The sequence below is a fragment of the Chiloscyllium punctatum genome, chromosome 39 (assembly GCF_047496795.1).
Source record: "Chiloscyllium punctatum isolate Juve2018m chromosome 39, sChiPun1.3, whole genome shotgun sequence".
NCBI classification, from domain to species: domain Eukaryota; kingdom Metazoa; phylum Chordata; class Chondrichthyes; order Orectolobiformes; family Hemiscylliidae; genus Chiloscyllium; species Chiloscyllium punctatum.
The window spans coordinates 11,571,886-11,815,678 of NC_092777.1; the positions used below are offsets into that span (position 1 = coordinate 11,571,886).

General features: G+C 48.0%; 2 protein-coding genes and 2 long non-coding RNA genes across 4 annotated transcripts; 2 read left to right on the forward strand and 2 right to left on the reverse strand.

The window, feature by feature from the left end:
* Window positions 1-119,454: 119,454 nt before the first annotated feature.
* On the reverse strand, window positions 119,455-142,511 carry LOC140463820 (galanin receptor 2a-like). Its single transcript, XM_072558177.1, has 2 exons — window positions 142,159-142,511; window positions 119,455-122,691 (listed from the first exon to the last, which is right to left on the reverse strand). The coding sequence occupies exons 1-2, from the start codon at window positions 142,509-142,511 to the stop codon at window positions 121,944-121,946; spliced, it is 1,101 nt and encodes a 366-aa protein (XP_072414278.1). The 3' UTR covers window positions 119,455-121,943.
* Window positions 142,512-142,825: 314 nt separating this feature from the next.
* On the forward strand, window positions 142,826-159,974 carry LOC140464214 (uncharacterized). Its single transcript, XR_011954877.1, has 4 exons — window positions 142,826-143,231; window positions 153,311-153,410; window positions 157,701-157,827; window positions 159,461-159,974. It is a non-coding gene; the product is annotated as an uncharacterized lncRNA (long non-coding RNA).
* Window positions 159,975-173,872: 13,898 nt separating this feature from the next.
* LOC140463822 (uncharacterized) lies at window positions 173,873-180,036 on the reverse strand. The gene is made up of 2 exons (XR_011954783.1): window positions 179,911-180,036; window positions 173,873-174,176 (listed from the first exon to the last, which is right to left on the reverse strand). It is a non-coding gene; the product is annotated as an uncharacterized lncRNA (long non-coding RNA).
* srp68 (signal recognition particle 68) lies at window positions 179,975-243,441 on the forward strand. Its single transcript, XM_072558178.1, is given in 17 exon segments — window positions 179,975-180,105; window positions 180,107-180,258; window positions 181,803-181,869; window positions 183,459-183,572; window positions 185,169-185,364; window positions 191,367-191,449; window positions 193,640-193,749; window positions 194,944-195,014; window positions 197,843-197,983; window positions 216,529-216,627; window positions 219,156-219,226; window positions 224,650-224,803; window positions 227,745-227,839; window positions 234,422-234,551; window positions 235,964-236,039; window positions 239,261-239,313; window positions 241,736-243,441. Coding segments are annotated over 17 exon segments (1,956 nt in total). The 5' UTR covers window positions 179,975-179,989; the 3' UTR covers window positions 241,964-243,441.
* The last annotated feature ends 352 nt before the right edge of the window (window positions 243,442-243,793 follow it).

Genomic DNA, 243,793 nt, shown 5'->3' on the forward strand with positions numbered 1-243,793 from the left:
TTATCACATGGTCTGCTATTACACGGTACCCATTGTTAGTCACTAACAGTCCCATTCATTCTCCCAAGCTGACTGTTACCCACTCCTTTGTCTGTCCAACTATTCTCTCTCTTTAGGCTCTATCTCCACCTATCATTTATTCTCTATTCCCTCCCCCCCAACCCTATCTTCTATATCCCCTCAGCCTCCAAAGTTCCAGCCTATTCAGCCTCCCCCGATAGCTGAAACCCTCCAACCCTTATAAATCTTTCCTGAACCCTTTCAAGTTTTACAACATCCTTCCGATAAGAGGGAGACCAGGATTGCACACAGTATTCCAAAAGTGGCCTATCCAATGTCCTGGACAGCCACAACATGACCTCCTATACTCAGTTGTCTGACCAATAAAGGAAAGCATACCAAACACCTTCTTCACTATCCTATCTACCTGCAACTCTACTTTCAAGGAACTATGAACCTAGTGTGTCTGTTAGCATAAACTGGACCCTATTCAGGCTTGGGTTGGGAAGGGACAAGTAACATTTGTGTGCCATAAGCCCCTAGCAATTACCATCTCTTAAGACAGAATCTGACCATCTCTCATTGACACTCAGCTACTTTACCATCTCGATGTCCCCCACTGGAAGTAAGATTGTGATGGTGTAACTGTGCAGTTTATGATCTCCACAGCTCAGAAGCTCATCTAGAGTCATCGAGCCATAGAGTCATAGAAATGTACAGCATGGAAACAAGACCCTTCAGTCCAACTCATCCATACCGACCAGATATCCTTAATTAATCTGGTCCCAAATGCCAGCATTTGGCCCGTATTCCTTTAAACCCTTCCCATTTATCTACCCATGTAGATGCCTTTTAAATGTTGCAATTATAGCAGCCTCCCCAACTTCTTCAGGCAGAGGGTTACACATTAACAATCTCAGTTAGCTGTTCCCCTGCTCTGAGCTCTCCCACACAGGTTTCTTCAAGGACAGCTGTGAATTTTGCTGTTTGTTTATTTTTCTGAGAACAAACTTCGATGTCCAGAAATACTTGAAACCAAACAGCACAGGCAGACACCCATGCTGGTTCACTGCTGGGTCAGACAGCTGTGTGGGCTCACTGCTGGGTCAGACAGCTGTGTGGGTTCACTGCTGGGTCAGACAGCTGTGCTGGTTCACTGCTGGGTCAGACAACTGTGTGGGTTCAGTGCTGGGTCAGACAGCTGTGCTGGTTCACTGCTGGGTCAGACAGCTGTGTGGGTTCAATGCTGGGTCAGACAGCTGTGCTGGTTCACTGCTGGGTCAGACAGCTGTGCTGGTTCACTGCTGGGTCAGACAGCTGTGTGGGTTCAATGCTGGGTCAGACAGCTGTGCTGGTTCACTGCTGGGTCAGACAGCTGTGTGGGTTCACTGCTGGGTCAGACAGCTGTGCTGGTTCACTGCTGGGTCAGACAGCTGTGCTGGTTCTCTGCTGGGTCAGACAGCTGTGTGGGTTCAATGCTGGGTCAGACAGCTGTGCTGGTTCACTGCTGGGTCAGACAGCTGTGTGGGTTCAATGCTGGGTCAGACAGCTGTGCTGGTTCACTGCTGGGTCAGACAGCTGTGCTGGTTCACTGCTGGATCAGACAGCTGTGCTGGTTCACTGCTGGGTCAGACAGCTGTGTGGGTTCACTGCTGGGTCAGACAGCTGTGTAGGTTCACTGCTGGGTCAGACAGCTGTGTGGGTTCAATACTGGGTCAGACAGCTGTGCGGGTTCACTGCTGGGTCAGACAGCTGTGTGGGTTCAATGCTGGGTCAGACAGCTGTGCTGGTTCACTGCTGGGTCAGACAGCTGTGCTGGTTCACTGCTGGGTCAGACAGCTGTGTGGGTTCACTGCTGGGTCAGACAGGTGTGTAGGTTCACTGCTGGGTCAGACAGCAGTGCTGGTTCACTGCTGGGTCAGACAGCTGTGCTGGTTCACTGCTGGGTCAGACAGCTGTTTCGGTTCACTGCTGGGTCAGACAGCTGTGTGGGTTCACTGCTGGGTCAGACAGCTGTTCCGGTTCACAGCTGGGTCAGACAGCTGTGTGGGTTCACTGCTGGGTCAGACAGCTGTGTGGGTTCACTGCTGGGTCAGACAGCTGTGCTGGTTCACTGCTTGGTCAGACAGCTGTGTGGGTTCACTGCTGGGTCAGACAGCTGTGTAGGTTCACTGCTGGGTCTGACAGCTGTTCCGGTTCACTGCTGGGTCAGACAGCTGTGCTGGTTCACTGCTGGGTCAGACAGCTGTGCTGGTTCACTGCTGGGTCAGACAGCTGTGCCGGTTCACTGCTGGGTCAGACAGCTGTGCTGGTTCACTGCTGGGTCAGACAGCTGTGCTGGTTCACTGCTGGGTCAGATAGCTGTGCGGGTTCACTGCTGGGACAGACAGCTGTGCGGGTTCAATGCTGGGTCAGACAGCTGTGTGGGTTCACTGCTGGGTCAGATAGCTGTACGGGTTCACTGCTGGGCCAGACAGCTGTGTGGGTTCATTGCTGGGTCAGACAGCTGTGCGGGTTCACTGCTGGGACAGACAGCTGTTTGGATTCACTGCTGGGTCAGACAGCTGTGTGGGTTCACTGCTGAGTCAGACAGCTGTGCTGGTTCACTGCTGGGTCAGACAGCTGTGCGGGTTCACTGCTGGGTCAGATAGCTGTGCGGAATCACTGCTGGGACAGACAGCTGTGTGGGTTCACTGCTGGGTCAGATAGCTGTGCGGATTCACTGCTGGGTCAGACAGCTGTGCCGGTTCACTGTTGGGTTAGATAGCTGTGCGGATTCACTGCTGGGTCAGACTGCGGAGCCGGTTCACTGCTGGGTCAGACAGCTGTGTGGGTTCACCGCTGGGTCAGACAGCAGTGCGGGTTCACTGCTGGGTCAGACAGCTGTGCAGGTTCACTGCTGGGACAGACAGCTGTGCGGGTTCACTGCTGGGACAGACAGCTGTTTGGATTCACTGCTGGGTCAGACAGCTGTTCCGGTTCACAGCTGGGTCAGACAGCTGTGCGGGTTCACTGCTGGGTCAGATAGCTGTGTGGGTTCACTGCTGGGTCAGACAGCTGTGCCGGTTCCCTGCTGGGTCAGACAGCTGTGCAGGTTCATTGCTGGTTCAGATTGCTGTGCGGGTTTATTGCTGGTTCAGACAGCTGTGCGGGTTCACTGCTGGGTTAGACAGCTGTGCCGGTTCACTGCTGGGTCAGACAGCTGTGCGGGTTCACTGCTGGGTCAGACAGTTGTGCAGGTTCATTGCTGGGTCAGACAGCTGTGCTGGTTCACTGCTGGGTCAGACAGCTGTGCGGATTCATTGCTGGGTCAGATAGCTGTGCGGGTTCATTGCTGGTTCAGACAGCTGTGCGGGTTCACTGCTGGGTCAGACAGCTGTGTGGATTCACTGCTGGGTCAGACAGCTGTGCGGGTTCACTGCTGTGTCAGACAGCTGTGCTGGTTCACTGCAGGGTCAGACAGCTGTGCCGGTTCATTGCTGGGTCAGACAGCTGTGCGGTTTCACTGCTGGGTCAGACAGCTGTGTGGGTTCACTGCTGGGACAGACAGCAGTGCCGGTTCACTGCAGGGTCAGACAGCTGTGTGGGTTCACTGCTGGGTCAGACAGCTGTGCGGGTTCACTGCTGGGTCAGATAGCTGTGCGGATTCACTGCTGGAACAGACAGCTGTGTGGGTTCACTGCTGGGTCAGACAGCTGTGCGGGTTCACTGCTGGGTCAGATAGCTGTGCGGGTTCACTGTTGGGTTAGACAGCTGTGTGGGTTCACTGCTGGGTCAGACAGCTGTGCTGGTTCACTGCTGGGTCAGACAGCAGTGCCGGTTCAATGCTGGGTCAGACAGCTGTGTGGGTTCACTGCTGGGTCAGACAGCTGTGTGGGTTCACTGCTGGGTCAGACAGCTGTGCTGGTTAACTGCTGGGTCAGACAGCTGTGCGGGTTCACTGCTGGGTCAGACAGCTGTGCTGGTTCACTGCTGGGTCAGACAGCTGTGCGGGTTTACTGCTGGGACAGACAGCTGTGTGGGTTCACTGCTGGGTCAGACAGCTGTTCCGGTTCATAGCTGGGTCAGACAGCTGTGTGGGTTCACTGCTGGGTCAGACAGCTGTGCGGGTTCACTGCTGGGACAGACAGCTGTGTGGGTTCACTGCTGGGTCAGACAGCTGTGTGGGTTCACTGCTGGGTCTGACAGCTGTGCGGGTTCACTGCTAGGTAAGACAGCTTTGCAGGTTCACTGCTGGGTCAGACAGCTGTGTGGGTTCAATGCTGGGTCAGACAGCTGTGCAGGTTCACTGCTGGGACAGACAGCTGTGTGGGTTCACTGCTGGGTCAGACAGCTGTTCTGGTTCATAGCTGGGTCAGACAGCTGTGTGGGTTCACTGCTGGGTCAGACAGCTGTGCGGGTTCACTGCTGGGTCAGATAGCTGTGCGGGTTCACTACAGGGTCAGACAACTGTGAGGGTTCACTGCTGGGCCAGACAGCTGTGCTGGTTCACTGCTGCGTCAGACAGCTGTGTGGATTCACTGCTGGGACAGACAGCTGTGTGGGTTCACTGCTGGGTCAGACAGCTGTTCTGGTTCATAGCTGGGTCAGACAGCTGTGTGGGTTCACTGCTGGGTCAGACAGCTGTGCGGGTTCACTGCTGGGTCAGATAGCTGTGCGGGTTCACTACAGGGTCAGACAACTGTGAGGGTTCACTGCTGGGCCAGACAGCTGTGCTGGTTCACTGCTGCGTCAGACAGCTGTGTGGGTTCAATGCTGGGTCAGACAGCTGTGCAGGTTCACTGCTGGGACAGACAGCTGTGTGGGTTCACTGCTGGGTCAGACAGCTGTTCTGGTTCATAGCTGGGTCAGACAGCTGTGTGGGTTCACTGCTGGGTCAGACAGCTGTGCGGGTTCACTGCTGGGTCAGATAGCTGTGCGGGTTCACTACAGGGTCAGACAACTGTGAGGGTTCACTGCTGGGCCAGACAGCTGTGCTGGTTCACTGCTGCGTCAGACAGCTGTGTGGATTCACTGCTGGGTCAGACAGCTGTGTGGGTTCACTGCTGGGTCAGACAGCTGTGCTGGTTCACTGCTGGGTCAGACAGCTGTGCCGGTTCACTGCTGGGTCAGACAGCTGTGCTGGTTCACTGCTGGCTCAGACAGCTGTGCCGGTTCACTGATGGGACAGACAGCTGTTGTAGGTTCACTGCTTGGTCAGACAGCTGTGCAAGTTCACTGCTGGGTCAGACAGCTGTGCTGGTTCACTGCTGGGTCAGACAGCTGTGCTGATTCACTGCTGGGTCAGACAGCTGTGCGGGTTCACTGCTGGGTCTGACAGCTGTGCTGGTTCACTGCTGGGTCAGACAGCTGTGCTGGTTCACTGCTGGGTCAGACAGCTGTGCTGGTTCACTGCTGGGTCAGACAGCTGTGCCGCTTCACTGATGGGACAGACAGCTGTTTTGGTTTCACTACTTGGTCAGACAGCTGTGCAAGTTCACTGCTGGGTCATACAGCTGTGCTGGTTCACTGCTGGGTCAGACAGCTGTGCTGGTTCACTGCTGGGTCAGACAGCTGTGCGGGTTCACTGCTGGGTCAGACAGCTGTGCTGGTTCACTGCTGGGTCAGACAGCTGTGCTGGTTCACTGCTGGGTCAGACAGCTGTGCTGGTTCACTGATGGGACAGACAGCTGTTGTGGATTCACTGCTGGGTCAGCCAGCTGTGCGGGTTCATTGCTGGTTCAGATAGCTGTGCGGGTTTATTGCTGGGCCAGACAGCTGTGTGGGTTCACTGCTGGGTTAGACAGCTGTGCGGGTTCACTGCTGGGTCAGACAGTTGTGCAGGTTCATTGCTGGGTCAGACAGCTGTGTGGGTTCACTGCTGGGTCAGACAGCTGTGCGGATTCATTGCTGGGTCAGATAGCTGTGCGGGTTCATTGCTGGTTCAGACAGCTGTGCGGGTTCACTGCTGGGTCAGACAGCTGTGTGGATTCACTGCTGGAACAGACAGCTGTGCGGGTTCACTGCTGTGTCAGACAGCTGTGCTGGTTCACTGCAGGGTCAGACAGCTGTGCCGGTTCATTGCTGGGTCAGACAGCTGTGCGGTTTCACTGCTGGGTCAGACAGCTGTGTGGGTTCACTGCTGGGACAGACAGCAGTGCCGGTTCACTGCAGGGTCAGACAGCTGTGCCGGTTCATTGCTGGGTCAGACAGCTGTGCGGTTTCACTGCTTTGTCAGACAGCTGTGCGGTTTCACTGCTTTGTCAGACAGCTGCGTGGGTTCACTGCTGGGTCAGACAGCTGTGCGGGTTCACTGCTGGGTCAGATAGCTGTGCGGATTCACTGCTGGAACAGACAGCTGTGTGGGTTCACTGCTGGGTCAGACAGCTGTGCGGATTCACTGCTGGGTCAGATAGCTGTGCGGGTTCACTGTTGGTTTAGACAGCTGTGTGGGTTCACTGCTGGGTCAGACAGCTGTGCTGGTTCACTGCTGGGTCAGACAGCTGTGTGGGTTCAATGCTGGGTCAGACAGCTGTGCTGGTTCACTGCTGGGTCAGACAGCTGTGCTGGTTCACTGCTGGGTCAGACAGCTGTGTGGGTTCAATGCTGGGTCAGACAGCTGTGCTGGTTCACTGCTGGGTCAGACAGCTGTGTGGGTTCACTGCTGGGTCAGACAGCTGTGCTGGTTCACTGCTGGGTCAGACAGCTGTGCTGGTTCTCTGCTGGGTCAGACAGCTGTGTGGGTTCAATGCTGGGTCAGACAGCTGTGCTGGTTCACTGCTGGGTCAGACAGCTGTGTGGGTTCAATGCTGGGTCAGACAGCTGTGCTGGTTCACTGCTGGGTCAGACAGCTGTGCTGGTTCACTGCTGGATCAGACAGCTGTGCTGGTTCACTGCTGGGTCAGACAGCTGTGTGGGTTCACTGCTGGGTCAGACAGCTGTGTAGGTTCACTGCTGGGTCAGACAGCTGTGTGGGTTCAATACTGGGTCAGACAGCTGTGCGGGTTCACTGCTGGGTCAGACAGCTGTGTGGGTTCAATGCTGGGTCAGACAGCTGTGCTGGTTCACTGCTGGGTCAGACAGCTGTGCTGGTTCACTGCTGGGTCAGACAGCTGTGCTGGTTCACTGCTGGGTCAGACAGCTGTGTGGGTTCACTGCTGGGTCAGACAGGTGTGTAGGTTCACTGCTGGGTCAGACAGCAGTGCTGGTTCACTGCTGGGTCAGACAGCTGTGCTGGTTCACTGCTGGGTCAGACAGCTGTTTCGGTTCACTGCTGGGTCAGACAGCTGTGTGGGTTCACTGCTGGGTCAGACAGCTGTTCCGGTTCACAGCTGGGTCAGACAGCTGTGTGGGTTCACTGCTGGGTCAGACAGCTGTGTGGGTTCACTGCTGGGTCAGACAGCTGTGCTGGTTCACTGCTTGGTCAGACAGCTGTGTGGGTTCACTGCTGGGTCAGACAGCTGTGTAGGTTCACTGCTGGGTCTGACAGCTGTTCCGGTTCACTGCTGGGTCAGACAGCTGTGCTGGTTCACTGCTGGGTCAGACAGCTGTGCTGGTTCACTGCTGGGTCAGACAGCTGTGCCGGTTCACTGCTGGGTCAGACAGCTGTGCTGGTTCACTGCTGGGTCAGACAGCTGTGCTGGTTCACTGCTGGGTCAGATAGCTGTGCGGGTTCACTGCTGGGACAGACAGCTGTGCGGGTTCAATGCTGGGTCAGACAGCTGTGTGGGTTCACTGCTGGGTCAGATAGCTGTACGGGTTCACTGCTGGGCCAGACAGCTGTGTGGGTTCATTGCTGGGTCAGACAGCTGTGCGGGTTCACTGCTGGGACAGACAGCTGTTTGGATTCACTGCTGGGTCAGACAGCTGTGTGGGTTCACTGCTGAGTCAGACAGCTGTGCTGGTTCACTGCTGGGTCAGACAGCTGTGCGGGTTCACTGCTGGGTCAGATAGCTGTGCGGAATCACTGCTGGGACAGACAGCTGTGTGGGTTCACTGCTGGGTCAGATAGCTGTGCGGATTCACTGCTGGGTCAGACAGCTGTGCCGGTTCACTGTTGGGTTAGATAGCTGTGCGGATTCACTGCTGGGTCAGACTGCGGAGCCGGTTCACTGCTGGGTCAGACAGCTGTGTGGGTTCACCGCTGGGTCAGACAGCAGTGCGGGTTCACTGCTGGGTCAGACAGCTGTGCAGGTTCACTGCTGGGACAGACAGCTGTGCGGGTTCACTGCTGGGACAGACAGCTGTTTGGATTCACTGCTGGGTCAGACAGCTGTTCCGGTTCACAGCTGGGTCAGACAGCTGTGCGGGTTCACTGCTGGGTCAGATAGCTGTGTGGGTTCACTGCTGGGTCAGACAGCTGTGCCGGTTCCCTGCTGGGTCAGACAGCTGTGCAGGTTCATTGCTGGTTCAGATTGCTGTGCGGGTTTATTGCTGGTTCAGACAGCTGTGCGGGTTCACTGCTGGGTTAGACAGCTGTGCCGGTTCACTGCTGGGTCAGACAGCTGTGCGGGTTCACTGCTGGGTCAGACAGTTGTGCAGGTTCATTGCTGGGTCAGACAGCTGTGCTGGTTCACTGCTGGGTCAGACAGCTGTGCGGATTCATTGCTGGGTCAGATAGCTGTGCGGGTTCATTGCTGGTTCAGACAGCTGTGCGGGTTCACTGCTGGGTCAGACAGCTGTGTGGATTCACTGCTGGGTCAGACAGCTGTGCGGGTTCACTGCTGTGTCAGACAGCTGTGCTGGTTCACTGCAGGGTCAGACAGCTGTGCCGGTTCATTGCTGGGTCAGACAGCTGTGCGGTTTCACTGCTGGGTCAGACAGCTGTGTGGGTTCACTGCTGGGACAGACAGCAGTGCCGGTTCACTGCAGGGTCAGACAGCTGTGTGGGTTCACTGCTGGGTCAGACAGCTGTGCGGGTTCACTGCTGGGTCAGATAGCTGTGCGGATTCACTGCTGGAACAGACAGCTGTGTGGGTTCACTGCTGGGTCAGACAGCTGTGCGGGTTCACTGCTGGGTCAGATAGCTGTGCGGGTTCACTGTTGGGTTAGACAGCTGTGTGGGTTCACTGCTGGGTCAGACAGCTGTGCTGGTTCACTGCTGGGTCAGACAGCAGTGCCGGTTCAATGCTGGGTCAGACAGCTGTGTGGGTTCACTGCTGGGTCAGACAGCTGTGTGGGTTCACTGCTGGGTCAGACAGCTGTGCTGGTTAACTGCTGGGTCAGACAGCTGTGCGGGTTCACTGCTGGGTCAGACAGCTGTGCTGGTTCACTGCTGGGTCAGACAGCTGTGCGGGTTTACTGCTGGGACAGACAGCTGTGTGGGTTCACTGCTGGGTCAGACAGCTGTTCCGGTTCATAGCTGGGTCAGACAGCTGTGTGGGTTCACTGCTGGGTCAGACAGCTGTGCGGGTTCACTGCTGGGACAGACAGCTGTGTGGGTTCACTGCTGGGTCAGACAGCTGTGTGGGTTCACTGCTGGGTCTGACAGCTGTGCGGGTTCACTGCTAGGTAAGACAGCTTTGCAGGTTCACTGCTGGGTCAGACAGCTGTGTGGGTTCAATGCTGGGTCAGACAGCTGTGCAGGTTCACTGCTGGGACAGACAGCTGTGTGGGTTCACTGCTGGGTCAGACAGCTGTTCTGGTTCATAGCTGGGTCAGACAGCTGTGTGGGTTCACTGCTGGGTCAGACAGCTGTGCGGGTTCACTGCTGGGTCAGATAGCTGTGCGGGTTCACTACAGGGTCAGACAACTGTGAGGGTTCACTGCTGGGCCAGACAGCTGTGCTGGTTCACTGCTGCGTCAGACAGCTGTGTGGATTCACTGCTGGGACAGACAGCTGTGTGGGTTCACTGCTGGGTCAGACAGCTGTTCTGGTTCATAGCTGGGTCAGACAGCTGTGTGGGTTCACTGCTGGGTCAGACAGCTGTGCGGGTTCACTGCTGGGTCAGATAGCTGTGCGGGTTCACTACAGGGTCAGACAACTGTGAGGGTTCACTGCTGGGCCAGACAGCTGTGCTGGTTCACTGCTGCGTCAGACAGCTGTGTGGGTTCAATGCTGGGTCAGACAGCTGTGCAGGTTCACTGCTGGGACAGACAGCTGTGTGGGTTCACTGCTGGGTCAGACAGCTGTTCTGGTTCATAGCTGGGTCAGACAGCTGTGTGGGTTCACTGCTGGGTCAGACAGCTGTGCGGGTTCACTGCTGGGTCAGATAGCTGTGCGGGTTCACTACAGGGTCAGACAACTGTGAGGGTTCACTGCTGGGCCAGACAGCTGTGCTGGTTCACTGCTGCGTCAGACAGCTGTGTGGATTCACTGCTGGGTCAGACAGCTGTGTGGGTTCACTGCTGGGTCAGACAGCTGTGCTGGTTCACTGCTGGGTCAGACAGCTGTGCCGGTTCACTGCTGGGTCAGACAGCTGTGCTGGTTCACTGCTGGCTCAGACAGCTGTGCCGGTTCACTGATGGGACAGACAGCTGTTGTAGGTTCACTGCTTGGTCAGACAGCTGTGCAAGTTCACTGCTGGGTCAGACAGCTGTGCTGGTTCACTGCTGGGTCAGACAGCTGTGCTGATTCACTGCTGGGTCAGACAGCTGTGCGGGTTCACTGCTGGGTCTGACAGCTGTGCTGGTTCACTGCTGGGTCAGACAGCTGTGCTGGTTCACTGCTGGGTCAGACAGCTGTGCTGGTTCACTGCTGGGTCAGACAGCTGTGCCGCTTCACTGATGGGACAGACAGCTGTTTTGGTTTCACTACTTGGTCAGACAGCTGTGCAAGTTCACTGCTGGGTCATACAGCTGTGCTGGTTCACTGCTGGGTCAGACAGCTGTGCTGGTTCACTGCTGGGTCAGACAGCTGTGCGGGTTCACTGCTGGGTCAGACAGCTGTGCTGGTTCACTGCTGGGTCAGACAGCTGTGCTGGTTCACTGCTGGGTCAGACAGCTGTGCTGGTTCACTGATGGGACAGACAGCTGTTGTGGATTCACTGCTGGGTCAGCCAGCTGTGCGGGTTCATTGCTGGTTCAGATAGCTGTGCGGGTTTATTGCTGGGCCAGACAGCTGTGTGGGTTCACTGCTGGGTTAGACAGCTGTGCGGGTTCACTGCTGGGTCAGACAGTTGTGCAGGTTCATTGCTGGGTCAGACAGCTGTGTGGGTTCACTGCTGGGTCAGACAGCTGTGCGGATTCATTGCTGGGTCAGATAGCTGTGCGGGTTCATTGCTGGTTCAGACAGCTGTGCGGGTTCACTGCTGGGTCAGACAGCTGTGTGGATTCACTGCTGGAACAGACAGCTGTGCGGGTTCACTGCTGTGTCAGACAGCTGTGCTGGTTCACTGCAGGGTCAGACAGCTGTGCCGGTTCATTGCTGGGTCAGACAGCTGTGCGGTTTCACTGCTGGGTCAGACAGCTGTGTGGGTTCACTGCTGGGACAGACAGCAGTGCCGGTTCACTGCAGGGTCAGACAGCTGTGCCGGTTCATTGCTGGGTCAGACAGCTGTGCGGTTTCACTGCTTTGTCAGACAGCTGTGCGGTTTCACTGCTTTGTCAGACAGCTGCGTGGGTTCACTGCTGGGTCAGACAGCTGTGCGGGTTCACTGCTGGGTCAGATAGCTGTGCGGATTCACTGCTGGAACAGACAGCTGTGTGGGTTCACTGCTGGGTCAGACAGCTGTGCGGATTCACTGCTGGGTCAGATAGCTGTGCGGGTTCACTGTTGGTTTAGACAGCTGTGTGGGTTCACTGCTGGGTCAGACAGCTGTGCTGGTTCACTGCTGGGTCAGACAGCAGTGCCGGTTCAATGCTGGGTCAGACAGCTGTGTGGGTTCACTGCTGGGTCAGACAGCTGTGTGGGTTCACTGCTGGGTCAGACAGCTGTGCTGGTTAACTGCTGGGTCAGACAGCTGTGCTGGTTCACTGCTGGGTCAGACAGCTGTGCGGGTTTACTGCTGGGACAGACAGCTGTGTGGGTTCACTGCTGGGTCAGACAGCTGTTCCGGTTCATAGCTGGGTCAGACAGCTGTTCCGGTTCACAGCTGGGTCAGACAGCTGTGTGGGTTCACTGCTGGGTCAGACAGCTGTGTGGGTTCACTGCTGGGTCAGACAGCTGTGCTGGTTCACTGCTTGGTCAGACAGCTGTGTGGGTTCACTGCTGGGTCAGACAGCTGTGTAGGTTCACTGCTGGGTCTGACAGCTGTTCCGGTTCACTGCTGGGTCAGACAGCTGTGCTGGTTCACTGCTGGGTCAGACAGCTGTGCTGGTTCACTGCTGGGTCAGACAGCTGTGCCGGTTCACTGCTGGGTCAGACAGCTGTGCTGGTTCACTGCTGGGTCAGACAGCTGTGCTGGTTCACTGCTGGGTCAGATAGCGGTGCGGGTTCACTGCTGGGACAGACAGCTGTGCGGGTTCAATGCTGGGTCAGACAGCTGTGTGGGTTCACTGCTGGGTCAGATAGCTGTACGGGTTCACTGCTGGGCCAGACAGCTGTGTGGGTTCATTGCTGGGTCAGACAGCTGTGCGGGTTCACTGCTGGGACAGACAGCTGTTTGGATTCACTGCTGGGTCAGACAGCTGTGTGGGTTCACTGCTGAGTCAGACAGCTGTGCTGGTTCACTGCTGGGTCAGACAGCTGTGCGGGTTCACTGCTGGGTCAGATAGCTGTGCGGAATCACTGCTGGGACAGACAGCTGTGTGGGTTCACTGCTGGGTCAGATAGCTGTGCGGATTCACTGCTGGGTCAGACAGCTGTGCCGGTTCACTGTTGGGTTAGATAGCTGTGCGGATTCACTGCTGGGTCAGACTGCGGAGCCGGTTCACTGCTGGGTCAGACAGCTGTGTGGGTTCACCGCTGGGTCAGACAGCAGTGCGGGTTCACTGCTGGGTCAGACAGCTGTGCAGGTTCACTGCTGGGTCAGACAGCTGTGCAGGTTCACTGCTGGGACAGACAGCTGTGCGGGTTCACTGCTGGGACAGACAGCTGTTTGGATTCACTGCTGGGTCAGACAGCTGTTCCGGTTCACAGCTGGGTCAGACAGCTGTGCGGGTTCACTGCTGGGTCAGATAGCTGTGTGGGTTCACTGCTGGGTCAGACAGCTGTGCCGGTTCCCTGCTGGGTCAGACAGCTGTGCAGGTTCATTGCTGGTTCAGATTGCTGTGCGGGTTTATTGCTGGTTCAGACAGCTGTGCGGGTTCACTGCTGGGTTAGACAGCTGTGCCGGTTCACTGCTGGGTCAGACAGCTGTGCGGGTTCACTGCTGGGTCAGACAGTTGTGCAGGTTCATTGCTGGGTCAGACAGCTGTGCTGGTTCACTGCTGGGTCAGACAGCTGTGCGGATTCATTGCTGGGTCAGATAGCTGTGCGGGTTCATTGCTGGTTCAGACAGCTGTGCGGGTTCACTGCTGGGTCAGACAGCTGTGTGGATTCACTGCTGGGTCAGACAGCTGTGCGGGTTCACTGCTGTGTCAGACAGCTGTGCTGGTTCACTGCAGGGTCAGACAGCTGTGCCGGTTCATTGCTGGGTCAGACAGCTGTGCGGTTTCACTGCTGGGTCAGACAGCTGTGTGGGTTCACTGCTGGGACAGACAGCAGTGCCGGTTCACTGCAGGGTCAGACAGCTGTGTGGGTTCACTGCTGGGTCAGACAGCTGTGCGGGTTCACTGCTGGGTCAGATAGCTGTGCGGATTCACTGCTGGAACAGACAGCTGTGTGGGTTCACTGCTGGGTCAGACAGCTGTGCGGGTTCACTGCTGGGTCAGATAGCTGTGCGGGTTCACTGTTGGGTTAGACAGCTGTGTGGGTTCACTGCTGGGTCAGACAGCTGTGCTGGTTCACTGCTGGGTCAGACAGCAGTGCCGGTTCAATGCTGGGTCAGACAGCTGTGTGGGTTCACTGCTGGGTCAGACAGCTGTGTGGGTTCACTGCTGGGTCAGACAGCTGTGCTGGTTAACTGCTGGGTCAGACAGCTGTGCGGGTTCACTGCTGGGTCAGACAGCTGTGCTGGTTCACTGCTGGGTCAGACAGCTGTGCGGGTTTACTGCTGGGACAGACAGCTGTGTGGGTTCACTGCTGGGTCAGACAGCTGTTCCGGTTCATAGCTGGGTCAGACAGCTGTGTGGGTTCACTGCTGGGTCAGACAGCTGTGCGGGTTCACTGCTGGGACAGACAGCTGTGTGGGTTCACTGCTGGGTCAGACAGCTGTGTGGGTTCACTGCTGGGTCTGACAGCTGTGCGGGTTCACTGCTAGGTAAGACAGCTTTGCAGGTTCACTGCTGGGTCAGACAGCTGTGTGGGTTCAATGCTGGGTCAGACAGCTGTGCAGGTTCACTGCTGGGACAGACAGCTGTGTGGGTTCACTGCTGGGTCAGACAGCTGTTCTGGTTCATAGCTGGGTCAGACAGCTGTGTGGGTTCACTGCTGGGTCAGACAGCTGTGCGGGTTCACTGCTGGGTCAGATAGCTGTGCGGGTTCACTACAGGGTCAGACAACTGTGAGGGTTCACTGCTGGGCCAGACAGCTGTGCTGGTTCACTGCTGCGTCAGACAGCTGTGTGGATTCACTGCTGGGACAGACAGCTGTGTGGGTTCACTGCTGGGTCAGACAGCTGTTCTGGTTCATAGCTGGGTCAGACAGCTGTGTGGGTTCACTGCTGGGTCAGACAGCTGTGCGGGTTCACTGCTGGGTCAGATAGCTGTGCGGGTTCACTACAGGGTCAGACAACTGTGAGGGTTCACTGCTGGGCCAGACAGCTGTGCTGGTTCACTGCTGCGTCAGACAGCTGTGTGGGTTCAATGCTGGGTCAGACAGCTGTGCAGGTTCACTGCTGGGACAGACAGCTGTGTGGGTTCACTGCTGGGTCAGACAGCTGTTCTGGTTCATAGCTGGGTCAGACAGCTGTGTGGGTTCACTGCTGGGTCAGACAGCTGTGCGGGTTCACTGCTGGGTCAGATAGCTGTGCGGGTTCACTACAGGGTCAGACAACTGTGAGGGTTCACTGCTGGGCCAGACAGCTGTGCTGGTTCACTGCTGCGTCAGACAGCTGTGTGGATTCACTGCTGGGTCAGACAGCTGTGTGGGTTCACTGCTGGGTCAGACAGCTGTGCTGGTTCACTGCTGGGTCAGACAGCTGTGCCGGTTCACTGCTGGGTCAGACAGCTGTGCTGGTTCACTGCTGGCTCAGACAGCTGTGCCGGTTCACTGATGGGACAGACAGCTGTTGTAGGTTCACTGCTTGGTCAGACAGCTGTGCAAGTTCACTGCTGGGTCAGACAGCTGTGCTGGTTCACTGCTGGGTCAGACAGCTGTGCTGATTCACTGCTGGGTCAGACAGCTGTGCGGGTTCACTGCTGGGTCTGACAGCTGTGCTGGTTCACTGCTGGGTCAGACAGCTGTGCTGGTTCACTGCTGGGTCAGACAGCTGTGCTGGTTCACTGCTGGGTCAGACAGCTGTGCCGCTTCACTGATGGGACAGACAGCTGTTTTGGTTTCACTACTTGGTCAGACAGCTGTGCAAGTTCACTGCTGGGTCATACAGCTGTGCTGGTTCACTGCTGGGTCAGACAGCTGTGCTGGTTCACTGCTGGGTCAGACAGCTGTGCGGGTTCACTGCTGGGTCAGACAGCTGTGCTGGTTCACTGCTGGGTCAGACAGCTGTGCTGGTTCACTGCTGGGTCAGACAGCTGTGCTGGTTCACTGATGGGACAGACAGCTGTTGTGGATTCACTGCTGGGTCAGCCAGCTGTGCGGGTTCATTGCTGGTTCAGATAGCTGTGCGGGTTTATTGCTGGGCCAGACAGCTGTGTGGGTTCACTGCTGGGTTAGACAGCTGTGCGGGTTCACTGCTGGGTCAGACAGTTGTGCAGGTTCATTGCTGGGTCAGACAGCTGTGTGGGTTCACTGCTGGGTCAGACAGCTGTGCGGATTCATTGCTGGGTCAGATAGCTGTGCGGGTTCATTGCTGGTTCAGACAGCTGTGCGGGTTCACTGCTGGGTCAGACAGCTGTGTGGATTCACTGCTGGGTCAGACAGCTGTGCGGGTTCACTGCTGTGTCAGACAGCTGTGCTGGTTCACTGCAGGGTCAGACAGCTGTGCCGGTTCATTGCTGGGTCAGACAGCTGTGCGGTTTCACTGCTGGGTCAGACAGCTGTGTGGGTTCACTGCTGGGACAGACAGCAGTGCCGGTTCACTGCAGGGTCAGACAGCTGTGCCGGTTCATTGCTGGGTCAGACAGCTGTGCGGTTTCACTGCTTTGTCAGACAGCTGTGCGGTTTCACTGCTTTGTCAGACAGCTGCGTGGGTTCACTGCTGGGTCAGACAGCTGTGCGGGTTCACTGCTGGGTCAGATAGCTGTGCGGATTCACTGCTGGAACAGACAGCTGTGTGGGTTCACTGCTGGGTCAGACAGCTGTGCGGATTCACTGCTGGGTCAGATAGCTGTGCGGGTTCACTGTTGGTTTAGACAGCTGTGTGGGTTCACTGCTGGGTCAGACAGCTGTGCTGGTTCACTGCTGGGTCAGACAGCAGTGCCGGTTCAATGCTGGGTCAGACAGCTGTGTGGGTTCACTGCTGGGTCAGACAGCTGTGTGGGTTCACTGCTGGGTCAGACAGCTGTGCTGGTTAACTGCTGGGTCAGACAGCTGTGCTGGTTCACTGCTGGGTCAGACAGCTGTGCGGGTTTACTGCTGGGACAGACAGCTGTGTGGGTTCACTGCTGGGTCAGACAGCTGTTCCGGTTCATAGCTGGGTCAGACAGCTGTTCCGGTTCACAGCTGGGTCAGACAGCTGTGTGGGTTCACTGCTGGGTCAGACAGCTGTGTGGGTTCACTGCTGGGTCAGACAGCTGTGCTGGTTCACTGCTTGGTCAGACAGCTGTGTGGGTTCACTGCTGGGTCAGACAGCTGTGTAGGTTCACTGCTGGGTCTGACAGCTGTTCCGGTTCACTGCTGGGTCAGACAGCTGTGCTGGTTCACTGCTGGGTCAGACAGCTGTGCTGGTTCACTGCTGGGTCAGACAGCTGTGCCGGTTCACTGCTGGGTCAGACAGCTGTGCTGGTTCACTGCTGGGTCAGACAGCTGTGCTGGTTCACTGCTGGGTCAGATAGCGGTGCGGGTTCACTGCTGGGACAGACAGCTGTGCGGGTTCAATGCTGGGTCAGACAGCTGTGTGGGTTCACTGCTGGGTCAGATAGCTGTACGGGTTCACTGCTGGGCCAGACAGCTGTGTGGGTTCATTGCTGGGTCAGACAGCTGTGCGGGTTCACTGCTGGGACAGACAGCTGTTTGGATTCACTGCTGGGTCAGACAGCTGTGTGGGTTCACTGCTGAGTCAGACAGCTGTGCTGGTTCACTGCTGGGTCAGACAGCTGTGCGGGTTCACTGCTGGGTCAGATAGCTGTGCGGAATCACTGCTGGGACAGACAGCTGTGTGGGTTCACTGCTGGGTCAGATAGCTGTGCGGATTCACTGCTGGGTCAGACAGCTGTGCCGGTTCACTGTTGGGTTAGATAGCTGTGCGGATTCACTGCTGGGTCAGACTGCGGAGCCGGTTCACTGCTGGGTCAGACAGCTGTGTGGGTTCACCGCTGGGTCAGACAGCAGTGCGGGTTCACTGCTGGGTCAGACAGCTGTGCAGGTTCACTGCTGGGACAGACAGCTGTGCGGGTTCACTGCTGGGACAGACAGCTGTTTGGATTCACTGCTGGGTCAGACAGCTGTTCCGGTTCACAGCTGGGTCAGACAGCTGTGCGGGTTCACTGCTGGGTCAGATAGCTGTGTGGGTTCACTGCTGGGTCAGACAGCTGTGCCGGTTCCCTGCTGGGTCAGACAGCTGTGCAGGTTCATTGCTGGTTCAGATTGCTGTGCGGGTTTATTGCTGGTTCAGACAGCTGTGCGGGTTCACTGCTGGGTTAGACAGCTGTGCCGGTTCACTGCTGGGTCAGACAGCTGTGCGGGTTCACTGCTGGGTCAGACAGTTGTGCAGGTTCATTGCTGGGTCAGACAGCTGTGCTGGTTCACTGCTGGGTCAGACAGCTGTGCGGATTCATTGCTGGGTCAGATAGCTGTGCGGGTTCATTGCTGGTTCAAACAGCTGTGCGGGTTCACTGCTGGGTCAGACAGCTGTGCTGGTTCACTGCTGGGTCAGACAGCTGTGCGGGTTCACTGCTGTGTCAGACAGCTGTGCTGGTTCACTGCAGGGTCAGACAGCTGTGCCGGTTCATTGCTGGGTCAGACAGCTGTGCGGGTTCACTGCTGGGACAGACAGCTGTTTGGATTCACTGCTGGGTCAGACAGCTGTGTGGGTTCACTGCTGAGTCAGACAGCTGTGCTGGTTCACTGCTGGGTCAGACAGCTGTGCGGGTTCACTGCTGGGTCAGATAGCTGTGCGGAATCACTGCTGGGACAGACAGCTGTGTGGGTTCACTGCTGGGTCAGATAGCTGTGCGGATTCACTGCTGGGTCAGACAGCTGTGCCGGTTCACTGTTGGGTTAGATAGCTGTGCGGATTCACTGCTGGGTCAGACTGCGGAGCCGGTTCACTGCTGGGTCAGACAGCTGTGTGGGTTCACCGCTGGGTCAGACAGCAGTGCGGGTTCACTGCTGGGTCAGACAGCTGTGCAGGTTCACTGCTGGGACAGACAGCTGTGCGGGTTCACTGCTGGGACAGACAGCTGTGCGGGTTCACTGCTGTGTCAGACAGCTGTGCTGGTTCACTGCAGGGTCAGACAGCTGTGCCGGTTCATTGCTGGGTCAGACAGCTGTGCGGTTTCACTGCTGGGTCAGACAGCTGTGTGGGTTCACTGCTGGGACAGACAGCAGTGCCGGTTCACTGCAGGGTCAGACAGCTGTGCCGGTTCATTGCTGGGTCAGACAGCTGTGCGGTTTCACTGCTTTGTCAGACAGCTGTGCGGTTTCACTGCTTTGTCAGACAGCTGCGTGGGTTCACTGCTGGGTCAGACAGCTGTGCGGGTTCACTGCTGGGTCAGATAGCTGTGCGGATTCACTGCTGGAACAGACAGCTGTGTGGGTTCACTGCTGGGTCAGACAGCTGTGCGGATTCACTGCTGGGTCAGATAGCTGTGCGGGTTCACTGTTGGTTTAGACAGCTGTGTGGGTTCACTGCTGGGTCAGACAGCTGTGCTGGTTCACTGCTGGGTCAGACAGCAGTGCCGGTTCAATGCTGGGTCAGACAGCTGTGTGGGTTCACTGCTGGGTCAGACAGCTGTGTGGGTTCACTGCTGGGTCAGACAGCTGTGCTGGTTAACTGCTGGGTCAGACAGCTGTGCTGGTTCACTGCTGGGTCAGACAGCTGTGCGGGTTTACTGCTGGGACAGACAGCTGTGTGGGTTCACTGCTGGGTCAGACAGCTGTTCCGGTTCATAGCTGGGTCAGACAGCTGTTCCGGTTCACAGCTGGGTCAGACAGCTGTGTGGGTTCACTGCTGGGTCAGACAGCTGTGTGGGTTCACTGCTGGGTCAGACAGCTGTGCTGGTTCACTGCTTGGTCAGACAGCTGTGTGGGTTCACTGCTGGGTCAGACAGCTGTGTAGGTTCACTGCTGGGTCTGACAGCTGTTCCGGTTCACTGCTGGGTCAGACAGCTGTGCTGGTTCACTGCTGGGTCAGACAGCTGTGCTGGTTCACTGCTGGGTCAGACAGCTGTGCCGGTTCACTGCTGGGTCAGACAGCTGTGCTGGTTCACTGCTGGGTCAGACAGCTGTGCTGGTTCACTGCTGGGTCAGATAGCGGTGCGGGTTCACTGCTGGGACAGGCAGCTGTGCGGGTTCAATGCTGGGTCAGACAGCTGTGTGGGTTCACTGCTGGGTCAGATAGCTGTACGGGTTCACTGCTGGGCCAGACAGCTGTGTGGGTTCATTGCTGGGTCAGACAGCTGTGCGGGTTCACTGCTGGGACAGACAGCTGTTTGGATTCACTGCTGGGTCAGACAGCTGTGTGGGTTCACTGCTGAGTCAGACAGCTGTGCTGGTTCACTGCTGGGTCAGACAGCTGTGCTGGTTCACTGCTGGGTCAGATAGCTGTGCGGAATCACTGCTGGGACAGACAGCTGTGTGGGTTCACTGCTGGGTCAGATAGCTGTGCGGATTCACTGCTGGGTCAGACAGCTGTGCCGGTTCACTGTTGGGTTAGATAGCTGTGCGGATTCACTGCTGGGTCAGACTGCGGAGCCGGTTCACTGCTGGGTCAGACAGCTGTGTGGGTTCACCGCTGGGTCAGACAGCAGTGCGGGTTCACTGCTGGGTCAGACAGCTGTGCAGGTTCACTGCTGGGACAGACAGCTGTGCGGGTTCACTGCTGGGACAGACAGCTGTTTGGATTCACTGCTGGGTCAGACAGCTGTTCCGGTTCACAGCTGGGTCAGACAGCTGTGCGGGTTCACTGCTGGGTCAGATAGCTGTGTGGGTTCACTGCTGGGTCAGACAGCTGTGCCGGTTCCCTGCTGGGTCAGACAGCTGTGCAGGTTCATTGCTGGTTCAGATTGCTGTGCGGGTTTATTGCTGGTTCAGACAGCTGTGCGGGTTCACTGCTGGGTTAGACAGCTGTGCCGGTTCACTGCTGGGTCAGACAGCTGTGCGGGTTCACTGCTGGGTCAGACAGTTGTGCAGGTTCATTGCTGGGTCAGACAGCTGTGCTGGTTCACTGCTGGGTCAGACAGCTGTGCGGATTCATTGCTGGGTCAGATAGCTGTGCGGGTTCATTGCTGGTTCAAACAGCTGTGCGGGTTCACTGCTGGGTCAGACAGCTGTGTGGATTCACTGCTGGGTCAGACAGCTGTGCGGGTTCACTGCTGTGTCAGACAGCTGTGCTGGTTCACTGCAGGGTCAGACAGCTGTGCCGGTTCATTGCTGGGTCAGACAGCTGTGCGGGTTCACTGCTGGGACAGACAGCTGTTTGGATTCACTGCTGGGTCAGACAGCTGTGTGGGTTCACTGCTGAGTCAGACAGCTGTGCTGGTTCACTGCTGGGTCAGACAGCTGTGCGGGTTCACTGCTGGGTCAGATAGCTGTGCGGAATCACTGCTGGGACAGACAGCTGTGTGGGTTCACTGCTGGGTCAGATAGCTGTGCGGATTCACTGCTGGGTCAGACAGCTGTGCCGGTTCACTGTTGGGTTAGATAGCTGTGCGGATTCACTGCTGGGTCAGACTGCGGAGCCGGTTCACTGCTGGGTCAGACAGCTGTGTGGGTTCACCGCTGGGTCAGACAGCAGTGCGGGTTCACTGCTGGGTCAGACAGCTGTGCAGGTTCACTGCTGGGACAGACAGCTGTGCGGGTTCACTGCTGGGACAGACAGCTGTTTGGATTCACTGCTGGGTCAGACAGCTGTTCCGGTTCACAGCTGGGTCAGACAGCTGTGCTGGTTCACTGCTGGGTCAGACAGCTGTGCTGGTTCACTGATGGGACAGACAGCTGTTGTGGATTCACTGCTGGGTCAGCCAGCTGTGCGGGTTCATTGCTGGTTCAGATTGCTGTGCGGGTTTATTGCTGGTTCAGACAGCTGTGCGGGTTCACTGCTGGGTTAGACAGCTGTGCCGGTTCACTGCTGGGTCAGACAGCTGTGCGGGTTCACTGCTGGGTCAGACAGTTGTGCAGGTTCATTGCTGGGTCAGACAGCTGTGCTGGTTCACTGCTGGGTCAGACAGCTGTGCGGATTCATTGCTGGGTCAGATAGCTGTGCGGGTTCATTGCTGGTTCAGACAGCTGTGCGGGTTCACTGCTGGGTCAGACAGCTGTGTGGATTCACTGCTGGGTCAGACAGCTGTGCGGGTTCACTGCTGTGTCAGACAGCTGTGCTGGTTCACTGCAGGGTCAGACAGCTGTGCCGGTTCATTGCTGGGTCAGACAGCTGTGCGGTTTCACTGCTGGGTCAGACAGCTGTGTGTGTTCACTGCTGGGACAGACAGCAGTGCCGGTTCACTGCAGGGTCAGACAGCTGTGTGGGTTCACTGCTGGGTCAGACAGCTGTGCGGGTTCACTGCTGGGTCAGATAGCTGTGCGGATTCACTGCTGGAACAGACAGCTGTGTGGGTTCACTGCTGGGTCAGACAGCTGTGCGGGTTCACTGCTGGGTCAGATAGCTGTGCGGGTTCACTGTTGGGTTAGACAGCTGTGTGGGTTCACTGCTGGGTCAGACAGCTGTGCTGGTTCACTGCTGGGTCAGACAGCAGTGCCGGTTCAATGCTGGGTCAGACAGCTGTGTGGGTTCACTGCTGGGTCAGACAGCTGTGTGGGTTCACTGCTGGGTCAGACAGCTGTGCTGGTTAACTGCTGGGTCAGACAGCTGTGCGGGTTCACTGCTGGGTCAGACAGCTGTGCTGGTTCACTGCTGGGTCAGACAGCTGTGCGGGTTTACTGCTGGGACAGACAGCTGTGTGGGTTCACTGCTGGGTCAGACAGCTGTTCCGGTTCATAGCTGGGTCAGACAGCTGTGTGGGTTCACTGCTGGGTCACACAGCTGTGTGGCTTCACTGCTGGGTCAGACAGCAGTGCCGGTTCAATGCTGGGTCAGACAGCTGTGTGGGTTCACTGCTGGGTCTGACAGCTGTGCGGGTTCACTGCTAGGTAAGACAGCTTTGCAGGTTCACTGCTGGGTCAGACAGCTGTGTGGGTTCACTGCTGGGTCAGACAGCTGTGCGGGTTCACTGCTGGGACAGACAGCTGTGTGGGTTCACTGCTGGGTCAGACAGCAGTGCCGGTTCAATGCTGGGTCAGACAGCTGTGTGGGTTCACTGCTGGGTCTGACAGCTGTGCGGGTTCACTGCTAGGTAAGACAGCTTTGCAGGTTCACTGCTGGGTCAGACAGCTGTGTGGGTTCAATGCTGGGTCAGACAGCTGTGCAGGTTCACTGCTGGGACAGACAGCTGTGTGGGTTCACTGCTGGGTCAGACAGCTGTTCTCGTTCATAGCTGGGTCAGACAGCTGTGTGGGTTCACTGCTGGGCCAGACAGCTGTGCTGGTTCACTGCTGCGTCAGACAGCTGTGTGGATTCACTGCTGGGACAGACAGCTGTGTGGGTTCACTGCTGGGTCAGACAGCTGTTCTGGTTCATAGCTGGGTCAGACAGCTGTGTGGGTTCACTGCTGGGTCAGACAGCTGTGCGGGTTCACTGCTGGGTCAGATAGCTGTGCGGGTTCACTACAGGGTCAGACAACTGTGAGGGTTCACTGCTGGGCCAGACAGCTGTGCTGGTTCACTGCTGCGTCAGACAGCTGTGTGGGTTCAATGCTGGGTCAGACAGCTGTGCAGGTTCACTGCTGGGACAGACAGCTGTGTGGGTTCACTGCTGGGTCAGACAGCTGTTCTGGTTCATAGCTGGGTCAGACAGCTGTGTGGGTTCACTGCTGGGTCAGACAGCTGTGCGGGTTCACTGCTGGGTCAGATAGCTGTGCGGGTTCACTACAGGGTCAGACAACTGTGAGGGTTCACTGCTGGGCCAGACAGCTGTGCTGGTTCACTGCTGCGTCAGACAGCTGTGTGGATTCACTGCTGGGTCAGACAGCTGTGTGGGTTCACTGCTGGGTCAGACAGCTGTGCTGGTTCACTGCTGGCTCAGACAGCTGTGCCGGTTCACTGATGGGACAGACAGCTGTTGTGGGTTCACTGCTTGGTCAGACAGCTGTGCAAGTTCACTGCTGGGTCAGACAGCTGTGCTGGTTCACTGCTGGGTCAGACAGCTGTGCTGATTCACTGCTGGGTCAGACAGCTCTGCGGGTTCACTGCTGGGTCTGACAGCTGTGCTGGTTCACTGCTGGGTCAGACAGCTGTGCTGGTTCACTGCTGGGTCAGACAGCTGTGCTGGTTCACTGCTGGGTCAGACAGCTGTGCCGGTTCACTGATGGGACAGACAGCTGTTTTGGTTTCACTACTTGGTCAGACAGCTGTGCAAGTTCACTGCTGGGTCATACAGCTGTGCTGGTTCACTGCTGGGTCAGACAGCTGTGCTGGTTCACTGCTGGGTCAGACAGCTGTGCGGGTTCACTGCTGGGTCAGACAGCTGTGCTGGTTCACTGCTGGGTCAGACAGCTGTGCTGGTTCACTGCTGGGTCAGACAGCTGTGCTGGTTCACTGATGGGACAGACAGCTGTTGTGGATTCACTGCTGGGTCAGCCAGCTGTGCGGTTTCATTGCTGGTTCAGATAGCTGTGCGGGTTTATTGCTGGGCCAGACAGCTGTGTGGGTTCACTGCTGGGTTAGACAGCTGTGCGGGTTCACTGCTGGGCCAGACAGTTGTGCAGGTTCATTGCTGGGTCAGACAGCTGTGCTGGTTCACTGCTGGGTCAGACAGCTGTGCGGATTCATTGCTGGGTCAGATAGCTGTGCGGGTTCATTGCTGGTTCAGACAGCTGTGCGGGTTCACTGCTGGGTCAGACAGCTGTGTGGATTCACTGCTGGGTCAGACAGCTGTGCGGGTTCACTGCTGTGTCAGACAGCTGTGCTGGTTCACTGCAGGGTCAGACAGCTGTGCCGGTTCATTGCTGGGTCAGACAGCTGTGCGGTTTCACTGCTGGGTCAGACAGCTGTGTGGGTTCACTGCTGGGACAGACAGCAGTGCCGGTTCACTGCAGGGTCAGACAGCTGTGCCGGTTCATTGCTGGGTCAGACAGCTGTGCGGTTTCACTGCTTTGTCAGACAGCTGTGCGGTTTCACTGCTTTGTCAGACAGCTGCGTGGGTTCACTGCTGGGTCAGACAGCTGTGCGGGTTCACTGCTGGGTCAGATAGCTGTGCGGATTCACTGCTGGAACAGACAGCTGTGTGGGTTCACTGCTGGGTCAGACAGCTGTGCGGATTCACTGCTGGGTCAGATAGCTGTGCGGGTTCACTGTTGGGTTAGACAGCTGTGTGGGTTCACTGCTGGGTCAGACAGCTGTGCTGGTTCACTGCTGGGTCAGACAGCAGTGCCGGTTCAATGCTGGGTCAGACAGCTGTGTGGGTTCACTGCTGGGTCAGACAGCTGTGTGGGTTCACTGCTGGGTCAGACAGCTGTGCTGGTTAACTGCTGGGTCAGACAGCTGTGCGGGTTCACTGCTGGGTCAGACAGCTGTGCTGGTTCACTGCTGGGTCAGACAGCTGTGCGGGTTTACTGCTGGGACAGACAGCTGTGTGGGTTCACTGCTGGGTCAGACAGCTGTTCCGGTTCATAGCTGGGTCAGACAGCTGTGTGGGTTCACTGCTGGGTCACACAGCTGTGTGGCTTCACTGCTGGGTCAGACAGCAGTGCCGGTTCAATGCTGGGTCAGACAGCTGTGTGGGTTCACTGCTGGGTCTGACAGCTGTGCGGGTTCACTGCTAGGTAAGACAGCTTTGCAGGTTCACTGCTGGGTCAGACAGCTGTGTGGGTTCAATGCTGGGTCAGACAGCTGTGCAGGTTCACTGCTGGGACAGACAGCTGTGTGGGTTCACTGCTGTGTCAGACAGCTGTTCTGGTTCATAGCTGGGTCAGACAGCTGTGTGGGTTCACTGCTGGGTCAGACAGCTGTGCGGGTTCACTGCTGGGTCAGATAGCTGTGCTGGTTCACTGCTGGGTCAGACAGCTGTGCCGGTTCACTGCTGGGTCAGACAGCTGTGTGGATTCACTGCTGGGTCAGACAGCTGTGTGGGTTCACTGCTGGGTCAGACAGCTGTGCTGGTTCACTGCTGGGTCAGACAGCTGTGCCGGTTCACTGCTGGGTCAGACAGCTGTGCCGGTTCACTGATGGGACAGACAGCTGTTGTGGGTTCACTGCTTGGTCAGACAGCTGTGCAAGTTCACTGCTGGGTCAGACAGCTGTGCTGGTTCACTGCTGGGTCAGACAGCTGTGCTGGTTCACTGCTGAGTCAGACAGCTGTGCTGGTTCACTGCTGAGTCAGACAGCTGTTCTGGTTCATAGCTGGGTCAGACAGCTGTGTGGGTTCACTGCTGGGTCAGACAGCTGTGCTGGTTCACTGCTGGGTCAGATAGCTGTGCGGGTTCACTACAGGGTCAGACAACTGTGAGGGTTCACTGCTGGGCCAGACAGCTGTGCTGGTTCACTGCTGCGTCAGACAGCTGTGTGGATTCACTGCTGGGTCAGACAGCTGTGTGGGTTCACTGCTGGGTCAGACAGCTGTGCTGGTTCACTGCTGGGTCAGACAGCTGTGCCGGTTCACTGCTGGGTCAGACAGCTATGCTGGTTCACTGCTGGCTCAGACAGCTGTGCCGGTTCACTGATGGGACAGACAGCTGTTGTGGGTTCACTGCTTGGTCAGACAGCTGTGCAAGTTCACTGCTGGGTCAGACAGCTGTGCGGGTTCACTGCTGGGTCAGACAGTTGTGTGGGTTCACTGCTGGGTCAGACAGTTGTGCGGGTTCACTGCTGGGTCAGACAACTGTATGAGTTCACTGCTGGGCCAGACAGCTGTGCTGGTTCACTGCTGGGTCAGACAGCTGTGCCGGTTCACTACTGGGTCAGACAGCTGTGCTGGTTCACTGCTGGGTCAGACAGCTGTGCGGGTTCACTGCTGGGTCAGACAGCTGTGCAAGTTCACTGCTGGGACAGACAGCTGTGTGGGTTCACTGCTGGGTCTGACAGCTGTGCGGAATCATGTTGGGTCAGATAGCTGTGCGGGTTCACTGCTGGGCCAGACAGCTGTGTGGGTTCACTGCTGGGTCAGACAGCTGTGTGGGTTCACTGCTGGGTCAGACAGCTGTGCGGAATCACTGCTGGGTCAGATAGCTGTGCGGGTTCACTGCTGGGCCAGACAGCTGTGTGGGTTCACTGCTGGGTCAGACAGCTGTGCGGGTTCACTGTTGGGTTAGACAGCTGTGTGGCTTCACTGCTGGGTCAGACAGCTGTGTGGCTTCACTGCTGGGTCAGACAGCTGTGCGGGTTCACTGCTGGGTCAGACAGCTGTTTGGGTTCACTGCTGGGTCAGACAGCTGTGTGGCTTCACTGCTGGGTCAGACAGCTGTGCGGGTTCACTGCTGGGTCAGACAGCTGTTTGGGTTCACTGCTGGGTCAGACAGCTGTGTGGCTTCACTGCTGGGTCAGACAGCTGTGTGGCTTCACTGCTGGGTCAGACAGCTGTGTGGGTTCACTGCTGGGTCAGACAGCTGTGTAGGTTCACTGCTGGTTCAGACAGCTGTGCAGGTTCACTGCTGGCTCAGACAGCTGTGCAGGTTTATTTCTCTGTTTGAATCACCTCCCACGTGGTCACAAACTTTGTCTCTCTTTCTCCTTTTTAAAGTGCTGTTGTTTTGCCCAGCGGTCTCAGCCCAGCAAGCTGGTTTCCCGGAGGGGCAGCCTCAGCCTGGCACAGCAGTTTTGGCCTGACACAGCAGTTTCAGCCTTGCACAGTCGTCTCAGCCCAGCAAGACCGTCTCCCAGAGGGACAGTTGCGGCCTGGCATGTCAGCCTCCAGGCTTGACGGTTGTGTCTTGGCGTGAAGATCTCGTTGATGTGGAATTCTTTGGCAGTTGCTTCCGGATAATCCAGTATTGGTCTTAATCGACTTGCCCCAAATTGGAACTGATCTGAAATGAACTGTCTTAATTTTTACCTTTTTTTCTTATCTCTGTCTTTTGTCAATAATACAGGTGTCATGGTATGGCAACTTATAAAACTTTTCACTTTTTTTTGTAAAAATACACGTGACAATAAATTGCTATTCGATTCTATTCTATTCTACCAACGTCCTGGACACTACCATTGCTCAGAAACTGGACTAGGCTGGCCACATAAATACTGTAGCTACTAGAGCAGGTGAGAGGAATTCTGGAGCATGTAACCTACCTCCTGAGTCCTCAAAGGCTGTTCACACTCAACATGACACAAGTCAGGAGTATGATGGAATACTCCCCACTTGCCTTGACCAGTGCAGCTCCAACACTCACGACCATCCCAGGATAAAGCTGCTTGTTTGATCTGTACACCGTCCCCCATTCATTCCCTTCTATTCAACATGTAGCAGTATCATACAATACCAACAAAATATACTGCAGCAACCCACCAAAGATCCTTGCAATGTGTGCACCATTGAGAAGGACAAGGACAGCAGATATATGGCACTTGCAAGTTCAAACCACTCACCATCCTGACTTGGAAATGTGCCACCATTCCTTCACTGTCACCGGATCAAAATCCTGGAATCCCCTCCCTTACGGCATTGTGGACCCCAAGGACTTCAGCAGTTCAAGAGAGCAGCTCATCACCTCCTTCTCCAGGGAAATAAACGCTGGTTTAGCAAGCTACACCAACATTCTGTGAAAGAATCCAAAAAAACATGATTGTGACAAAAGATTCAGGAGGGCGAGTAGGCTGTGCTCCACCTCAGAGATGCCTCCTTTTAACACTGGGGGCTATGAGGAGCAGAGGGGATGCAGTTCCCCAGTAATGGAGGAAAATGCTGCCCAAGAAATCCACCTTCTCTTTCTCCCTACTTTATCACATTCCTATTTATCAATCCAATATGCCCACTGATCATAGCTAATCCACAGGAAATCGAAACCCCTCTGAGGATATTTGGTCCCAGGGCTCTGACATATCACACAATTTAACCTTCCAATCACTACTGCCCACCATGGGCTGGTCTAAGATCAAAGCTTTAAGGTTTTTGTTGGGTAATTATGAATAAAAATACAGTAGCCATCTACACACTGGACGGCACAGTGGCTCAGTGTTTAGCACTGCTGCCTTACAGCGCCAGAGACCTGGATACGATCTCAGCCTCGAGTGACAGTCTGCGTGAGGTTTGTACCTTCCCCCCATATCTGTATGGGTTTCCTCTGGCGCTCTGGTTTCGTCGCACAGTCCAAAGATGTGTAGGTTAGGGTGGATTGGTCATGCTAAATTGCCCATAGTGTCCAAGGATGTGCAGGCTGGTGGATTAGATCACAGAACATAGAACAGTACAGCACAGCCCTCAGTGTTGTGCTGAGCATTAATCTTAATGTGAGGTCAACAAAGCTACACACCCCTCAATTAACTGCCGTCCATGTGCTTATCCAGCAGTCGTTTCAGTGTCCCTAATGTCTCTGACTCCACTACCACTGCTGGCAATGTATTCCACACACCCACCACTCTCTGCATAAAGAGCCTACCTCTGACACCTCCCCTACACCTTAAAAATATGACCCTCATGACAACCATTTCTGCCCTGGGGAAAAGTCTCTGGCTATCTACTCTATCTATGTCTCTCTTTACCTTGTACACCTCTGTCAAGTCACCTGTCTTCCCTCTTCTCTCCAGTGTGAAAAGCCCAAGCCCACTCAACTCCTCTTCATAAGACATGCTCTTCAATCCAGGCAGCATCCTGGTAAATCTCTCCTGCACCCCCTCTAAAGCATCTACATCCTTCCTATAATGAAGCAAGCAGAACTGGACACAATATTCCCAGTGTGGTCTAGCCAGTGTTTTATACAACTGTAGCAAAACCTTGTGGCTCTTAAACTCAATCCCCCTGTTAATGAAAGCCAAAATGTCATCCTTCTTTTAACCACCCTATAAACTTCAGTGGCAACTTTGAGGGATCTATGGACATGGACCCCAAGATCCCTCTGTTCCACCACACTGCCAAGAATCCTGTCTTTAACCCTGCATTCAGCATTCAAATTCTACCTGCCAAAATGAATCACTTCACATTTATCCAGGTTGAACTCCATCTGCCACTTCTAAATATCTTCCTATACTGTCTGTTCCTACCCCTCCATGACTATGGTAACCTTCATCCCCCTCCGTCCACGCATCAATGAATTTAATACACGCCGTGATGTCGAACACTTCTTCCGCTGCCTCTGCCTCCGAGCTTACTTTCACAATCAGGACTCCCGCCCACCTTCTGAGGACCCCTTCGCCCACATCCAACACACTGCATCCACCTGGACACCCCGCGCTGGCCTATTACCTGCCCTCGACCTCTTCATTTCCAACTGCCGCCGGGACATTAACCGCCTCAACCTGTCTACCTCCCTCCCCCACTCCAACCTCTCACCCTCACAACACGAAGCCTTCCAGTCCCTCTGCTCCAATCCCAACCTCACCATCAAGCCAGCAGATAAAGGGGGCACAGTGGTAGTCTGGTGCACTGACCTCTACACCGCTGAAGCCAAATGCCAACTCGAGGACACCTCTTCCTACCGCCCCCTTGACCATGACCCCACAGCCCATCACCAAACCATCATCTCCCAGACCATACAGAACCTCATCACCTCAGGAGATCTCCCACCCACAGCTGCCAACCTCATAGTCTGGGAACCCCGCACTGCCCGGTTCTACCTCCTTCCCAAGATCCACAAGCCTGACCACCCTGGCCAACCCATTGTCTCAGCATGCTCCTGCCCCACTGAACTCATCTCTACCTACCTCGACACTGTCCTATCCCCCCTAGTCCAGGAACTCCCCACATACGTTCGAGACACCACCATGCCCTCCACCTCCTCCAAGACTTCCGTTTCCCTGGCCCCCAACGCCTCATCTTCACCATGGATATCCAATCCCTCTACACCTCCATCCGCCCTGACCAGGGCCTCCAAGCCCTCCGTTTTTTCCTCTCATGCCATCCCCAACAGTACCCTTCCACTGACACTCTCATTTGTTTGGCCGAACTGGTCCTCACCCTTAACAATTTCTCCTTTGAATCCTCCCACTTCCTCCAGACCAAAGGGGTAGCCATGGGCACACGTATGGGCCCCAGCTATGCCTGACTCTTTGTTGGCTACATAGAGCAGTTGATCTTCCGGAATTACACTGGCACCACTCCCCACCTCTTCCTCCGCTACATTGATGACTGCATTGGCGCCACCTCGTGCTCCCGCGAGGAGGTTGATCAATTCATCAACTTCACCAACACATTCCACCCTGACCTTAAATTTACCTGGACCTCCCTCCCCTTCCTGGACCTCTCCATCTCCATTAATGACGACTGACTTGACACTGACATTTTTTACAAACCCACCGACTCCCACAGCTACCTGGATTACACCTCTTCCCACCCTACCTCTTGCAAAAATGCCATCCCATATTCCCAATTCCTCAGCCTCCACCGTATTTGCTCCCAGGAGGACCAGTTCCACCACAGAACACACCAGATGGCCTCCTTTTTTAGAGATCGCCATTTCCCTTCCCATGTGGTTAAAGATGCCCTCCAACGCATCTTGTCCACATCCCGCACCTCCGCCCTCAGACCCCACCCCTCCAACCCTAACAAGGACAGAATGCCCCTGGTGCTCACCTTCCACCCTACCAACCTTCGCATAAATCAAATCATCCGCCGACATTTCCGCCACCTCCAAACAGACCCCACCACCAGGGATATATTTCCCTCCGCACCCATTTCCGCCTTCCACAAAGACCGTTCCCTCCGTGACTACCTGGTCAGGTCCATGCCCCCCTACAACCCGGCCTCCCATCTTGGCATCTTCCCCTGCCACCGCAGGAACTGCAAAACCTGCTCCCACACCTCCTACCTCACCTCCATCCAAGGCCCTAAAGGAGCCTTCCACATCCATCAAAGTTTTACTTGCACATCCACTAATATCATTTATTGTATCCGTTGCTCCCAATGCGGTCTCCTCTACATTGGGGACACTGGGTGCCTCCTAGCAGAGCGCTTTAGGGAACATCTCCGAGACACCCGCACCAATCAACCACACCGCCCCGTGGCCCAACATTTCAACTCCCCCTCCCACTCTGCCAAGGACATGGAGGTCCTCGGCCTCCTTCACCGCCGCTCCCTCACCACCAGACGCCTGGAGGAAGAATGCCTCATCTTCCGCCTCGGAACACTTCAACCCCAGGGCATCAATGTGGACTTCAACAGTTTCCTCATTTCCCCTTCCCCCACCTCACCCTAGTTCCAAACTTCCAGCTCAGCACTATCCCCATGACTTGTCCTAGCTGCCTATTGCACCTATCCACTCCACCCTTCTCCTGCCCCCGACGCATCACCTTCATCCCCTCCCCCACTCACCCATTGTACTCTATGCTACTTTCTCCCCACCCCCACCCTCCTCTAGCTTATCTCTCCACCCTTCAGGCTCTCTGCCTTTATTCCTGATGAAGGACTTTTGCCCGAAACGTCGATTTTCCTGCTCCTCGGATGCTGCCTGAACTGCTGTGCTCTTCCAGCACCACTAATCCAGAATATGGTAAAGGTGAGGCAGTTATGGTCACTGTCACCGAAATGCTCTCCCACTGAGAGATCTGATACCTAGCCTGGCCTATTGCCAAGCTCCAAATTTGACATGGCCTCCCCCCTCATCAGCCTATCTACACATTGAGTCAGGAATCCTTCCTGGACACACCTGACAAAACCAGTTCCATCCAGACCATCTGCACTGTGCAGGTTCCAATCAATAGCCATGAGAAATGCATGGTTACAGGGATAGGGTAGGAGGGTGGGCTTGGAGTGGATGCTCTTTGGACAGTCGGTGTGGACACAATGGGCCGAATGGCCTGCTTCTATACTATAGGGCTTCTATAATTCTACATTGGCAGTATTTATAAAATATCATGTTAACATAACCAAACCTCAATTATACAGCACTGATAACTTTTTCTGTGAGTTCTGTCAGCTTATATCGATCATGAGAAGATTGCAATAATCTTCTCCATCAAGATAAATATAAAATGTCAAAATGTAGCTGCAGGCGTGGTAGATAATCGATGAAACAGTCGTAGTTTCTGACATTTATAGATTTAGAAAATGACATTGTTCCCATTATTTCCTGAGTACATGACTAAAAGTCATTAAGAATTGGATTCTGTTAGTGTGAGATCCATCAATAATTTGTTACATCATTTGCAGTCTTACTCCCAAACACAAGTCAAGACATTTTCTCCTGGGAGGTAAGTAATTATGCCCGTGAGAATGTGACATTGAACCATCTGGAAGACGCAAGAACAATACAAGAGTGAGTGATCATTGAGTAAGTGACTTTTTATACCTTGAACATTTTATACAAATCACTCATGAACCATCCAAGTTAGAGAGACTATGGCTGCACTGTTGTAAGATCAGGTCTAGCCTGAGGTGATGGGACATCCACAGGCTGAATTAAACATAATGCTGTGCACAGGAGAGGGTAGGAGAGATTTTATATACTCAAATGCCAGGTCTATCTTGTTCTGACATTGCCATTACAGAGACTTTCAGCAAATGCTGAGTAACTACAATTCGAGTAAAAGTCTAACTGGCCCTTTATCCTCCAGGTCCTTTCATTAAATCTCTTTCCTCCCACTTCCCTCCCACTCCACTCAAAATCTCATCCATCCAAGTTCCAACTATATCCTTGGCTTTTTGAGGACAGGAAGACAGCTGAATTCCATCTGGTTCTCTTTGGAAGACGTGGGTCTAGCCTGTGACAGCAAAGGCCAAGCAGCCACTACACCACTCTGATGAGCTTGGTCCAGGATGAACAATTCTGCATCTCTAGCAAGGACTGCTCATTCTTTATGCAGCAGGAGGACAGCTCCCCATAGTTTGACGAGAGGCTACTCCTCAATACTGATCAAACTCCAAGGGAGGTAGGGAAATGTGGGGGATGCATGACCATGAAGAATAGAAGACTTCAATATCCAGCTTTCTGGGATTCCTTCATTAGAAGCAGTTCTCTTAAGTCATGGGAAAAAAAAAATCAGAGTTGCTTTTATTTAAGAATCATTGAATCACTACAGTGTGGAAGCAGGCCATTCAGCCCATCAAGTCCAAGCCAACTTTCTGAAGAGCATCCCCCTCAGACACAACTCCCCTTCTTTTCTCTGTAACCCTGCATTTCCCATGGCTACTTCACCTACATTGTACATCTCTGGACACAATGGGGTAATTTAGCGTGGCCAATCCACCTAGCCTCCACATTATTGGACTGTGGGAGGAAACCGGAGCACTCAGAAGAAACCCACGCAGACACAGGGAAAATGTGCAAACTACACGCAGTCACCCGAAGGTGGAATTGAACTCAGGTCCCTGGTGCTGTGAGCCACTGTGCACACACACTGTTATGATGCAGAAGGAGACAATTCAACCAATCGTTCCTCCCATTGAGCAGCAACCTTCCTGCATTTCTCTCATATCCATGCGGACCATTTCGAAACAAATAACCATCCAGTGCCCTTTTGATTGCCTCAATTAAATCTGCCTTCACCACATTTCCAGACAATGCATTCTATACCCCTGCTACTCGCTATGTGAAAAGGTTATTTCTCACATCACCCTTACTTCTTTTGCAACAGGACATTTCAGGCCTGAGTGCATAAGACAAATGATAAAGTGTCTACTTAATTGAAGGACTGTGATATTAAGAATGTCCTGATTGAGAAACAAGTGTAAATTATTGGGTGAAGTCAGTGTCAATCAGGTATAGTTGGAGAAAATAAATACAGAAAGGAAGATTTGATTAAAAGTGACAAAATACAGGCAGAATGGACAAAGTTAGGAAATAATAAGCTACCAACAAACATTTTAAAAATGTACTGGAAAAAATCAGCACATAGGATATTATGTTACAGCTGTACAGGACATTGGTTAGGCCACTTTTGGAATATTGCATATCATTGTGGTCTCCCTGCTACAGGATGTTGTGAAACTTGAAAGGGTTCAGAAAAGATCTACAAGGATGTTGCCAGGGTTGAAGGATTTGAGCTACAAGGATGGGTTGAATAGGCCGGGGCTGTTTTCCCTGGGTAGGGGAGTACAAAATAATAGGGCGTAAGTTTAAGGTGAGAGGGGAAGGATTTAAAAGGGATCTAAGGGACAATGTTTTAACGCAGAAGGTGGTATGTGTATGGAATGAGCTGCCAGAGGAAGTGATGGAGGTTGGTACAATTACAACATTTAAAAGGCATCTGGATGGGTATGTGAATAGGAAGGGTTTAGAGGGATATGGGCCAGATGCTGGCAAGTGGGACTAGACGAATTTAGGGCATCTGGTCAGTATGGACGAGTTGGACTGAAGGGTCTGTTTCCTGCTGTACATCTCTATGACAATGAAGTTCAGAACCATCTATGATGATAATATTTCAGGTCCATGTCCTTTTATTAAAACTGACGTCAGATAAAAATGTTTGCAATTTTTAGTTGGGGAAGGAGCAGGAAGAAAAATAGAGAAGATCTTGACAGGGTGGAAGCTTGAGAAGATTAAATAAGAAAAGGTTTTATGATTCAATAACCAAAGGGAATGGTTATGGATATTCTATAGCGAAGAAACAAGGTTTGCATTTAAATGAGGCATGAACTGCTACATATAAAAACTCCGTCCGAATGCAACATTAAGGACTAAAGAGAAAAACAAGCCAAGACTAACCCAGTAAACCATAACAACAAGAGAAGATAACATTTAAAAACAATGTTTATCATTTATTGTTGAATACCAAAATGGAGCCACTACTGTAGTAACAAACTGTTCCGACATGGGGTAAACCCTCCTGCTTAATTTAAAACCAGCAACACAGAAAAGATTTATCCCTGCAGTAATCTGTAAAAATCCAAGTGGCCAAGAACTATTTAAAGTAAAAATTAACAACTTTATTTCTTAAAGTATAAGAGAGAATAATTAACTAACAGCTATTTACAATTCCTTCCTCGAACCTATCTTTACCTTCCCTTCTGTAACACTAGTCTGATAAAACTCCTGATCAAGATTTACAGAAAAATTCAAATTTTTAAAATAGCCAGCGGTCGAATCTTCTCTTTATCTCCGTTGGTAGATTAGCTCTCCAGATCAGTGTTCAGGTTTCTCTCTATGCAAACCGCTTCTCTAGACAGGTACCTTTCAGACAGTTCTGACTAGCCTGCTATGGCTGGTGGTGTGGTGGCAGTTCTCCTCCCAACTGTTCAATTTTTCCTGGCCTTATACCCCAAAGCATTGGATTGTGTTAATTGCTTTTAAGATTGTCAATATACTCAATTCAAACTTGATTGGAATTTGGTATTTCTCAGGGTATAAGTTAAACTAATTGGCCTAATTCAAACCTGTTTTGTTGTTTCCAGCTGCCTCAGTAGCTAGAGCATATGTTACATTGTGCCTTATTGAGAATACTCGGTGCTGTCACTGCTAGCTTTCACTCTCTGAAAGGTATAGTACACCCACATCTTCATAACAATTATAAGGGGAGAATCAGACAACCATAGCTGATGAGGGAAGTCAGGGACAGCACAAAAACAAAAGAAATAACATACAATGTGGTAAAGATTAATGGGAAGCCAGAGGATGGGGAATCCCTTAAAAACTAACAGAGGATAACTGAAAAAGCAATAATTGGGGAGAAGATGAAATATGAGTATAAGCTAGCTAGTAATATAAAACAAGATTGTAAGAGTTTTTTTACGTATCTAAAAGGTAAGAGAGAGGCAAGAGTGGATACTGGAGAGTAGGAAAATGAGGCTGGGAGGTCAGTAATGTGGCGCAATGAAATGGCGGGGGAACTGAACGGGTACTTTACATCAGTTTTCATGGTGGAAAACACCAGCAGCAAACCAGAACTTCAGGAGAGTCAGGGGGCAAAGGTGAGTGTAGTGGCCATGACTCAGGAGAAGGTGCTGTGGAAGCTGAATGGTCTGAAGGTGGATAAATCACCCGGACCAGATGGACTACATCCTAGAGTTTAGAAGGAGACAGCTGAGGAGATTGCGGAGGCATTGGTGGTGATCCTTCAGGGAACACTGGAGTCAGGGAATATCCCAGAAGACTGAAAAATGGTTAATATAACACCCCTGTTTAATAAGGGAGGGAGGCAGAAGACAGGATGCTAAAGACTGATTAGCCTGACCTCAGTAATTGGTAGGATTTTAGAGTCTTTTTTTTCCAATATATTTTTATTGAAAAATAGATATTTTAATATTACAACAAATACAAAACAATACAATTCAAAACAATACAAAGAAAGAACACCAAAAAATAATGTTAAAAATCCAAACCTCCCTCATGTATAAAAAATATAAATGGGAAAAAAAATCCAACTAACTACTTAACTGAATAAATAATAACTAACAACCAGCTAATAAATACTAATAATACAGCTCAGCAAAACAAAACACTTACTGTTGAATATTGAGAGCATTAATTTTCACATACTCATGTGTTCACAGCTCCCCCTCCCCGGATACTGGACTCATAAAGCACAATTGTTACAGCTATATAAAAGCCCTTACTAGTGTGGCAAACAAATCTGTGTCCAGCTATTCCAAAAATGACCACCATATCTTATAGAAATTCTCAGTTTGGCAATGTACCATACTTGCAAGAAAATCTAAGGGGATATACTCCATCACAATCTTCCGTCAATCTGACGGACCTGGGGGGGGAGGTTTTGGATAACCAACCAAGCAAGATATTCTTTCTTACGCAGAATGTGAGGATGTTGAATTGCTTTTTCTTATGCGCATCTACTGGGAACACACTGGGCAGGCCAAGAAGATAAACGATTGGATCCTTCTCCACCCTTACACCCAAAATCCTCTCCGTTGCACCCACCACATCGCTCCAGTATGTTTGAAGCCTACCACAGAACCAGAAACAATGGTAAGAGTGCCTGTACAGACATTGCACTTTGGGACGTGTTGAAGATATCCCTGGGTTAAATTTTGACAAACAATCCGGAGCCAAGTGGACCCAACTGTAAAGCAAGGGTCCTATTGCAAATTGATATCTTTCTTGCATTTTCCCAAATACCTTCCCATGCCTCTGAGGAGACCACAACACCTAGCTTTCTCTCCCACACCCTGCAGAGTCGATCGAATTCAACTGAGGGGGCACCCCCCAATTGACGATATAAAGTGCTAACAGAAAGTGTACTCTTAGCACTGAGCACCCTCCTCTCTATGTTGGATTTGTAGGGATCAGTCAAAAGTGTAGTCTTCTTTTGAACACAATCCCTAACTTGAAAAAAATGAAAGAGGTCCCCGTTAGATAGCTTGTATTTCCCATGCTAACTGATCAAAGGACATCATTGTGTCTCCCTCAAATAAATCACCCATGCAAGACTAGGTGTGTCCACCAGTTGAAAACCCGGCATACCCAATATAGGTGTAAGAAAAGATGTTTTGTCAATATTGCCTTCCCTCTGGTGAATTTCCCTCCATGCTTTAACAGTATTGAGTTATGGCAATATTACCTACACGGTCCTCATTTTGTCCAAACACAGCAAGCTCGTAAGGGTGCACCCCGCCTGGGAGGTTTCGATATTTAACCATCTTGAAAGAGGGTCCCCACAAGCCCAATCCCTCACGTAGGATAAAAGCGAGCTTAGTTGGTAGTTTTTAATGTCTGGGAGATCCACTCCACCCAGTCTGTGAGGCAATTGCAGTTTAGCTCATCTAATAAGGGGCCACTTTTAATACCAAATAAAAGAGCTGAACCAGCCATTCACTCTCCTGAACTTTTGCTTATCGAAAATCAGAGGGAGCATAGGGTACAGCAAATGGGGGAGAATATTCATCTTAATAATCACTATCCAACCTAACCATGAGACTGGAAGCACCTCCCATCTTTGAAGGTCTTGTTTAATTTTGTTGAATAATTGAACAAAATTAGCTTTAAACAACCGATCAAGAACAAAATCAATCCTGGTGTGACATCTGTGCGGATTGGAAAAAAAACATAAAATCCCTGCCTCCCGACATCCACCAACCCTAATTCCACATACAGATCCACTAGTTGTTTAGTTTGTACAGGGGGTATCGGGGGGCCTTTGGGCAACCTGTCTACTGTGGGATTCATGAGACAGTTAAAATCTCCCCCTTTAATGATATGCCGGGCCTCGAGACTGATCAGTTTAGAGAATGCATCTACCAGAAATTTGAGGGAATGGGCCGGAGGACAATAGACATTTAAAACACCATATTCTTCCCCATTTCTCAGGGCTTTGAGAATTACAAACCTCCCGTGTGTGTCTTTAACACACTCTAGTAACTTAAATGGGAGATTCCACCTAACCAATATAGCCACTTCCCTACTTCTGGTATTAAAAGATGAAAAGTAAACATGATCAAAGCTATTCTGCAGTAGTTTCAAATGCTCCCTGTCATTCAAGTGTGTCTCCTGTGACAACGCAATATCCACCTTTTCCTACTCGAAATACCTTCTTTCTCTTAACTGGTGAGTGACTCCCCTTGATGTTCCAGGTAACCATTTAATCAAATCATTAGCCATAACCTTCTGCAGTAACATTTAGATTCTAATGAGAAGGAACTTAAATTATAAATTGCTGAGCCTTAGTGTCACAAGATCCATCGAACATAAAAACTACATAAACTAAAACCACTACAGTTAACAAACCTACAAAGCTATCAAAGATTCTATACAACAAAAACAAAAAAAAAGTATAAAGTACCAATGGCGCTGAATAGGGGAGCTCAGCCCCTGCCCAAAGGGGGCAACTACCCATCCCAAAACCCACCTTACCCTCCTGCTGTCAATACTGCAGCCAGGGCATTTAAATACCTGAACCGGGCATAAACTGCCCATAAGTAGGCATCTAGCCATCCCAATCATTTTCCCTCCTCTTAGCTACAGCCACACTGTAAACACAAGCAGAAAAGAAGATAAAAATACACCATGAAATAGCAATGTGAATAAAGAAATTTTGAAACAAAAAGGATAAGTAGCCCACCCATCCTTTGATATAACAACTTAGAAATTGAAAGTACACATCTCAACCACCACCGAGCATAGCTTAGACCCGATTATTACCAATAAAAAAGATAGGAAAAGAAAGCCCTGATGGGACTTCCTCCTTTTTTTAAGGAAAAAACAGAGACATACCCAAACAACACTGCTATTTGTACATACTAAATTTTTCAGATTAAGTTAATTTGCCTTCTCCGACGTGTCAAAGAGATGTACAGATCCATCTCAGGCAGGGCTGGGCAATTAATTCTTCCAAAGGGCCACATGAGAATCCTGAGTTGTGTTGGAGGGCCGAACCAACAATAAGTTGAACATAATTCTGCTCAGTATTAATTTTCTCCCATTGTAAAAAGTACTAAATTATATAGTTTTGCATTGAAACTTATAATCAAAAGAATAAGGATATTCTGTTACAATAAAGATATGAAATTGTGGAGTAGGTCAAATATAGAAGAGATAAACAGTAAAAACAATCATTTCAGTATTTCATTTTATTTTTAACACGTTAATTTCACAAAATTTCTAACCAGACTTTATAAAAGATCTTAAAGTAAGGGAACACTTAGGAAGCAGCGATCATAATATGGTAGAGTTCAGTCTGCAGTTTGAAAGAGAGAAAGCAAAATCGGATGTAATGATGTTACAGTTAAACAAAGGTAATTATGAGGGCATGAGAGAGGAACTGACGAAAATCGACTGGAAGCAGAGCCTAGCAGGGAAGACAGTAGAGCAACAATGGCAGGAGTTTGTGGGTATAATTGAGGACACAGTACAGAGGTTCATCCCCAAGAAAAGAAAGATTATCCGGGGAGGGATTAGACAGCCATGGCTGACAAAGGAAGTCAGGAAATGTATCAAAGAAAAAGAGAGATCCTATAAAGTGGCCAAGAGCAGTGGGAAATCAGAAGATTGGGAAGGCTACAAAAACAAACAGAGAGAGAAATAAGGAAGGAGAGGATCAAATATGAAGGTAGACTAGCCAGTAATATTAGAAATGATAGTAAAAGTTTCTTTCAATACATAAGAAACAAACGACAGGCAAAAGTAGACATTGGGCCACTTCAAACTGATGCTGGAAGCCTAGTGATGGGAGATAAGGAAATAGCTGGAGAACTTAATAAGTACTTTGCGTCAGTCAGTGGAAGACATGAGTAATATCCCAACAATTAAAGGGAGTCAGGGGGCTGAATTGAGAATGGTTGCCATTACAAAAGAGATAGTGCTAGAAAAGCTAAAAGGTCTTAAAATTGACAAATCTCTTTGCCCTGATTTGCTACATCCTAGAGTTCTGAGGGAGGTGGCTGAGGAAATAGCGGAGGCATTGGTTGAGATCTTTTAAAAGTCACTGGAATCAGGGAAAGTCGTGGATGATTGGAAGACCGCTGTTGTAACCCCATTGTTCAAGAAAAGATCAAGACAAAAGATGGAAAATTATAGGCTAATTAGCCTAACCTCTGTTGTTGGTAAAATTCTAGAATCCATCATTAAGGATGAGATTCCTAAATTCTTGGAAGAGCAGGATTGGATTAGAACAAGTCAACATGGAGTTAGTAAGAGGAGGTCGTGCCTGACAAATCTGTTAGAATTCTTTGAAGAGGTGACAAGTAGGTTAGACCAGGGAAACCCAGCGGATGTGGTCTATCTAGACTTCTGAAAGGCGTTTGATAAGGTGCCACACGGGAGGCTGCTGAGTAAGTTGAGGGCCCATGGTGTTCGAGGTGAGCTACTGGCATGGATTGAGGATTGGCTGTCTGACAGAAGGCAGAGAGTTGGGATAAGAGGTTCTTTTTCGGAATGGCAGCCGGTGACAAGCGGTGTCCCACAGGGTTCAGTGTTGTGGCCACAGCTATTCACGTTATATATTAATGATCTGGGTGAAGGGACTGGGGGCATTCTAGCGAAGTTTGCCGATGATACGAAGGTAGGTGGACAGGCAGGTAGTACTGAGGAAGTGGGGAGGCTGCAGAAGGATCTAGACAGTTTGGGAGAGTGGTCCAGGAAATGGCTGATGAAGTTTAATGTGAGCAAATGCGAGGTCTTGCACTTTGGCAAAAAGAATAAAAGCATGGACTACTTTCTAAACGGTGAGAAAATTCATAAAGCCAAAGCACAAAGGGGTCTGGGAGTGCTAGTCGAGGATTCTCTAAAGGTCAACATGCAGGTTGAATCCGTGATTAAGAAAGTGAATGCAATGTTGTCATTTATCTCAAGAGGGTTGGAATATAAAAGCACCGTTGTGCTACTGAGACTTTATAAAGCTCTGGTTAGGCCCCATTTGGAGTACTATGTCCAGTTTTGGGCCCCACACCTCAGGAAGGAGTTACTGGCACTGGAACGTGTCCAGCGGAGATTCACACGGATGATCCCTGGAATGATAGGTCTAACATATGAGGAACGGCTGAGGATCCTGGGATTGTATTCATTGGAGTTTAGAAGGTTAGGGGGAGATCTAATAGAAACGTACAAGATAATACATGGCTTGGAAAGGGTGGACGCTAAGAAATTGTTTCCGTTAGGTGAGGAGACTAGGACCCGTGGACACAGCCTTAAAGTTAGAGGGGGTCAATTCAGAACAGAAATGTGGAGACATTTCTTCAGCCAGAGAGTGGTGGGCCTGTGGAATTCATTGCCGTGGAGTGCAGTGGAAGCCGGGATGCTCAATGTCTTCAAGGCAGATAAATTCTTGATGTCACAAGGAATTAAAGGCTACGGGGAGAATGCTGGTAAGTGGAGTTGAAATGCCCATCAGCTATGATTGAATGGCAGAGCGGACTCAATGGGCCGAATGGCCTTACTTCCACTCCTATGTCTTATGGTCTTATGAGGTAAAAACAAAGACTGCAGATGCTGGAAACCAGATCTGGAATTAGTGGTGCTGGAAGAGCACAGCAGTTCAGGCAGCATCCAACGAGCAGTGAAATCAACGTTTCAGGCAAAAGCCCTTCATCAGGACTAAAGGCAGTGAGCCTGAAGCGTGGAGAGATAAGCTAGAGGAGGGTGAGGGTGGGGAGAAAGTAGCATAGAGTACAATGGGTGAGTGGGGGAGGGGATGAAGGTGATAGGTCAGGGAGGAAAGGGTGGAGTGGATAGGTGGAAAAGAAGATAGGCAGGTAGAACAAGTCCGGACAAGTCATGGAGATAGTGCTGAGCTAGCTGTTTGGAACTAGGGTGAGGTGGGGAAGAGGAAATGAGGAAACTGTTGAAGTCCACATTGATGCCCTGGGGTTGAAGTGTTCCAAGGCGGAAGATGAGGCGTTCTTCCTCCAGGCGTCTGGTGGTGAGGGAGCGGCGGTGAAGGAGGCCCAGGACCTCCATGTCCTCAGCAGAGTGGGAGGGGGAGTTGAAATGTTGGGCCACAGGGCGGTATGGCTGATTGGTGCGGGTGTCTCGGAGATGTTCCCTAAAGCGCTCTGCTAGGAGGAGCCCAGTCTCTCCAACATAAGTGCCAGGATGGGAGGGTGGGTTGTAGGGGACGTGGACCTGACCTTCGCATAAACCAAATCATCCACCGACATTTCTGCCACCTCCAAACAGACCCCACCACCAGGGATATATTTCCCTCCCCACCCCTTTCCGCCTTCCGCAAAGACTGTTCCCTCCATGACTACCTGGTCAGGTCCACGCCCCCCTCCAGCCCACCCTCCCTTCCTGGCACCTTCCCCTGCCACCGCAGGAACTGTAAAATCTGCGCCCACACCTCCTCCCCCACCTCTATCCAAGGCCCTAAAGGAGCCTTCCACATCCATCAAAGTTTTACCTGCGCATCCACTAATATAATTTATTGTATCCGTTGCTCCCGATGCGGTCTCCTCTACATTGGGGAGACTGGGCGCCTCCTAGCAGAGCACTTTAGGGAACATCTCTGAGACACCACCACCCTCCTCTAGCTTATCTCTCCATGCTTCAGGCTGTCACTGCCTTTATTCCTGATGAAGGGCTTTTGCCCGAAACGTCGATTTCGCTGCTCCTTGGATGCTGCCTGAACAATTATGGTCTTATGGTCTAAACCAATAATGAAAAGTTGTTTCATTGTTGTTCAGTATTACAAACAACAAATAACTCTATACAAAAAGCAATAAGTGCTTTTGATGTTTTTCAGATCATTTTACTTGTTTAGTGAGAAGAATCCAGTCTGTTTTGGGCTTGAACAAGTGACTGAAATCTGGGTGAGTGTCTGAGGTGGATTTGCGAAGGACAACTGAGGGGTGATCATCAGTGATAGAGGATCGGGATTTGGATTTGTTCAACTTGATATCACTGAGAATGTCTGTTCACAAATATAGGTAGATCCAAAGAGGGCTAGAATCTTCTGAGCATGCCTCCTCATGTGTAGGAAGTTCTCCTCTTGGAGGGAAGAGTAAAAATCAAGCAGTGAGACTGACCTAAAGTACTCTGCCAGAAGTGTGTCAGACGGCAGGTCAATGAGTTCAAGCTGAAAATCACTAGGTGCATTCTCCACATTGAATGTAAATGGGGAAATAATCATGTGCAGTTCATTCTCAACCATTTTAAAGTCTTGAAATTGCCTTGAAACTTCACCATGCAGTGCTTCTAACATAGATGAGTCACCGTGGAGGTGATCAGCTGAAGGTGCAGCTTCCTTCAGTGTTGGTAAGTGGGTGAGAATGTTGTCCTCCATTTGGCTTGAGAGAAGCTGCAACTTTCTCATAAAAGCCTTCACCAAGTTGTACATTTCATGCACAAAAAGACCCTTGCATTGCAGTTTCACATTTAGTTCATTCATAAATGCAGTCACATCAACAACAAAACCAAGGTCTGCGATCCAGTCTGCATCTGAAAGCTGTGGAATGCCATTCCCTTTCTTCACACACAAATCTTGAATCTCTTCTCTCAGGTCCCATACACTTTTCAGCATCTTGCCCAGGCTGAGCCACCTGACAGCTGTGTAGTAGCCTATGTCACGATGTTCAGTCTCATTTTCCTCCAAAAGTGCAACAAACTACCTGTGATTCAAAGCTCTTGCCCTGATGAAGTTAACTATTTTAGTTACAACATCAACTGCATGGTTAATTTTTAACACTGACTTACACAACGCTCCCTGATGTATAATACAATGTAAAAATACCAATTTCTGTTCAGGGTCAATTTCTGTCACTTTATCCTGCATTCTCTTTAAGAGTCCAACTTTTATTCCAGTTCGATTTGGACAACCATCCGTTGTCACACCCGCCAGCTTGTCCCATTTTAGTCCCAACGTGTCCAAATATGCATTTACCTCCGTGAACAAATCATTACTAGTTGTTGTTCCTTTCGCTGACTGTATGGCTACCGGCTCCTCCGTGATGTTAAAGTCTGTAGTTATCCCACGTACGAAGATGAGTAGCTGGGCTGTGGCAGCTCTCATCCAAAGCCAAGGAAAACAAAGTCAAAGTTGACTGCTCTGTGCTGCAGCTGAAGCTCCAGATTTCTCGCGATGTCCCCAGTCCTTCTCGTCACAGTGCGTCGGGAGAGGGGCACATTCTCAAATGCCTCCTTTCTCTCCGGGCATATTAGTTCTGCAGAGTCCAACAAGCACTCTTTAATAAACTCCATCAGAAAACGGTTTACTGTTTCTGGCGATTTTGTGGGTGTAAATATATGGCTTACACAAAATACTGTAGGCTGGCTGCGACTGTGAATCTCTGCAGCAGTCAGAAGCCTGGGGAGACGCTGTGTAACCCATGCAGGAGGCGGTCACGTGACATTCTGTTTCGCGCCCCGGAAGCGGGCCAAGGAGGTCATGTGATGATCCGTTTCGCGGGCAAAAGAAGCTCACGTGGGGTCGGACATCCGGGAATGCGAGGAGGCGGGGAATGGAGTCAGACCAACAGCCAATGAGAGGATAATTCTACCTCAGTGTTTGTATGACGTTTTTTATTGTATAAACGACTGGGGCAGGGACAGAACGAGGTCTTACTTTTTGAACTGGCACACGTGGTAGTTGGTCAGGGAAAAAAGGGTTAGACCCAGAGCTCTGCATGCTTTGTCCACTTATTGTTTAAAATAAATCAAGAGTGTGAGACTGAATATCTTCTCCTAGTGCTTCATTTAAAAGAACACGCAGGACGAGGCTCACACATAGAAGAAAGTAAATTGGTAGATTGAGCCAAGGTCTTACATGGGATACGACATAACTTGTCTTGGCGTGAGCTGACATTTTGAGGGCTAGCCAGGAAGCATCACTTTTAGCTGTTCACCCACACACATACACACGCAGGTGTGTCCATACATAAGTTAAAAAAAGCATCCTTTTCAAAACAAAAGCAACACAGTTGTATTGCGTGCATGGCGTAAATACTTTTTCATTTATGTTCTAATTTAAGATTGACCTCATGCGGGCCGGACAGGAACGACCAAAGGCCCAGATATGGCCCTCGGGCTGTAAAATGCCCAGGACTGGGCGAGGATCTGAGGGCACAGCCTCAGAGTGAAGGGATGACCCTTTAGAACGGAGGTGAGAAGGGATTTCTTCAGCCAGAGGGTGGGGAATCTGTGGAGCTCACTGCCGCAGGAAACTGTGGTGGCCAAGGCATTGAGAGTATTTAAGATGGAGATAGATAGGTTCTTGATAAGTAAGGAGATTAAGGGTTGTGGGGGAAGGCAGGAGAATATATATCAGCTGTGATCGAATGGCAGAGTATACTCAATGGGCCGAATAACCTAATTCTGTTCCTATAACTTATGGTGTGCATGGACTAGTCCTAGCCAGGACAGGCAGTTCTATAGATCAACCCACGGGTGTCACGGTGGCACAGTGGTTAGCACTGCTGCCTCACAGCGCCGGAGACCCGGGTTCAATTCCTGTCTCAGGCGACTGACTGTGTGGAGTTTGCACATTCTCCCCGTGTCTGCGTGGGTTTCCTCCCACAGTCCAAAGATGTGCAGGTTAGGGTAGATTGGCCATGCTAAATTGCCCGTAGTGTTAGGTAAGGGGTCGATGTAGATGTGGGGGTATGGGTGGGTACGCTTCGGCGGGGCGGTGTGGACTTGTTGGGCCGAAGGGCCTGTTTCCACACTGTAAGTAATCTAAACCCTGCATCTACTTGATCTGTAATTTTCATTATTTTCCCTCGTCAACCTGTTGTAAGATATCACTACACACCCCTGAAGCAGGTAGGACGTGAACCTCAGCCTCCCGGTTCAAAGGTAGGATCACTACCACTGTCCAACAAGACGGTTTGGGTCTGCTTTAGTTTATTTTTGTATCTATCTTTACTCGGCCCCTTCAGCAGTATTATTACATGCCTCTTGAGCATGTGCGGCTTAAACCAGGGTCGTTTGCCCCACAAGGTGGGACTGGGTCTGCATTATGTTTTAACCTCATTTTCTAATCAATCCCTAAGCAATGTTATTACACACCATTGGAGCAGGTGGGCTTGAACCTGGGTCTCTTGGATCAGAGGTGGGGACACTACCACTGCACCCCAAGAGCCTCAGGCATGGTCGGCTTTTTTTTTAAATATCTGTATAGCCAAATCAATATGTAGATACAAAGGCAATACAAGCTGTAGTGATTGGAACCTGGTCAGCCTGGTGGACTTCATAGAATATGAGTTCCCTGACTGGGGCTGTTAACCAGATAGAAACAGGAGTGTCAGAGGTTCTGCTCACTCTGAGAGCTGGCTCTGAGGGAGCCGGGTCAGCGTCAAGGACTCCATGTGTAAATAATGATGACAGGAAACCAGCCCCTGCGGATTTCATAATCCATCAAAGGTGAAGGGAGTTTGAGGGGGAGGGGAGTTGGTAGGGAGAGACAAAGAGGGCCTCAGTCTGTTTTATTAGGTGATAAACTCCAGCTAGGCACACTATTGCCTGTTTCCAAGGCAACTCATATTCAATAAGCTCCACAAGGAGATTAATTAGTTTTCCCCACAGGCATTCTGGGGGTTATATAAAGTTGTAGGAACAGTTTACGATCAGGAGTCTTAGATTTTTAATTTTAGCTTCAGTATGCAAGTTTAAGAGCCTAAACTCATAAAACTCATACAACCTTAGGGGCTTCTATCTGGATGGTTGTGGAGAACAGTTTACTTTGCTTGCCTGGCATTTTTAAGTTATGCTGTGATCTCTTTTTCAATAATTATTTACACAAGAAGGTGAAGCAATTTAAATCCTGTTTTGATACTATAATGGTCTGTTTAAGTAACTCCTTTAAATGGTTGCAGGAATGTTTTGTTTTCAAAGGGGGATTTGGAGTGGATGTTCTTTTCTGAGCAGTTCCGCATGAGGCATTGTTACTCTATGGCGCATTGATTCTGTATGTTATGTATACTGGGTGAAAGGCACGGGTTGGCATAAGGTAGCATGGGCACCATAAAAGGGCATGATGTGAGTAGGATCATGTATTCATACAAGTGACTTTTCTTTGATTTCTGGGGGCTAGCCTAACTAACTCTACCCTGCAGTTTCTGTCTGAGTGAGTAGCATGCTATTTGGAGTCCTTTCAATTGAGATGTGTCTGAGCTACCTGTCTCAGTCGTGGGAATCTGGCGCTGTCTTGTCAGCATTCCTCAAGTTGAGCCTTAAAAGGACCTTTTCATCAACAAAATGTGGACTTTGTGTTATTCACTCATATTTCTTTAGCTTTATTTATTCATAGCATATGGGCATCACCAACTAGGTAGCACTGATTGCTAAATGCCATTGAGAAAGTGATGGTGAGGGCAATTCCTTGAAGCTCTGTGGTCCACGGTGTGGGATGGACAGACACATATTGATAAGGAGGACATTCTGGGGTTTTGACCCAGTGACCAAGTCAGGATGGCGAGTGGTTGGGAGGGGAACTTGCAGATTGTGGTAGCGTTCCCATGTATCTGCTGCCCTTGACCTTCTAGATGGCACAGGTCACAGGTGTGGAAGTTGCCATTGAAGGATCCTCGGTGAGGTGTTGCAGAGCCATCTTGTACATGGGACACACTGTATGTCACAATGAGTCAGGGGGTGGAGGCAATGAGTGTTGAAGATGGTGAGCTGGTGCAATGAACTGTACTGCTTTGTCCTGGATAGCACTGAATGTCTTGAATGATTATGAACTGCACCCATCCACGCAACTGGGGACTATTCCATTGCACTTCAGATTTGTGCCTTGTGGATTTTTTTAACAAGTTTTGAGAGTCAGGAGGTGAGTTACTCATCACAGAATTTCTAGCCTCTGACCTGCTCTCGTAGCTCCAGACTAGTCTATTAAGTTTCTCATCAATGTTAACTTCCAGGGTGTTGATAGTGAGGGGTTCAGTGATGATCAGGCTATTGAATGTCAAGGAGAAATGGTTAGATTCACTATTGTTAAAGATGGTCAATGCCTGGCACTAGTGTGGCATTAATATTTCTTGTGATTTATTAACCGAAACCTGAATATTGTCCAGATCTTGCTGTAGATGAACAAGAGCTACATCAGTATCTGAGGAGTTGTGAATGGTACTGAATATTGTGCTGTCATCAGCGAACATCCCCACTTCTGACCTTCATTAATGTAAATGGGGATCTCCTGCAGAGATGTCCTGGGACTGAGCTGAGTGAGGTGCAAACACCACAACCATCTTTGTTAAACTAGTAACAGTGTGAAACAAAGCTTTCAAACAGAATATATAAAAAAGAATTCTATCACTGGAGCCGCGGTGCTCCCTGAGCTGGTTAATAATTACCAAATGTTTGAGTTCCCCAGTAAGGGTCTGGCAGAATGGTCTTTGACAGCATTTCCCTCACAGTAATTGACGTACATTATCTTTGTTGATTTGGACTGCGTCTTCATGAAGATGAGTCAGACTTGGGTCTTAATGATATGTTACTATAGTAACAGTCAAGGACTTAGCAGTGGTTCACCTACCATCATCTTCAGTCTGTCACGAGGTGGTCACTAATTGAGTTGGACTTGATGAACCCACCCTGAGTCTGAGAAATAAGCCTCGTGTAATCTTTGATCTAATCAAGATCAGAGCAAGCTAATTAGGGCCATGCTTAAAGCTCTCAATAAGCCCCTTTCCTCTTTCTCAGTGGTGTTTACTTGTTAATGCTAATTTCAATTGATCTAATTCAAGATGTTTGTCAGGAAACAGGTACTCTTAATGGCACTCCACCATCAGCCAGGACTGGTGAAAGTTCAAAAGCAGCAGATTCATTCTGTTTTGATAAGTAATGAAGTCAGTACAAGCATTAACTGTCAATAATATGTCCTCACTACAGTAATAGGTTGCTGAGATGATCCAACGATGCTTTACATGGCTGAGCACCTCACAAAGATTTTGTTCAGAAACAGTGTTGTCACGCATGAGTCAGTGTTTAACACTCTCACCTCTGAAAGGTTCTCAGTCATGTTTTGAAGACCATCCATGGCCTCACCCCTTAGTAACTCCCAAGATAAAAACATGATTTGGAGATGCTGGTGTTGAACTGGGGTGTACAAAGTTAAAAATCACACAACACCAGGTTATAGTCCAACAGGTTTAATTGGAAGCACTAGCGTTCGGAGTACTGCTCCTTCATCAGGCTGTTGAGTACACAATTCTAAGACACAGAAGTTATAGCAAAAATTCTATGTCTTACAATTGTGTACTCCACAACCACCTGATGAAAGAGCAGCGCTCTGAAAGCTAGTGCTTCCAATTAAACCTGTTGAAAGATAAAAACGGTAAGTGCTGGAGAAATCTAGCAAGTCAGGCAGCATCTGTCAAGAGAAAAACAGAGTTAATGTTTCAAGTCCAATATGACTCAAGCACTTCCTGTATTTTTTCAGATCTTCAGCATCCAAAGGTATTTGCTTTTATTGTAACCCAAGGGAACCAGTTCCTCCAGTTCTGGTTTCTGTGATGGCCGGTTTTTAATTGCCCCCTAATTGTGACCCTGCCTTCACTTCTCTGGGCCTTAGTGTCTGGAATTTTCCCCAGCCCTCTCTCTTTCACCATCCCTCTCGGTTTCTCAAAGACCCTCGTTAAACCTGTCTCTTTAACCCATTTCTGACTACTTATTTTAAGAAATCTGTCAGTTTGAATTGAATTGAATTAACTTTATTGTCACATACTCCCATGAGCACAGTGAAAAATCTACATAGTCGCCACTTACAGTGCGATGTTTGGTACAAGGTACCTAGTACAGATTCCTCAGTACAGATTTTAATGAAAAAAATTAGAAAAATAAAGAAATAAAAAGTCAACATTGTATGAACAAATGAGAAAATAGAGAAATATTAAGTTCAGAAAAACAGACCTTCCAACCCCGTCCACGCAGGTTCCAAGCCTCCAATCCACATCAGGCCATGACTCCAAACCACCTCAGGCTTCATCTCGTGGTTCTCAAGGCCAGGAAACTCCTCTGGAATCACCTCAAAACCAAATGTCTGGGCTGAGAGACTCTCACACCGGGCAGAGGGACCACTACACTGGGGTGAGGGACCCTAACACTGGGCTGAGAGACCCCCACACCGGGCTGAGGGACCCTAACACTGAGCTGAAAGACCACCACACCGAGGGAGTGCTGAGGGAGTGCTGAGGGAGACTGAGGGAGTACTGTGGGAGTACTGAGGGAGTGCTGCGCTGTCAGAGGGTCAGTGCTGAGGAAGTACTGAGGGAGTGCTGCGCAGTTGGATGATCAGTACTGAGAGTGTGCTGAGGGAGTACTGAGGGAGTGTGGCACTGTCGGTGAGTCAGTGCTGAGGGGGTACTGAGGGGGTACTGAGGGAGTGCTGCGCTGTCAGAGGGTCAGTGCTGAGGGAGTGCTGAGGGAGTGCCGCACTGTTGGATTGTCAAGACTGAAGGAGTGCTGCACTGTCAGAGGGTCAGTGCTGAGGGAGTGCTGCACTGTTAGAGGGTCAGTGCTGAGGGAGTGCTGCACTGTCAGAGGGTCAGTACTGAGGGAGTGTTGCACTATTGGATAGACAGTACTGAGGGAGTGTTGCACTGTTGGATGGTCAGTACTGAGGGAGTGCTGCACTGTTGGTGAGTCAGTACTGAGGGAGTGCTGCACTGTTGGTGAGTCAGTACTGAGGGAGTGCTGCACTGTCAGAGTGTCAGTACTGAGGGAGTGCTGCATTGTTGGTGAGTCAGTACTGAGGGAGTGCTGCACTGTCAGAGGGTCAGTACTGAGGAAGTGCTGCGCTGTTGGATGATCAGTACTGAGGGAGTGCTGCACTGTCAGAGGGTCAGTACTGAGGGAGTGCTGCACTGTTGGATGGTCAGTACTGAGGGAGTGCTGCACTGTTGGTGAGTCAGTACTGAGGGAGTGCTGCACTGTCAGAGGGTCAGTACTGAGGGAGTGCTGCACTGTTGGATGGTCAGTACTGAGGGAGTGCTGAGGGAGTGCTGAGGGAGTTCTGCACTGTTGGATGGTCAGTACTGAGGAAGTGCTGAGGGAGTGCTGCACTGTTGGATGGTCAGTACTGAGGGAGTGCTGAGGGTGTACTGAGGAAGTGCTGAGGGAGTGCTGCACTGTTGGATGGTCAGTACTGAGGAAGTGCTGAGGGAGTGCTGCACTGTTGGATGGTCAGTACTGAGGGAGTGCTGAGGGAGTGCTGCACTGTTGGATGGTCAGTACTGAGGGAGTGCTGAGGGAGTACTGAGGGAGTGCTGCACTGTTGGATGGTCAGTACTGAGGGAGTGCTGCACTGTTGGATGGTCAGTACTGAGGGAGTGCTGCACTGTTGGTGAGTCAGTACTGAGGGAGTGCTGCACTGTCAGAGGGTCAGTACTGAGGAAGTGCTGCACTGTTGGATGGTCAGTACTGAGGGAGTGCTGAGGGAGTTCTGCACTGTTGGATGGTCAGTACTGAGGAAGTGCTGAGGGAGTGCTGAGGGAGTGCTGCACTGTTGGATGGTCAGTACTGAGGGAGTGCTGAGGGTGTACTGAGGAAGTGCTGAGGGAGTGCTGAGGGAGTTCTGCACTGTTGGATGGTCAGTACTGAGGAAGTGCTGAGGGAGTGCTGAGGGAGTGCTGCACTGTTGGATGGTCAGTACTGAGGGAGTGCTGAGGGTGTACTGAGGAAGTGCTGAGGGAGTGCTGAGGGAGTGCTGCACTGTTGGATGGTCAGTACTGAGGAAGTGCTGCACTGTTGGATGGTCAGTACTGAGGGAGTACTGAGGGAGTGCTGCACTGTTGGATGGTCAGTACTGAGGGAGTGCTGAGGGAGTACTGAGGGAGTGCTGCACTGTTGGATGGTCAGTACTGAGGGAGTGCTGCACTGTTGGATGGTCAGTACTGAGGGAGTACTGAGGGAGTGCTGCACTGTTGGTGAGTCAGTAACAGGTACAATGATCCATAAAATGCACGTCCCAGAAACCATCTGGACTCTCAGGTGGGCAGGAAAGTTCCTAAAGATATTATTTCTAAGAGGAGCAGCAGCTATTATCTAAATGCCATCATTAATTCAAACCTATTGCTGGAATCCTGCTGGGTGTACATTGACAGCTGCATTACCTTGATAACATCAATGACCACTTTTCAAAATGCTTTATTTTGTTGTCAAAGATTTTCAGTTTTGACAGCCCTGAGATGAGTGCTGCCACAGAAATGTTCATCGTTATCTTGTTAAGGTAGGTTGCTTCATGCGAACCGACATTTTGTCACTGGTACTTATGACACCCCCATGTGTCAAGGTCACTGCTGACTTTCTTAACAGACATTCCGACCTCACTATTTCAGAGAAAGGTGTCTGTCTGTGAATGCACTCCATTTATTGTCATTGATGTGGAGCTTTGTGCTGTTGTTTCACACAGTCCTGCCTTGACAGATTAATTATGTACTTATAAGAATCAGTTGGAGACAAATTACTCCTTTGGAACAGTGCACAATAGGAATGATGCCATCTCAGTGTGAGACAGCCAATTATAAGTAATAGGACTCTAATGTAGTTAAAATTTGTCGATGATGATTTTGACTTACACGGTCAAGATTTTAACCCCTTAGTGACAGGGGGAGAGCGAATCGCAACACCAGTTCAAAGCTTATATAACCTCTCCCTTCCTTCCACAAATCACCGTGTCCCACATTTCCGAGGTGAAGAGGTGAGTCAGCCATTGACATAACCAGAATTCTTAGAGGAGGCATTGAGCTGAATAGAGAATGGCGAAGCAGTGGATGTAAGATATTTGGATTTTTGGAAGGTGTTTGATAAGGTGCTAGATTTTAGGCCATTTTAACAAGGTAAGTTCGTTTGGCACTGGAGATGGCATATTTGCGTGGCAGAGGATTGTCTAACTAAGTGAAGACAGATAGTTCGGATAAGCGAGGCGTTTTCAGGATGGCAACTTGTAACCTGTGGAATGCCGCAGGGATCAGCGCTGGAGCCATAATTATTTACAATACATACCAATAACCTGGATTAAGAAAGTGTATATACTAGGGCCATGTTTATGGATGACACAAAAACAGGTAGGAAGTCAAGTAGAAGGATTATAGACAGATTCAATGAGTGTGCAAAACGTGGCAGATGGAATGTAATGTGGGAAAATACCAGGTTATGCATTTTGACAGGAAGAATGGAGGAGCTGAATATTATTTAAATGAAGAAAGACTGCAGAAAGCTACAGTACAGAAGGATTTGGAAGTCCTCATGCATGAATCACAAAAGGCTACCTTCCAAGTTCTGTGAGTAAGGGGGAAGGCAAATGGAATGTTGGCCTTTATTTTGTAGGGATTGGAGGGGAAAAGTCGAGTTGAGGATTATCAGAGAAATCATCATCTAATTGAATGGCAGAATTGACTCAATGGGCTGAATGGTCTACTTCTGTTCATACTTCTGTCATATGATCTTATATCAGAGGTAAGAGTGCTTTCATAGGATTGGAAACCCGAGTCGGAACAATTGACTGTAGCCTTGGGAAAGCCGACAGTGAAGCTCGCGTGTGTGTTTGTGTATGTGTGTGTGTCTGTGCGTGTGTATCTGTGTGTGTGTCTGTGTATGTGCACATCTGTGCCTGTGTGTGTGTCCGTGCATGTGTATGCGTGTGTGCGCGCGTGTGTGTGTGTGCATGTGTGTGAGCGTGTGTGTGTGTGTGTGCTTATGTGCGTGTGTGTGTGCATGTGTGTGTTGTGAGTGTGTGAGTGTGTGTGCGCGTGTGTGTGTGTGTGTGAGTGTGTGTGTGTGCTTTGTGTGTGCGTGTGCATGTGTGCGTGTGTGTGTGTTGTGTGTGTGTTGTGTGCATGTTGTGTGCGTGTGTGTGTGTGCATGTGTGCTTGTGTGTGTGCGTGTGTGTGCGCGAATGTGTTGTGTGTGCGCATGTGTTGTGTGTGTGCATGTGTGAGTGTGTGTGTGTGTCCATGTGTGAGTGTTTGTGCGTGTGTGTGTGTGTTGTGAGTGTGTATGCGCATGTGTTGTGTGTGTGTGTGCATGTGTGAGTGTGTGTGTGTGTCCATGTGTGAGTGTTTGTGCGTGTGTGTGTATGTGTGTTGTGAGTGTGTGTGTGTGTGTTGTGAGTGTGTGTGTGTGTCCATGTGTGAGTGTTTGTGCGTGTGAGTGTGTGTGTGTGTCCATGTGTGAGTGTTTGTGCGTGTGTGTGTGTGTATGTGTGTTGTGAGTGTGTGTGAGTGTGAGTGTGTGTGTGTGTGTGTGTTGTGAGTGTGTGTGTGTGTGTGTGTTGTGAGTGTGTGTGTGCGTGTGTGTGTGCGCATGTGTTGTGTGTGTGCATGTGTGAATGTGTGTGTGTGTCCATGTGTGAGTGTTTGTGCGTGTGTGTGTGTGTGTGTATGTGTGTTGTGTGTGTCCATGTGTGAGTGTTTGTGCGTGTGTGTGTATGTGTGTTGTGAGTGTGTGTGTGTGTGTGTGTGTGTGCGCGTCTGTGTTGGGGGGGGGATCCGGGAGGTGGTGGGTCTGCCTTAACAAAGGTTCTGTTCCTGCCGCTGCCTTCTCATTTCCCTCAGGGAGACAGTCTGCTGACAGCGGCCGTGCTGTTTACCCATTCACAGGGTGAGAGCATCACTGACAAAGCTAGCATTCATTACCCATCACCATTAATGGGAAAGCCAACCAACATCATTGTGAGCACACACTTGCTGTATGGCCAATAGAGACAGGAGGGAAAGGGTCAAAGTTCATCTCACACTATCTACCTGACAGGATCGATCAATAGATGCTCAAGTTCCCTCACCTTTTGGAGGAGCAGTGTTTCCACATACACAGATGGTCAGTTGATGACAGGACTCTATAATCATACAGAGGACAACTCAATGCCTCAGGACCCGGTGACTATGCATCAGCAGCAGCTGCGACTTTATCATCATCCTTAACCTTCTTGTCCCCAGTTCCTCGCAGGAATTAAGTCAGCAGACACTTGATGGAAACAACAGGAATCGCATTTACTTTTTGGGGAACCAATGAGAGCTCTATATCATCCCCTTTTGGGAAAGGCCTGCTGAATTAAATGCCATTCAGGCACATAACTAGACAACAGTGAGCCTTTCCTGGGATCAAGGATCACATGGCTGGAAGCCCCTCGAGTCAAGAGCCACTGGCCTATCAGAGGTCTACAATTCTATTGAACAATGGCACTGCTGTAAGACAGTGGCTACTGTAGGAATAACCTCCATTATTAAGAAGGCATTTCGCACGCTTGACTTTGTTGCTCTCACCTTTGAGTATAGGACTTGGGATGTCATGTTGATATTGTACAAAACCTTGTTGAGGCCTCTTCTGGAATACTGTGTCCAGTTCTGGTCTCCCTGTTATGGGAAGGATATTATTAAACTGGACAGGGTTCAGAAGAGACTTTACCAGGATGTTACTGGGAATGGAGGGCTTAGAAGGAGAGGCTGGATAGGCTGGGACTTTTCTCACTGGAGCGTAAGAAGTTGAGGAGTCCCCTTATTGAAACTTATAAAACCATGAGGGGCACAGATAAGGTGAATGGCAGGTGTCTTTTCCCTAGGTTGGCGGATTTTAAGACTGGGGGGCATATTTTTAAGGTGAGAAGAGAAAGATTTAAAAAAGGCATTGGGGACAATTTGTTTGCACAGAGAGTGGTTCATGTATGGCATGACCTTCTACAGGAAGTGGTGGATGCAGGTACAGTTACAACCTTTAAAAGACATTTGGATAAGGGTCAAGAACAGGCAGGTGTGACCAGTTTAGTTTGGGATTATGGTCGGCATTGACTGGTTGGACCAAAGGATCTATTTCTGTGTGGTATGACTCTATGACGCACGGTGGCACAGTGGTTAGCACTGCTGCCTCACAGCGCCAGAGACCCGGGTTCAATTCCTACTTCAGGCAACTGTCTGTGTGGAATTTGCACATTCTCCCTGCATCTGTGTGGGTTTCCTCCGGGTGTTCCAGTTTCCTCCCACAGTCCAAAAATGTGCAGGTCAGGTGAATTGGCCATGCTAAATTGCCCGTAGTGTTAGGTGAAGGGGTAAATGTAGGGGAATGGGTCTGGGTGGGTTGCTCTTCAGTGGGTTGGTGTGGACTTGTTGGGCCGAAGGGCCTGTTTCCACACTGTGTAATCTAAATCTAAATGAAAGATGTGGTAGAAGATGAACACACTGATGGAAATGGAAGGGCTTTGGGTATGTCAGGGAAGATGGCTGCAGAGTGGAGAGATAGAGTCACGGAAACAGACCCTTCGGTCCAACTTGTTCATCTAGTGCCATTTGCCAGCATTTGGTCCATATCCCTCTAAACCTTTCCTCTTCATATACCCATCTAGATGTCTTTTTAAATGTTGTAATTTTACCAGCCTCTACCACTTCCTCCAGCAGCTCATTCCATATATGTACTGCACTCTTCGTGAAAAAGTTGCCCCTTAGATCCATTTTAAACCTTTCCCCTCTCACTTAAAGCCTCTAGTTCTGGACTCCCCCATCCAAGGGAAAAGACTTAGCCTATTTATCCTATCCATGACCTTCATTATTTTATAAACCTCTATAAGGTCGCCCCTCAGCCTCCGACGCTCCAGGGAGAACAGCCCCAGCCTGTTCAGCCTCTCCCTATAGCTCAAACCCTCCAACCCTGGCAACATCCTTGTAAATCTTTTCTGAACCCTTTCAAGTTTCACAACATTCTTCTGATAGGAAGGAGACCAGAATTGCACGCAATATTCCAACAGTGGCCTAACCAATGTCCTGTACAGCCGCAACATGACCTCCCAACTCCTGTACTCAATACTCTGACCAATAAAGGAAAGCATACCAAACGCCACCTTCACTATCCTATCTACCTGCGACTCCACTTTCAAGGAGCTATGAACCTGCATTCCAAGGTCTCTTATGTTCAACAACACGTCCCAGGGCCTTATCATTAAGTGTATAAGTCCTGCTAAGATTTGCCTTTCCAAAATGAAGCACCTCACATTTATCTAAATTAAACTCCATCTGCCACTCCTCAACCCATTGATCCCGTTGTACTCTGAGGTAACCTTCACTGTCCACTACACCTCCAATTTCGGTGTCATCTGCAAACTTTCCAAGCATACTTCCTAGGTTCACATCCAAATCATTTATATAAATGATGAAAAGCAATAGACCCAGCACCAATCCTTGTGGCACACCACTGATCACAGGCCTCCAGTCTGAAAAGCAACCTTCCACCACCACCCTCTGTCTTTTACCAAATGGCTAGTTCTCCCTGAATTTCATGTGATCTAACCCTGCTAACCATCTATCACAAGGAACCTTGTCGAACGCCTTACTGAAGTCCATATCGATCACGTCCACTGCTCTGCCCTCATCAATCCTCTTTGTTACTTCTTCAAAAAACTCAATCAAGTTTGTGGGACATGATTTCCCACGCCCAAAGCCATGTCGACTATCCCTAATCAGTCCTTGCCTTTCCAAATGCATGTACATCCTGTCCCTCAGGATTCCCTCCAACAACTTGCCCACCACCGATGTCAGGCTCACTGGTCTATAGTTCCCTGGCTTGTCCTTACCACCTTTCTGAAACAGTGGCACCACGTTTGCCAACCTCCAGTCTTCCGGCACCTCACCTGTGACAATCGATGATACAAATATCTCAGCAAGAGGCCCAGCAATCACTGCCCTAGCTTCCCATAGAGTTCTAGGGTACATCTGATCAGGTCACTGGGACCTATCCACCTTCATGCATTTTAAGAAATCTGGCACCTCCTTCTTTGTAATATGGGCATTTGTCAAGTTGTCACCATCTATTTCCCTACCTTTGATATCTTCGAATCCTTCTCCACATTAAACACTGATGCAAAATACCACTTTAGTATCTCCCCCATCTCCTGCGGCTCCACACAAAGGCTGCCTTGCTGATCTTTGAGGAATCCTATTCTCTCCGTAGTCATCCTTTTGTCCTTAATGAATTTATAAAATCCCTTTGGGTTCTCCTTAACCCTATTTGCCAAAGCTATCGCATGTCCCCTTTTTGCCCTCCTGATTTCTCTCTTAAGTATACTCCTACTTCCTTTATACTCTTCTAAGGATTCACTCGATCTATCCTGTCTATACCTGACATATGCTTCCTTCTTTTTCTTAACCAAACCCTCAATGTATTTAATCATCCAGCATTCCCTACACTTACCAGCCTTCCCTTTCACCCTGACAGGAATATACTGTCTCTGGATTCTTGTTATCTCATTTTGGAAGATGTCCCATTTTCCAGCCGTCCCTTTACCTGTGAACATCTGCCCTCAATCAGCTTTTGAAAGTTCTTGTCCAATACCATAAAAATTGGCCTTCCTCCAATTTAGAACTTTAACTTTTAGATCTGGTCTATCCTTTTCCATCGCTATTTTAAAACTTATAGAATTATGGTTGCTGGCCCCAAAGTGCTCCCCCACTGACACCTCAGTCACCTGCCCTGCCTTATTTCCCAAGAGTAGGTCAGGTTTTGCACCTTCTCTAGTAGGTACATCTACATACTGAATCAGAAAATTGTCTTGTACACATTTAACAAATTTCTCTCCATCCAAGTCCCAGTCTATGTTTGGAAAGTTAAAATCCCATGCCATAACCATCCTAGTATTCTAACAGATAGCTGAGATCTCCTGACAAATTTGTTTCTCAATTTCCCTCAAACTATTAGGGGGTCTCTAATACAATCCCAATAATGTTATCATCCCTTTCTTATTTCTCAGTTCCACCCAAATAACTTCCCTGGATGTATTTCCGGGAATATCCTCCCTCAGCACAGCTGTAATGCTATCCCTTATCAAAACGCCACTCCCTCCTCCTCCCCTCCACCTTTTCTATTCTTTCTATAACATCTATACCTTGGAACATTAAGCTGCTAATCCTGTCCATCCCTGAGCCATGTTTCTGTAACTGCTATGATATCCCAGTCCCATATTCCTAATCCTCCCCTGAGTTCAACTGCCTCCCATGTTAGGCCTCTTGCATTGAAATAAATGCAGTTTAATTGATCAGTCCTACCTTGTTTTCTGCTTTGTCCCTGCCTGCCCTGACTCTCTTATTTTCTCAACTGTACCCGTCTCAGATCGATCTCTTTCCTCACTCTCTCCCTGGGTCCCACCGCCCACCTTACTAGTTTAAATCCTTCTGAGCAGCTCGAGCAAATTTCCCTGCCAATTTATTAGTCCCCTTCCAATTCAGATGCTGTCCTTCTTGTACAGGTCACTTCTACCCCAAAAGAGATTCCAATGATCCAAAAATGTGAATGCTTCTCCCATACACCAGCTCCTCAGCCATGTATTCATCTGCTCTATCCTCCTATTCCTGCCCTCAGTAGCTTGTAGCACTGGGAGTAATCCAGATATTACTACTCTCAAGGACCTCTCTTTTAAATTTCTGCCTAACTCTCTGTAATCTCCCTTCAGAATCTCAACCTTTTCCCTCCCTATATCATTGGTTCCAATGTGTACAATGACCTCTTGCTGGCCCCTCTCCACCTTGAGAACATTCTGCATCCTCTCTGAGACATCCTTGATCCTGGCACCAGGGAGGTAACACACCATTCTGATTTTTCTTGCTCTCCCAGATCTGTCATTCATGAATTCCTGCTCTCGTGACTAACTACTGAGTATTTCATCAGCAAAAATAAACCAAGGACTCCTTATGGCGTGCGTTGTAATACATTACGTTCCATGGTCTGTAAATTGTTAAGTTGCAGATTGAGACAATAGATATTAACATCAAGAGATATGGATTAGTGTCGGAAACTGTGCTGAGGGAGAAGATCAGCTGAGATTGGATAGAACAGTTGTGTGGGTTCAAAGGGCTGAATAGGCTCCTCCTATTTCTATTCCTTAATTTGATTCATGTACAGTGAAATGATTTGTTTTGCGTTCAGTTACCCGCAGATTATATTATACAAAGATCATCGGGTGATTGAACAGAATGAGGAATACGATGTTCCACTGCAGAGAAGGTGTACAATAGCAAGGTCAACATTTAAACATAATGTCCATTGAAAATGTTCTTGAATCTGTTGGCACATATGTTGAAGCTTTTCTATCTTTCACCTGACAGAAGAGGGTGGAAGGGATTGGAGCCGGGGTGAGAGGGGTGATGTTGGCTGCCTTCCCGAGGCACTGGGAAATGTAGATGGAGTCAATGGATGGAAGGTTGCTTTGTATGATGGTCTGGGCTGTGTTCATTGTAGTTTCTTAGGGCAGAGCAGTTGCAATACCAAGCTGTGATAGAATGCTTTCTATGGTGCATTGAGAAAGATTGGTACACTGCAAACTTCTGTTAATGAAAGTCTGAGTGACATTTTAAGGGATGTTCCAATGGGTGAAATTTCCAAATGCCAGAGCATGAAATTTACAATATGTTGGCTGGAACTATATCATCTCCTTTCTATTCTGCTGATCACCCACTAGCCCTGAGGAATCCTCAGGGATCCTCCCTTTCAGTAAATGCAATGACACTTGTACCATGGCATTGGTCAGAATTCACACTGCAGGGAAAAGGAAAGCAGGAACGATGATATTAATGTCAAGGACTAACCAACTCTTTCAGGAATGTCTCAAAGTGTTCCCCATGGAAGGGATTATGTTGAAGTTCAGTGGCTGTTGTTGTGTGGACATGCAAGCAACATTTACAAAGCACCGACTCAGTGACGGCCAGATTGGGTTCCACTGGGGCCGTTCAGCTCCTGACTGTGTTACAGCCTTGATTCAAACAGGGACAAAAGAGTTGAATTCCAGAGGTGAGGTGGGACTGGCAATCATTGACATCGATGATCTTTTAATATAAATTCAGTGTCCTGTGATCCTGCGCCACTAGCTACCTGATGAAGGAGCAGCGCTCCGAAAGCTAGTGCTTCCAAATAAACCAAATTTTAAAAAAACCATAACCTGGTATTGTGTAATTTTTAAATTTGTCCACCCCAATCCAACACCAGCTCCTCCACATTATCCCCAAAGCTACAAGGCATGAGTCAGGAGTGTGATGGAATACTCTCCACTTGCCCTGGATGGGGGCAGCTCCAACAACAACACAAGCAGCTTGACGCTATCCAGGACAAAGCAGCCCCCATTTGACTGGCACCACATCCACTCCCTTCAACACCCACGTTCAGTAGCAGCAGTGTGTCATATCTACAAGATGCACTGCAGAAATTCACCAAAGATCCTTAGACAGCGCCTCCCAAACCCACAACCACTTCCATCTAGAAGGACAAGGGCAGGAGATACATGGGAACACCAGCCCTTGCAAGCTCCCCTCCGAGCCGCTCACCATCCTGACTTGGAGGTATACTGCAGTGGGCTTGAGAAAGCAACTCATCACCACCTATTGAAGGGGCAACTAGGGACGGGCAATAAATACCAGTGACACTCACATCCACTTAAGTGAGTATAAAAACATCCCCTAAACACAATGCAACCCAATCCCTGATTATTTATACAAACATTGAAAATGCTCTGATCTCTCAGCACTATTTATAGAGAAAGAGAAACAAAGTTAATGCTTTCGGTCACTGACCCTTCATCACAGTGACCTCTTTCTGTGCTATTTTCCATCCTCTTATACTTTGGTAATCTTGGCTGATATTCCAGCGGAGGACTGAGAGAAATGTGGCTAGAGTTTGAATTTGACAGCTTCCCCCTGGCTTTTCAAAGTGTGTGTGTGTGTGTGTGTGTGTGTAGGGAGGAGTGAATTATGGGCCCACTTCATGGGGGATGATCCTGGTCAATAGAAAGGACAGGGGCATCGGCCTAGTTCACATTCACCATGCACACCCCTGCATTCTCATGATAGAGTCACCAGTCCAGAAGCATTGAAGCCAGAGAATGTTTGTGTGACAAGAGAAGGGGAGGGACATAAATTACAGCAAAGCCGAGGTCTCTCTCCCTTCACATCTTTTCCTGTGGGAATGCCAGATGTACACAGCACACATTTCACTGCCAGAGGAGCAGTGACAGCCCACAGCTAAATGCATTGGAAACAGGCAACCACAGTGCATCCAATAGCATGTGTGAACTTGTGACAGTGGGTCCGTTTTATCCCAAAGCTGTGGGTCCATCCCACTGGGAGTCACATTGGAAATTCATGGGGGCTCTCCCCATATCCACTGTAGGGGGAGGTGGGCTCCCAATTACACACTCTCGGGGTAAGGAGGGGGTGGAGTATGAGGATGGGGATGGAGTGAGGTGGGATGGAGTGAGGAGGGGGGTAGAGTAAGGAGGGGGTGAATGTAGTGTAAGGATTGGGATGCATTGAGAGGGATAGACTGTGTGGAGTGGGTGGAGTGCGAGTAGGGGTTAGAGTGTGAGGGAGTGGATGGGGTATGAGGGGGAGACGGAGTGTGGGGGGGAGATGGAGTGTGGGGGAAGATGGAGTGTGAGGGGGAGATGGAGTGTGAGGGGGAGATGGAGTGTGGGGGAAGATGGAGTGTGAGGGGGAGATGGAGTGTGAGGGGGGAGCTGGAGTGTGGGGGGGAGATGGAGTGTGAGGGGGGAGATGGAGTGTGAGGGGAGAGATGGAGTGTGAGGGGGGAGATGGAGTGTGGGGGAAGATGGAGTGTGAGGGGGAGATGGAGTGTGAGGGGGAGATGGAGTGTGAGGGGGAGATGGAGTGTGAGGGGGGAGTTGGAGTGTGAGGGAGGAGATGGAGTATGGGGGGAGATGGAGTGTGGGGGAAGATGGAGTGTGAGGGGGAGATGGAGTGTGAGGGGGAGATGGAGTGTGAGGGGGAGATGGAGTGTGAGGGGGAGATGGAGTGTGAGGGGGGAGTTGGAGTGTGAGGGAGGAGATGGAGTGTGGGGGAAGATGGAGTGTGGGGGAAGATGGAGTGTGGGGGGGAGATGGAGTGTGAGTGGGGAGATGGAGTGTGGGGGGAGATGGAGTGTGAGGGGGAGATGGAGTGTGGGGGGAGATGGAGTGTGAGGGGGAGATGGAGTGTGGGGGAAGATGGAGTGTGGGGAAAGATGGAGTGTGAGGGGGAGATGGAGTGTGAGGGGGAGATGGAGTGTGAGGGGGAGATGGAGTGTGAGGGGGAGATGGAGTGTGGGGGAAGATGGAGTGTGAGGGGGAGATGGAGTGTGGGGGGGAGATGGAATGTGGGGGGGAGATGGAGTGTGAGGGGGAGATGGAGTGTGGGGGGGAGATGGAGTGTGGGGGGGAGATGGAGTGTGGGGGGGAGATGGAATGTGGGGGGGAGATGGAGTGTGAGGGGGAGATGGAGTGTGAGGGGGAGATGGAGTGTGAGGGGGAGTTGGAGTGTGAGGGGGAGATGGAGTGTGAGGGGGGAGTTGGAGTGTGAGGGAGGAGATGGAGTATGGGGGGAGATGGAGTGTGGGGGGGAGATGGAGTGTGAGGGGGGAGATGGAGTGTGGGGGGGAGATGGAGTGTGGGGGGGAGATGGAGTGTGGGGGGGAGTTGGAGTGTGAGGGGGTGGATGGAGTGTGGGGGAAGATGGAGTGTGGGGGAAGATGGAGTGTGGGGGGGAGATGGAGTGTGAGTGGGGAGATGGAGTGTGGGGGGAGATGGAGTGTGAGGGGGAGATGGAGTGTGGGGGGAGATGGAGTGTGAGGGGGAGATGGAGTGTGGGGGAAGATGGAGTGTGGGGAAAGATGGAGTGTGAGGGGGAGATGGAGTGTGAGGGGGAGATGGAGTGTGAGGGGGAGATGGAGTGTGGGGGAAGATGGAGTGTGAGGGGGAGATGGAGTGTGGGGGGGAGATGGAATGTGGGGGGGAGATGGAGTGTGAGGGGGAGATGGAGTGTGGGGGGGAGATGGAGTGTGGGGGGGAGATGGAGTGTGGGGGGGAGATGGAATGTGGGGGGGAGATGGAGTGTGAGGGGGAGATGGAGTGTGAGGGGGAGATGGAGTGTGAGGGGGAGTTGGAGTGTGAGGGGGAGATGGAGTGTGAGGGGGGAGTTGGAGTGTGAGGGAGGAGATGGAGTATGGGGGGAGATGGAGTGTGGGGGGGAGATGGAGTGTGAGGGGGGAGATGGAGTGTGGGGGGAGATGGAGTGTGAGGGGCTGGATGGAGTGTGAGGGGGGAGATGGAGTGTGAGGGGGGAGATGGAGTATGGGGGGAGATGGAGTGTGGGGGGGAGATGGAGTGTGAGGGGAGATGGAGTGTGAGGGGGAGATGGAGTGTGAGGGGGTGGATGGAGTGTGAGGGGGAGATGGAGTGTGAGGGGAGATGGAGTGTGAGGGGGAGATGGAGTGTGAGGGGGTGGATGGAGTGTGAGGGGGTGGATGGAGTGTGAGGGGGAGATGGAGTGTGAGGGGGAGATGGAGTGTGGGGGGGAGATGGAGTGTGAGGGGGTGGATGGAGTGTGAGGGGGAGATGGAGTGTGGGGGGGAGATGGAGTGTGAGGGGGAGATGGAGTGTGGGGGGGGGATGGAGTGTGAGGGGAGATGGAGTGTGAGGGGGTGGATGGAGTGTGAGGGGGAGATGGAGTGTGGGGGGGAGATGGAATGTGGGGGGGAGATGGAATGTGGGGGGGAGATGGAGTGTGAGGGGGAGATGGAGTGTGGGGGGGAGATGGAGTGTGGGGGGGAGATGGAATGTGGGGGGGAGATGGAGTGTGAGGGGGAGATGGAGTGTGAGGGGGAGATGGAGTGTGGGGGGAGATGGAGTGTGAGGGGGAGATGGAGTGTGAGGAGGAGATGGAGTGTGAGGGGGAGATGGAGTGTGAAGGGGAGATGGAGTGTGAGGGGGAGTTGGAGTGTGAGGGGGAGTTGGAATGTGGGGGTTTGGATGGAGTGTGAGGGGGTGGATGGAGTGTGAGGGGAAATGGAGTGTGAGGGGGAGATGGAGTGTGGGGGGGAGATGGAGTGTGAGGGGGTGGGTGGAGTGTGAGGGGGAGATGGAGTGTGAGGGGGAGATGGAGTGTGGGGGGGAGATGGAGTGTGAGGGGGAGATGGAGTGTGGGGGGGAGATGGAGTGTGAGGGGGTGGGTGGAGTGTGAGGGGGAGATGGAGTGTGAGGGGGAGATGGAGTGTGGGGGGGAGATGGAGTGTGGGGGGGAGATGGAGTGTGAGGGGGAGATGGAATGTGGGGGTTTGGATGGAGTGTGAGGGGGTGGATGGAGTGTGAGGGGGTGGATGGAGTGTGAGGGGGTGGGTGGAGTGTGAGGGGGGAGATGGAGTGTGAGGGTGTAGATGGAGTGTGAGGGTGTAGACGGTGTGTGAGGGTGTAGATGGAGTGTGAGGGGGGAGATGGAGTGTGAGGGTGTAGATGGAGTGTGAGGGTGTAGATGGAGTGTGAGGGTGTAGATGGAGTGTGTGGGGGGTGGATGGAGTGTGAGGGGGAGATGGAGTGTGGGGGGTGGATGGAGTGTGAGGGGGAGATGGAGTGTGAGGGGGAGATGGAGTGTGGGGGGTGGATGGAGTGTGAGGGGGGAGATGGAGTGTGAGGGTGTAGATGGAGTGTGAGGGTGTAGATGGAGTGTGAGGGTGTAGATGGAGTGTGAGGGGGGAGATGGAGTGTGAGGGTGTAGATGGAGTGTGAGGGGGAGTTGGAATGTGGGGGGTTGGATGGAGTGTGAGGGGGAGATGGAGTGTGAGGGGGAGATGGAGTGTGAGGGGGTGGATGGAGTGTGAGGTGGTGGATGGAGTATGGGGGGGAGATGGAGTGTCAGGGGGAGATGGAGTGTGAGGGGGTGGATGGAGTGTGAGGAGGAGATGGAGTGTGGGGGTGGATGGAGTGTGAGGGGGTGGATGGAGTGTGAGGGGGGAGATGGAGTGTGGGGGGTGGATGGAGTGTGAGGGGGTGGATGGAGTGTGAGGGGGGAGATGGAGTGTGGGGGGTGGATGGAGTGTGAGGGGGTGGATGGAGTGTGGGGGGTGGATGGAGTGTGAGGGGGTGGATGGAGTGTGAGGGGGGAGATGGAGTGTGAGGGGGAGATGGAGTATGGGGGGGGAGATGGAGTGTGAGGGGGAGATGGAGTGTGAGGGGGTGGATGGAGTGTGAGGGGGTGGATGGAGTGTGAGGGGGAGATGGAGTATGGGGGGGAGGTGGAGTGTGAGGGGGGAGTTGGAGTATGGGGGGGAGATGGAGTGTGAGGGGGAGATGGAGTGTGAGGGGGTGGATGGAGTGTGAGGTGGAGATGGAGTGTGAGGGGGTGGATGGAGTGTGAGGGGGAGATGGAGTATGGGGGGGAGATGGAGTGTGAGGGGGAGATGGAGTGTGAGGGGGTGGATAGAGTGTGAGGTGGAGATGGAGTGTGAGGGGGTGGATGGAGTGTGAGGGGGTGGATGGAGTGTGAGGGGGTGGGTGGAGTGTGAGGGGGAGATGGAGTGTGAGGGGGAGATGGAGTGTGAGGGGGAGTTGGAGTGTGAGGGGGAGATGGAGTGTGAGGGGGTGGATGGAGTGTGAGGGGGTGGATGGAGTGTGAGGGGGTGCTTCCTCTCTGTAGGGAATCTATGATTCCCCTGCTTTTGGCCCATATCCCTCTGAACCTTTTCTATCCAATAACCTGTCCAAATATCTTTGAAATGTTGTAATTGCACTCCCCTCCAACACTTCCTGTAGTAGCTCCTTCCTTACATGCACCTTCCTCTGTGTGAAAACGTTATCCCTCAGGTTCTTTTTAAATCTTTCCCCTCTCCCCTTAAACCTATGCCTTCTAGTTTTGGACTCCCCTTACAACAGAGAAAAGACCTTGGTTATTCACCCTGTCATTATTTTATAAACCTCTATACAGACACCCTTCAGCCTCTTGCGCTCCAGGTTAAAAAGTCCCAGCCTATCCAGCCTCTCTGTATAAATCAAAGCCTCTAAGCTCGGTAACGTCCCTGCAGAACGTTCTCTGTTGCTGTCACACCAAATCTAAAGACTCAATCCTTACCCTTTGTCACTGTGTGGTTGTTATGACCCAGTTACTGTAGTAACTCCTCAGAAGCTGGTATCCTGCAACAAAGTCACCTATTTACAAGGAGAGAGTCCTTGACACTGATCCAGCTCCCTCAGAGCCAGCTCTCAGGGTGAACAGAGCCTCTGACACTCCTGTTTATAACTATAGAACATAGAACATAGAACAATACAGCACAGAACAGGCCCTTCGGCCCACGATGTTGTGCCGAACTTCTATCCTAGATTAAGCACCCATCCATGTACCTATCCAAATGCCGCTTAAAGGTCGCCAATGAATCTGACTCTACCACTCCCTCGGGCAGTGCATTCCATGCCCCCACCACTCTCTGGGTAAAGAACCCACCCCTGACATCTCCCCTATACCTTCCACCCTTCACCTTATATTTATGTCCCCTTGTAACACTCTGTTGTACCCGGGGAAAAAGTTTCTGACTGTCTACTCTATCTATTCCTCTGATCATCTTATAAACCTCTATCAAGTCACCCCTCATCCTTTGCCGTTCCAACGAGAAAAGGCCGAGAACTCTCAACCTATCCTCGTACGACCTACTCTCCATTCCAGGCAACATCCTGGTAAATCTTCTCTGCACCCTCTCCAAAGCTTCCACATCTTTCCTAAAGTGAGGCGACCAGAACTGCACACAGTACTCCAAATGTGGCCTAACCAAAGTCCTGTACAGCTGCAACATCACCTCACGACTCTTGAATTCAATCCCTCTGCTAATGAACGATAATACTCCATAGGCCTTCTTACAAACTCTATCCACCTGAGTGGCAACCTTCAAAGATCTATGTACATAGACCCCAAGATCCCTCTGTTCCTCCACCTGACCAAGAACCCTACCATTAACCCTGTATTCCGCATTCTTATTTGTTCTTCCAAAATGGACAACCTCACACTTGGCAGGGTTGAACTCCATCTGCCACTCCTCAGCCCAGCTCTGCATCATATCTAAGTCCCTCTGCAGCCGACAACAGCCCTCCTCACTGTCCACAACTCCACCAATCTTCGTATCGTCTGCAAATTTACTGACCCACCCTTCGACTCCCTCATCTAAGTCATTAATAAAAATTACAAACAGCAGAGGACCCAGAACTGATCCCTGCGGAACTCCATTTGTAACTGGACTCCATGCTGAATATTTACCATCTACCACCACTCTCTGACTTTGACCAGTTAGCCAGTTTTCTATCCAATTGGCCAAATTTCCCTCTATCCCATGCCTCCTGACTTTCCGCATAAGCCTACCATGGGGAACCTTATCAAATGCCTTACTAAAATCCATGTACACTACATCCACTGCTCTACCCTCATCCACATGCTTGGTCACCTCCTCGAAGAATTCAATAAGACTTGTAAGGCAAGACCTACCCTTCACAAATCCGTGCTGGCTGTCCCTAATCAAGCAGTGTCTTTCCAGATACTCGTAAATCCTATCCCTCAGTACCCTTTCCATTACTTTGCCTACCACAGAAGTAAGACTAACTGGCCTGTAATTCCCAGGGTTATCCCTATTCCCTTTTTTGAACAGGGGCACAACATTCGCTACTCTCCAGTCCCCTGGTACCACCCCAGTTGCCAGTGAAGACGAGAAGATCATTGCCAACGGTACTGCAATTTCCTCTCTTGCTTCCCACATAATCCTAGGATATATCCCGTCAGGCCCGGGGGACTTGTCTATCCTCAAGTTGTTCAAAATGTCCAACACATCTTCCTTCCTAACAGGTATCTCTTCTAGCTTATCAGTCCGTTTCACACTCTCCTCTTCAACAATACGGTCCCTCTCGTTCGTAAATACTGAAGAGAAGTACTTGTTCAAGACCTCTCCTATCTCTTCCGACTCAATACACAGTCTCCCACCACTGTCCTTGATCGGACCTACCCTCGTTCTCGTCATTCTCAGGTTTCTCACATACGCATAGAATGCCTTGGGGTTATCCTTGATCCTATCCGCCAGGGATTTTTCATGCCCTCTCTTAGCTCTCCTAATCCCTTTCTTCAGGTCCCTTCTGGCTATCCTGTATCCCTCCACTGCTCTGTCTGAACCTTGTTTCCTCAACCTTATGTAAGCCTCCTTCTTCCTCTTTACTAGACATTCAACCTCCCTCGTCAACCAAGGCTCCCTCACACGACCATTTCTTTCCTGCCTGATCGGTACATACATATCAAGGACACGTCGTATCTGCTCCTTGAAAAAGTCCCACATTTCTACCACATCCTTCCCTGACAGCCTATGCTCCCAACGTATGCTCCTCAAATCCTGTCTTACAGCATCGTAATTTCCCTTCCCCCAATTGTAAAAACTTCCTTGTTGTGCGCACCTATCTCTCTCCATAACCAAGGTGAAAGTCACAGAATTGTGGTCGCCATCACCAAAATGTTCACCCACTAACAAGCCCACCACTTGTCCCGGTTCGTTACCGAGTACCAAATCCAATATGGCCTCCCCTCTGGTTGGACAATATACATACTGCGTTAGAAAAGCTTCCTGGACACACTGCACAAACACCGCCCCATCCAATCTACTTGATCTAAAGAGCTTCCAATCAATATTTGGGAAGTTGAAGTCGCCCATGACTACGACCCTGTGGCTTCTGCACCTTTCCAAAATCTGTTTCCCAATCTGTTTCTCCACATCTCTGCTGCTATTGGGGGGCCTATAATAAACACCCAACAAGGTGACTGCACCTTTCCTATTTCTGACTTCAGCCCATACTACCTCCAGAGGCAGATCCCCCTCAAACTTCCTTTCTGCAGCCGTTATACCATTTCTAATTAGCAATGCCACCCCCCCTCCTTTTTTACCACCCTCCCTAATCTTACTGAAACATCTGTAACCAGGAACCTCCAACAGCCATTCCTGTCCCTCATCTATCCATGTTTCCGTGATGGCCACAACATCGTAGTCCCAGGTACCGATCCACGCCTTAAGTTCACCCACCTTATTTTTGATACTCCTTGCATTGAAGTATACGCACTTGAGCCCATCTCTGTGTCCGCAAGTAGTCCCTGTCAGTGCTACCTTCTCCACAGCCTCCCTACAGTCTTGGACATCCTGACACACAGCTAGCTTACTTTCTGGACTACAAGTCCGGATCCCATCCCCCTGCCAAATTAGTTTAAACCCCCCCGAAGAGTGCTAGCAAACCTACCCCCCAGGATATTGGTGCCCTTCTGGTTCAGGTGCAACTCGTCCTGTTTATACAGGTCCCACCTTCCCCAGAATGCAGTCCAATTGTCCAAATATCTGAAGCCCTCCCTCCTACACCATCCTTGCAGCCACGTGTTCAACTGCACTCTCTCCCTATTCTTTGCCTCTCTGTCACGTGGCACCGGCAACAACCCAGAGATGACGACTCTGTCTGTCCTAGCTTTTAGCTTCCAGCCTAACTCCTTGAGCTCTTGAATGACCTCCCCACCCCTCTTCCTACCTATGTCGTTGGTGCCAATGTGTACCACGACTTCTGGCTGCACACCCTCCCCCTTAAGGATTCTGAAGACACGGTCCGAGACGTCTCGGACCCTAGCATCTGGGAGGCAACAAACCATCCGAGAGTCTCGCCCATGTCCACAGAACCGCCTGTCCGTCCCTCTAACTAGAGAGTCCCCTATAACTAGCGCTCTCCTCTTCTCCCCCTTTCCCTTCTGAATCTCAGAGCCACAGACCCCTTCACTGCAGCTTACACCTGCAAGGCTGTCCCCCCCAACAGTTTCCAAAGCTGCATACTTATTTTTTAGGGGAACGACCACAGGGGAACCCTGCACTGCCTGTTTCTTCCCCTTCCCACCTCTAACTGTTACCCAGCTACCTCTGTTCTCTGGCGTAACTATGTCCCTGTAGCTTCTATCGATCACCCTCTCAGCCTTTCGAATAATCCTCAGTTCATCCAACTCCAGTTCCAGTTCCCTAACTCGTTCGGTGAGGATCAGGATCTGACTGCATTTCCTGCACATGAAGTCGGCAGGAGTATCGGTGGTCACCCCTACCTCAAACATCCTGCAGGAGGAACATTCCACCGCCTGCGCTGCCATGACTGTACACTGTCTCCAAAAACAAGAACACTGAGTCAATAACCTGTGGACTTTAAAGTTAGGTTAGAGGAGGAGGGTGGGAGGGAGGCCCTACGGAAGTAGGACCTGGGGTCTAGAACACACCCACTCAAATACTAATCACTTACCTTCCCGCCCAGCTATGCGCTCCAACCTCACTTCCGCTGCCCGCTACAGGTAAGTAATTTTGAAACAAACTGTCTTACCTTAGCTGTAGTCTCCCGGGTTCGTTTTTCCTCGGCCGCTGCTCCCACTCAAACTATCAGCCAGGACTTACTGATTGGACCAGATTAACAGCCCCAATCCGGGAACTCATATTCTATGAGATCCTCATGACTGACATCGTTACAATCACTACAGTCAGAAATACTGCTTCTTGGAGTTCCCCCAAATATGAAAGTACAGCAGACCAGAGCAACGCTGGCTGCAGTGCGGATGTGGATTCCCACCACCCATTGACCTTGCTTATGGGATCAGTGCACAGTTAAGTGCAAACAACTTTCTGCTGAAGAAGGTTACATTATACAGGCTTAAAGGATGAATGAGCAATTGGAAAAGGTCATTTATGCATGTCTTTAGAGTCTGGGAGGAGCCAGTCTGATCACTGCGTTTACCATAATTCAAGAGCTTAAGTGTGCCATATAACCATGGTAACGGAAGGATTAAGAAAGATTAAGTGTATCGGCTTGTTGATATATCTGGTGTCGTTTAATGAATTGTGATTTAGTAGCTGTGAGTATGAAATATAGATATAAAAGATAGAATTGATAGGGGAACATTGAGTGAACCACTTATGTTATAGTCAATTTGGTTTGTACCTGAATCATGGACTCAATAAAGATTTTGTGTATTGTTGTGGAATACAGGTCGTTCTGCTATAACACGCATTTCATTAACATGAATTCGCTATAACGCAATTGACGAATTGGTGACACTGTTTCTAAAGCGTGAACTCTTAAAGCATGTTTTGGCTGTAACATGATTACATCGCCAACACTTTAAGTGCTGATTCTAAAGGGCAGGGGGTCAGAGTAGAATATTATTACAATGAGCCACCACACACTGCAGAGCAGAGGAACTATGCAGAGCAGAGGAAAATCACCCATCCAGTGTATTCAAAAAGAACGGGTACCCAATGAACACAGTCCGCAGATTTCTCAGCAATACACCCAAACAAGCAGACAAAACACATCCAGAAACCCTAGCCTCTCTCCCCTACATCAAAGACATCTCGGAAATGACTGCCAGATTACTCAGATCCCTTAGCATCATGGTAGCCCACAAACCCACTAACACACTAAAACAGCAGCTAATGAACTTGAAAGACCCTATACAGATAACAAGCAAAACTAATGTCATTTACAAAACACCGTGCAAGAACTATAACAAACACTACATTGGACAAACAGGCAGAAAACTAGCCTCCAGGATACATGAACACCAACTAGCCACAAAATGACATGACCCCCTCTCATTAATATCCTTACATATGGATGAGGAAGGACATCACTTCGACTGGGACAGCACATCCATCCTAGGACAAGCCAAATAGAGCCACACATGAGAATTCCGAGAAGCATGGCATTCCAACCGGAACTCTATCAACAAACACATTGACTTGGATCCCATTTACCACTCCCTGAGAGAAAGAACAGGAAATGACATCACCACAGGAAAATGTCACCACAGGAAATGACATCACCAACCCAAGAAAACTAAAACATATAAATAAAAAGTGGGCTACACCACCAATAGATCATCAGGAGGTTCACTGAAGGTGTTACCTAGTGTGGTGACGAAACATCTGAACCCGAACCTTCCACCTCAGCGAGCAAACCTATATCCAGAACTTCAATCCTGAGCTTCAAATCTTCTCAAAACTCGCCAATTGCTCATAGTGTCCATGGATATATAGGCTAGATTGCTTAGCCACGGGACTTGCAGGGTTATAAGTGTAGGGAAGGGTGTGGGTCAGGATAGGATGCCTTTCAGAGGATCGGTGTGGACTCAATGGGTTTGAATGGCCTACTTCCACACTGTAGGGTTTCTATGCTGCACGAGTCCCACTTCCCAGCACTTGGCCCATAGCCTTGACATTTATTACGTTTCAAGCACTCATATATTCTGGAGTTTAGAAAAATGAGTGTGATCTAATTGGAACATGTAAGATTCTGAAAGAGCTTGACAGGGTAAGAGGCTGAGAGGCTGCTTCCTGTGGCTGGGGAATTGAAAGGACAGGACCATTGTCACAGGCTGAGGCCGACACAGGCAGAGATGTCGTCCCTCAGAGGGTTGTGAATCATTGGAATTTTCTCACATATGGGATTGTGGAGTCTACATCGGTGAATATATTTAAAGCTGAGACAAGCAGACTTTCAGTCTCTCAGTGAATCAAGGATTATGAGGAGTGAGTGGAAGGATGAAATGGAGAACCATGAATAGCCAATATCATATTTAATAGCACAGTGTCTCAATAGACTGAATGTCCACTCCAGTTCCTGGCCCTTATGTTCTTGGGAAGGGGTGCACAGTAATGATATCAATCTGTGAGTAATACTGATACTGTTTTGTATCATAACTGCAGGAACAATTTCTCATTGCTCTCTGAGTCCTGGTTTCATTATTGAGCAGTCTTTCCGTTTCTACCACATGCTATCGCGTACAACAAAGAACAAGTAAATTGAATGTAATTATAATAAATTGGTACTGGAGATCGTATAAGCTGCCCTTCCATTATCCTGTTAATACAGTTTGAAAGAAAAAAGCAAGAGGAACACATCAGGGTGAAATGACTGACAGCACAACCATTTAATATTGGCCTCTGAGACATCTCCTTATAACGAGGAGTCAAAATTACCAGATGTATCTGCAGTCTGCTCCAGGTGGAATATTAAAACATTCAGATTTAACAAGTAATAAAACACAATTATTTTCAAAATAAAACTGAAAATACTCTGAATATTCTGAAGAAGGGTCACTGGACTCAAAACATTAACTCTGATTTCTCTCCACAGATGCTACCAGATCTGCTGAGCTTTACCAGCAATGTTTGAATTCAGTTATGCTCTGGATATGGGTTTGCTGTGGGATTACTGAAGGCCAATTGGAATATGGATTATAATATTAAGAAGGCTAATCTGAAGCTTGATGGAGACGTGAGTTTAAACGATAAGAGGGGGGTGGGGCAGTAGTGTTTAAATATGGGGTTCAGGATTATGCAGCCGAGGGGCATTTTGTAAGGCTTCCAATAGTGGGATCAATGGGAATGGAAGCACAGGCAAGTGGCTTGGATCAGAGGAAAAGACAGTTCTAGGTAAGGGGGTAGCAGTTCTTGAAGTTACAGAGGAAGGAGAGAGTGAAACCCTGGAGACAATCGATTTGATTTCATTTATCATTATCATTACCTAGGTACAGTGAAAGGTTTTGTTTTGCATGCAGTACAGGCACTACCATACCAGACAAAATGCATCAGGGTAATAGAACAGAGCGAGGAATACAATGTTATGGCTGCAGAGAAGGTGCTCTGAGAGTGAGATCAACATTAGATTTAAAATTTGAGAGGTCCATTCAGAAGTCTAACAATAGCGAGGAAGAAGCTGTTCTTGAATCTGTTGTTATGTGTGTTGAAGCTTTTGTATCTTCTGCCAGACAGAAGAGGCTGGAGGAGATTATAACCGGGGAGGGAGGGGTCTCTGATGATGTTGACGGCCTTCCTGAGGCAGCGAGGAGTAGATGGAGTCAACGAAAGGGAGGTTGGCTTGTGAGATGGGGCAATGTTTACAGCTCTCTGTAGTTTCTTATGACTCTGGGCAGAGTAGTTGCCGTACCAAGCAGTGATGCATCCAGATAGAATGCTTTCTGTGGTGCATCGATAAAATTGGTAAAAATCTTTACAGACATGTCATAAGGGGAGTCAACACAGCTCAGTGATGGGTGGACTGAATTGATGATTGGGTCACAGGAAGAAGTGGCAGAGTTTTGCATGAGAGGAGGTTTGTAGGGAATGGCAGTTGGAATGCCAGTCAGCAGAACACAGTTGAGTCTGACAAAGGCAAAAGCAAGAGTTACACCAGCAGATGGGCTGAGGCAAGGACAGAGGTTAGACTAAAAGAAGGAGTCCGTGGGTCGGTGCTAGCCCTCAGCGAGAGTAACTTAACTCATGCATTTTTTGTAAACCATAATTCTGCAAAAGCCTCCCTTTCAAATAATTACCCGATTCGCTTTCGAAAGTCAGGATTGGACCTGCCCCCGCTACACTATCAGCCAGTGCATTCCAGACCTTAAAAATTCTCTTTGGTAAGAAGCTTTTTCTCATGTGTCCCAAGCTCCCAAGAGGATCATGGTGCACATGGAGGCCATTCAGTCCGTCATGCTTGCACCTACTCTCCAAACAGGCAACCTGAATTTGGCCCATTCTACTGCCTTTTCCCCATACCCTCACATTTTATTCCTATTCAAATAATCATGAACAGGAAAGGTTTGGAGGGATATGGGACAAATGCAGACAAATGATACTAGTTTAGTTTGGGAAACTTTTCAAGCCTGGATGATTTGGATGAATTGGGTGTAAGATCTGTTTCCATGCTGTATGACTCTCTGACTCTCTATCCTTCCACCTCTGGGAATAGTTTCCCTCTGACTACTGTGCCCAGAGCATTCATGATATTGAACATGTCAATCAAATCTCCTCTGTGACAGATGCTTGTAAAGAGATTTGAACCTTTACTCAGAGGAAAGCTACCAACTCTGCACTTTGTCATAGTGATTTCAGATCTCTGTGAGGTGGAGCCTGGGTCTGTAAGGTTCCAGATAAGATATTCTCTCTTACTATCTTCTGCATATGGTTATGTTAATTAAGCCTGTTGCTATTCACTCTTAAGAATCTAGATCTCCCATTATTAATGTCCTTCCAGGCCTCACTGAAACGAACTGCAATTTTTTTTCAAAATGGATATGGAATGTCTGAAGTGTTGACAGAGATCAAGGATAAGCAGTTCTGGTATTCATGAATGACCTTAGGTCAGAGTGTTGCATTTAATTGAACAAATTTTTACTGTTAGAAATGACATGAGCAATTAAATACAGTGAATGAAAGAGAAATTGCATTGATGTGGCATCTTAACACAATTTTTAAACAGTTTGCATATTCGGACTGGTTTGAAGTGTGGTAATTGTTGTTCTGAAGTTGAACCTACACACAGGAAGATCCAACAAACAACAATGAGATGAATAAGAAATTGGTTTGGCTGGTTTAAGTAGGATTATTAGCCAGGAAACTGGGAGAACCTACACTTGTTGTTGGAGATTGCCAGTGGAGTCTTTAAGATACTCTAGAACAGCTCAATGAACAATTTAAGTCACCCACAGTTACCACACTGGACTCTTAAATTCTGGGATTGAATTCAGCTCATAAGCCTCTACCTCAGACGAGGACTTATGAAGTGAATGAAGCTGGCAAAAGAGAAACTTTTGTAAGATTATCCAAAGTGAAAACTGGATTTAGGGAAGAAAGTGTGGCCGATTTTAAAGTTGACACACACGGCAAACAACTTGGAATTTCTGATTAAAGATTTTGGCATGCCTGCTCTCATCAGTCAGAGCATTGAGTATGAAATTGGGAGAAGACATTGGTGAGGCCACTTTTGAAATACTGTGTGTAGTTCTGGTCACCCTGCTATAGAAAGGATATTATTAAATTAAAAAGAGTGCAAAAAAGATTTACTAGGATGCTTCCTGGACTGGAAGGTTTGGGTTATAAGGTGAGGCTGGAAGGGCTGGGGCTTTTCTCCTTGGAGACTGAGGGGTGACATTATAGAAGCCTATAATATAATGAGAGGCATAGATAAGGTAGATAGCCACAGCCTTTCCCCATGGTAGAGCAGTCTAAAACTAGAGGGCATAGGTTTAGAGTGAATGGGGAAAACTCATTCACACACAGGGTGATAAGTGTCTGGGATGGGCTGCCAGGGGTGGTGATGGAGGTGAGTACAATTTCATCATTTAATAAATATTTAGAGAGCTACATGGAGAGATATGGAACAAATTAGATTACTTTAGATTAGAGTAGACTACTTACAGTCTGGAAACAGGCCCTTCGGCCCAACAAGTCCACACCGACGCGCACCCACCCAGACCCATTCCCCTACATTTAGCCCTGCACCTAACACTACGGGCAATTTAGCATGGCCAATTCACCTAACCTGCACATTTTTGGACTGTGGGAGGAAACCGGAGCACCCGGAGGAAACCCACGCAGACACGGGGAGAATGTGCAAACTCCACACAGACAGTCACCTGAGACAGGAATTGAACCCGGGTCTCTGGCGCTGCAAGGCAGCAGTGCTAACCACTGTGCCACCGTGCTGCCCAAATGTTGGCAAATGGGACTAGATTAATTGTGAAAACTGGGCAGCATGGGGAAGTTGGGCCGAAGGGCCTGTTCTAGACCTTTATGACTCTATGTAATTCTACTCCTGATCCAAAGAAATCAATGAATACATTCTTACAGATGAATGGCTGACATCAGTTTTAATATTTCCAAACGAAACCTATTCAGCTTGAATGATGCAATAGTTTTTTTTTATTTCTGGGTTTGACCACTTACTGATTATTCATTGAATTTTTGTCAAAGCATCAAAGTTGGAGTCTTCTGATAATAGACAAACTTAAAAATCTCACAACACCAGGTTATAGTCCAACAGGTTTATTTGAAAGTACAAGCTTTCAGAGCACTGCTCCTTTGTCAGGTAGCTAGTGGGGCAGGATCATAGGACACAGAGTTTATAGTAAAAGATCAAAGAGTCATACAACCGCTGCAATGTATTGAACAAACCTAGACTGCTGCTAGGTCTTTAATCACTTAGAATGGGGATGCAGGTATTGATTGATTAATATGTAAACCCCAGAAATGCTTTCAAGTCATAACCCTGAGATAACTTAAAGTTTTATCAGTATATAATGGAACAGCCCAAAATGGGTAACATCCATTTCTCATGGACCATAGCAAAACATCCCATGACACTTGACCGCAGTGTAGTCAGACACAAACCAATCCATTTTCCAATCCAAGATGGTGGCAGACTAGGATGCTTCAGCTGGGACTCGTCTGCTCCGTTCATTCCTTTTACTTTCTCTTTTTTTTCCCTCTTTGGTGGGTTTTTTTCTTCTTCTCTCATCTATCTTCTCAGACTTGGATTCCCAACATCAGTGCAGGCTTGACAAAGACATCCTCTCAGTCTGGTGTGGGGGTCTCTCAGCCCGGTGTGGGGGTCTCTCAGCCCGGTGTGGGGGTCTCTCAGCCCGGTGTGGGGGTCTCTCAGATCGGTGTGGGGGTCTCTCAGCCCGGTGTGGGGGTCTCTCAGCCCGGTGTGGGGGTCTCTCAGCCCGGTGTGGGGGTCTCTCAGCACAGTGTGGGGGTCTCTCAGCCCGGTGTGGGGGTCTCTCAGCACAGTGTGGGGGTCTCTCAGCCCGGTGTGGGGGTCTCTCAGCACAGTGTGGGGGTCTCTCAGCCCGGTGTGGGGGTCTCTCAGCCCGGTGTGGGGGTCTCTCAGCCCAGTGTGGTGGTCTCTCAGCCCGGTGTGGTGGTCTCTCAGCCCGGTGTGGGGGTCTCTCAGCACAGTGTGGGGGTCTCTCAGCCCGGTGTGGGGGTCTCTCAGCCTGGTGTGGGGGTCTCTCAGCACAGTGTGGGGGTCTCTCAGCCCGGTGTGGGGGTCTCTCAGCCCGGTGTGGGGGTCTCTCAGCCCGGTGTGGTGGTCTCTCAGCCCGGTATGGGGGTCTCTCAGATCGGTGTGGTGGTCTCTCAGCCCGGTGTGGGGGTCTCTCAGATCGGTGTGGGGTCTCTCAGCCCGGTGTGGGGTCTCTCAGCCCGGAGTGGGGGTCTCTCAGCCCGGTATGGGGGTCTCTCAGCCCAGTGTGGTGGTCTCTCAGCCCGGTGTGGGGGTCTCTCAGATCGGTGTGGGGGTCTCTCAGCCCGGTGTGGTGGTCTCTCAGCCCGGTGTGGGGTCTCTCAGATCGGTGTGGGGGTCTCTCAGCCCGGTGTGGGGGTCTCTCAGCCCGGTGTGGGGGTCTCTCAGCCCGGTGTGGGGGTCTCTCAGCCCAGTGTTAGGGTCCCTCAGCCCTCTCACAGTGCAGCACTCCCTCAGCACTGACTCTCTGACAGTGCAGCACTCTCTCAGCACTGACCCTCTGTCAGTGCAGCATTCCCTCAGTAATGACTCTTTGACAGTGCAGCACTCCCTCAGCACTGACCCTCTGACAGTGCAGCACTCCGTCAGTACTCCCTCAGTACTCCCTCAGCGCTGACCCTCTGACAGAGCATCACTCCCTCAGCACTCTCTCAGCCCAGTGTTAGGGTCCCTCAGCCCTCTCACAGTGCAGCACTCCCTCAGTACTCCCTCAGTACTCCCTCAGCACTCCCTCAGCGCTGATCCTCTGACAGTGCAGCACTCGCTCAGGACTCCTTCAGCACTGACCCACAGCACTCCCTCAGTGCTGACCCTCTGACAGCGCAGCACTCCCTCAGCACTCCCTCAGCACTGACCCTCTGACAGTGCAGCACTCCCTCAGTACTCCCTCAGCGCTGACCCTCTGACAGAGCATCACTCCCTCAGCACTCCATCAGCACTGACCCTCTGACAGTGCAGCACTCCATCAGTACTCCTTCAGCAGTCCCTCAGTATTCCCTCAGCACTGACCCTCAGCACTCCCTCAGTGCTAACCCTCTGACAGTGCAGCACTCCTTCAGCACTGACCCTCTGACAGTGCAGCACTCCCTCAGCACTGACGCTCTGACAGTGCAGCACTCCCTGAGTACTTACCCTCTGACAGTGCAGCACTCCCTCAGTACTGACCCTCTGACAGTGCAGCACTCCCTCAGTACTCCCTCAGCGCAGACCCTCAGACAGTGTAGCACTCCCTCAGCACTGACCTTCTGACAGTGCAGCACTCCCTCAGCACTGACCCTCTGACAGTGCAGCACTCCCTCAGCACTGACCCTCTGACAGTGCAGCACTCCCTCAGCACTGACCCTCTGACAGTGCAGCACTCCCTCAGCACTGACCCTCTGACAGTGCAGCACTCCCTCAGCACTGACCCTCTGACAGTGCAGCACTCCCTCATTACTTACCCTCTGACAGTGCAGCACTCCCTCAGTACTGACCCTCTGACAGTGCAGCACTCTCTCAGTACTGATCATCCAACAGTGCAGCACTCCCTCAGTACTCCCTCAGTACTCCCTCAGCACTGACCCTCTGACAGTGCAGCACTCCCTCAGTCTTGACAATCCAACAGTGCGGCACTCCCTCAGCACTCCCGCAGCACTGACCCTCTGACAGCGCAGCACTCCCTCAGTACCCCCTCAGTACTCCCTCAGAACTGACTCACCGACAGTGCCGCACTCCATCAGTACACCTTCAGCAGTCCCTCAGTACTCCCTCAGCACTGACCCTCAGCACTCCCTCAGTACTGACCATCCAACTGCGCAGCACTCCCTCAGTACTTCCTCAGCACTGACCCTTTGATATCGCAGCACTCCCTCAGTACTCCCAAAGTACTCCCTCAGCACTCCCTCAGCACTCCCTCAGCACTGACCCTCTGACAGTGCAGCACTCCCTCAGTACTGACCCTCCGACAGTGTAGCACTCCCTCAGTACTGACCCTCCGACAGTGCAGCACTCCCTCAGTACTGACCCTCGGACAGTGCAGCACTCCCTCAGCACTCCCATAGCACTGACCCTCTGACAGTGCAGCACTCCCTCATTACTCCCTCAGCACTGACCCTCTGACAGTGCAGCACTCCCTCAGTACTCCCTCAGCAATCCTTCAGCACTGACAGTGCAACACTCCCTCAGTACTCCCTCAGCACTCCCTCAGCACTTCCTCAATGCTGACCCTCTGACAGTGCAGCACTCACTCTGCACTGACCCTCTGACAGTGCAGCACTCCCTCAGCACTGACCCTCTGACAGTGCAGCACTCCCTCAGTACTCTCTCAGCGCTGACCCTCTGACAGTGCAGCACCCCCTCAGCACGGACCCTCTGACAGTGCAGCACTCCCTCAGTACTGACTGTCTGACAGTGCAGCACTCCCTCAGCACTGACCCTCCGACAGTGCAGCACTCCCTCAGTACTGACCCTCTGACAGTGCAGTACTCCCTCAGCACTGGCCCTCTGACAGTGCAGCACTCCCTTAGCACTGACCCTCTGACAGTGCAGCACTCCCTCAGCACTGACCCTCTAACAGTGCAGTACTCCCTCAGCACTGGCCCTCTGACAGTGCAGCACTCCCTCAGCACTGACCCTCTGACAGTGCAGCACTCCCTGAGTATTCCCTCAGCACTCCCTCAATGCTGACACTCTGACAGTGCAGCACTCCCTCAGTACTTTCTCTGCACTGACCCTCTGACAGTGCAGCACTCCCTCATTACTCTCTCAGCGCTGACCCTCTGACAGTGCAGCACTCCCTCAGAACTGACCCTCTGACAGTGCAGCACTCTCTCAGCACTGACACTCTGACAGTGCAGCACTCCCTCAGCACTGACCCTCTGACAGTGCAGCACTCCCTCAGTACTCCCTCAGCGCTGACTCTCGGACAGTGCAGCACTCCCTCAGCACTGACCTTCTGACAGTGCAGCACTCCCTCAGTACTGACCCTGTGAGAGTGCGGCACTCCCTCAGAACTGACCCTCTGAGAGTGCAGCACTCCCTCATTACTTGCCCTCTGACAGTGCAGCACTCCCTCAGTACTCTCTCAGCGCTGACCCTCTGACAGTGCAGCATTCCCTCAGTACTCCCTCAGCGCAGACCCTCTGACAGTGCAGCACTCTCTCAGCACTGACCCTCTGACAGTGCAGGACTCCCTCAGTACTGATCCTCTGACAGTGCAGCACTCCCTCAGTACTCTCTCAGCGCTGACACTCTGACAGTGCAGCACTCCCTCAGCACTGACCCTCTGACAATGCAGCACTCCCTCAGTACTCCCTCAGAACTGACCCTCTGACAGTGCAGCACTCTCTCAGCACTGACCCTCTGACAGTGCAGCACTCCCTCAGCACTGACCCTCTGACAGTGCAGCACTCCCTCAGTACTCCCTCAGCACTGACCTTCTGACAGTGCAGCACTCCCTCAGTACTGACCCTGTGAGAGTGCGGCACTCCCTCAGAACTGACCCTCTGAGAGTGCAGCACTCCCTCATTACTTGCCCTCTGACAGTGCAGCACTCCCTCAGTACTCTCTCAGCGCTGACCCTCTGACAGTGCAGCATTCCCTCAGTACTCCCTCAGCGCAGACCCTCTGACAGTGCAGGACTCCCTCAGTACTGATCCTCTGACAGTGCAGCACTCCCTCAGTACTCTCTCAGCGCTGACACTCTGACAGTGCAGCACTCCCTCAGCACTGACCCTCTGACAGTGCAGCACTCCCTCAGCACTGACCCTCTGACAATGCAGCACTCCCTCAGCCCTGACCATCCAACAGTGCAGCAAACCCTCAGCACTGACCCTCTGACAGTGCAGCACTCCCTCAGCACTGACCATCCAACAGTGCAGCACTCCCTCAGCACTGACCCTCTGACAGTGCATCACTCCCTCAGCACTGACCTTCTGACAGTGCAGCACTCCCTCAGCACTGACCCTCTGAGAGTGCAGCACTCCCTCAGTATTCCCTCAGCGCTGACCCTCTGACAGTGCAGCACTCCCTCAGCACTGAACCTCTGACAGTGCAGCACTCCCTCAGCACTGACCCTCTGACAGTGCAGCACTCCCTGTGTATTCCCTCAGCACTCCCTCAGTACTCCCTCAGTGCTGACCCTCTGACAGTGCAGCACTCACTCTGCACTGACCCTCTGACAGTGCAGCACTCCCTCAGCACTGACCCTCTGACAGTGCAGCACTCCCTCAGTAGTGACCCTCTGACAGTGCAGCACTCCCTCAGTACTGACTCACCAACAGTGCAGCACTCCCTCAGTACTGACCATCCAACAGTGCAACAGTCCCTCAGTACTGACTCACCAACAGTGCAGCACTCCCTCAGTACTGACTCACCAACAGTGCAGCACTCCCTCAGTACTGACCATCCAATAGTGCAGCACTCCCTCAGTACTCCCTCAGCACTGACCCACTGACAGTGCAGCACTCCCTCAGTCCTGACAATCCAACAGTGCGGCACTCCCTCAGTACTGACCATCCAATAGTGCAGCACTCCCTCAGTACTCCCTCAGTACTCCCTCAGCACTTACCCTCTGACAGCACAGCACTCCCTCAGTACCCCCTCAGTACACCCTCAGCACTGACTCACCGACAGTGGCGCACCCCCTCAGTATTCCCGCAGCACACCCTCAGTACTGACCATCCAACTGCGCAGCACTCCCTCAGCACTCCCTCAGCACTGACCCTCTGACAGTGCAGCACTCCCTCAGCACTCCCTCAGTACTCCCTCAGCACTCCCTCAGCACTCCCTCAGCGCTGACTCTCTGACAGTGCAGCACTACCTCAGCACTCCCTCAGTTCTGACAATCTGACAGTGCAGCACTCCCTCAGCACTGACCCTCTGACAGTGCAGCACTCCCTCAGTACTCCCTCAGTACTCCCTCAGTTCTGACCCTCTGACAGTGCAGCACTCCCTCAGCACTGACCCTCTGACAGTGCAGCACTCTCTCAGCACTGACACTCTGACAGTGCAGCACTCCCTCAGCACTGACCCTCTGACAATGCAGCACTCCCTCAGTACTCCCTCAGCACTGACCCACTGACAGTGCAGCACTCCCTCAGTCCTGACAATCCAACAGTGCGGCACTCCCTCAGTACTGACCATCCAACAGTGCAGCACTCCCTCAGCACTCCCTCAGTACTCCCTCAGCACTCCCTCAGCACTCCCTCAGCGCTGACTCTCTGACAGTGCAGCACTACCTCAGCACTCCCTCAGTTCTGACCCTCTGACAGTGCAGCACTCCCTCAGCACTGACCCTCTGACAGTGCAGCACTCTCTCAGCACTGACACTCTGACAGTGCAGCACTCCCTCAGCACTGACCCTCTGACAATGCAGCACTCCCTCAGTACTCCCTCAGCGCTGACTCTCTGACGGTGCAGCACTCCCTCAGCACTGACCTTCTGACACTGCAGCACTCCCTCAGCACTGACCTTCTGAGAGTGCAGCACTCCCTCATTACTTGCCCTCTGTCAGTGCAGCACTCCCTCAGTACTGACCCTCTGACAGTGCAGCACTCCCTCAGTATTCCCTCAGTGCTGACCCTCTGACAGTGAAGCACTCCCTCAGTACTCCCTCAGCACTGACCCTCAGCACTCCCTCAGTGCTGACCCTCTGACAGTGCAGCACTTCCTCAGCACTGACCTTCTGACAGTGCAGCACTCCCTCAGCACTGACCCTCTGTCAATGCAGCACTCCCTCAGTACTGACCCTCTGAGAGTGCAGCACTCCCTCAGCACTGACCCTCTGACAATGCAGCACTCCCTCAGTACTCCCTCAGCGCTGACTCTCTGACGGTGCAGCACTCCCTCAGCACTGACCTTCTGACACTGCAGCACTCCCTCAGCACTGACCTTCTGAGAGTGCAGCACTCCCTCATTACTTGCCCTCTGTCAGTGCAGCACTCCCTCAGTACTGACCCTCTGACAGTGCAGCACTCCCTCAGTATTCCCTCAGTGCTGACCCTCTGACAGTGAAGCACTCCCTCAGTACTCCCTCAGCACTGACCCTCAGCACTCCCTCAGTGCTGACCCTCTGACAGTGCAGCACTTCCTCAGCACTGACCTTCTGACAGTGCAGCACTCCCTCAGCACTGACCCTCTGTCAATGCAGCACTCCCTCAGTACTGACCCTCTGAGAGTGCAGCACTCCCTCAGTACTGACCCTCTGACAGTGCAGCGCTCCCTCAGTATTCCCTCAGCGCTGACCCTCTGACAGTGCAGCACTCCCTCAGCACTGACCCTCTGACAGTGCAGCACTCCCTGTGTATTCCCTCAGCACTCCGTCAATGCTGATGCTCTGACAGTGCAGCACTCACTCTGCACTGACCCTCTGACAGTGCAGCACTCCCTCAGTACTCCCTCAGCGCTGACTCTCTGACACTGCAGCACTCCCTCAGCACTGACCTTCTGACAGTGCAGCACTGCCTCAGTACTGACCCTCTGACAGTGTGGCACTCCCTCAGCACTGACCCTCTGAGAGTGCAGCACTCCCTCATTACTTACCGACTGACAGTGCAGTAATCCCTCAGCACTGCCCCTCTGACAGTGCAGCACTCCCTCAGTGCTGACCCTCTGACAGTGCAGCACTTCCTCAGCACTGACGCTCTGACAGTGCAGCACTCCCTGAGTATTCCCTCAGTACTCCCTCAGCGCTGTCTCTCTGACACTGCAGCACTCCCTCAGCACTGACTTTCTGACAGTGCAGCACTCCCTCAGTACTGACCCTCTGACAGTGCAGTACTCCCTCAGCACTGGCCCTCTGACAGTGCAGCACTCCCTCAGCACTGACCCTCTGACAGTACAGCACTCCCTGAGTATTCCCTCAGCACTCCCTCAATGCTGACACTCTGACAGTGCAGCACTGACCTTCTGACAGTGCAGCACTCCCTCAGTACTGACCCTCTGACAGTGCGGCACTCCCTCAGCACTGACCCTCTGTCAGTGCAGCACTCCCTCAGTAATGACCCTCTGACAGTGCAGCACTCCCTCAGTACTCCCTCAGCACTGACCCTCTGACAGTGCAGCACTCCCTTAGTGCTCCCTCAGCACTCCCTCTGTACTCCCTCAGCACTGACCCTCAGCACTACCTCAGTGCTGACCCTCTGACAATGCAGCACTCCCTCAGCACTGAACCTCTGACAGTGCAGCACTCCCTCAGCACTGACCCTCTGACAGTGCAGCACTCCCTCAGCACTGACCCTCTAACAGTGCAGTACTTCCTCAGCACTGGCCCTCTGACAGTGCAGCACTCCCTCAGCACTGACCCTCTGTCAGTGCAGCACTCCCTCAGTACTGACCCTCTGACAGTGCAGCACACCCTCAGTACTCCCTCAGCGCTGACCCTCTGACAGTGCAGCACTCCCTTAGTACTCCCTCAGCACTGACCCTCAGTGCTGACCCTCTGACAGTGCAGCACTTCCTCAGCACTGACCCTCTGACAGTGCAGCAGTCCCTCAGCACTGACCCTCTAACAGTGCAGTACTCCCTCAGCACTGGCCCTCTGACAGTGCAGCACTCCTTCAGCACTGACCCTCTGACAGTGCAGCACTCCCTGAGTATTCCCTCAGCACTCCCTCAATGCTGACACTCTGACAGTGCAGCACTCCCTCAGTACTGACCCTCTGACAGTGCGGCACTCCCTCAGCACTGACCCTCTGAGAGTGCAGCACATCCTCATTACTTGCGCTCTGACAGTGCAGCACTCCCTCAGCACTGGCCCTCCCTCAGCGCTGAACCTCTGACAGTGCAGCACTCATTAGTACTCCCTCAGCACTCACTCAGTACTCCCTCAGCACTGACCCTCAGTGCTGACCCTCTGACAGTGCAGCACTTCCTCAGCACTGACCCTCTGACAGTGCAGCACTCCCTCAGCACTGACCCTCTGACAATGCAGCAGTCCCTCAGCACTGACCCTCTGACAGTGCGGCACTCCCTCAGTACTCCCTCAGCACTGACCCTCAGTGCTGACCCTCTGACAGTGCAGCACTTCCTCAGCACTGACCCTCTAACAGTGCAGTACTCCCTCAGCACTGGCCCTCTGACAGTGCAGCACTCCCTCAGCACTGACCCTCTGAGAGTGCAGCACACCCTCATTACTTGCGCTCTGACAGTGCAGCACTCCCTCAGTACTCTCTCAGCGCTGACCCTCTGACAGTGCAGCACTCCCTCAGTACTCCCTCAGCGCAGACCCTCTGACAGTGCAGCACTCCCTCAGCACTGACCCTCTGACAGTGCAGCACTTCCTCAGCACTGACACTCTGACAGTGCAGCACTCCCTCAGCACTGACCCTCTGACAATGCAGCACTTCCTCAGTACTCCCTCAGCGCTGACTCTCTGACAGTGCAGCACTCCCTCAGCACTGACCTTCTGACACTGCAGCACTCCCTCAGCACTGACCCTCTGAGAGTGCAGCACTCCCTCATTACTTGCCCTCTGTCAGTGCAGCACTCCCTCAGCACTGACCCTCTGACAGTGCAGCAATCTCTCAGCACTGACACTCTGACAGTGCAGCACTCCCTCAGCACTGACCCTCTGACAGTGCAGCACTCCCTCAGTACTCCCTCAGCGCTGACCCTCTGACAGTGCAGCACTCCTTCATCACTGACCCTCTGACAGTGCAGCACTCCCTCAGCACTGACCCTCTGACAGTGCAGCACTCCCTCATTACTTGCCCTCTGTCAGTGCAGCACTCCCTCAGTACTGACCCTCTGACAGTGCAGCACTCCCTCAGTACTCCCTCAGCGCTGACCCTCTGACAGTGCAGCACTCCCTCAGCACTGACCCTCTGACAGTGCAGCACTCCCTCAGCATTGACCCTCTCAAAGTGCAGCACTCCCTCAGTACTGACCCTCTGACTGTGCAGCACTCCCTCAGTACTGACCCTCTGACTGTGCAGCACTCCCTCAGCACTGACCCTCTGACAGTGCAGCACTCCCTCAGCACTGACCCTGTGACAGTGCAGCACTGCCTCAGCACTGACCCTCTGACGGTGCAGCACTGCCTCAGCACTGACCCTCTGACAGTGCAGCACTCCCTCAGTACTGACACTCTGACAGTGCAGCACTCCCTCAGCACTGACCCTCTGACAGTGCAGCACTCCCTCAGTAGCCCCTCAGTGATGACCCTCTGACAGCGCAGCACTCCGTCAGCACTCCCTCAGCACTGACCCTCTGACAGTGCAGCACTCCCTCAGTACTCCCTCAGTACTCCCTCAGCACTCCCTCAGTACTCCCTCAGTACTCCCTCAGCACTCCCTCAGCACTCCCTCAGTGCTGACCCTCTGACAGTGCAGCACTCCCTCTGCACTCCATCAGCACTGACACTCTGACAGTGCAGCACTCCATCAGTACTCCCTCAGCACTCCCTCAGTACTCCCTCAGTGCTGACCCTCTGACAGCGCAGCACTCCCTCATTACTGACCCTCTGACAGGGTATCACTCCCTCAGTACTGACACTCTGTCAGTGCAGCACTCCCTCATTACTGTCCCTCTGACAGTGCAGCACTCCCCCATTACTTACCGTCTGACAGTGCAGCACTCCCTCAGCACTGACCCTCTGACAGTGCAGCCCTCCCTCAGCACTGCCCCTCTGACAGTGCAGCACTCCCTCAGTACTGACCCTCTGACAGTGCAGCACTCCCTCAGTACTGACCATCTGACAGTGCAGCACTCCCTCAGCACTAACCCTCTGACAGTGCAGCACTCCCTCAGTACTGACCCTCTGACAGTGCAGCACTCCCTCAGTACTGACCCTCTGACAGTGCAGCACTCCCTCAGCACTGCCCCTCTGACAGTGCAGCACTCCCTCAGTACTGACCCTCTGACAGTGCAGCATTCCCTCAGCACTGACACTCTGACAGTGCAGCACTCCCTCAGCACTGACCCTCTGACAGTGCGGCACTCCCTCAGCACTGACCCTCTGATAGTGTGGCAGTCCCCCAGTACTGATCCTCTGATAGTGCAGCACACCCTCAGCACTGACCCTCTGATAGTGCAGTACTCCCTCAGTACTCCCTCAGCACTCCCACAGTACCGACCATCGGACAGTGCAGCACTCCCTCAGTACTCCCTCAGTACTCCCTCAGGACTCTTTCAGCACTCCCTCAGTACTCCCTCAGTGCTGACCCTCTGACAGTGCAGCACTCCTTCAGCACTGACCCTCTAACAGTGCAGCGCTCCCTCAGTACTGACACTCTGACAGTGCAGCACTCCCTCAGCACTGACCCTCTGACAGTACAGCACTGCCTCAGCACTGACCCTCTGACAGTGCAGCACTGCGTCAGCACTGACACACGGAGAGTGCAGCACTCCCTCAGTACTGACACACTGAGAGTGCAGTACTCCCTCAGCACTGACCCTCTGATAGTGCAGTACTCCCTCAGTAATCCCTCAGCACTCCCACAGTACCGACCATCGGACAGTGCAGCACTCCCTCAGTACTCCCTCAGTACTCCCTCAGGACTCCTTCAGCACTCCCTCAGTACTCCCTCAGTGCTGACCCTCTGACAGTGCAGCACTCCTTCAGCACTGACCCTCTGACAGTGCAGCACTTCCTCAGCACTGACCCTCTGACAGTGCAGCACTCCCTCAGTACTGACACTTTGACAGTGCAGCACTCCCTCAGCACTGACCCTCTGAGAGTGCAGCACACCCTCATTACTTGCGCTCTGACAGTGCAGCACTCCCTCAGCACTGGCCCTCCCTCAGCGCTGAACCTCTGACAGTGCAGCACTCATTAGTACTCCCTCAGCACTCACTCAGTACTCCCTCAGCACTGACCCTCAGTGCTGACCCTCTGACAGTGCAGCACTTCCTCAGCACTGACCCTCTGACAGTGCAGCACTCCCTCAGCACTGACCCTCTGACAATGCAGCAGTCCCTCAGCACTGACCCTCTAACAGTGCAGTACTCCCTCAGCACTGGCCCTCTGACAGTGCAGCACTCCCTCAGCACTGACCCTCTGAGAGTGCAGCACACCCTCATTACTTGCGCTCTGACAGTGCAGCACTCCCTCAGTACTCTCTCAGCGCTGACCCTCTGACAGTGCAGCACTCCCTCAGTACTCCCTCAGCGCAGACCCTCTGACAGTGCAGCACTCCCTCAGCACTGACCCTCTGACAGTGCAGCACTTCCTCAGCACTGACACTCTGACAGTGCAGCACTCCCTCAGCACTGACCCTCTGACAATGCAGCACTTAATCAGTACTCCCTCAGCGCTGACTCTCTGACAGTGCAGCACTCCCTCAGCACTGACCTTCTGACACTGCAGCACTCCCTCAGCACTGCCCCTCTGACAGTGCAGCACTCCCTCAGTACTGACCCTCTGACAGTGCAGCACTCCCTCAGTACTGACCATCTGACAGTGCAGCACTCCCTCAGCACTAACCCTCTGACAGTGCAGCACTCCCTCAGTACTGACACTCTGTCAGTGCAGCACTCCCTCATTACTGTCCCTCTGACAGTGCAGCACTCCCCCATTACTTACCATCTGACAGTGCAGCACTCCCTCAGCACTGACCCTCTGACAGTGCAGCCCTCCCTCAGCACTGCCCCTCTGACAATGCAGCACTCCCTCAGTACTGACCCTCTGACAGTGCAGCACTCCCTCAGTACTGACCATCTGACAGTGCAGCACTCCCTCAGCACTAACCCTCTGACAGTGCAGCACTCCCTCAGTACTGACCCTCTGACAGTGCAGCACTCCCTCAGTACTGACCCTCTGACAGTGCAGCACTCCCTCAGCACTGCCCCTCTGACAGTGCAGCACTCCCTCAGTACTGACCCTCTGACAGTGCAGCATTCCCTCAGCACTGACACTCTGACAGTGCAGCACTCCCTCAGCACTGACCCTCTGACAGTGCGGCACTCCCTCAGCACTGACCCTCTGATAGTGTGGCAGTCCCCCAGTACTGATCCTCTGATAGTGCAGCACACCCTCAGCACTGACCCTCTGATAGTGCAGTACTCCCTCAGTACTCCCTCAGCACTCCCACAGTACCGACCATCGGACAGTGCAGCACTCCCTCAGTACTCCCTCAGTACTCCCTCAGGACTCTTTCAGCACTCCCTCAGTACTCCCTCAGTGCTGACCCTCTGACAGTGCAGCACTCCTTCAGCACTGACCCTCTAACAGTGCAGCGCTCCCTCAGTACTGACACTCTGACAGTGCAGCACTCCCTCAGCACTGACCCTCTGACAGTACAGCACTGCCTCAGCACTGACCCTCTGACAGTGCAGCACTGCGTCAGCACTGACACACGGAGAGTGCAGCACTCCCTCAGTACTGACACACTGAGAGTGCAGTACTCCCTCAGCACTGACCCTCTGATAGTGCAGTACTCCCTCAGTAATCCCTCAGCACTCCCACAGTACCGACCATCGGACAGTGCAGCACTCCCTCAGTACTCCCTCAGTACTCCCTCAGGACTCCTTCAGCACTCCCTCAGTACTCCCTCAGTGCTGACCCTCTGACAGTGCAGCACTCCTTCAGCACTGACCCTCTGACAGTGCAGCACTTCCTCAGCACTGACCCTCTGACAGTGCAGCACTCCCTCAGTACTGACACTTTGACAGTGCAGCACTCCCTCAGCACTGACCCTCTGAGAGTGCAGCACACCCTCATTACTTGCGCTCTGACAGTGCAGCACTCCCTCAGCACTGGCCCTCCCTCAGCGCTGAACCTCTGACAGTGCAGCACTCATTAGTACTCCCTCAGCACTCACTCAGTACTCCCTCAGCACTGACCCTCAGTGCTGACCCTCTGACAGTGCAGCACTTCCTCAGCACTGACCCTCTGACAGTGCAGCACTCCCTCAGCACTGACCCTCTGACAATGCAGCAGTCCCTCAGCACTGACCCTCTAACAGTGCAGTACTCCCTCAGCACTGGCCCTCTGACAGTGCAGCACTCCCTCAGCACTGACCCTCTGAGAGTGCAGCACACCCTCATTACTTGCGCTCTGACAGTGCAGCACTCCCTCAGTACTCTCTCAGCGCTGACCCTCTGACAGTGCAGCACTCCCTCAGTACTCCCTCAGCGCAGACCCTCTGACAGTGCAGCACTCCCTCAGCACTGACCCTCTGACAGTGCAGCACTTCCTCAGCACTGACACTCTGACAGTGCAGCACTCCCTCAGCACTGACCCTCTGACAATGCAGCACTTAATCAGTACTCCCTCAGCGCTGACTCTCTGACAGTGCAGCACTCCCTCAGCACTGACCTTCTGACACTGCAGCACTCCCTCAGCACTGACCCTCTGAGAGTGCAGCACTCCCTCATTGCTTGCCCTCTGTCAGTGCAGCACTCCCTCAGCACTGACCCTCTGACAGTGCAGCAATCTCTCAGCACTGACACTCTGACAGTGCAGCACTCCCTCAGCACTGACCCTCTGACAATGCAGCACTTCCTCAGTACTGACCCTCTGACAGTGCAGCACTCCCTCAGTATTCCCTCAGCGCTGACCCTCTGACAGTGCAGCACTCCCTCAGCACTGACCCTCTGACAGTGCAGCACTCCCTGAGTATTCCCTCAGCACTCCCTCAGCACTCCGTCAATGCTGACACTCTGACAGTGTAGCACTCCCTCAGTACTCCCTCAGTGCTGACCCTCTGACAGTGCAGCACTCCCTTAGTACTCCCTCAGTACTCCCTCAGCACTGACCCTCAGCACTCCCTCAGTGCTGACCCTCTGACAGTGCAGCACTTCCTCAGCACTGACCTTCTGACAGTGCAGCACTCCCTCAGCACTGACCCTCTGACAATGCAGCACTCCCTCATTACTTGCCCTCTGTCAGTGCAGCACTCCCTCAGTACTGACCCTCTGACAGTGCAACACTCCCTCAGTATTCCCTCAGCGCTGACCCTCTGACAGTGCAGCACTCCCTCAGCACTGACCCTCTGACAGTGCAGCACTCCCTCAGCACTGGCCCTCTGACAGTGCAGCACTCCCTCAGCACTGACCCTCTGACAGTGCAGCACTCCCTCAGCACTGACCCTCTGACAGTGCAGCACTCCCTCAGTACTCCCTCAGCACTGACTCTCTGACACTGCAGCACTCCCTCAGCACTGACCTTCTGACAGTGCAGCACTCCCTCAGCACTGACCCTCTGACAGTGCGGCACTCCCTCAGCACTGACCCTCTGAGAGTGCAGCACTCCCTCAGGACTCTCTCAGCGCTGATCTTCTGACAGTGCAGCACTCCCTCAGTACTGACCCTCTGACAGTGCAGCACTCCCTCAGGACTGACCCTCTGAAAGTGCAGCAGTCCCTCAGTACTGACCTTCTGACCGTGCAGCACTCCCTCAGCACTGACCCTCTGTCAGTGCAGCACTCCCTCAGTACTGACCCTCTGACAGTGCAGCACTCCCTCAGGACTCCCTCAGCGCTGACCCTCTGACAGAGCAGCACTCCCTTAGTACTCCCTCAGCACTCCCTCAGTACTCCCTCAGCACTGACCCTCAGCACTCCCTCAGTGCTGACCCTATGACAGTGCAGCACCTCCTCAGCACTGACCTTCTGACAGTGCAGCACTCCCTCAGCACTGACCCTCTGACAATGCAGCACTCCCTCATTACTTGCCCTCTGTCAGTGCAGCAGTCCCTCAGTACTGACCCTCTGACAGTGCAGCACTCCCTCAGTATTCCCTCAGCGCTGACCCTCTGACAGTGCAGCACTCCCTCAGCACTGACCCTCTGACAGTGCAGCACTCCCTTAGTGCTGACCCTCTGACAGTGCAGCACTCCCTCAGCACTGGCCCTCTGACAGTGCAGCACTCCCTCAGCACTGACCCTCTGACAGTGCAGCACTCCCTCAGCACTGACACTCTGACAGTGCAGCACTCCCCCATTACTTACCGTCTGACAGTGCAGCACTCCCTCAGCACTGACCCTCTGACAGCGCAGCACTCCCTCAGCACTCCCTCAGTGCTGACCCTCTGACAGTGCAGCACTCCCTCAGCACTGACCCTCTGACAGTGCACCACTCCCTCAGTACTAACCCTCTGACAGTTCAGCACTCCCTCAGTACTGACACTCTGACACTGCAGCACTCACTCAGTACTGACCCTCTGACAGTGCAGCACTCCCTCAGCACTGACCCTCTGACAGTGCAGCCCTCCCTCAGCACTGCCCCTCTGACAGTGCAGCACTCCCTCAGTACTGACCCTCTGACAGTGCAGCACTCCCTCAGTACTGACCATCTGACAGTGCAGCACTCCCTCAGCACTAACCCTCTGACAGTGCAGCACTCCCTCAGTACTGACCCTCTGACAGTGCAGCACTCCCTCAGTACTGACCCTCTGACAGTGCAGCACTCCCTCAGCACTGCCCCTCTGACAGTGCAGCACTCCCTCAGTACTGACCCTCTGACAGTGCAGCATTCCCTCAGCACTGACACTCTGACAGTGCAGCACTCCCTCAGCACTGACCCTCTGACAGTGCGGCACTCCCTCAGCACTGACCCTCTGATAGTGTGGCAGTCCCCCAGTACTGATCCTCTGATAGTGCAGCACACCCTCAGCACTGACCCTCTGATAGTGCAGTACTCCCTCAGTACTCCCTCAGCACTCCCACAGTACCGACCATCGGACAGTGCAGCACTCCCTCAGTACTCCCTCAGTACTCCCTCAGGACTCTTTCAGCACTCCCTCAGTACTCCCTCAGTGCTGACCCTCTGACAGTGCAGCACTCCTTCAGCACTGACCCTCTAACAGTGCAGCGCTCCCTCAGTACTGACACTCTGACAGTGCAGCACTCCCTCAGCACTGACCCTCTGACAGTACAGCACTGCCTCAGCACTGACCCTCTGACAGTGCAGCACTGCGTCAGCACTGACACACGGAGAGTGCAGCACTCCCTCAGCACTGACCCTCTGACAGTGCAGCACTTCCTCAGCACTGACACTCTGACAGTGCAGCACTCCCTCAGCACTGACCCTCTGACAATGCAGCACTTAATCAGTACTCCCTCAGCGCTGACTCTCTGACAGTGCAGCACTCCCTCAGCACTGACCTTCTGACACTGCAGCACTCCCTCAGCACTGACCCTCTGAGAGTGCAGCACTCCCTCATTACTTGCCCTCTGTCAGTGCAGCACTCCCTCAGCACTGACCCTCTGACAGTGCAGCAATCTCTCAGCACTGACACTCTGACAGTGCAGCACTCCCTCAGCACTGACCCTCTGACAATGCAGCACTTCCTCAGTACTCCCTCAGCGCTGACTCTCTGACAGTGCAGCACTCCCTCAGCACTGACCTTCTGACACTGCAGCACTCCCTCAGCACTGACCCTCTGAGAGTGCAGCACTCCCTCATTACTTGCCCTCTGTCAGTGCAGCACTCCCTCAGTACTGACCCTCTGACAGTGCAGCACTCCCTCAGTATTCCCTCAGCGCTGACCCTCTGACAGTGCAGCACTCCATCAGCACTGACCCTCTGACAGTGCAGCACTCCCTGAGTATTCCCTCAGCACTCCCTCAGCACTCCGTCAATGCTGACACTCTGACAGTGTAGCACTCCCTCAGTACTCCCTCAGTGCTGACCCTCTGACAGTGCAGCACTCCCTTAGTACTCCCTCAGCACTCCCTCAGTACTCCCTCAGCACTGACCCTCAGCACTCCCTCAGTGCTGACCCTCTGACAGTGCAGCACTTCCTCAGCACTGACCTTCTGACAGTGCAGCACTCCCTCAGCACTGACCCTCTGACAATGCAGCACTCCCTCATTACTTGCCCTCTGTCAGTGCAGCACTCCCTCAGTACTGACCCTCTGACAGTGCAACACTCCCTCAGTATTCCCTCAGCGCTGACCCTCTGACAGTGCAGCACTCCCTCAGCACTGACCCTCTGACAGTGCAGCACTCCCTCAGCACTGGCCCTCTGACAGTGCAGCACTCCCTCAGCACTGACCCTCTGACAGTGCAGCACTCCCTCAGCACTGACCCTCTGACAGTGCAGCACTCCCTCAGTACTCCCTCAGCACTGACTCTCTGACACTGCAGCACTCCCTCAGCACTAACCTTCTGACAGTGCAGCACTCCCTCAGCACTGACCCTCTGACAGTGCGGCACTCCCTCAGCACTGACCCTCTGAGAGTGCAGCACTCCCTCAGGACTCTCTCAGCGCTGATCTTCTGACAGTGCAGCACTCCCTCAGTACTGACCCTCTGACAGTGCAGCACTCCCTCAGGACTGACCCTTTGAAAGTGCAGCAGTCCCTCAGTACTGACCCTCTGACCGTGCAGCACTCCCTCAGCACTGACCCTCTGTCAGTGCAGCACTCCCTCAGTACTGCCCCTCTGACAGTGCAGCACTCCCTCAGGACTCCCTCAGCGCTGACCCTCTGACAGAGCAGCACTCCCTTAGTACTCCCTCAGCACTCCCTCAGTACTCCCTCAGCACTGACCCTCAGCACTCCCTCAGTGCTGACCCTATGACAGTGCAGCACCTCCTCAGCACTGACCTTCTGACAGTGCAGCACTCCCTCAGCACTGACCCTCTGACAATGCAGCACTCCCTCATTACTTGCCCTCTGTCAGTGCAGCAGTCCCTCAGTACTGACCCTCTGACAGTGCAGCACTCCCTCAGTATTCCCTCAGCGCTGACCCTCTGACAGTGCAGCACTCCCTCAGCACTGACCCTCTGACAGTGCAGCACTCCCTTAGTGCTGACCCTCTGACAGTGCAGCACTCCCTCAGCACTGGCCCTCTGACAGTGCAGCACTCCCTCAGCACTGACCCTCTGACAGTGCAGCACTCCCTCAGCACTGACACTCTGACAGTGCAGCACTCCCCCATTACTTACCGTCTGACAGTGCAGCACTCCCTCAGCACTGACCCTCTGACAGCGCAGCACTCCCTCAGCACTCCCTCAGTGCTGACCCTCTGACAGTGCAGCACTCCCTCAGCACTGACCCTCTGACAGTGCACCACTCCCTCAGTACTAACCCTCTGACAGTTCAGCACTCCCTCAGTACTGACACTCTGACACTGCAGCACTCACTCAGTACTGACCCTCTGACAGTGCAGCACTCCCTCAGCACTGACCCTCCCTCAGGACTCCCTCAGCACTCCCTCAGTACTCCCTCAGCGCTGACCCTCTGACAGAGCATCACTCCCTCTGCACTCCATCAGCACTGACACTCTGACAGTGCGGCACTCCCTCATTAATTGCCCTCTGACAGTGCAGCACTCCCTCAGTATTCCCTCAGCACTCCCTCAGTACTCCCTCAGCACTGACCCTCAGTACTCCCTCAGCGTTGACGCTCTGACAGTGCAGCACTCCCTTAGTACTCCCTCAGCACTCCCTCAGTACTCCCTCAGTACTGATCCTCAGCACTCCCTCAGTGCTGACCCTCTGACAGTGTAGCACTCCCTCAGCACTGACCCTCTGTCAGTGCAGCACTCCCTCAGTACTCCCTCAGGACTCCTTCAGCACTCCCTCAGTACTCCCTCAGTGCTGACCCTCTGACAGTGCAGCACTCCTTCAGCACTGACCCTCTGACAGTGCAGCGCTCCCTCAGCACTGACCCTCTGACAGTGCAGCACTCCCTCAGTACTGACCCTCTGACAGTGCAGCACTCCCTCAGTACTCCCTCAGCGCTGACCCTCTGACAGTGCAGCACTCCCTCAGTATTCCCTCAGCACTCCCTCAGTACTCCCTCAGCACTGACCCTCAGTCCTCCCTCAGCGCTGACCCTCTGACAGTGGAACACTCTCTTAGTACTCCCTCAGCGCTCCCTCAGTACTCCCTCAGCACTGACCCTCAGCACTCTCTCAGTGCTGACCCTCTGACAGTGTAGCACTCCCTCAGTACTGATCCTCTGACAGTGCAGCACTCCCTCATTACTGACCCTCTGACAGTGCAGCACTCCCTCATTACTGACCCTCTGAGAGTGCAGCACTCCCCCATTACTTACCGACTGACAGTGCAGTACTCCCTCAGCACTGACCCTCTGACAGTGCAGCACTCCCTCAGTATTCCCTCAGCACTCCCTCAGTACTCCCTCCGCACTGACCCTCAGTACTCCCTCAGCACTCCCTCAGTACTCCCTCTGCACTGACCCTCAGCACTCCCTCAGTGCTGACCCTCTGACAGTGCAGCACTCCTTCAGTACTCCCTCAGCGCTGACCATCTGACAGTGCAGCACTCCCTCAGCACTGACCCTCTGACAGTGCAGCACTCCCTCAGCACTGATCCTCTGACAGTGCAGCACTCCCTCAGTACTGACCCTCTGACAGTGCAGCACTCCCTCATTACTGACCCTCTGACAGTGCAGCACTCCCTCATTACTGACCCTCAGACAGTGCAGCACTCCCCCATTACATACCGTCTGACAGTGCAGCACTCCCTCAGCACTGACCCTCTGACAGCGCAGCACTCCCTCAGCACTCCCTCAGCGCTGACCCTCTGATAGTGCAGTACTCCCTCAGTAATCCCTCAGCACTCCCACAGTACCGACCATCGGACAGTGCAGCACTCCCTCAGTACTCCCTCAGTACTCCCTCAGGACTCCTTCAGCACTCCCTCAGTACTCCCTCAGTGCTGACCCTCTGACAGTGCAGCACTCCTTCAGCACTGACCCTCTGACAGTGCAGCACTTCCTCAGCACTGACCCTCTGACAGTGCAGCACTCCCTCAGTACTGACACTTTGACAGTGCAGCACTCCCTCAGCACTGACCCTCTGACAGTGCAGCACTCCCTCAGTACTGACACTTTGACAGTGCAGCACTCCCTCAGCGCTGACCCTCTGACAGTGCAGCACTCCCTCAGCACTGACCCTCTGACAGTGCAGCACTCCCTCAGCATTGACCCTCTCAAAGTGCAGCACTCCCTCAGTACTGACCCTCTGACTGTGCAGCACTCCCTCAGTACTGACCCTCTGACTGTGCAGCACTCCCTCAGCACTGACCCTCTGACAGTGCAGCACTCCCTCAGCACTGACCCTGTGACAGAGCAGCACTGCCTCAGCACTGACCCTCTGACAGTGCAGCACTGCCTCAGCACTGACCCTCTGACAGTGCAGCACTCCCTCAGTACTGACACTCTGACAGTGCAGCACTCCCTCAGCACTGACCCTCTGACAGTGCAGCACTCCCTCAGTAGCCCCTCAGTGATGACCCTCTGACAGCGCAGCACTCCGTCAGCACTCGCTCAGCACTGACCCTCTGACAGTGCAGCACTCCCTCAGTACTCCCTCAGTACTCCCTCAGCACTCCCTCAGTACTCCCTCAGTACTCCCTCAGCACTGACCCTCAGCACTCTCTCAGTGCTGACCCTCTGACAGTGCAGCACTCCCTCTGCACTCCATCAGCACTGACACTCTGACAGTGCAGCACTCCATCAGTACTCCCTCAGCACTCCCTCAGTACTCCCTCAGCGCTGACCCTCTGACAGCGCAGCACTCCCTCATTACTGACCCTCTGACAGGGTATCACTCCCTCAGTACTGACACTCTGTCAGTGCAGCACTCCCTCATTACTGTCCCTCTGACAGTGCAGCACTCCCCCATTACTTACCGTCTGACAGTGCAGCACTCCCTCAGCACTGACCCTCTGACAGTGCAGCCCTCCCTCAGCACTGCCCCTCTGACAGTGCAGCACTCCCTCAGTACTGACCCTCTGACAGTGCAGCACTCCCTCAGTACTGACCATCTGACAGTGCAGCACTCCCTCAGCACTAACCCTCTGACAGTGCAGCACTCCCTCAGTACTGACCCTCTGACAGTGCAGCACTCCCTCAGTACTGACCCTCTGACAGTGCAGCACTCCCTCAGCACTGACCCTCTGACAGTGCAGCACTCCCTCATTACTGCCCCTCTGACAGTGCAGCACTCCCTCAGTACTGACCCTCTGACAGTGCAGCATTCCCTCAGCACTGACACTCTGACAGTGCAGCACTCCCTCAGCACTGACCCTCTGACAGTGCGGCACTCCCTCAGCACTGACCCTCTGATAGTGTGGCAGTCCCCCAGTACTGATCCTCTGATAGTGCAGCACACCCTCAGCACTGACCCTCTGATAGTGCAGTACTCCCTCAGTACTCCCTCAGCACTCCCTCAGTGCTGACCCTCTGACAGTGCAGCACTCCCTCAGTACTCCCTCAGGACTCTTTCAGCACTCCCTCAGTACTCCCTCAGTGCTGACCCTCTGACAGTGCAGCACTCCTTCAGCACTGACCCTCTAACAGTGCAGCGCTCCCTCAGTACTGACACTCTGACAGTGCAGCACTCCCTCAGCACTGACCCTCTGACAGTACAGCACTGCCTCAGCACTGACCCTCTGACAGTGCAGCACTGCGTCAGCACTGACACACGGAGAGTGCAGCACTCCCTCAGTACTGACACACTGAGAGTGCAGTACTCCCTCAGCACTGACCCTCTGATGGTGCAGTACTCCCTCTGTAATCCCTCAGCACTCCCACAGTACCGACCATCGGACAGTGCAGCACTCCCTCAGTACTCCCTCAGTACTCCCTCAGGACTCCTTCAGCACTCCCTCAGTACTCCCTCAGTGCTGACCCTCTGACAGTGCAGCACTCCTTCAGCACTGACCCTCTGACAGTGCAGCACTTCCTCAGCACTGACCCTCTGACAGTGCAGCACTCCCTCAGTACTGACACTTTGACAGTGCAGCACTCCCTCAGCACTGACCCTCTGACAGTGCAGCACTCCCTCAGTACTGACACTTTGACAGTGCAGCACTCCCTCAGCACTGACCCTCTGACTGTGCAGCACTCCCTCAGCACTGACCCTCTGACAGTGCAGCACTCCCTCAGCACTGACCCTCTGACAGTGCAGCACTTCCTCAGCACTGACCCTCTGACAGTGCAGCATTGCCTCAGCACTGACCCTCTGACAGTGCAGCACTGCCTCAGCACTGACCCTCTGACAGTGCAGCATTGCCTCAGCACTGACCCTCTGACAGTGCAGCACTCCCTCATTACTGACCTTCTGACAGTGCAGCACTCCCTCAGTACTCCTTCAGCACTCCCTCAGTACTCCCTCAGCGCTGACCCTCTGACAGAGCATCACTCCCTCTGCACTCCATCAGCACTGGCCCTCTGACAGTGCAGCACTCCATCAATACTCCCTCAGCACTCTCCCAGTACTCCCTCAGGACTCCGTCAGCACTGGCCCTCAGCACTCCCTCAGTGCTGACCCTCTGACAGTGCAGCACTCCTTCATCACTGACCCTCTGACAGTGCAGCACTCCCTCAGCACTGACCCTCTGACAGTGAAGCACTCCCTCAGTACTCCCTCAGCGCTGACCCTCTGACAGTGCAGCACTCCCTCAGCACTGACCCTCTGACAGTGCAGCACTCCCTCAGTACTCCCTCAGCGCTGACCCTCTGACAGTGCAGCACTCCTTCATCACTGACCCTCTGACAGTGCAGCACTCCCTCAGCACTGACCCTCTGACAGTGCAGCACTCCCTCATTACTTGCCCTCTGTCAGTGCAGCACTCCCTCAGTACTGACCCTCTGACAGTGCAGCACTGCGTCAGCACTGACACACGGAGAGTGCAGCACTCCCTCAGTACTGACACACTGAGAGTGCAGTACTCCCTCAGCACTGACCCTCTGATGGTGCAGTACTCCCTCTGTAATCCCTCAGCACTCCCACAGTACCGACCATCGGACAGTGCAGCACTCCCTCAGTACTCCCTCAGTACTCCCTCAGGACTCCTTCAGCACTCCCTCAGTACTCCCTCAGTGCTGACCCTCTGACAGTGCAGCACTCCTTCAGCACTGACCCTCTGACAGTGCAGCACTTCCTCAGCACTGACCCTCTGACAGTGCAGCACTCCCTCAGTACTGACACTTTGACAGTGCAGCACTCCCTCAGCACTGACCCTCTGACAGTGCAGCACTCCCTCAGTACTGACACTTTGACAGTGCAGCACTCCCTCAGCACTGACCCTCTGACTGTGCAGCACTCCCTCAGCACTGACCCTCTGACAGTGCAGCACTCCCTCAGCACTGACCCTCTGACAGTGCAGCACTTCCTCAGCACTGACCCTCTGACAGTGCAGCATTGCCTCAGCACTGACCCTCTGACAGTGCAGCACTGCCTCAGCACTGACCCTCTGACAGTGCAGCATTGCCTCAGCACTGACCCTCTGACAGTGCAGCACTCCCTCATTACTGACCTTCTGACAGTGCAGCACTCCCTCAGTACTCCTTCAGCACTCCCTCAGTACTCCCTCAGCGCTGACCCTCTGACAGAGCATCACTCCCTCTGCACTCCATCAGCACTGGCCCTCTGACAGTGCAGCACTCCATCAATACTCCCTCAGCACTCTCCCAGTACTCCCTCAGGACTCCGTCAGCACTGGCCCTCAGCACTCCCTCAGTGCTGACCCTCTGACAGTGCAGCACTCCTTCATCACTGACCCTCTGACAGTGCAGCACTCCCTCAGCACTGACCCTCTGACAGTGCAGCACTCCCTCAGTACTGACCCTCTGACAGTGAAGCACTCCCTCAGTACTCCCTCAGCGCTGACCCTCTGACAGTGCAGCACTCCCTCAGCACTGACCCTCTGACAGTGCAGCACTCCCTCAGTACTCCCTCAGCGCTGACCCTCTGACAGTGCAGCACTCCTTCATCACTGACCCTCTGACAGTGCAGCACTCCCTCAGCACTGACCCTCTGACAGTGCAGCACTCCCTCATTACTTGCCCTCTGTCAGTGCAGCACTCCCTCAGTACTGACCCTCTGACAGTGCAGCACTCCCTCAGTACTCCCTCAGCGCTGACCCTCTGACAGTGCAGCACTCCCTCAGCACTGACCCTCTGACAGTGCAGCACTCCCTCAGCATTGACCCGCTCAAAGTGCAGCACTCCCTCAGTACTGACCCTCTGACTGTGCAGCACTCCCTCAGTACTGACCCTCTGACTGTGCAGCACTCCCTCAACACTGACCCTCTGACAGTGCAGCACTCCCTCAGCACTGACCCTGTGACAGTGCAGCACTGCCTCAGCACTGACCCTCTGACAGTGCAGCACTCCCTCAGTACTGACACTCTGACAGTGCAGCACTCCCTCAGCACTGACCCTCTGACAGTGCAGCACTCCCTCAGTAGCCCCTCAGTGATGACCCTCTGACAGCGCAGCACTCCGTCAGCACTCCCTCAGCACTGACCCTCTGACAGTGCAGCACTCCCTCAGTACTCCCTCAGTACTCCCTCAGCACTCCCTCAGTACTCCCTCAGTACTCCCTCAGCACTGACCCTCAGCACTCCCTCAGTGCTGACCCTCTGACAGTGCAGCACTCCCTCTGCACTCCATCAGCACTGACACTCTGACAGTGCAGCACTCCATCAGTACTCCCTCAGCACTCCCTCAGTACTCCCTCAGCGCTGACCCTCTGACAGCGCAGCACTCCCTCATTACTGACCCTCTGACAGGGTATCACTCCCTCAGTACTGACACTCTGTCAGTGCAGCACTCCCTCATTACTGTCCCTCTGACAGTGCAGCACTCCCCCATTACATACCGTCTGACAGTGCAGCACTCCCTCAGCACTGACCCTCTGACAGTGCAGCCCTCCCTCAGCACTGCCCCTCTGACAGTGCAGCACTCCCTCAGTACTGACCCTCTGACAGTGCAGCACTCCCTCAGTACTGACCATCTGACAGTGCAGCACTCCCTCAGCACTAACCCTCTGACAGTGCAGCACTCCCTCAGTACTGACCCTCTGACAGTGCAGCACTCCCTCAGTACTGACCCTCTGACAGTGCAGCACTCCCTCAGCACTGACCCTCTGACAGTGCAGCACTCCCTCAGCACTGACCCTCTGACAGTGCAGCACTCCCTCAGCACTGACCCTCTGACAGTGCGGCACTCCCTCAGCACTGACCCTCTGATAGTGTGGCAGTCCCCCAGTACTGATCCTCTGATAGTGCAGCACACCCTCAGCACTGACCCTCTGATAGTGCAGTACTCCCTCAGTACTCCCTCAGCACTCCCACAGTACCGACCATCGGACAGTGCAGCACTCCCTCAGTACTCCCTCAGTACTCCCTCAGGACTCTTTCAGCACTCCCTCAGTACTCCCTCAGTGCTGACCCTCTGACAGTGCAGCACTCCTTCAGCACTGACCCTCTAACAGTGCAGCGCTCCCTCAGTACTGACACTCTGACAGTGCAGCACTCCCTCAGCACTGACCCTCTGACAGTACAGCACTCCCTCAGCACTGACCCTCTGACAGTGCAGCACTGCGTCAGCACTGACACACGGAGAGTGCAGCACTCCCTCAGTACTGACACACTGAGAGTGCAGTACTCCCTCAGCACTGACCCTCTGACAGTGCAGCACTCCCTCAGTTGTCCCTCAGTGCTGACCCTCTGACAGCGCAGCACTCCGTCAGCACTCCCTCAGCACTGACCCTCTGACAGTGCAGCACTCCCTCAGTACTCCCTCAGCACTCCCTCAGTACTCCCTCTGGACTCCCTCAGCACTCCCTCAGTACTCCCTCAGCGCTGACCCTCTGACAGAGCATCACTCCCTCTGCACTCCATCAGCACTGACCCTCTGAGAGTGCAGCACTCCATCAGTACTCCCTCAGGACTCCCTCAGCACTCCCTCAGTACTCCCTCAGGACTCCCTCAGCACTGACCCTCAGCACTCCCTCAGTGCTGACCCTCTGACAGTGCAGCACTCCTTCAGCACTGACCCTCTGACAGTGCAGCACTCCCTCAGCACTGACCCTCTGACAGCGCAGCACTCCCTCAGCACTGACCCTCTGACAGTGCAGCACTGCCTCATTACTTGCCCTCTGACAGTGCAGCACTCCCTCAGTACTGACCCTCTGACAGTGCAGCACTCCCTCAGTACTCCCTCAGCGCTGACCCCTGACAGTGCAGCACTCCCTCAGCACTGACCCTCTGACAGTGCAGCACTTCCTCGGCATTGACCCTCTGAAAGTGCAGCACTCCCTCAGTACTGAACCTCTGACTGTGCAGCACTCCCTCAGCACTGACCCTCTGACAGTGCAGCACTCCCTCAGCACTGACCCTCTGACAGTGCAGCACTGCCTCAGCACTGACCCTCTGACAGTGCAGCACTGCCTCAGCACTGACCCTCTGACAGTGCAGCACTCCCTCAGTACTGACACTCTGACAGTGCAGTTCTCCCTCAGCACTGACCCTCTGACAGTGCAGCACTCCCTCAGTAGTCCCTCAGCACTCCCTCAGTACTCCCTCAGGACTCCCTCAGCACTGACCCTCAGCACTCCCTCAGTGCTGACCCTCTGACAGTGCAGCACTCCTTCAGCACTGACCCTCTGACAGTGCAGCACTCCCTCAGCACTGACCCTCTGACAGCGCAGCACTCCCTCAGCACTGACCCTCTGACAGTGCAGCACTGCCTCATTACTTGCCCTCTGACAGTGCAGCACTCCCTCAGTACTGACCCTCTGACAGTGCAGCACTCCCTCAGTACTCCCTCAGCGCTGACCCCTGACAGTGCAGCACTCCCTCAGCACTGACCCTCTGACAGTGCAGCACTCCCTCGGCATTGACCCTCTGAAAGTGCAGCACTCCCTCAGTACTGACCCTCTGACTGTGCAGCACTCCCTCGGCATTGACCCTCTGACAGTGCAGCACTGCCTCAGCACTGACCCTCTGACAGTGCAGCACTCCCTCAGTAGTCCCTCAGTGCTGACCCTCTGACAGGGCAGCACTCCGTCAGCACTCCCTCAGCACTGACCCTCTGACAGTGCAGCACTCCCTCGGCATTGACCCTCTGAAAGTGCAGCACTCCCTCAGTACTGACCCTCTGACTGTGCAGCACTCCCTCAGTACTGACACTCTGACAGTGCAGCACTCCCTCAGCACTGACCCTCTGACAGTGCAGCACTCCCTCAGTAGTCCCTCAGTGCTGACCCTCTGACAGGGCAGCACTCCGTCAGCACTCCCTCAGCACTGACCCTCTGACAGTGCAGCACTCCCTCAGTACTCCCTCAGTACTCCCTCAGCACTCCCTCAGTACTCCCTCAGTACTCCCTCAGCGCTGACCCTCTGACAGAGCATCACTCCCTCTGCACTCCATCAGCACTGACACTCTGACAGTGCAGCACTCCATCAGTACTCCCTCAGCACTCCCTCAGTACTCCCTCAGGACTTCCTGAGCACTGACCCTCAGCACTCCCTCAGTGCTGACCCTCTGACAGTGCAGCACTCCTTCAGCACTGACCCTCTGACAGTGCAGCACTCCCTCAGCACTGACCCTCTGACAGTGCAGCACTCCCTCAGCACTGACCCTCTGACAGTGCAGCACTCCCTCATTACTTACCGTCTGACAGTGCAGCACTCCCTCAGCACTGACCCTCTGACAGTGCAGCACTCCCTGATTACTTACTGTTTGACTGTGCAGCACTTCCTCAGCACTGACCCTCTTAAAGTGCAGCACTCCCTCAGCACTGACCCTCTGACAGTGCAGCACTCCCTCAGTACTGACACTCTGACAGTGCAGCACTCCCTGATTACTTACTGTGTGACTGTGCAGCACTCCCTCAGCACTGACCCTCTTAAAGTGCAGCACTCCCTCAGTCGTAACCCTCTGACAGTGCGTCACTCCCTCAGTAATGACCCTCTGAGAGTGCATCACTCCCTCAGCACTGACCCTCTGAGAGTGCAGCACTCCCTCAGTAGTGACCCTCTGGCAGTGCGGCACTCCCTCTGTACTGACCCTCTGAGAGTGCATCACTCCCTCTGTACTGACCCTCTGAGAGTGCATCTCTCCCTCTGTACTGACCCTCTGAGAGTGCAGCACTCCCTCAGCACTGACCCTCTGAGAGTGCAGCACTCCCTCAGTACTGACCTTCTGACAGTGCAGCACTCCCTCAGTACGCCCTCATCGCTGACCCTCTGACAGTGCAGCACTCCCTCAGTACTCCCTCAACACTCCCTCAGTACTCCCTCAGCACTGACCCTCAGTACTCCCTCAGCGCTGACCCTCTAACAGTGCATCACTCCCTCAGTACTCCCTCAGCACTCCCTCAGTACTCCCTCAGCACTGACCCTCAGCACTCCCTCAGTGCTGACCCTCTGACAGTGCAGCACTTCCTCAGCACTGACACTCTGACAGTGCAGCACTCCCTTAGCACTGACCCTCTGACAGTGCAGCACTCCCTCAGCGCTGACCCTCTGACAGTGCAGCACTCCCTCAGCACTGACCCTCTGACAGTGCAGCACTCCCTCAGCGCTGACCCTCTGACAGTGCAGCACTCCCTCAGCACTGACCCTCTGACAGTGCAGCACTCCCTCAGCACTGACCCTCTGACAATGCAGCACTCCCTCAGTACTCTCTCAGCGCTGACCCTCTGACAGTGCAGCACTCCCTCAGTACTCCCTCAGTACTCCCTCAGCACTCCCTCAGTACTCCCTCAGTACTCCCTCAGCACTGACCCTCAGCACTCCCTCAGTGCTGACCCTCTGACAGTGCAGCACTCCCTCTGCACTCCATCAGCACTGACACTCTGACAGTGCAGCACTCCATCAGTACTCCCTCAGCACTCCCTCAGTACTCCCTCAGCGCTGACCCTCTGACAGCGCAGCACTCCCTCATTACTGACCCTCTGACAGGGTATCACTCCCTCAGTACTGACACTCTGTCAGTGCAGCACTCCCTCATTACTGTCCCTCTGACAGTGCAGCACTCCCCCATTACTTACCGTCTGACAGTGCAGCACTCCCTCAGCACTGACCCTCTGACAGTGCAGCCCTCCCTCAGCACTGCCCCTCTGACAGTGCAGCACTCCCTCAGTACTGACCCTCTGACAGTGCAGCACTCCCTCAGTACTGACCATCTGACAGTGCAGCACTCCCTCAGCACTAACCCTCTGACAGTGCAGCACTCCCTCAGTACTCACCCTCTGACAGTGCAGCACTCCCTCAGTACTGACCCTCTGACAGTGCAGCACTCCCTCAGTACTCCCTCAGCGCTGACCCCTGACAGTGCAGCACTCCCTCAGCACTGACCCTCTGACAGTGCAGCACTCCCTCGGCATTGACCCTCTGAAAGTGCAGCACTCCCTCAGTACTGACCCTCTGACTGTGCAGCACTCCCTCGGCATTGACCCTCTGACAGTGCAGCACTGCCTCAGCACTGACCCTCTGACAGTGCAGCACTCCCTCAGTACTGACACTCTGACAGTGCAGCACTCCCTCAGCACTGACCCTCTGACAGTGCAGCACTCCCTCAGTAGTCCCTCAGTGCTGACCCTCTGACAGCGCAGCACTCCGTCAGCACTCCCTCAGCACTGACCCTCTGACAGTGCAGCACTCCCTCAGTACTCCCTCAGTACTCCCTCAGCACTCCCTCAGTACTCCCTCAGTACTCCCTCAGCGCTGACCCTCTGACAGAGCATCACTCCCTCTGCACTCCATCAGCACTGACACTCTGACAGTGCAGCACTCCATCAGTACTCCCTCAGCACTCCCTCAGTACTCCCTCAGGACTTCCTGAGCACTGACCCTCAGCACTCCCTCAGTGCTGACCCTCTGACAGTGCAGCACTCCTTCAGCACTGACCCTCTGACAGTGCAGCACTCCCTCAGCACTGACCCTCTGACAGTGCAGCACTCCCTCAGCACTGACCCTCTGACAGTGCAGCACTCCCTCATTACTTACTGTCTGACAGTGCAGCACTCCCTCAGCACTGACCCTCTGACAGTGCAGCACTCCCTGATTACTTACTGTGTGACTGTGCAGCACTCCCTCAGCACTGACCCTCTTAAAGTGCAGCACTCCCTCAGTCGTGACCCTCTGACAGTGCGTCACTCCCTCAGTAATGACCCTCTGAGAGTGCATCACTCCCTCAGCACTGACCCTCTGAGAGTGCAGCACTCCCTCAGTAGTGACCCTCTGGCAGTGCGGCACTCCCTCTGTACTGACCCTCTGAGAGTGCATCACTCCCTCTGTACTGACCCTCTGAGAGTGCAGCACTCCCTCAGCACTGACCCTCTGAGAGTGCAGCACTCCCTCAGTACTGACCTTCTGACAGTGCAGCACTCCCTCAGTACGCCCTCATCGCTGACCCTCTGACAGTGCAGCACTCCCTCAGTACTCCCTCAACACTCCCTCAGTACTCCCTCAGCACTGACCCTCAGTACTCCCTCAGCGCTGACCCTCTAACAGTGCATCACTCCCTCAGTACTCCCTCAGCACTCCCTCAGTACTCCCTCAGCACTGACCCTCAGCACTCCCTCAGTGCTGACCCTCTGACAGTGCAGCACTTCCTCAGCACTGACCCTCTGACAGTGCAGCACTCCCTTAGCACTGACCCTCTGACAGTGCAGCACTCCCTCAGCGCTGACCCTCTGACAGTGCAGCACTCCCTCAGCACTGACCCTCTGACAGTGCAGCACACCCTCAGCGCTGACCCTCTGACAGTGCAGCACTCCCTCAGCGCTGACCCTCTGACAGTGCAGCACTCCCTCAGCACTGACCCTCTGACAGTGCAGCACTCCCTCAGTACTCTCTCAGCGCTGACCCTCTGACAGTGCAGCACTCCCTCAGTACTCCCTCAGTACTCCCTCAGCACTCCCTCAGTACTCCCTCAGTACTCCCTCAGCACTGACCCTCAGCACTCCCTCAGTGCTGACCCTCTGACAGTGCAGCACTCCCTCTGCACTCCATCAGCACTGACACTCTGACAGTGCAGCACTCCATCAGTACTCCCTCAGCACTGCCTCAGTACTCCCTCAGCGCTGACCCTCTGACAGCGCAGCACTCCCTCATTACTGACCCTCTGACAGGGTATCACTCCCTCAGTACTGACACTCTGTCAGTGCAGCACTCCCTCATTACTGTCCCTCTGACAGTGCAGCACTCCCCCATTACTTACCGTCTGACAGTGCAGCACTCCCTCAGCACTGACCCTCTGACAGTGCAGCCCTCCCTCAGCACTGCCCCTCTGACAGTGCAGCACTCCCTCAGTACTGACCCTCTGACAGTGCAGCACTCCCTCAGTACTGACCGTCTGACAGTGCAGCACTCCCTCAGCACTAACCCTCTGACAGTGCAGCACTCCCTCAGTACTGACCCTCTGACAGTGCAGCACTCCCTCAGTACTGACCCTCTGACAGTGCAGCACTCCCTCAGCACTGACCCTCTGACAGTGCAGCATTCCCTCAGCGCTGACCCTCTGACAGAGCATCACTCCCTCTGCACTCCATCAGCACTGACCCTCTGACAGTTCAGCACTCCATCAGTACTCCCTCAGCACTCCCTCAGTACTCCCTCAGGACTCCCTCAGCACTGACCCTCAGCACTCCCTCAGTGCTGACCCTCTGACAGTGCAGCACTCCTTCAGCACTGACCCTCTGACAGTGCAGCACTCCCTCAGCACTGACCCTCTGACAGCGCAGCACTCCCTCAGCACTGACCCTCTGACAGTGCAGCACTGCCTCATTACTTGCCCTCTGACAGTGCAGCACTCCCTCAGTACTGACCCTCTGACAGTGCAGCACTCCCTCAGTACTCCCTCAGCGCTGACCCCTGACAGTGCAGCACTCCCTCAGCACTGACCCTCTGACAGTGCAGCACTCCCTCGGCATTGACCCTCTGAAAGTGCAGCACTCCCTCAGTACTGACCCTCTGACTGTGCAGCACTCCCTCAGCACTGACCCTCTGACAGTGCAGCACTCCCTCAGCACTGACCCTCTGACAGTGCAGCACTGCCTCAGCACTGACCCTCTGACAGTGCAGCACTGCCTCAGCACTGACCCTCTGACAGTGCAGCACTCCCTCAGTACTGACACTCTGACAGTGCAGCACTCCCTCAGCACTGACCCTCTGACAGTGCAGCACTCCCTCAGTAGTCCCTCAGCACTCCCTCAGTACTCCCTCAGGACTCCCTCAGCACTGACCCTCAGCACTCCCTCAGTGCTGACCCTCTGACAGTGCAGCACTCCTTCAGCACTGACCCTCTGACAGTGCAGCACTCCCTCAGCACTGACCCTCTGACAGCGCAGCACTCCCTCAGCACTGAGCCTCTGACAGTGCAGCACTGCCTCATTACTTGCCCTCTGACAGTGCAGCACTCCCTCAGTACTGACCCTCTGACAGTGCAGCACTCCCTCAGTACTCCCTCAGCGCTGACCCCTGACAGTGCAGCACTCCCTCAGCACTGACCCTCTGACAGTGCAGCACTCCCTCAGTACTGACCCTCTGACTGTGCAGCACTCCCTCAGCACTGACCCTCTGACAGTGCAGCACTCCCTCAGCACTGACCCTCTGACAGTGCAGCACTCCCTCAGCACTGACCCTCTGACAGTGCAGCACTGCCTCAGCACTGACCCTCTGACAGTGCAGCACTGCCTCAGCACTGACCGTCTGACAGTGCAGCACTCCCTCAGTACTGACACTCTGACAGTGCAGCACTCCCTCAGCACTGACCCTCTGACAGTGCAGCACTCCCTCAGTAGTCCCTCAGTGCTGACCCTCTGACAGCGCAGCACTCCGTCAGCACTCCCTCAGCACTGACCCTCTGACAGTGCAGCACTCCCTCAGTACTCCCTCAGTACTCCCTCAGCACTCCCTCAGTACTCCCTCAGTACTCCCTCAGCGCTGACCCTCTGACAGAGCATCACTACCTCTGCACTCCATCAGCACTGACACTCTGACAGTGCAGCACTCCATCAGTACTCCCTCAGCTCTCCCTCAGTACTCCCTCAGGACTTCCTGAGCACTGACCCTCAGCACTCCCTCAGTGCTGACCCTCTGACAGTGCAGCACTCCTTCAGCACTGACCCTCTGACAGTGCAGCACTCCCTCAGCACTGACCCTCTGACAGCGCAGCACTCCCTCAGCACTAACCCTCTGACAGTGCAGCACTGCCTCATTACTTGCCCTCTGACAGTGCAGCACTCCCTCAGTACTGACCCTCTGACAGTGCAGCACTCCCTCAGTACTCCCTCAGCGCTGACCCCTGACAGTGCAGCACTCCCTCAGCACTGACCCTCTGACAGTGCAGCACTCCCTCGGCATTGACCCTCTGAAAGTGCAGCACTCCCTCAGTACTGACCCTCTGACTGTGCAGCACTCCCTCAGCACTGACCCTCTGACAGTGCAGCACTCCCTCAGCACTGACCCTCTGACAGTGCATCACTCCCTCAGCACTGACCCTCTGACAGTGCAGCACTGCCTCAGCACTGACCCTCTGACAGTGCAGCACTGCCTCAGCACTGACCCTCTGACAGTGCAGCACTCCCTCAGTACTGACACTCTGACAGTGCAGCACTCCCTCAGCACTGACCCTCTGACAGTGCAGCACTCCCTCAGTAGTCCCTCAGCACTCCCTCAGTACTCCCTCAGGACTCCCTCAGCACTGACCCTCAGCACTCCCTCAGTGCTGACCCTCTGACAGTGCAGCACTCCTTCAGCACTGACCCTCTGACAGTGCAGCACTCCCTCAGCACTGACCCTCTGACAGTGCAGCACTCCCTCGGCATTGACCCTCTGAAAGTGCAGCACTCCCTCAGTACTGACCCTCTGACTGTGCAGCACTCCCTCAGCACTGACCCTCTGACAGTGCAGCACTCCCTCAGCACTGACCCTCTGACAGTGCAGCACTCCCTCAGCACTGACCCTTTGACAGTGCAGCACTGCCTCAGCACTGACCCTCTGACAGTGCAGCACTCCCTCAGCACTGACCCTCTGACAGCGCAGCACTCCCTTAGCACTGACCCTCTGACAGTGCAGCACTGCCTCATTACTTGCCCTCTGACAGTGCAGCACTCCCTCAGTACTGTCCCTCTGACAGTGCAGCACTCCCTCAGTACTCCCTCAGCGCTGACCCCTGACAGTGCAGCACTCCCTCAGCACTGACCCTCTGACAGTGCAGCACTCCCTCGGCATTGACCCTCTCAAAGTGCAGCACTCCCTCAGTATTGACCCTCTGACTGTGCAGCACTCCCTCAGCACTGACCCTCTGACAGTGCAGCACTCCCTCAGCACTGACCCTCTGACAGTGCAGCACTCCCTCAGCACTGACCCTCTGACAGTGCAGCACTGCCTCAGCACTGACCCTCTGACAGTGCAGCACTGCCTCAGCACTGACCGTCTGACAGTGCAGCACTCCCTCAGTACTGACACTCTGACAGTGCAGCACTCCCTCAGCACTGACCCTCTGACAGTGCAGCACTCCCTCAGTAGTCCCTCAGTGCTGACCCTCTGACAGCGCAGCACTCCGTCAGCACTCCCTCAGCACTGACCCTCTGACAGTGCAGCACTCCCTCAGTACTCCCTCAGTACTCCCTCAGCACTCCCTCAGTACTCCCTCAGTACTCCCTCAGCGCTGACCCTCTGACAGAGCATCACTCCCTCTGCACTCCATCAGCACTGACACTCTGACAGTGCAGCACTCCATCAGTACTCCCTCAGCACTCCCTCAGTACTCCCTCAGGACTTCCTGAGCACTGACCCTCAGCACTCCCTCAGTGCTGACCCTCTGACAGTGCAGCACTCCTTCAGCACTGACCCTCTGACAGTGCAGCACTCCCTCAGCACTGACCCTCTGACAGTGCAGCACTCCCTCAGCACTGACCCTCTGACAGTGCAGCACTCCCTCATTACTTACCGTCTGACAGTGCAGCACTCCCTCAGCACTGACCCTCTGACAGTGCAGCACTCCCTGATTACTTACTGTTTGACTGTGCAGCACTTCCTCAGCACTGACCCTCTTAAAGTGCAGCACTCCCTCAGCACTGACCCTCTGACAGTGCAGCACTCCCTCAGTACTGACACTCTGACAGTGCAGCACTCCCTGATTACTTACTGTTTGACTGTGCAGCACTCCCTCAGCACTGACCCTCTTAAAGTGCAGCACTCCCTCAGTCGTGACCCTCTGACAGTGCGTCACTCCCTCAGTAATGACCCTCTGAGTGTGCATCACTCCCTCAGCACTGACCCTCTGAGAGTGCAGCACTCCCTCAGTAGTGACCCTCTGGCAGTGCGGCACTCCCTCTGTACTGACCCTCTGAGAGTGCATCACTCCCTCAGCACTGACTCTCTGAGAGTGCAGCACTCCCTCAGTAGTGACCCTCTGACAGTGCAGCACTCCTTCTGTACTGACCCTCTGAGAGTGCAGCACTCCCTCAGCACTGCCCCTCTGAGAGTGCAGCACTCCCTCAGTACTGACCTTCTGACAGTGCAGCACTCCCTCAGTACGCCCTCATCGCTGACCCTCTGACAGTGCAGCACTCCCTCAGTACTCCCTCAACACTCCCTCAGTACTCCCTCAGCACTGACCCTCAGTACTCCCTCAGCGCTGACCCTCTAACAGTGCATCACTCCCTCAGTACTCCCTCAGCACTCCCTCAGTACTCCCTCAGCACTGACCCTCAGCACTCCCTCAGTGCTGACCCTCTGACAGTGCAGCACTTCCTCAGCACTGACCCTCTGACAGTGCAGCACTCCCTTAGCACTGACCCTCTGACAGTGCAGCACTCCCTCAGCGCTGACCCTCTGACAGTGCAGCACTCCCTCAGCACTGACCCTCTGACAGTGCAGCACTCCCTCAGCGCTGACCCTCTGACAGTGCAGCACTCCCTCAGCGCTGACCCTCTGACAGTGCAGCACTCCCTCAGCACTGACCCTCTGACAGTGCAGCACTCCCTCAGCGCTGACCCTCTGACAGTGCAGCACTCCCTCAGCACTGACCCTCTGACAGTGCAGCACACCCTCATTACTTACCCTCTGACAGTGCAGCACTCCCTCAGCACTGACCCTCTGACATTGCAGCAGTCTCTCTCTCTCTCTCTTACTGGAACAACACAGCAGTGTGACTCATAGGCCTGACTGCCTGTTTTCTGCATGGTAAGGCAGTCAGATTCAAAAGGCCCAAGTTAGTGGGTAAATCGAATTCAGAAAACAACCATACATGTCAGAGATAAACATTCTGGAGTTCTGTTTTAAACTACACCAGGAAATTTGGATTGGTGCATATCAGAATTTTCCAAGTTTCAGTATTTCTTCCATCTAACCTGTGGTGGTATTGGTTGGGGTACTATGCATGAGCTGTTTTCTCCCTGGGAAACGTACAAGTGTAAACCCAGGATATGGTCAGGCTCCTTTCTCACTGCAACTGAAGCAAATCGTCTTTGGATTCCTGACGTGTCCCTGCACAACAATCAGCAATCATCACTGGCCAGTACTCAGGAGCAGGAACGTGGATTGGTTTCTCCTCCCCCCAGGCCACTGTCATCGGGGGAGGGTGTGGGGGGGCAGAGTCAGTTAGTGGGGTTGGGGGGAGGTTGGGGAGGGAGGCGATGGACTGTTGATCTGAGGTTGCTCTTAGCATCCCAACCAGCTCTCCCCTGAGGAGTGTTAACTCAACACTGTGATGTTAAGGTGAAAAGCCATGTCCCCCTTGGCAGTAGAACGTGGGTCAAATTCATGCATCTCTGCTGGTCTTCTGTACCCCTAGCGAAAGCCCAATTGCAGTGAGAGGGGACAGTGATAAAACCTTAAGCAATCAGAAGTTAGATGGCAATAAGGATATCCAATTCTTGGCTTTGAGCACTGCAATTGTTGGACAGTTAACTTTGATGATGGAAACATCGAAGTTTCGCTGAAGAATCAGCTACCTGGTGAGCCGGTGTATGTGTGGGTGCCACTCTGGATCAATGGCAAGGGCTCACTGCAGGAAGGGCATGTGATTGTAAAACCACCTGCTAATTCCATTACCAATGGTGGGTGCTGTGAATGTGAGAGTGGGGACTCCATGTCACATGGTAAAAGTCAATGGATGGAGAGAGATGGAACCAAAGATTTTTACAGGAAATCATTTGACACATTACACCGATGCTAGCTCTTTCCTAGAGCAATCCAGAACTAAGTTTGTTTCCATCTTGCCCCACTGTATTTGTTTCAAATATTTATCCAATTTCCTTTAAAACATGCAATGGCCTCTACTTGACCATTCACTGTGACAAAACTCCATTCTCCGGTAACTTCAGCTTAAAGACATATTCCCTAATCTCTTTCCTCACTCTCTCAGTGACAGTTCGACATTGATAAGCCCTTCTCTCTGACTCACCAGCTGAAGGAAATTCTTTCCCCATATATCCATCGGAAATTGACATTGTATCTTTGCAAAGATAGGTTAGATGGGCCACATGGTCTCCTGGTCCAGGCCTGTCTCTGACCTAACGTTTTCGACATTTGTGTCAAGAACATAAATTTGACCTGACACCTCACAGATGGTTCAAATTAAACAAACCTTTGCAATTGTGTGTAACTTGATGAAATTTAAAATTGATGAGAAAAAACTTCGGTTAAATGTTCAGCACTAACTTGTGAAGTGACCCTGATATTTTGTTGAGTCATTCCTGGCTGTGTCAGGAATTGTGGTGCTTTTGTTTCACAGTCAGAGAACTCAAGTCCTGTTTCATAGGACCTGAGCACAAAATCCAGGCTGACACTCCCGTGCAGCAGTGAGAGGGTGCTGCACTGCCAGAAGTCTCTCTTTTGGATCAGATATTTACCTAAGACCCCATCTTATCCTCCCCAGGTGGACACAATTGACACTGTTTTAAAGGCCAGCAGGGAGTTATTCCTAAGATTCTAACAGAAAGTTATCCCTCAGTCACAAAGACAAAAGTGGATTACCTGGTCCTTATCGCAATACTCTTCCCTTGTAAAATATTGGAATTCAAACAGTCATTACAACAATGAGTTTGTTTTTTATCCATTCACTTGTTGCTGGCTAAGTCACTGATAATTGCCCATCCCTAATTGTCCAGAGGCCAGTTAAAAGAACTCATTGATCTGGATCTGGAGTCACGTGTCGGCCAAACCAGGTAAGGATGGCCACTTCCTTCTCTAAAGGACATTAGTGAGCCAGATGTGTTTTCCCCCTGACAGTCAACACCATAGTGCGGGGTCTATCTCAAAGCCATGGTGCACACTCAGGATGACTTACTTACAGGAAAGAAACTGCATTTCGCACCTTTTACAACATCAGCATGTCCTAAAACACCTTCGGACCAATGAAAATCTCTCGAAATGTTGGAAAAATGGCAACAATTTACACACAGTAAGCTCCCATTAACAACAATGTAACTAAAAAAGGTAACCTGTTGTGTTTAATAAAAAAAACGTTGGAAAGATTCAGCAGATCATGCTTGTGTTCCCTCCACGCAAGTGCAGTAATTTGAATTTGGAAGTGGTAGAGGATTGATTGAGGGATAAATATTGACAAAGACAGTGAGGAGAATATTCCTGGTCATCTTTGAAATGGCGCTTTGGGATCTTTGATGCAAACATGACAGTGCACGTAGGGTTCCTCACCTCAGTCAAAAACTGATGCCAGCAACAGTGCTGCAGTCCCTCAGAACTGAACATAGATTATAGGCTCAGGTCCCGAAAGGGAGAGGGGTTTAAGCCACAGCTTTCTGACTGGGTAATGGTAGTGCTGACCACCGAGCCATGGCTGATCCTTCCTGTTATCACTGGAGCGTTTTAACAGTCAAACATGAGGTCAACATTTAGGTGAGACAGGTTGCTCTTGGAATGTCTCAGTCGTTACTGTCTCGTGGGGTCTGGCTGGGATGCCTGGGACCAAATGGAGCCAGGGAACAGGGTGATGATTAATTGAGAGGAATTGGAGTAATCATTAGGGTTAACATTTTAGGGTATTGTGCTTTGTGAGAGGAGGTGAAACCCAGGCTGGAATGAACTTTATCGAACCAACAGTTTAACCTGTGCTGTTTGGCCTCGGTACCAGGACCCTGCACTCTTCATGAAATCAAACATCTTCATTCCTTACAAAACACAACGAGAGGCCTCTGTTTCCAGCCTGGGTATTCCGCGTTCTGCCAGCACTCACTCAGGCCTCGATGAACAGAAACAATCCTGTGACTGTCAGGAGAATTCTGCAAGGTCAGCAAGAATGCCTGCCGCTGGGTAGCAGTATGGCACTCAGAGGATGCATTCTCCCAGTTGGTGCATCATTGGTGTAACCCCTTCCCCAGTCTGAGTACATCCTTCACCCCCAAGAGAAGGCATTCGAACACTGGGGCTGGTGCTCAGATTCTAACCATCATCCCATGTTGTCGCTCCACACCTCAGTTCATGTTCAATGGCCACTCGCGGTTCACCCTACAGGAAGTGAGGGAGTCACACTACAGGAAGTGAGAGCAGGATCCCTCGAGGACTATGGTGCTCTAAGCCAGGGCATCCGAAAGTCTTTTGTAATGTACTTTTCACGATCCAACCCCTCACAGTGGCCTGCACATGGGTTTACCTGCAGATTGGATATTTAAATTAGACCGAAGCAATTCCTATTGTCAGCATATCAGTCAGTGTTAGAGCTGAGAAACTTGTGATCCATTGAGTACTTATTCAGATAGGGAAAACATTTAACCAATACACAGCATTTCTTTCAAGCAGCAGCAGACTGATACAATTATTTTCTCCACAATCGAGAGTGGTGTTAGTCACAGAAAGGACTCGTTACAATCAGCACCACATGCACACTGATTAGATTAGATTATTTACAGTGTGGAAACAGGCCCTTCGGCCCAACAAGTCCACACCGCCCCGGTCCATCCCAACTGACTGGCAATGCACTGGCTCAGGGCACAGCTGAGTGTGTTGCAGATCCAAGACCCCTCAAGAGGGGCCTCTTGGTTCAAGATCGGTCAAAAGAATCGACAAATGCGGTCTATTCAAAAAGCAAGGGTCATTAGTTTATTGAATTAAGGTACCTTGACGCAATTCTATCCAGCAACACACAGGTCCACCTCTGGATGGACAAAACAGCCACAGAATTACAAAGACACAGCTAACACGACAGTGTCAAAGCCTCACACAACAACTGAACAAAGCAGGTTCATAGCTCCTTGAAAGTGGAGTCGCAGGTAGATAGGATAGTGAAGGCGGCGTTTGGTATGCTTTCCTTTATTGGTCAGAGTATTGAGTACAGGAGTTGGGAGGTCATGTTGCGGCTGTACAGGACATTGGTTAGGCCACTGTTGGAATATTGTGTGCAATTCTGGTCTCCTTCCTATTGGAAAGATGTTGTGAAACTTGAAAGGGTTAGAAAAGATTTACAAGGATGTTCCCAGGGTTGGAGGATCTGAGCTACAGGGAGAGGCTGAACAGGCTGGGGCTGTTTTCCCTGGAGCGTCGGAGGCTGAGGGGTGACCTTATAGAGGTTTACAAAATTATGAGGGACATGGATAGAATAAATAGACAAAGTCTTTTCCCTGGGGTTGGGGAGTCCAGAACTAGAGGGCATAGGTTTAGGGAGAGAGGGGAAAGATATAAAAGAGACCTAAGGGACAACTTTTTCACACAGAGGGTGGTGCGTGTATGGAATTAGCTGCCAGAGGATGTGGTGGAGGCTGGTACAATTGCAACATTTAAGAGGCATTTGGATGGGTATATGAATAGGAAGGGTTTGGAGGGATATGGGCCGGGTGTTGCCAGGTGATACTAGATTGGGTTGGAATATCTGGTTAGCATGGATGGGTTGGACTGAAGGGTCTATTTCCATGCTGTTCATCTCTATGGCTCTATGACTCTAACTCTCCAGGCACCTTCTGAATATTCACTCACAACAATCATCATCTCCAAGCATAATTCCTCTCCCTCCATTATGTCCCGGGGTGGGGGGGGGGAGATTGGTGGTAACAGGATGTTTCTCCCTAATTTCCTCGTCCAGTGAAGTTAGACAGGTACATGGGAAATGCAGGGTTACAGGTATAGCAATGGGCTGAATGGCCTGATTCTATAATTCAACAGGCACTGGTGAGTGGATTCTGATTATTGAGCTGGGGAAGGAGGGGGTATTATTCACAGATGAATACTATTGTAGCCCCCCCTGGCTCTTCCCTGAAATATCTACAACACCATCCTTTCCCCAGCTGGGTGCTATCTGATAGAATATATCCTCAAGTCTCACCCACAAGATTAAGCCATTAATTTCACTAATCTCACCCTGTTACTACTCAGTGACCCAACTTAGTGTTGATCAGATTCCCTATGCTGGAAGAAGTGAGGACGGCAGATGCTGGAGATCAGAGTCGAGAGTGTGGTGCTGGAAAAGCACAACAGGTCAGGCAGCATCCGAGGAGCAGGAAAATCAATGTTTCAGGCATAATTCCTTCATCAGGGATGAGTACAATAGTATTCATCTATGAATGATGAGTCAGGCAAGGTGTAGACTTAAGGCCTAGTTCAGAACCTCAGATAATCTCAATGCCATTTCAGTTCAGTTCAAAAGGACTAGGATATTGACATCCTCCTCTGGAGATAGTTGCCGTTCACATACTACTTTTCAAACAAAAACAATGTTTTAATGCCCGTTGTCCTGATTAGAATTCCTCCCTTTCCCAATCCCACCCAGATGAGATCACTCCGTTGACATCTCATTGTCGTTTGTATGGTTATGTAAAAACAGCCTCTCCATTTACTCAAGCACTAGACTGCAATGTCATTCGCTGTACGTGAAGCACTTTCCAATGTTTGAGAGACTTGGGAAGGTTATAGATAAATGCAAGCCACTTCTTAGTTCTTACTGGTAGAGAGCGGGATGAGTAACAAGTTCCTTGCAAGGACGGTGCTCTCAGGGAATGTTTGCCAAGCTCAGTTAGGCTGATGCTCTTGGCAACACAGGGAAAGGAAAGGCCATTCTGCCCCTCAGGCCTGTTTGGCCATTTAGCGAGATCATGTGTGATCAATATCTCAACTCCTTCAACTGCTTTTTCTCCTTAATTCCCAACAACAATATGGAGATTCACCTCTCAAAAATTTCAACTGTCTCACAGAACCCACAACCCGAAGGGAGGGTAGGTTTCAGATTCCCACTATTCTTTGAGTGAAAACCTCTTTCCTGGCTCTAAATATTAAATGACATCTGCTCATCCCTGTTACTCTCATTAGAGAAAATACTCTCTCTCTATTATCCGATAAGAACTTATTAACACTATAAATATCCTAGTCAGCTCCCCTCAACCTTTTCAAGCCAGGAGAAATCAAGACAATTTGTTGCAACTTTCCTCATAACTTAACACTCTCAGCTTTAAAACGTTGTGGACATTTCGGCATATTTGGCAGGGTGGAAATATGTACAACAAAATGCATCAGTCAATAATTTCACAACGACCGCTGTGCAGTAAACCATGGTTCCATTGTTCCTGTGTGTGTTCTTTTTGAAGATTCACGCACACTTAACATTCAGAGCAAGCCTTCCTCACAATGTCTCGCTCAAGACCATGTATTGGCAGGACTCGTATCTGAACACACGCTTGCCTGTTAGAATGTTTTCACTGTTGGCGTCGCAAGCCACATCTCAGTTGCTTTAACATCTCTCTGTCTAATAGTCCTCAGACCAGTGCCACTTCTTGTGCAATACAAATCCCTCTTTTTGTTTTGTCTGCGTGGAAAAGTTTAGAATGCAAATCAGTCCACCCAACCAGCTCACTATCTGCCTCTGCCCTCAGCTCATGTTCAGAGGTTTAGGTCACACTGAAGGCCAGGAAGGTTCCAGGTGGTGCCACCTCATGGCCTGGAGAAGCTGGCTGACTCCACTGGTGACTGCTTGTTGGGTTGTGGTGTTCGGTGATGTGCAAGGCCTCGGTGGAGCCAACCTCCGTATGGGCCACTTGCACCACGTGCACTTTGCTGACCACAGTTTTCCTCAGGAGGCAGTTGAAGACTTTCTTGAAGCCTTTGCGGAAGTGTTTGGAGACCAGGGCGTAGACGATGGGGTTGAGGCAGGAGTTGGCATAGGACATGCAGTGTGACAAAAGCCTGAAGACATAGGTGGCCTGATTGAGAGGGAAGTGGCCGAACCAGAAACACAAGATAACCAGGTGATGGGGCAGCCAGCAGAGACAGAACAGGACAGCCACGATAATGATCATCTTCGTTACCTTGCGCTTGGCTTTCTTGGATTCAGACATGTCTTCGATGGGATCCACAGCAGTCCAAAGATAATTGATGGTCCTTGTATAGGCCAGGCTCAGAATCAACACTGGGATGATGTACCCAAAGATGAAGGTGGAAATGTCCATGATCTTGCGCCTGTAGTCATCCCAGACTGGGAAGCAGAGGGTCAGCTCTCTGTAGTGGATCACCTGATAGTAGCTGAGATAAGGGCCAGCAAAGATAAGAGAGAGTGCCCAGATGATGCAGATGGTGGTCAGGGCGTTTCGGGGAGTCCGCAGCTCCCGGGATCGCAGTGGGTAGCGAATCGCCAGGTACCTGCAAGACAGGGGAAGTCAGAAACCACGGGATTAATGATTGTATACGAGAGATTCAGGGAGACAGACTGAGGAGATGACATTATCCACAACAGGATCAAAGTGAATCAGCAAGATATCTCACAAGATATAGTTCACCCTCTTATAGCCAAGACAGTCTACTGAGTATCCAAGGAATTGTGTTATTTACATTTCTGATAATGGGCTTTGCATATCATCATAAACCAGCAGGGTAACTGGGCAAGGGCAAACATGAACCAGGCCCTTGAGGAGTCCCGTATCTATAGACTTTAGTTAATCCAGACCACTGCATTGTCTCAGCTGTCACCCTTTCCAATCACCATTGTGCCCTTATGAACTGAATGTCCTCATAGAGTCAGAGAGACGTACAGCATGGAAACAGACCCTTCGGTCCCATTCGTCCATGCCAACCAGATATCCCAACCCAATCTAGTCCCACCTGCCAGCACCCGGCCCATATCCCTCCAAACCCTTCCTATTCATATACCCATTGAAATGCCTTCTAAATGTTGCAATTGTACCAGCCTCCACCACTTCCTCTGGCAGCTCATTCCATGCACGTACCACCCTCTGTGTGAAAAGGTTGCCCCTTAAGTCTCTTTTATATCTTTCCCCTCTCGCCCTAAACCTATGCCCTCTAGTTCTGGACTCCCCACCCCTCGGAAAAGATTTTGCCTATTTATCCTATCCATGCCTCTCATAATTTTGTAAACCTCTATAAGGTCACCCATCAGCCTCCGACGCTCCAAGGAAAACAGCCCCTGATAGTAGCTGAGGTAAGGGCCAGCAAAGATGAGAGGGAGTGCCCAGATGATGCAGATGGTGGTCAGGGCGTTTCGGGGAGTCCACAGCTCCCGGGATCGCAGTGGGTAGCGAATCGCCAGGTACCTGCAAGACAGGGCAAGTCAGAAACCATGGGATTAATGATTGTCCCCCGTAGCTCAAATCTCCAACCCTGGCAACATCCTTGTAAATCTTTTCTGAACCCTTTCAAGTTTCACAACATTGTTCCGATAGGAAGGAGAACCAGAATTGCACGCAATATTCCAACAATGGCCTAACCAATGTCCTGTACAGCCGCAACACAACCTCCCAACTCCTGTACTCAATACTCTGACCAAGAAAGGAAAGCATACTAAATGCCTTCTTCACTATCCTATCTACCTGCAACTCCACTTTCAAGGAGCTATGAACCTGCACTCCAAGGTCTCTTTGTTCAGCAACACTGCCTAGGACCTTACCATTCAGTGTATAAGTCCTGCTAAGATTTGCTTTCCCGAAATGCAGCACCTCGCATTTATCTGAATTAAACTCCATCTGCCACTTCTCAGCCCATTGGCCCATCTGATCAAGATCCTGTTGTAATCTGAGGTAACCCTCTTTGCTGTCCACTACGCCTCCAATTTTGGTGTCATCTGCAAACTTACTAACTGTACCGCTTATGCTCACATCCAAATCATTTATATAAATGATGAAAAGTAGTGGACCCAGCACCGATCCTTGTGACACTTCACTGGTCACAGGCCTCCAGTCTGAAAAACAACCCTCCACCACCACCCTCTGTCTTCTACCTTTGAGCCAGTTCTGTATTCAAATGGCTAGTTCTCCGTGTATTCTATGAGATCTAACCTTGCTAAGCAGTCTCCCGTGGGGGAACCTTGTCAAACACCTTACTGAAGTCCATATAGATCACATCTACTGCTCTGCCCTCATCAATCCTCTTTGTTATTTCTTCAAAAACTCAATCAAGTTTGTGAGACATGATTTCCCGTGCACAAAGCCTTGTTGACTATCCCTAATCAGTCCTTGCCTTTCCAAATACATGTACATCCTGTCCCTCAGGATTCCCTCCAACAACTTGCCCACCACCGACATCAGGCTCACTGGTCTATAGTTCCCTGACTTGTCCTTACCACCTTTCTGAAACAGTGGCACCACGTTTGCCAACCTCCAGTCTTCCGGCACCTCACCTGTGACTATCGATGATACAAATATCTCAGCAAAAGGCCCAGCAATCACTTCTCTAGCTTCCCACAGAATTCTAGGGTACACCGGATCAGGTCCTAGGGATTTATCCACCTTTATACATTTCAAGGCATCCGGCACTTCCTCCTCTGTAATCTGGACATTTTTCAAGATGTCACCATCCATTGAAATGGGGATGGGATGGTCTTTATCACATTGGGACTGTTAATGGACAAAGTACAATTGTGGTTTGTCATTACCTTGAGTAGGAGGGCTGACAAGCGATCTCTTCCACTCTTACCATCTGCCATCGTGGGTATTGGAAGGATTTACATAATGTTTGGCCACATTACGTATGCATCTTCCATGGTCAATAAGTGTTGATGTGGGACTTGGACCCAGAGTGTCTGGTGCAGAGATTAGGAGCACTACCTACTGCCTATTACTTCCTCAGTACAGTCGTATTATGTAGGACACATTGGCAACATTGACCTGGATTTGGCAGGTAATATTGAAGGGAAAATTCTCCCCATTCATAAACCAAAAGCACAGAAGGAAGCTATTTTACATTTTATGTTCTTGTCAGTTGTAAGACACCTCTCTGATCTCATCCCAAATTCCAACTCTTGGTCCATAGCCCTGCACTTTATAGTAATTGTGTAAATTAGGGTGAAATTTCTTCTTAGTTCTTCAGGCTAAAGGAATCAGAGATTGTGGAGGAGAAAGTGGGAACACAGTTGGGGCGATCGGCCCTGGTCAGACTGAATAGTGCAGCTGACTCGAAGGGCTGAATGGCCTACTCCTGCTCTTATCTTCTATATTTTTATGTTTTTACAGGTCACAGCTAAAGTATTGTGTGCAGTTCTGGAATCCATATTATCGGAAGGATGTGATAGTACTAGAGAGGGTGCAGTGGAGAGTTGTCAGGACGTTGCCTGGACTGGAGAGTTTCAGATACAGAGAGAGATTGGACAGGCTGAAGTTGTTTTCCTGAGAGCAGAGAAGACTGAGAAGGGACATGATTGAGATGTGCAAAACTATGAGGGGCATGGAGAGGGGAACAGAAAGAGACTTTTCACTTTGATGGAAGGGTCAATGACCGGGGCATGGCTTTCTGGGAAGGTGCAGGAGGTTTAGAGGGAATGTGAGAAGAAACTTTCACCCAGAGGGTGGTGGGAATCTGGAACCCACTGTCTGTGAGGGTGATAGAGGCAGAAACCCTCATAAACATTGAAGAAGGAGTTAAATGTCCATTTGCAATGCATAATGGTTGATCAAAGTGGTCAGTTTTATTGGTATATTCAAAACAGTGTAAAGTTACACAATCCTCTGATACTGTCCAGGCTCCTTGTAAACAATAGACACTGGAGGGATTAGATTTCAATGTTACTCTCCTAAAATAATACTTTAATTTCATTTGATAGGTTTCCTCTCACATTTTTATTTGTGTGTCAGTAAAATTATTTCTCTTTAAAGAGCTTGATCTTTTTTTTTCAGATGTTTATCTCTTTTTTAAAGTATAAAAGGCACACTTGGTCGGGTGATATGGCATACACGTGTAATCCTGTTGAGGCTGGCAGAATGCTAGAGAGCAGAGATTCTCGGGTAACTTCCATTTTTGACCATCGATGCCTGCATTAAGATCAGTGTTCACATGGTGCTCCTCAAGGAAGTTGGTACCAGGGTATACTGAAGAGCGGCGAATGGGCTCAGGTTAAAAATGGAGCACGTCAAAGTCCCTGTACTGCTCAGTAGTGGAATAGACCTTGAGAGTTGATGCAGCAATATCCCTGGAGAGGAATCATCCAGTGCCCACTGGTACAACTAAGGCTCTCCAAAATTGCTGGGTGCCACAGTGACTACTTTTCGCAGCAGAGAGCGGCGGGAGCTGGGCGGAAGTTCAGACGGAGCGCAAAGCCGGTCGGGAAGGTAAGTGATTGTTATTAGAGTGGGTGTGTTCTAAACCCCAGGTCCTACAAAGTAGGGTCTCCCTCCCTCCCTCCTCCTCTAACCTTAATTAAGAGTCCACAGACTTGCCATAGGAAGAGGGTCTAAGGAAGTTTAGATCGAAGAGTGAGGCTTCAGCTCAGGAATCTTGATAAGGAGGTTGAGTAAAGAGATTACGCCACAGTTGAAGAGGGTGAAGACATGATTGCTCAGCTGGTTCAGTGCGCTACGTGTTTGATGTGGCAGGTCAACGACTCTGATGTGTCTGGCTCGTATATGTGTGGAAAGTGTGCGCACATTCAGCAATTGACCGAGCATATTGCAGCACTGACGAAAGAACTCGAAGACCTTAGGCTCATCTGAGAGAACGAGATCTTTCTGGACAAGACCTTCAGTGATGTTATTACACCAATCATGGCAGAAGAGAGCAGAAGAGTGCAGACGATGAGGAAGGCAGAGAGGAGACAGGTGCAAGAGACGCCGGGAGAAGTACCTGTCAGGAACAAGTTGAAGCTTTTGGAAACAGTAGAGTCTGATGACACTGCCAGTTCGCAAGGCAGCCATGTTTGTCAATCAAAAGTTGCCGCAGAAGCAGAGCGGAAGAGTCGGACATCGCACAGAGCCGTGGTAATAGGGGACTCCATCGTGAGAGGAACTGACCGGGGTTTTTGTGGCAGCAGACGGGATTTAAGGATGGTGTGTTGCCTTCCTGGTGCTAGAGTGAAAGACATCGCAGACAGAGTGCAGGAAATCCTCAAGGACGAGGGTGAAGAGCCCGAGGTGGTGGTACACGTCGGCACAAATGATGTCGGGAAGAAGAGGAGGAACATACTACAGCGAGACTTCGGAGAACTAGGAAGAAGGCTAAAAAGCAGGACGTCCAAGGTGGTTATCTCCAGTTTGCTTCCAGTTCCTCGGGCTAGTGTGGCCAGAAACCGGGAGATAATGGACTTGAACGTGTGGTTGGGGAACTGGTGCAGGAAGCAAGGTTTCAAGTTCTTGGATCACTGGGGTATATTTTATGGTAACCATAAATTCTACAAGAGAGACGGCTTGCACCTTAATAGATCAGGGATCAGCATTCTGGCAGGCAGGTTTTCTGCTGCAACACCGCTACATTTAAACTAAGTAGCGGGGGGAGGGGACAAGCTGGATGTTTAAAAAGGAAATTGAAGGGGTAGTTAGAACAAGAGAAGTCAAGAAAGACAACTGTATCAAGGAGGCAGAAAACTGGAAAAGGCATCATGCTGTAAAGTTGAGTGAAATAAGGGTTGAGGGGAAGGGTGAGAGCAGTAACAAATTAAAAATTCTATATATGAATGCACGAAGCATTAGACACAAGGTGGATGAGCTTGAGGCTCTTTTGGAAATTGGCAGATACAATATTGTGGGGATAACTGAGACGTGGCTTCATGGGGACAGGGCCTGGGAAATGAATATTCAAGGCTACACGTGCTATCGTAAGGACAGACTGACGGGCAGAGGGGGTGGGGTGGCCTTGTTGGTAAGGGAGGATATTCTCCCTTATATCCTCCCTAACGCGGGGGGACCTAGAGTCAGGGGATGTAGAGTCAGTGTGGATAGAGCTTCGAAACACTAAAGGTAAAAAGACCCTCATGGGAGTCATCTACAGGCCCCCAAACAGTAGTCTGGATGTTGGATGTAAGCTGAATCAGGAGCTGAAATTGGCTTGTCGCAAAGATGTTACTACAGTTGTTATGGGGGATTTTAACATGCAGGTAGACTGGGAGAATCAGGATGGTATCGGGCCTCAAGAAAGAGACTTTGTGGAGTGCCTCAGAGATGGATTTTTAGAGCAGCTGGTGCTGGAGCCGACCAGGGAGAAGGCAATTCTGGATCTGGTATTGTGTAACGAACCAGAATTGGTCAGTGACCTCGAAGTGAAGGAACCATTGGGAAGTAGTGACCATAATACAATAAGCTTCAATCTGCAATTTGAGAGGGAGTGGGTACAATCGGAAGTGACAATATTTCAGTTGAATAAAGGGAAATATGGAGCTATGAGGGAGCAACTGGCCAAAGTTCAAGGGTGCAATACCTTAACAGGGAAGACCGTGGAGGAACAATGGCGGATATTTCTGTGTATAATGCAGAAGTTGCAGGATCAGTTCATTCCTAAAAGGAAGAAAGATCCCAGGAGGAGACATGGGCGGCCGTGGCTGACGAGGGAAGTAAAGAAACATATAAGGTTAAAAGAGAAAAAGTATAACTTAGCGAAGATAAGTGGGAAAACTGAAGGCTGGGAAGCTTTTAAAGAACAACAGAGGATTAGTAAGAAGGAAATACGCAGAGAAAAAATGAGGTACGAAGGTAAACTGGCCAAGAATATAAAGGAGGATAGTAAAACCTTTTTTAGGTATGTCCAAGGCAAAAAAATGGTTAGGACAAAAATTGGGCCCTTGAAGACAGAAACAGGGGAATATATTACTGGGAACAAAGAAATGGCAGAGGAATTAAATGGGTACTTCAGATCTGTGTTCACTGGGGAAGACACAAGCAATCTCCCTGAGGTAACAGTGGCTGAAGGACCTGAACTTAAGGGAATTTATATTTGCCAGGATTTGGTGTTGGAGAGACTGTTAGGTCTGAAGGTTGATAAGTCTCCGGGACCTGATGGCCTGCATCCCAGGGTACTGAAGGAGGTGGCTCGGGAAATCGTGGATGCGTTGGTGATTATTTTCCAGAGTTCAATAGAATCGGGGTCGGTTCCTGAGGATTGGAGGGCGGCTAATGTTGTGTCACTTTTTAAGAAGGGTGGGCGGGAGAAAGCAGGAAATTATAGACCAGTTAGTCTGACCTCAGTGGTGGGAAAGATGCTGGAGTCTATTATAAAGGATGAAATTACGGCACATCTGGATAATAGTAACAGGATAGGACAGAGTCAGCATGGATTTATGAAGGGGAAATCATGCTTGACTAATCTTCTTGAATTTTTTGAGGATGTAACTCGGAAGATGGACAAGGGAGATCCAGTGGATGTAGTGTACCTGGACTTTCAGAAAGCTTTTGATAAAGTCCCACACAAGAGGTTAGTGAGTAAAATTAGGGCGCACGGTATTGGGGGCAAAGTACTAGATTGGATAGAGAATTGGTTGGCTAATAGGAAACAAAGGGTAGTGATTAACGGCTCCATTTCGGAATGGCAGGCAGTGACCAGTGGGGTACCGCAGGGATCCGTGCTGGGACCGCAGCTTTTTACAATATATGTAAATGATATAGAAGATGGTATCAGCAATAACATTAGCAAATTTGCTGATGATACAAAGCTGGGTGGTAGGGTGAAATGTGATGAGGATGTTAGGAGATTACAGGGTGACCTGGACAAGTTAGGTGAGTGGGCAGATGCATGGCAGATGCAGTTTAATGTGGATAAATGTCTGGTTATCCACTTTGGTGGCAAGAACAGGAAGGCAGATTACTACCTCAATGGTATCAAATTAGGTAAAGGGGCTGTTCAGAGAGATCTGGGTGTTCTTGTCCACCAGTCAATGAAGGCAAGCATGCAGGTACAGCAGGTCGTGAAGAAGGCTAATAGCATGCTGGCCTTCATAACAAGAGGGATTGAGTATAGAAGCAAAGAGGTGCTTCTGCAGCTGTACAGGGCCCTGGTGAGACCACACCTGGAGTACTGTGTACAGTTCTGGTCTCCAAATTTGAGGAAAGACATTCTGGCTATTGAGGGAGTGCAGCGTAGGTTCACGAGGTCAATTCCTGGAACGGCAGGATTGCCTTACACTGAAAGACTGAAGCGACTGGGCTTGTATACCCTTGAGTTTAGAAGACTGAGAGGGGATCTGATTGAAACGTATAGGATTCTGAAAGGATTGGATACTCTGGCAGGAGGAAACATATTTCCGCTGATGGGGGAGTGCCGAACCAGAGGACACAACTTAAAAATACGGGGTAGACCATTTAGGACAGAGATGAGGAGAAACTACTTCACCCAGAGAGTGGTGGCTGTGTGGAATGCTCTGCCCCAGAGGGCAGTGGAGGCCCAGTCTCTGGATTCATTTAAGAAAGAATTGGATAGAGCTCTTAAAGATAGTGGAGTCAAGGGTTAAGGAGATAAGGCTGGAACAGGATACTGATTGGGAATGATCAGCCATGATCATATTGAATGGCGGTGCAGGCTCGAAGGGCTGAATGGCCTACTCCTGCATCTATTGTCTATTGTCTATTGAATGATTAAATCTGAGAATGGTATTTTAGTTTGCAATATGAAATGTGGTTACGGGTTACATCCAGACCAATGTGGCTTCAGTAAAGTCATTTCTGAAAACCAAAGGCAAAATATTTGAGAGCCAGAAGCTCATCTGTTAGATACCGAAGATGGTTTGGCTTTTCCAGTAGGTTTCATGAATGAAATTTACTAGAAAGATTATATACTGGATGCCTTTTAGCTATGGTGAGGTAGATTTTGAAAGTTGGACAGTAATTCCATTAGAAGACTTTATGTGAGATCTTAGAAATTGCTGTATTATGGTAATGTGTCACAAATGGACAGGGTCCTGGTCTGAACTGGGGTTTGGATTTCAGAAAGTTACTCCCTTCTGGAAAAGGTCACTGCTACTTTGACAGAAAATTATTTGGGACCCATTTTCATCAGGATTGATGGAACAAACATTTCTAGGTTATCGAGAAACTAGGCATAAAGGAAGAGTTACCGACAAAAGGAATGAGGTTGTAAGCACTTTTTTTTAGTGGATATGGAAAGCATTGTATTTAGGTTTGGGATATCAACCACAGGCAGCTTGCACTTGTAATAGTTATCTGCCTCCAACTGAGTTTTAATGGGAAGAGGTTGCAGTTTATTACAAATTAGCAATCACATTGGTAAGATAGGAGATGTTACTCAGAATATGAAGAGACCTCTGGGTTTAGGTCTTCTGTTTTCCATCCCATTTTCCGCCATTAATTATAAATCTCTGCTGCATGAGAGGAAAACTTTAAATTTTACTCTCAGGAGGCTGTTTCCTTCCTCATTGAGCCTCTGATTCAGGGCAGGGCCTGCTGCTACAGATTCCCATTTCCTGACAAATCTGTAACTGCCAGGTAGGATCTGCATCTAGCTCACACGTGTCTGCGCTTCTCTTACCAGGTCTGAAGTTAAAGGCTTTTATCAGGAAGTGCTACTTCTCCCATGTCGAGCTTCAAAGAGTCACATTGTTCAGCTGCTGTGGCTACTGACTGGGTGCATGAGTAATTCTGAACACTGTAAATTCTTTAAAGCTGTAAATAAACGTGTATTCTGGTGATTGTTTGGTTGAATTCTAATTCCACTAGTGCCACCATGTTATTTTTGGTTTTGGGATGCTACTTACAGTTTGGGTGGTTTTGCTGCCACTATCTGAGACTTAATGAGAAGGGACTCTTAAACTTAAACAAGCTGGAGATTATTGCCTGGTAATGAACTAGTACAAATTGTGTTACTAAGTTAGACAGCGTTTCTAAAGCTATGAGGAGACCTGTGGATATGATGTTCACTCCAGAAGAGCCGAATGTGTTCTGGCTTATAGGACATAGAACATAGAAAAGTACTGCACAGGACAGGCCTTTTGGCCCGCGATGTTGTGCCGAGGATTAATCCTAATGTAAAATAAAATAACTTAACCTACGCACCCCTCAACTCCCTGCTCTCCATGTGCATGTCCAGCAGTCGCTTAAACGTCCCTAATGACTCTATTTCCACCACCACAGCTGGCAACGCATTCCATGCATTCACAACTCTCTGCGTAAAGAATCTACCTCTGACGTCTCCTCTATACCTTTCCCCTAATATCTTAAAACCATGACCCCTCGTACCAGTCAGTCCTGCCCTGGGGAAAAGTCTCTGGCTATTGACTCTATCCATTCTTCTCATTACCTTGTATACCTCGATCAGGTCTCCTTCTCTCCAGAGAGAAAAGTCCGAGCTTATTCAACCTTTCTTCATAAGGCAAGCCCTCCAGTCCAGGCAGCATCCTGGTAAACCCTTTTTGCACCCTCTCCAAAGTCTCTGTATCTTTCCTATAGTAGGGCAATCAGAACTGGACACAATATTCCAAGTGTGGTCTCACCAGGGACTTGTAGAGCTGCAGCAAAACCTCGCGGCTTTTAAACTCAATACCCCTGTTGATGAAAGCCAAAACACCATATGCTTTCTTAACAACCCTATCCACTTGGGTGGTAACTTTGAAGGATCTATGTCTTTGCACACCCAGATCCCTCTGTTCCTCCACACTACCAAGAATCCTGTCTTTAATCCTATATTCAGCATTCGAGTTCGACCTTCCAAAATGCATCATTTTGCATTTATCCAGGTTGAACTCCATCTGCCATTTCTCAGCCCAGCTCTGCAACCTGTCTACGTTGCACTGCATCCTGCGATAGCCCTTGATACTATCAACAGCACCTCCAACCTTTGTGTCGTCTGCAAATTTACTAACTCACCCCTCAACCTCCTCATCCAAGACATTTATAAAAACTGAAAAGAGCAGAGGCCCAAGAACACAGTCCTATTGCACCCCACTCAACACTGACCTCCAGGCAGAATACTTTCCATCTACAACCACTCTCTGCCTTCTGTCAGCCAACCAATTCTGAACCCATTAGCCAAATCTCCCTGTATTCCATACTTCCTCACTTTATGAATGAGCCTACCATGGGGAACCTTATCAAATGCGTTGCTGAAGTCCATATACACCCTATCCACTGCTCGACCTTCATCGACCTGTCTCGTCACCTCCTCAAAGAACTCAATAAGATTTGTGAGGCATGACCTGCCCCTCACAAAGCTACACTGACTGCCTTTAATCATGCTATGCTTTTTGAAATAGTCATAAATCCTATCACTCAGAATTCTTTCCAAAACTTTGCTGACCACAGATGTAAGACTGACTGGTCTGTAATTGCCAGGGATTTCCCTTCTTGAAAAGTGGAACAACATTCGCCTCCTTCCAATCCTCCGGCACAACTCCCGTGGAGAGTGAGGAGGCAAATAATCTTCGCCAGCGGCTCAGCAACCTCCTTTCTCGCTTTCCCCACCTAAGCGTGTAAGACATCACTGGGTTGAGTGGAACTCAATGTAGTGTTCAACATTAACCCTTTCTGAACCAGATAGCCCAATAGACAACAAGATTGGAACAGCATTACTCAGAGAATGAACCCAAGGAAAGCCTGGGCAACAGTTAACAGAAGCTTCAGTTGCAATACAAACTATAGTGAGTCCTTGCTTCAAGTTGTAGCTTCATTCCAAACGGGCATGACTTAAACTGAAATGACTTTAATGGAATCAGATTTTCCCATTGAAACCAATGTAAAAGCTGTCATTGGGTTCTGTTGGACCTTCATCATCAGAGAATAAAATCCAATCTTTTTACCCTGTAGGCTGAAATATGATAAATGCCAAAGTCCTATATTGGTAAATGAAATAACCTTTTAAAATAGCTCTAAAATGTAAAGCTGTAAAATCTCATTCTATATGCCTCCTGCCTACCGCCAATCCTGCTGTCCAATTCTTATGCTTGCTCACACTGACTTCCACATATCTTCATTCGGATCAGATGGACAGATGGGCCAAGGAGTGGCAGATGGAGTTTAATCTAGATAAATGTGAGGTGCTAGGTTTTGGTAGGGCAAATCAGGGCAGGTCTTATATGCTTAATGGTGAGTGGGAAATGTTGCTGAACAAAGGAACCTTGGAGTGCAGTTTCATAATTTCTTGAAAGTGGAGTCACAGGTAGACAAGATAGTGAAGAAGGTGTTTGGTACCCTGGCATTTATTGGCTCACTCCATTGAGTATAGGAGTTGGGAGGTCATGTTGTGGCTGTACAAGACATTGTATAGGCCACGTTTGGAATACTGCGTTCAATTCTGATAATATGTTGCGAAAATTAAGAGGGTTCAGAAAAGATTTACAAGGACACTGTAAATCATTGTTAGAGTGTTTGAGCAATAGAGAGAGGCTGAATAAGCTGGGGGCTATTTTCTCTGGAGCATCGGAGGCTGAGGAAGGGTCAGCAGTAGCCGGGATATTTGGGCATTGAGAGAGGCTGTTAGTTGGAGACTTGGTAGAATAGAACAATTAAGGCATAGTAGAGGCTGGTCCAAAATCTATCAACTTGTAAATACTTTCTATTGTTCTCCCAACCATTGGATCTCACCACTCTCTGAAATATTCATCTTATCTGATCAGAAATACTTGACATAGACTGAAAATAATGTCTGCCTGTCGAAGAATGCAGAGAGAAACTGTGCATGGACAAGTCTCCTGTCATTTTAAATAGCACAGAAGAAAACATGAAGATCTCCAGCTCCTTCCAAATTCTTTGCAAATTGCGCAGTGATGTTTTTTGCTCTTTCGGTGAAGGGATGGTTATGTTGTCAAAAGGAGCCATTACAGCCAGTCAGACACAGCATGTAGCTTTCCCAGAATGACTGACTGGAACACAGCCGACTATGGAATAAACACATGTAAACTGTACTCAGACTACAACATCACTCACAACATCTCAGATCTGAAATGCAACAAGTCTCCTCAATTATTATCTAAACTATACTCAGCCAGATCTCTGGAAACTACTGCTAGCATGTCTGCAAACTTTACCAATCTGATATAGATGCAATAAAAAATATTGCCTGTTAAATACAGGAACTAGCCTTTCAGTATCTTAAACCTGTTCCACCATTCAATGTAATGCAAGCCCTATTATTCCGGGAGTCATCACAAATGTGAAAGGATTTAGTCAAAAGCAGGTTAAAAGGAAATACTCACCAGGTTTCTATAGTTGTCGTGGTAATTACAAACAAATTTTCTTTGATCAATTGCAACTAGCAAACCTAAATTGGTAACATATAAATCTACAACTTAAACCCTACCCCTTCTTAAATTCCCCACTTCACAAATATACAGACACAAAAACACGTGATTATTAAGGGTGAAAAAAGACAATCAGGGAGAAACAGTTCAATTACACTCATCTGTACCACAGGATTCAATGAGTTGCTTTCTTTCTCTTCGTTTCAATTCACTCTTAGTTCCTTGCTGTTGCCACAGGACACACTGATATTCTCTTTCTTTCACATATTGAGAATTTGTCCTTTCAATGTTTTTAAAGACATTTTATTCCTCCTTCAACAGGGGTTTTTGCAGAGAGAGAGATGAGTGCAAGACAGCTAGCTGTTACAGGAAGGAGATTTATTGATCCTTTAATTTGGCTGTGTTCCTGATGTGCCCCACTCAAACCATAGTCACCTGGTCAGGAACCAAGCTGCTGTCAAGCAATTATCCTTTAGCTCAGAGCCCATCAGCTTCATGGTGTCTGCTTTCCTCTCATTGTCCCAGGAAAGCAATTCAACTTTGTATACAACACACGTGTACTCCAGTAACCAGGAGTCATCACAAACGCGAAAGGATTTAGTCAAAGTGCTCAGTTTATCTGACTGACAGAAGGACTGACCTGTTCCACCACTCAATGTAATGCAAGCCCCATTATTCCAGGAGTATTCACAAACGTGAAAGGATTTAGTCAAAAGCAGGTTAAAAGGAAATACTCTCCAGGTTTCTATAGTTGTCGTGGTGGGCCACTCTGCAGGGAATCTCATTAGTCAGAGGGAAATAATTCTGGGTGGGTTACTCTTCGGATGGTCGGTGTGGACCTGTTGGGCCGAAGGGCCTGTTTCTACATCGTAGGGAATCTCATCTCATCTCAACCTTTATTTTTAAAACTGCGACCGATTGATTGCAGTTTCCTTGATTGAAAGCAGTGTATTTCCTTTTTAGTCCAATAAAATAAGTTTAAAAAGTGGTCACTCTCTGACTAAAGCATGACTTTGAACTCCTTCAATCATTCAACAGGCATTTCACTGCTTTGGTCTTCAGCACGTCACACCAAGATCTGAAGAAACAGCGTTTTACAGAGCAATGCAATGATTAGACAACTGTCTTTACACAAAGGAACCCAGCCTATCAGCATTCTCCACAAGCTTATGTAAGTGTCCCAGAGTTAAGTAAGTTTAGTCAGACTCCATCCACAGTTCAGTGGAGAGAAGAAAATGCCCTCAATGTTGCACTAAATACAATCCCTACTCTGTGGAAGCAGGCTTTTTGACCCAACAAGAACAAACCAACCTTCCGAAGAGCACCTTCCCAGACCCATCCATCCCTGTACCTCCACATTTACCATGTCTAACCCATCTAGCCTGTAAATCCCCAGCCACAATGGGAAAATTTAGCATGGCCAATCCACTTAGCCTGCACACCTTTGGACTCTGGGAGAAAACCCACACAGACAGTCACGCGAGGTTGGAATTGAATCCAGGTCCCTGGAGCTGTGAGACAGCAGTGCTAACCACTGAGTCACCGTGCCACCCCTCTCTGCTTTGCCAATCCCAGGCTGCATACATTTCCTGAATGTTCCTTGCCCTCCGGGTGGATATTCCTTCAGCCGTTCCATTATTCCCATTCTAAGCTATTTATCTCTTCACTTCCCTCTTTAAGACACTCCTTACAAGCCACTCCTTTTGCATATGGTCACCAGTCCAAATGTCTCCTTTTGCCACAAGACATGCTGAATCCATCACACTCAAATCTAAGTCATTTATATAAAGTACAAGCAGCAAGAGCCCCAGCACTGACCCCTGTGGGACATCACTGGGCATAGACTTGCTGTCCGAAAACACCCCTCAACCATCATCGTTTACTTCCCGCTACTCAACCAATTGCAGAACCAGTTTTTCAAATTTCCACAGATCCCATGGGCTCTGACCTTTACTGTTAGTCTCCCATGTGGGACCTTATCAAAATACCTTGCTGATGTCCAAGTAGACTGCATAAAAAGCATTGTCTGGAGTCACATGTAGGCCAGACCAGGTAAGACCTTCACTAAAGGACATGAGTAAGTCAGATAGGTTTCCCCAGCAATTGACAGTGGTTAAACCGTCATTAGTAGACTAACATAATTCACTTCAGATGTATCATTTTTAATCGAATGCAAATTTAAATCTGCCAACAGGAGCAATGCCCTCCAGAACATTGGCCCGGGATTTTGGATTCCTAATCCAGTGACGTTGCCACTGCTCACCCAAGAGCAAAGACATGCAGTATCATTGCTGCTTATAATCTGGTTAAAATACAGCAATAACAAAATTTTTGACTTTAACAGTAACATTTCCTCAGGTGCTTCAGAGGAATATTATCAAACAAACTGATTTTGTAGCTTCCTACAGTGTGGAAGCCCCAGTTCACCCATCAAGTCCACACCAACCCTCCAAAAGGCATCCCACACAAACACACCCCGTCATTTCCCACAGCCAATCCACCTAATCTGCACATCTCTGGATGGTGGGAGGAAACCCATACAGACCCAGGGAGAATGTGCAAACTTCACACAGACAGTTGCCTGAGGCTGGAATCAAAGCCAGGTCGCTGGAGCTGTGAGGCAGCAGTGCTAACCACTGAGCCACCATCAGAGAATCCCTACAGTGGGGAAGCAGGCTATTCAGCCCATCAAGTCTACACCACCCAGACTCACACCCACACTGTATTCCTGTAACCCTGTGCCTCCCGTGGAGAGTGAAGTGAGACATGTTTGAGATGTATAAAATTATGAGGGGTATAGACAGGGTAAGAAATGTTTCCCCTTGATTGAGGGATCAGTGACCAGAGGACACAGACTCAGGGGAAGGCATAGGAGGTTTAGAATACAAGTGAGGAAAAGGCGGGAGGCTGGAACTCACTGCCTGGGAGAGGAGGTGAGGCAGGAACACCAGTACCATTGCAGAAGCATTGAGATATGTACTTAGAATGTCAAGGCATACAAGGCTATGGGCCAAATGCTGGAAAATTGAATTAGAATAACGGTGGTTGGTTTTGACTTGGTCAGACTTGTTGGGCTGAAGGACCTTTCTCTGTTCTGTAGGCCTCAATGACTGTACAGGTATGACCCGCAGCAATGTGGCTGACTCTTGATGGTCCTCTTGGTAGTAAATGCTGGCTCATGAACAAATTAAAAACAGCAGGGTCAGTACACCAAGGCTGCATGCTTTATTATTGCATTATATTTCCTGCTGGATATTGGTTTCAACATTATGGAAGCAATGTTGGGGAAGATATCATCTTATCATTGCAGGATCACTAGGCCTGGATTCATGGTCAACATTGTTTTGCTGTTTGATAGATCGCAGGCCATCTCCCCCCAGACGTGATCGACGATGCTCTCCACCACATCTCCTCCACTTCCTGCTCCTCCGCCCTTGAGCCCCGCCCCTCCAATTTCCACCAGGACAGAACCTCACTGGTCCTCACCTACCATCCCACCAACCTCCATATACATCGTATCATCCGTCATCATTTCCGCCACCTCCAAACGGACCTCACCACCAGGGATCTATTTCCCTCCCCTCCCCTATCTGCATTCTGAAAAGACCACTCCCTCCGTGACTCCCTCGTCAGGTCCACACCCCCCACCAACCCAACCTCCACTCCCGGCACCTTCCCCTGCAACCACAAGAAATGCAAAACTTGTGCCCCCTTACTTCCCTCCAAGGCCCCAAGGGATCCTTCCATATCCACCACAAATTCACCTGCATCCGCTGCACCCGATGTGGCCTCCTCTATATTGGGGAGATAGGCCGCCTACTTGTGGAACATTTCAGAGAACACCTCTGGGGACACCCAGACCAACTAACCCACCCACCCCGTGGCTCAATACTTCAACTCCCCCTCCCACTCCACCAAAGACATGCAGGTCCTTGGACTCCTCCATCGCCAGACCATAGCAACACGATGGCTGGAGGAAGAGCGCCTCATCTTCCGCCTAGGAACCCTCCAACCACAAGGGATGAACTCGGATTTCTCCAGTTTCCTCATTTCCCCTCCCCCACCTTGTCTCAGTCCCAACCCTCAAACTCAGCACCACCTTCCTAACCTGCAATCTTCTTCCTGACCTCTCCGGCCCCACCCCCACTCCGGCCTATCACCCTCACCTTAACCTCCTTCCACCTATCGCATTTCCAACGTCCCTCCCCCAAGTCCCTCCTCCCTACCTTTTATCTTAGCCTGCTGGACACACTTTCCTCATTCCTGAAAAAGGGCTCATGCCCGAAACGTCAATTCTCCTGCTCCTTCGATGCTGCCTGACCTGCTGTGCTTTTCCAGCAACACATTTTCAGCTCTGATCTCCAGCATCTGCAGTCCTCACTTTCTCCTTCTGCAACCTATACTCAACACCCAAACTCCCCACAGACTACACTCAACACCCAATCTCCCCACAGACTACACTCAACACCCAAACTCCCCACAGAGTACACTCAACTCCCAATCTCCGCACAGACTACATGGAACACCCAACACCACCCTCACCCAACAGACCACAGTCAACACCCAAACTCTACCAAAACTACAGTCAACACCCAAATTCCCTGCAATCTAGTCAACACCTCAACATCCTCACAAACTACACCCTTTCATTGTACTACCTGTTTATATTCTGCTCACGCAATTTCTACCCAACATCCATCCAGAACTCTTAAATAACCTAGTACTGTATTTGGTGAAATCTCTAATCAATGCCACTTTTGAAACTGTATCTACTATAGATACAGTTCAAACTTTGTTCAATATCGGCCAAGGAGTTAGCGACCAAGCAGATTAGCCTGTTCACACTGTCCAGCCCACACTGCCTCATCTGACTGAGGAGAGATTGTCCTCGTGAGAACTCTCTGCACTCAGTACATTCTGTGACGTGATGCTTTCAGAATGGCTGCTCCAGAGGATGGTGTGTGTGTGTGTGTGTGCGTGTGTGTGTATGTGTGCGTATCTGTGTGTGCACGCGTATTTGTGTGTTTGTGTGTCTGTCTGTATGTGTACATGCATGTGTGTGTTTGTGTCTCTGTGTGTGTCTGTGTCTGTTGTGTGTCTGTGTGTCTATGTGTGTGTGTGTTTCCGTGTTTGTGTCTGTGTGTGTATGTGTGGTGTGTATATGTCCATGTGTGTGTGTGTCTCTGTGCGTCCATGTGTGTGTGTGTGTGAGTTTGTGTGTGTGTGTGTGTGCCTGTGTCTGTGTATGTGTGTGTGTCTGTCTGTGTGTGTGTTTGTGTGTGTGTGTGTGTCTGTGTGTGTTTGTGTCTGTGTGTGTTTGTGTCTCTGTGTGTGTGTCTGTCTGTCTGTGTTTGTGTGTGTGTTTGTGTCTGTGTGTGTGTGTCTGTCTGTCTGTGTTTGTGTCTGTGTGTGTGTCTGTGTGTGTTTGTGTGTGTGTGTGTGTCTGTGTGTGTTTCTGACTATGTGTGTGTGTGTGTGTGTGTGTGTCTGTGTGTTTGTGTGTCTGTGTGTGTGTGTGTGTGTCTGTCTGTCTTTCTGTGTGGGGGAGGTGCAGCATTTCTGCCTGTCAGGTAGATTCTCCTGCATTCTGTCCCATCCCAGGACTTGTTGCTCACTGCGGGAGTGTTCAGGATATCATTCCAGAGTTTGAGAATCTGTCTGCTCTTCCTTCCACCCATTCCCATTCCTTCCCATAGGGGAAAAGCACTCGGCTGAAGATACCAAGCAAACAGGAGTGATTTAGGAAGCAGGGTATGACCTTTTCAAACAGCTTCCTGTATTTTGGAAGGTGCTGTCACACTCTCATGTTCAATTGCCTCCTGGATCTGCTTCTATCAGCTTTCTGAATCGCTGACATTGCAGAATAACGTCCTGAAAATTGTTCATCTCCAAAACCACCCTCTGTACTGTCCTGCATGTAACTGATTCTGAGGTTAAACTGATTCTGAGGTTGTTCTGGATGGACAAAGCTGAGAGATTCCACTCCAAGTGGTTTCTTCAGCATGTTCACAGGAGGCCTTTCTCCCCACACACTGTTGCTGATAGCCCGAACCCTGTCGTTTCTGTGATTGGCAGGAGGTACTGTGAAAGCACAGGTTGACGTTAGAGACGGGTCACTGTTCAACAGCAAGACAGAAACACAAGAGAGAGACACTGGGCCAGCTCACACAGCCCCTGTTCCTACAAAGTTAAAAATCACACAACACCAGGTTTATAGTCCAACAGCTTTGACTGGAAGCACTAGTTTTCGGAGCACAACCACCCAATGAAGGAGCAGCGCTCCGAAAGTTAGTGCTTCCAAATAAACCTGTTGGACTATAACCTGGCATTGCGTGATTTTTAACTTTGTCCACCCCAGTCCAACACCAGCACCTCCACATCATAACTACCCCTGTTCCTACAGACGGCAACATGATACTCACTCTTGATCAGATCCAGGAACACAATAACCAAACCGAGAGGGGAATTAGTGACTTTCAGTCCTGTCAATGGCTCCTTCCTGAATTCCACTCAGGGTCACAGAGTGTCACAGTCCTAGTCCCAATCCCAGATTAAATCCCAGATTTAGGGTCAATCTTGTTTCTAATCCTGTCCCCTCCTAATTAGATACCTTATACTATCCGGTTTGAAAAGCCCCCTCACCCTCCGAGTGCCCATCCCTGCCCTGATTGAAGAGTGCCCTGCTCCAGCCCCTGCCCAGGTGGTGTTGGACCCACCTGTCAACGGAGACTGCGGCCAAGGTGAAGCTGCTGGCGTAGACGGTCAGGTAGATGAAGAAATGGACAAGCTTGCACATGAAGGAGCCGAAGACCCAGGAGTCCAGGGTGTAGATGGTGCCCTGGAAGGGCACACAGCACAAGATGAAACAGAGGTCGGCAATGCCCAGGTTCAGGATGAACAGGTTGGTGGTGTTGCTGGTCATCTGGCCATTCCGAAGGAGCACAGCTAGGACCAGGCTGTTACCCACTGTACCCAGCAGGAAGATTAGACAGAAGACCAGTGGCACAATGACCCTCTCGGGTCTCCCCTCCCAGCCCTGGCAGGAGCTGCAGCTCTGGCTTATATTCATCTCGGTCGCTGGCAGCTGCCCAGACCCAGCTCCTCTCTCCCCCACTCTTCTCTCTCTCTCTCTCTCTCTCTCTCTCCCTCTCTCCCCCCACCCGCACTCTCCCCCCCTCTCTCTACCCCCTCCCCCCTCTCTCTACCTCTCTCTCTCTACCTCCTCCTCTCTCTTTCTCCCTCTTCCTCCTCTCTCTCCCCCCCTCTCTCTCTGCTGCCCTTTTACATCTGTCTCCCCTCTCCCCTCTCTCTCTCTCCCTCTCTCTCCCTCTTCTCTGCTGTCCTTTTAAAGCTGTCATCTACTCCTCCCCTTTCCCTCTCCCTCCTCTCCTACCCCTCCCTCTCTCTCTCTCCCTCTCTCTATCTAACCCCCTCACTGCTGCCTTTTTAAAACTGCCTCTCTCTCCCTCTCCCTCTCTCTCCCCCTTCCTCTGTGCTGTCTTTTTAGAGCTGCCTTTCTCTCTCTTTCTCTCTCTCCCTCTCCCTCTCTCCCACTTTCTCTCTGCTGCCTTTTTAAAGCTGCCTCTCTCTCTCTCTGGCTTGTTACCAAGACGACACGAGTGAGACTCGCTTCCTCAGTTGCTGATGTCCACCTCCCCCGTCCCCAGTGCCAGTGGAGATGCTGAGGGAATGAATGGCAGAGACTGGCTGCAACAATAAATTAAAGGAACCCGGTTCCTGAGGGAGAGACCACCACTGAACTTGGTTTGGAGGCTAATGCCTGCAGAAAGTGAGATGATCATTGTTGAGCTTGGCTATGTATCTTCCTATGTGTGTGAGTATGTTTCTGTGTTCCTCTATGTCTGTGTGTTCCATATAACCTTGTGTGTATATACCCCAGTATTTGTGTGTTACCCTGTATGTATGTATGTGTCTCTGTCTGTGTGTGTTCGTGTGTGTGTGTGTGTGTTTTGTGTACAATCCCCTGTATTTGTGTGTTCCTCTGTCTGTGTTTGTGTGTGTGTGCGTGTGTGTGTGAATGTGCCTCTTTATGACTGAGTCTGTAGGGATAGTCCAGGGACCTGCGCTAATGTTCACATTTGTTGTAGTCAGCTGCACAACATTCATGCCTCTGACTTAGAAAGTTGGATCTAGGGCTTCTTGTGGTGCAGTGGTAGTCTCCCTACCCCTGATCCAGGAGGCCTGGGTTCTGGTTTCACCTGTTCTAAAGGTGTTTAATAACGTCTCAGAACATGTTGATAAGGAAACCACCTGGCGCTGCAGATCCCACCCTGAACAACTGAGCCCAATGTGTTGCGTAGCAGTCACTGTGCTGCCTGGGACCCTGAGAGCTCTGGCCCTATCAAGTGGCTGGAAAAGATCCCACCGCACAGCAGGACTTTGAACAAGGGTATGGAGCTTCCAAAGAAGAGTCGTTTTGGACTCAAAACATTAATTCTGTTTTCTCTCTCCACAGATGTTGCCAGTTTCTCCAGCATTTTCTGTTCTTATTTCAGGTTTGCAGCAACTGCAATATTTTTACTGTTCCATCAGTTGTAGGGGAGCCATCCATGGTGGCTTGACTAATAGCTATCATCTAAAACAAAAATAAAAGTCAGCAGTCGGACAGCATCTGCAGAGAGAGAGAGAAAAACAGAGTTAATGTTTCAAGTCGATTATGAGTCTTGTTTACAGCCACATATGATCTCCTCATGGTCTGACTGCTATTTGTGGGAGCTTGCTGTGCGCCAATTTGCCTCTGAATCTCTTACTTTGCAACACCGACTACACGTCATTGGCTGTACAACATCTGGGATGTCCTGAGATTACGCTGTGAAATGGAAACAGGGTTTGTTGGTGTGAGTTTAGCGGAGTCTGCCCAACTGTCCTGACAATCAGGAGGATCCTTCCTGGCCAATTCAAAATCATTTAACATGACAACACGGGAGGCTACTTGTGCAAGCTCCCAGTGCTGGTTCTTTGAAGAGTCACATCGCAGTCTTTCTTTCCCCAATGAACTGCATGTCTTTACCCTCTCCCAGTGTTTATCCAGTATTCTGTTGACAGCTACCATTGAATCCACCCTTGCAGACAGTACAATCTACACCACAGCAACTCGCCATATTCAAGCAAAACTACCTTCCTTTCAAGTTATTTCTGTCTATCATCTAAATCTGTGTTCCCTGGTTACAGCTGTTTAACCAGAAGCAACCATTTTGTTTCACTTATCCTGGCTAACAGTGCTCTGGATTCACCTTTTCCATGCAATTATATCCTACTTCTTTCTAAAAATTCGATTATAGGCAACAGTAGAATAAATTACGCTTGAAACACAGAAAGTTTTCATTTAGATTCAAAGCAATGAACCAAAGTTGTGGAATTTAACCCAACAGTGAACTGAGATTGAAGTCTGGGATGAACATTACAAGAAGTGCTATAGGAAAGATATTACTAAATTGGAGAGTGCGTCTGTGTGTATGTCTGTGTGTGTGTCTGTTTGTATGTCTGTGTGTGCGTCTGTGTGTATGTCTGTGTGTGGGTGAATGGTAACGTATAGCAGTCGTGGTCTGAAGGACAAGACTGAGGGGATTGTGGGGTAAGGACAGACAGATTCTGGAGGGCACCACCTAACCTGGAAAAGGACCAAAAAGCAACCTTTAACTGGCCAATAATATTCTCACCCATCCCGTAAAATTGTGACCAGCTCCATGTTGGGCCATTAGACAGTGAGAAGGCAATTTGAGGAATACCCCCTCCCTCATAGTGGGAAACCTGCTGGGTGGGGATCTGTAAATTCTGCCTTGTGTTCGTGCCTTTGGCTATAAATCAGATGTGTCTGATTTATATCTGGGTGATTTTCCGATGTTACAGTATCCCTGTATATTTGGACATGTAGGTTTTCTTTCCTTCATTCCAATGACCTTTAGCTTGATTCATGTGGAATAGACAACATAGCTTCATGTCAGTAAAACAAGAAATTTATGACAAAACTGGCCATTCAATAGAAATGGTGTAGAAGAGGGGAAAAAGGCAGGGGTTGGCACTAGGGAATGGGCCCAGTGGCCTCATTTTGCACTGTGACAATTCTGCGCTGAATATTGATTTATTGGGAGGTTACAACTTTGCAAGTGTTGAAGGTGAAGACACCACTTAATTATCATTCATGGTCTGTCTGTGAATGAATGGGTTCACTGTGCATCTCAGCCCCATGTTGTCAGTGCCTGATAATTGCAAAAATGCCAAATGAGAGACTGTTCCGGAGTGAAATCAGGAGGTACATCTTCACACTAATGACAGTGGACAGCTAGAACTGTCAGCCTCAAAAACCTGTTGAAATTCCTGAGACCCAGATTGATGCAGTTTTTGTTTGGGAAGAATATCAAAGGATCTGGAGCAACAGTTGTGTAAATGGGCCTAGATATAGGTCAGCCATTTGTTAATTGATTAGTGAAACAGGCTGAAGGGCCTCCTTCTGTTTCTTTTGCCACATTACCAGCCTAAGTGTGAATGTACAAGACAAGGATCAATGCAATGTGATTTACCTTGTGCTGCCAATGACAATCTAGAACTAAATAAGTTACACCAAGGTAAAGGGATAATATGATGGAAAGTGCAGCAGAGAATGGAAGTGAATCCTGCTCTCCAGATCTCACTCTCTCCCCTGCCCCTAGTGCTCAAACATCTGAGACTCAAGATTCAATGTGTTGACAGGCCAGGAGGAGGATTATCCTCAATTAAAGGAACAGCAAATGACAATGATTGGAGCCAACATTAACACCACTCATTCAAAGAAGAGAAGCTGTATGCTGCTCTTTGTTCACTGTGAACGTTATTCAGTATGATCACTGTTGCAATCTCACTTCCAACGCAAGGCCTGGAACAGAGTTTACAGCTTCATTCATCTATTAATTCATGAATGGAACCAACCTTCCCATACTCCCAATGTCTGATCATAAACTTCCAATGGTGAGATCATTGTATTTCTTCCATTGATCAGGTTGGCCAGGCACAGGCACTCATTGGTTAGAAGCACCAGCCCCAGGGCAGATGTGATCATGACACCTAGGACAGAGACAGCACAGTGTTAGATACAGAGTTAGCTTCCGTCTAGACTTTTAATCTGAAGGTAAGGCCCCTCTACACTGTCCCACATCAAACACTCCCAGGACAGGGACAGCACAGGGTTAGATACAGAGTAAAGCTGCCTCTACACTGTCGTCCCATCAAACACTCCCAGGATAGGGACAGCACAGGATTAGATACAGCATAAAGCTGCCTCTACACTGTCCTCCCGTCAAACACTCCCCGGACAGGGACAGCACAGGGTTCGATACAGAGTAAAGCTGCCTTTACACTGTCCCCATCAATCATTCCCAGGATAGGGACAACACAGGGTTAGACACAGAGTAAAGCTCTGTCTACACCGTCTTCATTCAACACTCCCAGGACCTATACAGCCATGATATTAGATACAGAGTAAGGCTTCATCCACACTGTTCCCACCGAATACTCCTGGGACAGGGACAGCACGGGGTTTAGCTGCAGAATAGGACAGAATCAGCTCAGGGTTGGATATAAAGTAAAACTCTGTTTACACTGTCCCCACCAAACATTCCCAAGGCAAGTACAATATGAGTTCTTGAATTATAAGCTCCCTATTTACTAGGAGAAAGTGAGGACTGCAGATGCTGGGGATCAGAGCTGAAAAATGTGTTGCTGGAAAAGCGCAGCAGGTCAGGCAGCATCCAAGGAGCAGGAGAATCGACGTTTCGGGCATAAGCCCTAAAGAAGCTCCCTTTTTACTAGTCCAGCATCACTCCAGGGTAGGTACGTCATGATATCAAACCATTCTTTTATTCCAACAAACAATTTTACATTATTTTGTTGAATGTTTGGTGAACTATATTGTTAATCCTGTCTGTGATATACACTGAGTCAAGGCAGGTGATGGGTGAAATGTGCAATGTGCTTTGGGCATTCACTCATTGGGCATCAAGTGTTTGGTTGGTCTGAGGAATAAAGGGTCCACAAAGGCAAAGCTCAGTAGAAATGCAGTAGTGTGTGAGAACAGACAGCTTTCAGTGTGTGTACGTGATAATAAAGACCCCTCTCTCAGAGACCCTGATTCAATCAGAGTGAAACACCAGGGGTGGCATTAGAATGTTAATAAGCTAATAGGTATCGACCCATGAGAATTTCACCTGACTTGGACAGGAGATGGTTAAATGACATCTTTTGAAGCTATACCATTGAAATGGGTTAAATCAGTCTTCACTGGCTTTGCTATGTACAAAAAGTGTAAAAGGAGCTTCCTTATGTACAGAAACTGTCAAGGTTTTAATTATTGCTCAGAAAAAACAATTTTGGTGAAATGTTTCATTTTGACCTCATCAGGACATTTCGCAGGAATATGAATAGAGGGGAGAACCAATATTTATACTCTGTTAGGGAGGAATGCTGATTGCTTATAGGTTAGATACAGAGTAAAACTCCTGTGCACTATTCTATTTCACTTACACTACAGGTACACGTTGGATCCAGAGTTTCCTCTCATTATTTTTTCCCACTGTGTGGACCTTTGAGGACTGTGCATACCAGCAGCTTCTGGAAGCAGAAGCCAGTGCCAGTTAGAACTTCTCAGTGACTTGCAACTGTGCAACCTCACAGCTTGGAGGGAACACTGATCAAGGCATGTTCACACTGACAATTGTCATAAATACCAGTCTAATGTCACACTTAGCCACATCATGTGAAATGCGAAAACAAACACCATGGAAATTATATTGTCAATGAAAGAAATGTAAAGGGTATTATATAATATTTTGTGTGTGTGTGAGAAATTGAATGTAGACACTTAGCAGGTACACTTTTGGGCTTTTATCTGTACATGTGAGTTGATGCACAAAGTATTACTAAGGTCTGGTATAATTATTTTGCTCTTGAGACTCACAGTCATTTCTCCCCTCATCAAATTTCTTTTTCTGTTTCGACTTGTGTCATACAATGGCCAGTCCACTGGAAGAGACATTAGGAACAGCAAAGCAACACAAAAGCAGTAGTAACAGACATAACAGGAATATACAGTGAAGCTTGTGAGATTTATTAAGGACAATGGTCATGGTTTTTATAAGAAAGAGGGTGGGTTAAGCATAATGTGAGTGTAGGCACCTTACTGATAGATGAAGGTAACATTGTAATTTGAGATCAGGAAATGGCAGAAGATGAGAATAAAATACCAAAAATACAGCTAAAATTAAACAGAAACCAAGGGAGAGGATGTAACTCGATTCAATACAAGTTTTAAAAAGCTGAGGGATAGATTGATCTTGTTAAATGTTGACAGATCTCCAGAATTTGATGATTTCTGGCCCATGATGTTAATAGACGAAATTGGCCATGTTCTTCCTAAATTTTAAATAAAGGAATTAACCCTTGGGTTAGAAAATTATCAATATCACTCAATTTTTGGGAATGGTAGAAGAAATAAACAAGAAAACTAAAAACCTGTTAGCAGTGGGGAGATAGTCGAATCGATTATTAGAGTCAGAGTGACTCAGTATACAGACAGGTACAGCAAATGAGAATTGGTACAGGATAAATCAGGTCTAACAAAGCTACTTGATTTAGTTTCAGAGGGTAACCAACATGGTAGACAAGAGAGGCATTCAGGAATATTCCACACAACAGCCTGTTAACTAAAATAATTTTACATTTATTTGGCTAAGTCTGAGTTGCATCAGAGGGTTTTTTCCATGAGACAAAGCAAGTTTTCTCACAATATCTTAGCAAATTCACCACATTAATTACTAACACCACCCCTATGGTGCCCCTCACATCCAAATCTACCCTGTCTTCACGTGCCATTCCCAGAACAACTCACTGCTCACTGTCTACCTGCTGAAAGACCATCATCCCTTGCAGCTATGCCATCTTTGAAAGCTGGCTGTTCACCCAGACCAGCACTGACACTCTGAAGCTGCCCTGCTTGCTGACAGACAGATTCTCAACATAAACACTTGGCCCTTCGAACCTGTTCCAATAAAATTGTGGCTAATCTGATTTTAACCTCACTTCTACATCCTTGCACACTCCTGATGATCTTTCATTGATAAACAAGAATCTATCACCACCTTAAAATATTTAAAGATTCTCATTTGAGGAAGGGAAATTCCAAAGACTCACGACCCTCTGAGCCTAAAAAGTTCTTCATCTCTGTTTTAAATAGTAGATCCCTGATTTTTAAACTATTGACACCTAGTTCTAGATTCTCCAACAAAGGGAAGCATTCTTTCAACATCCACCTGGTCAAGTCCACTCAGGATTTTATGCTTCAACTAAGTCACCTCTGACTCCTCTAAACTCCAGAGGATACAGACCCAGCCTGTCTAACCTTTCCTCATTAGGAATATTCCAGGCATTAGTCTAGCAAACCTTCTCTCAAGCATTAACATCCTTCTGTAAATACACTGACCAATGCTGTACACAGTATTCCAGACACGGTCTCACCAATGCCCTGTATAACTGAAGCATACCCTCCCTACCCCTCACAATAACCAGAATATCCTATTAGTCTTTCTAATTACTTGCTGTACCTGCACACTAACCTTCTGTGATTCATGCACCAGGAGATTTCTTTCCATCTCAAAGCTCTGCAACCTCTCATCATTTCGATAATATGCTTCTTTATTATTCTTTCTGCCAAAATGGACTGTTACCCACTTATCTTCCATATGCCAGATCTTTGCCCAATCACTAACCTATCAATATATTTTTGCAAACTCCTTTTATCTTCCTCACAACTCACTTTCCTACCGATCTTTGTGACATCAGCAAATTTAGCTCCATACTTTCAATCACTGAATAATTTCTAAAAATTGCAGAGTTACTTTCAAAACTAACCACTTAGTTGCTCCCCATGCTGGGAGCTTTCCCACACAGATTTTTCCGAAGTCAGCTGCGAATTTTGCTGTTTGTTCATTTTTCTTAAGATGCATTCCAACGTCCAGAGATACTTAAAACCAAACAGCAGAGGCAGTCAGCTGTGTGGGTTCACTGCTAGGGCAGACAGCTGTACAGGTTCACTGCTGGGTCAGACAGCTGTGCGGGTTCACTGCTGGGTCAGACAGCTGTGTCGGTTCACTGCTGGGTCAGACAGCTGTGTCGGTTCACTGCTGGGTCAGACAGCTGTGCTGGTTCACTGCTGGGTCAGACAGCTGTGCTGGTTCACCGCTGGGTCAGACAACTGTGTCGGTTCACTGCTGGGTCAGACAGCTGTGCGGGTTTACTGCTGGGTCAGAAGCTGTGCAGGTTCACTGCTGGGTCAGACAGCTGTGTGGGTTCACTGCTGGGTCAGACAGCTGTGCTGGTTCACCGCTGGGTCAGACAGCTGTGCAGGTTTATTTCTCCATTTGATTTACTTCCCTCACTGTCTTTGTCTCTCTTCCCCCTTTTTAAAGAGCTGCTGTTTTGACCTTTTCTTTTCCCATATCAGCTTATAAACAGAAATTACTGCTTCTAAAATTTAAGGAAATCAGCTCCAACACTGAAAATACTGCAAAAAAAAGGGACATTTCCTACAGTCACAATATTTCTTATTCTCCATCTTGGATTACACAGAATCATCTGGGCCAATGTGCAGAGGAATGGCAGATGGAGTTTAATTTAGATAAATGTGAGGTGCTGCATTTTGGAAAGGCAAATCAGGGCAGGACTTAGCACTTAATAGTAAGGTCCTAGAGAGTGTTGCCAAACAAAGAGACCTTGGAGCGCAGGTTCACAGATTCTTAAAATTGGATTCATAGGTAGACAGAATAGTGAAAAAGGCATTTGGTATGCTCACCTTTACTGGTCAGTGCATTGAATATAGGAGTTGGAAGGTCATGTTGCAATTACACAGGACATTGATTAGGCCACTTTTGGAATACTGTGTGCAATTATGGTGTCCCTGATATAGGAAGGATGTTGTGAAATTTGAAAGTGTTCAGAAAAGATTTACAAGGATATTGCCAGGGTTGGAGGATTTGAGCTATCGGGAGAGGCTGAATAAGCTGGGATTATTTTCCCTGGAGCATCAGAGGCTGAGGGGTGACCTTATAGAAGTTTATAAAATCATGAGGGGCATCAGTAGGAGAATAGCCAAGTCTTTTCCCCAGGGTGTGGGAGTCCAAAACTAGAGGGCATGTGTTTAAGTTGAGAAAGATTTAAAAGGGATGTAAAGGGCAACTTTTTCATGCAGAGGGTGGTGTGTGTATGGAATGAGCTACCAGAGGAAGTGGTGGAGGCTGGTACAATTACAACATTGAAAAGGCATCTGGATGGATATATGAATAAGAAGGGTTTAGAGGGATATGGGACAAATGCTGGCAAATGGGACTAGATGAATTTAGGATATCTGGTCGTCATGGACAAATTGGACTGAAAGCTCTGTTTCCATTCTGTACATCTCTATGACTGTATGAGTTAAAGCTCCAGCACTAACATGTGCAGCACACCACTCATCACATTCCACTAAGCTGAAAAATCCCTTTTATTCCTGTTCTCTGCTTCCTGTTAGCCAGCCAATCTTCTGTCCATGCGAACATGTTACCTCCTACACCATGAACTTTTACTTTCCCCAATGTTCTTTAATGTAGCACTTTATCAAATGCCTTATAGAAACTAAATGCAATACATCCACTGGTTCCCTGTTATCTGCAGCACATATTTTTATTCAAAGAACTCTAATAAATTAGTTACCTTTGACAGGATCAAGTTGGTTCCATCGGATTACCTTGAACTTATCCATGTGCTCTATTATAACACCTTTAACAATAGCTTGTGACATTTTCCCTGACATGTCAGAGAGGGGAAGGGGGAAAGGAAGATGACCCCACAATTCTCTGACAGGGACCTGGAGATTCTGGTGTATGGAGTGGTGCAGATAGTGGAGGACCAGTGAAGAAGGCTTGCACCACTGGCCTTGGGCAGTCTGGTCTGAGGTAACCACCCAAGTCAGTGCCATCTCCAGCCTCCCAAGGAACAGCCAATATGGCCAAGAGAAGATCAATTACCTTCCCTTGCTGCACCAGAGTAAGTGCCACATTCATCTCTCGATCACCACACACTACTCTTTCTTTGCTACTGCATGGTTGTACAGCTGTTTGTGAGGTCTCTCCTGGAGTACTGTGTCCAGCTCTGGTCACCCTGTTGTAGAAGGATATTATTAAATTGGAGAGAGTTCAGAAGAGAATGACCAGGATGCTGCTGGGAATGGAGGGTTTGAGTTAGGAGAGGCTGTTTAGGCTGGGATGTTTTTTCATCAGAGTAGGAGATTGAGAGGTGATCTTACAGAGGTTTATAAAATAATGAAGGCTATAGATAGAGTGAAGGGCAAGTGTCTTTTTCCTAAGGTGGGGATTTCAAGATTAGGGATATATTTTTAAGGAGAGACATTTAATAAAGCCATGAGGGGCAATTTTGTTTACACAGGCAGAGGTTTGTGTGTGGAATGAATCTCCAGAGGAAGTGATGGATGTGGGTACAGTTACAACATTTATGTGAAAAGGAAATGTTTGGAGGGATAAGGGTCAGTAGCAGGCAGATGGGCCTAGTTTAGTTTGGAATTATGGTCGACATGGACTGGTTGGATTCAAGGTTCTGTTTCCATGCTGTATGATTCTATGGCCGTGATTCTATGAACTCTTCTAGTTCAAGCTCCACCACTCTCACCATTGTCTGCAATGTCTTCCCTCATTTATTGTGACACACCCCAATGCACACCTTCTGTGCTGCCTACTCACTCCCTCAGAACACCTCAACACCTTTCCCTACTCTAGCAATAACAGCTATGCCACGCACTTTCATCTCACTCAATCTCTTCTCTCACTCCAGGTGAAGACACGGCAGACTGAGGCTGTATGGATGTGATACTCAACGTTCAGCTCCTCACCACCTACCAGGGGTACAGAGAAATCCATGTCATGACCACTGAGTAAGTACCATACTTCATACTACTGCAACACTCACAGTGATAGCTGGGTGTGGAGATGTAACTGACTTGATTAGTGGTGGTGGAGGGGGAAGGGAGGGTGGTTTGGTGATGCTGGTGAACAAGTGACTAACTGGGAAGGGTGGCTAAATAAGTGATTAACTTATTGCTCTGTAATTGATTTCCTCACCCTGAAATACGGGCGTTGACTGTTATGCCAAATTTTATCCCCCTGAAAAATACATACCAGCCCAGTGATTGAGATAAATTTACAAAAAATGATTTTAAAAGTGAAACGGGTGGACAGGGTTGTACAAGATGATACACACTACTCCCATTGTGACGTGGATGGGAGTGAATCTGAAGGCTGTGAATGTGGAGCCAATCAAACAGAGTACTTTGTCCTGGATGTTGTCAAGCTCCTTGAATGTTGTTGTGCTGCACTTATCCACGAAGTGATGAGAAATAATAGCTTCTGTATGTGTCAGATTTTAGCAGGGCTTTCATCTTTAGGTAGATAAGGTGACGGAAATTATAAGGCTGTACAAGAACAAAGACATTTTAATAAGCTTCGAACTTGAAATCTATAAATACAATATTTTGTTCACCTATTGTAAATAAATCTCCCATACTGTTTCCAAAATGAAACTTCTATTTTCCAAAATGTCTTTTATAGGGAATTAGTGTCATATCTGCAGTTCCTTTTAAAAATGAATTGCAAACAACTAGCACCCTCCAGTGTTCTTTGGCTTTATTCTGGTAATTTCAGGTTTCAGTGATTTTTCCAGGTTAATGCCCCTCCTCACGCTTTATTGAGATCTGCAGTGGATAGACTAGATGAACGTTAATTGTGTTCTTTAGATCCCTGTTAAAATGACTCATGTCTTCGGGATTTTTATTCAAACAAGTGTCTGCGACTGTTGTCAGAGAGTTCTAATGAACAGCTGTGTGCTGAACATTTGAGGAGAGTGAGTGAGATATTTGGATCATGAAAGAACCTGAACTGACACAGGCTATGACAGAATGATTTAACTTCTGTTGATGATGAGCTAGAACAGGGCCTTCCAAATTATAATCCGACAAACAAATGAAGCATTTTCTCAGGTAAAATAAATATTATTCCTTTGACTCACAGCTCCACACATTGTAATCAGCCCCTCACCCTCCCATTATGTGTATGTACAACCTTCATTACAGGACTGTAATGGTGCAGAGGGAGGACAGCCTTCTCCAGCTCTCTGAGCACTTTAATTTAGTGTCAAATTGCTTTGTTTTCCCTGTAACCCTGAACATTGTTTCTACTTAAATAACCATCTTCAATGCCTATCTTCAATGCCTCAGTTGAACCTGTCTCCAGCATATTTCCAGGCAGTACATTCCAGACCCTAACTACTTGCTGATTTAAAACCTTTTTTTTTTCACACCTCGTATTTACTTCTTCTGCCAAACGTTGTAAATCTGTTCTGTCTTGTTTTTGATCCTCTTATGAGCAGGAATAGTTTCTCCATAGCCACGCTGTCCACAGCCCTCGTGAGATGTTGAAAACTTAGTCATAGAGTCATACAGCACAGAAGAGGACCTTCAGCCCATCGGGTTTACACCGACCTATCTACACTAGTCATGCTTTCCACCACTTGGCTCATAGTCTTGAATTTTATGACATTCCAAGTACTCATCCATGTACATGCATTTTTAAGTAAAGGTATTGAGGGTTACAAGCTAAAGGTAGGTATATGGAGTAAGGCCACAGATCAGTCACAGAAATGTACAGCAGGGAAACAGACTCTTCAGTCCACCTTGTTCATGCCAACCACATAATCCAGTCCTATTTGTCAGCATTTGGCCCATATTCCTCTAAATCCTTCCTACTCATATAACCATCCAGATACCTTTTCAATGTTATAATTATATCAGCCTCCACCACTTCCTCTGGCAGCTCATTCCATACATACACTACCCTCTGCCCCTGGATCCAGGTTAAATCTTTCCCTTCTCTCCTTAAACTTATACCCTCTAGTTTTGGACTCTCATTACCCGAGGAAAAAGACCTCAGTTATTCACCCTACCCATTCCCCTCAAGGTTTTGTAAACTTCTATTAAGTCACCCCTCAGCCTTTGACAGTCCAGGGAAAAAGCCCCAGCCTATTCAGCCTTTCCCTATAGCTCAAACCCTCCAACCCTGGCAACATCCTTGTAAATCTTTTCTGAACCCTTTCAAATTTAACATCTTTCCTATAGCAGGGAGACCAGAATTACACGAATATTCCAAAAGTGGCCTAACAAATGTGCTGTACATGACCTCCCAACTCCTGTACTTACTGATCAATAAAGGTAAGCATGCCAAATGCCTTCTTCACCAGCCTGACTACCTGTGACTCCACTTTCAAGGAACTATGCACCTACATCCCTAGATCTCTATTTGGTAACACTCGCTAGGGCCCTACCACTGATGGTATAAGTCCTGCCCTGATTTGCCTTACCAAAATGCAAATCCTCGCACTTAGTTAAATTAAACTCCATCTGATTTCATTGAATGACAGGACAGGTTCTAGAGTCGGAATGGCCTACTCCTGTTCCTATGGCACTTGTTTTAGGAGATGTTCTGATTATTCATATAGCCACTAGTAATATCTCCCACAGTTTTATCACAATTTCACTCCTTTTAGAAATGTATTCCCTATTTCCATTAGCCCTGAAACTGAGATTTTGACCTGTTTGTTGTTGATTGTTGTCCTGTCCTCTGCTGCCTCACTTACTGTCTCACTCAACTCACTCCTACTGTCCCCTTAAATTGATCTTCCCAGCCCTCCTCCCAGTCCTGAGCTCCCACTGCCTACCTCATAGCCAATCACTGTTGCACTCCCCGGTAAGGGAAGGGAGGGAGCATCCAGCTGAGTGGTGAGGGGGGAGAATATGATTGGAGGAAGGGTGAATGGGTGATGAGGGTGTGATGAGGGATATAGAGAGTGAGCAGTGAGGGGCATTTAAGTGCAGCAGCAAGGAACTTACTGAGTGGAATCACAAGCAGATTGGCAAATGGGGCAGAGAGGGGATTGGTGAGTGACTCAGAGAGGAATGTGAGTGATACAAATGGAATAAGTGACAGAGGGAGGGGATTGGTGAGTGATAGAGGGGGATAGTGAGTGATAAAGTGGGAGATAGTAAGTGGCAGAGGGGGTTAGTGAGTGATAGAGAGGGTGATAGGGAGTGACAGAGAGGAGAATAGTAAGTGATATAGAGGGAAATGTGAGTAATAGAGAGGGGAATGAGAGTGTCACGGGGGAATATTGAGTTTCAGAGAGGAGATAGTGAATGATAGAGAGGGGGATAGTGAGTGACAGAGCAGTGTATTTAATATAATTTCATTGGATTGGTTTATTGTGGGTGTTTAATGAAATAATAGAGCACATTGAACAAGATGCTAATTCTTTAAGTAAATATGATGGGCAGTTAAATGTTCTTCAAGAATATTGCCTGGCACTGGTGGAAGAAATACATTTTTTCCGTGGTTACTTTAGGTCCATTTAAAACAGATAACTTAATAAAAAGTTGAAGATCATGCTTGATGAGTTGAAAATAATAAAATTGCAGAACACTGATGCTGTTGTAGGAGGTAGGTGATTACTAAGAGACAGATGTCAAGGCAGAAAGGGATATTGGAGCTGTTGGGAGACTGGACTTGGCTGAGGCCACCATCCCAGAAGGGAGGTTAATCTCATGTGTCAATGAGGAGATAAGATGAAATGACTTTTTGTGAAAGAAGAACATTTAGGGGCAGAACAATTAGAAGAGTGGACAAGGGCAATGGTGTTCCAGGATAAAATTATGGATTTACTCATGTTTGATTGGTTGGAGACAAATCAACACTGATTTACAACTCCTATCCATTTGACACTACTAGACCAGCGATCTATCATTCTTCCCTTCACCCTGTTCCCAGTACACCTGTTAACCTGGTCAAACTGAGGGCTGCATTTTCCCAACAGTAGAGATGGTCATGAAGCTGGGGATGGCCAGGAAAATAGAGGAAGCTATTCCAGGCGGACTTGTTATTCATTCATCACAATTCTCTGACTTTATCAAGAACTGATCAACCAGTTGGATTGGAAGTCTGCTGCTTAAAGATGACCTGATGCATTTTATATGGTATGATCTGCCTGTATAAGCACATAAAACAACACTTTTCACAGTATCTTGGTACATGTGACTCCAACAAATCTATAAACCAATTAATCAATTCATATGCAATTTGTCACTATACTTTCAAACTTTAGTAAATCCTTGGTTTCCTAGATCCTCGGGGTGATCTACGCAGGGGATATGTTCTGGAATTGATGCTTCTTCTGAATGATTGACTCTTTTGGAGCATCTTTAGTTTCCTTAAATGATGTCAGAGAAGATAGTTATGTAACTGAAAGAGGTAAGCTTCTCCTCTGTCCTTTATAATGAGGTAGAACTGCATGTGTCCTTCCAACTTCTTACATTTTCATTTGGGTAACATTGACCTTGTATCAAATCCAGTCATAGATGGTAAAGCTGATTGTCTTGGTACTACTTGCTCTGAACTGACTATACCAGGAGTATAGCACCAACTGCTGGTAGTTGTGGTATCAAGCATGTCCATAATCAGACTTTAAAGATTTCTCTATAGAAGGGGGGAGCGATTGAATAATTCCTCTTCCTGGTGAAATTAGTAATATCTTTTGAATTCTCAATCATGTTGTGTTGTTGTACAACTGTGTAAGTCATTTCGATTGTACAGATTTCCCAGGTTCAATGAATGTACTTCTGAGACCTGGGAAGTCTTCTTGCTGAGTAGAGTTATTGTTGATCACTGGTATTTGACTTATGAGTCATATACAACAGAAATGGACCCTTTGGTCCAACTCGTCCATGCCAACCAAGTTTACCAAACTAAACCAGTCCCATATTCTTCTAACCCTTTCCTATTCATGTACTTGTCCAAATATACTTTAACTGTTGTAACTGTTAACCACTTCCTCTGACAATTCATTCCAGACACGAACCATTCTCTGTGTGAAAACAATGCCCCTCAGGTCCCTTTTAAATTTTTCTCTTTGCACCTTAAAATCATGCCCTATTGTGTTGAACTCACCTATCTGAGGGAAAAGACCTTTGCTATTCACCTTACTTATGTCCCTCACCATTTCACAAACCTCTACAAGGTCACCACTCAACCTCGTACACTCCAGTGGAGCAAGTCCCAGCCTGTCCAGCCTCTCCTTCAAATTCAAACCCTCCAGTCCCAGGACAACCTGGTAAATCGTTTCTGCACCCTCTCCAATTTAATACTATCCTTCCTCAGCACGGTGACCAGAACTGGGCATAGTATTCCAAAGTTGGCCTCACCAATGTCCTGTACAACCGCAACATGACATGCCAAATCTTGAACTCAATGGTCTGAGGAATGAAGGTATGCATGCTAAGTGCCTTTTTAACAACTCTGTCTGCCTGTGACACAGCTTTCAATGGACTATATAGTTGAACGCCTCACCCCTCTGTTCTACAACCCTTCCCAGGGCCCTACCATTAACTGTATAAGTCCTGCCCTTGTTTGTTCTATCAAAATGCAACACCTCACATTTATCTAAATGAAACTCCATCCACCACTCCTCAGCCCTTCTAAGCTGCTTTATGTTCTTCAAACTTCTGTAGAATTTTAACGGCCAAATATACATTTCTGATCAGAAGGAAGAAGCACTAGCTTCTGATTATGTGTGTCTGTTCCAAATAGAATGGTGACACGGTTTTAAGAGAATTCTCATCATTCTTTTTACTTTGAGTGCTGGTATGTCTGCATCCTGTAGTTCTCTGTCAGTTTGTTGTAGTTTTGTTCTTTCCATCCAAGTCTTTTCTCAGTCCTCATATCATGAAACACACCCTGGCGTTAAGTTTGAAGTTATTGACCTTTGCTTTACTTAGATAAGTCACCTGTTACCTCAACAGATACAGATTCATATTTTCCAAAGCCAACAGCTAACGATACGTGTCCTAATGAAGGGAAGTCTTCATATTCTGGTTTTCCTCTACAGATGTGGGAAAAGATCTGCCACCCTGCCAACCCATAATAGGCCTACAAAAGCAAACTTGACCAAACTGTACCAAAAACACCCAGAATGCCTCAGCAGGGACCAAGAAAAATTAAAACTGGCTTCTTCCTCAGGTTGGGGAAGAGAAATTCTGATCTACCTGCACAGACTGTCAGTTCTGTGTCAGCCTAGTCAATTTCTCTTCCAGCGATATCGCTTGTAATAAACAGTTTGTCAATTTCACCCGATCTGGTTTGCGTGGTCTCTGCTTTATTGGGCAAATTTCTCTGACAATCATCTGATGATATGTGTTCTAATGAAGGGAAGTCTTGATATTCTGGTTTTACTCTACAGAACTTGCTGTAAGATGTGGATGTAAGCATTACTAGTTCTGTGGTTCAGTTGCTGTTTTTCACTCCTATATATTCCTAGGAAATGTCACATTTCCCCACCAAAGTTGCATTGATGGGATGAAGCAGGATATTGTTTGTCATATGTGTGTCTTAATAACCTCGTATCTGGGATGGTAACTTCTAGTTTCAAAGGATTTAAAGATGTTTTGTGTTAGCCCATCCTGTCATGTTTTGGTGTTTTTGTACCTTTGGAAGTTGACTAAAGTCTAATCCTCTTCCTGAGCTGTTCCCATCATCCTCTCATACTGTTTTTGAATTTCAGCTTCTACCAGCATCAAGATAGCTCCTTCCAGTGTAAGACACAATTTTAATTGTGACATTTCTGAAAAGAGATGAATCAGAAATTCTGACACAATTCTGTCTAGAATAATTATGGCTGTAAATCACCATAATCACAAAATTCTGACAATGTATTCATGTTTTTTGTTCATTCATGGGATGAGGGTGTCACTGGTTAGGCCTGCATTCCTTGCCCATCTCTAATTGCCCCAGAGATGAGAGTCAACCACATTGCTGTGGGTCTGGAGTTACATGTAGGCCAGACTAGGTAAAGATGGCATTTTTGTTCCCTAAAGGACATTAATGAACCAGATTGGTTTTTCCAACAATTGACAATGGAATATATGGTCATCATTAGATTCTTAATTGCAGATTTTTACTGAATTCAAATTCGACCATCTGTCATGGCAGGATTCAAACCTAGATTCCCAGAACATTACCAGACCCTTTGGATTAACAGTCCAGCAATAATATCACTTGATTAGATTACTTACAGTGTGGAAACAGGCCCTTCGGCCCAACAAATCCACACCGCCCCACTGAATCGCAACCCACCCATACCCCTACATTTACCCCTTACTTAACACTACGGGCAATTTAGCATGGCCAATTCACCTGCACATCTTTGGACTGTGGGAGGAAACCGGAGCACCCGGAGGAAACCCACGCAGACACGGGGAGAACGTGCAAACTCCACACAGAGAGTCGCCTGAGGCGGGAATTGAACCCGGGTCTCTGGCACTGTGAGGCAGCAGTGCTAACCACTTGGTCATAGACTCTCTCATAAAATCAGTTCATAAGTTTACTCAATAGTATTGTCAACAAGTTTTCCAGGAAGCTGTAATTCTTCTGTTAATCTTGATCTCTCTATTATACAATTGGTACTTGATGTAAAGTAATTGTCAAAAGTTCTTATAACATTATCTAAGAGGTCTGTCTCTTCTTTTATATTTTGTCATGTTAAAATTTGATTTGCAACCAGAACTATACAACAAAGAAATTTGTTCACTTGTTCTTTTCTGGGTTTCTATAATAATCTGTAACTATATGAATTGTCTTTTCCATGTAATCTAGTTCCGTTCCTGTCTGAAGAATTTCTGATTTTAGATCAATTTGTTTCTCCAATTTAAATAATTTACTTGAAAGCGGTTCCAGGACTCTTTTTGTAGATCGAATAGATTTCACTGTTCAGTAATTTAAATCACCTCAACAGTGTTAAATGTTGAATTTTCTTCAGCAAGATTTTCATTATTGTCTTTCATTCTTGAAAAACAAAGATGATTATTAATAAAGGCTTATCCTTATCCTTTATTGCATTTATGAAGATTTTTAAAAACTTTTTTCATTTATTGTTCTTGCCGGACATTTTCTTTATCTCTGTCAAAGTCAAGAACTTCTAAATCATTCCATAATTATCCTCCTGTTTGCTATGAACATTGTTTCAAGTGTTGAAAGATCATTTAAGTACTTTAAAATGAAGGAACACTATAATTTACATATTCTCCCAAAGTGGAAGGAAGACTGTTACTTTGCATTGTTTTCTCCTTCTCCTTCTTAGTGATTTCCATGTCCCTTTTAAAACTGTGGGCATTTCATGATCTTTTTGCTTTTTTGCCCAGCATTTCAGTTAAAAATAATATGCACTTCTTAAATACATATTTTCAGCTGAGCAATAAAGATATATTTTTCCCTTCAGAACATCTTTTTTGATAAACTCAAATTTTCCAACTCATGATTTTTTAATGATAATTTATTATTATTTTCCCTGGAGGGTGAAGGGTGACCTGATAGAAGTTTATAAAATCATGAGGGGCATGGATCGGGTGAACAGCCAAGATTTTTTTCCAAGGGAGGCAGAGTCCAAAACTAGAGGGTGTAGGTTTAAGGTGAGATGGGAAAGGTTTAAAAGGGACCTAAGGGGCAATTTTTTTCACATAGAAGCTGGTATGTGTATGAAATGAGCTGCCAGAGGAAGTGGTGAAGGCTGATACAATTAGAACATTTAAAAGGCATCTGGATGGGTATATGAATAGGAAGGGTTGAGTGGGATATGGGCCAAATGCTGGCAAATGGGAGAAGATTAATTTTGGATATCTGGTTGGCATGGACAAGTTGGACTAAAGGGTCTGTTTCTGTGCTGTATGACTCTATTAGCCGATTTACACTGCAGTTTTCCCAATTTTCTTAACAAGTATCATTTTTTACAAAGATTTCTTTTCATACTTTCAAACAATTATTAATATGCTTATTTGTTTTATATAGTGTTTTGATCCTTCTTTTAGCTTCTCAATTAAGAATTATGGGTTTGGTTAATAAAAAGAAAGAAGCATATGTCAGGTATAGACAGGATAGATTGAGTGAATCCTTAGAAGAATATAAAGGAAGTAGGAGTATACTTAAGAGGGAAATCAGGAGGGCAAGAAGAGGACATGAGATAGTGTTGGCAAATAGGGTTAAGGAGAATCCAAAGGGTTTTTATAAATACATTAAGGACAAAAGGGTAACTAGGGAGAGAATAGGGCTCCTCAAAGATCAACAAGGCGGCCTTTGTGGAGCCGCAGGAGATGGGGCAGATACAAAACGAGTATTTTGCATCAGTATTTACTGTAGAAAAGGACATGGAAGATATAGACTGTAGGGAAATAGATGGTGACACCTTGCAAAATGTCCATGTTACAGAGGAGGAAGTGCTGGATGTCTTGAAATGCATAAAAGTGGATAAATCCCCAGGACCTGATCAGGTGTACCCTAGAGCTCTGTGGGAAGCTATGGAAGTGATTGCTAAGCCTCTTACTGAGATATTTGTATCATCGATAGTCACAGGTGAGGTGCCAGAAGACTGGAGGTTGGCTAATGTGGTGCCACTGTTTAAGAAGGGTGGTAAGGACAAACCAGGGAACTATAGACCAGTGAGCCTGACGTCGGTGGTGGGCAAGTTGTTGGAGGGAATCCTGAGGGACAGGATAAACATTCATTTAGAAAGGCAAGGACTGATTAGGGATAGTCAACACGGCTTTGTACGTGGGAAATCATGTCTCACAAACTTGATTGAGTTGTTTGAAGAAGTTACAAAGGGGGTTGATTAGGGCGGAGCAGTGGACATGATCTGCATGGACTTCAATAAGGTGTTCGACAAGGTTCCCCATGGGAGTCTGGTGCACAAGGTTAGATCTCACGGAAAATAGGGAGAACTAACCATTTGGATACAGAACTGGCTAAAGGGTAGAAGACAGAGGGTGGTGGTGGAGGTTGTTTTTCATACTGGAGGCCTGTGACCAATGGAGTGCTGGGTCCACTACTTTTCATCATTTATATAAATGATTTCGATGTGAGCATAACAGGTATAGTGAATAAGTTTGCTGATGACACCAAAATTGAAGGTGTAGTGAACAGTGAAGAAAGTTACCTCAGTTTACAACAGGATCTTGATGAGATGCACCAATGGGCTGAGAAGTGGCAGATGGAGTTTAATTCAGATAAATGCAAGGTGCTGCATTTTGGGAAAGCAAATCTTAGCAGGAATTATACACTTAATGGTAAGGTCCTAGGGAGTGTTGCTGAACAAAGAGATCTTGGAGTGCAGGTTCATAGCTCATTGAAAGTGGAGTCGCAGGTAGATAGGATAGTGAAGAAGGTGTTTGATATGTTTTCCTTTATTGGTCAGAGTATTGAGCACAGGAGTTGGGAGTCATTTTGCAGCTGTACAGGACATTGGTTAGGCCACTGTTGGAATATTACGTGCAATTTTAGTCTCCTTCCTATTGGAAAGATGTTGTGAAACTTGAAAGGGTTCAGAAAAGATTTACAAGGATGTTGCTAGGGTTGGAGGATTTGAGCTACAGGGAGAGACTGAACAGGCTGGGGCTGTTTTCCCTGGAGCATTGGAGGCTGAGGTGTGACCTTATATAGGTTTACAAAATCATGGGGGGACATGGATAGGGTAAATAGGCAAAGTCTTTTCACTGGGGTGGGGGAATCCGGAACTAGACGGCATAGGTTTAGGGTGAGAGGGGAAAGATATAAAAGAGACCTGAGGGGTAACCTTTTCACACAGAGGGTGATGCGTATATGGAATGAGCTGCCAGAGGAAGTGGTGGTGGCTGATACAATTGCAACATTTAAAAGGCATTTGGATGGGTATATGAATAGGAAGGGTTTGGAGGGATATCGGCCAGGTGCTGGCAGGTGAGATTAGATTGGGTTTGGATATCTGGTTGGCATGGACGAGTTGGACCGAAGGATCTGTTTCCATGCTGTACATCTCTATGACTCTAATTTCTCCTTAACTGTGAATATTTTCACCCTTCCACTGAGGGTGACTCACATCAGATGTTTAATATAAGCGACAATACCACAGAATCGTAGAATCATACAGTATGGAAGATACTCTTTGACCCATCAAGTCTGTACTGTCAAACAATACATTACCACTGCACTAATCTCACTTTCCCGTACTAGGCATGAAGCCTTGAATGTTATGACACTTCAAGTATTCATTCCAGTACTTTTTAAAAGTTTTGTTTCAGATTTATCCCCTTGTGGGTAATTTACCATAAGTTACCTTTAATTCAGCTACTTACTAAGAAAATGCATAATTAAATTCTGAAACAACTGCATGTAGCAACCAAAATAAGATCTCTCAAGTAAGCAAGTATAAGTCTTGCAACCGAATTTAGCTTTTACTCAATTACTGGTGAAATCTGGCCAGGATTTCAACCAACAATGCCTATCTCTGGAAATGTTCAAAGTTTGATCCTTGTGCAGTGTTGTTCTCTGAAGTTCTGCTGTTCCGGTGTTGGATTTTTATACAGTTTTCTCTCTTTCAAGTTTGTTGTGTGGCATTATTAATATTCTTTAGATTCTTTAATCCCTAACATTGATTATGGAGACCTCAGGTCTGCAGCTTGCCCTCTTATCAGAAGATAAGAGGCTTTACAGATTATTCTGTTCCTTGTTGCATTAGGGGACACAGCTCTTCCTGCATTCAACCCTTTCACTACAGAACATTACTTATGCAGGCAGATCTTAATTGCCCATTTGTCATGAGAAAGCAGGTTATCAAATACAATCGTAGAATTTCTACAGTATGGAGGCAGGCCACTCGGCCTACTGAGTCACACCGAAGACCATCCCACCAAGACTCATCCCCCCATACTCTATTCCCGTAATTATTTCCCATGCCTAACCTACTTAGTCTGCACATCCCTGGACAACAATGGACACTTTAACATGGCCACTCCACCTAGCCTGCACATCCTTGGATTGTAAGAGGAAACATTTTGTATCTGGAGGAAACCTGAATCAAACTCTAGTCCCTGGCACTGTGAGGCAGCAGTGCTAATCACTGAGCCACTGTACCACCCTAACCTAATAAGTGTTATCTCCTTTCTCCCAACACACAGCTTGTTCATATTGTTTCTTCCCAGAAATGGTTAATTCACATGCTGTTTTTAATTCCTTTCTAACAGCTTCTTGTTGTCCCTTTCATTTCAAGAAACTCTGAATTCCAGAGTTATTGTTGCTTCTTTCCATGTGTAACAGTTTATCTTTGTTGATGTATTTAATAGATGAAGTTATTAAAGTGTGAAGTTTACCGTATCATAGTTTGGTAAGACTCCCCATTATTTTCTCAAGCCTTTCTTGATGTCTAGTTTTTAAAAATGTTTTATAGGCAGGCATCAGTTCTGCAGTACTTTTACCCGCTGGCTGTCACGTTCATAGAAGCTGACAGGTTTTGCGCACTTATGAGCTGCTGAATATTTAAAAGTCACTCACAGTTTTCTTACAGAATATTTTCTTCTTCCTTCTCGTCAGATCGCTGTGACTTCTGTCGAACTGAAGATCTGTTTGTCAGGGTATCGCCGCTGCTAGTATATCTTATAAGGTAATAGTGCCAGCCACTGCTACTTTCTTGTAAAGGTTGATTTCTGCTAGAATAATCTGTAAAGCCTTGGGGAGATTTGCTGCAAACAATGTTTCTTGCAGGTTGTAGTCTAAACTATGTAGGGAAGGATGGCCCTGAAAACTCTGCAGCGGATGTTAAACTCAAACTTGATGAACAGTAAACAGTCAAGATAGTAAATACTGCAGATTGGAGGTGGTGGTGTAGCAGTAATCCAGAATGCCAGGTTAAAACCCTGGGGACATGTGTTCAAATGCCACCATTCAATGAACATTTCAATTCAATAAGAATCTGGAATAAAAGGCTAGTTTAATGTAATGACTGTTAATTGTCTAAAAACTCAGCTGGTTCACTAATGTCCTTCAGGGAAGGAATTCTACTGTCCTTATTTAAGTGTACAAGTGACTCCAGACACACAATAATTTGATTGATTCTCAAAAGCCCCCTCTGGGCAATTAGACATGGTCAACAAATGCTGGCCTATCCAGAGAAACCTACATCATATAAGAGAACAGTAATTACATTATATCCGAGGTGCACGATGGCTTCCTGTAGGAGATCAGATTCAACTTGATAGTATGTCCACTATTAACCTCATTCCAGCCTTGGTTCAAACATGGAAGAGGTGAGATGAGAGTGACAGTCCTTGAATCAAGGCCACTTTTGGCTGAGTTTGGCATCAAGTAGCCCAAGCAAAACTAATCAACAGGAATCGGGGGAAAATTCTTCATTGTTTGGATGGCTTGGTTGATGGAGGTCAGTTATCTCAGTTCGAGGACATTCTTGCAGAAGTTCCTCAGGGTAATGTTCCTCAACCATCTTCAGTCATCAATGACCTTTCCTCCAAGATAAGGTTTGAAATTGGGCTTTTGCCAATGATTGCACAATATTCAGTACTGTTCATGATGCTACAGGTACCAAAAACAGTTCATGTCTAAATGCACTAACAGCTGGACAATATCCAGGCTTCCCCAGCACATGTGGCAAATAACATTTGCACCACACAAGTGACAATAGTGACCATCTCCAATACGAAAGAATTACTCACACCCCTTAAGCACTGTGGAAAGAATTGCCGCAGTCTTAAAAAAAAGGAACTAGACTGATCGAGAGCTGTGTTTATACTGCACCTTCCTGCAATTGCTGGGGAAGGAGAGATAAGACGGCATTGCACTGAGGTGTATGTGCAGACCAAGATTCGGCCAGCAACAGGTTGTTGACTGGTTTGTGTAAATGTGACCAGTTGTAGATGGTGGATGCCTTCAGTCTGATGATAGCTCTTGTTTGGCTCTTGGGCAGCTGAACAGCTTGGGTGTCTACAACAGGATGAAGAAACTTCTGGATCACTGGAAGAACAAGATCTGTGTCTCTGTCTCTATACAGTAAAAGTACCTGAAGCCTAAAGAAAGCCAGTTATTGTCTCCCACCACTTTTTGGACATCAAAAAATAATAGGAACATGTAAAAGGAATAGAGCAATAATATTATGAGTGACTTTAATCTTCAGTTGGGTCAATCAAGTTGGAAAGGGCAACTAAGACAAGTTGATAGAGTACATTAGGGGTAGTTTCCTAAAGGAATATGTCATGGAGTCAACCAGAGAATAGACTATCTTTGATCTGGTAATGGATAATGATTTAATAAATGATCTCAGAGGAAAAGTACCTGAGGAAATAGTGATCGTAACATGATAAAATTTAATACTCAGTTTGAGTATGAGAAACTTGGGTCAAAAACAACTGTATTTAATTTAAATAAAGAAAATTACAATAAAATGAGGATAGAGTTAGCTAATGTGGACTGGGCAAATAGATTAGCAGCAATGATACTAAGCAATCAGGAATGAAACTAAGGCAGATATTTAAGGAAGTAAATCGTGACTCTCAGCAAAAATACAATCCTGTAAGGAGGAAAGATTCTTGGAGAGGGATAAACCAATCATAGCTAACCAAGAACTTTAAGAAGGCAAAAATCAGTGATAGCCAAGAAGACTGAAATAAATTCAGAATCTGGCAAAGAAGAACTAAACAGATAATGAAGAGAGAAAAAATAAGCTACAATGGCAAACTGGCAAGGAATATAAAAACTGACAGTAGGAGCTTCTTTAAATATATAAAAGGGAAGACAGAGGTCAACATGAACCTTAGAAAATGAATCTGGCAAGATAGTAATGAGGAAAAGGCAGAGAAGTTAAACAGATATTTTACATCAGTGTTTATGGTGGAAATTACATTGACCCCATTAATAGTAAAGAATATGGGGAGGAATTAAATACTATCATGAGAGAAGTAGACGTAGATAAACTAATGGAGCTAAAGGCAGATAAAACCCCTGGCCCTGGTGACTTGCACCCTAGGATCCTAAAGTAAGAAGCTACAGAAATAATGGATGCATTGGTTGTAGTTTTCCAAAGATCTTCAGATTCTGGAGAAGTACTGAACAACTGAAAAGTGCCAATGTGATACACGTATTTAAAAAGGGAGTGAGGAGAAAAGTGAGTTACTATATGCTGCTTCACCTAACACCTATTGTTATAAAAACAATGAAATTGATTATTAAGGAAGTAATGGCAGCACATTTGGAAAATCATGATCTAATCAAGCAGACTCAGCGTGGCTTCACGAAAAGAAAATCCTTTAGAGATTTTTGAGGAACTCTCAACCACAGTAGATGGAGGGGAACCAGTAGATGTGTTGTTTTGAATTTCAGGATAATGTTCAGCAAGGTACCCCCCAAAGGTTAAGTCATAAGATAAGAGCCCAGGTATTGGAGGTAGTATATCGTCGTGGATAGAGAATTGGCAAATGGGCAGGAAACAGCGAGTGGGAATAAGGATTTTTTTTATTAGCAGCCTGTAATCAGTGGGGTCAAGCAGGGATTGGTGCTGGGAATACAACTGTTTAAAATACAATGATTTAGATGACAAAGGCAAACATCCTGCAGCTAAATTTGCAGATGACACAAAGTTAAATGGAGAGGCAAGATACAAGAGGGATACAAGTAGTTTCTAGAGAGATATTGATAGCTTAAGGAAGTGGACAAGAAGTTGGCAAATGGAATGTGGGAAAATGTGAAGTTGTTCATTTTGGAAGGGAGAATAAAAGAACACAGTAATATTTACATAAACAGTACAATACAAGTTGTGCCGACCTTTGATCCTACTATAAGGTCAAACTAACCTACATATCCTTACTTAACTATCATCCATATGCCTATCCAAGAGATGTTTAAATGTCCCTAATTTAAATGGAAAAATACAACAGAAATCTGTATGGACCAAAATTGGACATTCAAAATTGACCCATAGCCAGAGAAATCTGGCCTGAGAGAAAATTTCAAAACTAAACACCAGCCAACAACGATGGATTACAAATAGTGGTGACAATCGTTCAAGGTGGACCAGTTACAACCAGCCTGAGTGTTGTGTATTGGGAGAGTGCTGATCAGACATTCTGGCATCTTGTTGTGCTACGAGCTAGTGAGGGCAGGAATAGGAGATGAATGCATGGCTGAGGAGCTGGTGTATGGGAGAAGGATTCACATTTTTGGATCATTGGAATCTCTTTTGGGGTAGAAGTGACCTGTACAAGAAGGACGGATTGCACCTAAATTGGAAGGGGTCTAATATACTGGCAGGGAAATTTGCTAGAGGTGCTTGGGAGGATTAAACTAGTAAGGTGGGTGTTGGGGAGGGGGGATCCCTGGGAGATAGTGAGGAAAGAAATCAATCTGAGATGGGTACAGTTGAGAACGGAAGTGAGTCAAACAGTCAGGGCAGGCAGAGACAAAGCAGAGAACAAGGTAGGACTGATAAATTAAACTGCATTTCTTTCAATTCAAGAGCCTAACAGAGAAGGCAGATAAACTCAGGGCATGGTTAGGAACATGGGACTGGGATATCATAGCAGTTACATAGCTCAGGGATGTACAGGATTGGCAGTTTAATGTTCCAGGATACAAATGCTACAGGAAGGATAGAAAGGGAGGCAAGAGAGGAGGGAGAGTGGCATTTTTGATAAGGGATAGCATTACAGCTGTGCTGAGGGAGGGTATTCCTGGAAATACATCCAAGGAAGTTATTTGTGTGGAACTGATAAATAGGAAAGGGATGATCACCTTATTGGGATTGTATTATAGACCCCCTAATAGTCAGAGGGAAATTGAGAAACAAACTTGTAAGGAGATCTCAGCTATCTGTAAGAATAATAGGGTGGTTATGGTAGGAGATTTTAACTTTCCAAACATCGACTGGGACTGCCATAGTGTTAAAGGTTTAGATGGAGAGGAATTTGTTAAATGTGTACAAGAAAACTTTCTGATTTAGTATGTGGATGTACCTACTAAAAAGGTGCAAAACCTGGCTTACTCTTGGGAAATAAGGCAGGGCAGGTGACTGACGTGTCAGTGGGGGAGCACTTTGGGGTCAGTGAACATAATTCTATTAGTTTTAAAATAGTGATGGAAAAGGATAGACCAGATCTAAAAGTTGAAGTTCTAAATTGGAGAAAGGCCAATTTTGACGGTATTAGGCAAGAACTTTCAAAAGCTGATTGGGGGCAGGTGTTCATAGGTAAAGGGATGGCTGGAAAATGGGAAGCCTATAGAAATGAGATAACAAAGAGTCAAGAGAAAGTTTATTCTTGTTAGGGTGAAAGGGAAGGCTGGTAGGTATAGGGAATGCTGGATGACTAAAGAAATGGTGGAGAAAAAGAAGGAAGCATATGTCAGGTATAGACAGGATAAATCGAGTGAATCCTTAGAAGAGTATAAAGGCAGTAAGAGTATACTGAAGAGAGAAATCAGGAGGGCAAAAAGGGGACATGAGATAGCTTTGGCAAATAGAGTTAAGGAGAATCCAAAGGGTTTTTACAAACACATAAATGGCAAAAGGGTAACTAGGGAGAGAAGAGGGCCCCTCAAAGATCAGCAACGTGGCCTTTGTGTGGCGCTGCAGGAGATGGGGGAGATATCAGTATTTACTGTGGAAAAGGACATGGAAGGTATAGACTGTAGGGAAATAGATGGTGACATCTTGACAAATGTCCATATTACAGAGGAGGAAGTGCTGGATGTCTTGAAACGCATAAAGGTGAATAAGTCCCAATACCTGATCAGGTGTAACCTAGAACTCTGTGGGAAGTTAGGGAGGTAATTGCTGGACCTCATACTGAGATATTGGTATCATCGATAGTCACAGGTGAGGTGGCGGAAGACTGGAGGTTGGCAAACGTGGTGCCACTGTTTAAGAAGGGTGGTAAGGACAAACCAGGGAACTATAGACCAGTGAGCCTGTTGTCGGTGGTGGGCAAGTTGTTGGAGGGAATCCTGAGGGACAGGATGTACCTGTATTTGGAAAGGCAAGGACTGATTAGGAATAGTCAACACGGCTTTGTGCGTGGGAAATCATGTCTCACAAACTTGACTAAGTTTTTTGAAGAAGTAACAAAGAGGACTGATGAGGGCAGAATGGTGGGCGTGATCTATATGGATTTCAGTAAGACATTCAACAAGGTTCCTCATGGGAGATTGATTAGCAAGGTTAGATCGCATTGAATACAGGAAGAACTAGCCATTTGAATACAGAACTGGCTCAAAGGTAGGAGACAGAGGGTGGTGGTGGAGGGTTGTTTTTCAGACTGGAGGCCTGTGACCAGTGGAGTGTCACAAGGATCAGTGCTGGGTCCTCTACTTTTCTTCATTTATATAATTGATTTAAATGTGAGCATAACAGGTATAATTAGTAAGTATGTAGGTAACATCAAAATTAGAGGTGTAGTGGACAGCGAAGAAGGTTACCTCAGTTTACAATGGGAGTTTGACCAGATGGGCCAATGGGCTGAGAAGTGGCAGATGGAGTTTAATTTAGATAAATGCGAGGTGTTGCATTTTGGGAAAACAAATCTTAGCAGGACTTATACACATACTATTAAGGTCCGAGGGAGTGGTGCTGAGACTTGGACTGCAGGTTCATAGTTCCTTGAAAGTGGAGTCACAGGTAGATAGGATAGTAAAGAAGGCGTTTGGTATGCTTTCCTTTATTGGTCAGAGTATTGAGTACAGGAGTTGGGAGGTCATGTTGCGGCTGTACAGGACATTGGTTAGGCCACTGTTGGAATATTGCATGCAATTCTAGTCTCCTTCCTATCAGAAAGATGTTGTGAAACGTGAAAGGGTTCAGAAAAGATTTACAAGGATGTTCCCAGGGTTGGAGGATATGAGCTATAGGGAGAAGTTGAAAAGGCTGGGGCTGTTTTCCCTGGAGCATTGGAAGCTGAGGGGTGACCTTATAGAGGCTTATAAAACTGTGAGGGGCGTGGATAGGATAAAAAGATAAAGTCTTTTCCCTGGGGTCGGGGAGTCCAGAACTAGAGGGCATAGGTTTAGGGTGAGAGGGGTAAGATATAAAAGAGACCTAAGGGACAACTTTTTCACGCAGAGGCTGGTATGTGTATGGAATGAGCTGCCAGAGGAAGTGGTGGAGACAATATAATTGCAACATCTAAAAAGCATTTGGATGGGTATATGAATAGGAAGGGTTTGGAGGGATATGGGCCGGGTACTGGCAAGTGGGACTAAAACCTGCGCCTACACCTCCCCCCTCATCTCCATCCAAGGCCCCAAAGTAGCCTTCCATATCCAAAGTTTCACCTGCATATCCCCCAATGTCATTTAATGTATCTGTTGCTCCTGATGTGGTCTTCTCTACATTGGGGAGACTGGACACCTTCTTGCAGAGCACTTCAGGGAACATCCCCAGGACACCCGCATCAATCAACCACACCGCCCTGTGACCGAACACTTCAACACCCCCTCCCACACTGCCGAGCACATACAGGTCCTGGGCCAACTCCACCGCCGCTCCCTCACCACCCGACTCCTGGAGGATGAATGCCTCATCTTCCACCTCAGAACGCTTCAATCCCAGGGCATTAAGGTGGACATCACCAGTTTCCTCATTTCCCCTGCCCCCATCTTACCTCAGTTCCAACCTTCCAGCTCAGCACCATCCTCATGACCTGTACCACCTGTCCATCTTCCTTCCCACCTATCTGCTCCACCCTCCTCTCTGACCTATCACCTTTACCCCTCCCTCCCTCCACCTATTGCACTCTCAACTATCTTCTCCACACCCCCACCCCCTCCCATTTATATCTCCACCCTTGAGGCTCCCAGCCTCATTCTTGATGAAGGGCTCCTGCCCGAAGCATCGATTTTCCTGCTCCTCGGATACTGCCTGACCTGCTGTGCTTCTCCAGCACATCTCTAATCTTGACTCTACTCATTGGAGTTTAGATGAGATGATCTTTTTGAAACGTACTGGATTCTGAAGGAGCTTGACAGGGTAAGTGTTGAGATGATTCCCCTTATCGGACTGCCTAGGACAGCATTATTTCAGAATAAAAGGGTGCCAATTTAAGACTGAGATGGGGAGTAATTTCTTCTCTCAAAGGGTTGAGAGTCTTTGGAACTCTTTACCAAATAGAGCAGTGGGGACAGAGCCCTTGTGTGTATTTAAGGCTGAGGTAGCTACATTCTTGATTATTAGGGGAAATCAAAGGTTGTGGGGTAAAGGGAGGAAAGTGGACTTGAGGAATGTTGGATCAACCATGATCCTAGTGAATGGTGGAGCAAGCTTGAGGGGCCAAATAGCCTCCTCGTGTTCCCATTCCTTAATTAACAGACCGTTAGTTTTTATTTTATGTCGTAATATTTTATGTGGCACACATTCAAATATTGGTGAACACCACATGTCCTGGTTCCCTTTTATTAAACACTTTTTGTTACATTCTCAAACAACTTTTAAAAAATTACTGAAGGACAATTTCCCTTTCACAAAACAATTTTATTTTTGCCTGATCACATTATGATTTTCTAAGTATCCTCCTTAACAATGGATTAATGCAAATTTCCTAGGACAAGTGTCAGGCTCACTAGCCAATAATTTTGTCGCTTGTCTCCCTCTTTCCTTATGCAAGGTTGTTTCAGCTGCTGTGTTTCCACTCCTTCTTGCCGAAACCACTGCCGCTCTAACAACATGTGGCATAATTTTATATTCTTCTCCCCAACATAAACAACATCCCATATAAACTGACGTTTTTGGAGAAACACAGCAAGTCTGGCAGCATCTGTAGAGAGGAAGCAGAGTTAATATTTCAGGTTCAGTAACCCTTCTTCAGAACTGACGGCAGCTAGGAAAGGTTGGCATATGCTGAAGATGGTGTGTGGGGGCAAGGGGAAAGAGTAAACGATGGGTAGAGATGGTGGAGCCCAGAGAAACAGGAAACAATTATTGGACGGACAAAGGAGAGGGTGAAGATCAGCCTGGGAAAATCAACAGCTGCTAATGGGGGCCATTAATAGCTGATAATGGGTAGCAACCCATGTGATGACAAGGCCTGGTGTGTGGGATTGGGGTAAAGACATGGAAGGACGTGATCAGGCCCTAAAAATATTGATTCCCGAAGGCTGCAGAGTCTCCAAGCAGAAAATGAGTTGCTGTTTTTTTTTCTTTTTTTGTGTGTGTGTGTGTGCAGTGTGAGACACAGTGAAAGACACAAAGTGCACAAATCTTTATTCAATTTCCACTACCAGGAAGATATGAAAAACACCCGAGTGGCCAGTGACAAGCACTGCCCTTCACATCAAAGGGCAATGCTGTGTGAGCAAAACAGTGAAGGGGAGGGTAGGGACTAAATCAAAATACAGTTGGAGGGAGAAATGATGCACTCCACTCCCTGCGGCGCCCACCTCTCCCTGAACGACTCCAGGGTGATGGTGGACACCGCGTGCTCCTTCTCCAAGGACACCCGGGCTCTAACGTAACCGCGGAAGAGGGGCAGGCAGTCGGCCCTAACGACCCCCTCCACGGCCCACTGCCTGGACCTGTTGATAATGAGTTGCTGTATCCCACAATAGCCAATATTTTTGTTTAATACCATTGAGTAAGTTTTCAAATTGTCTTTAATCTGTTCCTGTGTTTATGCAGTTTATGACATCAGTTTACACAGGTTATGCTCATAGCATATTCATTACTGTAATTGTATATGGTAGATATGACATATAAAAAGCTACTCTAATCTACTCCAGGTGAACAGGTGTTTTATTATTTCATGTGCCAGCAAGGTTTCAGACACGGAATATAACAGCCACTCATTTCTGAAAAACAAAGGTTCTTTCTGTCTGCTTCAGATTATTAATTTACCAGGTTTTACAGTTGTTTTAAAATATTACATTAAAAACCTGTAGCTACTCTAATGCCAATCTTTCCCTTATTGCATCACTAAAATTTTAAGAGTGTTGTGAATTCTGCTGCTTGTACTGGCAGAACTCCCTTGCTGCAAAAGAAAATGGTCATAACTTAATGGTGTGAAAATTAAGAGGAAGAAAAAAGGATGAAAAGGCAGAAAAATCCTACAATGTGAAAATATTACCTGTAATCTCTCATCTCGGAAATAATTTTAGAACATAGAACATAGAAAAATACAGTGCAGTACAGGCCCTTTGGCCCTCGATGTTGCGCCGATCCAAGCCCACCTAACCTACACTAGCCCACTATCCTCCATATGCCTATCCAATGCCCATTTAAATGCCCATAAAGAGGGAGAGTCCACCACTGCTACTGGCAGGGCATTCCATGAACTCACGACTCGCTGAGTAAAGAATCTACCCCTAACATCTGTCCTATACCTACCACCCCTTAATTTAAAGCTATGCCCCCTCGTAATAGCTGACTCCAAAAGTGGAAAAAGGTTCTCATGGTCAACCCTATCTAAACCCCTAATCATCTTGTACACCTCTATCAAGTCACCCCTAAACCTTCTTTTCTCCAATGAAAACAGCCCCAAGTGCCTCAGCCTTTCCTCATATGATCTTCCTACCATACCAGGCAACATCCTGGTAAAACTCATCTGCACCCGTTCCAGTGCCTCCACATCCTTCCTATAGTATGGCGACCAAAACTGCACACAATACTCCAGATGCGGCTGCACCAGAGTCTTATACAACCGCAACATGACCTCAGGATTCCGGAACTCAATTCCTCTACCAATAAAGCCCAGTACACCATATGCCTTCTTCACTGCACTATTTACCTGGATGGCAACTTTCAAAGATCTGTGTACATGGACACCAAGATCCCTCTGCTCATCCACACTACCAAGTATCTGACCATTAGCCCAATACCCCATCTTTTTGTTACTCATACCAAAGTGAATCACCTCACACTTACCCACATTGAACTCCATTTGCCACCTTTCTGCCCAGCTCTGCAGCTTATCTATATCCCGCTGTAACCTGACACATCCTTCCTCACTGTAAACAACTCCAACGACTTTTGTATCATCCGCAAACTTGCTCACCCAACCTTCTAGCCCCTCCTCCAGGTCATTTATAAAAATGACAAACAGCAATGGTCCCAAAACAGATCCTTGTGGAACACCGCTAGTAACTGCACTCCAAGATGAACCTTTACCATCAACTACTACCCTCTGTCTTCTTCCAGCCAGCCAATTCCTAATCCAAACCTCCAAATCACCCTCAATGCCATACCTCCGTATTTTTTGCAGTAGTCTACCGTGGGGAACCTTATCAAACGCCTTACTAAAATCCATATACACCACATCTACCGCTTTACCCTCGTCCACCTCCTTAGTCACCTTCTCAAAGAATTCAATAAGCTTTGTGAGGCACGATCTGCCCTTCACAAAACCATGCTGACTATCCTTGATCACATTATTCCTTTCCAGATGTTCATAAATCCTATCCCTTACAATTCCCTCTAAGACTTTGCCCACAACAGAAGTGAGACTCACTGGCCTATAGTTACTAGGGTTATCCCTACTCCCCTTCTTGAACAAGGGAACCACATTTGCTATCCTCCAGTCTTCTGGCACTATTCCTGTAGACAACGAGGACATAAAAATCAAGGCCAATGGCTCTGCAATCTCCTCCCTTGCTTCCCAGAGAATCCTAGGATAAATGCCATCAGGCCCAGGGGACTTATCTATTTTCACCCTTTCCAGAATTTCCAACACCTCTTCCCTACATACCTCAAAGCCGTCCATTCTAATTAATTGTGACTCAGTATTCACATCGGCAACAATGTCCTGTTCCTGAGTGAATACTGACGAAGAGTATTCATTCAGTGTCTCCCCAATCTCTTCAGCCTCCACACGCAACTTCCCACTACTATCCTTGACTGGACCTATACCTACCCTAGTCATTCTTTTATTCCTGACATACCTATAGAAAGCCTTTGGGTTTTCCCTAATCCTACCAACTAAGGAGTTTTCATGTCCACTCCTTGCTGCTCTTAGCTCTCTCTTCAGATCTTTCCTGGCTACCTTATAACTCTCAATCGCCCCCATTGAACCTTCACGCCTCATCTTTACAAAGGCCGCCCTCTTCCCTTTAACAAGGGATTCCAATTCCTTATTAAACCACGGCTCCCTCACACGACCCTTTCCTCCCTGCCTGACAGATACATACTTATCAAGGACACTCAATAGTTGCTCCTTGAACAAGCTCCACATATCAATTGCGCCCTTGCCTTGAAGCCTACTTTTCCAAGCCACGCATCCTAAGTCGTGCTTCCCTGCCCCCAGCTATAACTCTTGCCCTGCAGTTCACACTTACCTCTCTCCATCACTAGAGTAAAAGACACCGAATTGTGGTCACTGTACCCAAAGTGCTCAACTACCTCCAATTCTAACACCTGGCCTGGTTCATTACCCAGAACCAAATCCAGTATGGCCTCACCTCTTGTTGGCCTGTCTACATATAATTTTGAAAGACTATCATTCTCCATTCACACAAAGAAAGTCTCCCCTTGTTCCAGTGGTAATATCCCAGACCCAAAGTGCACCCCACAATCAAAGTCACTCCCAATCTGATCTTGTCACGTTGTGGACTTATGGTATCTTGCTGTGCGTTAATTGGGTGGTGCTTTAAGACAGGATGAAAGTGAGGACTGCAGATGCTGGAGATCAGAGTCTAGATTAGAGTGGTGCTGGAAAAGCAGAGCAGGTCAGGTAGCATCCGAGGAGCAGGAAAATCGATGTTTCGGGCAAAAAACCCTTCATTAGGGAGCTTCCGGGGTGGAGAAATAAATGGGAGGGGGGTGGGGCTGGCGAGAAGGTAGCCAAGAGTGAAACAGGTGGATGGAGGTGGGGATGAAGATGATAGGTCAGAGAGGAGGGTGAAGTGGATAGGTTGGAAGGAAGATTGACAGATGGGACAGGTCACGAGAATGGTGCTGAGCTGGAAGGTTGGAACTGGGATTAGGTGGGGCGAGGAGGAATGAAACTGGTGAAATCCACATTGATGCCCTGGGGTTGAAGGGTCCCGAAGCAGAAGATGAGGCGGTCTTCCTCCAGGCGTCGGGTGGTGAGACACGGCTACATAGAACAGTCCATCTTCCATAGTTACCCCAGCACCGCTCCCCACCTCTTCCTCTGCTACATTGGTGACTGCATTGGCGCCATCTTGTGCTCTCGCGAGGTGATTGCGCAAGACATTCCACCCCGACCTTAAATTCACTTGCATCATCTCTGACACCTCCCTCCTCTTCCTGGACCTCTCCACCTCCATCAATGACAACCGACTTAACACTGACATTTATTCCAAACCAGCGACCCATAGCTACCTGGATTACACCTCTTCCCACCCTACCTCCTGCAAAAATGCTATCCTGTCTTCCCAATTCCTCCACCTCTGCCGTATCTGCTCCCAGGAGGACCAGTTCCACCACAGAACACACCAGATGGCTTCCCTCTTTCCTTTCCCATGTGGTTGAAGATGCCCTCCAACGCATCTCATCCACGTCCCGCACCTCTACCCTCAAACCCCACGCCTCCAACTGAAACAAGGACAAAACCGCCCCCCCCCCCCCACGTCCTCATCTACCAACCTCCGCATAAATCGCATCATCCGCCGACATTTCCGCCACCTCCAAATGGACCCCACCACCAGGGATATATTCCCTCCCCACCCCTTTCTGCCTTCCGCAAAGACCGTTCCCTCCGTGACTACCTGGTCAGGTCCACGCCCCACAACAACCCACCCTCACCTCCCGGCACCTTCCCTCGCCACCGCAGGAATTGCAAAACCTGTGCCCACACCTCCTCCCTCACCTCTATCCAAGGCCCTAAAGGAGCCTTCCACATCCATCAAAGTTTTACCTGCACATCCACTGATATCATTTATTGTATCCGTTGCTCCCGATGCGGTCTCCTCTACATTGGGGAGACTGGGCGCCTCTTAGCAGAGTGCTTTAGGGAACATCTCCGGGACACCCGCACCAATCAACCAAACCGTCCCGTGGCCCAACATTTCAACTCCCCCTCCCACTCTGCCGAGGACATGGAGGTCCTGGGCCTCCTTCACCGCCGCTCCCTCACCACCAGACGCCTGGAGGAAGAACGCCTCATCTTCCGCCTCGGAACACTTCAACCCCAGGGCATCAATGTGGACTTCACCAGTTTCCTCATTTCCCCTTCGCCCACCTCACCCCAGTTCCAAACTTCCAGCTCAGCACTGTCCCCATGACCTGTCCGACCTGCCTCTCTTCCATTCCACCCTCCCCTCCTTGACCTATCACCTTCATCCACCTATTGCGCTCTTTGCTCCCTCCTCCTCAGCCTCCCTCCCTCCCCCATTTATCTCTCCACTCTGCAGGCTCCCCGCCTCTATTCCTGATGAAGGGTTTTTGCCCGAAATGTCGATTTTCCTGCCTGACCTGCTGCGCTTTTCCAGCACCGCTCTGATCTAGATTGCTGATTTAAGGTATCCTATTTACACGCATCATTTTCTTCCGGTTAAAAAGATAGAAGGAAACCCCTGACATACAGCTACACTAATAACCTTAGGTTTCTTCACTCCGGTTGTCACAGTAACAGTCAGAAACTTCATTATTTGCATCTTGAAAGTTCAGTAGCAGACGATGAGTCCTCCATCATCCCGACATGCCATGCGGTGTGCCAGTCCTCCATCATCCCGACATGCCATGCGGTCTGCCAGTCCTCCATCAGCCCGTCATCTCATGCCGTCCCCTCCCCCCCCCCCAATCCCTCCAATATCCCGGCGTGCGGCGCGGCTGCCCGGTCCTCCGATTTCCCGTCATGCCGGTGAATATGGCGACAACGAGGGAGGATGCAGCCGATGAGAAGGATAACCAAGTGGTGGAGCTGGGAGCCACTCTGAGCCTGGAAAGTATCCTTGGCTGAGCGCGCTGCTCTCCGGGGCCGCGCCCAGTGAGCTGCCGACTGCGGGCGCGGGGAAGCCGCCGGTGGAGAGCGGTCCCGGGAACAAGGATTACGTGTCAGTGCCCAGAGTGGGGCTGGAGGCCCCGGGGGGGGGGGCAGGGAGGGAGACGGGGGAGTGAGGAGGGGGAGAAGCGGTGGGCCGGTGAGGGCAGGAAGGGTGATTCCCCCCCCCCCCCCCCCGGGGGAAGGGGAGAGGTGGGAGAAGGGAGGTTGACCATGGCAGGGACTTGGGTGGTTGGGAAACGGCGTAATTACCTCAGCTGTAGAAAACCGATAGACTTTTTTTTTGAGGTATTTTAGGCGCTGGAGGTGATTTCCTCGAATTCCAGGAGCAACAATTACTGTTTTATGCGCTGTTGCATGTTTTGAAACTTCGGGGGAAAAAAAGTCAAAACAACATCAGTTTTTAAAGGGAGGACACACAAAGGGAGCACATGGTGAGGTCAGTGCAGGAGAAGGAGAGAGAAAGAAACTGACCCCAGAGTGAACCTGCATAGTACTGCCTTTACTGTATGAATTCATGTATTCATAGACATTGGAGTGCTGGGAGGTCATGTTGCAGCTGTACAGGACATTGGTTATGTCACTATTGGAATATTGTGTGCAGTTCTGGTCTCCTTCCTGTCAGAAAGATGTTGTGAAACTTGAAAGGGTTCAGAAAAGATTTAGAAGGATGTACCCAGGGTTGGAGGATCTGAGCTACAGGGAGAGGCTGAACTGGCTGGGGCTGTTTTCACAAGAGTGTTGGAGGCTGAGGGGTGACCTTATAGAGGTTTACAAAATTATGAGGGGCATGGATTGGATAAATTTTCCCTGGGGTTGGGGAGTCCAGAACTAGAGGGCATAGGTTTAGGGTGAGAGGGGAAAGATATAAAAGAGACCTAAGGGGCAACTTTTGCACGCAGAGCGTGGTACGTGTATGGAATGAGTTGCCAGAGGATGTGGTGGAGGCTGGTACAATTGCAACATTTAAGAGGCATTTGGATGGGTATATGAATAGGAAGGGTTTGGAGGGATATGGACCGGGTGCTGGCAGGTGGGACTAGATTGGGTTGGGATATCTGGTCAGCAAGGACGGGTTGGACCGAAGGGTCTGTTTCCATGCTGTACATCTCTGACTCTATAACTGCAGATGTTGCAAATCAGAAACCAAAACAGAAATTGCTGGGGAAGCTCAGCATGTCTGTTGGCATCTGTGGAGATAAATCAGTGTTAATGTTTTGAGGAAGCGTCAAACATCAATTCTGATTTCGCTTCAAAAATGCTGCCAGACCTTGTGAGCTTTTCCAGTAATTTCTGTTTTTGTCTCCGTCGACTGTAGATCTTGGCCAGCTGCCACGGCAAGACCAGGTCAAATATGATTTCAAGAAGAAGCCTTCCTGGCATGCATTATTTGGCACCATTGATTACTTTTTGCATTTTACTGCCTTTGAGTGAAGCAGCCAAGCCCTTGTTACTTACAAATTATTTTCCTCAATATCTGAATTCTAGTCCTGCAGATCATTAAGGACTCTCAGCAACAACATGGCCTACGACATGAAGACTACCAAAGATACAGGTGGATGGGTTATGATACTCTGTTGATGTTCATGTGCAGGATATGGAAGTTGGGATTACATTTTCTTGGTGTGGCCAGTTATATCCATATGACAGATTGGGGAACCATCGTCAGACAATATCAGCCATAATTTCCTACAGTGCAAATGGTACAGAAAAATACCATAATTTTTAACCACTCTTCCCCCACAAGCTAATTCCATTTGGCCCAGCTGTGTGTTTTTTGCAGTGAGGAGTTTCCAGGGTAACCTGATTCATATACTTTTACTAGTATACAGTAATATTGTGACAAAGAGCTGTGGATTACATTCTCCACCCATGTGTTTAAATACACAGTTACTCAGTGTGAGATGTATATATCTTTCTCCAGTGAAGGGTTCCCACTCTGTTTCCTTTTCCCAAATTGCATATTGAGATAGGAACCAACCATAGATTACAGGCCAGTCTTGCTACTTAAACCAACGTCTTTCCAAAACCAAATAGATTACAGAAATTCAGGAACTTGTTAATGCACTTTATTTGATAAGCAGCCTAAAGATGCACTCAAACTGACAAGGTGTTGTGGGAATTGCCAACGCATAGCACCAGTGATCTCTATTTTCATAGAATCCCTACAATGCAATAAGAAGCTATTCAGCCAAGATATTTTCATACTTTGTGCTACTCTTTCACAATCCTTTTGTGTTTTAGGATGATCGTTGATTTATCCTTGTAAACAGAAATCTCATGGTCAATACCTTTTTAAGCTTTGAAGATATGTAACCAAAAGCAGCTAAATGCAATTGAGGCACAGATCAGCCATGATCTGACTGAATGCTGGAATTGATTTGAGAGGCTGAGTGGACTTTTCCCCTCTCTGATCTGATCAAATAAATATTTTGAGAACCCTTTGAATCAAACTTAATTGCTGTTTTTAAACTAGAATTTAGCAAGGATTTTCTTTATGATGGAGACAAAAGGTTTTCTCTGTCTTCCCTACTTCTTTTCAAAAACATCTGCTTCCTCCTTTAATCCTTTTGTGCTTTTGGCTTACACTATGCTTTTTCTTCATCACTTGCAAACCCTTGCCATCTATCCTCTCATGGATAGGCATATTTTTGCCTTTTAAGTACATCTGCATACAATTCTCTGTATATCGCAGTGTACAGTCCAGACTAAGTTAATACGTTTTAACCTTGAGGCTGTTAAGTTTGGAGGACAGTGATCATGTGTCTTCTGTTAATTGGGATATACTATTGTATATCAACAATGCTAGGCATGAATCTTTTTTTTTGCCTACAGCTAAGTTCTGAAATGTGAGGAAACTGGCTAGAGTCAAAAACCCTGTAAGTGTGTATGGGAGTGGGGACCGAATAGCTGTCAAAAAACTGACACTGACCGGATGGGCTGTATGACTTTGTTCTACACTGTGATTTTATGAGCATTCAGTTATTGTCCCCTCTGCACCCCTGGAGGTGTTGTGGTTATTGCTTTATGTGCACATCTGCATTAGTGTTGTGGTGGCTATTTGGCTGCAGTTCCTGTACTGTTCATGGATCTATGGAGGGCTGACTGTGTCATCACTAACTTTCTCTCTCTACCTGGCTGTAGGGGTTACTGTTCACGCAGACTCCGCCGCCTCAGAAAGGCACTTGGCTTTAAAATGGGGAACAAACACAAGTTCACAGGCAAGAAGGTCACCACAGAGGTTCTGTCAGATAACAGGTAGGAGACTGGAAATCTCTACTTTAATCCTTAACGTATGGGTATCCATAAGAAGCTAGTCTATTCAGTGCTGGAGGGAAACTTTGGCCACAAAATTTTTATTGTTAGTGGCTCTTCGTGAATGACGTGAGGTGCTTCCAATCTCCTCCTGAGTCTCCAAGTGGGACACTATGGTCAGGTAGATAGAATGGAACTAATTTAATACTTTGTACGTCCAATGCACTAGCACTTTTGCACAAATACATTTGTAGCCAATTAAAACACAATCTGCAGAGATATTGTGCTGTTCCAGAGAAGGGAAGTGTTTACTGATTTATAAGGAACTGCGCAAAATAAACTATCGTGTTGCTATGCTGTCATGGAATGGTGGGTGCTGTTATTTATTGCAAGCTGGCAGAACACATTCCCCTAGTTCCACCTGTTTATTTCTAGTGAGGTACTAGGAATCCGAGTACTTAACACTGCGGTCTGTGAATTTCCACCATGTCTATTGCAAAGCCACCAGTAATACAGCTGATAGAAATAATGCTGATCCGAAATCATTGCCCAAACAAAATTTCTAATTGTTTTAAACATGGTAGGTTGAGTAACCGAATGGAGACTGATGTTTTGATGTAAGGTTTATAAATTAATTACATAGGAGTGCTGAGAAAAGTAACAATCCTTCCCAAATTTCGAAGCCTGGGTACTGAAGCATTTGGAATAAAACAACATTGGGGTAGTAGATGTTTAACCTTAGACCCTCAGGCAACCTATCCCTGGGATCCGACCCTCCAAATCCAAGAAGTGCAATCCTATTTATAATATTTCTATTTTGTTTGTTCCTCATTCAAATTAGTGGAGCTTGGGTGACTTTGAAGGAACTGCTTCAGTACTGTTAGCTCATTTTTAATCAAACCCCAATCACAGTCTGTTGTTAATGTGCCTCAAATTATCTGCTAATGAATGCATGTATTAATTAATAAATGTACGGGTTCGTGGTCCTTGTGGCTTCATGCTGTGTGTGCAATGATGAAGAAAACATGATGAATTGGTAATAATATATTCCAACAATACATAAAGGCTGGCGGTGGATTTTCTTCTGGTGGAAGCATTGTAATCCAGTCTCAGCTAATGAGCATGCAGACCTTACAGTGAGCCATTTTCTTACCAGTTGTGTGTTCTGACACAATAACTGACTTGTTACCTATAAAACAGGAAAACATCCAAAACACTTCACTGAAGTGCTGTTGGTCAAAACTGCACACTGATCCAAAGCAGATTAGTGTGGGTAACTAAGAAAAGAGGTTTTAAGGAGGATCTTGGAGGAGTGATGGAGCTGGAGAGGTTTCATAAATTTGTTGCAATATAAAAGGAGGCATATCCAGACCTTACAGCTGGAGTGGCTGAGAGAATGGCCACTGAAGATAGGGCGGTCAAAGTTTCTGTGGATCATCCAGCCCCAGGTTACTGCTTAAACTATGTACCTATCTGAACTGTGGAAGGTGCTTTGAGAGCTGAGTGAGTGACTATGGTCAGTAGTGTTTCATGTTGTGGATGTTGAATTTACTGGTGGATGTGCAGTGCCCGGTCTAATCAGCCTCCCCCCATGTGTAGGTATTTACTGCTGGTTCTAATGGATGCTGAGCGAGCATGGAGTTACGCCATGCAGTTAAAACAGGAGGCAAATACTGAACCGCGGAAACGATTCCATCTGTTCTCTCGGCTCCGGAAAGCCGTCAAACATGCAGAGGAGCTGGAACGTCTGTGTGAGAGTGACCGTGTTGATGCAAAAACAAAATTGGAAGCACAGGTAAACAAAATGGGGGAGAAGATTTGTAGCTCGGGTGCTCGTTGTTGTGGTTCTGTTCACCCAGCTGGGAATTTGTGTTGCAAACGTTTCGTCCCCTGTCTAGGTGACATCCTCAGTGCTTGGGAGCCTCCTGTGAAGCGCTTCTGTGTTGTTTCCTCCGCCATTTATAGTGGCTTGTCTCTGCTGCTACCGGTTGTCAGTTCGAGCTGTCCGCTGCAGTGGCTGGTATATTGGGTCCAGGTCGATGTGTTTGTTGATAGAATCTGTGGATGAGTGCCATGCCTCTAGGAATTTCCTGGCTGTTCTCTGTTTGGCTTGTCCTATAATAGTAGTGTAGTTCCAGTCGAATTCATGTTGCTTGTCATCTGCGTGTGTGGCTACTAAGGATAGCTGGTCGTGTCGTTTCGTGGCTAGTTGGTGTTCATGGATGCGGATCGTTAGCTGTCTTCCTGTTTGTCCTATGTAGTGTTTTGTGCAGTCCTTGCATGGGATTGTGTACACTACATTGGTTTTGCTCGTGCTGGGTATCGGGTCCTTCGTTCTGGTGAGTTGTTGTCTGAGTGGCTGTTGGTTTATGTGCTGTTATGAGTCCTATTAGTTGCAGTAGTCGGGCTGTCAGTTCGGAAATGCTCCCGATGTATGGAAGTGTGGCTAGTCCTTTGGGTTGCGGCATGTCCTCGTTCCGTTGTCTTTCCCTTAGGCATCTGTTATTATTATAGGGCAAGCCAAACAGAGAACAGCCAGAGAATTCCTAGATTCTGGATTAGTGGTGCTGGAAGAGCACAGCAGTTCAGGCAGCATCCAAGTAGCTTCGAAATCGACGTTTCGGGCAAAAGCCCTTCATCAGGAGGAGAGGGTGGAGTGGATAGGTGGAAAAGGAGATAGGCAGGTAGGACAAGTCTGGACAAGTCAAGGGGACAGTTACTGAGCTGGAAGTTTGAAACTAGGATGAGGTGGGGGAAGGGGAAATGAGGAAACTGTTGAAGTCCACATTGATGCCCTGGGGTTGAAGTGTTCCGAGGTGGAAGATGAGGCGTTCTTCCTCCAGGCGTCTGGTGGTGAGGGAGCGGCAGTGAAGGAGGCCCAGGACCTCTATGTCCTCAGCAGAGTGGGAGGGGGAGTTGAAATGTTGGACAACGGGGTGGTGTGGTTGATTGGTGCGGGTGTCCCGGAGATGTTCCCTAAAGCGCTCTGCTAGGAGGCGCCCAGTCTCCCCAATGTAGAGGAGACCACATCGGGAGCAACGGATACAATAAATGATATTAGTGGATGTGCAAGGAAAACTTTGATGGATGTGGAAGGCTCCTTTAGGGCCTTGGATAGAGGTGAGGGAGGAGGTGTGAGCGCAGGTTTTACAGTTCCTGCGGTGGCAGGGGAAAGTGCCAGGATTGGAGGGTGGGTTGTTTGGGGGCGTGGACCTGACCAGGTAGTCGCGGAGGGAACGGTCTTTGCGGAAGACGGAAAGGGGTGGGGAGGGAAATATATCCCTGGTGGTGGGGTCTGTTTGGAGGTGGCGGAAATGTCGGCGGATGATTTTGTTTATGCGAAGGTTGGTAGGGTGGAAGGTGAGCACCAGGGGCGTTCTGTCCTTGTTACGGTTGGAGGGGTGGTGTCTGAGGGCGGAGGTGCGGGATGTGGACGAGATGCGTTGGAGGGCATCTTTAACCACGTGGGAAGGGAAATTGCGGTCTCTAAAGAAGGAGGCCATCTGGTGTGTTCTGTGGTGGAACTGGTCCTCCTGGGAGCAGATCCGGCGGAGGCGGAGGAATTGGGAATACGGGATGGCATTTTTGCAAGAGGTAGGGTGGGAAGAGGAGTAATCCAGGTATCTGTGGGAGTCGGTGGGTTTGTAAAAAATGTCAGTATCAAGTCGGTCGTCATTAATGGAGATGGAGAGGTCCAGGAAGGGGAGGGAGGTGTCAGAGATGGTCCAGGTAAATTTAAGGTCAGGGTGGAACGTGTTGGTGAAGTTGATGAATTGCTCAACCTCCTCGCGGGAGCACGAGGTGGCGCCAATGCAGTCATCAATGTAGCGGAGGAAGAGGTGGGGAGTGGTGCCAGTGTAATTACGGAAGATCAACTGCTCTACATAGCCAACAAAGAGACAGGCATAGCTGGGGCCCATACGTGTGCCCATGGCTACCCCTTTGGTCTGGAGGAAGTGGGAGGATTCAAAGGAGAAATTGTTAAGGGTGAGGACCAGTTCGGCCAAACGAATGAGAGTGTCGGTGGAAGGGTACTGTTGGGGATGGCATGAGAGGAAAAAACGGAGGGCTTGGAGGCCCTGGTCATGGCGGATGGAGGTGTAGAGGGATTGGATATCCATGGTGAAGATAAGGCGTTGGGAGCCAGGTAAACGGAAGTCTTGGAGGAGGTGGAGGGCGTGGGTGGTGTCTCGAACGTATGTGGGGAGTTCCTGGACTAGGGGGGATAGGACAGTATCGAGGTAGGGAGAGATGAGTTCAGTGGGGCAGGAGCATGCTGAGACAATGGGTCGGCCAGGGTGGTCAGGCTTGTGGAACTTGGGAACGAGGTAGAACTGGGCAGTGCGGGGTTCCCGGACTATGAGGTTGGAAGCTGTGGGTGGGAGATCTCCTGAGGTGATGAGGTTCTGTATGGTCTGGGAGATGATGATTTGGTGATGGGGGGTGGGGTCATGGTCGAGGGAGCAGTAGGAAGAGGTGTCCTCGAGTTGACGTTTGGCTTCAGCGGTGTAGAGGTCACTGCGCCAGACTACCACTGTGCCCCCTTTATCCGCTGGCTTGATGGTGAGGTTGGGATTGGAGCAGAGGGATTGGAGGGCTGCGCGTTGTGAGGGTGAGAGGTTGGAGTGGGGGAGGGAGACGCCCCTAAACAACCCACCCTCCAATCCTGGCACTTTCCCCTCCCTCCGCAGGAACTGTAAAACCTGCGCCCACACCTCCTCCCTCACCTCTATCCAAGGCCCTAAAGGAGCCTTCCACATCCATCAAAGTTTTACTTGCACATCCACTAATATCAGACTCGCTGATCTATCATTTCCTGTTTTATCTCTACCTCCTTTTTTTAAATAGTAAGGTTACATTAGCTGGCCTTCAATCTGCAGGAACTGTTCCAGAGTCTGAAGAACCTCAGAAGTTGACCACTGATGTCCTCTGGGATTTGAGTTATCAGGCACTGTGGATTATCAGCCTTCAATCCCATCAAACACCATTTCTCTACTAGAACAGATTTGGTTGTTCCTCCTTCTCACTAAACCCTACTTTCCCCATCATTTCTGCTATGTTATTTGAGATCTCAATCATGAAGGCAGGGGAGTAAACCACGAATTTACTTTGGCGGCCATTTCTTTGTTCTTCATTACAAAGTTCCCTGTTTCTGACTGTAAGGGGTCTACATTAGTTTTCACCAATCTTTTTTCTTTGTGTACCTTGTTGAAACTTTTACAGTTGTCTCTAACATTCCTTGCAAGCTTTCTTTCATATTCTATTTTCCCTCCTTAGTCAATCCCATGATCCTCCTTTGCCGACTTCTAAACTGTTCCCAAGCTTCAGCTCTATTGTTTTCCTTTTAGGTACCTTCATAAGTCGTGGTTTGGCCAATGTTCTCTTTGCACTTTTGCACCAGACAGGAATAAACCTCTTTGAATATTTGCCATTGCCTACCTGTTGTCATTCCTATCAATAATATCCCAAACCATAGTCAACTCACACCTCATACTATCGTCGTTACTCTTATTAAGGTTCAGGGCCCAGGTCTCAGAATCAACTACCTCCCCCTCCATCCTGATAAAGATTTCTACATTATGAATCACTCAGGCACAGAACCAAAAGTACTAAAAAACAGAGACACATATATACCAGGCAGGACAGAGCACCAACACTTTATTGAAGACACACTGACGATGTCACGTAGCAAGGTGAGAAAATGTCTGCAGAAAAACACATCAGCTCAGCAAATGAATCTACAACCTCAGTTCCGTATTATGGTCGCTCATCCCCAAAAGCTCTCTGTCAGCAACATTACCGATTTTATTCCTTTCTCTCTGCATCACATCCAGTCTAAGATGACCTGTTCTCTAGTTGGTTCCTCAACATGTTGGTGCAGAAAACCATCCCATACACACTCTAGGAGTTCCTCCTCTATAGTATTGTGACTGAGTTCATTTGCACAGTCTATATGCAGATTAAAGTCACCCATAATTACAGATGTTCTGTTACCCCATACATCTCTGATTTCCTGATTAATGCCATTCCCAACATTATGTTTAGGTATCTATATACTACCCTCACTAATGTTTTTTGTCCCTTGGTATTTCTCACTTCCCGCACTGATTGGACATTGTCTATGCTGATATATAAACACAATATTGTGTTTATATTTTCTTTAACCAGGAATGCAACTCCACCGCCTTTTCCTTTTAGTCTGTCCTTCCCAAATACTGAATACCCTGAGATGTTCAGTTCCCATCTCTGGTCATCCTGCAGCCATGTCTCGGTAATTCCCAACTATACCTTACCTGCTTATATCTATTTCTGTGATTAATTCATCCACCTTGTTTTGAATGCTCCAAGCATTCAGGCATAAAGTCTTAAAGCTTGTCATTTTAATGTTCCTTCTCCTGTTCCTGCTTTTTTTTTAGTATGGCCTTGGTTGGTTCTGGCCTTTGATTCCTCTGTGTGTCACTTATTCGTCTTCCTGTCTTCCATTCTTGTCCCCTTCCTCTGATTCCTTGTATAGGTTCCCATCCCCTGCCAATTTAGTTTAAATCCTCCCCAACCAGGCTGGCAAATACTCCCCTTGGGATATCAGTCTCAGTCCTGTCCAAGTATAACCTGTCCAGTTTGTATTGCTACTACCTTTAAATTATAACCCTTTTGGAAGATGTTTAATATAAAATAATGTCAGTTTCTCCAGGGCCTTTTTTTTTCCTGTTCCTTGTTATTACAGAATGTAGCCCGTTGAAATTATAAGCCACTAGATGTTGTGAAGATGTACTTGACCTTAGCAACTACTTACTAATCAGCTCTGTTGGAGCTTTTACTCTGATCTTTCTGTGAGTCGTCAATTATTCCTATGTATCAAGCAGGATATTCTGCCCTCCCATTGCTTCACCATGACAGTGACTATAAGGATACCCATTCCATATTCAGGACACTTCTCATCTTCTCAAACTGGAGACTAACTCTACAGACCTGTCAGATGTCCATAGTTGCAACTCGTGAGGGTAGCACTGCTATTTCTAGATTCATTGCAAAAGTTAAAGATTCTACAATAAGTACAGCTGAAAGTTACCTGCTTTTCAGACCTATATTGATAGAAACTGCAGATCAGGTTCTGTACCAAACAAGAGTGACTATTATTATTTTCTACAAGTTATTAAGCTCTCGCTGCAGGTTAGCCATTATAAACCAGCAGAATTTAACATACTAATTAAAACTCTAATTCCCTTCTGGATCCCCCTTATGTTTAGAAACAACTGTTTATGATACTTGCCATGGCTATCAGGTAACTTTCAAACTAGGCAAACTCCTTTGAAAAAACTGGTTTTGAAACAATTCTTTCTCATTTCACTACACGCATTTTAACGAACGCTAAAATGAAAAGACAAGGTTGTTACACATTGAATTCTTGCTGGCACAGTTTATAGTACCGTGAGAGCAGCTGGTCAAGGAATAAGTTATCTCTGGCTGTCTCATGGGGTGACAGAGAGGTGACTTGTTGCAGACATGAGTGAGAGTTACTGGAGAGAGATCAGTGCATGGTCAGAAGAGATAGAAGCCTATATGGAATCAGCACACATTAGTTGTGGCAAATGGTTTGTCTCTGTTGATTCTGTGTATTGCGCATCTTTGTTCATCACCTAGCAGTATGAAACTACAGTGGGAACCTGCTTTTAACACTTTGCCTGTGATCTCTGTTTTGTTACTCAGTTTGATGGGCTAAAGTGTTGTATGGCTCTGTTGTTTGTTGTTATATCATAACGGATGCTTCCTGTGCTGACTGCTTTGCATTTGTTTCAGGCATACACTGCCTACCTTAAGGGCATGCTGAGTTTTGAGCTACAGGATTGGAAAAGTGCTATGCAGGCTCTGCACAAATGCAAGTGAGTGATTTTTCATTTTTACAGCAGCACTCCTTTGTGTTCACCTTCTCAATGTGCACCATGTGTGGTTCTGTTCTATGCCTCCCACTGCCTTCCACTTCCCTGTCAATATCATGCCATGGTCTTGCTTCGTGTTTGGTCCTGGGGGTATGAGGTTTTTTTCATTGGTTTTGGGAATGCAGTCAACGTTGGCATTCTGCATGTGTTGCCATCTTTCATGGTGATGATGGAATACCACCTGGCAGCACTTCAGCCATTATGCCAATGACAACCAGCAAGAGAGTTAAGTTCGGTTTGCAATGAAAGCACGATAAATGTCCAAGCAGAATTATCTCTAATTTCAAAAAATGGATTTTCATTTCGTTGCTGTTCTTGTTCTCCGTTCTAGATCTTTCAGGATATAGAAGTACTGTCAAAGTCAGCTGAATGAGTCAATCATTCATACTACAACCAGCATGTTGCAGTAAAAGCATGGGGGGTGCACATCCTTTGCAGATGTACCAATTGATTAGTGTTAAAGTTCTTGAGGTATTATAATACCACTATTCTGACTTGAGACTTGTATATTGTAGGGAACTTTGAGTGGCTCATTGACTGACCTCACAGTGCAGAATATCAAACCCACGTCCTGTTCCTATTGCACTTTATTGATGTGGCTATTTTTGGTAACCCTTTGGTTAATGGTGATGTGCGTTATCTTGATGGTTGGGGAGACTGAGCAGATGTGGAAATTTCGGAGAATAATCTGGAACTTCTCTTCAGATGTTTATTACCTAGTTGTCAGTAGCCCAAGACTAGTGGTAGCCAAGTCATTCCATGACTGTTGAAGATATTTTGTTGAATGATGTGGGCATTGTCAGTTCTAAGCACCTTGACCTAACCACCTCAATGCCGAGACCAAGATACATTATCTTTGGCAGCAATCGTTTTGATATTCTTCATTACAGGGTTTGCGGAAGGCTGAAACATGGAGGTGGGTGGGGCAGGATTTCTCATGAATGATGTTAGAGTAGTAAATAGTTGTAGCATGGAAGGAGGCCATTCAGCCTGTTGTGTCAATGCTCACTCTTTGAAAGAACAACTTGGCTTACCTACTCCCCTGCCCTTTCCCCATAGCTCTGCAATGTTTTATTATATAGATAACGATCCAATTCCCTTTGAAAACCTCGGTTTTCCCTGTCTTCACCCCACTCTCAGGCAGTGCATTCCAGTGAAGCAGTGGGGAAGGGGGTGGGTGTATATTTGAATTACTCTTCAGAGGCGTCGGTCAAAGGGATCGTTTCCTATTTTCCTCAATTTATCTACCAGCGTTGGACTTAACGCAGCAGGTACCGCTAACATCTGCAGGTTGATATGTCTGTAATTTACTGTGTTTAGTAAAGACAGTTTATTGTGAAAGGGTTTTCCAGTTGCCAACTTGATCTGGAGGTGAGGGTAGCTGACAATTCTACTTCTTGAGCTACTGAGACTGAAAAGTTGGTCATCCAGCAGATCAGTGGCTAGTGCTGCCTGTTGTTTACTCATCGGGTATGGGATGCTGTACAGTGGGGAGGTGAAAAACAAACACATTGTAACCAGCTTGTGCCACTTCACATCTCCACAGTGTTTTGTTCTTCTGGGTTGTTTTTGACTGTTGCTTACTGTTTTTCTCAATTTTGAACATGCAAATTGAAACATCAAAAACCATCGCATTTTACTAGAATATAATTTTTTTTAAGCAATGTGCATACATAAGCTATGCGTCCCATTTGCCTCCCCCTACCATTGCTGGTCATACCTTTAACCATATAGGCCCTATCTCTGGTATTCCTTGTCCAATCTCTTTACCTCTATTTTCCTGTTGTTTAGAGTATGTTAAGTTCTACCTTCCAAGTGAAACAAGCCACTTTATGACAGGCAGTTCTTGCTTTTCTCTTTAGTTTGGTCAACCAGTCTCAATTTTTGTCTATCTCACCGGAACAGCCTGCAGTGTTTTTCCATGATCGAGCACTGCATTGATGTATGTTGTTGTTGAAAAGCAATGAGCACTGTCAAAAGTTGGGTAGTAAATACACAGCCTCCCAAGTGACTGTCTGTTGCCTCCATTATTTAAGCTGGACCAGTTAAACACTTGCACATGCAGCACTTTTCCAGTGCCCAGCTACATGCAGTATGGAAGTTTTGACGCTAATTTGCCTTTGTGTTCAACAGGACAATCTATGAGAAGTTAGCTAGTGCATTTACAGATGAACAGGCGGTATTATACCATCAGCGTGTGGAGGAGATCTCACCTAATATACGTTACTGCGATTATAATATAGGTAAGATCATGAACAAAGTCCCAATGAGGCATTCAACTTGACAAGCTGAACTATTCCTATACTTCCCGTAGGATTGTGTTGATGCACCAATCTCCACTCCATTTCTGAAGCCCTTGTGTTCATCTCGGAGCTCTGGATTTCCACAGTATATCTCCAATAACTTGTGCATGTGGACATTCATCAGATGTGGTCCTGGGCAACTCATGACATTAAATTCATTTTTCCTCTTGCTGTTCCTACCATAAATTTGGAAATTTTTCAAGCTTGGTGAGGTGTGTTAAAATGAACTTCTCACAATTTTATCCCTCTCACTCTCCTAGTGTCTTTCTTTCTCTCGCGCGCGCACACACTTGCAGGTCAGATGTTAACATTGTTCTGCATCAAGGTGTGTGGCATCATTATAACCAAAGTGCAGCAACCTATCTTTTGGCATTGCCATATATGTCCCACAGTCCAAGGTGAGAAATATTCTCCTCGAAGCCTAATCTCAACGTTAAATCTCAGCAACTGCCAGCAAAACCCTGGACATATTGACACATTTCAGAGGGTATATTGCAATCTTTAGGTACGTTTGGGTGGCACGGCAGCTCAGTGGTTAGCACTGCTCCCTTACAGCGCCAGGGACCTGGGTTCAATTCCACCTTTGGGCGACTGTCTGTGTGGAGTTTGCAAGTTCTCCCCTTGTCTGCATGGGTTTCCTCCGGGTGCTGCAGTTTCCTTCCACAATCCGATGGTGTGGAGGTTAGGTGGATTGGTCGTGCTAAATTGCCCATTGTGTCCAGGCTTTGTGCAGGCTCCATGATTAGCCATGGGAAATGTAGGGGTACAGGAGTGGGTCTGGGTAAGGTGCTCCTTCAGAGGTCGCTATGGACTGAATAGACTGCTTGCACACTATAGGGATTTTTGTGATTGTTTTGCTACTTCTGTCTTTGACCCTCCCAATATATCAGCTTTCTTGTTGCTTCATTCCCTCTCTCTTTTGCTGCCTTCTCCCTCAGTGTGGGAGTCAGTGGTTCAGTGTATTTTAAAGGTTACTTGTTACGACCTGAAACTTGGATCTGTGTAGACCAATCAGGAACTGAAGTATTGCTTCAGAATGCTCCAACTGTCTTACGATACAGCCCATCTGAGAAGAGCAGTGAGTGCTGAAATGTGAAGTCTTTATTTATGGAGAAAACTTTTCTCTGTTGACAGGTGACCAGTCTGCAATGAAAGAACTGATTCAGATGCGAATGAAATCAGGAGAGACTGGAGGGTTGCTGGATGTAAGGAGTACTGTTTATAATCAGTTTGTAATTGAATAGGGTAAATTTCATTGGTTGTAATTCTAACCTTTCCTGATTAGTTGCTTCCAAAGTTTGTAGTTCAGTTTGCTTTGTTTGCTGATTGTTTGGGGTGAGAGAGAGCAGGGGATACGCAATTGCTCAAACCGGGACTCTTCCTGCACTGTCTGAAAATGAGGATTATGTTTTTGATGCAGTACCTTTTTATAGATGTATTGAATTGTTTGTATATTGGATTATCCTATGCTTCTGGGGTGGTCCAGCAGCAAGGCTAAACTTGCAGTGTTACAGTTTGGTCAACAATGACAATCTTCGGCTACCACTTCAAACTTGATTTAATCAGCCCCCAATTCTAATCAGGACTGTTCCTGACAGTGAGAACCTCTCCTGCACTTGACATCATTGATTGAAAGCATTATTTTCAACAGTCTGGCACCATTTATTTTAAGCTTTGGTTTTTGTTACTGTATAAATCCTTTCTCATCCGCATGCACAGCTATAGAGTTGCCTCATTAGATCGTATTTAGCATATTGGGTGACTAATCCAGCTACTTTCCCTGCTGGAGTGCTACCTGAGATAATGCTGCTACATCTCTGGTTTCCGGTATCCTATAGTTATTGATGAGGCTTTGCACTGGTGTGTAGTCACCACTTGTTCCACTTGTTAAAACCATAGGTGTTTACAGCACAAAGGGTAAAAACAATGACTGCAGATGCTGGAAACCAGATTCTGGATTAGTGGTGCTGGAAGAGCACAGCGGTTCAGGCAGCATCCAACGAGCAGCGAAATCGACGTTTTGGGCAAAAGCCCTTCATCAGGAATAAAGGCACAGAGCCTGAAGGGTGGAGAGATAAGCTAGAGGAGGGTGGGGGTGGGGAGAAAGTAGAATAGAGTACCGTAGTGAGTGGGGGAGGGGACGAAGGTGATGGGTCGGGGGCAGGGGAAGGGTGGAGTGGATAGGTGCAAAAGAAGATAGGCAGGTTGGACAAGTCATGGGGACAGTGCTGAGCTGGAAGTTTGGAACTAGGGTGAAGTGGGGGAAGGGGAAATGAGGAAACTGTTGAAGTCCACATTGATGCCCTGGGGTTGAAGTGTTCCGAGGCGGAAGATGAAGCGTTCTTCCTCCAGGCGTCTGGTGGTGAGGGAGCGGCGGTGACGGAGGCCCAGGACCTCCATGTTCTCGGCAGAGTGGGAGGGGGAGTTGAAATGTTGGGCCACGGGGCGGTGTGGTTGATTGGTGCGGGTGTCCCAGAGATGTTCCCTAAAGTGCTCTGCTAGGAGGCGTCCAGTCTCCCCAGTGTAGAGGAGACAGCATCGGGAGCAACGGATACAATAAATGATATTAGTGGATGTGCAGGTAAAACTTTGGATGTGGAAAGCTCCTTTAGGGCCTTGGATGGAGGTGAGGGAGGAGTTGTGGGCACAGGTTTTGCAGTTCCTGCGGTGGCAGAGGAAGATGCCAAGATGGGAGGGTGTGTTGTAGGGGAGACAGGTAGTCATGGATGGAACAGTCTTTGCGGAAGGCGGAAAGGGGTGGGGAGGGAAATATATCCCTGGTGGTGGGGTCTTTTTGGAGGTGGCAGAAATGTCGGCGGATGATTTGGTTTATGCGAAGGTTGGTAGAGTGGGCACTCATATCCTCCCACTTCCTCCAGACTAAAGGGGTAGCCATGGGCACACGTATGGGCCCCAGCTATGCCTGTCTCTTTGTTGGCTACATAGAACAGTCGATCTTCTGTAATTACACCAGCACCACTCCCCACCTCTTCCTCCGCTACATTGATGACTGCATTGGCGCCACCTCGTGCTCCCGCGAGGAGGTTGAGCAATTCATCAACTTCACCAACACATTCCACCCTGATCTTAAATTCACCTGGACCATCTCTGACACCTCCCTCCCCTTCCTGGACCTCTCCATCTCCATTAATGACGACCGACTTGACACCGACATTTTTTACAAACCCACCGACTCCCACAGCTACCTGGATTACACCTCTTCCCACCCTACCTCTTGCAAAAATGCCATCCCGTATTCCCAATTCCTTCGCCTCCGCCGTATCTGCTCCCAGGAGGACTAGTTCCACCACAGAACACACCGAATGGCCTCCTCCTTTTAGAGACCGCAATTTCCCTTCCCACATGGTTAAAGATGCCCTCCAACGCATTTCGTCCACATCCCGCACCTCCGCCCTCCCCACCCCTCCAACCGTAACAAGGTCAGAACGCCCTTGGTGCTCACCTTCCACCCTACCAACCTTCGCATAAACCAAATCAACCGCCGATGATGGACTTCACCAGTTTCCTCATTTCCCCTTCCCCCACCTCAACCTAGTCCAAACTTCCAGCTCAGCACTGTCCCCATCACTTGTCCTACCTGCCTATCTTCTTTTCCACCTCTCCGCTCCACCCGCCCTCTGTCCCCGACCTATCACCTTCATCCCCTCCCCCACTCACCTATTGTACTCTATGCTACCTTCTCCCCACCCCCACCCTCCTCTAGCTTATCTCTCCACGCTTCAGGCTCTGTGCCTTTATTCCTGATGAAGGGCTTTTGCCTGAAACGTCGATTTTACTGCTCGTTGGATGCTGCCTGAACTGCTGTGCTCTTCCAGCACCACTAATCCAGAGTTTACAGCACATCCCAAGCCCACTTGGCTCACTATATCCAAGCTAACTCATCCCTAGAGCAGTTTTCACTATGACTCATTGTTTCATTTATGCTAAAGGATTTGTTGAGATCAAGTGGTATTAGAAATATTGTTCTGAGACTTTATTCATTCTGACGTTAATTTATGTGCATTTTTCAAAGTCACTGCTAACACAGACCAGAGCAAAGCATGCTGCCACTATGAGTGAGGTGAAGTGGAGGGGCAGGGTCATCCCAGTGAAAATCGACAAAGTGCGGATCTTCCTCCTTGGACTGGCAGACAACGAGGCTGCAATTGCACAGGTACAGCTTTATACTTGGAGCAAAGTGATTGTAAAAGATGTTCAAACAGAATTTATGGGATGGGTAGATGGAAAGGATTGGATCAGCAATTGATACCTGATGCCATACTCCTGTTAACCAAGGATCTGCTGTATTTTTTGTTTGCTTTTTTCCATCTGTGTGAACTCTCTTTATTTTATCAGACCGTCTGCCATCTTGGGTAAAAGGAGAATATCTCATGGTACCAATTTGAAGAACAGCAGTGGTGGGTTTCCCTCTTATGGAAAATAATATTTATCCCTAAATCTGGAAATGTTCTTTTGTGGATAAAAATAAGGAGGTCTCACTAAAATTATGCAATCAGATCACAGCTGGAATGCAGTGAATAGTTTTGGTTTCTTATATCTATGGAATGACCTACTGGCATTGGAGATGTCCAGAGAAAGTTTATTTGGCTATGCCAAGTATGGAAGGACAGTCTTATTGGAAGGATTGAGTAGGTCTGGCCTATACTCATTGAAGTTGAGAAGAATGAGAAAAGACCGTATTGAAATATTTAAAGTTCTTCAGTGGTTTGATAGTGTAGACATGGAGAGGTTATTTTCCCTTGTGGGGAGTCCAAGACCGAAGAGCACAATCTCACAGTACGGAGTTATACCTTTAAGACAGGTAAAGAATTTCTCTTGAAGGTAATGAATCTGTAGAATTCTTTACTACAGAGATCTAGAGACTACGTCACTGAGAATATTCAAGGCTGTGATAAACCTGAGAATTATGGCTTGTGGAAAAAGAGCAGGGATTGTGAGGTTGAGGATTATCAGATCAGGTATTGAATGGCAGACTAGACCCAATGGTCTGAATGACCTACGTCTAACCCTATGTCTTAACTTTCTGAAGGAAAGTCACTACACCTGAAATGTTAACTCTGTTTTCTCACAGATCTGTTGAGTTTTTCCAGCCATTTCTATTTTTCTTAATTTCTGGCACCTTTTTCTTTGGGTCCTATGTCTTATGGTCATATTTTATGTTGTGTGGAATAGACAGAAGGACACTAAATCCTCATCTTCAGTAAAATATGCTTCCGCAGAGTTAATTTTATTGTTTTATTTTCCATTCACCATGCTTCCTTTGCCTTCTGTATCACAATTTGTTCGCACTGCCAACACAGCCTGAAGTTGTAAATGTAATTATGGTGGTGGTAGAGGGTTATTGTTCAGACTGGAGGCCTGTGACCAGTGATGTGCTGCAAGGATTGGTGCTGTGTCCACTGTTGTTCATCAGTTATATAAGTGGTTTGAATGAAAATATAGAAGGTATGTTCAGTAAATTTGCAGATGACATCAAAATTGTTGGTATGGTGGACAGTGGAGGATGTTATCTAAGAATACAACTGGATCATGATCAACTGGGCCAATGAGCTGAAGCATGGCAGATAGAGTTTAATTCACATTAAAAATGCGAGGTGTTGCATTTTGCTAAGACAAACTAGGGCACAACGAACACAGTTAAAGGTAGGAACCGAGGGAAGAGGTGTTGAATAGAGACCAATGGTTGCAGATACATAGTTCCTTGAAAGTGGCTCACAGATAGATAAGATGGTGAAGAAGGTGGTTGATGTGCTCTTTTTCATTGGTCAGAGCATTGAGTATAGTTATTTGGACGTCATATTACAGCTGTACAAGACATTGGTGAGGGCACATTTGGAGTATTGCATACAATTCTGGTCACCCTGCTATAGGAAGAATGTTATAAAACTGGAATGTTTGCAAAGCTTCACAAGGATGTTCCCAAGACTGCTTTAATGAGAGGCTGGATTGACAGGGACATTTTCCACTGGAGAGTGAGAGCCTGAGGGCTAACCTTTATAGAGATTTATAAAATCATGAGGGACATACCTGAGGTGAATAACCAAGGTCTTTTCCACAGGGTCGGGGAGTTGAAAACTTGAGAGAATAGATTTAGGGTGAGAGGGGAAAGTTTTAAAAGGGATCAGAGGGGGCAACTTTTTCACACACACAGTGGTTTGTATATGGAGCGAGCTGTCAGAGGAAGTGGGGAAGGTGGATACAATTAAACATTTAAAAGATGTTTGGATAGATACTTGGATAACAGAGGTTTAGAAGGATATGTGCCAAACGCAGGCAAATGGGGCTAGTTTAGTTTAGGAAATCTGATCAACATGACGTATTGGGCCAGAGGGCCTGTTTCCATTTTGTATGTCTCTATTACTCACTCGTTGTAAAAAATATTCTTTGTAGTAGTGATTTTTAAAATTAAATATTGGCTTTGTGCTGTCAAGGTTTTAGCTCTGCAGCGATAGACCTTTTAAGTCACCATTAATTATTTTACAGTCACTGGAATCACAGTACAGTTTCCTGTCAGTAGACGGTGCTGTTGCTTTTTTTAATATACGCAGATCTATTCTAGAGGGTTTCAGTGTAGAGTTTAAGAAAGAAGAGCAATTGATGCTCAGTTTTGAATTTTAAAGGCTGTAAATTGGAGTGGAGGTGGGCCAGGTGTCAGGCCATGAAAAATGAGGTAACAGTAGTGAGGTAATGGCTGAAATAAGTTCAAAAAGAACATCCTGTTTTAATCCAGCAAGGTTTCAGAGAGGAGGGAAAGGAGTAGGAGTATTTAGCATAGAATACAATTTGGAAAAAACTTTCATGCTGGCTTAGGTCTGCCTCACTATTCATGTCATTACCTTGCCGTAGGCCCACAACAGCACTGTCAGCAGCAGAGGTTGCAGAAAAAGTTGCTGGCTTTGTTTTATTAATTTACGGGATGTGTGTTTCACTGGCTGGGCCAGCATTTATTGCCTATTCCTACTTGCACTTGAGAAGGTGATGGTTAGCTGTCTTTAGAACTGGGGGTTGGTTAGCTGAGTTGGCTGGGTGGCTGGTTTGCATTGCAGAGTGATGTGAACAGTATGTGGATACATTTCCTGTACTGACTGATGTCATCATGAAGATCCACCTTCGCAACCTCATCCCTTGCCTGCGTCAAGATGGTCCTCAGGTTAAACTGACCAACAGCAATGTCTTTCCCATGACAAAACATCCCTATGGTCCTCTGGGACTATGGTTACTTTTAAGCTGAACTGCTGCACCTCATGTGCTGTAGGTAGACTTACAGTGCCATTATGCTGTGATTTCCAGGATTATGACCCAGTCATACTGAAGGAGCAGCAACATACTTCCAAGTCAGGATAATGTGACCTTTCAAAGTTTCTAGAGCTGGGATGTGCAATGAAAGAATAATTAGCATGATTTATCAGCCTAGTTACACGGCTACGGTAGTGAACATGTTTAATCAGGAGTTTGGATGTTTTATCAATTCAGGCTGAAAACTCCTGGTAATTGCATTGTTGAAATGAAACTGGTTTCTAGGTTATTTCAAGCAGGCGAGAGGGAAACTGCCCTCCAGCCCAGGAGGAGTTGGTATGACTACATTACTTGGCTATGCTGTTTATCTGCTTTACAAGACACTATAGTGTGGTGAGGACAAAGGAATGTTGGTTCAGATTTAAACGGCGATACTGTGTTTAGTGTGTGCTTGTTACCTTCAGTACGATTGAATTTCCTGTCGCAAGTGATAACTCTCACTTGCTGCTTCGTAAAATTAGCTGTACTTGTCTAATGAGGGAAGTTCAGGGGTGTGTCTGCTAATACCTGTCCTGAACTATGTGGCAAAGTTGCGGGCAAAGTTGCGGGCAACCCCAGCAACTGAATAAAAGGAGTGAAGAAGAACCAATGATTGTCATTTAATGGTTGAATAAACCAACAATACTCAAACTTGACCAATTTGTTATTGTCTGCCACTTTAAATTCATTCCATGTCACTGATTGTTTAGTGGAGTTACGTGGTTTCATGTGAACAAGGCCTGACTCTGTTTCCTCTCAAACTAATATATGACTATGTTTCAGAGGTAATTGTCTATGAAGCACCTTTGGATGTCCTAATGATGTGAAGGGTATTTCTAAATACAACTACCTTCCTTTCCAGGGACTTCTGACTTGAAAAGCAAGTTGTTGTACCTGCTGATGCCACACTTTGCTTTAATATAACTTGAGCTGTGCCATCAGTACAAATCCAGCTATGATGAGAGCGTGCTGAGTGGTGTTTACCACCTGCCTTATAGAGAGGCGAGCATTGCAGGGCAGTTTATCCAGTGGCTGCTTTTTCTGCATTTTGGAGACTTTGGGCTGGTTACCACCACTTACGTACTACACCCCAAACACATCCTCTTTTTCTTTTCCCATCCCACTAACCATCACTCCATCTCAACCATCTTTTACCACTGAGCAGCCAGGGTCCTGGCCAATATTCCCGAATGAGCACTGCAGAAACATATTGCCTGGTCACCATCATGCTCAAGTTTGTGGGAACTTGCTGTGTGGAAATTGCTGTAGCTTTCATTACACTATACATGTGACTAAACTTCAAAATTACTTCTTCAAGTTTGCACTTGAGACTTCCTGAGGTCATAAAAGGTTCCATGTAAATGCAAACTTTTCCTTGTTTAACTTGTTGGGTTCCAAAATTCACCACTCAGTTCTCCATACAGGCAAGTCTTTGGTAATGTAGAAATGCACCCTAGCTGTAGATAAATTCCATGGATCTTCATTACCAGTTACATTAAGTAAATGACCGTTCTGATAGTAACAGTAGGATCTGTTAGAATAGCAAACACTGTTTACATTGAGAATCCCCACATTTGTTTCTAAATTTCTAGGTTCCTGTGTTTTCCCCGGAGGGTGCTGGTGATTCATTGCAATCCTGCTGTCATTCGCATGAGGGTGCGGTGCATTTGTGTGACACCTTTGCTCTACTAATTGTGACACGTACTTTGGAAACCCCAATCAGCATATGTGTACTAATCAAATTGAACAGTGTCAAAAGTTCGGTTTTCATATACGATGCAAGAATGCCACTGTGGTTGTAGCAAGTTAATGGTGTTATCTGTCCTTATTATTGCTCAAAGGCTGACTGTTCTGTGGAAGCACAAACTCTGGAAGCAAAGATAAAACCTTAAACTTTGCCCTTCCTGTGATAGAATGCTGGCTGTGAATATGCATATCGTGTTTACCAAACAACCCAAACTTGTGGTGTACTTCACCCCTTTGAGACATCTCAAACTGTTTCACATGCTTTTGAAGCAGTCACCTGTGAACTTGAAGAAATACAGTAGCAAATCTGAGCATGTCAATATCCCAAAAGAATGCCGATAAATGACCAGCTCATCTGTCCTTTGGAATTGATGAATAAATGTGGGCCAAAATTCAGCACAAACTCCCCTGTCCTCCTCAAAACAGTGCTGTGGAGTACTTGGTATCCACCTGAGGGGGAAGATGGAGCCTCAATTTAATACTCCATCTGTAAGGTAGCATTCCCTGTGTGTGTTGTCCGTTGTAATGTCAATCGGGGTTGAGCTCAAGCCTTTTGCAGTTGGTAAAGTGGTGGCTTGGGACTCGGTAGTAGGTGGCTGTTCACACTGGGGCTTTGCAATCAGTTCGACTTTTAAACCCCAGAAAAATATTTATTTTGAACCTCTTCTACGCTCTCTTACATAGAATGTAATGTTTTGACTTTGAAGATGACTAGGTTAGCACACTTGTGGGACACATATGCCCTGATTATAATATAAATGTTGCCTGCTGAAGCATTTGTGCTTGGGTGTCTAGAATTTCTCTCAGCTCTCCTTTATATTGTTTCCTTCTGAAATAATACTTGAAAGTGGCCCAGTTGGTAGCACGGAAGGTTTTGCATTCACGTCCCGTTCCACAAAACTTGCGGCTGGCATACTGAAGGAGTTTTGCGAAATCCGATGTTTTGCCTGAAAGAGAGAATCAGCTTCTTGAGCAGTGTCTCTTGGTGTTTTTACTATGTTAAGTGTTCTGTATTGAGACATGTTGGTGTGTTTTAGAGAAAATAAATTGGCAATGTGAAACTTCAAATTTTAGAAAACAGAAATTACAAGGGAGGCTTTGGAACATTATTCAGCCAAAGTTACTGGTGAGGTCTTTGAAAGTATTGAGCATTATTAGAAGCTGCTGTGGTGACATTATGTCTTACTTAGTCTTTTTATTCATTTTTCTAGTCTATTTTAATAAGCATTTTAAAAAAAATAATTGTTCAATGGGACATTAGTCTTGCTGGCTGGGCCGTCATTTATTGTTCATCCTAGATTGCCCTTGGGTAGGTGGTGGTGAGCTGCCTCCTAATCAAACTGCAGTCCATGTGTTGTAGATCCACCATGTTGCTATTAGGGAGAGTATTCTGGTATTTTGACCAAGTGTCAGCAATGGTATAGTTCCAAGTCACGGTACTGTGTGGCTCAGATGGTGGTCTTTCCATGCAGTCCTTTTTCTTCAAGGTGGTAGAGGTCGCAAGTTTGAAAGGTGTTGTCAAAAGAACTTTGGTCACTTACTGCCACGCATTTGTAGGTGGTATACATCAATGCCAGAGTGTATCGATGGCAAAGGAAGTGAAAGTTTCACTGAGTGGGCACGTGGCCAATCAATCTATCTTCTGGTTGGTGTTGAACTTCCTGAGTTGTTGGAGCTGCGCTCACCCAGGCAAGTGGAGAGTATTCCATCACACTCCTGACTTGTGCCTTGTAGATAATTGATAGGTTTTGGGGAGTCAGAAGGTGAGTTAATCGCTGCAGGACACCTAGTCTCTGATCTGCTCTTGTAGCCATGGTATTTCTGTGGCTGACCATGTTCAGTTTGTGGTCAATTGTAATCCCCCAGGATGATGATAGTGAAAGATTTGGTGATTATGAAGGCGTTGAAAGTCATGGGGAGATTCTCATTTCTGGCATCACAGCAGCTGAAGGTGCTTGGACCAAGCACACTGCAGCAGTTGGACTGACATGTTTAACCTCCACTAATAACTTTGTGCCAACTAGGACTCCAACCAGTGGAGAGTGTTCCTCCGATTCCCATTCACAGTGCTGCTTGATGTCACATTTGGTCATATCTGTTGGGAAACGCTAGAGCCCTTTATTAAGGAAAATGTACCGGGACATTGAGAAGAGCTTAATGCAATCAAACAGAATCAACACAATTTCATGAAAGGGAAAGCGTTTGACAAATTTACTTGTTATTTGAGGATGTAACAGGCATTTGAATGAGAACTAATGGATGCTGTTGGATTATTGCACAAGATAGGAACTCAGATTATTGAGTGTAATGAAATTAGTACAGATTGAGGATTGGTCAAAACACTGACTGAAGATTAATGGGTCTTTAAGAGGTTCGAAGGATGTGACTAGTGGAGTGCCACAAGAATTATCCTGAGGCACTCAATTATTTACAATTTATATCAATGACTTGGAAAGGGGGGAAAAGTGTAATGTATCCAAAGTTGCTGGTATTGCAAGAGCAGGATGTAAGTCATGAGGACTAGGACCTAAGGAATTGGCAAGGGATCAGCATAATGACTGGGCAAAAATTTGGCAGATGGAGTTTTATCTCGGAAAGTGTAAGGGCATGTATTTCAGTAGAAAAAATCTTAAAATAGTCTCATTTAAATGGAGAGAGACTCCAAACCAATGCAGTGCCAAGGGTTATGAATGTTCTTGTATATGAAACAAAGGGTTCAGAAAAGATTTACAAGAATATTACCAGAGTTGGGGGATTTGAGCTGTCGGGGGAGGTTGAATAGGCTGGGGCTGTTTTCCCTGGAGTGTTAGAGACTGAGGGGTGACCTTATAAAGGTTTATAAAATCATGAGGGACATGGATAGGGTATATAGACAAAGTCTCTTCTCTGGGGTTGGGGAGTCCAGAACTAGAGGGCATAGGTTTAGGGTGAGAGAGGAAAGATATAAAAGGGACCTAAGGGGCAACTTTTTGACACAGGGTGATACGTGTGTGGAATGAGCTGCCAGAGGATGTGGTGGAGGCTGGTACAATTGCAATATTTAAGAGGCATTTGGATGGGTATATGAATAGGAAGGGTTAAGAGGGATATGGGCCAGCTGCTAGCAGGTGGGTCTGAATGGGTTGGGATATCTGGTTGGCATGGACAAGTTGGACCGAAGGGTCGGTTTTCGTGTTGTACATCTCTATGATGCTGAGTACAGTAAAAAAAAATTTGCAAGTTGCTACATTTACATTCATCTTGCGTATGAAAGTACCTGGGTACAGATTCTTAAGAAATTCTTCAGAAAAAAATTAGCAAAATGAAGAAACAAAAGATTCAGAATAGCTGTCTTTACAACCCAGTCCTCATCACGCCCAGCCTCTAGTAACTGGAAGAGTGATCTCCATTGCCTCGCTGCTGCCCTGTGTTGGAGCGATCATCATAGGAGCCACCATGCTGTAGCAGGAGAAAGTGAGGACTGCAGATGCTGGAGATCAGAATCAAAAAGTGTGGTGCTGGAAAAACACAGCAGGTCGGGCAGCATCCGAGGAGCAGGAGAATCAACATTTCTGATGAAATCATTGCGCCAGCAAATTTAATTTTCCTGCTCCTCAGACGCTGCCTGACCTGCAGTGCTTTTTCAGTGCCACGCTTTTCGACCAATTTTAGTAGCCACCTGAACCCACGCTTGCCCTGCAATGGTGTCCTCAGCTCAGTCATTGCCTTGCTGATACCAGAAGTCCCCACTCCTGGCCAGCTGTGATTGCAGCCAGGCATCCCTGGCTCTGCAGCTGACATTGAGGGCTATGAGGAACTGGTACACAAGCAGTTGAGGTCTGGGACAGATGAGCCATGATGTTGTAGAATAGCAAAGCAGAATAGAGGGCTGAATGGCTTACTCCTGCTCCTATTTCTTTTATTCTTATTTGCTGCTTTGATGTAAAGAACAGTCACTCTCCTCTCCCCTCAGGAATTTAACTCTTCTGTCATGTTTGGACCAGGTCAGAATCTTAGTGGTCTTGGTAGAACCCAAACTGTTCGAGAGTAGACTGATAAGGCAGTAACTGGTCACATCGGAAATGTCCTGGTTTTTGTGAATGTAATTAGTTAAGAAATCACAACGCCAGGTTATAGTCTGACAGGTTTATTTGAAAGCACTTGCTTTTGGAGCGCCATTCCTTCAGGTGGTTTTGGATTATAAGATCGTAAGACACAATTTATAGCTAAAGTTTACTGTGTGATGTAACTGAAATGGTATACTGAAAAAGACCTTGATTGTTTAAGTCTCTCATCTTTTAGAAAGAACATATTGGTTTCAGTTCTGTAAATCCCAGAACTTTTAAAAAGTGACATTCTCAAGTAAACTTTAACAATAGTTGCCATGTAGGCCTTGTTAATGCATTGAACATCTGAGGTCCCGTGTGTGAAGCTGTCTGTGCCCTAATGTTCAGATTGATTCTAATCTAAAATAGGGATTTACAGAATTGTAAGTGGATTCGTGCAGTTTTTGACCAAACTAAAATATAATTCTGCAAGTACAAATTCACCCGCAAACCTGTGTGTGTATGTACGTGCATATAAGGCTGTGTGCGGGGTTACAAGTGCCTGTGAGAGTGTGAGTGTAAAAGGGTATAGGTCTGTGAGAGGATACGTGTGAGTATGAGAGAGGATCTGTGTGAGTGTATGGGTCTGTAGGGGTATGTGTGTTGTGGTGCAGTGGGGTCACCTGTAGTGTGACATGAACCCTAGGTCCCAGTTGAGGGCATCCCCATGGGTACTGAACTTGGCTATCAATTTCTGGTTGGCCACTTTTCGTTGTTGGTAAAAACAATGACTGCAGATGCTGGAAACCAGATTCTGGATTAGTGGTGCTGGAAAAGCACAGCAGTTCAGGCAGCATCCGAGGAGCAGGAAAATCGACGTTTCAGGCAAAAGACCTTCATCAGGAATACAGGCAGACTGCCTGAAGGGTGGAGAGATAAATGAGAGGAGGGTGGGGGTGGGGAGAAAGTAGCATAGAGTACAATAGGTGAGTGGGGGAGGGGATGAAGGTGATAGGTCAGGGAGGAGGGTGGAGTGGATAGGTGGAAAAGAAGATAGGCAGGTAGGACAAGTCATGGGGACGATGCTGAGCTGGAAGTTTGGAACTGGGGTGAGGTGGGGGAAGGGGAAATGAGGAAACTGTTGAAGTCCACATTGATGCCCTGGGGTTGAAGTGTTCCGAGGCGGAAGATGAGGCGTTCTTCCTCCAGGCGTCGGGTGGTGAGGGAGTGGCGGTGAAGGAGGCCCAGGACCTCCATGTCCTCGGCAGAGTGGGAGGGGGAGTTGAAATGTTGGGCCACAGGGCGGTGTGGTTGATTGGTGCGGGTGTCTCGGAGATGTTCCCTAAAGCGCTCTGCTAGGAGGCGTCCAGTCTCCCCAGTGTAGAGGAGACAGCATCGGGAGCAACGGAAACAATAAATGATATTGGTGGATGTGCAGTTAAAAATTTGGATGTGGAACGCTCCTTTAGGGCCTTGGATGGAGGTGAGGGAGGAGGTGTGTGCGCAGGTTTTGCAATTCCTGAGGTGGCTGGGAAAGGTGCCAGGACGGGAGGGTGAGTTGTTGTGGGGCGTGGACCTGACCAGGTAGTCACAGAGGGAACGGTCTTTGTGGAAGGCGGAAAGGGGTGGGGAGGGAAATATATCCCTAGTGGTGGGGTCCGTTTGGAGATGGCAGAATGTCGGTGGATGATTTGGTTTATGCGACACTTGTTCTCTGTCCCGAAGTCTGCCTTGGAGGATGGTCACCTGAAGGTCCGAGGTCGAATGTCCTGGACCACTGAAGTGTTCCCCAACTGGGAGGGAACCCTCCTGTCTGTTGATTGTTGTGCGGTGCCCATTCATCTGTTGCCGTAGCCTCTGCTCCATCTCACCAATGTACCATGCCTCAGGGCATCCTTGCCTGCAGCGTATGAGATAGACCACATTGGCCGAATCTCATGAGTACCTGCCGCGTACACGGTGGGTGGTGTCCCCATGTATAATGTTGACACTCTGACACATCTTGTAGCGTCTATCGTGACAGTGTTGTATGGAGTTGTCCCGAAAGCCGGGCAGTTTGCTATGTACAATGATCTGTTTGAGGTTTGGTGGTTGTTTAAAGGTGAGAAATGTAGGCATGGAGAAGGTCTTGACGAGGTGCTCGTCCTCATTGATAATGTATTGTAGGTCACGAAGAACATGGTGTTGTTTTTCAGCTCCTGTGAAGTACTGGATAATGAAGGGTACCTGTCAGTTGCAGCTCGTGTCTGTCTCCTGAGGAGGTCATTACAGTTCCTTGCTGTGGCACATTGAGCATGTGTTGAGCATCGTACCCAGTTCTTATGAGGGCATCTTTGAGTACTTCCAAGTGTCTGTCACGTTCCTCCTCATCTGAACAGATCCTGTGTATGCGTAGGGCTTGTCCATAGGGGATGGCTGTTTTAATATGTTTCAGGTGGAAGCTGGAGAAGGTTATCCGTAGGTTTGCAGTAGAGTGAGGTGCTGAGGTGCCCATCCTTGATGGAGATGCATGTGTCCAAGAATGAGAGAGATACTAGAGAGTAGTCCATGGTGAGCTTGATGGTGAGATGGAACTCATTGATATCACTGTGTACTTGTTTCTGTAACTCCTCACCATGGGTCCAGAGGAAGAAAACGTCATCAATTTACCTGGTGTATAATGTTGGTTGGAGGTCCTGATCGGAGGAGAAGTCTTTTCGAACCTGTGCATGAAAATGTTGGCATATTGGGGTACACATTTGGTCCCCATAGCTGTTGCATGTGTCTGGATGAAGAACTGGTTGTCAAAGATGAAGACATTGTGATCAAGGATAAAGCAGATGAGTTGTAGGATGGTGTTTGGAGATTGGCAGTTGTTGGTGTTGAGTACTGAGGCTTGTTGCCGTGATGCCATCATTGTGGGGGATGCTGGGTGTAGAGTGCTGACGCGTCCATTGTGACGAGGGATGTTCCCAGAAATCTGTAGTGTCGCTATAGAAGCTGGGTGTCCCCTGTACAATGGGTTTCAAGTTGTCTTTAACATAGCCAGAGAGGTTCTCTCACAGGGTCCCATTGCCTGATATGATGGGATGTCATGGTGTATTGGCCTTATGTACCTTCGGAAGGCAGCTGAAGTTGCCTATGTGAAGTACATGGGATGAGTGTGCGTAGGGAACTCTGAAAGACTGGTACAAAGTCCTGATCAATGTATTTAGTTCACTGGTGTGTTCTTTAGTCAGATCAGCCAGTGTGGATGTGGAGTGCATCAAGTTGATTCAAAACAAATCACTGTGGTGTTTGGAAACTCAGGAGTTCCAAAGGTTTGCAAAGGAAATGGGTATCATTGATGCTATCCAGTTACCCTTGCAATAGCCCTCCAATAGCAGTTAAGTTCTGACGAAAGTCATCAACTTGAAACATTATCTCTATTTCTCTCACTACAAATGCTGTCTGATCTTTATCTCAGGCTTCCTGTGTATTTCACATTCACAGGATTTGACAGTGTTGCGAAGCGATTTGTCATGTCTTCATTAAACTAGAAAATTGACTTCGTGCAGTGACGTTTAGAAGGAATTTGCATTTAGTATATGGTGTCTTTCATACCTTGGTTGCACATTCACTGCTGGGTTTAAGTTGCAGTCATTTGTTTTTTGGGCAAACGGGCCAACTGATTTTTCTTTTGTAGAGCTGAATTTCCACAGACACCAGTGTGAGACGTGATCAGTTGTGTTTTTCTTTGAAAGTGTTGGTTGAGAAATAAATGTTGCCCCCCCCCCCCCCGTCCCCCACGTACTAGGAGATATCCCCAGCACATTGGGTAAGCAACTTTACTTATGCTTCAAGTAACTTGCAGCAGTAATTCTGACAGGCCCAGCTGGCTCTTCCCTTCCTGTTGGTGCTGCATCAACACAAAATATTTTCCTGACTTTCAGCTGGTTTCTGATTTCAGAAGTTCCTATTTCAGATTCCTCCTCAGCACCATGTCAGACTATTTAATATAAGCAAAACGTGCCATGCACTGAGTTTCCACAGAATAGTTGTGGCACAGAAGGAGACCTTTCTTCTTACATTGAGTCTGTCTGTTACCACTCTCCATGTAAGCAGTTCACCTATTACTGGACCCCTATCTATGTAAGTCTGCATTCTGACTTCGAATTGCCAACATGAAATACAGACCCAAATTGCTTACTGCCACCTTTTGTACTGTTGATCAATATTTACTGACGTGAGGTGAGGGTTTGTGTTCTTGAGCACCTCTGGCTGACTGATCCCATTTGGAGATGCAATAGCCAATACCTTTCAGACATATTGCTAACCAGTACAACAGGCTATTCAACATTCAGGTACAAACACCTTTGGGTTGGGCACTTGGTTGCTTACAAACCTGCTGAACTGTATAGCCAACGTTACAAAGCCCTTGAATGACTCCATTTTTCTTGTACATAACCAATAGTGGCTGATTTTATTAAAATTATTAAATGTAGTACAAGTATTCTCTTGAAAATAGTACTTTATTGTTTAGTGTTTGGAACCTTGTTGGTCAATGTTGGCAACCACCCATAATTGAAGAATCGGAGACCAGTTAGAATAATTGAAACATAGAATCTGTTAAGTCTGTATCGCCAAAAACCATCTTCTGCACACACTCGTCCCGCTTTCCCACACTAGACCTAAGGCTTGAATATTATGGTATTTCAAGTGCTTTTTAAAGGCTCTGAGGATTTCCTCCTCAACTACCCTCCCAAAGCCATGCACTCCAGGCACACACCACCCTCTGTCTTTCTTCAAATCCTCTCTAAAGCTCCTGCCTTTCACATTATTTTTGAGCGTGCTAGTGTCTTGCCATTCATTGACTAATCTTGTTCCCTCTTCCCCAAGTTTAATGCCCTACCCTTTCCCTAGTTATTCTCTTACTCTTACTGTACTTGTAGAATATCTTGGGATTTTCCCCAGTCTGGCCTGCCAGCATTTTCTCATGCCTTCTCTTCCTTATCTCACATTTGTCAACATTAAATTCCATCTGCCCATCTGTTGATATCTTCTGTAACTCAGCACATCCCTTATTATCAACAACACAGCCAGTCTTTGTCAGCTCCAAAATTATTTATTATGCCTCCCCACATTCTCATCCACATCATATATGAATATCACAAACAATGAGGGATCGAGCGCTGATCCCTGTGGTACGCCGTTTCACACCCAGAAGCAGTCACACAGACTTCTGTCGTCACCCTCTGTCTCCTATCACACGACCAATTTTGGATCCGTCTTGCTCAGTTAGCCTGGATCCCATGGACGTTTGCTTACTTTATATAAGTTTCCAGTTTGGGACCTTGTCAAAGGACTTGCTGAAATCTACATCAACTGCTCTAACTTCATCTACACAGTTGGTCATCTCCACCAAAACTTACGCAGATTTGTTAACCGCGACCTTCCTCGGACTAAGCTATGCTGACTATTCCTATTAAACCTTGCATCTTGCACTACTCTCTCCGATAATTTCCCTGCCATTTAATTTAATTTGATTTGATTTATTGTAGTTACATGTATCTAAGTACTGTGAAATGCTTTGTTTTGCGAACAGTACAGGCAGATCACAGCAAACAAGGACAAACAGATCATAGAGCAAGGTATACAGGTTACACTGCACAGGGGATATGCTATGCAAGATCAACATTATTTGAAGTTAGAGAGTCCATTCACGGCAGGGAAGAAACTCTTCTATTGGTTCGTGTGTTGAAGCATCTGTATCTTCTGCCTGACAGGAGAGGTTGTAGGAGAGTATTACCGGGTTGGGAGGGGTCTTTGCAGTCTTTCTGTGGCAGCAAGAAATGTAAATGGAGTCCATGGTTGGGAGCTTGGCTTCTCTGATGGTTTGCACTGTGCAGGTAACCTTTTGTAGTTTCTTCTGGTCCTGGGCAGAGCAGTTGCTGTACTAAGCTGTTATGCACCTGGATAGAGTGCATGTGTAAAAGTTGGTGAGGGTCCTTACGGACATGCTGAATTTCCTCAGCCTCCTGAGGGAGAAGTGGCATTGCTGTGCTGTCTTGACTGTTGCATCTGTGTGGGAAATCCAGGACAGTTTATCGTCACTCCTAGGAATTTGACACACTCTACCCTCTCCCCGTCAGCTCCATTGATATAGATGAGGGTGTGCCATTCACTTTTCCTCCTGAAGTCAATGATCAGTTCTTTAATTTTGCCAACATTAGGAGAGAGGTTGTTCTCATTGCACCACGACACCAAACCCTCAATCTTCTTCCTATATTCTGACTCGTTGTTCGATATCTGTCCTACCACGGCGGTGTCATCAACAAACTTGTAGATGGCATTTGTTGAGAATTTGGCAACACAATTTGGAGAACACATCCTTGGGGGCTCCAGTGTTGAGTGTTATTGTGGAGGAGGCGCAGTTGTCTATCTTCACTGATTGCGGGCTGTGGGTCAGGAAGCTGAGGATCCAGTTGCAGAGGGCAGAGCCAAGACCTAGGTTTTGGAATTTTGAAATTAGCCTGAAAGGGGTTATGGTGTTGAAGATGGAGTTGTAGTAAATGAGCAGGAATCTGACATAGGTATCCTTTGTTATCCAGCTGTTCCAGGAATGAGTGCGGGGCTAGAGAAATGGCCTCCACTGTAGACCTGTTTCGTTGGTAGGCAAATTGTAGTGGATTGAAGCAGGTTGGGAAGCTGGAGTTGATGTGGGCCCTGACCAGCCTCTGGAAGTACTTCATGATTATGGAGGTCAGAGCCACTAGGCAATGATCATTCAGGCACATTGCAAGTGCTGTTTTAGGAATTGGGATAATGGTGGTCTTTTTGAAGTAGGTGGGGGACGTCAACTTGTAGGTGGGAGAGGTTGAAGATGCCAGTGAATTCCTCCGCTAGTTGGTTCGCACAGGGTCTAAGTGCATGACTAAGGACTCCATCTGGGCCCATTGCTTTCCTTGGGTTAACTCTCATGAAGACCAATCTGATCTCTGCAGCAGTGACGGAGGGAACAGGTGTGTCCAGGGTAGGTGACACCGTGCCACTGGCATTCTGCTCGAGCCAAGCATAGATAACATTGATCGCTTCAGGGAGGGATGTGTCTTTGTCTGCCATCTTGCTCTGCTTCATTTCATATCCTGTTATGTTGTGTACCATGTTAGAATTGAAGAGTGTGACGCTGGAAAAACACAGCCGGTCAGGCAGCATCTGAGGAGCAAGACAGTCTTCGTTTTGAGCATAAACTCTTATTCAGGAATCTTCATCAAATTCCTGATGAAAAGCCTATGTTCGAAACGTTGCCTCCTGTTCCTTGGATGCTGCCTGACCGGCTGTGCTTTTCCAGTATCCACCTTTTGATTCAACGTTGTCTTCTGCTTGGAATGGGTAATAAATCCAACTTAACCCATAACTCTTGGGATGTGGATTTTTCATTTGTACAAAAAGGAAGGAGTGTTGAAGACTGATGCAAATATTTCCTTGATTAAGATTGTGGTTGTAATCTGAAATACAGATCTCAAATACGGATGAAGCCAGGAGACCAGTATGTTGAAGACACTGCTAAATGCTGTCACAGGACATCAAGCATTTGTATTTTGGGAGGATGATGAATTTAACTGAAGTACTTTAGTTTGGAGCTGGTCTTGTCGGGATAAAAAACAAAAGAACCACGAATGATGTAAATCAGTAACAAAAACAGAAGTTGCTGGAAAAGTTGGGGCTGGTTAACACTGCAGCCTCACAGCACCAGGGTCCCAGGTTCGATTCCAGTCTCAGGCGACTGTCTGTGTGGAGTTTGCACATTCTCCCTGTGTCTACATGGGTTTCCTCTGGGTACTCCAGTTTCCTCCCACAATCCAAAGATGTGCAGGTCAGGTGAATTGGCCATATTAAAGTGCCCATAGTGTTAGGTGCATTAGTCAGAGGGAAATGGGTCTGGGTAGAGTTACTCTTCGGAGGGTCAGTGTGGACTGGTTGGGCCGAAGGGCCTGTTTCCACACTGTAGGGGATCTAATCTTATCTAATCTAATCTAAAAAACTCAGCAGATCTGGCAGCATCTGTGAAGAGAAATCACCGTTAATGTATCAGGTCCGTTGACTCTCCCACAGAACTGATGATAGCGAGGGACGTTTTGTCTGTGTTTATTTGCAGAAGAAAGGGTGGGGGGAGAGGGTAAGGAATTAACGATAAGTGGGGATAGAGCCCAAAGAGAGAGAACAGCTGGACATTCAAAGGAATGGATAATGATCTGGCTAGGAGGGTGAATAGCTGTTAATGGGGACTGCTAGTGGCTGACAGTGGGTTAGCAGATTGTGTGATAACAAGGCCTGGTGTTTGGGGTAAGGGTTAGGACGTGGGAGAGTTGAAGCCCTAAAATTATTGAACTTGATATTTAATCTGGAGGGCTGCAGGGCCCCCAAGTGGAAAATGAGGTGTTGTTCTTATGGCTTGCACTGCGCTTTGCTGGAACACTGCAGCAAGCCTGAGAGAGAGATGTTGGGCCAGGGAACAGGGTGATGTGTTAAAGTGGCAGGCAATTGGAAGCTCAGGGTCTTTTTTTTGCAGGCAAAATGTAAATGTTCTGTGAAACAGTTGCCTACTCATTTCCCCAGTGTAGAGGAGACCGCGTTGTGAGCAGTGGATACAGTAGACTAGATTGAGGGAAGTACTGGTAAAGTGCTCCTTCATTTGGAAGGTAAGTTTGGGCTCTTGGATACTGAGGAGGGAGGAGGTAAATGAGCAGCTGTAGCACCATTGGCAGCTACAGGGAAATGTGCTGTTTGGCTGGGGGCGGAGGAGATGTTGGTGGTGAAAGAAGAGTGGTCCAAGGTGTCCCAGATAGAAGGTGGACAAGGGAGGGGAGAGGTGGGGAATATGTGTTTGGTGGTGACATCTTGTTGGAAGTGGTGGAAATAGTGGCTGATGATCTTCTGGATTTGGATGCGGGTGGGATAGTAGGTAAAGACAAGGGAAACCCTATCACTGTTGCAGGAGGAAAGTGGGAGGGTGAGGGCTGAAGTGCGGGAGATGAGTTGCACACAGCTGAGAGACCTGTTGATGATGGTGCTAGGGAATCCTCAGTTGAGGAGGAAGGTGGATGTTTCAGAGGCTTCCTTGTCGAAGTTGGTCTCATTGGAGCACATGCAACTTGTCGTTGGGATGGTATTTTGTGATGCATTGGGGTTGGAATCTTGCAGCAAGAAAATGGTATAAATGATGATGAATTGTTTTCACCGATTTCTGAGATGAAAGGGATGGTTAGAATATGCAAGTCTCCACTACAAACTGTTCCTAAATGCAGATTTATTAGTTTTCCTAAAGATGGCATTAAACTGTTTCTTTAGAAAGTGGGATATTAAATGAAAAGGGAACGGCCATATGCTGGGGTTGGTCTTTTTGACCTTTTATCTGCTCCTCTCCTGTCTTTGTGACTCATTTCCACCAATGCTGGTTGGTCTTGCTCTTTCCCCCCAAGTACCAGTCCAACAGTAGGTGGTGGGTACCAGCCGACTGTTCAACTGAGTGCCACTTTAATACATTATCTGTCATGTACCTGTTGTGTATATAGGTTACAAAACATGAGTGTCCTACTAGGTATAAAATAAGTTCTATCTGTGTGATTTGGTATAATATTCCCAGGAGGCAGCTCTAATTTGTGTTCTGACGACTCGTTGTTGTGTTTTTCAGACCACAACTGATGAGGCCAAGGAGCGACTCTATGAGAGTCTGTTGAGTGAGTGCCGTGATGCCATCCAGGCAGTTCGTGAGGAGCTCAGAGTCGATCCGGTAAGTGAATGTGAAAATGTGGGAGAAATGTCGACAGAACAGCTCTTCAGTCACTGATGATAATACCTTGTATTTCCACAGTTTTCATCTGTGCCACAACATTAAGCCATTCAGCCCTTCAAGCTTGCTCTGGTATTCAGCTCGATCATGGCTGATTGGCACTTCAGCTGTGCCTTGACTCTGTTTCCTTTCAAAAGCTTGCCTAACAATCTCTGCCTTGAAACCTCAAAAGCTCATCACGCTCTCACACCCCAGAGGAGTGTTCATATTTCTGTTGCCCTTTGTGTGAAATTGTGCTTCCTAATTCTGCTTCTGAAACTTTGCTCATAGCTTTAGTTTTAAGTTTGTCCCCCTCACTAAAGGGAATTGTTTCTTTGTGTCTGAAATCTTTTAATCATCTTAACCACCTCAATCAGATCACCTCTCAGTTACTGATATTCAAGGAAAGCCATCTTTAAGTAACTTACTTTAATAATTTAAACCCACTAAGCTGAACTATTGTTTTCATTAATCTGTGCTCCATCATTTCAAAACCAAGATATTTTTCCTGAAGTATGGTACCCAAAACTAAATACAGCTCACCCAATGGGGTCTGACCAAGCCTGCTTTCAGAATTAAGAAGATTAGACTACTGGCTCATAGAGTGTGCTCATCTGGCTTGAGGTTTGAATCTCAAAGTAGAACAGGAGATCCTGAGGTTTTTGCATCACATGGATATATAGCACACAGAACTGTGCAAAGAGTAAATGACCTTTTTCCATCAACGTTGATATTTTTAAATTGTCAGACTACGAAGAGTGGCCTGCCATTATCTCTTGTTGAACACGGCAAGAGTGACATCACAGAAAGTTTCTAGGTTCATTGGCTAGTATTGAAAGGAAGCGTTTGGAGGCAGACCTCCGACATGCTTGTTTATAAAGAGAGTATCTGTTAACTGGTTGAAGCCTACTGGATTGTCAAGTTGTAACATTATACACATTGGTGGTAAAGTTAATATAATACATAAAAAGCAACATAAATGAGTAATAAAGTAATAATTTGAAAATCATTGAGAATGGTAGTGCATGTGATGTGTCAAATCTGTCGTTTGGGAGTTATGCAGGATATGCCTCAAGGCAAACATACCTACAGAAAATGTTTGAAGTTCCAGCAACTTCTGCTCAGAGGTTATGAGCTGGTGCTGAACTACAGACACTGTGACTCTTTAGGGAAAGGGAAAGTTAGCCGAGATTATTTGTACCAGGAGGTAGCCACTCCTGTTAGGATAGGGTGTTCTGATATGGCCAGTGGTCAGGGATAGGATGTTGCAACTGCATATGAATAGGTAATGAAACTGAGAGTGCAGGAGTGTCAATGTCTGTAATTATCCAACAGGTTTGATGTTCTCTCAGCTTGTTTGGGTGAGAGCAGGAGCTCTGGGATGGGTGAATGAAGTGACCACGCGCTACAGGGAGCTAACAGGAATGTGGTGGTAGGAGGGAGTAGCACAGCTGGGGGAATTGAGACTGTTCTCTGCAAAAAAATAGCAAGACACGGCTGTATTGTCTGCCCAGTGCCAGGATTCAAGATACCTGCTTTCAGCTGGAGAAGAGCTTGCAGTTTGGGGGCAGAGAGAATCCAGTTATCATGGTCCATGCAGGCACCAATTACATAGGTAGTACTCGGAAAACGGTTCTGCATAGCCAATGTGAAGAACTAAGCTCAAATAAAGAAGCAGAACTTCAAAGGTAATAATATGTAATACCGTAATGCGACTGGTGTTCTTGCGAACTGCATAACTAGGAAGTAGAGCGGGTTTTAAACAAAATAGTGTGGGCAAGAGCCCAAATATGGGAAGTTACAGTGATTCAAAAAGAGGGGATCATTTCATGGACGAATAATTAATCGGGGAAAAAAATAAATGGACAATGACAAGAAGGGATGGGGCCTACAGGTCTCAGAGCAAATTGAGTTAGGTTCATCATAAATATTAAGAAACAATGTAATAGTGTACAGTTCTGTGCATCTCTACTTGATGTAAGTCACAAAATAAGTTAAACCAGAATGTGACAAATACTATGTGAAATATTGTTTTGAAAAATGTATCCAAAGATTGTTGGTCAACCCTCTTCCCTATATAGTCACCTCCTTCTGTCCATTACCCCCCTTCCTCTTTCTCTCATTCTCCCCCTCCTTTGCTCCCCTTCCCCCCCCACCCTCCTTTTCGCGCACTCCCTTCCCTTCTGCCCCAACCCCATTTGCCCCCTGCTCCAGGGTGTTGTAATTGTAAAGTCATACCAAATAAAAACTTAATTCTACCCTGGATGGGCTGATAGGTCGGGTGTTAAATTAGATGTGGTAATGTTGAATTTTAGCTACAAGTGAATAAAGTGAAACTGATAAATCCATACAGATACAAGCTGGTTTTGTTTGGGTATTCTGACCAGAATGGACTAGCAGTCTTGGAAGAGAAGGGTGTATTAGCTATGTCAGTAGTATTAACAAAGATGATTGTAACATTGCAAGCTCTTTTTTTATTGTTTATTCAGGCACAGAAGCAGCGAGAGCGTTCTCTGGAGCCTGATTCAGGAAAGGTGTCTAGTCTACAATATCTTCACAGGTACGGGTCATGCTCATAGCGCAAAGAGAAACTTGACCAAGCCCTTAGCTGCTTCATGCAGTGAGCAGCTGAACTACATACACTAAGAAGGACCTTCAAGCATTCATACTGAGTTGGCTGATTGCACCCAAGTGGTGGCTAAACTCAGCAATGAATGTGTGTTTAAATGAAGGTTCAGTTTGGCCTATCTGTGATGCTTTGCTGTTCAGACTGTCAAGACCAGCTGTTAGGATTTGCAGAAAGAATAACTAAACAAGACCAGTAGCTGTTTCTCAAAACCTGACTGGGCAGGTTCTTGAGTTACTTGCAGATCAGGATTTCAGTTCAACCCAACTTAACATCTTGCTGACAAATGTATCTGTTGCTTTTCAAATTATTTTCGACTTTTCCATGTTGCTCACATGTTCATTCTCAGGGTTAATTTCTCTGCATGAATGCTGCTCAAACTTTTGAAGTTAAAACAAACCCTTTCCAAACCACTTGTATCTTTCTGTATAAGGTCACCACTCTATGGGATTACATTGGGTGAAACAATTCAGGTTTCTCATTCAGCACCTTTATGGAGAGACAAGTGAGGGAAAGAATGTGGAGAGACTATAGAGTCAAAGCATCATAGAGATGTACAGCATGGAAACAGATCCTTCGGTCCAACCTGTCCATCCCGACCAGATATCCCACCTGCCAGCACCTGGCACATATCCCTGCAAACCCTTCCTATTCATATACCCATCCAAATACCTCTTAAATGTTGCAATTGTACCAACATCCACCACATCCTCTGGCAGCTCATTCCATACATACATTTCTCTGCGTGAAAAAGTTGCCCCTTAGGTCTCTTTTATATCTTTCCCTTCTCACCCTAAACCTGTGCCCTCTAGTTCTGGACTCCCCGACCCCAGGGAAAAGACTTGGTCTATTTATCCTATCCATGCACCTCATAATTTTGTAAACCTCTTAGGTCATCCCTCAGCCTCTGACACTCCAGGGGTAAAAGCCCCAACCTGTTCAGCCTCTCCCTATAGCTTAAATCCTCCAACCCTGGCAACATCCTAGTAAATCTTTTCTGAACCCTTTCAAGTTTCACAACATCTTTCCGATAGGAAGGAGAACCAGAATTGCACGCAATATTCTAACAGTGGCCTAACCAATGTCCTGTACAGCCGCAACATGACCTCCCAACTCCTGTACTCAATACTCTGACCAATAAAGGAAAGCATACCGAGTGCCGCCTTCACTATCCTATCTACCTGGGACTCCAATTTCAAGGAGCTATGAACCTGCACTCCAAGGTCTCTTTGTTCAGCAACACTCCCTAGGACCTTACCATTAACTGTATAAGTCCTGCTAAGATTTGCTTTCCCAAAATGCAGCACCTTGCATTTGTCTAAATTATACTCCATCTGCCACTTAGCCCATTGGCCCAACTGGTCCAGACCCTGTTGTAATCTGAGGTAACCCTCTTCGCTGTCCACTACACCTCCAATTTTGGTGTCATCTGCAAACTTACTAACTGTACCTCTTATGCTCGCATCCAAATCAGTTATGTAAATGGCAAAAAGTAGAGGGCCCAGCACCGATCCTTGTGGCACTCCATTGGTCACAGGTCTCCAGTCTGAAAAACAACCTTCCACCACCATCCTCTGTCTTCTACCATTTGAGCCAGTTCTGTATCCAAATGGCTAGTTCCCCCTGTATTCCATGAGATCTAACCTTGCTAATCAGTCTCCCATGGGGAACCTTGTCAAAGACCTTACTGAAGTCCAAATGGATCACATCTACTGCTCTGCCCTCATCAATCATCTTTGTTACTCCTTCAAAAAACTCAATCAAGTTTGTGAGACATGATTTCCCACACACAAAGCCATGTTGACTATCACTAATCAGTCCTCACCTTACCAAATACATGTACATCCTGTCCCTCAGGCTTCCCTCCAATAGCTTGCCCACCACTGAGGTCAGGCTCACTGGTCTATAGTTCCCTGGCTTGTCTTTACCGCCCTTCTTAAACAGTGGCACCAGTTTGCCAACCTCCAGTTTTCCAGCACCTCACCTGTGACTATCAATGATATAAATATCTCAGTAAGAGGCCCAGCGATCACTTCTCTAGCTTCCCACAGAGTTCTCGGGTACACCTGATCAGGTCCTGGCGATTTATCCACCTTTAACCATTTCAAGACATCCAGCACTTCCTACTCTGTAATCTCGACATTTTTCAAGATGTTACCATCTATTTCCCTACAGTCTATATCTTCCATATCCTTTTCGACAGTAAATGCTGATGGAAAATACTCATTTTAGTATCTCCCCCATTTTCTGTGGCTCCACACAAAGGCCGCCTTGCTGATCTTTGAGGGACCTTTTTCTCTCTCTAGTTACCCTTTTGTCCTTAATATATTTGTAAAAACCCTTTGAATTCTCCTTAATTCTATTTGCCAAAGCTATCTCATGTCCCCTTTTTCCCTCCTGATTTCTCTCTTAAGTATACTCCTACTGCCTTTATACTCTTCTAAGGATTCACTCGATCTATCCTGTCTATATCTGACATAGGCTTCCTTCTTTTTCTTAATCAAACCCTCAATTTCTTCAGTCATCCAGCATTCCCTATACCCACCAGCCTTCCCTTTCACCCTGATAGGAATATACTTTCTCTGGATTCTTGTTATCTTATTTCTGAAGGCTTCCCATTTTCCAGCCATCCCTTTACCTGCGAACATCTGCCTCCAATCAGCTGTTGAAAGTTCTTGCCTAATACCGTCAAAATTGGCCTTTCTCCAATTTAGAACTTCAACTTTTAGATCTGGTCTATCCTTTTCCATCACTATTTTAAAACGAATAGAATTATGGTCGCTGGCCCCAAAGTGCTCCCCCACTGACACCTCAGTCACCTGCCCTGCCTTATTTCCCAAGAGTAGGTCAAGTTTTGCACCTTCTCTAGTAGGTACATCCATAAACTGAATCAGAAAATTGTCTTGTACGCACTTAAGAAATTCCTCTCCATCTAAACCTTTAATACTATGGCAGTCCCAGTCTATGTTTGGAAAGCTAAAATCCCCTACCATAACTACCCTGTTATTCTTACAGATAACTGAGATCTCCTTACAAGTTTGTTTCTCAATTTCCCTCTGCCTATTAGGGGGTCTATAATACAATCCCTTTCTTATTTCTCAGTTCCACTCAAATAACTTCCCTGGATGTATTTCTGGGAATATCCTCCCTCAGCACAGCTGTAATGCTATCCCTTATCAAAAATACCACTCTCCCTCCTCTCTTGCCCCCCCTTTCTATCCTTCCTGTAGCGTTTGTATCCTGGAACATTAAGCTGCCAGTCCTGCCCATCCCTGAGCCATGTTTGTGTAATTGCTATGATATCCCAGTCCCGCATTCCTAACCATGCCCTGAGTTCATCTGCCTTCCCTGTCACGCCCTTTGCATTGAAATAAATGCAGTTTAATTTATTAGGCCTACCTTGTCCCTGCCTGCGCTGACTGTTTGAGTCACTTCTGTCCTCAACTGTATCAGTCTCAGATTGATCTCTTTCCTCACTATCTCCCTGGGTCCCACCCACCCACCTTACTAGTTTAAATCCTCCCAAGCAGTTCTAACAAATTTCCCTGCCAGTGAATTAGTCCCCTTCCAATTTAGGTGCAATCCGTCCTTCTTGTACAGGTCACTTCTACCCCAAAAGAGATTCCAATGATCCAAAAATGTGAATCCTTCTCCCATACACCAGCTCCTCAGCCATGCATTCATCTGCTCTATCCTCCTATTCCTGCCCTCGCTAGCTCATAGCACTGGGAGTAATCCAGATATTACTACCCTTGAGGGTCTCCTTTTTAAATTTCTGCCTAACTCTCTGTAATCTCCCTTCAGAATTTCAACCTTTTCCCTTCCTGTATCGTTGGTTCCAATGTGGACAATGACCCCTCTTCCCCCGTGAGAACATTCTGCACCCTCTCTGAGACATCATTGATCCTGGCACCAGGGAAACAACACACCATTCTGCTTTTTTTCTGTTGGCCACAGAAACGTCAGTCTGTACCTTGGACCACAGAATCCCCTCACACAATTGATCTCTTGGCAGCCGACGTACCCCTCGTTGCATTAGAGCCGGCCTCAATACCAGAAACTTGGCTGTTCGTGCTACGTTCCCCTGAGAATCCACCACCCCCTACATTTTCCAAAACGGCATACCTGTTTGAAATGGGTATATCCACAAAAGATTCCTGCCTTAGGTCCCTACCTCTCTTACCTTTCCTGGAGTTAACCCATCTATGTGACTGTATCTGAGACTTTCCCCCCTTCCTATAACTGCCATCCATCACATACTGTTGCTGTTGCAAATTCCTCATCGCTTATATCTGTCTCTCCAACCGATCCACTCGATCTAATAAGATTCGCATCCAACAGCATTTATGGCAGATATAATCCGCAATAATCCTTAAACTCTCTTTAAACTCCCACATCTGACAAGAAGTACATATCACTGCAAAGGCCATTTTTGCTCCTTCACAATCTATAGACCCAGAGAATAACACTGTCTTATCCCTCTACAAAACACTGCCCCAGGTTAAATTAATAGCTATGGCTTATATTCTAAGTTTAATCAAGAGACTTATCTTGAATGTTTATTAATTTTGGTGCATCCCTAGCACTCCCACGGAATGTTTACATTTATCAATTGGCCTGATCCTGGAGCAGTGGGTTTTAATCCAAAAATGATAAATTACTGTCCAACACAATCTTAAGTGAAGTACAGGCTGGAGGGTCCTTCAAGGGGGTTGAGATTTAATAAGTAATGTAATTGTTTAGGAATGAGACTCGGATACTCTTGAGCATAATCTGCTATTCGGTGGATCATATCACAGATGGTATGATGGGTGGTACGGTGCCTCGGTAGTTACTGCTGCCGTACATTGGGTGACTGGCTATATGAGGTTTGCACATTTCCCCCCTTATCAGTACCACTTTCCTCCCTTGGTCAAAAGGTGTACGGGCTAGTTGGAATGGCCATGCTAAATTGTCCGTAGTGTCTTAGCATGTGCAGGCGAGGTGGACTAGCCATGATAAATGTGGAATTATGGAAATGGGCTAGGGGACTTGGTCTGGGTGGGCCCCCCTTCAGAGGGTCAGTGCAGACTCAGTGAGCCGAATGATGTCTCTGTGCACTGTAGGGACTCTGTTATCTGATCTACATCTTTGTTGTAAAGTCCTACCTTTGTCTATCTTGAAGCATTTACTTCTAAAAATTCTTACCTGGCTCTGTCTTGAAAGTTCCAATTGTCTCACCAAAGGGAATATCTGCTCTGTATATACCACATTAGAGGTTTTGAATGTCCGAAACAGATTCTTTATAATAAAGTTTGAAAGAGGCTTTGTTCGGTTATAGATTACCATGCACTCATTATTACTTCCCCCTCATGCAGTTATCTCACATACATTAAGCTTTCCACTGCGATCAAACGCAATGTCGCCATGGCTGAGGCTTTGCAGAAGCAACTAAGTGAGCCAGTAAAAGATGAGGGAAAGCGAGTGCTGCGGCCGCAAGACCTGATCCGACTGTATGACATTATCCTGCAGGTAAGTGCAACAGTTTGTATTTTTGAAAACCACATTTTCCTCCACAGTGGATTATTCCTTTAAATCCGGACTGCTGCAACTTGCCTTGAAATAACTCGATCAGAAATGGTCTGCTGTGTAGGATATGCAGAGGGTGGGCCTGGGTTGAGGACACCTGTACAAGCAGCTTGGCTGTGCTTTTGAATTCTAGTAATTTATACTAGTCTTATTGCATCTCATTACTTCAATCTTCTGACTTTAATTCTTTGGTATGTGCACACCGAGAGCGCTGGGGCAAATATAACAGCATTTTGTTCGCTCATGTATCATAGTGATATTGTGGGTCACATGATCACATTGAACCAGTAGAAGTAATGAAAAAAGATTGCTGGAAATGTTCTACAACTGTTTCTGAAGAAGAGTATTGGATTTGCAGCACAATGGCTCAGTGGTTAGCACTGCTGCCTCACAGCGCCAGGGACCTGAATTTGATACTGTGTGGAGTTTGCATGCACTCACTGTGGATTTCTTCCAGGTGCTCCAGTTTCCTTCCACAATCTAAAGATGTGCAGGTTAGGTGGATTAGCCATGGGAAATGCAGGGTTACTGGGATAAAGCAGGGGAGTGTGTCTGGGTGGGTTACTGTTTGGGTGTCAGTGTGAACTTGATGGGCTCAGTAGCCTGCTTCCACACTGTAGGGATTCTATGATTCAAAATGTTAATTCTGTTTTCTCTCTTTACACATGCTGCTGAACTTGCTGGGTTCTGCAGCACTTTCCGTTAGTTTAGTTTACCATCTCCAGCATCCATGGTATTTTACTTTTTCATTTAGAAATGTAACTATTGCTATGTTTCGCAATTAAATGGGGGAATTAGTCTTTTATGATGAGTGATATATCTTTAAACATTTCGGAGAAACTGAGGACTGCTGATGCTAGGGAGTCAGAGTCGTAAAGGGTGGCACTGGAAAAGCACAGCAGGTCAGGCAGCATCCAAAGAGCAGGAGAGTCGACGTTTTGGGAATAAACCCATTAGGAATGTGGGAAGGGAAAAGGGATGAGAGTTAAGCATTTGCTTGGTGTATTGAGGTAGCTGAATGGTTTTGAGTGGCTGGAACATCCCAATTTCCCAAAACACTAAGTATATTTGCCTTTGGAAATGATGTGCCCACAAGCTGTGGTTGAAGACTAGTGAACATACCCATTAGTGAAGAGTTTACTCTGACAGTCAAATGGCAAACCACCCCAGTTCACTAGATCATGGAACTCTGGGTAGTTTTTTCACAGTGGTTTCTGAATGTAATGGATATGACTATGGCTGGAGGTGCACCCTTGTTGCCTCCCTTCCCTGACAGCTGAGATGTCAGCCTCAGATCCCTCTCTGGTTTGATTTTTTTTATTCATTCATCGGATATGGGTATCACTAGTTTTAATTGCCCAGGAGGCCGTTAAGAGTTAATCACAGTCTGGACTCAAACGTAGAGCAGACCAAGAAAAGATCACAAATTGATATTCCTGAAGGACATTAGTGAACCAGATGAGTTTTTTTGACAATTGACACTAACTTCACAGTCATTATTAGACTCTTACTTGCAGATTTTTATTTGAATCCAAATTCCATCATCTGCCATGATGGGATTGGAATCCAAGTCCCTGATTATTACTGGGGTCTTTGGATTAATAGTCCAGCAATAATACTACTAGGCCATTGCCTTTCCCTACTCATCCCCATTCATTATCCTTTGCCCAGCTTGTGTGAGATGTGCAACTACTTCCTGTGCTGAGAACAATTGTAGTTCTACAAGCATTTCAACAAAGACAAGAGCCTCATCCAGACAGGGATAGTTCCACATTTTCCATACTGGGCCCCATTTCTCTGCCTGTAATCTGAAGTGTTTCCACGTTGACTGAATTTTCCCAAAGAGAATGCAGGAGTTGAGACGAGATGGGGAATTGGAAAACAAAGAAAAGTATACAAATTACCAGAGAATGAGAAACATACAGAAGAGGAAGAGGACAGGCTTGGACAGGGAGGGACTCTCTGAGAAAAGAGAGGGCGGCACGGTGGCCCAGTGGTTAGCACTGCTGCCTCACAGCGCCAGAGACCTGGGTTCAATTCCTACCTCAGGTGACTGACTGTGTGGAGTTTGCACGTTCTCCCCGTGTCTGCGTGGGTTTCCTCCGGGTGCTCCGGTTTCCTCCCACAGTCCAAAGATGTGCAGGGCAGGTGAATTGGCCATGTTAAATTGCCCGTAGTGTTAGGAAGGGGTAAATGTAGGGGTATGGGTGGGTTGCGCTTCGGCGGGGCGGTGTGGACTTGTTGGGCCGAAGGGCCTGTTTCCACACTGTAAGTAATCTAATCTAAAAAAAATCAAACTGAGCAAGTGAAAAGCAATTGGTTTTTGTATGTAACAGAAATGAGATGGTCAGCAGTGCCTGGAAGCATAGTAACTAGCAGTGCCAAAACTTGGTTGCTGGCTGAGCACCATTAGCATTTAACAACTGTCTTTTCCTGCCAGCTCCTGTTTTAAATGCAGTTCCAAAGGTCTAGTGCACAGTCAGATATAGGATTTTCAGTGAACACTTGTGAGGCAAGAGCCTACAACTAGCTACTGGGGGATACTATCAGGAATTGATAGGCTTGTCCTTTTATCATTGAGCATCTTGGACAATGTTCTTTCCAAGCTGCACAGTTTTTGCCGCACTCTTAAGTCCCCACTCAGACCACATGCAGTAGACCCATTTAAATTGCTAAAGGGGACAGATTGTCTGTAAAAATAAGATGGACTGTTGGTCTTTGAACCTGGACAAATAATAGCAGCATCTCTGATGCTCACATTTGCAGCTTAAACGGCTCGACACTCTTGGGCTGGATAGTTCCAAGTACCAATTGGTGGAAACATAGTGTGGTGTGTATACTGTACCAGAATGCTTCTAACACTGGGCATTGTGTTCATGCACAGAATCTGTCAGAGCTGCCCCAGCTGTCAGGCTTGGAAGATGATAAAAGCTTCCAAGCAGAGGTGGAGCTGAAGACTTTGGTTTACAAGGCCTACAGGTAGGTAGGCGGAGAGCACATTCATTCTCACCACCTCCATTAAACAATTCTTGCTGTAATTCTTCAGTTTCTACTGCTTGCTTAGCTGAAGATAATGATTGCTTCTAACAGGCATAAATCCATATAGTCTTGCTGCACTTGACAGCCACAATTGAGAGGTAAAAACAATAACTGCAGATGCTGGAAACCAAATACTGGATTAGTGGTGCTGGAAGAGCACAGCAGTTCCTGATGAAGGGCTTTTGCCTGAAACGTTGATTTCGCTGCTCGTTGGATGCTGCCTGAACTGCTGTGCTCTTCCAGCACCACTAATCCAGCCACAACTGAGAGGCATAATGTCCAAATGTGTATATTTTCCTTAATTTGGTCACTAAACCTGAGGAATGCTGATTTTTTTTAACCCTAGAATGAATCAGTCAGTACCTTCAAGAAAGGACTGGGGGTAATTGGAGAAGAATAAGTATTTAAATTTATCACTAATTAAGGTTTGTCCATGTCCTTCCTAAATGAAGGAACTGTGCTTCGAAGGCTAGTACCTCTAAATAAACCTGTTTGACTATAGCTTGGTGTTGTGTGATTTTTAACTTTTGTCCATCCCTGGCCAACACCGGCTCCTTCAAATCATGACTCCCTAAAAATGATATCTTTGTAATAACACTGGAAAGATGAATTAATCTTTTCTTCAATGACTGACACATCAGCTGAAAAATGTCATCTAGCTGTTAGTGATCATGCCTGAATATATTGGAATCTGGGTGTATGTACAACCAGGGCCATATGTTACACTGCAATGAAATTCACTTATACTGTTTGTTACAGAATTCTCCACATAATTTGAACCCCGTCCAAAAATTAATTCCAAAGCCATGCCTTTGTTTCCTGTGAGCTGACATTCAGCTTTACTTACAAAGTATCTTTTGACAGTACAACCAATATTCCCTTTTCATTACTGCATTGCTCTTGGGACTTTCTGTGCACATGCACCCATCATTTTAGGAATGATTACTATTATGCTATGTCAGATAGCAGACCAAAATTAAAGCAAGCTTATGCATAGATCGCAGGAGGCCTGGGTTCAAATCCCACCTGCTCTAGAGGTGTCGAATAACATCCCTGAATAGGTTGATTTAAAAATATTCTACATAGATCGCTTGAACTGCAAATTGTTCAGACCATTCCTTGTAATGCTGCACTGTGAAACAATCAGCCAATTGAATTTCTTTGTCTTTCCTTACAAATGTTCTTAGCTAAAGATAAACATTTTTCTGAGCAGGACTGGCTGTTTCCTTTTGACTATATTCATGGGATTAGGCAGGTATTCTTGCTGGTAAGACAGATTTCTCCTCCATTTGCTGCAGTCAGAATGGAACCCAGTCCAATAACGTGCACTGAATTATGGCGATAGTCTGCTGTAATCTTTGTCATGTACTGCCATTACTCTATTTGGCTGAATTTAATGAGACCACTGTTCGAGACTGCAAGCTCACATCATTCTGTCCAGGAGCTTGCACTGCTGTTATCCTTTGGGATTGACCCTTTTGCTGCAACTCTCTGGAAAATTGATTCATTTGTATTATACATGTATAGGGAACTGCTTCAAATGGATCTGCCGACTTTGTTCTTCTACCATCTGTATTACCATCCAGAAGGATGAGGGTAAAACCACCATTTAGAAGCCTCTCGGTGTCCTGACTTGGAAATATATCACAATCCTTGAATACCATCCTAACAATGTGTGTGTGTGTGTGTGTGTGTACCTCCACGCTGTGAATAGTGGCAGTTCAAAGGGCAGCTCACCGCCACCATCTCAAGCGCAATGAAGATTGAGCAATAAATGATGGTCTAGCTCGCAGGACTCTCAATACATTAACAAAAACACACTTTGACAATAGAAGACTGTGATGGAATGTATTGAAGTTTTTGATATCCTGAGGCATCTGGACACAGTAAATAGGGAAAATGTTCCCAGACATGAAAAGATTGAGAATGAGAGGTCACAGATTTCAGTAATTAGTGAAAGAAACTGAAGTGCTATGAGGATTTATTTTGTATAATGACTGGTTAGAATGCACTGTCTAAAAAGTACGTTTGGAGCCAGGTTCAGTCAAAGCATTCTGAACAGAATTAGAGGGTTAAGTGGTTAGCACTGCTGCCTCACAGCGCCAGAGACCCGGGTTCAATTTTAGCCTCAGGCAACTGTCTGTGTGGAGTTTGCATGTTCTCCCAGTGTCTGTGTGGGTTTCCTCTGGGTACTCTGGTTTCCTCCCACAGTCCAATGATGTGCAGGTTAGGTGAATTGGTCATGCTAAATTGCCCGTAGTGTTAGGTGAAGGGGTAAATGTAGGGGAATGGGGCTGGGTGGGTTGCTGTTCGGAGGGTCGGTGTGGACTTGTTGGGCCGAATGACCTGTTTCCACACTGTAAGTAATCTAATCTAATCAAAGTAGAATAACGTGCAGGTAAATCAAGAAAAGTTGTACCAAAGATTTAATGGATCACAGGCACAGTGGGCCGAATGGCCTATATGTAATAACTCACCTGCTGCTTAAGATCTCAATGGCCACGCCTTTCTCTATCTCTGTAAATCCCTTCAAACCCACTGTGCTCTGAGATGGGTGTCCATCTAATTCTGACCCCAAAATATCAGAGTGGTTGCCTCAGCTCCAAGCTCTGAAACTCCTTCTGTTGACTTCTTTCTTTACATCTCCCTCCTCCCTCTTTGACCTAGCTTTCCCGAATTACCGTAATGTGACTTGCATTGAATGTTTATAATGCCCTTGCTGAGTCCCTTGGAAAGTTTTATGGTGTTAATTACAAGTTTCTGCTATTGTAAATAGATTTTGTTTGCTTATTTGCTTTAAAGTCCTGCACCACACCCTCTCCACCTCCAACCTGACTGACAGTACTTTGATTCTAATTAGTGATATCATTGCACAGTAACCCACTGATGGATGTTAATTGTTCCTAACATTTGATAATGCTTACTGATTTGTTTACTTAGGTACACTATCTGCTAGCAAGAAACCACATTGGTTTGGCTGTGTTTTACTCAGAGGCAAAGAACTGGAAGCTAAATTCCAATCTCTTCATTTTAAACATGGAATTTCAAACAATCCTATGCTTCTAAGTTAAATACAATGCAGGAGTGATCCTTGAAATTGAACGTCCTCTTTCTGTTGCACGGATTTGTGGGGTGCAAAGTATATCAAACAGGAGCAGAAAGTAGGTCTTTTTAGCCCATCAAGTCTGCTCTGCTGTTCAAGGTCATGACTAATCTGATAATCCCAATCTTCACTTTCCCATAGTCCTCGATTCCCTGTCTCAGCCTTGGATAAACTTAACAACCCAGCCTCAGCAGCCTGCTGCTGTAAAGTATTCTACAGATTCACTACCTTCTGAGAGAAGAAGTTCCTTTTATCTGTCTTAGATGTGTGATCCCTTTATTCTGGATTAGATTAGATTACTTAGTGTGGAAACAGGCCCTTCGGCCCAACAAGTCCACACCGCCCCGCCGAAGCGCAACCCACCCATACCCCTACATCTACCCCTTACCTAAAACTACGGGCAATTTAGCATGGCCAATTCACCTGACCTGCACATCTTTGGACTGTGGGAGGAAACCGGAGCACCCGGAGGAAACCCACGCAGACACGGGGAGAACGTGCAAACTCCACACAGTTAGTTGCCTGAGGCGGGAATTGAACCCGGATCTCTGGCGCTGTGAGGCAGCAGTGCTAACCACTGTGCCACCATGCCACCTTATTTATGGTGAGATAATTGAATTCATTATAGCCAGCTATAGACTATAACCAGGCCTGATTGTGTAGCCCTGATTTATCCCCTCTGGTCCTAGACTTTCCCACAGGGGGGATCCACCTCTCTGTCATCTCCTCAAGCCCCTTAGGAACCTATTTCAATAAGATCTTGTCTCTTCTAAATTCCAGTACAAACCAGCCTCCTCAATGTCTCATAAGAAAATCCCTCTGTACCCATTCAGGCTTTCATTAACAGCAAAGCATTCTTAAAGTTCAAATATTGAACTTTTCACATGGTGAAATTTTGGTTGAAGTTCCTATTCAGAATATTCAGTATATTCTGTGCAAATTTTTGATTTTATTTCAGGTATTTCAAAACCTGAAATACAACCAAAATTAGCAGAGAATATACTGAATATTCTGAATGGAGTAGCTCTACAGGTTAGAATTATTCACATTGATTTAAAATCTGATGACTAGTAATCACCTATTTTATCAGTGGTGGTTTCAGGTCATCCTCACAGAGCGAGCTTGACCTTCAGGATTTCTTTCTTCAAAACGCAGGAGTACCCAGCAGTCCCACATTCACTGAAATGTAGCTCAGCCGTTTGCTCCACTAAAAAGTAAACCACCCTTCAGTCGTTGCTCCCTTATTCTTTTTCAGTCAAGTTCCCCAGCCATCATCTTCCCTCGTGGGGTATTTTCAATGGACAGCGGCTTCAACAATGCACCTTATTTATGGTGAGATAATTGAATCCATTATAGCCAGCTATAGACTATAACCAGGCCTGATTGTGTCGCCCTGATGGTCACAAGGGACTGTTGTGGAGCAATGCCGGCATGCTTACCTCTGAACCGGAACACCCAGGTCCAAGTTCCACCTGCTCCAGAGACAATGGCATCTCTGTGAAAAGAGCAAAATAAGGAACATATCGATTTCAGACGATTCAGTTTTCCCTGGTGCGTCGTAGGCTGAGGGGTGACCTTATAGAGGTCTATAAAATCATGACAGGCATGGATAGGGTAAATAAACAAGGTCTCCTCCCTGGGGTGGAGGAGTCCAGAACTAGAGGGCATAGGTTTAGGGTGAGTGGGAAAAGATATAAAAGAAACCTAAGGGGCAGAGGGTGGTACGTGTATGGAATGAGCTGCCAGAGGAAGTGGTGTAGGCTGGTACACTTACAACATTTAAGAGGCATTTGGATGGGTATATGAATAGGAAGGGTTTGGAGGGATATGGGCCGGGTGCTGGCAGTTGGGACTAGATTGGGTTGGGATATCTGGTCGACATGGATGATATGGACCGAATAGTCTGTTTCTGTGCTCTACATCTCTCTGACTCTTGTGCAATAGTGGTGATATTGCTTCAAAGCAAGACGGCCCGGGTTCCAGTCCCAACTACCTTAGATATGTGTCATAAGATGTCTGAATAGGCTGGTTAAAAATAACAAGCCATTTTAGTTACTAGGCGTGATTGTGGAGCGGTGGCAGTGTTCCTAACTCTGAGTAAGGAGGCTTTGGTTCAAGCCCCACCAGCTCCAGAGGTGGAAAATAATTTCTAAACAGGATGATAAAGTATCTAGCTCTTTCAATCTTGCCTGTGTAATGGGGTGTAGTGAGCCAATATTAGAGTAAATCATTAAAGATCATTTAAAAATGCATCATGGAACAAAGGTGGATTTAAATTAAACAAGCAGTATTCTTGCTTGGCAGCCCCGCCTAGAGAATAAACGCTCCCAGGTGAATAGCAAATAAAAATGAATATGGCCCTGACTTAAAATGAGGTGCTGCCCTGCCACCAATTACAACAGGGTGGGGCTTCAACCTGTTGGTCTGCTGTAACCTCACCCCAAATCTCAGGGTGGGGTTCTTCTCGTGGAGGGGGAGGGGGACTGAGCACCTGCCCCACTGTCAGCATTCCCCAGATATCTGTCATCAAAGGGCCAGAGAATTCCCAGGCGCACCTTGCTAGTGTAAAGTGGGACGGTCGTTTGGCTGTTATGCCAAAGAGCTTCAGATCTTCAAAACAAAATTAGAAGTGGGCTATTTGTAAATTTGGTTTTACCCCACTTCCATCGGAATGCTTCTGCCCCCAGTTCCAACAGAATTTACAGGCAGCAAGAAAAGCAGAGAAGCAGGCAAGTCCAGTCAGCTTGCACTGCCATAGTAGAAATGACAGAGTCTGATATCTGCTAGGCTCCACTGATAGGCACCAGGCTGAAGGTTGAGTGTTTAAGACCACTCAAGTCATTGAAATTAGCCCATGCCTGAGAGAGTGCTGCATCATTGGCAGGATCATCTTTTGAAAGATAAATTAAAATAACAACTGCATGAAGCCAATATTTGTGAAAGGTTGAACACTCTGAGTGTTTCCCGTAAGCGTTGGAGGTATGGTGTGGGGCATTCTGAAAAGGGCAGATAAGCACAATGGCCTGGCCAATCAACCGAAGCAGCTTATAAACCATTCTTCAGAACTGACCTGTTCACAGCAATCTTCAGAACTTCAAAACATTCTGGATATTGTGGTTTAAAAACCTGATTTTTGCCCATGGGATCATCTTGTTTACACTGATAGGTTAAACTACATAATTTAGAAAGTTTCATGTTAATGGTTTTAGTGGCATGCCATGGTGCTTCATAAATTCAAAATCATCTTTTCACTGAAGTGACTGCCCAGATGTTGACATATCAGATTCGGAAGCTGTTTGAGGTCATCAGGAACTTTTGAATCAGTTTGTTTGTTTCACAATGTACTTCAGAGTCGTAAGATATTTGTGTTCTGGAAAAGGGGCTTTCTCTGCATTGGTCTCAGTGTCCTCTCTTTCCAGGTGCTTCTTCATTGCCCAATCCTATGTCCTTGTGAAGAAGTGGAGTGAAGCCTTGGTCTTGTATGAGCGGGTCCTTAAATACACATCTGAGGCACAGGCGCAGACCACAAAATTTACAAATCATATACAGGTACTGCATTTTGTATGCCACATTTTGTCATTTGTGTTTCCAGATTGTAAACAATGGCAAAAGGACCATAAATAATGCTGTTATTTTGGACATTACTTCCACTGGCTGGTTCAAGATATCTAAATAGACTTGTTGGGAAATCAGACAGCTAAAACACATGGCAACTTATACTTTGTGTTTTGGTATTTTCCTTGGCCCCCACATTGTTGAGTAGAATGTATGAAATCAAATATCAAATCCAGACCCAAATTCCACGTAAGGTGATGTCACTTTTGAGAAAAGACTACTCAATACGTCAAACTGTTTCTTCTGTCCTCCCATTTACTTCTCTGGGGTCTTATGCACAAGTCAGCTGCTACATCTTCCTTTTTAAACAATAACATTTGTCCTTCAAAAGTAACAGACTGTGAATCACTTCAATGAAATTTAAAGATAGAAAGAAACCTAAGGAAGTTCTCCTGTTGGCTTAACCACTTGTCACCATATTCCTTCTAAGCTTTGTCTATCTAGCAATACTCTAAGTTGGTCTAAGCATTATTACTTTACACCTCCTTCACTTGAACAGTGTTGTTGAGAATGAATCTCTTTCTCTTTCTCTCATCTGTTGGTAAAACTTCCAATATGATCAAATATTTGGTTAGTGCTATTTAACTTTGAGAATAACACCATCTTTTCTTGGGTTGCATTATGTTTATCAAAGCTATGTCGAGTAAAGAGCAGTGAAATAAGCTCTACACAGGTATTCTGGTAAAGGAGAGTTTTGAAATGTTAGGTACTGATTTTGGCGTGGTTTTTATTTTATCTGCAAGGGATGTGTAAATCGGCCAGGTTTTTGTTCCTGACAGCAAACCTGTGATCTCTTTTAGACTGTATGGATGTTAGATGCAGAGATAATCAGGCTCCATTGTGACACCGGCCGTGATTGAATAGGTTACTGAGGTTCAATCTCAAAGCTCCTATATGAATATGGTCATTTAGTGACAGGAAACTGAACGTTGTGGTTTCCCTTTCTGGAAACCACTGTTTAAGTCAATAGCCCGAATTTACCATTTAAACTAGTTTTCTAAAATATTGTATCTGAAGATGTTTTTATGAAAACATTGCAAAATTTTTTCCTACATTAATTTTGATTGTATTTTGTTACATTTCCTTGCTTTGTGTCTCAATTATACAAAGTTTGAACTAACGTGTTCTCCAAATGTAATATCTGTCTCAGAATTAAATGAGTTTTGAATCGAGTGCAGGTAAGCATAATTTCTGAGCGTGCAAGTACAGTGTTTGCATTGCAGTACAAAAGCAGTATTTATGAGAACTATGAAGCTGTTGAGAAAAATGTAATATCGATGACACAAAGTTAACTCCTGACCACTTGTACAGAAGCATTTGATTAATGTGGTGCTACTTCTGTGCAGGATCTCCCTGATGTGAAGGACCTAGCAGCACGAGTCAATGCTGAGAAATACTCAGTACAGGCAGCTGCTATTCTAGGTGAGTACCTGGGCATTTAATCATGTAGCATAAGTCTGTAAGTTAGCTCGCTGAGCTTGAAGGCTTGTTTTCAGACATTTTGTTACCATACTAGGTGACATCATCAGTGAGAGTCTCCGGTGAAGCGCTGGTGATATGTCCCACATCTGTATTTATAGCTGTTGGTTTCTTAAGGTGGGTGATGTCATTTCCGGTTCCTTTTTTCAAGGAAAGGTAGATAGGACCTAAATCGATGTGTTTATTGATGGGGTTCTGGTTAGAATGCCATGCCTCTGAGAATTCTCGTGAGGGTCTTTGTTTCACCTGTCCTAGGATGTGTGTATTGTCCCAGTCAAAGTGGTGTCCTCCTTTGTATGTATGTATGGAAACTAGTGAGAGTGGGTAGTTGGTGTTCATGTATGATGGTAGCAAGTTTCCTGCTAGTTTGTCCGATGTAGTGTTTTTTTTCAGTTCTTCCAACGTCTCAAAAATTGCTAATATAGCATGATAGTTCCACATAATTTGAGATAACTTCCAATAAAATGGAAACAGCCAAATTTGGGCAGGAAGGAATAATTTCTGTCTTGACCCCCTTCACTTCCCCAAATTGTCTGACTACTTGTATGTCATCCAGCACTGGATTCGCAGAAATTTCCTTTAGTTGAAGTATTGGGAAGGCTAAAGCCATTGTCTTTGGTCCCTAGCTTAAAATCCACTCCCTAGCCATTGATACCAGAACATCTCCCTATCCTCTGTTTGTTACTGAAACTGTAAGCTCCTATGTAATTATACTGGACATCCTACCACAGACCACTCTGGCACCCAAATGTTTATTTTCACCCTTATGGTGTGATGAGCTCCACCCTTGCATCAGCTGAAAGCCTCATTCATTCTGTTGCTACCTTCAGACCTCTCTGTTTCAGTGACCTTGTGGCTAATCTTGCACCTTGGCCTCTCTGTAAACTTGAGCTCAGATACAGTTCCTGCTACTCCTATCCTAATTCATATCAAGTTCTGTTATTTGTCAACTGTGCTTGTTGATCTCCATCGTACCTCAAATCTAACAGTCCATCAATGTAAAGGTTTTCATCCTTGTTTTGAAATTTCTCCTTATCAAGTCCTTAAATTGCCTGAGCTTTCTACATTCCCAGTTCAGACCAATTGCACATCCTTCTTTTACCCTTAGTGGCTATGCCTTCAATGCCTATCCCAAAACTCTAGAATTCCCTCACTAAACATGTGGGTGGCACGGTGGCACAGTGGTTAGCACTGCTGCCTCACAGAGCCTGAGACCCGGGTTCAATTCCCGCCTCAGGCGACTGACTGTGTGGAGTTTGCACGTTCTCCCCGTGTCTGCGTGGGTTTCCTCCGGGTGCTCCGGTTTCCTCCCACAGTCCAAAGATGTGCAGGTCAGGTGAATTGGCCATGCTAAATTGCCCGTAGTGTTAGGTAAGGGGTAAATGTAGATGTAGGGGTATGGGTGGGTTACGCTTCGGCGGGGCGGTGTGGACTTGTTGGGCCGAAGGGCCTGTTTCCACACTGTAAGTAATCTAATCTAAACCTCTGTTTTTTTTTTTGCCTCTTTCTTCCTTAAAGACACTGCTGAAAGCTTTCTTTTTTATCAAGTTTAATCAACTATCCTAAGAGCCTTTCATGCTGATCAGTGTCAACTTCTGGTCATTAATTGCTCCTCTGTACGAAGTATCTTACTATTTTAGTGGTGCATATGTTGGGAGGTTGTTTTAAATGTGTACATCATGAAGAGGTAGTGGGCTTATTTGCAGGGATGTATTGGAAAAGAGTACTGGAATTCTTTGCTTTGTATTGGGATTCCTTCTTTATTTAATGGAGAATGTAATTTAATCTCTGAAGGAAAAAAATACTTCCCTTCTGTATACTGATGCATGCTAGCTCCCTAGCAACAGAAGGTTTTGCAATAGTTGACACCATCTGTACCTGGTGTGCATAGCTGGCGAATTACTCATTGCATATATGCTTAGAAAAGTTACAACTTTATGGAATAAAAGGTACAGTAGCAATATGGATAAAGGAAGCCTTATATCTGAGCTGCCTGCTGGTCAGCATTAGGGTCCATGCTCTACCAGTTATATCTTAATGACTTGAATCTTGTCTGCAAGGCACAGTTTTAAAAACTACAGCTTATGCAAAACTTGGAACCATTGCAAATCATAAGCCAGTATAGAATTTTGAAAGGACATAGGTTGGTAAAACGTATGCATAAGTAGTAGAAAAAAATGAAGGGGTACGAAGTGATTTATTTTGGTAGGCAGTACACCAATGCAATACAAGATAACGGTAAAATTGTAGAGGGGGTATAGGAGCAGAGGAGGACCCTGATGCATACGTGCATAAATCATTAAGGGTGGTAGAACAGGCTGAGTGTGTGGACTCTAAAGTATATGACTTCATGGGATTCCTCAGCACGGACCTATATTACAAAAGCAAAGAAGGTAATGTTACAACTGTGAAAATTGTTGGGTTAGCTCTGACTAATGTGATACAAGGAGTACTGAGCATTACTGTACAGGAATTATGTGAAGGGATTAGAGAGAGTACAGAAAAGATCGTGAGAATGGTTCCAGGGTTGAGCAAGGTTGGACATGTTGTTTTGTTGGTGAAGTTAGGATGGTTATTCTTTGAGAAAAGTGGAGATTTGGTACAGATATTCAAAATCATCAGCTGTCTAGACAAGGATGAATGGGGAAATCCAGGAAAGATTGAGAATCTGATGCTTGTTGGAGGGATGGTGGTGGAATGGTAATACTGATAGCTAGTTATCCAGAAACCCAGGCTAATCCTCTGGATACTGGGGTTCAGATCCCACCATGGTGGATTTTAAATTGAAATAAATCTGCAGTATAAAGTTTGTCTTGGTGATGGTAATGATGACAACTATCATCGATTCTTGTAAAAATCCGTCTGGTTCACTCATGTGTTTCAGTGAAGTAAATTGGGCATTCTTATTTATCTGGACTATGTATGACTACAGACTCCCAGCAGTGTAATAAATTCTTAACTGCTCCGTGAAATGACCGATTAACTCAGTCAGGTTAAAGGTGGTTAAGGGTGAGTAGAAATGTTGGCCCGAGCAGCAAAGCTATGTCCCATGAAAGAATATAGGATATTTCGACATAAGTATCTTTAGTACTGTCCTATGCATGTGGAGGTATTGTAAATTGCTTATGGTATGCAATTGTGTTTTTCATAACCACCGTCCACAGACACAGAGGATGTCTCCGAGATGGTGTCACAGCTTCAAGTCAAAGACAGCAAGGTAAGGGTTTCCTAGACACTTGTGGCAGCTGTCACTCGACGAAATTGGATTTGAAGATATGGCAAACAAATTGTCAGAAAGAATAGCGCAAACAAAATTGTAAATCACCACATTTGTTCAATCAAATTAACTATATCAAGTGTTTGGCAGAGTATATTCCCATCTTGAGACTGTTGAAGTTGCGATCACCACAGGGAAACATTGCTGTTAAGTGTACACAGCTGCTCAGAGAATTTCTGTTGTGATTCCTTAGAGATTGTCAAAATTATGAAGGGTTACAGTTTTTTCCTAATCAGAGCACCCATTTCAAGATAGTCACAAGAATTCGTTGGTAGTACAGAATTCAAATATTGAAAAACATACATTTCTGTCAATGCTTTTCATATTTCACTCATAAGAGAGTTCTCAAGAATTGGCAATGTAAAGGAGAAATGTCATTTCTATTGTATGAGAGAAGATTGTTGATTATTTGTCCAGTGGACTGATTAATAGAAGTGTGGCATGGAGAATGCACCCATTGATGATGACTGATAGTTAGCTGCTAAGTTTTGTCAACCTGATGAGTTTAAAATTTTAACAGTCTACTGGTGTATCAATCAGCTTTTCCATCTTGTATGGTACAATGTTGTTTTCCTTTTACTTTGGTATTTCTTATGAATTCTGGTGAACAGCTTTCTCAAAATGTTTCTCTTTTTATCAGCATTACTCACAGGGAATAAAAAATGTTTTGGGGAAATAAATCTCTCTTGAGGAATGTCTGTTATGTGAAATTTTGTAGTGATTTAAACAGATCTGTTCAATCTATGTCAAAGTTGTTTGAAAAATAGGAATATTCAAGGTCATGGAGAGTAAACAGGAGAGCATCTTGTAGTGACACTTAGTTGAATGTTAGATGAGTGTGTTGTGTGCTGTCATAGCCATTTATTTAGAGGTTGTTTACAATGATCCAGCCTTCCATTATTACGCTCATTACAAACTGAAAGTAGGGCATTGAATCTTGTCCGCGTCTCAGGTAGAGGATAAACCTGATTATGCTTGTTCTTCCAGCTTTCATTGGATTATTGAGCGGGTTTTGTTTTGTATATCTGTTTGTATTTAGTAAAATAACTTGCTACATGTTGCGGTGAGGGCTTTGTCCTTTCACAGTCTGGGAGATCTAAATATCAACTGAAAAGGTTTCATAGTTGTAAATGGGATCTTCCAACACCAACCTGCCTAAGATGCTGAATGTAATCTGATCGTCCTTCTGACTGAGATCAAGCACATCTACATAAATGTAGTCTGCCATCTTTCCTCCTTAGCCCCTCAGGAGATTTCAGTGGATTGTCCTTTCAGCCCAGGTAACTTAATACTATCCGGAGGACCTAAGGAAGGCAAGCAATGATGCTGACAGAATGGAAACTGTCTTAATTTTGCTCCTTGTTCTTGCACATATTTCACCAAGAAAGAGAATGTTCTAGATGTTAAGAACTGCTCTGTGGTCTTAAGGGGAACGCTATCAGTAGAGTGGAACCTTTAGGTTAAAAATGCAAAAGCCCAAGAAGTGAAGTTATTAGTGCCTTGCAACTGTTGAGGACATGCTGTCTGCTTCTAACCTCCCCTTAGCCCATATTCCTCCTGTCGTTAGAATTAAGCAGCACCAAGAGGGGCAATTTGTTCAGTGTGGCTACCAACTCCTTGGGAAAAGATACTGAATTAATCCCATCACAGCCCTTCCCATAACTCCTCCTTCTTTTTCCTGTATTTTGTTTCCTCCATTTAATGGGTTGAGAGCATTACATTTTGCAAGTCTGTTTCAAAATTGCTTCCACCACTCTATCAGGCAGTGAATTCCAGATGATCACTCTCAGCGGCAAAAAACTCTCAAGATTTTATCAGTGATCTCTCGCACTGTGCTGGAATGTGTTCAGTTATTCTGTTAGTGGTTAAAAATCTCTCTGAACCACGCAGCCCAAAGTCAGTCGACGTTGAATCAGTTTCTCCCAACTTGGAATGATTTGTGGCATTGTGGCTGGCTTCACAGTCTCTGAGCAAGGTGAGGGAGAAACAGTACAAACCAAGCAGCTGGTTGTGTGTGGACACTTGTTGAAGACAGGACTGTCCCCTTGGTCAAATTAGTACGCAAAGAGCAGTGACCTTTGTCTGCGGTTCCACTAAAGTGTATTATAATGTACCTTAATGGGTCACCATCTTCAAAAGTGTGAAATTAAAGTTGGAGAAATTTTAAGAAATGAAGTATGTGGTTTTAGGAAGTGCTGAGGTGACATTAGAGAAAAGTCTGGTTTATAACCCAGTTCACCTACCAGGATTACTGAGTCACCAATTCACACGTTGTGATGGTAGTCCCTCTGGTGATCACTGTTTAAGCTGTGTCTTTGCATGTTAGGGCTCTAGATGTGACTAAACTCTGTTTCTCTCGCAGCCTCTCAGAGAGCGTTTGGACGTTTTTCGCATCGATCCCTCTTTGGTCACTAAAAATGCCAATCTGGTGCGGTTTCCACCGGAATTCCAGCCAATTCCATGTAAGCCTCTGTTTTTTGACCTGGCTCTCAACCATGCAACATTCCCGGCCTTGGAGGACAAAGTGGAACAGAAAGGGCGAGGAGGCCTCACTGGCTACATCAAAGGTTTCTTTGGCTTCCGCGGCTGAAGTTTGGAAAGGCTGGAAGGGATTAAAACTATTTTGTATCGTGTAATGGTTCGAGTCCTGCTCTGAATGTTCAGTATTTCTGAATGGAGTTTAAATCTTCAAATGTAACCAGAAACCGAGGGATGCACAGCAAACTGAACTGAACTGAACAATAGCGCAGCCTCACAAGATCCTTATTTCTTCTTGGGTTTTGCAAACTGTTCAACCCTGTTGTTCCAACTGCAGCATGAAGTGTCCAGTCCTTCCCATAGATGTACTAGTGAAAATCTCAGTCTGTTCTCGGCAATTGAAGAAAGCAAATGACTAACATAGTGTCCTCAAACGATAAAATGAAGACTCCTCTTCTGATGTGCTTTTCCTTACAGGCAATCTGAAGTTAGATACTTTACCACTTCAACGTTATCCCCTCTCAATAATGGGAGTCCTCGGAAACAGCAGGGTCTCTGATACTTTCCTTCTTTTTCTCCTCGCAAACAGAATTTGGAGTGTACTGTAAATTGGTGTAACCTCCCCTTTTTTTAAAAATGTGTAGCTCTGAAGATGGTTAAGTTGCAAAGTACCCAGATGAAGTTCAGTTGGGGGGTGGGGGGTGGTGCTGTGTAATAATAGTATTGCATGTTCTGTCCTTAGAAGGAGGAGCTCCTTATCATGGTATGTATCCATAGCACCACATGGACTTTTTACTGCTTGCTTCATTATGTTGCATTTTTAATCATTAGGTTTGAGAATCTCTTGTTATTGATGTTGAGGATCTAGATCTTTCACAAGTGCCATGCTGGTTCAGTTTTTCATTTCACACTCTAATTTATCTAGTCTGCCGCCATCTCCCTTGTTTTGAGCTGGGTAAGCTAGTGTCACTTTTGTCCACCTGCTATGTTTGAAGACTGGAGTTAGATGGACACTGCCCTGCCTCCAACCCAAACTCTCTTCCAGTTTGTGCAAAAGCCAGCCCATCTGACATGTTCTCAAACAGGGCATGTGATAAAAGGAGGTTGCTGGGGATTCCCAAAGCAATATTATGTACATCTGCTACATCCGGCTGACATGACACACAGCCACAAAGAACCTGCCAACCCCACAAGTGCCTGTCTCACTCCCTCTTACTGCTGCTGCATATAGACAGACATTTGTGGAAGTGAAGAGAATAGGACTGCTGCAATGCCAGCTCGCCAATGCTTTAAACAGTTTGAGATTGCTGCTGCCTGTTCGTGGACAGCACAGGAACCAGCTTGATGCTGCAATCAGTTCAGTCTGCTGTCAGCTCCTCTTTCCTCATCAAATTAATTAATGTCACTGACTGAAAAGGTGAAGATCTTGGCGAATAACTCAAACTAATGAGTTTGTTCAGTATCTGTGTTAAAATGAGTGCAACCTGGAATCATTCCACAGGTAAAGATTTTTTTAAAAGTTTAAAATGTTGAGAAGAGTCCCATATTGTTTCTGAATGAACTGGAATTAAAATCTTCCAAGATTTGAAATTGATGAACATTAAGCCTTTTCTGTTGTACTGTGCCTGGTCTTTAATGAGCAGTTCTTATAAATGGATAAAAGTAGAAAATAGGAATTTTATTTTTTGTTTCAAAGATCCTGAAATAAAGACTAAATTACAGTGAACATTTGAATTGATTGAACTAACCCATCAGCTATTGCTCGTTGACAGCTTTACCCAAAACAAATAGATATATGCCAGGCAATTGGTGAACTACATAAGGTTTCAGCTTTGACAACATTCATATTTCTGAGTGTGAATATTGTAGACTCAAGCCTAACTTAAGACCGCAACATTTAGGTTGACAGCTTAGTGTAGGAATGACAGAATGCTGCAGGTGT

Coding starts and splice junctions, on each gene's coding strand:
- LOC140463820 (XM_072558177.1), bottom strand. CDS start 142,511: ATGAATATAAGCCAGAGCTGCAGCTCCTGCCAGGGCTGGGAGGGGAGA. Junction 122,692..142,158: donor GCCGCAGTCTCCGTTGACAG/GTGGGTCCAACA, acceptor CCTGTCTTGCAG/GTACCTGGCGATTCGCTACC.